This window comes from Hylobates moloch, unplaced genomic scaffold (genome assembly GCF_009828535.3).
Source record: "Hylobates moloch isolate HMO894 unplaced genomic scaffold, HMol_V3 SCAFFOLD_10, whole genome shotgun sequence".
NCBI classification, from domain to species: domain Eukaryota; kingdom Metazoa; phylum Chordata; class Mammalia; order Primates; family Hylobatidae; genus Hylobates; species Hylobates moloch.
The window spans coordinates 70,151,927-70,409,459 of NW_026652285.1; the positions used below are offsets into that span (position 1 = coordinate 70,151,927).

Genomic DNA, 257,533 nt, shown 5'->3' on the forward strand with positions numbered 1-257,533 from the left:
TGAAAAGTATGTGGTGCAGTGGATAGAGCCTGGACTGCAAACAGAAGAAAGTGGGGTATCTATTTCCATCAAGCTGCTATTAACTCTGATTTTGCCCAGTTCAAGTAGATGTACAATACTTTGTTCTTATGCAGGGAGGCTGGGGAGAATCCTGTCAGGCAGAGCTTAAACAACTTCTCCATCCAACCAAGGCAGATTGTCCTTCCTAGAAAATCATGCACCTACACTGACCTATCAAAAACTCCCTTAGCACACCCACTACCAAATATGGCACCCAAATGAATTTAGTCATCTCTCAGAAGAAATGAATCAAGTGAACCTTCACTAATCCAGTCAATTTAATTTCCCCTTAATGGGAATTAAATTAAGAACTCAATAATGCATGATGACATTTCTGCTTTCTAGTCTTATATAGAAATTATTCCTCTAGCTTTAAATCATGGTTATCTCTGATAGAGGAAATGAACAATTGATCAAGTAATAGGAGTGCCATGTTATAGAAAGTGAAGGAGTAGAAAAACTAGAGTGAGAAGTAGGTGATAGAATAAGTAAATAATGAGCTTGGGACTCTTTGATAAGCCAGACAGGAATGCTGGGCTGGGCAGGAGAGCTATTTGTTTTGGAAATTACTTAGATGATCATTTCAGGAGTTACATGAACCTGGGACACAGTAAACACTAAATTTCACAGAATGTCCTGCCTGGAAGAAATCTGTCATTTCATTTAGCCAAACTTCCCAAGAGATGCCTGAAAGCCTTCTACAGACTCAATTTGCTGGAAAATGTTTCTGATTTTAAGCATTCTATTAACACAAAACCCCAGCAAAGATTTTAAAAATAACTCCCATGTGTTACAGTTCTGATTATTACTTCATAGCCCTAAGAACGGGACTTCACTTTTATGATCCTTTGCTTACAATGTATGTGACCTTGGGCAAGTCATTTCACCTCTCTGGACATTAGTTTTCTTATGTATAAATAACAACTCCAGCCCCGCCTTGCCTGCCTGCCACTCAGGGTAAATAATGGGCTACAGAAGATAATATTCAACCTGAGCAACATCATGAGATCCTGTCTCTACAAAAAAAAAAAAGGAAAAAAAAAAAAAGCCAGGGCTGGTGGTGCCTGCCTCTAGTCTCAGCTACTCAGGAGGGTGAGGTGGGAGGATCCCTTGAGCCTGGGAGGTTGAGGCTGCAGTGAGCCGTGATCACACCATTGCACTCCAGCCTGGATGACGAAGTGAGACCCTGTCTCAAAAAAGAAAAAAGATAATATTAGTGGAGTCTCTTGGTAACCATTAAGGTGTGGTGGACATTTTAAAATACTGTATAAGGCCGGGTGTGGTGGCACATGCCTGTAATCTCAGCACTTTGGGAGGCTGAGGTGGGTGGATCACTTGAGCTCAGGAGTTCAAGACCAGCCTGGGCAACATGGCAAAACTCCATCTCTCCAAAAAAAAAAAACAAATACAAAAATAAGCCGAGCATGGTAGCACGTGCCTGTGATACCAGCTACTCAGGAGGCTGAGGCGGGAGGATCGCTTGAGCCCTGGAGGCGGACGTTGCAGTAGCGGAGATCATGCCACTGCACTCCAGTTAGGAAGACGGAAGTGAAACCCTGTCTCAAAAAATAAATAAATAAATAAAATTAAAATTAAGGCCGGGCACGGTGGCTCACGCCTGTAATCCCAGCACTTTGGGAGGCCAAGGCGGGCGGATCACGAGGTCAGGAGAGCGAGACCATCCTGGGTAACACGGTGAAACCCTGTCTCTACTAAAAATACAAAAAATTAGCCGAGCGCAGTGGTGGACGCCTGTAGTCCCAGCTATGTGGGAGGCTGAGGCAGGAGAATAGCGTGAACCCAGGAGACGGAGCTTGCAGTGAGCCGAGATAGCGCCACCGCAGTCCGGGCTGGGCGAAAGAGCGAGACTCCGTCTCAAAACAAAACAAAACAAAACAAAATTAAATACTATATAAAAGTGTTGCTCTTAGCTCCTACATTCCATAACCAGGGACATCCCATGTGCTATGTAAGAGTAGCAATGGTTCATGCCTTTGTTTTTTTTGAGACAGGGTCTCATTCTATTGCCCAGGCCGGAGCAGTGACGATCATAGCTCATTATAGCCCCAAACTCCTGGGCTCAAGTGATCCTCCCACCTCAGCCTCCAGAGTAGCTGGGACTATAGGCATGCACCACCATGCCCAGCTAATGTTTTTATTTTTTTGTAGAGACGGGGTCTCATGATGTTGCCCAGGCTGGTCTCAAACTCCTGGGCTCAAGTGATCCTCTCACCTCGGCCTCCCAAAGTGCTGGGATTATAGGCATGAGCCACTATGCCCGGCCTCATGTCTCTCCATTCTACTAAGAGGTTCCTCCCCTTTGCCAATAATTCTTCCCCAGAGTTAGCCACAGATGGGTCACTATAAGAGCATTCTTCAAGGGGTCCTGTGTTTTTTCACGAAAAACAAGGAATGGGCTTGTGCGGCCACACCGTCTGCTGGGGTAACAGCCAGCAGACAGTGAGGCTTTCAGCAGGAACAGCTGCAGGCCTCTTGCTTTTCCCCACATCTTCAACTACCGAGGCCACTTGCTCGCTAGGCCTGCATTGGCATGGGTGAGCCCTAAGGAGCATGGCAACAGGCAGCCACACAGAGGATTCTCATAGCTTTCGTTCTCAGGCACAGGAGAACCTCATAAAGGCACACTTGTTGTTTATATTAGTAGGCATTTAGTAAGTGTTTATTATGACTCAGGTCCTGTGCTAGCCACTGGGGATACAAGCTGAGTCAGACGTGCTGCCTGCCCCTGAGACCTCACAGTTTAGTGGGAGAAACAGATTCATGAGTGTTATACACAGGCTGTGTTATGATCAGAGCCTGCACTGTCTGGGCATAGCTGATGGGTCACTAAAATCTGTCTGAGGACTCAGGCTCAGAGGAGGCATCTCAGAAGAGATGAGATTTAAACTGGACTTTAACGGGCATTTCAGACAGAGGGAGCTGCAAGTACAAAGGCACAGAGATGTGAAAGGGTATCTTGGCTCTGGGCACGGTAACAGTAAGGTTGGAATGTCTGTTACACATCAGGGAGTGGAAGAACTGAAACAGGAGAGGTAGCTGGAGTCCAGGGGGCCTGGCCTTTATATGTCATGGGAGCCATGGAAGGGTTTTAGGGAGAAGAATGTGATGGGCAAGTAAGACTCTTAGAGCTATGGCAGTATGAGGGCTGGGTGAGAAGAGGTGAGAAATGAACTGGGATATTGAAGTGAGGGACAGATTCTAGAGAGATTTAGAAGGTAGAATTGATTGATCTTATTAGAAATTCTAAGAGCTTCTGGGACAGGAAATTAAAAGAGAAAGAAGGCAGACTGAAAACTTAGTGAAGGCCCATGGGTAAGATGACAAGATATCTTGCATCAAGCAAATCAGACCTTGATTTCACCTTCAGGACAGCCTGGCCAAGATGGCCTATGTAATGTTTGTGGACAATAGATTAAAAGCTTTTTGTTACAGTTTTACAATTTTTTTTACAGCTACAGAGTTGGATTCAGCAGATCTGGCTGGCTAGGCCAGTGTGCCCTTCCTCCTCCCCTCCTGCCTCTGCCTCATGTCTTAGCCTCAAAACAAATTACTTTGTCAAGTAGCCTTCCCAAGACAGATGAAGGTTAAGAATTAAGAAACAGCTGTGCTGACATCTCTGTATTAAGTCCTGTCTACATCCATGCATTACCACTAAGAACTGTATCAGTCAGAATGCCCTGCTGCCTATAGCATACAATTACACACCAAGCATAGGGACAGATTCCCAGAAGAATTGGTATTTGAGCTGGGTCTTGAAGGAAAGCAAAGGAAAAATAAGCACACTAAAATAGTATCCTCCCTGGTGTAGCCCTTTTCTAGAAGTACACCTAGAATGCAACAGAATGTTCTGCAGTGATAGAAATTGTCTTCTGTATTATCCCATATGGGATAATAGTCACACATGACTATTAAAGCACTTGAAATGTGGCTAATGCAACTAAGGGACTGAATTTTTAAATTTTTAAATTTTTTTAAATTTTTATTTTGCTTTAATTTAAATGTAAATAGCCATATTGCAGCTAGTGGCTACCATATTGGACAGCATAGCTCTGGAGTCCACTTAGCACCTCTAGATTCTGTTTCACGTGGTCCTTCCTTGCTTCATTCCCCTTGGGAGCTTTGCCTGTCCCTGTTCCCTTCTGCCTAGTCCCTCCAGTTTGACATGCTCATTGGCTACCTTCCAGCTTCCAACACCAGCTCTGTTTCCTGGGTTTTTTTTATTTTTTATTTTTATTTCTTGAGACAGTGTCTCGCTCTGTCACCCAGAGTGACAGAGGAGCCTCGGGAGGCTGGAGTCCCATGGAGCAATCTCAGCTCACTGCAGCCTCTGCCTCCCAGGTTAAAGTGATTCTCCTGTGTCAGCCTCCCGAGTAGCTGGGACCACAGGCATGCACCACCATGCCTGGCTAATTTTTGTATTTTTAATGGAGACAGGGTTTCACCATGTTGGCCAGGCTGGTGTCAAACTCCTGACCTCAAGTGATCTGCCCACCTTGGCCTCCCAAAGTGCGGGATTACAGGCGTGAGCCACCACGCCCAGCCTGTTTCCTGGTTATTGATCTCCTCTCTGTCATCATGGCAGAACCCTGAACTATCTTCCACGTGACTCAGCCTTGCTACCTCCCAACCTTTGCTGGTGTGTGGGCCTATATAATGTAGCCTCACCGGATCCTGTTCTTACACTTTTGGTCCTTCATTAGGCCTTATTCACTCCTCCCTTCTTTTCCTGGCTACTTAAACCAGCCAGTTAGTAACCTGGAATATTCTTTGATGTTTTCCCTCCCTGTCAACTTGAGTTAGAGAATGGAACAGTTGGGATGGTGGTGTGTATGTACTGGGGCAGTGTGTGTGTGTGTGTGTGTGTGTGTGTGTGTGTGTATGTGTGTGTGTGTGTAACTGGTTGCATAAATACTTTGATAGGAGGTCTCTGGTAGTAGGTGAAGGGCTCCATCTCCTGAGATCTTTGCTGTCTGGCATTTTTAACTTTGATTCATATAAAAATACCCATATTAATAGATTGATTACATTTGTGGGTAGAAATGATGGATTCAGAATCCAAGAAACAAAAAATTTCTTGACGAGCCAAAACACTAGGCCAGATTTAACATGATTATATGTAACAATTACCAATTTCCGATCCTGTATTTGGGTCTAAATGGCTAACTGTCAAGGTAGCATATATGGTTTAGAAGACTTGGTGGCTTTAGCTGATTATGAATCAGTGGTGGTTAATAAGATAACTCTTAAAAAGAACCAATAGAATAGCATCCAAGAAGAGTGATAGGCCTACTCACTTTCCCACTGATTAGACCACACTTGGATCATTGTTTCAGGTTCTGAGCACCTCTCTTTAAAACAAAAACAAAAACAAAACCCAAGAGTTAAAAAAAAAATCACCTCAAACAACTAAGGGGACTGACCACGATGGTGAAGGGACTGGTGACCTGCCATACAAGGACCTGGGACAAGTGAGCTTTAGGAAAGCAGACCATGGGGATGGTCACTGTCTTCAGTCTCCGAAGGGCAGTTACAGAGCACTCCAGAGGGCAGGGCAAAAGTAAATGAATGAAAATTTGAGCAGATTTCAGCTCAGTTTCAGGAAAATGTTTCCAATTGTCAGAACTGTGACTTCTGGTGGTCCAACCTGCTGAGGCAGAGTTTAGTGGAGATCCTGGAGTAATGATGTCAAACATGCCCCTAAGCCAGTCTGCTCAAATATTGATTGTCTCCCCAGTGATGGATAACTAATTCAAAGTGTGTAGGCCCTGTACTTGCTGACCCCGTTTAGCTTACAGGTTCTATATTAAGTGTCAGACTCTTCTCATTCTAGCTCAGCATTCCAATTAAATAACCTTGGCTCCTTGCATGTGGGAAACAGGTTTCAAGCACAGAACCCCTAGCACTAAGCAGAATGGCAACATAATTTTAGCTCCTGAGCAAAACGTGTCTCACAATAGCGTCAGTACAGTGTGCACATTAACATTTGAATATGCTGTATAATAAGCGTGCTAATTACTCTGAGAAGAATACTTAAAGAATAAAATAAGCTGTGATCATTAGAGGAGAAAGGGGTTAGCAATTTATGGCTTGGGCTGCTTCTTGATATTCAAAAGTACATGATGGCTCTCATCTCAGGTAAAAGGGAATTATTGAAACCATAAAAATGTAATGATCGTGGCAGGTAGTGATCAGCATTTTATAGGAAATGTTTGTGGCAGAGTCTTTTTTAAAAAACACTTTCAGATTTACTACTAATAAAATGTGTCCCCATTTGGTTGTTTGGTTCCTTTGAGCAGTTTGAAATGTGAAGCCATTGTTGTAGTGTTAATCTCAGCTTTGTAGAAATAACTGATGGAGTCTTCACCCAGATGAGCAGCTGAGATGGGGAGCCCTCAGGCTGGACACAGGGGCCTGATAATCAACTTGCCCGAACAGAAACTGGAAAGGGGAGCTGGAACCACACATCTTGATGGCCTAGACCAGCGGTTTTCAGTCTGGTCTGCACATCTCTTGGGGATCCTAATACTCTTTCAGCAGGTTCATTAGGTCAAAATTATTTTCATAATAATATTAAGATGTTGTGTGACTTGTTCACAGTGTTGAAAAACTACATATTATATAATTACATTTATATGAAATGTCTACAAAAATTAGCCAGGCATGGTGGCACATGCCTGTGGTCCCAGCTACTTGGGAGGTTGAGGTGGGAGGATCACTTGAGCCCAGAAGGCAGAGGTTGCAGTGAGCAACCTCTGCCCTCCACTGCACTCAAGCCTGGGTGACAGAGCCAGATCCTATCCCAAAAGAAAAGAAAAGTCCATTATAGGTAATAGAGATAGAAAGCAGATAGTAGCTGCCAGGCACTGGGGGAGGCCAGAATGGGGAGTGACGGCTTAATGGGTACAGGGTTTCCTTTTGTGATGAAAATGTTCTGGAACTAGGTAGCAGTGGCATTTGTATGACACTGTGAATGTACTAAATGCTGTTGAATTATATACTTTAAAATGCTGACTGTTACATGAATTTTACCACGCACACACACACAAAATATAAAGGTTGCATATTGTAGTGCATGGGAGATTCTTCCCATCCAGAACAGCAGCTTCTTGAGGGTCTTCTAATCTTGGAAGTTCTCTTTGTTATGTGCTGTTTGAAACCAGCACATGGAAGTTCTCTTCACCACAATTCTTTCAGTAGCTACAATTCTTAAAGTAATGAAACATTTTCCCTAGTCCCCCAACACGCTAGGTATTTTAAATCTACTTCTTTTAACCCTGTCTCTGCTAGTTTCTGTGTCTGAAATATCTTTTCTGTCAACCTGGAAAGCTACTACTACCTGGCCTTTGAAACCCATCTAAAATGACACTGCCTCTGCAAAATCTTCCTGGGCCACCAACGCACCCCAAGAATTGGTTCCTTCTGCCTCTCTGGATTTCTACAGTACTTTGGTTCTATTCCTTTTAACATAGTCCTGATACAAGGCCTTATCACATTGAATCACGGTTAGAACATATCACTTTTTGTTAATGTCTGTCTCCCCAAAGGTGACTTGTAAGAGCAGTATTTTCTTATCCCTAAAGCACAGTGCACGCACATAGACAAACACACGCATACTCCAAATGTGCTAATTAAGAACTATATGTTAGGTACTTTTTTAGAGGCCTTAGAGACATTAACTCACTTAATCCATATAACCTTATATACATTTTATTGATGATTCAACTCAGGAAACAAAAACTTTCAGGTTGTAAAGTGATGTTAAAACAGCAAATCCATGTGATAGCAAAACCAAACTTGGCACATGGTTGCTGCACATGGTTGCTGCCTGTTTTCTCTAACAATAGAAAAAAAAATGGCTAATAATATTAAGTAAATGAAAGAGACTTTATGACTTAAGTGACATTTAGGAAGATGTTTCCATACTTTTCAGACTTCATAGTGTTAGAGCTGAGAGGGACCTTGGGGATCTCCTGGTGCAAGTTAAAGGTAAGGCAGGGAAAATAGGGCTTGCCTGTACCAGAATAATCCTGTAGAAGAAACAGGAACCTAAAGCTTAAGAGGAGAGATCGGGAGGAGGAAAAGAAGCCAAGAGAGAGAAGGTGTTCATCAAGGAAAGAAAGGATAGTTAAGACAATTATTCAGCTAGCACCTTAGAAACCCTGCCCAGAAGAGGGCCAGGCGTGGTGGCTCACACCTGTAATCCCAACACTTTGGGAGGCAGAGGTGGGCGGATCATGAAGTCAGGAGATCGAGACCATCCTGGCTAACACGGTGAAACCTCATCTCTACTAAAAATACAAAAAATTAGGTGGAGCTTGCAGTGAGCCAAGATCACGCCACTGCACTCCAGCCTGGGTGACAGAGCAAGACTCCATCTCAAAAAAAAAACACACACATTCGTTTGTTGATTTTGTTTTTGTTTTTTTTTAACCCATCCTTGCTCAAAGAAATAAAATACCTTCATTTGTAAGTAACTAAAACACAACCAACAGACTGACCTAACAACAAAAGTTCACACTAAAAGCCCAGGGTAATTCAGGCTCCAGGCTTGGTTTGATTTAGCAGATCACCAATGTCATTAAAGCTGACTTTGATGTGAGATGGCTGCCAACAATTCCCAGAGCTACATAAGTCCTTGTCCATATCCAGATAGACAAAGGTCATTTCTACAAGCCTCTCTCTCAGGAGCCCCTAGAGAACCTCTGTTAATCTAAACTGAGTCATATGCCTACAGTGGCTATGTGGGGCCTTGCCCAGTGCCCCTCTTCCCTGCAGATACACCCATCCTTCAGCTGCAGGGGATATTCCTGCTCTCAGCCTCAGGAAACCATTTCATGTTCTCCTAGGGTACAGCCTGAGGCCAGTGATAGGCTGATGTGGGAATACACTTCAACTTAGGACAACTCTGAAGGGCTAGCCCAGCTCCTGGGCTCCCAGTGGGACCAGAGAAAGCCTTCATTGTAACTACCCAGCAACTATTTTGCTGGTCAGCTTCTCTCTACACCCAACCCTGTCTTCTTTACTTACTCACAGTTGTATGTCCTGAGAACACTTTTCAATAAACCATCTGCATGCCATGCACAGTAGTGCATGCCTATACTAGGTACAGATGCAATTCTGTACCAGCTACTCAGGAGGCTGAGGCAGAAGGATTGCTTGAGCCCAAGCATTCAAGTCCAGCCTGGGCAACACAGCAAGACCCTGTTTCAATATTTAAAAAAAAGAAATAAGAAAAAATAAAAATGAAAAAAATGCTTCTGCATGCAACTTTCCATCTTAAATTCTGTTTCTGGAGAACTCAATCTAAGACAGTGCTCACTTCTGAATCAATAAGTGTGACAAGATGTGGGACTATGCTGATAAATTAGGATTAATTGCATGCCCTATCCTAGAATTGGAATCAACCTCTGTTGCTTAGAAATTAGCATTATAGTCTAGCATGTCAGAGCTGGAAGAGTTTCAAAGATCATGCAGTCCTTCTCCTTTAGCTAATAGAAGACACAGAGAGGAGATGGAACCCACCTAAGTTACACAGTTAAACCAGGACCCGGACCCAGATGTCTTTATTCCAGAGCAGAGTTCTTTCCACTGTAACCCATTTCCCATTTTTGGTCATTAAGCAGAAATGGCAATCCATCTATCTCAAAGTGACAGGACTGCCTGTCTAATGGACCTCAACATTCTCACAAATAGGTGGTAGACGATCTCTGCACCCCATTCCTTTTCAGCAGCCTAGAATGCTTAATTTATAGACATATTTTTATTTTATTCCATTCAGGATTTAAAAATATTTTTGAAAGAGTAATGTGTTCATATGGTTCAAAAAATATTTTTAAGTATAAAAAGGTATGCACTAAAAAGTTTCACTCCTACTGCTTCCTCATCCCGCCTACTCCCCTCCCACAGGTAATTTCTCTTATTCAGTTTTTTATGAACCATAACAAGAACTTTGAAATCAATTGTTCTGATTACCAAAACAGTCTGGAGGAGTGGCGATACTGCAATGTAGAGAGCCTCAGTGAATGAAAGAATGAAATATTGACCAAGTCCAAATTCAGTGTTCTTTCCATAATATCACCATGCTTTTAAAAAGACCTGAGGTGTGTGGTGAGAGCTTAGATACCAGAAGTAGGATGAAAGGTATAAGTTAGCCTGGAAGACAGGCTGAGCTATTGAACCAGGGCCCTTTAAATTCCCTGACTGGACAGAGCCTGCAGAGGGGCTGATTGGCCCAAGCTGTGAAGAGAAGAGGAACTCAACAGGCAGGTGTCTGCATTGAAATAGGACTTGATTCATCCTGCATCCTCACATAATACACCTAGTTTGTCACAAAGCCTTGTCAAGTCTTCTTGTGAAATATTTACCCTATCTGTCCCTCACTTTCTCTTCTCACAACAAAAAAACATACTCCAGACTTCAGTCAACTCACACATGTGTTATTGACACAGGCTTTTTTTTTTTTGAGAGGGAATCCCACTCTGTCGCCCAGGCTGGAGTGAAGTGGCACGATCTTGGCTCACTGCAACATCCACCTCCGAGGTTCAAGCAACTCTCCTGCCTCAGCCTCCTGAGTAGCTGGGATTACAGGCATGTGCCACCACGGCCAGCTAATTTTTGTATTTTTAATAGAGATGACAGGGTTTCACCATGTTGGCCAGACTGGTCTCAAACTCCTGACCTCAAGTGATCTGCCCGCCTCAGCCTCCCAAAATGCTGGGATTACAGGTGTGAGCCACTGTGCCCGGCCGCCACAGGCTTTTAATTGGTCTCCTGCTACAGAAATAGCTTTAACCTAAATAAGCATGTATTGCATCCAGTTTCCATTTATAGCTTATGTGTAAATTATGCTGGTCCTTTAAAAAGCCTAGTTCTTTCAACTTCCAACTCCATATAGTGGCAACAACTCCATTAGCGTGTTAGTTAAAAGGGTCAAAGAAGACTTGCTCCAGCTCAGAAACAAGGCTGATCACCAGAAAGATGAGACTTGCCCAGCAAATGAATAAACAAATTGTTTATCCATTGTTAATCAATTGTTTATCCATTATTTTTCCACTGTTGCCGGGCGCAGTGGCTCATGCCTGTAATCCCAGCACTTTTGGAGGCCAAGGTGGATGGATGACCTGAGGTCAGGAGTTTGAGGCCAGCCTGGCCAACATAGCGAAACCCTGTCTCTACTAAAAATACAAAAAAATTAGCCGAGTGTGGTGGCACACGCCTGTAATCCCAGCTACTCGGGAGGCTGAGGCAGGAGGATTACTTGAACCCAGGAGACAGAGGTTGCAGTGAGCCGAGATCGCACCTTCTGCACTCCAGCCTGGGCGACAAGAGCAAAACTCAGTGTCAAAAAAACAAAAACAAACGAAAAAATTGTGGTATATTCGAACACTGAAATACTAATCAGTAAAAAGAAGGCCAGGCACAGTGGCTCACCCCTGTAATCCTAGTGCTTTAGGACTGAAGTGGAAGGATCACTTGAGGCCAGTAGTTTGAGACCAACCTGGACAACATGGTGGGACTCTGTCACTACAAAAAATAAAAGAGAAAGAAAGAAGAAATGAGCTACTGATGCACCCAACAACCCAGATAAATCTCAAAACATCATGTTGAGTAAAAGAAGTCAGATATAAGAGAATACATGCAGTATGATTCCATTCATATGAAGTTCAAGAACAGGTAAAATAATGTATGGGAGCCAGATGCAGTGGTTCACGCCTGTAATCCCAGCACTTTTGGAGGCCGAGATGGGAGGATCACCTGAGATTAGGAGTTAGAGAGCAGCCTGGCCAATATGGTGAAACCCTGTTTCTACTAAAAATACAAAAAAGCCGGGCATGGCGGCAGGCGTCTGTAATCCCAGCTACTTCGGAGGCTGAGGCAGGAGAATTGCCTGAACCCAGGAGGCGGAGGCTGCAGTGAGCCCAGATGGCACCACTGCACTCCAGCCTGGTGATAGAGCAAGACTCTGTGTCAAACAATCATCATCATCATCTATAGGGATATAATTTAGAATAAGGGTTGTCTCTGATAGGCATTGGAAGGAACACGGGGATGCGATAGCAGTACTTTCTATCTTGACTGAGGGACTGGTTATACAGGTGTATACTTTTGTCAAAACTCATCAACTATATGCTTGAGATCTGTGTATTTCACTGTAACTATTCCCCAATGAGGCGGGAGAGAGAAAGAGAGTCCAGGCACAGTAGCTCACGCCTCTAATCCCAACACTTTTGGTGGCTGAGGCAGGAGGGTTGATTGAGCCCAGAAGTTCAAGACCAGCCTGGGCAACATAGGGAGACCCCCATCTCTACAAAATAATAATAATAATAATAATAATAATAATAATAATAATAATAATAATAAAATTGGCCAGGCGTGGTGGGATGCACCTGTAGTCCCAGCTACTTGGGAGGCTGAGGTGGGAGGATTGCTTGAGCCCAGGAGTTTGAGGTTGCAGTGATCACGCCACTTTACTCCAGGCTGGACGACAGAGCGAGACCTTGTCTCAGAAAAAAAATTTTTAAAGCCCAGATGTTAGTAAAAAAACAGAGGCTTCCTAGTAGTCTCCTACTTTTTCTCAATTCCTTACTGAAAAACACCTGAAGAAAACGGAAAATTAGGAATCCCCAACACCATAAAAAGTCTGAAAGAAATCTGATGCCAGAGCCTTGGCAGCATTTCTGTTTTCTGTTCTTCTAATGTGCATGTTGCAACTGTATTAAGAAAAACTGACCCAATTTAGAGCACACATTATACTCACCTGAATTTTATGAGTGGATGCCTGAGAAAAGGAAAGAATGCCCTTGGCTGCTCCCACACCATCTGTCCTCTGCCCCTCTGGGACATTAGCCTGATGGGAACAGATCGCTGAGGAGGCAGACCACCTTTTCCCAGCACCTACACCCAAGGTCAGGACCCTCCTCTGCCAGCTTGCTTGCTTTTTCAACTTAAATCTTATTTGTTTCAGAGTAATACATGGGCAGGGTTTTAAACATCAAATAGAACTACTCCAAAGTCTGGAGGTGCGGTGGCTCACACTTGTAATCCTAGCACTTTGGGAGGCCGAGGTGGGTGGATCACTTGAGGTCAGGAGTTCAAGACCAGCCTTGCTAACATGGTGAAACCCTGCCTCTACTAAAAATATAAAAATCAGCCAGGCATGGTGGCGCGTGCCTGTAATCCCAGCTACTGGGGAGGCTGAGGTGGGAGGATTGCTTGAGCCCAGGAGGCGGAGGTTGCAGTGAGCTGAGATTGTGCCACTGCACTCCAGCCTGGGTGACAGAGCGAGACTCCATCTCAAAACAAACGAACAACAACAACAACAACAGCAACAAAACAAAGTCTGTTACCAAAAACGGCAGGCCCCTGCCTTAGCCCTTCCCACCTCACTTGTCATTCTCCACAGACAGTGCTCCAGAGACTGTTCTTTTAGCGGTTGCTTCTGTTGTTTACCTCGTTTTATATAAATACTATGACTATATTATTCTTTTTTAAAATTTTTGACATTAACTATTGACTTCCTATTATGAAAAATAAGACTTTATCTCTCTTCATCCTTACTCTCACACACTTTCGATCCCCCCTCCTTTCAGTAATGGTTACTTATGTTAATGTGACTCTGTATGTAGTGTTTACGGGTGATTTTAAGACCTACATATAACATACTATAATTACATTTTTTGTACAACTTTTAACTTTTCCTGGCGTTAAGAATAACCTCTTTTTGTCTTCCTTTGGCTTAATTTGCTACATCCATCAGAGCTGTAAAACTCCTCTCTCTTCTCAGTGTGGTTATGCAGGTGGTATCCTTGATTGTTATTTCCTGACATCCCCCCACCACCCCACCCCCGGCCACCCCAAGAACCTTCTGTCCTCTGGTTCCCGCCTACACAGGATTGCCCTCCGGGCCAGCTGTACAACTAACATTATGGGAGTGTATTCTTCAGGAGCTTCCTGAAAAGTCAGGGTGCATGGAGGGTCAATATTCTGACACTCTGAATGTATGAAAATGTCTTTATTCTATGCTTACTCTTGAATGATAATTTGGCTGCGGAAGTTCTAAGATGATAACTTTCTTCACAATTTTGAAGAAAATGTCAGTTGCTCCACTGTCTTCTTGTTTCCAGTGTTCTATTGAGAAGGCTCATGCCATTTTGAATTCTAGTCCTTAGGTTATGAATTTTTTTCCCCTCTTAGGACACTTTTAGGATTTCTAGTTTTCTTCAACTTCATTATGATATGCCTTGGTGGGCCATTTCGATCTGGAATCCCAGAGGAATTGCGTTGTATTATTGTTTGATAATTTCATTATTTACAGCTATCGGTACTAAAAATACTGACATTTGGGGGTTCCTCAAGGAACCTGCTTCCTGATCACCCTAGGGGAGTGCCTACTAGTCTTTAAGATCTACCAGGGGACACAGAGTTCCCACAGAAGCACTTTTTAGTGCCTCTCTCATAAATATAAATGGATATTTAAGGATGATCATATACTCAGGAAAGACTCTACAATGAAAGCCAGAACTCTGTGTTACTAAAAAGAAACCTGGAGGCCGGGCGCAGTGGCTCACTCCTGTAATCCCAGCACTTTGGGAGGCTGAGGCAGGTGGATCATCTGAGGTCAATTTCGAGTTTGAGACCAGCCTGGCCAACATGGTGAAACCCTGTCTATACTAAAAATACAAAAAAATTAGCCGAGCGTGGTGGCAGGTGCCTAAAATCCCAGCTACTTGGGGGGCTGAAGCAGGAGAATTGCTTGAACCTGTGAGGCGGAGGTTGCAGTGAGCCGAGACGGTACCACTGCACTCCAGCCTGGGTGACAAGAGCAAAAATTCTGTCCCAAAAATAAACAAATAAATAGAAACCTGGAGAAAATGGAGACAATTCAGAGATAAGAATAAAACTTAAGGGGCCAAGCTTGGTGGCTCCTGCCTCTAACACCAGAGCTTTGGGAGGCTGAGGTGGGAGGATCACTTGAGGCCAGGATTTAGAGACCAGCCTGGGAGAAACCAGCCTGGGCAACATAGTGAGACTCTGTCTCTACAAAAAAATTAAAAATAAAAAAATTAGCCAGGTGTGGTGGCTACTCGGGAGGCTGAAGCACAAGGATCGCTTGAGCCTTGAAGTTTGAGGCTGCAGTTAGGTATGATCATGCCACTGCACTGTAGTCTGGGTCAAAGCAAGACTGTGTCCCTCAAAAAATGAATAAAACTTAAATATATATATTTAATGTACATATGTTAGATATAAATATATGTCCATAAATATATTTATGTATACATATATTTATGTATATATGTTTACATACATAAATACATGTGTATGTATTTAAAGATGTTAAAGTATGTTCACCTGAGCTCCATATGCTTGAAAGAAAAAAAAGATGTTAAAATATGTTACATTAATGGAATAAAAACAGCATGTTATGAAAAACGAACATTAAAAATAAAGAGCCCTTGGAAATTAAAAATATGACAACTAAAAAAAAAGCCAAATGTGGTTATCTTATTTTTTCTTAAACCAGTCACTTTCCCCCAGAAAAGACTCTTCCAGTCTCCTGCCTCTGGAGATTAGCCATTAGCATTCTGGAGCCAGCTGGGAAAAGGGGAGTTGGAGGAGTAGCTCACCATTTAGGATGTAGACTTCCAGTTCATCCCCTCCATTCTGTCTTTTCCGTCTTTCTTGAACTCTGATTAGTCAGATGTTGGACCTCCTGGACCGATTCTCTACTTTTATATGTATTTTTCCTTCAGTATATTTCTTTATATTTTTATGCTATTTTCAGGACAAATTTCCTCAATTCTATCCTTAAATCCTTTTAGTGATTTGGGAGGGTATGAAGATAAGCATATCAATTTACCATGACTAACTAGAAATCCTTCTGATACCATTCTACGTCCTGGCCGATAATATGTTCTTTTTTTTTTTCTTTTTTTTTTTATTATACTTTAGGGTTTTAGGTTACATGTGCACAATGTGCAGGTTTGTTACATATGTATCCATGTGCCATGTTGATTTCCTGCACCCATTAACTCGTCATTTAGCATTAGGTGTATCTCCTAATGCTGTCCCTCCCACCTCCCCCCACCCCACAACAGTCCCCGGAGTGTGATGTTCCCCTTCCTGTGTCCATGAGTTCTCATTGTTCAATTCCCACCTATGAGTGAGAACATGCGGTGTTTGGTTTTTTGTCCTTGCGATAGTTTACTGAGAATGATGTTTTCCAGTTTCATCCATGTCCCTACAAAGGATACGAACTCATCATTTTTTATGGCTGCATAGTATTCCATGGTGTATATGTGCCACATTTTCTTAATCCAGTCTATCGTTGTTGGACATTTGGGTTGGTTCCAACTCTTTGCTATTGTGAATAGTGCTGCAATAAACATACGTGTGCATGTGTCTTTATAGCAGCATGATTTATAGTCCTTTGGGTATATACCCAGTAATGGGATGGCTGGGTCAAATGGTATTTCTAGTTCGAGATCCCTGAGGAATCGCCACACTGACTTCCACAATGGTTGAACTAGTTTACAGTCCCACCAACAGTGTAAAAGTGTTCCTATTTCTCCACATCCTCTCCAGCACCTATTGTTTCCTGATTTTTTAATGATGGCCATTCTAACTGGTGTGAGATGGTATCTCACTGTGGTTTTGATTTGCATTTCTCTGATGGCCAGTGATGATGAGCATTTCTTCATGTGTTTTTTGGCTGCATAAATGTCTTCTTTTGAGAAGTGTCTGTTCATGTCCTCTGCCCACTTTTTGATGGGGTTGTTTGTTTTTTTCTTGTAAATTTGTTTGAGTTCATTGTAGATTCTGGATATTAGCCCTTTGTCAGATGAGTAGGTTGCAAAAATTTTCTCCCATTCTGTAGGTTGCCTGTTCACTCTGATGATAGTTTCTTTTGCTGTGCAGAAGCTCTTTAGTTTAATGAGATCCCATTTGTCGATTTTTGCTTTTGTTGCCATTGCTTTTGGTGTTTTAGACATGAAGTCCTTGCCCACGCCTATGTCCTGAATGGTATTGCCTAGGTTTTCTTGTAGGATTTTAATGGTTTTAGGTCTAACATATAAGTCTTTAATCCATCTTGAATTAATTTTTGTATAAGGTGTAAGGAAGGGATCCAGTTTCAGCTTTCTACATATGGCTAGCCAGTTTTCCCAGCACCATTTATTAAATAGGGAATCCTTTCCCCATTTCTTGTTTTTGTCAGGTTTGTCAAAGATCAGATAGTTGTAGCTATGCGGCGTCATTTCTGAGGGCTCTGTTCTGTTCCATTGATCTATGTCTCTGTTGTGGTACCAGTACCATGCTGTTTTGGTTACTGTAGCCTTGTAGTATAGTTTAAAGTCAGGTAGCGTGATGCCTCCAGCTTTGTTCTTTTGGCTTAGGATTGACTTGGCGATGCGGGCTCTTTCTTGGTTCCATATGAACTTTAGAGTAGTTTTTTCCAATTCTGTGAAGAAAGTCATTGGTAGCTTGATGGGGATGGCATTGAATCTATAAATGACCTTGGGCAGTATGGCCATTTTCACGATATTGATTCTTCCAACCCATGAGCATGGAATGTTCTTCCATTTGTTTGTATCCTCTTTTATTTCATTGAGCAGTGGTTTGTAGTTCTCCTTGAAGAGGTCCTTCACATCCCTTGTAAGTTGGATTCCTAGGTATTTTATTCTCTTTGAAGCAATTGTGAATGGGAGTTCACTCATGATTTGGCTCTCTGTTTGTCTGTGATTGGTGTACAAGAATGCTTGTGATTTTTGTACATTAATTTTGTATCCTGAGACTTTGCTGAAGTTGCTAATCAGCTTAAGGAGATTTTGGGCTGAGACGATGGGGTTTTCTAGATATACAATCATGTCATCTGCAAACAGGGACAATTTGACTTCCTCTTTTCCTAGTTGAATACCCTTTATTTCCTTCTCCTGCCTGATTGCTCTAGCCAGAACTTCCAGCACTATGTTGAATAGGAGCGGTGAGAGAGGGCATCCCTGTCTTGTGTCAGTTTTCAGAGGGAATGCTTCCAGTTTTTGCCCATTCAGTATGATATTGGCTGTGGGTTTGTCATAGATAGCTCTTATTATCTTGAGATACGTCCCATCAATACCTAATTTATTGAGAGTTTTTAGCATGAAGGGTTGTTGAATTTTGTCAAAGGCCTTTTCTGCATCTATTGAGATAATCATGTGGTTTTTGTCTTTGGTTCTGTTTATATGCTGGATTACATTTATTGATTTGCATATGTTGAACCAGCCTTGCATCCCAGGGATGAAGCCCACTTGATCATGGTGGATAAGCTTTTTGATGTGCTGCTGGATTGATAATATGTTCTTTTGCAGAAAGAGAGATAAGAAATGGGCCTGGGGAATCCATAGCCATCTGGGCCTGGTGTCTCTGAGCCCAACACCTCTATTAGCCTGTTTCTCCAGAAAGTAAACTTCTGCTCTTCTGCCATTTGTCCACTGGCTTAGCATTTTTTAAACTCTCCCAGAGGTACTGGTAAGGTCACAGACAGAAAAATAAAGGAACAGAGAAGGAGGTTCAGAAATAGACTTACAGCTGGGTGTGGTGGCTCACGCCTGTAATCCCAGCACTTTGGGAGGCTGAGGCGGGTGGATCACCTGAGGTCAGGAGTTCAAGACCAGCCTAGCCAACATGGTGAAACCCCATCTCTACAAAAAACACAAAAAAATTAGCCAGGCATGATGATGGGTGCCTGTAATCCCAGCTACTCGGGAGGCTAAGGCAGGAGAATCACTTGAACCTCAGAGGCAGAGGTTGCAGTGAGCTGAGATCCCACCATTACACTCCAGCCTGGACGACAGAGTGAGACTCCTGTCTCAAAAAAAAAAAAAAAAGTCCAAGTAGATGAAATATTTCACATAAAAAATGAAACCAGAAGTACCAGAAGAAAATATAGGTGAATACTGATATAATCTTGGAGTGAGGAAGGTCTTTCTAATCGTGACATAAAAGCATTAACCATAAAGATTGGTTTGATCCTAAATAAAAATTTAAAATTTTTCTTCATCTCTCCTGTATGTGTGTGGTGTATGTATGTGTGTGTGTGTGTGTGTGTGTGTTTACACCTATACATGGAGATATATCTCTATCCTATAAACAACATTTTAAAAGCACACACCAAAAATTGGGAAAAATAGTTTGGATATGTATATGTTAGACTAAGGGCTAACATTCTTAATATATAAGAGCACTTGTTAATAAATAATTTTAAAACACCAATAAGACACAAACATGCAACTTACAAAGAAGTACAAATGGTTTAAAAATATCTGAAAAAGTATTTAGCTTTATTTGTTATATAAAGAAGTACAAATTGAAATAACCAAATGGGATATTTTCAACTTAACTAATTGACAAAGTTTATCAGTTTTACTGGGATACAGTGATATGAAGTTCATCCTTCTAAAGTATACAATTCAGTGAGTTTTAGTATATTCACACAGTTGTGCAACCATCACCACTACCAAATTCCAGAGCATTTATTTCCCTTCCCCCAAAAAGAAGTCCCATACTCATTAGCAGTCACTCTCCATAACTTCCAGTCCTTGGCAACCACTAATCTGTCTCTGTGGGTTTGCCCTTTTTTTCTTGAGAGGGAGTCTCACTCCAGCGCCCAGGCTGGAGTGCAGTGGCGCGATCTCAGCTCACTGCAACTTCCACCTTCCTGGTTCAAGCAATTCCCATGCCTCAGCCTCCCGAGTAGCTGGGATTACAGGTGCATGCCACCACGTCCAGCTACTTTTTTTGAAAATATTTTTAGTAAGAGACGGGGTTTCACCATGTTAACCAGACTGGTTTCGAACTCCTGACCTCAGGCAATCCACCCACCTCGGCCTCCCAAAGTGCTGGGATTACAGGCATGAGCCACCATGCCCAGCCAGGTTTGCCTATTTTGGACATTTCATCTAGGTGGAATCATACACTATGTGGCCTTTTATGTCTGGTTCGTTTCGGTTAGCATATTTTCAAAGTTCATCAATGTTGTCGCATATATCAGCATTTAATTCCTTTTTATGGCCAAATAGTATTCCATTGTATGGATATATTTGTTTCCCATTTGCTGCTATAACAAATTACCACAAATTTTTTTTTTTTTTTGAGACAGAGTCTTGCTCTGTCGCCCAGGCTGGAGTGCAGTGGCGTGATCTCGGCTCACTGCAAGCTCTGCCTCCCAGTTTCATGCCATTCTCCTGCCTCAGCCTCTCTGGAGTAGCTGGGACTACAGGCGCACGCCACCACGCCCGGCTAATTTTTTGTATTTTTAGTAGAGACAGGGTTTCACCGTGGTCTCGATCTCCTGACCTCGTGCTCCACCCGCCTCAGCCTCCCAAAGTGCTGGGATTACAAGCGTGAGCCACCGCGCCTGGCCACAGATTACCACAAATTTAGTAGCTTAAAACAACACAAATTTATTACCTTACAGTTCTGTAGGTTAGGAACCTGAAGCAGGTATTATTGGGCTAAAACCAAGGTGTCGTCAGAGCTGTGTTCCTTTTTGGAGGCTCCAAGGGAGATTCTTTTTCCTTCCCTTTTCCACTTCGTAGATGCCATCCACATTCCTGGGTTTATGGCTCCCTTCTCCACCTTCAAGGCCAGCATTCAAGTCCTCACACCGCATCACTATGGCCTCCTTTTTTATAGTCAAAATTTCCTTTTTTCTTCTTTCATCTTCTTCTTCAACTTTTAAGCACCTTGTGATTACACTGGCCTATGTGGATAATCCAGGATAATCTCCCCATCTCAAGATCCTTAATCACATCTGCAAAGTCCCTTGGGGGCCATGATTTTGCCTACCACACAGATACACCATATTTTGTTTATGCATTCACTAGTTGATGGATTTGGGTTATTTCTACTTTGGAGATATTATGAATAATGCTGCTATGACTACTCCTTTACAAGTTTTTGTGTAGATTTATGTTTTCAATTCTTTTTGATATTTGCCTAGGAGTAGAATTGCTGGGTCATATGGTAGCAATATGTTTAACTTTTTTTAGTGTACAATTCAGTGGTTTTTAGTATACTTACAAAGTTGAACAACCTAACCATCACCACAATCTAATTCTGGAATGTTTTCATCACTCCAGAAAGAAACCCCAGACCCGTTAGCAGTCACTCTGCATCATCCCTTCCCCCAAACCTCTGGTAACCACAAATCTGCTTTGTCTCTGTCTACCTATTCTGGACATGTTACATAAACAGAACCACACAGTATGTGGCCTTTATGTCTGGCTTCTTTCATTTAGCATAATGTTATTAAGGTTTACCCATGTTCATTCCTTTTCATGGCCAAATAATATTCTATTGTATGGATAACCACATTTTGTTTATTCATTTATCGCTAATGGATATTTGGGTCGTTTCCATTTTATGCCTATTAAGACTAATGCTGCAATAAACATTCATGTGCAAATTTTGTGTGGACATACATTTTCATTTTCTTGGGTATATACCTAGGAGTGAAATTGCTGGCTCATATGTAATTGCATGTTTAACTTTTTCTTTTTCTATGAACCTAACATTGTAAACAAAACAATTTCAAAATTGTTTTCCAGAGAGGTTGTTGGCCAGGCGCGGTGGCTCACGCCTGTAATCCCAGCACTTTGGGAGGCTAAGCCGGGTGGATCACCTGAGGACAGGAGTTTGAGACCAGCCTGGCCAACAGGGTGAAACCCCCTCTACAAAAATACAAAAAAAAAAAAAAAATAGCCACGCATGACGGCGGGCGCCTGTAATCCCAGCTACTTGGGAGGCTGAGGCAGGAGAATCACTTGAACCTGGGAGGCGGTGGTTGCAGTGAGCCAAGATCTAAAGAGGTTGCACCATTTTACATTCTCACCAGCAATGCACAAGGGTGTGAAGTTGTATGTCATTGTGGTTTTTATATTTCCCTAATGATGATGCTGAGCATTTTTTCATATGCTTATTGGCCATGTGTATATCTTCTTCGGAGAACTGTATATTCAAATCCTTTGCCCATTGTTTTTTGAGACGGAGTCTCCCTCTGTTGCCCAGGTTGGAGTGCAGTGGCACAATCTCGGCTCACTGCAACCTCCGACTCCGGGTTCAAGCGATTTTCCCACCTCAGCTTCACAGGGCCGCGCCACCACACCCATCTAATTTTTGTATTTTTAGTAGAGACAGGGTTTCACCATGTTGGCCAGGCTGGTCTTGAACTCCTGACCTCAACTGATCTGCCTGCCTCGGCCTCCCAAAGTGCTGGGATTACAGGCATGAGTCACCGTGCCCAGCCTGCAATAGTTCTTTATACATCTGAAGACAAGTGTCTTATAAGATATATGATTTGCAATATTTTCTCCCATCCCATGCATTGTCTTTTCAGTTTCCTGATGGAGTCATTTGAAACACAAAATTTTAAATTTTGATGAAGTCCAATTAATCTATTTTTCTTTTTGGTGTCCTATCTAAAAAAACTTTGCCTAATCCAAGGTCATCCTACTTTTTCTTCTGAGTCTTATAGTTTTAGTTCTTATATCTAGGTGTATGATCCATTTTGAATTAATATTTTTTTTTTTTTTGAGACAGAGTCTTGCTCTGTCGCCCAGGCTGGAGTGCAGTGGTGCGATCTCGGCTCACTGCAAGCTCCACCTCTCAGGTTCACGCCATTCTCCTGCCTCAGCCTCCCGAGTAGCTGAGACTACAGGCGCCCATCACCACACCCGGCTAATTGTTTGTATTTTTAGTAGAGACGGGGTTTCACCGTGTTCGCCAGGATGGTCTCGATCTCCTGACCTCGTGCTCCGCCAGCCTCAGCCTCCCAAAGTGCTGGGATTACAGGCGTGAGCCACTGCGCCTGGCCTTGAATTAATTTTTGTAAACGATGTCCAACTTCATTCTCTTGCTTGTGGACAGCCAATTGTCCCACATCATTTGTTGAAAATACTATTCGTTCCCTCATTGAACTGTCTTGGCACCCTTGTTGAAAACTAATTGACAACATTTTTTCAAAGATAATACCTAGTTTAGGCAAGAGTGAAGGGAAGTCTTGTGCACTGCTAATGGGAGTATAAAGTAGCAGCCTTTGAAGGGCAATTTGGCTATGTATATACCAGTTTGAAACATGTACACTCTGATTCAGGAACTGCACTTCCAGGAATTTATTCCAAGGAGCTAAATATATTCAACGATGTTATGTATAATAGTAAACAACTGGAAGTAATCTAAATGCCTATCAGTAGGAGACCAGGTGAGTAAATTATTCTCCAATCCGTACAATAAAATATGATGCAGCCTTTAAAAATGAAGTAGATCCAACTTACTGACTTTGAGCAATCTCTGTGACCCATTGCTTAGTGAAAATGAAAAACATAAAGTATCATTTATAGAATTCCATTTATATAAAATTATATATTATATATATGCATCTTCATTCATAGAGTAATAGCTTGGAAAATATTCACAAAAATGTTAACAGTAGTCCCTCTAAGTAATGGGATTTTGGCTGGCTTTTATTTTCTTATTTATACTTTTTTGCATTGCATGAATTTGCTACATGAATGTATATTATCTTTATGCCCAGAAAAACAAATTTTCATTTTTGTAGAAGAATATCTTCAAGGAATATGTATTGTAGAAGGTTATTCAATGACATGGAAATACGTCTACATTGTTAACTAAAAAGCAGGTTATACTATCCCACTTTTGAAAAATATTTTTAACTGTAATATTTCCTAGGTATTATACTTTTTTCACTTCTATATGTGAAATATCCCTTAAAATTGACATGAATATTTGATGTCGTGGGTTTCCCCTCCCTCCCTCCTGAAAAGCTCTTACTAATGACATGATGTTTCTCACTATCTAAGACTTGAGAAAATGCCATATGTGTGTAGAGAAAAGACTGGAGGAATAGACAACAAAACATGAACAGTGCTTGGCCCTTTAAAAAAGCCTTGGATGGAAATTCTTATTTTCTTCTTTGTAAGTATAGTTTCCAAGTTTTCTATAGTAAATGCATAAATAAACATAAAAAGAAGCCAGGGGCCTAGATGCCCTTATTTTCAAGGATAAGGATATTTGGTACTTGCAGCCTTTATCAAAATAAGAGACTAGCAAATTTGGGACCACACAAGCCACCTCAGTAGTGCCAGGGTCTAGAGTGAAAGACGACTAAAGCACAGGCCCACGGTGGGGTGCCTGGTTGGACAGGAGCAGGTAAGGCAAGCTGGGGAACAGATGGCAGAGTTCAGTCAGCAGGGGCTGGACTCTTGGATCAGTCTCAGTTCCATGTGGACAAGGAAATCCCTGTGAGGTATGAGAGGGTCCAGATGGCAGGGATGCTGGCTAATTATGGAGAAGGGCACTTCGATATTTTCCAGTGTAGCTCAGAAGCATGTTCCAAGTTCCTCAAGAGAGACCAAGGACTGTGTGAAGCAGAAAATGAGCCTGACTATTTGAGATTTAAAAACATATTTCCCCCTCAGCCAAAGGGGTAGCATATGCAGCAGAGATGGAAACGGCAGAATGTTCCCAGCCTTGGAAGAGGCCAGCAGGCTCTGGGATGCTGCTTGGGTAAGGAAGGGACTCAGGCTTGCAGTGACTGCAGCTGGGGCGCAGAGAAAAGTGACAGGCACTCAGCTTCTCTAATGTAATTATTTCCAACCCTCAATAGTTCTGAGATGAGCAGCCTGAGGCCCAGAGAGGCTATATTTTTGCCCTAAAGCACACAGCCAGTAAGTGGCGGAGTGGGATTCTCGTTTCACTGAAGTCCTTCTCCTAAAAGGGAAAACCACTGAAGAAAGTTATATTAATACAGATTTATCATAATGATAGGTGGAAAAAGCAAGTTTATAAAAAAAAATCTTCAATCTGATCCCAACACTTAAAAACAGTATGTATAGTATAGAAAAAAATTGCAAGGATATACAACTTAATGGTGGTTATATCTCAATGGCAGGAACTTTTAAATTTATTTTCTATTTTTTAATTTTCTCTGCACAATGAGCAAGTAAACCTTTTCAAAACAGGAAAAAAATGTTTTTTTTTTTTTCAGAAGCAGTTGTGAGGACTAGTCGATCAAAGTAATGAGAATAAATTACAGTGAGCCCTTAATGACAGAGAAATCTAGCTTCTTAGTAGTTATGTGAATTTCAGCAAACCTACTTGGCTTTGCTGAGTCTGTTTCCTAAACACTAAAAAAGGTGGATTATCGTCCTGTCCCGGGGAGCTGTTGCTAGGATTAACTGAGAAGCAGGGTACACAAAAGTCCCATGCACAGCACTTGGCATAAGGATGGTGCTTAACAAATATTGGACCTGACTCTTGTAGTCATAGCTCTTCCTTGCTGCACCAGGAAGGCCTAGCACCTCTAGCTGGTTCAGATAGCAGAAAGGAACCTGGGCAGGGGCCCATTACTGGGCCTAGAACTTCCTGTACACCTGACACATTCCCCTCCTCTGTTTTTATCATGTGGAGACTAAGAGGATCTCCTCCCTTAACCCATTTTCACCTATTTGCCTCTCCCTCTCCCCTTGTCTCAATAACCTCAGCTGCCTAGATGGTATTTTTTAGTACATGTGACATTATTTTCAACATAACATACATTTGCAAAGCATCTGCTATGTTCTAAAGATGGACCCAAGGTCCTCCTCTCCATTCCTATCATCCAGAAATAGTTGTCTGAGTTCTAATTGAGAAGTTAGATCCTTCAGTAACTACCATTTGTTGCCGAACTGCGATAATAGAGGTACACACACTAAGTTGTGGAAAGTCCGGGGTGGGGAAGAGATATGTTCTTACCAGTGTATGCACATGTGTATGGAAGAGGACGGGAAGAATGGAAGTATTTAAAGAGTAACCATTCCCTCACCTTATATTATGTATCAGCTTCATATACTGTCGTTACTAAAATGTGCCCATTCTGTTAAGCTGGGTTCAGAGCTAGTTAAATCAATGACCTAGTAGGGCTGTTTCCTCTCATCTTCAGATTTATTAAAGTCTGTCCACAGCCACAAAGTTTGTGGGGAAGGCTCAAGTCATCTGATGACATGACAAGTAACATGCTGTTGCTGAGGCAGGGGGGTGGGGCACAGGTCCAAGGAGTTACAAACTGGCTCAGAGTGTTCTGCTCAGACATTTTAGAGCTTTTTGGAATACACAGCCATTCTGATTAACAGGCAGTTTTAAGGCTCAAGGGGTGCCAAAACCTGGCATTATTTGATATTTTTATTACTTATTGGTCAAACGTTAACATCAATGGAAGTAAAAAGAAATTCATTCTTAGTTTGGTCTAACAAACTGTTTTTACATTTCCTTATTCCCTTTCAGCCCTTGTTGAAATTCATAAATCCATGGACATGATAATACTTGCAGATTAGATACAATTGAATATTCTACATCTTTCTCACACACAGATGCATACAGAGAATGATGTTAAGTGCAGCAATATTCAAAACCCAGGCGCTGTGACAACAGCCCCTTCATGCCTGTAGACTGACAGTCCCGTAGAAGATGTTGGCAGGGCAATGAGACACACCCTGCTCTGCCTGTGTTATTTATGTCTCTGGCAGTGAAGCCCCTGACAAAGAAGCATGTCACTGGAACACATGCTCTTTGTTCACAGAGGTGCGTGCCAGCACCGGCTGCGTAAGAACGGACAGTGCGGTGTCTGTAGTCTGTCCTCCTTTGGCTCTTTTGCCTTCTATTTGCAGCACATTGTTGCTGTGTTTATTATTTTGTAGCTTAATACTATAAAACACACATCTATCCTGTGAGCTATGTACCCTAGGGAAAGAGTCCTTCATACCCTCCAGTTGGCCATAAAGAGAGGACAGAGTCTCAAGATTTGTCCTGATGCTAAGGATTAATACCATCTCCTCCGGGAGCCATCAGACTACCACTCTCTAGCACAGAGCTACCACGTTTAAGACTCCTTCAGCACCATCCCCCCTTTCCTGCAAGAGGACACTTGCATGCTGTTTGGTATGAAAAGCCCTCTGCGACTGTTCCCAACCTACAGCACCAAAGTAGCCCCCACCATGCTATGACTCCACTCTAGCCAGACTGATGATGTAGCAGAAGACGGTGGGCTGTGGAGTCAGACCTATCTGGGTCTAAATCCTAGCTCTGCTTCTTGCTGGACGTGCAGCTTAAGATTCCTGAGCTCCTCATCTGTAAATTGATTAAATTATCACCTACTTCAGAAAGTTGTCTGAGAATTAGAGTAATAATATCAAGCCCCTTAAAGCAGATCCTCAATAATCGCTTGTTGGCTCATGAAACCGAGTGTGTGTGTGTGTGTGTGTGTGTGTGTGTGTAAAAGCCCTCATTGCATAGCCCTGTGGTTCTCATAACCTTAGTTACAGACCTTTTGTAACCTCCTGAGAACATCTGTCTCCATTTTCCCTTGTCATAAAGACGTCTGCTGAGGCTACAAAAGGAGTCAGGGAACTACATACTAGAAAGTTTTTCTTTTCCCATATTCCTTCTAAAACTTTCATCTTCGAATGTTAACTCACTCATTTTAAAAGCTGATATATAATTGGCTTACAACTAAGTTTGGGTTGTTTGCCACTAAAACTTAGGTAAAATAGGAAAGGGGGCACTTTCTTAACTTCCATAAAACTTTATGTTAATGCATAGAATTTCAAGTTTTTCTTTAACAAATTGTTCTTAGTTTTTGGTGCTTCTTGTCAGTACTATCTTCTTAGATTGTATTTGACACATTATGTATTTACTTATTTTACGCTGAATATAACGTCATTCCCCGGTGTTCTGTAAAGCACAACACTCATCCTGATCTGGTGCTCTAACCCCTGGGACCCTTTGAGCCAAACCATGACAAAGGCTGCCTGCCAGGTTTCAGCGAAACTTAGACCACCAAGAATTTACACACCTCACAGGGGTGCCCTAAGGAATAAATGAGATTAAAAAAAAAAAAAAAAAAGTCTGCAGGGAAACCCTGAGGCCCTATTAGAAATGCTAATCGTTTCCTTCTCCAGCTCCTATTAAAATGTTAGAAAACCGAGGGAGACTCTCCTGAACAGGGTGGGGATGCTCGGCTGCTCTGTGGCTTAGCAAGCGACCCCAGCTGCCCTGCCAGGGCCGGCCGGCCGCGATTCCGTCCCGACGGCGGGGGGGAATCCTCGGCAGCACTAAGGACGCCACTCTGCCAAAGGAGGCAGCGGGGGTCGGCCTGTTGGCCCCAGACTGTGTGGCAGGCAAAAGTTGAACGTCAAAGCCTCTCTGTCCCCGGCTTCTTCACATCTCGCGCCTCCGCGGGCGTCGGGCCGCCCCCGTGAGCCTCCCCGGATGGACTGGGCTTTAGGGACCCCCGAAGCCGGACTGCAAAGCTTCCCACCAGCCCTCCCCGCGAACCTCCCAGCCCGGGCTGCAAGCCCAGCTCCGGGCGCGACGAGGTGGGGTCGGGAGCGGGGGGTGAAAGAGTCTCAGCGCGGCGGGGGTCGGAGGGCGGGGAAGCCCCCCCCCCCGAGAAAGGTCTTACATCAGCCGCCCCACGTGCAATCGGAGAGGGAGGAAGTCGCTCCTCTATTCGGGCTGCGCCTTTCCCCAGCCTCCGCCTTTCCCCAGCCTCCGCCCCGCCCGCCGCGCGTCTCCCCGCCCCGTCCTTGGTGCAGCCGCGGCTGCCGAGCCGAGCAGCGCCGCGCGGGGCCGAGTGGAGCCGAGCAGCTGCCGCGCCGCGTCGCCGGTTTAAGCGCAGTGCAGGCCGCGGCCGGGGGCGGCGGTAGTGAGCCCAGCGCTGCGCTCCAGGCCCCTTTTCCCTCCATGGTTTCTCTCCGCTCCCGTGAGTAACTTGGCTCCGGGGGCTCCGCTCGCCTGCCCGCACGCCGCCCGCCACCCAGGACCGCGCCGCCGGCCTCTGCCGCGAGCAAACCCTTCCGACGGCCCTCGCTGCGCAGGCCGGGAGGCCTCTCCCCCCTCCGCCCCCGCCGCGGAAAGTTAAGTTTGAAGAGGGGGGAAGAGGGGAACATGGACATGAAGAGGAGGATCCACCTGGAGCTGAGGAACCGGACCCCGGCAGCTGTAAGCAGAGCCCCCTCGGGGCACCCTCTCCCCCGATGACTTGCATGTAATGGTGGCCACCTGCGGGGCCCGGGCTGAGGGTTCGCCGGCCCCGGCGTGGGGAAGAGCGCAGCTCGTGGGCTCGGACGGGGAAGGCGGGCGGGCGCGGAGGGGGGAGCGAGCGCACGAGGATTAACTCTTTGCCGCCCGCGGGCCCCTGGGGCGGCCGGGGGAAGGCAGCGGTGTGGGGGAAAGCAAACTTTGAGCGCTTCGCCCGCCGGGGTCTTTCCCCTGAGGGAGCGCGTGTGCAAGTGGCCGGCGGCGAGGGAGGGAGGCGGGGGTTGTGTAACGCTGGGAGCCATGTTTGCAGCCTCCCGGGATGCGCGGCCGGGCGGAGGCCGGGCCTGCCGAGGAGCTGCGCGGCCATCCCTGCCTGGGCCACGCCGGGCTCCGCGCGCCCCGGGCCGGCCGGGGAAGGGGCGCGGGTGGGGCGGGACGGGGGCTTCTGTGGCCGGAGCTCGCAGTGGGCACCGGCCCGGCCGAGGGCAGCGGCCGTGGGGCGAGGAGGGGGCTTTTTTTCTTTGAAGGGAGCGAGAAGCCCCCTCAGGGGCCTGGGGGCCTGGGCGGGCGCGGCCTGGCGCGCGGAGCGGGGGAGGGGCGGGCCAGGGCGGCGGAGGTGGCGCAACCGCCGCCCCTCCCGAGGCCAAGTTTGAAAAAAGGACGCGGTTCCCGCCATTTTTCAAGCCTAAAAATAAAACTTTCTCCCCCGTTCCGTCGCTCCCTCTTCGTCCTCGGCCTTGCCCACTCCGGTCTCCCAGGGGCAGCCTGGGTCGACCAGGGCCAACCGTTGTGGCGACCGCTTCGCCCTTCCCCCTGCGCCGCGGCGGCGGAGCCCGGGGCCCCTGCCCTTGCCCCGGGAGGCTGGCCCCTCCGTGTGGGCGGGCGGCGGCTCCTCACACCAGCCGGAGCGCGCCACAGGCCGCCGCAGCGCCATGTTGGCGGGTGCCCGTCTCCCTCCGCCTGGTGAGCCGGCCCACGAGCTTGGCCTTGCCCGCAGCCCGCCCTCGGTGCTGGCTGTTGGCCGCCTGTTCCCGCGCCGAGCCCTCGATCTGTTTCCCCCCGCCCCGCCGGGGCTTGGCTCGCACTGGCGGGAGCCGCGCGCCGTGGCCGCCGCCGCCGCCGCCTCATCCCGTCGCGGGCGCGCTGCCGACCCCCTCCCCCTTCTTAAAAGGGCAACGGCAGGCGGCCGCCCCCGCCCCGCGCCGGGCGCGCGGGGTTTCGGGCGGGCCTCAGCTCGGCGCGCGGGATTTTGGGCGGGCCTCGGCTCGGCTCTTGGGCCGGGCGGCCTCTGGCCTCCCACGTGCTTGAGAGCGGCCTGGTGTGGTCGGCTGCGCGCCTTGCGGGCTGCAGGGGCCTGAGGGCGGTCCTCTTGCGGCGCGGCTGCGTGGGCGTGGGTCCGACCTGTGGGAATTGCCCCATTCATCTCCCGGGTTTAGCGCGGCTGCCCGCCGTCGCGAGCCCCCACGCCGCGGACCAGCGCGGGGCCAGTTAGCGCCACGGCCGGTGCCCCAGCGGGCCAGTGGCTTTCCCGCCGAGGGCAGCCGCGCGGGGCTTCCCGACCCGCTCTGGGCTAAGCGAGCGACCAGGTTTCGTGCCCTCAGGTGGCTGTGGTTAACAAGTGGCGAACTTGTGGGAATTCGTCGACCAGGGTTTACCTGGTGTGCTGGACGTTTTAAATCCTTGCTCTCTAGTCTTTGAGGTCACTAACGCGGGATGGGCCGGGCTCCACCGCAGGGCGCTGTCCCTCCCGGAGGGCCCGCGAGGGAGGGCCGCTCCGGGGGTTCCGAGATGGAGGGTCGCGGGCGTACGTTCTTCCGACCATCCGTCAGACATTTTGTGCCCGCCACGTGCTAGCCTATCTCCTGGGTTCCCAGCTCGCGCCACAGAACTCGAGAGGCTTTCTTGCCTTGAGAAGGTGTTTATTCCAGACTTTTCCATTGCGGCGTAATTGCAAATCCGTAGAATATGGAGTAGCTAAAATTAGCCAAAGTGCCCACAAGAGAAGTACACACGTGGGTCTTCAGAAATGCGTTAAAATCTAGAATTTGAATTCTTTAGGATATGCTCGAACTAAGGGTCTTTTAAAATTCTCGAGAGTTGGCCTGCTGTTGCCCTTAGGTGATGTTTTCATATATGAAGTAATATTGCTTTAAAAACACATGTATATCTACAGGTGTTCATTTTTCTTTTTTTCTTTTCTTTTTTGAGACTGAGTCTCTCTCTTGCTCAGGCTGGAGTGCAATGGCGCTATCTCGGCTCACCTCAGCCTCCGCTTCCCGGGTTCAAGCGATTCTCCTGCCTCAACCCCCAGCGTAGCTGGGATTAGAGGCATGCGCCACCATGCTCGGCTAATTTTGTATTTTTAGTAGAGACGGGGTTTCTCCCTGTTGTTCAGGCTGGTCTTCAACTCCTGACCTCAGGTGATCCACCCGCCTCGGCCTCCCAAAGTGCTGAGATTACAGGCGTGAGCCATCGCGCCCGGCCGCGAGTTCATTTTTCAAGTAATCAGCTTAACCTTCTTGCCAGTCAGGCCAGAGCCATTTAATTCAGTTAAATTAAAACATTTTCTCTGTAATACCATCCACATTTCAAGTGCTCAAACGTGACAAGTGGCTCGTGGGTGCTGCGTTGGGCAGCACTGGCCTGCAGAATCCACTGGTTTATTAAGTAAACATTTGAAGCCTGAGAAACCATTGAGGTGGTGTGGTGCTTTTTGCACTTGGGAGAGTTTATGAGACCTTGAGAGAGTGTTGCGGGAGCCAGCTGAGATTGTGGGGGTAGAGTAGAGGAAGGTTCCCTTAGGGAGATTGAGACCAGTGGGAGTTAGGTACCCAGTTGGGCGAATAAAACTTTGACCTAAAACTGAAGGATTTTTCAGGAAAAAATGCTGTAGATTTTGAAGGAAATTCTAAAAGAGAGTTTGAAGTGTTTTCGCACAGAGGCGTCATCCTTGAGGCAAATGAAATATTTGGAGATCACTCCCTTAAAATCATATTCAGCTAGTCACATGATATACCTTATGTGTGATGTGCTGGAACATGCCATAAACACCACAGAAATTGATGGCATTGTCAGCTGTTACACAGTAGGCTTGGCCTCTGGGATCCTGCAGACTTGTCATGTGGGGTAACATGAAGAATCGTTTCCCCTGTTGAAGGTATACTATTGTAGTATGAACAGGATGCCCTGAGATACAGCAGTGTCCCATGGTTGACCTTAATGATTTTAAAGTCAAGTGAGATTTAAGGGTGTTTGAAGAGGGCGAATAGGGGTTTAATTGTAAATGTGTTCTTACGTTTAAGACCAGATGGGCTTTTATTGTGTATATGACTTTTTTTTTTTATTACTGGGGTTTGAAGAAGACCCTAGTAACACTTCTGTTCAGTTGGGCTCTTGTGTGTTCTGACCAAGGAAGACAAGAAGGTGAACACAAAAGTGTTACTAGGGTCTTCTTCAGTTCACCTGTTACTGTATCCCTATTCCTTATAAACACAAGTATGCCCATTTCCCTAAGGGATGGGGGCGAGGGATTGTAAAGAAATACGGGATTTTATTTATTTTTTTCTAAGTCCAAAACAGCTCTTATGGCAGGGTGTATTCTCATAGTGGAACAAAGTGGCCTAAGTTGGCATTTTAAAGTAATCTTCATGAAGAATGGTGGTTACCATTTAAAAACATTTTATAGACAAGGATAGGAGATAGTTTGTATGACAAGGAAATATTTTATATAAAATATTGGCAGTTCACTGAGAGTAAATTGAACAGTGCTAGAATACACCATATATACACCATGGAAATTGGAGGTCTTGTCAGTAAGATGAGAAGACACTGACATGCAGTAGCTAGATATAAACCACATTTAGTTGTATTCCAAAATTGGAAAAGAATACCTGTTCTTTATGTGAGATTCTTATCCTTCCAGTAAACTGAACATGTCGCTCTGTTAGAAGCACTTCATTAACCATGCATTTGGGGACAGTCAGCCTTCCTATCAGCTCTGAGTTTTTCATTCAAAGTTAGAAAGCCAAGCAGTTCCTTACTGTGGCTTGCAGTCTATGCCCCTGCGAGATGCTGGTGTGCTACATGCTGGACTGTGACATTTCATATACCAAAATAAAAGCAGTCTTTACATAGTCCCAATTTACTGAGAAAAAATGTAGATTGTCTTTAACTTCCATCTTTTTTTGATCTGCACCCCCCTCCCCAGCTTTTGACCTCTTTTGTTGTGTCTACTGTGATGTAATTTTGAGCTCAATTGGATATTCTAATTGGTTGCGTAGCAACTAATTGGGGGTTTTTTCCTTGTATAAGTAATGCATCTTCGTTTAAGAAAATTAGATAGGCCAAAAAAATTGTAGGTATAGGTAAGCAAAAAGAAGATAGACATCATACATGCCTAACCTACCATCTAGACACTTTAGTGTATAGTCTACCAGAATGTTTAAATTTTTTCTAAACTTGGTTCATGCAAATAATCCAAATGCTAGCTAGCTTGTTGCTTTTTTTTTTTTAGAAAAAAATACAGTCAACATCTTTGTGTGTGTCCTTATTTTATAGACTCATTATTAATGTCTGCATAGATCATAATTTAAACATCCCTCTCAGGTTGTTCACAGGGATTTTGGCTGTTTTAAATACTGCTGAAATGAGCATCTTATAATGTGATTTTTTTTTCCCCTCTGCCAAATTGCTTTTCAGAGTGGTTCCCATCTTTAAATACCCACCAGTAGGATATTGGTGTTTCCTTCCTTAATGCTAACAGTCGTGCTACCTAAACACATTGGAGAACCACTAATATAGATCCGTTCTAGGCCGGGCACAGTGGCTCATGCCTATAATCCTAGCAGTTTGGGAGGCGGAGGAGGGTGGGTCACTTGAGGTCAGGGATTCAAGACCAGACTGGGCAACATGGCGAAACTCCATCTCTACTAAAAATACAAAAATTAGCCAGGTGTGGTGGCAGGCACCTATCATCCCAGTTACTCTGGAGGCTGAGGCAGGAGAATTGCTTGAACCCCGGGGGCAGAGGTTGCAGTGAGCCAAGATAACACCACTTCACTCCAGCATAGGCAAAAGAGTGAGACTCCATCTCAAAAATAAAAATAAAATAATAAAAAGTTCTATTAATTTAGAAACATTATTTTAAAATAATGGGTAGAAGATTTGAATACTGGTTAACTCAGAAGGATGGAAATTGCAAGGATGGCAGGAATTACTTTCTATATTTTGGGATTATTTCACTTACCATAATAACCAGTATTGTTCTAATTAAAAGAATTGACAACTCAGAAAGATCTTTAATTCCTCCATACCCTTTCCTCCCTTTATGGCAGAGACAGCTGGTATAATTGGAGAGCATCGCCCCACCAGTTAGGTAAAGTTGTTCTTTTTTCATAGTAGCTAGGGGAGTGGCAAATGAGCAAATTGAAGAGAATGAAAGGAAAAAAAATGTTTCCATCTCCTGTGGCCCCCAGCTCCAGTCCCCAGGGATATTCCCATGACCTAGACTCATCATAAAGAAGGACCTCATAGGCATTTTGCCATTTAGAACTTAAAATGTGTTTTGTTTTTCATAGAGATAGTGTTATAGGTCATTGTTATATCCTCCAATCAGATCTGAAAAGGTATTTGGCTGCAATATAGTTCAAATTTTTCAATGAAAAAGTAGTAGGAAACTACTGTTTGCTGGTAACTGTAGAAAGCAAATATGAGTTAAGTAGGAGGTAATATGGATTTTTCATTTTTAAATGTTTACCTTAAATTTGTGTTTGAGAAAAGGCAGGTTTAATTGGAGCATGAGGGAAGAAGAGGAGTGAATTTGGCCCCAAAAGTTAAACTGTCCATCTTCAAGCAGGCGGCCAGTTAACTCTTGGATCAAATAGATCCCTAAGATTTAAGCACAGATGAACAAGTGCCTGCCTAACCTTTCTTCATTAGATAGCAGCTCTGGGAGGATTTGAGATATAAGAAGAAACTAGGGCCTTTTCTCCTTTGGTTAGGATCTCTGGTTCATTCTGAATCTAGATTGGGAAGCTGTGGGATCATCTTGACCCCACCTCCACTCACTGTCTCAACCACACTCTTCCAAAACTGTTATCTCCTTTGCAAGGCAGTCTAGATCTCTATACCCAGGAAGGAATGAAAAGAGATGAGGCTTAGTTACCTCTGTGGAGATCCACTGAGAACCCCAGAGTTGATATAAAGATTGTTTTAAACTGAAGAGATTTGAGATTCAACAGATGCAGAGAGAAGCCTACTTGGAGTTTATCTGGCTAAAAGCAAATACATGTCACAAACGAGGGCTGACATAAATTCTCCTTTTGGAGTGAGTCTGTTCCCAGGAGAGAGGCCAAGAGTAAACTTCTGGTGGGGGTTGGGGGGGGGTAGTCATTTCGCCCTAAGAAAACAAAGACCACTCATACCTATGTAGACAGACATTGTAAACTTGATCTCTCCTTTGTTCTGAAAATACCATTTGTGTTCCCTAAAGAAATCTGTTCTTCCCAAAAGGTTTTTCTCCTCCTATCCTTTCCTCTTCTACATTAGGTATATAAGCCCTAAATTCTAAGTACTCAGTTATCACTGAGTGTGAGTGCACCTGTGTATGTGTGTTGCACATGTAAATACACTTTTTCTGCACCTCAAATGCCACTTTTCTGCCATTGAAACAATATCCAAGCTCAGAATACCTTTCATTAAGGTCTTGTTGAGAACTTTCAACAACCTTGAAGTTGGCTGATGGAACATTTAGACCTGCTATCCTTGGGTACAGCCCTAAGTGGGGCCCTCCAGTGGTCTCTGCTTTATGCAGTAATTCCCATTCTCCTCTGTGCTTATTCCCCAGTGACTCATCTTCTTAATATGCTTCTGGCCTTCTGTTCTTGGGGTAGCATGTTTCTTTACATTCTCAGCCTTCCTGGAAAAGTCAAGGAACTTGCCTTTTCTGCCTAGCCCAACAACTCTCTGCCCTATTTATCCCAGTATATCCTATTGCCTCTTACTGGTAGAGGCAGTTAAAGGTCTCAGGTATTCATTTCCTGAACTTCTCACTCTCACTTAACAAACTCACTTACATCTGTGTCCATCCTAGCCATCTCTCTTGAAGGAGCTGTCCCTCCAACAAGAGTAGAATGATACCTCATTTTTAATATGCACTTTTACTACTTACAGTTGAACCTTTTTTTTTTTTTTTTTTTTTTAGATGGAGTCTCGTGCTGTTGCCCAGGCTGGAGTGCAGTGGCGCAATCTTGGCTCACTGCAACCCTCGGCCTCCCGGGTTCAAGCATTCTCCTGCCTCATCCTCCCGAGTAGCTGGGACTACAGGTGCACACCACCATGCTCGGCACATTTTTTTGTATTTTTAGTAGAGATTGGGTTTTGCCAGGTTGGCCAGGCTGGTCTCAAACTCCTGACCTCAGGTGATCTGCCCGCGTCGGCCTCCCAAAGTGTTGGGATTATAGGCGTGAGCCACTGTGCCCAGCCAAACTTTTTTTTTTTTTTAACTGGGTGTCTGTCGCCCAAGCTGGAGCATAGTGGCATGATAATGGCTCACTGCAACCTGGACCTCCTGGGCTCAAGTGATCCTCCTGCATCAGCCTCTCAAGTAGCTGGGACCACAGACATGCACCACCATGCCCAGCTAATTATTTATTTTTTTGTAGAGACAGGGTCTCCCTATGTTGCCCAGGTGACTCTTGGACTCCTGGGCTCAGGTAGTCCTCCCACTTTTGCCTCCCAAAGTACTGGGATTGTAGGCATTAGCCACTGCACCTGGCCTTGAACAGTTTTTTTAGTGTTGGCTATTTGTGTCTTTTAGAGCTTGTCTGTCCTTTGTTAGTGTTTCTGCTGGGGTATTTATTTTTTCCTCACTTAGGGTAAAAACAGTAGAAGATATCCTCAAGAACAAGATAAATGCAAATAGCCAGAATTTGCATAATCGAGAGGTTACAAAAAGTAACAGTCAAATAAATCAGAAAATAATATTGCAGCAGTTAAGATGAACTACTCATTTAAAAGAGAAGTTGACGTTTTAAATAAAGAACTCTTAACTAATAACACACTCAGATGTTTGTATTCTTTCACTTAGCAATGGATTCTGAAAACACAGTCCTAAATACAGAAGACATTTTAGGTAAAGATATGGCATTATTTATAGTAGGGAAAATTGAGCACAGATGTTCAATAGGGAGGATTGTAAAGTGATTTATAATATATCCACACACTGTAATTTCTTAAAAAATACTCTGTGATCAGAAAGTTGGTCCCCTTTATGTCCGAGTTTTCATCTTAGTCCCCCACAATTGTGACACAAACCTCTGTACAATATTGCTGACAAACCTGTGACCGTTTTTTTCCTCATTCAGCAGTTACGTAGGCTCTTACACAGTGATATCGTGGTAACCGGAATATACATGATCCTGTCATCATGAAGCTTAGTCTAGCAGTGACTTTTTTTTTCTTTTTCTTTTTGTGATGGAGTCTCCTTTGTCACTGAGGCTGGGGTGCAGTGGCACAATCTCAGCTCACTGCAACTTCTGCCTCCCAGGTTCAAGCAATTCTCCTGCCTCAGCCTCCCAAGTTGCTGGGACTACAGGCACACGCCACCGTGCCCGGCTTATATTTGTATTTTTAGTAGAGATGGGGTTTCACTATGTTGACCAGGCTGGTCTTGAACTCCTGACCTTAGGTGATCCGCCCGCCTTGACCTCCCAGGAGTGTTGCGATTACAGGCATGAGCCACCACGCCCAGCCAGCAAAAACATTTTTTAACCTGCATTTGAGTTGTGGTACTTTTTGATGACGCCTTGCAGTGGTTCAAGTGGAATTTTGCAAGTTGAAAGAAATGTCCTTAAGAGATGATTTCACTCTGTGAGCTGAGAGGCAATATGGCTAACTCTAATTCTTCTTCACTTCACTTTTGGCATATTAGTGTATTTTGTATAACATTTTTGGATTATTTTGGATGGAATTATAGAAAATCTCTCAAGCTAAATGGGAACATTTTAATTGTATTGCAGTATACTGTTTACATGGGTGGGTGATGACAGTTGACCTTTTTAAAATTGTAATGGTTCGTTGGTTTTATGTTTAGTTTCTTTTTAATACAGAATAAATACATGGTTGTAAAAAACTTAGTACAGATATAAGTAAAGTAAACAGCAAAGGTCACTGACATTTCCCATTCCCTTTACCCAGAGGTTACTTTCTGGGCATTTATAATGTTCCAAGCCCTAGTCTCTACAACTTCATGAGGTAGGTACTATTAGCTCCACTTTATGGGAAACTGAGGCATAGAGAAGTTAAGTGACTCGCACAAGGTCGCACAAGTTCTGAGTGGCAGAGGTGAACCAGGATTCAACCCCAGGCATATGTCTCCAGAGCCCAGCTTTTGTCAGAGTTGACCTATTAAGTTTTCAGTTGTGCTCATTTCTTATCAGAAAAGGGAAGAATAGCAGAGATATCTAAAGAAAAGTGGAAGGAAGGAAGAACTAAGTGGATGTAAAGAGTAAAAAGGATGCCTGGCTTCTGACGAGGAAGTAGATAGGGTAGTGAGAAGTGGTTAGGCACTTACTATGTTGTGGGTATTGCTGACTTGAAATCTGTTTCCTTCTCTGTAAATGGGGGAAGGAGGGTGGTGGTAAAAAGAATAAATGATTAAGTATAATTGATAGCAATTACTAGAGTAGCATCATTGGATTTTGTATGAGAGGATGAGGACACTGGTAATAGCTCCTATTCTCTTTTCAGACTGTCAGCATCTCCCTACCATATACATGCTTGATTGATGCTATTAAATGTGGTAGGTTCACTAAAAGAATGCCTTTGTTGGTGCAGTTAAAACAGTAATTTGCATCACTGTGAGTAGATCAAAGTGAGCTAAAAAGTTGCAAGTTTCAGGATGATCAGAGATCAAGAATGGCAATATGGATTATTGTGGTGGATCTGCATGTAGACTATTAAGTAATCAGTATTCAAAAGTTCAAATCATCAGATGTGATACTGTCTTTGAGATGGAGTCTCACTCTGTTGCCCAGGCTGGAGTGCATTGGCGAAATCTCGGCTAACTGCCACCTCCGCCTCCCAGGTTCAAGCGATTCTCCATCCTTAGCCTCCCGAGTAGCTGGGATTATAGGCACTCGCCATCATGCCTGGCTAATTTTTGCATTTTTGTAGAGAGGGGGTTTCACCTTGTTGGCCAGACTGATCTTGAACCCCAGACCTCAGGTGATCTGCCCACCTCGGCCTCCCAAAGTGCTGGGATTACAGGCGTCAGCCACTGTGCCCGGCCAGATGTGATACTCTTGGATGGACTTAAGTTCTGAAAAAGAGACTGTGTAGCCTGAAAATGCAATTTAATTTATTATCTAGCAGTTCTCTCCTAGAAACCTCTTTCTCAAGTGCAACCCAGATTGATCTTTGTTTTGAATTAAGGACTCTTGCATCCTGATTTTTTTCCCAGTGTCAAGATAATCTTGGCAAAGATTAGTAAAACCAGAGTTGGAAAGTGTGTTGGTGCAGAAACCTCTAGCCAGAATCTCTTAGTGGTCTTGATGGGAAACATAAAGCTTTCCTCTTCTCCAGTGGTCATCTTCTGGGCCTTAAGATAGACCCAGCCTAAAGAATGTCTTCATTCTGCATTTGCATTTAGATAAAAGCTGCCCTTTGGGGAACAGGCTGGAGAAAAGAAATAAGGGGAATACACTTACTTCACTTATATCTTAAGAAGTATAGTTTCTGGAAAAACAAAGAGTGTAAGTGTTTATACCCATGGAGTAATATTCCATCTTTGAACCTGTCAGTATATTGTTACTGAAGGCTTAATCAGTTTTTATCTTTTTATAACTATGATCTAGGTCTAAGTAAGAGGCTGCCTGTATATTTGGGTGTTTTTGCAGGATATTTATGGTAGAAGTTTCTGCATTGTTGTTTGTTTTCAATGTGTTTTTGAGAGCTTATCCTTTTTTCTTTGTCATCCACAGGTTCGAGAACTTGTCTTGGACAATTGCAAATCAAATGATGGAAAAATTGAGGGCTTAACAGCTGAATTTGTGAACTTAGAGTTCCTCAGTTTAATAAATGTAGGCTTGATCTCAGTTTCAAATCTCCCCAAGCTGCCTAAATTGAAAAAGGTAAGTGCTTTTTCTTTAACAGTAAAAGAGAACGATCCTGGGAAGGGAAAATGTATGATTTTACCTGTAAGGAAGCACTTAGTGTAGCAGAAAGCACGTGGCCTTTGGAACTGGGCAGATATGGGACTGAATTCTAGCCCTAGCATTTCCTTGATGGGTGAACTTCTGCAGGTTACTTAATCTCTCTAAGGCCCAATTTCCTCACCTGTAAACTGGTGGTATTACTTGACCTTGAAGAATTGCTGTGAAGTTTGGAAATAATGCATGTTGGGTGCTCAATAAGTAGTAGTTAGGAAGAATAATTACTGTGTTTTGTGAGTAATTTATTTGTTAATTGTTATAAAACCAATTCTCTATCCTTTCGGAAAAAAGGACCAAATGCTACGTAAAAATGTTTTCTCTTGTCATTGCACATTTAACTGTCACAGAGTCCCAGAACGTCAGAACTGGAAGCAACTTTGCTCCTCTAACCCAACCCCTTATTTTATAGGCACAGCAGTCGTCCCAGAAAAGTGTAGTAATTTGCCTAAAGCCACCCACAGAAGTGGTTAGTGTTAGAGCCAAAACTAGAACCCGTATCTCCTAACCCCATACATACCCTTTCCATTATATAGGAAAAGATATGTGGTTATATAAGTCTTGCAGAATTTTCTGCCATTTCAATATTCACTTTACTAGGAAAGTTAAGTTGTTCCTTTATTTAAACTAAGGCACATGTAGAAGGAAACATAATCAAACTTGGGCAAAGGTAGGTTGTTCCTAGAGCTTGCTTGAGTTCTGAGTGGGACAGTTAGTTTTTTGGTATTGGGGTTTGTTTGTGGTTTTGCAGGGGGTGGAGTGGGTTAAGTATAATACATGAGGCCAGTCATGGTGACTCACATCTGTAATCCCAACACTTTGGGAGGCCAAGGTGGGAGGATCATGTGAGGTCAGGGGTTTGAGACCAGCCTGGCCAACATGGCAAAACCCCGTCTCTACTAAAAATACAAAAAAATCAGCTGGGCACGGTGGCATGCGCCTGTAGTCCCAGCTACTCCGGAGGCTGAGGCACAAGAATTGCTTGAACCCAGGTGGCAGCCGAGGTTGCAATGAGCCAAAATCACGCCGCTGCATTCCAGCCTGGGCGACAGAGCAAGACTCTGTCTCAATTTAAAAAAAAGATGTATAATACATGAATTAAAAAGTGGAAGTATTTTTTGTTTTGCTTTCTTTATTTGCCTTGTTTAGGTAATATTAATAAATGCTCAAGCAGTCTTCATGAGTTTCAGGTGACCGTTTCTGATGAGAAAGAAATTTCTCCTTCTAAGTATACACTAGAGGTTCAAGTATAATCCTTTTATATTTGCATGGGTTATCAGTAACATTGGAAGCTCTGATTAGCCCAGTTAAACATAGTATAGCTTTTTAGCATCTATTTACATAAACTTGATGCTAGCAGATCCTTAGTGTGTGTTTTGTGTTGTTTTCCTAGCATTCTGATTTATTTTCCTGAATTACTATTGGTCTCTGTACTCTCAGACTTATTCAGAAATTCAGCCTATCAGTGACCGTTTTTATAGGGGCTTTAATAAACCTTTCAGAATTCTGAATAGAGCTTGCTTGAGTTCTGAGAAGGACAGGGTTTTTGTTTTTGTTGGTTTTGGGTGGGGGGGGGGCGTTAAGTACATGAATTAAAAACTTAACATTTAAACATTAATCACTTCCCTTATAGGGCTGATGAGAGGTAATCATACTTAAAAGCAGGTTGAGTGTACTCATGATCGATAAGAACTTTATTTTCTTTCTATTCCAGAACACAAACTGGTTTTGTTTTGTTTTGTTTTTGAGGTGGATTTTAACTCTTGTTGCCCAGATTGGAGTGCAGTAGCGCCATCTCGGCTCACTGCAACCTCTGCCTCCCAGATTCAAGCGATTCTCCTGCCTCAGCCTCCTGAGTAGCTGGGATTACAGATGCGCGCCACCACGCCTGGCTACTTTTTGTATTTTTTTTTTTTGTAGAGATGGAGGTTTCACCATATTGGTCAGGCTGGTTTCGAACTCCTGACCTCAGGTGATCAGCCCACCTCGGCCTCTCAAAGTGCTGGGATTACAGGTGTGAGCCACTGTGCCCAGCCCACAAATTGTTTTTAACAAGAAATAAGTACTGAAAAAAAATCGATGTGTACATGTCACAAATTTTCTAAATTTACGCATCTATTTCATTTCAAAATAAATATGCTAATAAATGTTTTGGTAGACTGCCTTGTTTTGGTAGATTGCCTTGTTATTCCTACTGCCTAAGATACACATGTTGAAAGGATGTGGATGTTACATGTGTATGTGATATTCTAATCACAGGGTCTAAAACATGGGTCAGGAAAAGTGATCTCTGTTTTTATTTTGATTTGCTAAAATCACCAATAAAGCTGACACTTGACTCTATTGATTATGGGCTTATGTTTTTAAACCTAGACCATGACTATTTCACTGAAATATCCCATTGAAAGGAAAAAAATGTTTTGAAATGTTACATTTTCCTCTTCTGAAATATTTAATAACACCTTAAGCAGCTGACCTGTTTTTTAACTCCGTTTTTCAGCAAATATTTATATTTTTAAAAGTTACTCCACTCTGCATCATATAGTACATTTCATTGCATGGCAAAAACTTCATTACATGAAGCTTTCATGCTATTCTAGGTATGTAGCATAATAAGGAGGACATGGATATTTATGAAGCCAGCCTGCCTGGCTTCAAATCATAGGCCCACTACGGTAACAGCTGGATGATCTTGGGCAAGTTTATTTTCCTCATCTGTAAACAGGAGTGGTAATTCTGCCTACCCCATAGAGTTCTTGTGAGATCAGATGAGTTAAGGTATTTCTAGTGCTTTGAGCAGTGCCTGGCATTTAAATACTATGTAAGGGTTAAAGTTACTATTGTTGTTGGCACTTTAAAATAGAGAATTAGAACCAGCTGTGTAGCCGAGTTTTCTTGTCTGCAAAAGGAAGAGCTTGAATTAGATGTTCTTCACAATGCTTTCCAGGCTCCAATTCCTTCTACTGTAAGATTCTAATATTCCTTGGTGAAGGCTCATTCCCTCATTGGCACATTACTTGCCTGTGCTACTTGACCTGCAGCTTAGAAATTAGAGTAGGTTCTAATAAAGGCTGGTGCCAGGTTTATGCAAGATGTGGCCTCCAGGGAGCTGGTTTCATAAACCTGAGGCTGTTGACCCACTCCCTTTCCTGAGGTTATGAAGCTTCTTTATGGGCTTACTTGTAGGGCCCATCCCTCTCTTGTAGCTTTCAGAGCAACATTCCCTGGTGGCTTCCAGGTGTAGAACTCTACAGTGTATGTCAGTATTGTCCAGAAATTGGGTTTCAAGTGGGCATTGCAAGCTTTGAAGGCACACAAAATAAGCTGCTCAGAATGCACAGACTATTAAACCATTTACCCTTTCTGGCAGGTATAGGGTATTATAACTTGTCAAAGGATTCTAATTGGTTTTGACCCACTTTTTAAGTTAGAAAATTTATTCGCTGATGTTAGAGACCAGTTTTGAGTAAGCTGTTATTAGCAGCTGATTAGGAAAACATAATACTTCTGACCTTACCTTCTCTTGTTAATTATTTGGATTTAAACAAAATGAACATGCATGCCCTAATAGAAATAGGGATCATTTGATCTCGACAAATATTTGAGAACTGTATTTGTTACTTATAATACCTTAAATGATTTCTGTTTCTCTGTGTGTGTTTGTGTTTGTGCTGTGTCCATTTTCTCTTGCAGCTTGAACTCAGTGAAAATAGAATCTTTGGAGGTCTGGACATGTTAGCTGAAAAACTTCCAAATCTCACACATCTAAACTTAAGTGGAAATAAACTGAAAGATATCAGCACCTTGGAACCTTTGGTAAGTAACCGAGAATTTGGAAACTGGGACTTACTGGTCATTTTCATTTTCATATTTCTTTATAGTGGGGGAAATTACTGGCAGTAATAATTGGTTGAGAAAGTGGTGGCTTTTTACTTTTTATGTAAGTCCCAATTTTAAAGATCAGGGCCTAATTAGATGTATTTCTGTGGCTTTGCTCTCTCCCTGCCTGATATTTTGGTGGCATCCTTCAGAAGAGAATTTTTGGGGGTATTTTGTTTTGGATCCACTTTTGAAATTCGTGTATTCACTATATAGCCTTAAACTTGTTCTTTACAATTTTTTTTTCAGACTGGCCAAGCCATTATGCACTTTTACACTTTAACAGAAAGGGCTATTTATGTTGCGTGGCATACCTGAGTTGTAGATGGAACAATCAAAGACAGCTCCATTTTAAGCTTTATGTCGTCTAATTCATGATCTTGTGTTCTAGCTGGATTACTGTTGCCTAGAGTTTTGCATGGAAACCCCAAGATCCTCCTCAGTCTTATATATTGGGATAAGATATGAAAAGCTAAGTTTCAGTGCCATTTGGGTTGTAGACTTGCTGTGTGACCTTGGGCAAACTGCTTCTTCTCTCTGGGCCTCAGTTTCCTCATTTATAGCAGGGAGGATAATAATCCCTGCCTTACTTACCTCACTTAGGAGTTCTGAGAATAAGATAATGTACTTACTTTGCTTTGTAAGTTAATGTACTTACTTTGCTTTCTCAGTTTGTGTGGAAGTTGTAGTGGCCAGAAAAGGGCTTCCAGAGGCAAGACTGGAGGCAGGGGGCTTAATGCAGTTTGTAGGGCAGCCCCACAGGCTGTGCTATTTGGAAGAGGGTTATTTAGCATATAGGAGGTGTCTTTGAGAATCCAGAACAGACACTAGAGGGTAAGACATTTCTTCTCTGTTGTCTCTATTCTGATGTCAGAGTATATTAAAATAAGTGGATTTCACATCACTTGTATAGAATGCTCTGTTGATATTTCAGGGGAAGACAGAGTTAAATTGTAGCTTCTTTTAATGAGGACTTCCTGTCAAGAGTTAAAAGATCTTTCCCTTCCTAAACAATTATTGAGAATGCTCCAATACAGATTTAATTACCTTTTACTGAATCTCTTTATGTGTGTGTAATATATGTATTCTTTTAGAGAGGTCTCACTATGTTAGGCCAGGCTGGTCTTGAACTCCTGCCCTCAAGTGATCCTTCCATCTCGACCTCCCAAAGTGCTTGGAACTACAGGCCTGAGCCACCATGTCCGGCTGAGTCTCTTTATTTTTACATTTCATTAAGTTGTCCATATTTAAGAGCTTATATTTCTCATAAATGTAATGCCTCACCAGTGCTCCATGCATTTTGCCCTTTTTCCTATTACAGGTATACCTAGATACTCAGGCTCTTACTAATTTTATTCGTTTCCGTCAAACCAACCCCCATTTCCAGTATTTAAGCCGACATTTACTGACTTTTGCTGCATCCAAGGACATGAACATTTGCCCATTGTATCCTTATATAACCCAGAGAAGAGAGAATGACTGTCCTCTTTTTAGAGATGAGGAAGCTGAGTTTAGAGAATGTAGATAATTGCTCGGGACAAATGGCAGAGTGGGGATTCAAATCTAAGTCTAGGCTGGGCACGGTGGTTCACGCCTGTAATCCCAGCACTTTGGGAGGCCGAGGCGGGCAGATCACTTGAGGTCAGGAGTTTGAGACCAGCCTAGCCAACGTGGTAAAACCCCATCTCTACTAAAAATACAAAAAATTACCCAGGCGTGGTGGCAGGCGCCTGTAATTCCAGCTACTTGGGAGGCTGAGGCAGGAGAATCACTTGAACCCAGGAGGCAAAAGTTGCAGTGAGCTGAGATAATGCCTCTGCACTCCAGCCTGGGCGACAGAACGAGACTCCATCTCAAAAAAAAAAAAAAAATTCGAAGTCTGCTGTGTTTTCCATAGCCCTTGGGACCTCTTCTTCTCTTTCCACCTGTAAATTTATTTCATGCCCAAATTTCCTTAAGCTGGAAATTCCAACAGGAGCACCAAATTTTAACTGCTGATGCTTTCCCGTTCAGATGGGCTACACTAAGCCTTTGTTTATTGGTTAGTGACAGACATACTAATCCTAGGTTGTGAGCATAAGAAACCCTTCTCGCCCCCCAGCCCCCCCTTTTTTTTCTGGTTTAATTTTTTTTTCTTTTTTTTAGACGGAGTCTCGCTCTGTCGCCCAGGCTGGAGTGTAGTGGAGCCATCTCGGCTCAATGCAAGCACCGCCTCCTGGGTTCACGCCATTTTCCTGCCTCAGCCTCCCAAGTAGCTGGGACTACAGGCGCCCGCCACCACGCCTGGCTAATTTTTTTGTATTTTTAGTAGAGACGGGGTTTCACCGTGTTTGCCAGGATGGTCTCGATCTCCTGAGCTCGTGATCCGCCTGCCTCAGCCTCTCAAAGTGCTGGGATTACAGGCGTGAGCCACCGTGCCCGGGCTTCTCGTTTAATTTTTAAAGAACAAAGTAGCAGGCAGTACCTTTTCACTGTTGGCTAGTTGATGACTGGTCATTACCTAATTCTTGTGGCAGCCTGAATCCTCTGATTATCAGAAGTGTTTTTCAGTGTTGTAGCACACAGCAATGGAGCAGAAGCAAACACTGTGTGGGAGTTGTTTGCTTGAGTTTTTTCCCGATCTGGTCAGTAATGTATGAGAGGACCCTCTGGTGGCTGTGAAAGTCTCAGTCCCCCAGGATAGTGAAGGATGAAAAGTAATCTTCGTTGTGTTCACCATTTTTAGAGGATCTGCTATACCCATACACTTACTGGGTGCTTTATGCATGTTTTATTAGTAATTGTCAAAAAAAAAACTTCGATACAAAGTCGATAGAAAAAGCATGGCCCTTGTTTTATATTGAGGAAGCTAAGGCTTGGGTGAGGCTGAATCCCTTGTCCAGAGTCACACACCCTGTGGCAGAGCCACAGGGCTACACACCAGAGCTATTTCGAAAAGCCTGGGGTCCCACCATTCTGCTATACTTGGCACTCAGATTCCTGGCGGTGCTAGGTTGGTCTCCTGAAGTTCTAACTTGGAATTAAGTAAATCTGTAGGAGAAGGTGAAGGGGGGAAGAGTTGGGTCCATTTTGACTTCTGGCAGTATTCTTCAGTGGGGAAAAACACCATCCTCATCCTCATTAACCACATACATTTTGAACACCGTCTACTTTGAGCCCAGTTCTTACAGTCAATGCAATGATTGTGAATGCCTCTGCTTGCTACAGGGACATTAATCGAGAGACAAAGAAGGCATCAATTCAAACTTCCTTGGACACCTTTTTTAAGAGACCTGGGCCATCCAAACCATCCCCCAAAGCCCTTCTAAATTCTAAGAAGGCAAGCAAAATTATTGTTAATAAAATGTTTAATGTTTATTATGGCTAGCCTATTAGCTTACATCAAATTTCTGGTATGGTAGAGTTGTAATTTTTTAATCAATATTTACACATTACATTGGGATCTTGAATAATCTGTGTGTAGTGTATTTTGTGCCTATTGGGCCTTAAAGCACAATTTTACTACTTTCAGCAGTTCCAGAGTACTACAGTTATTTGAGATTTTTGTTGTTTTCTTGCTTTCATTTCATTTTTCAACCTACTGATTTGCATGTCCAAATTGTTTGAGAAGGGGTGCTTTGCCAGGAAGTAGCCAAAAATCTCACATAATTGTAGTTTCAGAAACAGGAGAGCCTTGGAGGCCCTGTATACTGGAAGAGTCAATGAAACTAGATAGAGAAAGGGCTTTTGGTATTAAAAAGCATTAGATAAATATCAGAGGCTGTATGTGTTTTTGTGCACCTATTTCTTGGAAATAATTCTGAAATATAAATGGCTCATTCCTTTAAGTGGAGAATTTTTAGAGTGAACCTTTTTGGAAAAGCTGCCTAAAGCTGACTCTAGCTGGCATCGAGTCAGCCTTTGTGAAGAGAAAGCCAGTATGCTAGCTAGCCGTCTGGGGTGGCATTGCAGCATTTTTTTCCTCTTTGGCAAGAAGTCATACCTGGGCTTCTGGAAGTCAGGGCCTGACTAGAAGGGAACCTAATCTGAAAATTACTGATACAAAAGCAGCTCTGTGACCAGAAGGGCTGGGGACAGCTTTCTTAAGACGTCAAGGAACTGACTATATAAGCACATTGTTTGATTCACAGACTCTTGGATCATTGTACAGTTTGTGTTTTGAGGGGTACAATGTTTTCCTGTTGCTGTAACCCTGCTGTGTGTTCCCTGCATGAATAAAACAAGTGTGGGAGCCCCTTTCTTGATCAAGAAGATGAAGTTTCTTCATGTGCAGGGGTCAGTAGCCCTTTTCTCTAAGGGCCAAATAGGTTCATTTGGCTTTGTAGCCTGTTTATATAGTCTCTGTCACAACTAGTCTGCTTGGCCATTTTAGCACATAAGGAGCCATACATAAATAAATGAGTGTGACTGTGTTCCAGTAGAGCTTATTTTACAAAAACAAGTGGTGGGCTGGAATTGGCCACTGGACCACCGGTTCCCAACCCCTGCTCTAGAGCCTTGAGGCAGATTTTCACATCATTTTATATCTCCTCAGAACTACATAGATACCTTGAGTTCTGAAAATAAGGTTTTGTTTTGTCTGCATTTCTTCTCAGGTCCTTGTGAGTGTTGTAACAGCTTTCCTAATAAAGCAGCAAAACCTGTTAAGCCTCAACATTTATTTTTTTAGAAATTATTTCATGTGGAGATCCTCTTAATGTTTGTTTGGGTGTTTTTAGTACTATTTTCTTAGAGAATACCAAAGTTTTGCTCTTGATTCAGGACCATTAAAGGTTGTGTTTATGAAGCTATGCAGATATATGTAGTTACTGCCCCTATTCTGAAAGGCACCAGGCTATGTGCTACTTCACATTGGATTTGCCTTTCATAGGCTGCTCCCTCTTCTATCTACAAGGGTCTGCTGTCACTTCCTTTTGCTGTCTCCTGACTTGCCTATAGTGTAGTACCTCTGCCCTCTCAATCTCTTAATTTACCCTTAATCAAAACTTAATAGACCTGGGATTGAAGTACTAGTACACTTATATAATAACAAATGAAGATCTGAGTAAATACATAGACATTTTCCAGTGCACTTTGACTACTCAGAAAACTTGACTTGGGCCAACTTTTTATAGCTTAACTGTTTTTAGATAGATGAAACTGATGGTTCCAAAGAAATGAGGTATTGCAACAAAATTTCAAGGTATGGTAAATAAAATCAGAAGAACTTACATCGTAAAAGTCTGGTAACATGTCAGTCTTTTCCCCAAATACTAAAAAAGAAGAGTGCAGTGTTTCTCCGTATTTCTGAAGTTTCAACTCTGCGCCCCTCTGCTTTTTCCCCAGCCTATATTGACTCCTGTCTTCCCTGAAAGTAGCTGCATTGCCACACTTTATATTTTATTATATTTCATCCTCTAGTGTTTCATGTCTATGCCCTATGTAAAATTGTAAGCACCCTGAGATTGTGTTATAAATCTCTGAATTTTTCCCTATACTGCCAGCCTAGAACATTAAAGACTGCTTGATACCCAGGAAGTTTTTAATGGCCATTTGATTACTCAAATGTTAACATTTGTTTCAGCTAAATTTATTAAACTGTTTGATTGTCTCATACTGTGAAAATATCTGGATTTAATAAAAATTATTTTCAATTTATATTTCTTTAGACTACTACGCTGCCAGAAAAACACATAGTTCTCTGGAAGAGTAGATAAAGGAAGAGAGGGACTAAAGTCTAGTAACCTAATATAAAGGTTGCAAAAGACTTGATATATTTTTCTATATATGAGGCTGAGTGGGTAGCAGAAATTGAATATAGAGCCTAGAATTTTACCTCTTCAAGAGATGGGTTTGTTATTTATATTCCTTTGGTTTAGGAGTTGTGGTTTTTGATCCTTTTCTTCAGAAAAAGTTAGAATGTCTGAAAAGCCTGGACCTCTTTAACTGTGAGGTTACCAACCTGAATGACTACCGAGAGAGTGTCTTCAAGCTCCTGCCCCAGCTTACCTACTTGGATGGCTATGACCGAGAGGACCAGGAAGCACCTGACTCAGATGCCGAGGTGGATGGTGTGGATGAAGAGGAGGAGGACGAAGGTGAGTAGGCTCAGCATCCAGTGAACCTGATGTCTGCCTTTCAGAGCCTCTGATAAAAACTATTGGATGTTGGCCGGGTCCAGTGGCACACACCTGTAATCCCAGCACTTTAGGTGGCCGAGGCGGGGGGCATTGCTTGAGCCCAAGAGTTTGAGACTAGCCTAGGCAACATGGCAATATCTTGTTTCTACAGAAAATAGAAAAAAAAAAAATAAGCCAGGTGTGGTGGTGCACACCTGGAGTCTTAGCTACTCAGAAGACTGGAGGCCGAGGTGGGAGGATCACTTGAACCTAGGAGTTTGAGGCTACAGTGAGCCATGATTGTTCCCCACTGCACTCCATCTCAGAAGACAGAGAGGGTGTCTCAAAAAAAAAAAAAAGCTACTAGATGTTCTTACTATTGAGGAAAATAGTGTGTGTGTGCGTGTGCGCACGTGTGTGTGTATTTTTTTAATGTAGGCATTCCATTAAATTTATAGCTAAGGCCTATTTCATAAGCCCGTGGCCTCAAGGGATCCTCCCACCTCAGCCTGCCCAAGTGGTGGGATTGTAGGGATGAGACACTGAACCTGGCCCAGGAAGCATTTCCTGAAGTCTACAAGCTAGGTTAGGATGCTGTGCGTGTTAAACTGTAAACCCCTTACTCTTACAGGCTTGCCACTCTGCTGTTCTTAAGTCTTCCTACTTCAGGGGTCTTCAACCCACAGGCCACAGACTGGTACCGCTCCGTGACCTGTTAGAAACGAGGCCGCATGAGCGGTGAGGAAGCCTCATCTGTATTACAGCCACTCCCCATTGCCCACATTACTGCCTGGGCTCCACCTCCTGTCAGATCAATGGTGGTATTAAATTCTCATAGGAGCGAGAATCCTATTGTGAACTGCACATGTGAGGGGTCTAGGTTTCGTGCTCCTTAGGAGAATCTAATGTCTGATGATCCAAGGTGGAGCTGAGGTGGTAATGCTAGCGCTGGGGAGTGGCTGCAAATACAGATTAACATTAGCAAAGAGGTTTGACTTTACAGAGATCATAATAAATCAATTGCTTGCAGACTCATCAAACCCTATCTGTGAGTGGCAAGTGACAAGCTGCATCTGGTGGCAGGCTTTATAGTGGCAAGTGAGTTGGTGTACTTCAGTTGTACAGCTGTATCTGGTGACAGGCTTTAAGTCAGCATCTGATGCTTTTTTTAGTCAGTATGTGGCCTGCCCATTTTTTTATTTACCACTTCCATCCACACCTCTTTCCCGCACTGCGTATTTGTCTCAGTCACAGTTTTGGTAGGCCCACAAGCTAACTCTATCCAACCATGAGTAAAAAACGTCGCTGGAAAGCTTTGAAAAGTGGGAAAGATCCAATAATGAGACAGCAGAAGACAAGACTGCCAATGAAAAGAAAGCTTCATTGAAAAGAAAATACAAAGAGTGCTACTTAAATTACAGGTTCATTCCAACAGATGATTCACATTCTCCAAGCCCACTTTGTATAATATGTGGCAACCAGCTATCCTACAAAGCCATGAAACCCTCGAAACCGCTTCACTGGCTGGGCACAGTGGCTCATGCCTGTAATCCCAGCACTTACGGAGGCTGAAGTGGATCACCTGAGGTCAGGAGTTCAAGACCAGCCTGGCCAACATGGGGAAACCCCGGCTCTGCAAAAATACAAAAATTAACCAGGCATGGTGGTGCACACCTTTAGTCCCAGCATCTCGGGAGGCTGAGGCATAAGAATTGCTTGAACCTGGGAGGCGGAGGTTGCAGTGAGCCAAGATTGCGCTGCTGCACTTTAGCCTGGGCGATAGAGCAAGACTCCATCTCAAAAAAAAAAAAAAAAAAAAAAAAACCGCTTCACCACTTGGAGGCCAAGCACCCTGCATTTAAAAGACAAGCCTTTGGAGTTTTTCAAAAGAAATAAACATGAACATGAAAAACAGAGGCAATTATTGAAAGCTCCCACTTCATCAAATGTGACTGCATTGAGAACATCTCATTCTTAGTGGCTAACTGCGTTGCTAAAGCTAAGAAGCCCTTAACTAACTGCATTGCTAAAGTAAGAAGCCCTTTACTATTGAAGAGTTGATCCTGCCTGCTGCTAAGGACATTTGTCATGAACTTTTAGGAGAGGCTGCAGTTAAGCTGCAGTTCAAAAGGTGGCACATGTTCCTCTTTCAGCTAGCACCGTAACTAGATGAATTGATGAAATAGCAGAGGATATTGAGGCACAGTTGTTAGAGAGGATTGATGAGTCACCGTGGTACACAATGCAGGTTGACGAGTCTGCCGATGTTGACAACATGGCAACAATGCTTGTTTTTGTGCAATATATTTTCAGGAGGATGTGCATGAGACTATGTTATGTGTACTTCGTTGCCAACCAGCACCACAGCTGCAGAACTATTCAAGTCTTTTGAACGATTACATATCAGGAAAACTGAATTGGTCATTTTGTGTCGTATATGCACAGATGGAGCGGATGCCATGGCTGGACGGCTTTCTGGTTTCACTACTTGAGTCAGAGAGGTCGCTTCTGGATGTGAGTCTATGCACTGTGTCATCCATAGAGAAATGCTGGCTAGCTGACAAATGTCACCTGAACTTAATGTTTTGCAGGATATGATTAAAATTAACCACATTAAAGTACATGCCCTTAACCCATGTCTGTTCACGCAGTTCTGTGAGATGGATGCAGAGAACACTACTCTTACATAGAGAAGCGAGATGGCGTTCTAAAGGTGGATCACTGGCCAGAGTTTTTGAGTTACAAGGCCTGCTCCAGAGATTTCTCTTAAGAATAACAGTCACCACTAGCAGAACATTTTAGTAACACAGAATGAGTGGTAAAACTTTTCTTTTTTTTTAAGTTCAGGGGTACATGTGCAGGTTTGTCACATAGATAAACGTGTGCTATCCCATCACGTAAGTATTAAGCCAACTGTCCATTAGCTAGTTTTCATGATGCTCTCCCTCCCCAGCCTCCACAGGCCCCAGTGTGTGTTGTTCCCCTCCATGTGTCCGTGTATACTCATCATTCAGCCTCCACTTACAAGTGAGAACATAACGATATTTAGTTTTCTGTTCTGAGCATTGGGATTTTTGACATGTTTCAAACAGTAGCAGTGATTTTGAAAGAGAGTGAGCCAGGGCCTTCTTTCTCGCAGCTGGTGCATGATGACCTGTCAGCTCTCAAAAGAGTTTGAGCATTACTTCCCAACCACAAAAGACCCCCGAACTGGGAAGGAATGGATCCACCACCCATTTATGAATAAGCCAGGTCAATCGACTTTGTTCATGCTTGAAGAGGATCAACTGGTTGAGATGACAAATGGCAGTGGCCTTAAAAGTATGGTTTAAGACAACTTCAAAATCTCCATATATTCTGGATTAAAGTCGAGGTGGAATATCCCGAGATTGCCAAAAAAGCACTGAAAAACCTGCTTCCATTTCCGATATCCTATCTTTGTGAAGCAAAGTTTTCTGCAGTGACAGCAACCAGAACAAAATTATGGAGTATACTGGACATAAGCAGCACACTTCGAGTGTCACTGTCTCTCATTGCCCCCAGATGGGACTGTCTAGTTGCAGGGAAAACAAGCTCAGGGTTCCCATTGATTCCACATTATGATGAGTTGTATAATTATATCATTATATATTACAATGTAATAATAGAAATAAAGTGCAGAATAAACATAATGAGTTTGAATCATCCTGAAACCATCCCCCCACCCCCCAGGCTGTGGAAACATTGTCTTCCACAAAACTGGTCCCTGGTGCCAAAAAGGTTGAGGACCACCGTCCTACTACACTACAGTCATCATTTTGGGTAGATACTTATCTCCTGATTCATAGGGCCTGACACTGAGTAGGTTTGCCAGCTATAAATAAAATAGCTTTCCCTTCCATTGACCTATGACCAGAGTTTTAAAAGGTAATGATTTCGAATAACTATATGTTAGATTCCGTTTTTCATTCATAAGGGAAATAATCTCTGATCATAACATAGAATTAAAAGATGATTTTCAGTAGTTTTGGCATTTGACCCAGGATTTATACATAGTTTACAGATTTACAGATTTTAAGAAATAACTAATACCTTCTACCCAAGATATTCCTCCTGATTAGTTTGTGTTTTCTTTGCATGCTGAGTTTGTTTACTCTCAGTCGCTCTTAGAATAAAACGCTTCTCACGTACAGGTGGCTTAGAGCAGCAGTCTCCAACCTTTTTGGCACTGGGGACTGGTTTCATGGAAGACAGTTTTTCCACAGATGCGGGGAAGGGGTTGGGGGCGGCAGCTGAATGGTTTTGAGATGAAACTGTTCCACCTTAGATCAGGCATTAGATTCTCATAAGGAGTGCACAGTCTAGATCCCTCACATGCGCAGTTCACAATAGAATTTGCACTCCTATGAGAATCTAACAGGTGATGTGACAGGAGGTGGAGCTCAGGTGGTAATGGTCACTGGCCTGCTCTTCACCTCCTGCTGTTTGGCCCAGGCCACGGACCAGTACCAGTCCTGGGAGTTGGGAACCCCTGGCTTAGAGGAAGCAGAATGATTAGTTTTCACATCAGTCAGCATGAATACCTCTTTTCTTTAAAAATTAGCATATATGACAGAAATTATCAAGAAAATAGAGCAGGAAAAGCATCAAGGAGTTTGGGTGCAGTTAATGGTATGATACTCTGGAACATTTTTACAGTTTTATTTTGAAGCATATTGAGACAGGCAAAAATTAATGAGTTATAAGGTGGTAAAATGGACAGAGAATAGGACATCTCACCTATTTCCAAATGTTATGTCCCTTTGTCCCTTCTACAGTTTTTCCATTTTTCCTAAAAACCATTTGTGCTTGTTGTCTATTTAAGTTCACCTCAAACAGGAAGAACAGCCACATGTGCAAGAGCCGGTAAAGGATGTTCCTTGGAAGGTGGGGGGCAGTTCCTGAGAGCAAAGATGGGTCAGCCAGCAAATACTTGAGCATTTCCTATGTGCCAGGCACTGTGGAAAATAGTGGTTTTAAAAAAAAAAACAAGGTTCCTACTCTCTTGGACCTTACAGAGAAATGATTATTATTTTTTTTAATCATAAATAGGCTAGGTATGGTGGCTCACACTTGTAATCCCAACACTTGGGGAGGGTGAGGCATGATGATTGCTGGAATCCAGGAGTTCAAGACCAGCCTGGGCAACATAGACAAACCCTCTCTATACAGAAAAAATTGTTTTAAATTAAAAATCATAAATAATAATTGCAAGTAAGCAAAGTGTGTTGTAATGGAGAAGCACCACATACTCATGGTGAGAGCCTATGACCTGGCATTGGGAGGTCTGGTGAGTAAGACTGCCTAAGGAAGTGACGTTGACTGAGACTCCAAGGTGGAGTCAGAGTTAGCCAAGCAAAGAGGATGGAAAGAGCATGCAGAGACCAGGAGGCAGGTGAGAGCATGGTGTGCTCTAGGACCCAGGAGAAGCAAGAACTGCCGGACTAGAGGTCTGAACAATCAGGTAGAGATGCAGGTGCCTCTCAGCCTCCCGTCCCCTGAGTCACAGGGTTATTATGGGTGTTTCTCAGGTTCCTGATTTGAGCAGCTGACTGTGACTCTGGTGGTATCATTACCCAAGAGAAGGTACATGATTTTTTTTTTTTAACTTTTTACTGTCAAAAATTTCAGACAGTGACAAAGGTAAAAATAATAGCAAAATGAACCCCCGTGTTCTTATCATTCAGCTTCAGCAATTATTGGTCATAGCTGACCTTACTTTATTCCTGCATACCCTTACCTTCTTCCCCACTCCATATAATTTTGAAGCAAATCTTAGGCATTGTATCATTTCATCAGCGAGAATTATAGCGTTTGTCTTATCTACCAGGACTTCTAGCTCTCTGATTTTATGGGACTCTATTGGACAAAGGGACTGAGCTGTAGCACATAGTAGAAAGAAAGTGACTGCAGTTCGTGGCCTTACAGCATTTGTTCTGTGAGCCAGCCCACAGATCCCCAACACTTTGTGCCCTGTGGAGCGTCGAGGATATTTAATGAATCCCTTTTGGACTATTTTTAGAAGGAGAAGATGAGGAAGACGAGGAGGATGAGGATGGTGAAGAAGAGGAGTTTGATGAAGAAGATGATGAAGATGAAGATGTAGAAGGGGATGAGGACGACGATGAAGTCAGTGAGGAGGTCAGTGCAGCTGTTTTCTACCCTGCTTCTTATTTGTAATTACAACAAAAGTGGGGGTTTCAAAAAGATGACAAAAGAAAAGAAAAACACCTTTTGAAGAAATTAGTATACCTGTGAATACATTTACAGTATGAATCTGGTTAATTTAGTTTTTGTCTGGCTTTAAATAACTACTAAATAGAATGCCTACTGAACTCAAACTAGTATGGTTCCTGGCTGTGCAAGGTAAGTTCTGGCCCTCTGGGGGAAGGAATGAATTGAGTATTCAGTATGGTGAGAAAACTGGACATGTTGAGAATTGATGGTATGTCTGTTCCTTCATTGAATTGTAGGGAAGTTTATGTTTGCCAAGTCTAAACTTTTTCTTGTATATTCAGTGTAATTCAGTAAATATATACCTGCTATGTTAAAGAGTTGGGAGTACAAAATGAAATGAGATTGTGGTCCTGCCCTGAAAGAGCACATAGTCTGGTTTATGGAATACCCAATAATAGAGGATCCCTGAGGAAATGAATGCTATATGAGGGCAGGAGCAAACAGTGTCTTGACTTTGACCCTCAAAGAGGTTTGGGAAACAGGCAGACAACATTAGTTGTTAACAAAACACATCCTCTTTTGTAGTATAAAAATAAGGCTTGGGGTTTGTGTGACGTCATTAGGTGTATGATTGACATTAAAGTTCTGAAAGAAGCTTTGCATATGAATGGGATATAGAAAGAAATTTTTGTCTAAACCTGTTTTGAAATTTGAGATTTTAAGATGATTTCTTGAATTATCCAAAGTTATATACTAATTAAACATCTAGCAAATGAACTGCTTGCTTCTAAAAACAATTTTTTTTAGAAAAATTATAAAGCTCATTAAGGAAAATCAGTGGGTCTTGGTACATCAAAGTAGATAAAAATAACATTACAGTTTCCTGCTTGATTGATAATGTTGCATTTATTTGTACTTCTTAGTTTGGCAGAATTTGTACTATTTGCACTTTTCAATTTGGCGGAATTAATCTAATGTTATGCTGTTTGCTATTCTTTAGGAAGAAGAATTTGGACTTGATGAAGAAGATGAAGATGAGGATGAGGATGAAGGTGGGCCTAATGCATGCATTTTGATCATTCTCAGTTAAAAATTAGAGAAAAACATCCATTATTTAGAATTTGATACCACTGAGAAGAAAATAAAATACCCTTGGCTCTGGTGGTTTACACATTCATGTTCTCGTTTCTATCGTCCCATCAGTGTGTCTGTGCTGGTGCAGGCTCCCTGCTGCTACAGCAGTTATTCCTGTCTGATGGCAAGGGTCCTGTTAGTCTTCAGTCCTCATGGGGTTTTTTTTGGGGTGGTGGTGGTGGTTTGAGACGGAGTCTTGCTCTGTCGCCCAGGCTGGAGTGCAGTGGCACAATCTCGGCTCACTGCAAGCTCCGCCTCCTGGGTTCACACCACTCTCCTGCCTCAGCCTCCAGAGTAGCTGGGACTACAGGCGCCCGCCACCATGCCCAGCTAATTGTTTGCATTTTTAGTAGAGAACAGGGTTTCACCATGTTGGCCAGGATGGTCTCTATCTCCTGACCTCATGATCCGCCTGCCTCAGCCTCCCAAAGTGCTGGGATTATAGGTGTGAGCCACCGCGCCTGGCCTATTGTTTTCTTGAGATGGAGTCTTGCTCTGTTGCCCAGTCTGGAGTTCACTGGTGCAATCTAAGCTCACTGAAGCCTCCACCTCCCAGGTTCAAGGGATTCTCTGCCTCAGCCTCCTGAGTAGCTGGGATTATAGGCATGCACCACCACACTTGGCTAATTTTTGTATTTTTAGTAGAGACGGGGTTTCGCCATGTTGGCCAGCCTGGTCTCGAATTCCTGGCTTCAAGTGATCCACCCACCTCAGCCTCCCAAATTACTCGGATTACAGGTGTGAGCCACCGTGCCTAGCCTGGTCCCCATGTTTTAAATGTGTTTTTAGGACCAGTCATTTGGTTTACTGCCAAGTGTGAGTTTCTGTGTTTGGAGTTATTTCATTTTCTAAAAAAAAAGACTTTAATAATAATTGAACCATCATTTTCAGGATATATAAATAGATGTAGCAGTTTCCCAGTTTTGTCAGTGTTAGTCCTTTCCCCACTACAACCAAGACAAGTGAAATAGCTGTTACTTATTCAATACTGTTGAAAGTATGCCAGCCTGGACAACATAGACCCTGTCTCTACAGAAAATTAAAAAGTTAGCTGGGACCGGGTGTGGTGACTCACGCCTGTTAGCTCAGCACTTTAGGAGGCCGAGGCAGGTGGATCACCTGAGGTCAGGAGTTCGAGAGCAACCTGGCCAACATGGTAAAATCCTGTCTCTACTAAAAATTTAAAAATCAGTCAGGCGTGGTGGCACACACTCAAACCCAGGAGGCAGAGATTGCAGTGAGCTGAGATCATGCCACTGCACTGCAGCCTGGACAACAGAGCAAGACTCTGCCTCAACAACAACAACAAAAATGTTAGCTGCACATGGTCGTGCACACCTGTAGTCCCAGCTACTTGGGAAGCTGAGGTGGGAGGACTGCTTAAAGTTGCAGTGAGGCTATGATAGTGCCACCGCACTCCAGCCTGAGTGACAGAGGGAGACCTTGTCTCAAATAAATAAAAGTCTCATGGTTGTGTCTCAGAGAATCAGGTGTTCACTGTGCTGTTGACTCATGTTTTCTCAGCATCCACTTTGTGTCAAGCTCTCAATTACATTTACACTAGATATTACCCTGGTTAGGACCTGGTCACTGCCTTTAAGAACCTGTATGATTGGGAGGCTGAGGTGGGCGGATCATGAGGTCAGGAGATCGAGACCATCCTGGCTAACACAGTGAAACCCCATCTCTACTAAAAATACAAAAAAATTAGCCGGGCGTGGTGGCGGGCACCTGTAGTGCCAGCTACTCGGGAGGCTGAGGCAGGAGAATGGCATGAACCCAGGAGGCGGAGCTTGCAGTGAGCCGAGATCGAGCCACCACACTTCAGCCTGGGCGACAGAGCGAGACTCTGTCTCAAAAAAAAAAAAAAAAAAAAAAAAACTGTATGAAATATGATTTAACATGTAGTTAATGTCATTAAGATAACCATGGATTTTATTAGTTGAAAAAACTGGTCTATATGTAAGTCTCTGTCTCGACTACATAATACTCTTAAGAAGTTACTTTTTAGTTAATATTAGTTTGCTACAATTTGAGTCTTAATGATGTTCCATACTAAGTGTTTTATGTGTTATTTAATTCTCAGAATAACCTTTTAAAGTCAGTATCATTGTCCCCATTTTACAGATGAAAAAGGCTTTTAAAGAGGTTAGCTTGTCCGAGGTCACTTGAAAGTAAGCATGGCTTGAAGACATGCTAGATAGCACGAGGGGTTTTGTTTTGTTTTTTTGGAGACAGTTTCGCTCTTATCACCCGGGCTGGAGTCCAGTGGCGCAATCTCAGCTCACTGCAACCTCCGCCTTCCGGATTCAAGCAATTTTCATGCCTCATCATCCGGAGTAGTTGGGATTACAGGTGCGTGCCACCATGCTTGGCTAATTTTTGTATTTTTAGTAGAGATGGAGTTTCACCATGTTGGCCAGGGTGGTCTGGAACTCCTGACCTCAGGTGATCCACCCACCTCGGCCTCCCAAAGTGCTGGGATTATAGGCATGAGCCACTGCGCCTGACCAGCTCAGGTTAATAATAAGCATTTTAATAATTGCTAGATTTGTAAAAAGAAACATTTGGAAGAAAACACCTTAAAATTGAGGAAACTGGATTAACTTTTCCTGGGTGAGTTGAGGTGCTGTTGTGCATTTTGCTTTTCTTGGTTCTGTGGTCACCACTTATACTTGCTATTAATCACCTATATTAATCTGATCAAGTTTACATTGTTTTATCTCCTGTCAAAAACTTTGTTGTTGTTGCCTCCATTGGCAATAATCCAAGCAAAATGCCTTTCCACTGTCCTAAAGTCAGTTTTTGTTACTGTACAGAGGAGGAAGAAGGCGGGAAAGGTGAAAAGAGGAAGAGAGAAACAGATGATGAAGGAGAAGATGATTAAGACCCCAGATGACCTGCAGAAACAGAACTGTTCAGTATTGGTTGGACTGCTCATGGATTTTGTAGCTGTTTAAAAAAAAAAAAAAAAAAGGTAGCTGTGATACAAACCCCAGGACACCCACCCACCCAAAGAGCCAAAGAATAGTTCCTGTGACATTCCGCCTTCCTTCCATGTAGTCCCTCTTGGTAATCTACCACCAAGCTTGTGGACTTCACCCCAACAAAATTGTAAGCGTTGTTAGGTTTTTGTGTAAGACTCTTGCTGTAGCGTGGATAGCTGTGATTGGTGAGTCAGCCGTCTATGGCTACCAGTTACACCGAGATTGTAACAGCATTTTTACTTTCTGTTCAACAAAAAAGCTTTGTAAATAAAATCTTAACATTTTGGGTCTGTTTTTTCATGCTTTTCTTTTTAATTATTATTATTATTATTTTTTTACATTAGGACATTTTATGTGACAACTGCCAAAAAAGTATTTTTAAGAATTTAAGTGAAATAAACACGTTACTCTTTGGTAAAGCCTAGTTGTATGCTTACATTTTTAAATTATACTCTCATTGTAAGCTCATGCTAAAACACCAAAGAATTGGTTTATTTGGCATTTTTATATTAGTAGTTGTTGAGGGGAATTGCAGAAGCGTGTAGGATCTTTGAGCATTTAGATCAAATCCTCATTGATAACTGGGAGTAAATGAAGCATACTTTTTAAAATAATGTTCAAAATGGAATGCTCTGGGGCCCTGAAAACCAGTAAAATGTTAGGTTCAAGTATTATGTGAATTAAGGGAAAGAAGATAGTGTAAAGCAAAAGGCCTTCACCAGAATCCCAAGAGATCTGGATTCTAGTTCTGGCTCTGCCACTGATTTTCTGTGTGACCTTGTGTTGACTCTGGGTCACCATCCAGTCTGTAAAATTGAAGGGGTGTGACCAAATGGCTTCTGAAGTCACTTGTAGCACTGATGTTCTGTGACCCTTTCTGACAGGAAGGTCTGAAGGGAAAAACGGGCTTTCCACTAGGCTGAAACATGTAGGGTTTGACTGATGGGTGAACACAGTATGGTTTGTTGTCAAGGCAGGCGTGAAAAGGGGGAATGTCATGTGAAAAGCCTCACCAAGCAGTGGGTAGACACTGCCTGAGGTCAACTCAGGTTTTCCAGAAGATGGAAATGTTCTCTATTCTTACAGATCTTAAAGGGATTTGAGAAAGGAGGATATTCTGTCTGTATTCAGTGATTAACCATTTAGCGAAAATAGATGTATGACTGCATTATCAATACAGTTTTTTATAGTGGAAGATTTAAGGATTGTTTTAGTAAATTTTAGCTTATAGCTACTGGAATGAGTGAGAGTTTTGATGCATGTAAATGTAATATGTACAATTGGAATCTAATTTGAATTTATAACAAGTCACAGTCTCTATGGAGCCCCCAAATACTGTACTTTAAAATCAAAATCTCCCATAGACTTTAAGATGGAGTTTCTTTTTTGCAAAGAAAATCCAAGAAAATTTGATTTCTGATTTTACAGGTGTTATGTCATTTTCCCCAACCATAAGGCCATTTTGGCAAACCTTCAATACATTGTAAAATGGTTTCTTCTGTAGCCTAGGTGTGTCCTTAAGGTTTTGCTTATTTGTGAAATATCAAACACAGTAACTTTGAGTGATTATTTTTCCTGTTTTGTTTTATTTTTTAGTTGTTTTTTTTTTTTTTTTTTTTTTAAGTTTACAGAACTTTCCAGTATCTTACCAAGCCTGTAGGATATGCCAGGCTTATTGGCTGGTCAAAAGGGAAGGGAATTGGGTTAAAGAGACAAGCCAGCCCTTGGTGCTCATAGTAAACTAGTCAGGAAGAAAAGACATCAACACAAGTAATATTTACTAGGACCTAGGAGCAAGAGGTTTAGGTAAGTTTTAGTGTAGCTCAGGCTAGAGAGGTGGCACCCAACCTGGAGGGAGGGAAGCTTCTTAGAAAAGAAAGTACTTCAGCTGCACATGCAAGTGTGAATAGCGTCTATAAATAGGAATAGAGAAAGAAGGGAGTATCTTGGTAAGCAGAGGTTAAAGGTAGGAAACTGCTGAGTACAGTTAGATACAAGTAGATTTGACGACACATGAATAGATGATAATACTGGACAAGTCATTTGGGCCCTTGTAGGGGGCCTTGAAGGTCAAAGCCTTTTTGTGCATTATAGTAAAATGTTGATGTCACCTATATGTGGCCAGTGAAGATGCCTTTGACATGGTCCTCAGAGAAGCAAGCTGTTTGGTGATGAGGTCACACAGCAGACTATTTTTGGAGTTGTCTCCCATCTGAAGGAGAACATTGAGAGGGTTTGCTTCCAGCTTCTGCGGTAAATTGAGTTATAAAATGTCTGAGCTGGGTGGCAGCTATGATGGGCTAGATGACTGGTCCTGACTAGCTGCTCCGAGGTTGGTGGAGGTGTGTTCTACATACACACCTACATGTGTGATACATTGGTATGCCATCTTTTTGAAGCCATTTTCTTTTTTTTTTTTGGAGATGGAGTCTTCGCTGTCACCCAGGCTGAAGTGCAGTGGCACAATATCGGCTCACTGCAACCTCTGCCTCCCAGGTTCAAGCAATTCTCCTGTCTCAGCCTCCCGAGTAGCCGCCACCACGCCTGGCTAATTTTTGTATTTTTAGTAGAGACGAGGTTTCACCATACTGGTCAGGCTGGTCTTGAACTCCTGACCTCAGGTGATCTACCCACCTCGGCCTCCCAAAGTGCTGGAATTACAGGCGTGAGCCACTGTGCCCGGCCCATGGTGCCTTGTTTTCAACCTCTGCTCTTACCTTTAGTTCACTCCTGTTTCAGGAGTCCAGCACCTGAAGAATGATAGTGGCCAGCGTGGAAATGCACAAACCACCTTGTGTAAGATACTGCACCCTACCCGCTCCTGTATCACCACCACCAGGACTCCTGCTACATACTCCAGGACAGATACAGGAGAGCTGAGTCATCCTGTTCCTGGCATTCCTATTTGGGCTACACTACCTACCCCATCGCCAGAGAAAGGTGAGACAGAAGTACAAAGTGGTTGTACACTATGCTATGACCTTCCAGTTTTCTCCAGCTCTGTTGCATTGTGCTGACATCAATTTTAATGAGCCTGATGATACCGCTGTGTTGACAGTTTGGAAAGGGTCAACAGTTTGGAAGTTACTAGTAGACTTAAGCTGCAGCCAGCCAAAGTTGCTCTGCAGGAAAACCACCAAGATTGCAGTGAGTGTGGAAGTTCTCAGAGCCAATTAGGTCAGCTTGATAATCTCTGATCAAGTGGGTATTTTATAACTTGTCCCAGGGGTGTTGGGAGGGCATATGGAGAAAATACTCTTACTCTATTGCTTTTTGTTGTTGGAGACGGTCTGACTCTGTCGCCCAAGCTGGAATACACTGGCACAATCATGGTTCACTGCATGCTCGAACTGGGCACAAACAATCCTCCCACCTCAGCTGAGTAACTGGGACTGTAGGTGCATGCCACCATGCCTGGCTAAATATTTTTGGTAGAGAGGAGGTCTCACTATGTTGCACAGGCTGGTTTCAAACCCCTGGGCTCAAGTGATCCTCCTGACTTGAACTCCCAAAGTGCTGGGATTACAGGCATGAGCCACTGCACCTGGCCAGAGTTAACTCTATTTCCGATTAAGGGGACTTGACCCTTGGCCTGGAGGGGCCTGGGGTCTCTATGTTTAAGACAGCACTCCCCAGCACCAGCCCTGGCAGAGGAAGAGTGGAGGTATGGTGAGGGAGGCCTCAAACTGAGAATCTAGAGATGTATATTCTAGCCTCAACCTGGCCACTGAATGGTATTTGCTCCCCCTCTGTCACTTCCCCTCTGTGAGCCTCCAGTTCCTCAACTGAAACTCCGAGGCCCAAGCTAAGTGAGCCTGCAGGTTGTTTCAGCTGTACAAATCTGCATGTGGTTCGCTGTGAGCCTAACCAGCAACAGGGATACTAATAGTATTTCATGCTCTTACTCCCAGTTACCCTCTCAAGGAGTAGGTAAGGGTTTGGGCTAGTAGAAAATGTCAGAGCTATGTTTAGGCTGATGGAATTGAAAAGGATAGACCAGTAGTAGCAGGGGGCCAGATAAGAGCTGTGCTGACTTCAGTGAAGGAGGTGTCTTCCAGAAATTGCCACAGGTATATACATAAGTTGGTCAGACTAGTCAGTCATCTAGTAGCGTTACAGATGCAGGTTAGTACATATATCTGCCATCGATGGCCATTTATTGAGAGGAATTTAGTCTTCAACTTCCCTGAAGAATAACCTATAATCCCCTTTTATGGATGTGGAAACTGAAGGATTTAGAGGTGAAGTGCCCTACCCAATGCCATGTAGCTAGTAATGGTGACCAGGCTGGGATCCAAACCCAGCTCTGCCCAAACCCAAAGCTGCTGTATGTCGCCATATGTCCCTCCCTAGGGCCCTTGCTCTTGGCTCAGTTCTGATGAGAAAGTCAGTGGACCTATTTCTCCCTTAGCCAAAGCAGGGAGCAAGGTAGACACTAGCTAACAAGACTCATTGTTTCCAAAGGTTCAGGACAGGGCGAGAACAGAACTAAAGTTTTCAGATTTGGAACCATAAAATGCTTAGGGACACAGGCAAACAGTGAGCACTGTAAATACTGACAACCGGCCGGGCACAGTGCCTCACGCCTGTGATCCCAGCACTTTGGGAGGCTGAGGTGGTGGATCACCTGAGATCAGGAGTTCGAGACCAGCCTGGCCAACAGGGTGAAACCCCATCTCTACTAAAAATAGAAAAAATTAGCCAGGCATGGTGGTGGGCGCCTGTAATCCCAGCTACTTGGGAGGCTGAGGCAGAAGAATCGCTTGAACCCAGGAGACAGAGGTTGCAGTGAGCCAAGATTGCATCACTGCACTCCAGCCTGGGCAGCAAGAGTTAAATTCCATCTCAAAAAAAAAATAATACAACTACAACTCTTACGATAATTTCACACCGTGGGAGGCAGCCCTGTCATATACCATCTTAGAGAACTTGCAAAAGACCCTTTGCTTCTTGGAACTCAGTTTTCTCATTTATAAATTGTGAGAGCCCTGCCCACTCTCTGAGTCGATAAGCATGACAGGGCAGGATACCCATGAGGAGTAACTTGAGGAGAGCTGGGGACAGCCTATGCCATGGGCCTCTGTCGGTGATAGACTGCACTACTGTGCATCCAGCCAGGGCCTGAGCACATGAGAAATCCCTGGAAGTGGTTCTGCATAGCTGGTGCTAGACCAGCTGCACCTGGGAGTCACAGTAGCAATGTGTGGGTCAGAAGCCAGCGTCTGCGCAGAGTGAGTGACCTGGCGCTGGGGAGTCTGACAGTGGGTGAAGGGACCTGCCAGCCCCAAGAGTGGGAATTCCCATCCAACCCTGGCTTTGTCCATTCCAGTGACTGGGTCAGGGCCCAATCTGCCCTTAGGCTCCCTTCCTGCCAGAACATGGGGCCATTGTTTCCTGCTTCTGTAGCCACCTAGTTCCCCCTACAGCTACCTGTCCAGATCCTACCTACAACCATCCTGCCAAGCTCAGTCCTGACCAGCCACTGACCTGCCTGAGCCCTGCTTCTGACAAAGGGAATGATGGCCCCTGATGTGTCCGTGGCTCACTGCAGTTTATAGGCTCTTGCACATTCATTGTCTTGTTCAAAGGAGGCAGTGTGAGAATCTGACCCCATCTTTCAGACAAGGGAACTGAGGCTCAGGGTCACTTGCAAGGTCCCAGAGTGCAGATCAAGGGTGACTTCTTTCCCTGCCTGCCTTATGCTACTCTTGGGAAAGGCTGGGGGTGAGGTAGCTAACGGGACTGCTAGGACCACTCCATTTAGGCAAAGCTTGTCTCAGTGGATGGGAATTTCTGAAACCTAGAGCTCTTCACAGTGCAGGTGTTTTCAGCAAGTGGGAGACAAAAGAAATGAGGCTGAGGAAATCCAAGTTCCCACTGACAGCTTCTCCTGGGTCTGCATTACTGACCACCTGAGAGCCCTCAGTGCCGGCCCGCCACCCCCCGCTTGTCCTCCATCACTGCTCAAGTGACCACACAGCTGGTGCTCTCAGCGGCTCCTAGCTCAGGAACTTTCTGTGACTTCCCAGGGCCTGCAGAGCACTCCTGGCATCGTTTCCCCCACTAACCTGCTCTCAATCCACCTTTCAGCCTTCTTTTCACATGGTCCCCACATGCCCTAGCTGACCATCTGCATATTGTCACACTTTGACTTTGTTCATGCTACCTCCTCTGTCTCTCCCTACCTGCACCAGAAAAATCCATCCCAGTGTTCAAGAACCAGAGCAAAGGCATTAGCCCCAGACAGCCTGGCAGGCAGGAGGCTTCCTTCCCTGGATTTCTCGTTGGATGACCTTGATGACTCGTTCTGGCCCTGGCAGTGGCTGCTCTGCTCCCTGTCCTGTCTCCCCTGCCAGATAGCACTCTGGGCCATGTGTCTGATTCCTCTTGCTGGGCCCAGTACACTGGCACACAATGAATGTTTCCTCAATCACCAAATGTATTCGTTTCCTGGGGCCACTATGACAAAGTAACACACACTGAGTGGCTTAAACAACAAATTGATTGTCTCACAGTTCTGGTGGCTACAAGTCCAAGATCTAGGTGTCAGCAGGATGGGTTCCTTCTGAGGCTGCTCCAGGCCTTTCTCCTTGGCTGGGGATGGCCCTCTTCTCCATGTGTCACCTCACATGGAGTTTTCCCTGTGTATGTGTGTGTCTATGTCCAAACTGCCCTTTTTTTTTGAGACAGAGTCGCGCTTTTGTGGCCCAGGCTGGAGTGCAATGGCGTGATTTCGGCTCACTGTAACCTCTGCCTCCTGGGTTCAAGTGATTTTCCTGTCTCAGCCTCCCGAGCAGCTGGGATTACAGGTTTGTACCACCACACCCAGCTAATTTTTGTATTTTTAGTAGAGAGGGGGTTTCACCATGTTGGCCAGGCTGGTCTCGAACTCCTGACCTCAGGTGATCCGCCTGCCTCAGCCTCCCTAAGTGCTAGGATTACAGGTGTGAGCCACTGTGCCCAGCCCCTTTTCCTTTTTCTTTTTTTTTTTTTTTTTGAGACAGGGTCTCTCTCAGTCACCCAGTCTGTAGTGCAGTGGCGTGGTCATAGCTCACTGTAGCTGCGAACTCCTGGGCTTGGGTGATCTTCCTGCTTCAGCCTCCTGAGTCACTGGGATTGCTGGCATGAGCCACTGCATCCTGCCCAACTGCCCTTTTTCTAAGGACACCAGTCGTCTGGGATTAAGGCCCACCCTAATGACCTCATCTTAACTATTTACGTCTGTAATGACCCTGTTTCTGAATACAGTCACATTCTGAGGTACTGGGGGTTAGGACTTCAACATACGGATTTTAGGGGGGCACAATTCAACCCCTAACACTAAACAAATGAGTTGTGAAAACCTGGACTGAGAATGGCAGTCAGGTGCTTCACTCCCCTCACGGTCTGGTGTTTGGACACGAGATTGATGAGATTAAAAGGAGGACTTGGGAGCTCAAGTCTGGAGAACAGAATCAAGTCCTGGTTTGCTTCCTATCTGTTTTGTGATCTGTGTAAGTCAGTTATTCCAAACTGTATTTCTCTTTCACATTATATTAATTATATTAATTCCCATCTCCCTTCCAATCTCACCAGAATTGTTTCATTTTGAGGCGCAGAGGGCTAAAATGGCAGCAGATTATACAAATCAATACAAGAGGTCTGGACTCTCAAAAATCAGAACTTACCAATCTGGAGTTAACAAAGTTGGTATCTCCAGACATTTATGGAAACTTCTAATATGCAGTGAAAGGCAGGCACTCTGGGCTGGAAGAAACCAGATCACATCTAGTCCCTTGGCTGATGCTGAAACACCTTACTTGTTGGATACCTTGGTGATGGGGACCCCACTCCTTATAAGGCAATGTATTCCATCTTTGAAAAACAGAAATTTGGCCGGGTGTGGTGGCTCATACCTGTAATCCCAGCACTATGGGAGGCTGAGGCAGGCGGATCACGAGGTCAGGAGATCGAGACCAGCCTGGCCAACATGGTGAAACCCCGTCTCTACTAAAAATACAAAAATTAGTTGGGCATGGTGGCACGCGCCTGTAATCCCAGCTACTCGGGAGGCTGAGGCAGGAGAATAGCTTGAAGCCGGGAGGCAGAGATTGCAGTGAGCCAAGATGCCGCCACTGCACTCAAGCCTGGGACAGAGCTAGACTCCGTTTCAAAAAAAAAAAACAAAAAAAAACAATTTTTTTATCTCTAAAATAGTAAGGCAGACCAGGCACAGTGGCTCACTCCTATAAATCCCAACACTTTGGGAGGCCAAGGCAGGTGGATTGCTTGAGCTCACGAGTTCAAGACCAGCCTGGGCAACATGGCATAACCCCATATCTATAAAAAACAGAAACATTGGCCAGGCACAGTGGTGTGCACCTCTAGTCCCAGCTACTCAGGAGGCTAAGGCAGGAAAATCACTTGAGCCCAGAAGGTGGAGGTTGCAGTGAGCCAAAATCACGCCATTGCACTCCAGCCTGGGTGACAGAAGTGAGACCCTGTCTCAAGAAATAATAAGAGTAAAATGGTAAGGCGGCTTTATTTTTTTTATCATGAGCCTTGTTATTAATATGATAAACAAATCCTTTTTAAAAGGCTCTTATTTATGCAATTTCCTGTAACACTTTTGGCTGTAATTTTGCCCAATGGAACTAAAGAAGAATGGATTTAATTCAGCTTCTTTCTTTTTTAAGACAGAGTCTCGCAATGTTTCCCAGGCTGGTCTCAAGTAATCTGCCCACCTTGGTTTCCTAAAGTCCTAGGATTCCAAAATGTGAGCCACCACACCCAGCCAAATTCAGCCTTTTTTTTTTTTTTTTTTTTTTTTTTTGAGACAAAATCTGGCTCTATCAATCAGTGTCTATCAGGGGTATCCTGTTGCTTGCTCCATTACATCCCTATTGATACAGCCTTAACTGCCAGCCCTGTGATGTCACCATCATACTGCCACAGCCACTGAGCTCAGTCCTCTGAAACTTCCTGTGTGCTCTGCTATGCACATGAATGAGCCTTGTCTCCCCCACCTCTCTGTCCTGGACCTGGGCTGGTGATGTTTTAGGCCCCAGTGAATTTTTTTTAGTTTGACAATGGTTGTCCCCTATCATGACTTCCCTGGAGGCCACTCAGACAATAAAGAAGGAAGCCCTATTTTAATAATGCAGGCTCCATTCCGCATGTCTATGCTTAATGTGGGGACACTTCTTCCAGGAAAGGGAGGACAGTAAGTACCCAGGGTTATGGCGGACAGCACTCCCTCCTGGTGTAAATCTAAAACTGCTCAAATCACATGGGACAGCCCAGCCATCCATGTTAGAACTGATGCCATTCGGCCGGGCGCGGTGGCTCACGCTTGTAATCCCAGCACTTTGGGAGGCTGAGCCGGGCGGATCACGAGTTTAGGAGATCGAGACCACGGTGAAACCCGTCTCTACTAAAAATACAAAAAATTAGCCGGGCGTGGTGGCGGGCGCCTGTAGTCCCAGCTACTCAGAGAGGCTGAGGCAGGAGAATGGCATGAACCCAGGAGGCGGAGCTTGCAGTGAGCCGAGATTGCGCCACTGCACTCCAGCCTGGGCGACAGAGCGAGACTCCGTCTCAAAAAAAGAAAAAAAAAGAACTGATGCCATTCTCCCTGGGGAAGAGTCATTGATTCTTCCACTCAACACATTGAGCATCTACTGTGTACACAGCTCTGTGTTAAGTACTGTTTACTTGGATCAGCAGAAGGGCTCAAATGTCAGGAGGTGATGAGTTATATTTATATATGAGAATACAAAAAGATGAACAGGCTAGAAATAGTCTCTAGTCCTACCCACACAGAACCTACAGGCTAGTGAGCAAAACACTTATGTAAATATGTAATTGCAACGCAGTGTGTAAGTTCCGTAGCATCGGGTGGTACAGGAACTGAGGAAGGGCAGGGCAGGGACAGAGCTCCCGAGGAAATGACCTGAGGAATGAGTAGGAGGGAGCCAGGCAACATGGGAAAAGAAGAGCATTCAGAGAGCAGGACCATCCTGTGCAAAGGGCCGGGGGCCAGACAGCTGAGAGAAACTCAGCATGAGAGGAATGAGAAGTGAAGAGGGAGCTCATGAGAGATGAGGCTGGGGAGGTAGGAGTAGGGCAGGCCAGAAAGAGCTCTCGGGGCCAGGCGTGGTGGCTCATGCTTGTAATCCCAGCACTTTGGGAAGCTGAGACGGGAGGATCACGAGGTCAGGAGTTCGAGACCAGCCTGGCCAATATGGTGAAACCCCATCTCTACTAAAAATACAAAAATTAGCTGGGCGTGGTGGTGGGCGGCTGTAATCCCAGCTACTTGGGAGGCTGAGGCAGGAGAATTGCTTGAAGCTGGGAGGTGGAGGTTGCAGTGAGCCGAGATTGCTCCACTGCATTCCAGCCTGGGCAACAGAGCTAGACTCTGTCTCAAAAAAAAAAAAAAAAAAAGCTCTTGGGGTCTTTGAACAACCTTAAACAAGCAAGTGGTGGGACCAAAATTTCTTTTTGAAATTGCATGTGGAGGCTGGGTGCAGTGGCTCACACCTGCAATCCCAGCACTTTGGGAGGCCGAGGCAGGCAGATCACTTGAGGTCAGGAGTTCAAGACCAGCCTGGCCAACATGGTGAAACCCTATCTCTACTAAAAATACACACACTCACACACACACAAAATAGCTAGGCATGGTGGCGGGCACCTTTAATCCCAGCTACTTGTGAGGCTGAGGCAGGAGAATCATTTGAACCCGGGAGACAGAGGTTGCAGTGAGCCAAGATCATGCCATTGCACTCCAGCCTGGGTGACAGAGGTAGACTCCATCTCAAAAAAAAAAAAAAAGGAAGGAAGGAAGGAAGGAAGGAGGGAAGGAAGGAAGGAAGAAAGAAAAAAATTGCACATGGAGCTGCGTGGAGATGGTTGGGGAAGGAGCAGGATTGGAGGCAGGAAGACCATTTAGAATAGGCAGCAATCTATTCTAGAGAGAGGAGCAGGCTGGAACAGGACAGGAGAAAGGAATGAGTCTCAGCATCTAGGCTTTGGCTGAAGTTACAGGTTTCATCCTTTTTTTTTTTTTTTTGACAGGGTCTCACCATGTCACCCAGGCTGGAGTGCAGTGGCATCCAGCTCACAAGCAGCCTTGACCTCCAGGGTTAGGTGAGTCTCCCATCTCAGCCTCCCAAGTAGCTGAGACCACAAGCATGAGCCACCATGCCCAGCTCATTTTTGTATTTTTTGTAGAGACCGGGGTCTCACTGTGTCACACAGGCTAGTCTGGAACTCCTGGGATCAAGCGAACCTCTCACCTCTGCCTCCCAAAGTATTGCGATTAAAGGCATGAGCCACCGTACCCAGACTCATCCACTTTGTTATTCAACAGATAGTGAATCCTCCTCTGTGCAAGTCCTGGAATTATGGTTTCAGGATTCACTGGCACAACAGTTGGCAACTGAAATTATGGGTATAGACAGGTCACCTAGGAAAAGTGTGTAAAATGAGAAGAAAAGAGGGCCCAGAACAGATCGCTAAGGTACGATTTGTTGTTGTTGTTGTTGTTGTTGTTGTTTGAGACAGTCTTTTTTTTTTGAGACGGAGTCTTGCTGTCGCCTAGGCTGGAGTGCAGTGGCGCAATCTCAGCTCACTGCAGGCTCTGCCCCCTGGGGTTCACGCCATTCTCTTGCCTCAGCCTCCAGAGTAGCTAGGGCTAAAGGCGCCTGCCACCTCACCTGGCTAATTTTTTGTATTTTTGGTAGAGACGGGGTTTCACCGTGTTAGCCAGGATGGTCTCGATCTCCTGACCTCGTGATCCGCCCACCTCGGCCTCCCAAAGTGCTGGGATTACAGGCGTGAGCCACCACGCCCAACTGAGACAGTCTTGCTTTGTCAGCCAGGCTGGAGTGCAGTGGCACAATCTCGGCTCACTGCAACCTCTGCCTCCCGGGTTCAAGCAATTGTCCTGCCTCTGCCTCCCGAGTAGCTGGGACTACAGGCATGTGCCACCACACCTGGTTAATTTTTGTATTTTCAGTAGAAACGGTATTTCACCATGTTGGTCAGGCTGGTCTCAAACTCCTGACCTCAGGTGATCTGCCCACTTTGGCCTCCCAAAGTGCTGCGATTACAGGTGTGAACCACTGCACCCAGCCTGTTGTTTGTTTTTTAAGAGAGGACAGAAGAAGAGGAACCAGCTGGGCAACAAGACACGATGGAGCCAGAGCAGTTGGAAGAAACCAGGAGAGTGATGTCCCTAAAGCCAGTTTTTTGTTTGTTTTTGAGATGGAGTTTTGCTTTTGTTGCCCAGGCTGGAGTGCAATGGCGCGATCTTGGCTCACTGCAACCTCCGCCTCCTGGGTTCAAGCGATTCTCCTGCCTCAGCCTCCCAAGTAGCTGGGATTATAGGCACCTGCCATCATGCCCAGCTAATTTTGTTTGTCTGTTTGTTTGTTTTTGAGACAGAGTCTCACTCTGTCATCCAGGCTGGAGTGCAGAGGTGCAATCTTGGCTCACTGTAAGCTCTGCCTCCTGGGTTCATGCCATTCTCCTGCCTCAGCCTCCCAAGTAGCTGGGACTACAGGTGCCTGCCACCAGGCCCAGCTAATTTTTGTATTTTTAGTAGACACGGGGTTTCACCGTGTTAGCCAGGATGGTCTCGATCTCCTGATCTCGTGATCTGCCCACCTCGGCCTCCCAAAGTGCTGGGATTACAGGCGTAAGCCACTGCGCCTGGCCTGTTTGTTTGTTTTTTGAGGTGGAGTTTTGCTCTTGTTGCCCAGGCTGGAGTGCAATGGTGCTATCTCAGCTCACTGCAATCTCTGCCTCCTGGGTTCAAGAGATTCTCCTGCCTCAGCCTCCTGAGTAGCAGGGATTACAGGTGCCTGCCACCATGCCTGGCTAATTTTTGTGTTTTTAGTAGAGATGGGGTTTCACAATGTTGGTCAGGCTGGTCTTGACCTCCTAACCTCAGGTGATCCACCCACTTTGGCATCCCACTGTGCTAGGATTACAGGCATGAGCCACCGCACCCAGCCTAATTTTGTATTTTGAGTACAGATGGGGTTTCACCATGTTGGCCAGGCTGATGTCCAACTCCCGACCTCAGGTGATCTACCCACCTCGGCCTCCTGAAGTGCTGGGATTACAGGCATAAGCCACTGTGCCCAGCCCTTAAAGTCAGTTCAGATGACCCTGAAGACAGGGTCCTCAGAAGCCTAGGGTGTCACATACATCCATGCTTCCAAGTCCACCAGTAAGATAAGGTCTGAGGTGCATCACTGCTAATCTGTCATAGAGCAATTCAAGGGTTTGGGTTGGGGTTGAGGCCAGACTAAGGAGAGTTGGGTAGTGGGAGGGATAAGTGGAGATAATAAGTGTCCTTCAAGAGGATTGGTTGTGAAGAGGAGAGAGAAGGTGAGAGGTGAAGAAAGGACAAGGGGTGTAAGGAGCTTCCCCAGCAAGCTGAAAGACCTGACCATGATTCAGTGCTCATGCAAAATGCCAGCTGAAAAGGGGAGGTTGAATACACAGGAAGGGAGACAGACCATTAGGCAGGTTTTCTCCAAAAGCCTCATGATGCATAACTAAGATTGGGGTTTGAGAATTGGAGGATAGATTATTTAAGTTTGATATAAAGAAAAAATAGGCCGGGAGCGGTGGCTCACGCTTGTAATCCCAGCACTTTGGGAGGCCGAGGCGGGCGGATCACGAGGTCAGGAGATCGAGACCACGGTGAAACCCTGTCTCTACTAAAAATACAAAAAAAATTAGCCGGGCGTGGTGGCGGGCGCCTGTAGTCCCAGCTACTCGGACAGGCTGAGGCAGGAGAATGGCGTGAACCCGGGAGGCGGAGCTTGCAGTGAGCCGAGATTGTGCCACTGCACTCCAGCCTGGGCGACAGAGCGAGACTCTGTCTCAAAAAAAAAAAAAAAGAAAGAAAGAAAAAATAAGGAACAAAAGAACAGAACTGTGAATCAGTGGAAAGGTCTTTGCAGACCAAGGTGGGACCATTGGTACCTGTGAATACTGCAGAAAGAGATCCTAGCTCCATATACAGGTTGGACAAAATGAGAGCTGAAGTGCCTTTCAAAGATTTAAATTCTTGATCCCATCCCACATTTTATTTTATGGCGAGGGGGTGCAAAATTTACAAATGAACTATGCATTTCTGATTGAGAATGGCTACTAAAATTCTCCTCATTATTTCATTCAAGGTCCCTAAATACCCACTGTGTTCCAAGCACTGGCTTGGGACACAGCAGATCTGAGTTCTATACACTAATCCTTTTCCACTTAATGTCAGTTGTTTAAATGGATCAGGTCAAGTGCAATAGTGCACACCTGTAATCTTAGCTACTCGAGAGGCTGAGGTGGGAGGATGGCTTGAGGCCAGGAATTGGAGGCTGCAGTGTGCTATAATCACACCTGTGAATAGCCACTGCACTCCAGCAGGCTGGGAATCCCAGCACAGTGGCAAGATCCCATCTCTAAAAATAAAAATAAAAATAAACAATTTTAAAAGGGCTGGGCACAGTGGCTCACATCTGTAATTCCACCACTTTGAGAGGCCAAGGCCAGAGGATTTTTTGAGGCCAGGAGTTTGAGAACAGCCTGGGCAACAAAGTAAGACCCCCATCTCTACAAAAAAAAAATTTAAAAATTAGCTGGGCATGGTAGCATGCACCTGTAGTCCAGTTTCTCGGGTGGCTGAGGCAGAAGGATCCCTTGAACGCAGGAGATCAAGGTTACAGTGAACTGTGATCACACCTCTGTACTCCAGCCTGGAGTACACTGGACAACAGAGTGAGACCCTGTCTTTTAAAAAAATAAAATTAAAAAATGAGATCAATTTCTGTATAAGTCATTGTTTGCACTCACCTTGTTGGTAAACTGGGAGCGGCTGCGGCTGGAGGAGAGTTGAGGCATGTTATCTCAGGATTGCTGAATGCTGCAGTTCACAGTGGAGAGGATCTCCACTTCATTCCTTCTTTACCATCTCAAGAGCACCTGAGAAAGCTGGAGGTTTGGCTGGGCACGGTGGCTCACGCCTGTAATCCCAGCATTTGGGGAGGCTGAGGCGGGCAGATCACTTGAGGCCAGGAGTTCAGGACCAGCCTGGCCAACAGGGTGAAACCCTGTCTCTACTAAAAATACAAAAATTATCTAGGCATGGTGGTGCGCACCTGTAGTCCTAGCTGTGCGGGAGGCTGACGCATGAGAATCTCTTGAACCAGGAGTTGGAGACTGCAGTGAGCCAAGATTGTGCCACTGCACTCCAGCCTGATCGACAGAGTGAGACTCCATCTCCAAACAAAAAAAAAAAGGAAAAAGAAGAAAGGTGGAGGTTTTGGGAGCATTGTCAGAGTGCAGTATTTGGTTCTAAGTCTCAGCAGGGGATGTAGAGATGGGGCAGAGACAGGTGGTTCTTCCATTCCACCCCAAACCTCACTGGACTCAGACTCTCAGGGATACACTATAACGACTGCTAACTTTGGTAGCACCTGCACCTAGTGTGGCTTCCTAATTTTTCCGTGAAGCCCAGGGAGAACACTGTAAAATGATCATATGATCTTTTATTTCTCACTTAATTCATTCTGTGTCATTCTATTGGTTTGTAAATTGTGTCAATAGATAAAAAGTTTGGACTGTGGGTGTCTGGAAATATATCCAGCCCTTCTACATTAATTCTTAAGAAAAAAACATTTTATTCCCCTTTTTAACTGTAAGATGAATTTCCCAGTAATGTAACCTTGATGCAAATAAATGCTCTAACGGTTGTGCCAAAAGTTGCAATTAATACACCCAAGGTCTTTTTCTTCTCAACCCAATTCTAAAATGAGGGTTTTCTCTAAGATGCAAATTCTAACACACACGAATAATCTTCTCATATAAGGTTGATGGTTTCTCTAATACAAAACTCCTAACAGTTTGGATATAAAGTGGCTGTACTAGGATGTATTCAATTTCATAAAGTTCTCTACAGCTTGTAGCTCCATTAGAAACAAAACTCAAAGTCTCAAAAACCCTCAGAAAACTAGGAATAGAGGGAACTTCCTGAATTTGATTAAGAACATCTACAAAACCCTGCATTTAATACTATACTTAATGGTGAAAAATGGAATGCTTTCTTTCTAAGACTGGGAACAAGGCAAGGATGTCCACTCTCATCACTCTTTTTTTTTTTGAGACGGAGTCTCGCTCTGTCACCCAGGCTGGAGTGCAGTGGCGTGATCTCGGCTCACTGCAAGCTCCGCCTGCCGGGTTCACGCCATTCTCCTGCCTCAGCCTCTCATTCTCCTGCCTCAGCCTCGCCTGTAGTCACAGGCGCCCGCCACCGCGCCCGGCTAATTTTTTATATTTTTAGTAGAGACGGGGTTTCACCATGGTCTCGATCTCCTGACCTCGTGATCTGCCCGCCTCGGCCTCCCAAAGTGCTGGGATTAGAAGCGTGAGCCACCGCGCCCGGCCCACTCTCACCACTCTTATTCAACATAGAGCTGAACATTCTAGGCAGTGTAATAGGCAAGAAAGAAAAGAAAAGAAAAGGTACACATTTCAGAAAGGCAAAAATAAAATGGTCTGTATTTGCAGATGATACAATGATGTGGTAGAAAGTCCCAAAGAATCTACACACAAACACACACACACACACACACACAAAATTCCTAGAATCTATATACTAATGAACACATGGAAACCAAAATTAAAAATAAAATACCATTTATAATCACTCAAAACATGGAATATTTGGGTGGAAATCTAACAAAACATGTATAGGATTTCTATGCTGAAAACTATAAAATGCTGATGAAGGAAATCAAAGAATATCTAAATAAATTGAGAGGTAAAACTGTGTTCATGGGTTGGAAGACTAAACATAATAAAGTTGTCAATTATTCCCATATTGGCACACTTTCTATCAAAATTCCAACAAAATATATTTCTTGCAAATATTGACAAAATTTTTCTAAAATTTATGTGGAAAGGCAAAGGAACTAGAATAGCTAGAATAATTTTAGATGGTTTATTAAAATTTAGCTAATTTTAGAGAAAAATCAGTCTACCTCATTTCAAAACCTGTTATATGGTCACAGTGTGGTTCTGGCCCAGGAATAGCACATAGATCAGTGGAACAGAACACAGAACTCAGAAACAGTTCCACACAACTATTTTTGACAGCTGATTTTTGACAAAGGTGCAAAAGCAATCAATGGAGACAAGTCTTTTCAACAAATGGTGCTGAAGCAACTGGACATCTATAGGCCCCCAAATCAACCAAACAACAAAACTTTGACATAAGTCTCATATATTGTACAAAAATTAACTTAAAATGCACCTCAGCACCAGACATGGTGGCTTATGCCTGTCATCCTAGCACTTTAGGAGGCCAAGGCAGGAGGATCACTTGAGGCCAGAAGTTTGAGACCAACATGGCAAGACCTTGTCTCTGCAAAAAATACAAAAATTTGTTGAACATTGTGGGGCACACTTGTAGTCCCAGCTACTACGGAGGTTGTGGTGGAAGGATCGCTTGAGCTTGGGTGATGGAGACTGCAGCAAGCTATGACTGCATCACTGCATTCCAGCCTGGGTGACAGAGCAAAATCCTGTCTCAAAAAAAAAAAAAAAACAAAAAACAAAACCTCAGACTAAAATGTAAACATAAGACCATAAGACTTTGTGCTCACTTTGGCAACACATAAACCAAAACTGGAATGATACAGAGTAGATTAGCATGGCCCCATGTAAGGATGATATAAAAATTTGTGAAGCATTTCATATTTTAAAAACAATTCTATAAAAATTTTAGAAAAAAAGAAGCACAGGAGAAAACATTTGGGATCTAGAGTGAGGCAAAGAGCTCTTAAACTTAGCCCCCAAAACATGATTCATAAAAGGAAACATTTATATATTGGACTTCGTCAAAATTAAAAGCTTTTGCTCTGCAAAAGACCTTGTAAAGAGGATAAAAAGACAAGCTACGGCTACAGACTGGGAGAAAATATTTGCAAACCACATACCTGACAAAAGGACTAGTAACTAGAAATATGAAGCACTCTCAAAACTCAACAGCTAATAAACAAGAATAGAATTAGAAAATGGGCAAAAGACATGAAGAGATTTCACTGAAGAGTATATACAGAAGGCAAATAAGCACAAGAAAAGATGTTCAACATTATTATTAGCCATTTGGGAAATGCAAATTAAAACCACAATGAGATATCACTGCACTCCTCTCAGAATGGAGAAAATGAAAAATAGAGACAACACCAAATGCTAGTGAGAATGCAGAGAAACTGATCAATTATATATGTCTGGTGAGAATGTAAAATCATACAGCCACTCTGGAAAACAGTTTGGCAGTTTCTTATAAAAATGAAACATGTGCCAGGAACAGTGGCTCACTCCTGTAATCCCAGCACTTTGGGAGGCTGAGGTGGGTGGATCACTTAAGGTCAGGAGTTCGAGATCAGCCTGACCAACACGGTGAAACCCATCTCTACTAAAAATACAAAAATTAGCCAGGCATGGTGGTGCATGCCTGTAATCTCAGCTACTCGGGAGGCTGAGGCAGTAGAATCGCTTGAACCCAGGAGGCAGAAGTTGTGGTGACTGAGATCGCACCACTGCATGCCAACCTAGGCAACAGAGTGAGACTCCATCTCAAAAAAATTAAAATAAAATAAAAAATAAATAAAAAGGAACACACTACCCATACACAAAACAACCAGGATGAATCTCCAGGGAATCATGCTGAGGGAAAAAAGCCAGCCCCCAAAGGTTACAGAATTGCATGGTTCTGTTTATTAAAAACCCTCTTAAAATGACACAATTATAGAAATGGAAAATATTAGTGGTTGGCAGAGGTTAGGGAGGGGGTGGGGCTGGAGGGAAGTGGGTGTGGATATACAAATCAAAATGATGGGTTTATTGGGGTGTTACGGGGTGAGTCAGAAAATCCAAGGAAGGGTCTCAAAAGAGTTGAAACTGGGCAGCTCTGGGCAACTCAGTCAGCAGAAGTTTATGGACTTGCCATTCCTCATGATTTCCGGGCTATAGAGTCATCATTAGCAGAGAGAATCGTGAGAGAAGAGAACCTGGTTGATAGAGCTTTGGAAGGATAGCCAAACATTAAGGCTGGGCATGATGTCTCACGCCTATAATCCCAGCACTTTGGGAAGCTGAGGCGGGAGGATGACTTGAGCCCAAGAGTTTGAGACTAGCCTGGGAAACATGGCGAAACCCCATCTCTACCAAAAAACATTATCTGGGCAGGGTGGCACACACCTGTGGTCCTAGCTACTCAGGAGGCTGAGGTGGGAGGATCACTGAGCCTGGGAGTTCAAGGCTGCAGGTGCCACTGCACTCCAGCTTGGGTGACAGAGTGAGACCCTGTATCAAAAAAAAAAAAAAGAAAAAATTCCACATCCTTGTTATTATTTATCTTTCCAATTTTAAACATCCTAGCAAGTGCGAAGTGGTATCTCACCGTGAGTTTGGTTTGCATTTCCTGATAGTTAACTATGTTGAGCATTTTTTCACGTGCCTATTGACCCAGAGATGATCTTCTATCACATGTCTGCATCAGGTTGGTCAGCTTCGGGGGACAGTATCACACGGCGGAGCCCAGGTTACTATGGGGCGCTCTGGTTCCTAGGGTTGTTTCAGAGATGACTGTGAGGAACCAGTGTGTTGAGAAAGGTCTCCCATGAAGATACAGTTTTTTTTTTTTTTTTGAGACAGGGTCTTGCTCTGTTGCCCAGGCTGGAGTGCAATGGCGCGATCTCAGCTCACTGCAACCTCCACCACCCAGATTCAAGCGATTCTCCTGCCTCAGCCTCCCAAGTAGCTGGGACTACAGGCACCCACCACCACACCCAGATAATTTTTGTATTTTTAGTAGAGGCGGGGTTTCACCATGTTGGCCAGGCTGATCTCGAACTCCTGACCTCAGGTGATCCTCCTGCCACTGTGCCTGGGGAGATTTTGAAGCCCTAGAATGGAGGAGATTCCCAATGACAGTGAGGGAGAAGTGTGAGAGTTGTGAAAGCTTTGGGGACCCTTTGAAGTTGAGGGTGAGATGAGAAGGTGGAGACACGTCAGACCCACTGTCCTAACTGGGTACAGGGAGGGGCAGGACCAGCCAAACTAGGGATGAGGCCAGTGACAGGGATAAACTGTCAAGATGAGGTCTGAGGGTGGGAAGGTCCCCGCAGGCTGCCGGCAGTGGAAACAGGCCTGGGGGTGGGGGATCAGGAATGAGACCCCTCCCTGGGTGTTTGGGCAGGTCTGAGCCAACAGGGCCTTACACACCTCTTCTCATGCATTCCTCACTACTGCCCTCTGGTGGTGGCTGTCTCCATTTCACAGGGGAGGACGTTGAGAAGTTCCTCTGCGTGAAAGGACAGAGCTGGGAGGTGAACCCCGGCCTGAATTATCCAAAACCCTGTGCACTTCTCAGGACATTGTAGTGTTCCAGGACCCCATAGGGACCCAGCAAGGGAAGAGATTATTATCATTTGGAAGACATTTGGGGTGGGGATCTCAGATAAAACATCAACTCATCAGAAAGACTCCTCTTGGCCACCCATCTAAAGAAGGTCCCTTTCCTCATTTCTCACGCGGCACTCAATTAGTTTCTTCACTGCCCTCATCATAATTCAAGATCATATATTTATACGTGAATATAGTTTACTTTTATTATAAACTAAAGTTTGCAGGAAAAGGACCGTGGAGGCCTCTTTTGTTCTGCATTCTATCCCCAGCACCTGCTGTGGTACCAGGCATGCAAGCAGGCACTCGAAACTGCTTTGATGGATGCAGCAGTGGGGTACACTGGAAAACAGAGGCAAGTGAGGGATGTCACAGGTCACAAGCCTCCACCAGAGACTGAAGGTGTTGACTTTCACCCCCCACACCCTCCAGAGTGTGATGGGGGGTTTGCTCTCTCAGGGACAGCATAAAAATGATGCTTATGTTACAGGGATGAGAACCAAGGTTGGGGAAGCAGAAAGTAGGTGGTGTGACCAGCGAGGGTGTGATCAGCAAGGGTGCCCGAAAATGGGACAACTGACAGCCTTGGAAGAAGCAGATTCTTTGGCCATGGGACCTGAGGCAGGCCCTCAGCAGCTGGGGTTGGGCAGCTTGGGTGGCCCCATGCTTCACTTCTTCCTCTGAGGAACTGGCCAGAAAGCTGACTTTAGCGACAACTCAGGGAACAGTCAGGTTCACCCAAGGGGCAGAATGTGGCCTGAGAACAGATGAAGTCAGTTACGCCTCAGTCATCGCTGTCATATTTTCTCTTCTGCATTTGCTCATTCAGAAAATATTTATTGGCATCTACTAGGTATTAAGAAGTCCTTGTAGGCCAGGCGTGGTGGCTCATGGCTGTAATCCGAGCACTACGGGAGGCCAAGGCGGGTGGATTACGAGGTCAGGAGTTCAAGACCAGCCTGACCAACATGGTGAAACCCCATCTCTACTAAAAATACAAAAATTAGCCGGGCGTGGTGGCACGTGCCTGTAATCCCAGCTACTCAGGAGGCTGAGGCAGGAGAATCGCTTGGACCCGGGAGGCAGAGGTTGCAGTGAGCAGAGATCGCGCCATTGCATTCCAGCCTGGGCAACAGAGTGAGACTCTGTCTCAAAAAAAAAAAAAAAGAAAAAAAGAAGTCCTTGTAATCCCAGCACTTTGGGAGGCCGAGGCAGGCAGATCACCTGAGGTCAAGATTTTGAGACCAGCCTGGCCAACATGGTGAAAACCCATCTCTACTAAAAATACAAAAATTAGCCAGGCCTGGTGGCATGTGCCTGTAATCCCAGCTACTTGGGAAGCTGAAGCAGGAGAATCGCAGGAATCTGGGAGGCAGAGGTTGCAGTGAGCCAAGATCGTGCCACTACACTCCAGCCTGGGTGACAGAGTGAGACTCCATCTGAAAAAAAAAAAAAAAAAATGCCATGCAAGGTGGCTCACACCTGTAATCCCAGCACTTTGGGAGGTTCAGACGGGTAGATCACCTGAGGTCAGGAGTTCGAAACCAGCCTAACCAACATGAAGAAACCCCGTCTCTACTGAAAATACAGTATTAGCCAGGGGGATGGGGGGCGCATGCCTGTAATCCCGGCTACTCGGGAGGCTGAGGCAGAAGAATTGCTTGAACCCGGGAGGCGGAGCTTATGGTGAGCCGAGATCGCGCCATTGCATTCCAGCCTGGGCAACAAGAGCGAAACTCGGTCTCAAAAAACAGAAGTCCTGTGCTTGGTGCTGGGGATAGAGTAGGAGAGAGTCCATGCCCTGGTCTCCTGGCCCCGTAGGACACAGTGACAATACAAGGCTCCAGGCAACCTCAGGCAGAGGCCTGATCTGACTTGTCACCTTGTCTCTCTAGGGCTTTGCCCTGGGTTCAGTGCTGGGAAGGTGCTCCAAATGGTTCCTTAACTGAAAGCACCTACACTCTAGAGGGAATGACAGACAAAACAGGCAGATGTCATAAAGGGTGAGAAGTGGGCGAAGAAGGGGCCGGGCACAGTGGCTCACACCTGTAATCCCAGCACTTTGGGAGGCTGAGGCAGGAGGATCACTTGAGGTCAGGGGTTTGAGACCAGCCTGGCCAACATGGTGAAACCCTGTCTCTACTAAAAATACAAAAATAAGCCGGGCGTGGTGGTGTGCACCTGTAATCCCAGCTACTCGGGAGGCTGAGGCAGGAGAATTGCTCAAACCCAGGAGGTGGAGGTTGCAGTGAGCTGAGATTGCGCCACTGCACTCCAGTCTGGGTGACAGAGCAAGACTCTACCTCAAAAAAAAAAAAAAGTGGGTGAAGAGGGTCTTGTGGGAGCCCAGAGATGGTTACTGGGGAGATCAGAGAAAGTTCTGAGAAGAAGCAGCTCGTGCACTGAAGGACCTGCAGACGGTAGCCAGGCAAGACTCAGTGTGGTGAGGGCGGAGGAATGGGGAGTGTGCAGGAACAGGTAACAGGCTGTGCCAAGACCTGGAGGTGACAGAACATGATCCTTTAGGGAACTCAAAATAGTTCTGTGTAGCTGGAGCACAGAGTGGCAAAAAATTAGGCAGGAGTCCTAAAGGTTGGAAGAAGTTTTCTAGGAGCCAACTTCGGAAGGAGCTTGGCACAGTTGGGGAAGCCACTGGGGCCTCAAACTCCAGAGGGTCTAATCTGGGAACTGGACCCCCCATCCTCTACCTTGACCCCATGACCTAGCACTCTGGGTACTCTAGCTTCTCCAAACTAAGTTCTTCCTTGCCCTCTCCTGTTAACAACAGGAAAGAGTCCCTCATTGGTTTAATTTGTTGTTATTACTTGTTTTTCTTTGAGATGGTATCTCATAATGTTGCCCAGGCTGGCCTCTAACTCCTGGGCTCAAGCAATCCTCATGGCCTCAGCCTCCCAAGTAGCTGGAAGGCTACAGGTACATGCCACTGCACCCGGCTCTTATTTTTATTTTTATTGTAGTGCAGTGGCATGATCTCGGCTCACTGCAACCTCCACCTCTCGAGTTCAAGCTATTCTCCTGCCTCAGCCTCCTGAGTAGCTGGGATTACAGGCGCAAGCCACCATGTCCAGCTAATGTTTTGTATTTTTAGTAGAGATGGGTTTTCACCATGTTGGTCAGGCTGGTCTCGAACTCCTAACCTCAAGTGATCTGCCCATCTCAGCCTCCCAAAGTGCTGGGACTACAGGCATGAGCTACCGAGCCCAGCCTAATTTATTTTTAAAGACCTTCCTACACGTTCTCATCCATTTGGACAGATTGAACATTGATTCATTATCCAAGCAGAAAAAGCACCAGAAACTGACTTTAAATCCAAGAATAAGAGTGGAATGAAAATTGAGTTCTTCCCTCTTTACTATAGTAAGACAAAGTACTACGTTAATTTACTGAAAATTTTTATTTAGTCACAAATAAGCCTAACTTGCTTTCGTGAGATGACTATTTTTAAATGTGATTTCTCTTTTTTTTCCCTTTAATTTTCACTTATTCACAAATTATACAAAACTGCAATAGCTTTCTTCAGTCAAAAGTGACTGAGTTACTTTAGTGCTGGATTTCATTTTCTCTGTGATCAGAGCCCGCCGCTCAGCCTCACCCCAGAATGTGAAGGCCATTTAAACTTGAGACACGGCCAGGTGCAGTGGCTCATGCCTGTAATCCCAGCACTTTGGGAGGCCGAGGTGGGCGGATCACGAGGTCAGGAATTCGAGACCAGCCTGGCCAGCATAGTGAAACCCCGCCTCTACTAAAAAATACAAAAATTGGCCAGGTGTGGTAGCAGGTGCCTGCAGTCCCAGCTACTGGGGAGGCTGAGGCAGAAGAATCGCTTGAACCCAGGAGGCAGAGGTTGCAGTGAGCCAAGGTCGTGCCACTGCACTCCAGCCTGGCGACACAAAGAGACTACGTCTAAAAAAAAAAAACCCCCAAAAAAACCTGAGACACTAAACACATGCCATCTAAGGTAGCTCACCCATATCTCATGCATGATAAGTGAACCTGCTTCAACCTCCCTCCCTCTTATTTTTACTTTTAGAGACAGACTCTCACTCTATCGCCCAGGCTGGAGTGCAGTAGCATGATCACAGCTCACTGCAGCCTCCACCTCTGGAGGCTCAAGCAATCCTCCTGCCTCAGCCTCTTGGGTAGCTGTGTAGCTGGGACTGAAACCGCCTTTGCAAAATTATGACTGGGACAGTGAAAGAGCTCTAACTTAACTGACTCCAACTTGCTTCTAACCTCCAAGCTGTCCTTGTTCATTCCTGGGCGTAGGCTGAACTAACTTTGGGAGAAAATTAGTTTATAGTTTAAACAAAGACAGTAACAGCCTTTCCAAAAGCAGACCTCCTTCTTGCCTGGGCTCTAGACTGCCTTTGTAGGACCAGTATTAGCCATAAGATTAGAAATTGTGGTTTAGGAGTCATGCAGCTGGAGGGGGACAAGATTCTGACCCTCCCTAAACTGCTCCTAAGTTCAGTGCTTGAGATATTTTGCAGACCCTGCACTTGATGGATCAGCTGGCCCTACCCAGATCAATAAACTGGCTCATCTGATCTTGCAGCCCCGACCCAGGAACTGACTCAGTGCAAGAAGAGAGCTCCGACTCCCTATGATTTCATCCCTGACCAATCAGCACTCCCGGCTCACTGGCTTCCCCCACCCAGCAAGTTATCCTTAAAATCTCTGCTCCCTGAATGCTCAGGGAGACTGATTTGACTAATAAGGAAACTCCAGCCTCCCGCGCAGCGCAGCCGGCTCTGCATGAATTACTCTCTCTATTGCACTTCCCCTGTCTTCATGAATCCACTCTGTAGGCAGCAGGTAAGGTGAACCCCTGGGTGGTTACAGGACCACAGGCATACGCCACCATGTCTGGCTAACTTTTTTAGTTTTTGTAGAGACCAGGTCCCACTATGTTGCCCAGGCTGCTCTTGAACTCCTGGGCTCAAGTTGTCCTCCTGTCTCAGCCTCGCAAAGTTCTGAGATTACAGGCATGAGCCACCGCACCCGGTGTCTCTCTCTTTCCTTTGGTTGCCTCCTATTGGTCTCCAAACACGCACTTCCTCAGAACCCCTCAACTCTTTGGATTCCTCCAGCCCAGGGTCCACTTTCCACCTGCTTTGACAACTGAGCTTTTCCAAGAAAGCTTTTTACTTTTTCACTTTTTCTATTTCTTCAACTCCCCTCTGCCACCAAATCTGCTGTCTCCAAGTGGCCCCCTGATCCCCATGGCCACTGGTGTCTTCTTGTTCCTCATTCTCCTGGACTGCTCGGGGCCTTTGATGTTGTGGGTCTCGCTTCCTCAGGACACGCACCTGCTCTGTCTCCTGCTTGTTTCTCCCAGGGCAGCTGCACCTGCTGTCTCCTCTGCACTGCTTAGCCCCCGGCACGTGCTCTCCTGTAGCAGTCGGGCCTACCCTCAGTCTTTTTCCAACTCAGAGTGGTTCCCGGATCTCTCTCCACTCGAGACCTCTGCTCTGAACTTCCACGTTGCCTTTCCTCCTGCCTGGGGGGCAGGTTCACCTGTGTATTTTCTTTTCTTTCCTTTTTTTTTTTTCTTTTTGTTTTGAGACGGAGTCTCGCTGTGTCGCCCAGGCTGGAGTGCAGTGGCACGATCTCGGCTCACTGCAACCTCTGCCTCCTGGGTTCAAGCAATTCTCTGCCTCAGCCTCCTGGGTAGCTAGGATTACAGGTGCCTGAACCACGCCCGGCTAATTTTTGTATTTTTAGTAGAGATGGGGTTTCACCATCTTGGCCAGGCTGGTCTTGAACTCCTGACCTCTTGATCCACCCGCCTCAGCCTCCCAAACTACTGGGATTACAGGCGTGAGCCACTGCACCCAGTAATTTTTTTATTTTTAGTACAGACAGGGTTTAATTATGTTGGCAAGGCTGGTCTCAAATTCCTGGCCTCAAATGATCCACCGACCTTGGTCTCCCAAAGTGCTGGGATTACAGGTGTGAGCCACTGCGCCTGGCCAGTATTCTCATCTACAGTTTTAGTATAGTATTTAGGGGAACAGTGTACTATAAGGTAAATAATGAGTTCTAGGATGAGGAATAAAATTGCCAGTATTAAAAGTAAAGATTTGAAAGCATTAGTTGGGGACTTGTAACCCACAGACAATTTAGGATTTAGTACAAATTGCAGGAAAAAAAAACTTAAGAACAACTAACAACAGGTGTACTATAGTTGTTTTTGAAGCCAATTTTTTCTCTCTCCATTCTTCATTTTTATTAAAGATTTGTATTTTTAGTAGAGATGGGGTTTCACCATGTGGGCTAGGCTGGTCTCAAACTCCTGATCTCAGGTAATCTGCCCGCCTCAGCCTCCCAAAGTGCTGGGATTACAGGCATCAGCCACCTCACCCGGCAATAAGGACATCTTTTTTGTTTTGTTTTGTTTTGAGACTGAGTTTTGCTCTTGTTGCCCAGGCTGGAGTGCAATGACACAATCTTGGCTCACTGTAACCTCCACCTCCTGGGTTCAAGTGATTCTCCTGCCTCAGCCTCTGGAGTAGCTGGGATTGCAGGCATGTGCCACCATGCCCGGCTAATTTTTTTTTTTTTGGAGATGGAGTCTTGCTCTGTTGCCCAGGCTGGAGTGCAGTGGCACCATCTCGGCTCACTGCAAGCTCTGCCTCCCAGGTTCACACCATTCTCCTGCCTCAGCCTCCCGAGTAGCTGGGACTACAGGCGTCTGCCACCACACCCAGCTAATTTTTTGTATTTTTAGTAGAGACAGGGTTTCTCCATGGTGGTCAGGCTGGTCTTGAACTCCTGACCCCAGGTGATCTGCCCGCCTCGGCCTCCTAAAGTGTTAGGATTACAGGCAAGAGCCACTGCGCCTGGCCTAAGGACATATTTTTAAAAAAAGTTTTCCTGGCCAGGCATGGTGGCTCACGCCTGTAATCCCAGCACTTTGGGAGGCTGAGGCAGCGGATCACAAGGTCAGGAGATGGAGACCATCCTGGCTAATCTGGTGAAACCCCATCTCTACTAAAAATACAAAAAATTAGCCGGGCGTGGTGGCAGGTGCCTGTAGTCCCAGCTACTCGGGAGGCTGAGGCAGGAGAATGGCATGAACCTGGGAGGCGGAGCTTGCAGTGAGCCGAGATGGCGCCACTGCACTCCAGCCCAGACAAGAGTGCCAGACTCCGTCTCAAAAAAAAAAAAAAAAAAAGTTTTCCTATAATTTTTAAATTGGAAAATTGCCTGGACACTTAATATCTATTAATAATCTTAGATCTCAAATTATATGACAAGTTTGTTTTCAAAGCATTTATTCCATTACATTTACCTGATTATTTAATAGTTTTCCTAGATTAACTGTGATATCGAATAAGCACTAAACCACTTGATCAATAAATGCAAACAAAAATGCTAACAATTCTTAAAACATTTCTAATGTTATTTTACCTATAATGTTAAAGTCAGCTTATTTATTAAAGAGCTTAGGCTGGGTGCAATGGCTCAAGCCTGTAATCCCAGCACTTTGGGAGGCCGAGGCGGGCAGATCATGAGGTCAAGAGATTGAGACCATCCTGGCCAACATGGTGAAACCCCGTCTCTATTAAAAATACAAAAATTAGCTGGGCATGGTGGTGCGTGCCTGTAGTACCAGCTACTCAGGAGGCTGAGGCAAAAGAATCACTTGAACCTGGGAGACGGAGGTTGCAGTGAGCCAAGATCGTGCCACTGCACTGTAGCCTGGAGACAGAGTGAGACTCTATCTCAAAAAAAAAAAAAAAAAAGAAGAGTTAAGTCATGCAATCTTGAAAAAGCATTTGATTAGTCTTTCTTTTTTGATAAAGTATTTGATTTAAGCACTTTTATTTTTCTTTAAGCCAGTTAATTAGAACTCATATTTTTAGTAGTGAAACATTGTGTACACAACACATAAATACATAGACGTATTAGGCATGCCGATAGCAGTACATCTTATAGACTCATAAGACCTCTTTTTTTTTTTTTTCCCTATTTAGACTTGCAAATTCTTGATAACCTGTTTCATTACTCTAGGGAATTGTCAGCTGACTAGCCCTAAATTTGCATTTTTTTTTTTTTTTTTAGATGGAATCTCACTCTGTTGCCCAGGCTGGAGTGCAATGGCGCGATACTGGCTCACTGTAACCTCCGCCTCCTGGGTTCAAGCAATTCTTCCGCCTCAGCCTCCAGAGTACCTGGGGTTACAGGCATGCGCCACCATGCCCAGCTAATTTTTGTATTTTTAGTTTTGCCATGTTGGCCAGGCTGGTCTGGAACTCCTGACCTCAGCTGATCTGCCCACTAAAGCCTTCCAAAGTGCTGGGATTACAGGCATGGGCCACCACGCCTGGCTAATTTGCATGTTAAAGCAAACAACTCTTAGGTGAAAAATCCGATAGCAAAATTTACATCTCTAAATACAGAGAGGAAAAAGTCTGGTGTGCTAGAGGGAAGTTAAAACTGATTTAATTGCCAGTTAAACATAAAATTATAGAAATCTATCATAAAGGCCTTTTAAATACACACACACAGACACACATACACACAGAGATCCTATAGCTTTTACTTCAGAACTCTAGCCATGAGATAAACACAAATTCACTGGCTTGCAAAAAAAAAAAAAAAAGTTTGGATCTAAACAGTGGTTTTTATCTCAGTAGAAAAGTAACAGCAGAGTTAAAGCAAGCAGAAAAGAAAATAGAAAGAGAACTTAGAAATTCTATGGACCTTTGGGCTCTTTTTCCTTAATGCGGTGGTCATCTTGTGCACAAAGACCATAATATTTCCATTTTACACAAATTCTAACAAGTAGAGGTGCCATAACACTAAGAGTGCCCCAAAGGGGGTTACTCTTCTTTTTTCTCCGCCGCCTTAGATTATTTGTTTTTGTTTTTGTTTTTTTCTTAAAAGGAAGAACTGAGCTATGTCCTAGGGCTTTTGTGGAGTGGGCCAAAGTGTGTGCTGCTTGGGGGCAGGACTCCATAGTGTGTCACCACTGAGGCGTTGCTGCCCTCTTAGCGTCTCAGTTTCTGACTCTGGAGGTCTAAGCCCCTCCAGGAGGGCTGAAAGTGCAGTCATCAGCTTCCATATGCCCTTCCTGGACGAGCCTTTTTAAAACTAATTTTGGTGAGGGTTCCCTGTAGGGCCGTTGCACGTCATGAGGGTCAACCCTCCAGACACTCCCACGTGGCCCCTGGTCACCCAGGGCTGCCTTTCAGCTAGGAAGGGCAAAATACCCTTTCTTTTTTTTTTGAGACGGAGTCTCACTCTGTCGCCAGGCTGGAGTGCAGTGGTGCTATCTCGGCTCACAGCAACCTCCAACTCCCTGGTTCAAGATATTCTGCTTCAGCCTCCCGAGTAGGTGGGATTACAGGCACGCACCACCATGCCCAGCTAATTTTTGTATTTTTAGTAGAGACGGGGTTTCACCATGTTGGCCAGGATGGTCTCGATCTCCTGACCTCGTGATCTGCCCTCCTCGGCTTCCCAAAGTGATGGGATTACAGGCATGAGCCACCGCTCCTGGCCGCAAAATGCTTTCTCTTGGGTGCTGAGTAAATTCAGTCTGTCATTTACCTATGAAAACAACAGTTCAGTTCCTCACCTAAATGTACACAGACAAGCCAAATTGAGATTAATTCTGGGAGAAAAAGCAATGGAGAAGACCCTTTAGAATGCACCTCCGAGCTCACTGTGGTGGCTCACACCTATGATCACAGCACTTTGGGAGGCCAAGGTGGGTGGATTGCCTGAGCTCAGGAGTTTGAGACCACCCTGGGCAACATGATGAAACCTTCTCTCTATTAAAATACAAAAAATTAGCCAGGTATGGTGGTGCATGCCTGTAGTCCCAGCTACGTGAGAGGCTGAGGCAGGAGAATTGCCTGAACCCAGAAGGAGGAGGTTGCAGTGAGCCAAGATTACACCACTGCACTCCAGCCTGGGTGACAGAGCAGACTCTGTCTCCAAAAAATAAAAATAAAAATAAAGAATGCACCTCCAAACTAGAAGTAGGATCCTTAAACAACAGCTTCCTAAGAGAGAAAAAAAACAACAGCCAAGACTACTTCCTGTAAATCGTGCTCAGCCACCCCTAACTTTGTAGCTCTTGTCCACCATTTCACATGCCAAGGTCAAATCCTCTCTCAGTACAAGGTCATCTCTGGTATCCCTTGTTAAATCAAGTTTAGCCTAAAGCTGCCTCCTTACATATTTTAAGTTCAGCCTAAAGGTTTTTCTGTACATCATGAACTATAACAAGTGGAGGTATAAACAAACCATGGCCCACACCTGTGCCAATTACTGAGTTTTTGGCCAATCAAATGTAGCCAACTGTTTGAACTGTGTTCAAATAAGACAAAGGCTGAGCTGTAACCAATCCAGTTGTTTCTGAACCTCACTTCTGTTTTCTGTACATCACTTTCCTTTTTCTGTCTGTAAACCTTCTTCCAACACATGGCTGTGCTAGAGTTTCAGAGCCTAGCCTGGCTCAAAAGGCTCCCCAGTTCATGAATTGTTCATTTCTCAATTAAACTCCTTTAAATTTAATTCAGCTGAAGTTTTGCTTTCATCAGATGGGGTCAGAAGCAGGATCTGAAGTAGAGCTTCTAATGACCCCCAGGGGTGCTGAGTGATCAAGCAAGGTACCTGCAGGACCCATTTGTGTCCATTGCTCTCTTGGAGCAGCTGGGGATCATGGTAAGTTCTTGCTCAGATTTCAGAACTCCATGGATTTGTGCTTTGAGCTCTCCGAGTTTCTTTGAGGAAATTTCTGTTCCAAACTGGGTTTGGAAATCACAACAGAAATTGACTGGGTTCAGGATTGAATTAGATCTGGTAATTAACTGGCTGGGATCCAGTTAAGGCCTCTTACATCTGACTGGGTCAGAAAGAAACTGGTAGTAAATGGTAATATTGCAGGGGGTGTAAAATTTGGATTTTGGAAATTCACAGGGATTTTTTTCAGCCCTTTGTTTCATTTTTCTTGAGTGCTTACACAGGACAAAAATCACTGGCTAAGTTAATCAAGGGAACCTGAGAGCAAACCCAATATCCTAGGTAAAAATTAGATACTTAATTTCTGAAGAACTGAGTTCCTTCTGACTTATACATGCATAAGTGTTAGGGCCCTGGAAGCAGCGAAGTCTTACAGAAATGGTGAAATCGTACTAAAGGTAACTTAAAGTGGAACATTCCAAATGAATAAAACTGCACTGAAATGCATTTGAAAATGGGGGGTCCCTAATTAGTCTCATCTAGGGATGTCTGTTGATATGCAGAAGAGTTTTTTGTTTGTTTGTTTGTTTCTGAGATGGAGTTTCACTCTTGTTGCCCAGGCTGTAGTGCAATGGCGTGATCTCGGCTCACTGCAACCTCCACCCCCCGGGTTCAAGTGATTCTCCTGCCTCAGCCTCCTGAGTAGCTGAGATTACAGGCATGCGCCACCACACTCGGCTAATTTTGTATTCTTAGTAGAGAGGGGGTTTCACCATATTGGCCAGGCTGATCTTGAACTCCTGACCTTGTGATCTACCCGCCTTGGCCTCTCAAAGTGCTGGGATTACAGGTGTGAGCCACCGTGCCCAGCTGATATGCAGAAGAGTTTAAAAAGATTTCCATATTTTTATTTAAAGACTTTACAAAAGGCAAATAAAAAGCTTAGGCAACTAATTGATTAAAAAAATTAAATCTGTCTTGTACTCTTTGCTGACAGCTATGAGTGACAGGATTAGGCACGTACAGGACCTTAGAACCTGGGGAAACTTTTCTCCCCAAAGGTGAAATTTGAGAGCTGATGGGACAGCTGGAAAAGGTCCCTTTGTGACCAAAAAGTGACCACTTGAACTTTTGATTCAGTATCACTGCAATGGGTAGGTGATATGGTTTTGTTGTGTCCCCAACTAAATCTCACCTTGAATTGTAGCTCCCATAATTCCCATGTGTTGTGGGAGGGACCTGGTGGGAGAGAATTGAATCATGGGGGTGGTTTCCCCCATACTGTTCTCATGGTAGTGAGTAAGTCTCACGAGATTTGATGGTTTTATAAGAGGAAATCCCTTTTGCTTGGTTTTCATTCTCTGGTCTGCTGCCATGTAAGACGTGCCTTTCGCCTTCCACCATAACTGTGAGGCCTCCCCCACCACGTGGAACTGTGAGACCATTAAACCTCTTTTTCTTTATAAATTACCCAGTCTTGGGTATGTCTTTATCAGCAGTGTGAAAATGGACAAATACAGTAAATTAGTACCAGTAGAGTGGAACACTGCTGTAAAGATACCCAAAAAGATATTCAAGCTCTAACAGCCTGGGACTCCTTGGGTAAAACAGGAGGGACCACAGAGCCCGTTTTGGGAAATACCTCTGTTTTTCTCATGAAACCCCAGGAATTGGGAGCAGTTAGATCCCTCTCAAAATCTAAGGCTCTGTTCTTTTCTGCATTGCATTATCTGATATTTTTGAGTTTTGGGGGTACCAGAAGTTACTTCACATTATGAGAGAAATTTAGTGTGTAATAGCTAGGTAGGAAATACAGTTTTGGGGATAGCTAATGGCAATTATGGGGGAATTCTCAGCTCTTTGCATGTTCGGATCAGAGAATTATGCTCTTGGCCACCTAGAAAGCATGGAAATGAGCTGGGCGTGGTTCCTCATACCTGTAATCCCAGCACTTTGGGGGGCCAAGGCAAGTGGATCACGAGGTCAGGAGTTTGAGACCAGCCTGGCCAATATGGTGAAACCTCATCTGTACTAGAAATACAAAAATTAGCTGGGCGTGGTGGCACGTGCCTGTAGTCCCAGCTACTCAGGAGGCTGAGGCAGAAGAATCACTTGAACCCAGAAGGTGGAGGTTGCAGTGACCTGAGATCATGCCACTGCACTCTAGCCTGGGTGACGGTGTGAGACTCCTCAAAAAAAAAAAAAAGTATGGAAATGTCACCCCCCCACCCCCTGACTGAGTGACAAGACTCCCATGGGTGATGGGCTAGTCACAGAATGGGCTGGTTAGCTTTGGATTGCTTTGCAATTAAATACATGGTAAAATCATTGCACTGTCTTGTTCATAGCGTTTCTCCTTTTGGGATCTGAGATCTGATCTAAAAATGAAACCCTTAATATTGGGGGAATCCATTTTACCTTCCAGGTGTGCCTGCTTATTAGGCCCTAGAAACTGCATGCTTTCTTCACCCTATTCAAAGGGCTCTACTCTAAAGCCAGTAATCCAATTAAGAAATGTAAAAACTGGCAAATGAAAAATCCTACAGCTACTGGATCTTCTTCCATCTGTCTGTCTGTATAGTTATATATGTGTTGTGTGTGTGATGTTTATATAAAAGAGCTCTGATTAATCGGCTTGAAGAAAAATAAGTACTTAAACATTTTGAAAGAAAAATAAAAACGAATGCCTTTTAGTTCACATGACTTTAGTAACCTTTAGGAAATAAAAACAATTTTAAAGATTATTGGTAAAATAAAGACACTTAGTCTAATTTAGGCAGGTCAGATATTAGGTTTGCTAAATGCTTTAAGGTTATAAACTGCTTCTTTGGCTTTTGAAAACTGTTCAACTTGAGTAAAGGAATAGGCTGGGCGTGGTGGCTCATGCCTATAATCTCAGCATTTTGGGAGTCCGAAGCAGGTGGGTCACAAGGTCAGGAGATCCAGACCAGTCTGGCCACATGGTGAAACCCTGTCTCTACTAAAAATACAAAAATTAGCCAGGTGTGGTGGCGGGCACCTGTGATTCCAGCTACTTGGTAGGCGAGACAGGAGAATTGCTTGAACCTGGGAGGCGGAGGTTGCAGTGAGCCGAGATCATGCCACTGCATCCCAGCCTGGGTGACAGCAAGACTCTGTCTCAGGAAAAAAAAAAAAAGAGTAAAGGAATAAAGAGTGGCTATTCTGGCCAGGAGCAGTGGCTCATGCCTGTAATCCTAGCACTTTGGGAGGCCAAGGCGGGCAGGTTACCTGAGGTCAGGAGTTTGAGACCAGCCTGACCAACATGGAGAAACCCCATCTCTAATAAAAATACAAAAATTAACCAGGCGTGGTAGCGCATGCCTGTAATCCCAGCTACTCGGGAGGCTGAGGCAGGAGAATCACTTGAACCTGCGAGGTGGAGGTTGCAGTGAGCCAAGATAGCACCACTACACTCCAGCCTGGGCAACAGAGTGAGACTCTGCCTCAAAAAAAAAAAAAAAAAAAAAGAATGAGTATTCCATATGCAGAGCACCCCCAGGGGCTGCTGGCTGTCCACTTTTATGATCATTTCCTAATTATATGCTAAAGAAGAGGTGGGTTATTCGTGAGTTTTCCAGGAAAGGGGTGGGCAATTCCTGGAACTGAGAGTTCTTCGCCCTTTTAGACCATATGGGGTAACTTTCTATGTTGCTATGACATTTATAAAGTGTCATGGCACTGATGGGAGTGTCTTTTAGCATGCTATTACATTATAATTAGTGTATAATGAACAGTGAGGACAACCAGAGGTCACTCTCATTGCCATCTTGGTTTTGGTGGGTTTTTGCCGACTTCTTTACCACTACTTTTTATCAGCAAGGTCTTTGTGACATGTACCCTGTGTCGACCTCCTGTCTCTTCCTGTAACTAGGAATGCTTTAACCTCATGGGAATGCAGCTCAGAAGGTTTCAGCCTTATTTTATCTAGCCCCCATTCAAGATGGAGTCACTGTGGTTCAAATGCCTCTGCCATGGTGATAAAAGAAAAACTTCAGCTGAATTAAATTTAAAGATGTTTAATTGAGCAAGAGCAAGTCACGAATTGGGCAGCCTTTTGAGCCAGGGTAGGCGTAGAGACTCCAGTGCGGCTTTGTGGTGGAAGAAGATTTATGGACAGGAAAAGGAAAGTGAAGTACAGAAAACACAAATGAGGTTTAGAAGCAACTGGATTGCTTACATCTCAGCGTTTGCCTTATTTTAACACAGTTGGAACAATTGGCTACATTTGATTGGCCAAAACTCAGTGATTGGCACAGGTATGGCCTACAGTCTGTTTACATCTCCACTTGTTATAGTTCATGATGTACAGAAAACCTGTAGGCTGAACTTAAAATATATAAGGAGGCAGCTTTAGGCTAAACTTGATGTAACAATTCCCCCCTTTTGGTCATTTTCTCACTTTTGAGAGATCGACCAAAACTTTAGTCATTGATGTCACTATCCCAGCATAAATATACTTATTTGGTCTTGAAACCCACTGGGAAACAGTAAACAGTGAGTTTTGCAAGGTGGGAACAAGGACTGAGTAGAGGGTACCTCCTTATGCTGGAACATCCTGTTTACAGAAGAAAAACAAAACCTGGTTTGTTCTAGGACCTATGTGTTCCTTAAAGTCTTAATATCACTATGTCACATTTAGCACGAGTGACTCCATTTTGGTTTGGTTTGGGGCCTAGTGCTCATTCCAAAACAATGGCCTCCCCTAATTTTGTTTTTAAAAATTCTCCCTTTTTGGTCACATTCTCCCTTAGGTGAGAGTTCTTGCTTAGGTGAGATTGTGACCAAAACTTAAGGCCTTAACGCCACTCTCAGTTACCATAATTTTGGGTTTCTGGTCTCAGCGTGTCATTCATAGGTTATAGTGTCCTCATGGTTGCACATTTCTTTTTTTGAAACAGAGTCTCTGTCACCCAGGCTGGAGTGCAGTGGTGTGATCTTGGCTCACTGCAACCTCCACCTCCTGGGTTTAAGCAATTCTCGTGCCTCAGCCTCCTGAGTAGCTGGGTTTACAGGCAGGCACCGCCACATCCAGCTACTTTTTGTATTTTTTAGTAGAGACAGAGTTTCACCATGTTGGCCAGGCCAATCTCGAACTCCTGGACTCAAGTGATCCACCTGCCTTGGCCTCCCAAAGTGCTGGGATTATAGGAGTGAGCCACCACACCCGGCATGGTTGCACATTTCTTTCAGCTCTTGTCATTCCAACTGAAGAGAGACCATTTGACATTCTAAAGATGGCTGTGTGCAAACACTTAAAGCCTTTGAGAGAATACAGCACACCAGGGAGACTACTATTATGACTATTGCGAGGATAACACCAAGTGTTTGGAGTATTCTCCTTATCCAGGGTCCCCATAAACCAAACCACCTGAAATTAAATAGATCAAAGAATGAGCTAGATGAAGAGTCTACTCGCTTAACTAAGCAGTCTTTCTGCTAATCCCCTACAACTGAATCTCTATAATGCCCGATGTGATGTATTTATCCATAGGCCACAAGTGCCAGCAGCTGCACAGATACTTCTGTGCCAGTAATCTAGAGCAATTCCATTATTTAGCATAACGTTCATAAGATAAAGTCTGTTGTGGAACCACAGACTTTACAGTAGAACCTGCTATAGAACCTATCATGGGGGATACATTTCTAATCATTGCCCCTTTTACTCCAAACCATAGAAAAAGGACTTAACAAATGATGCCCTTCTAGAGGAGTGAAGGCCTCCTGGCAATCATTTCTTTAACGCATGATGTGGGTTAAGAGGAGTGAGCCAATGTTCTAACAAGCAGCCACAGCTAGAAGGCAAAAACAGATCCCCAAAATTAAGGGTCCCATTTTTATACTGGATCCTGGATCCCCAAAAAGAAGGGAAATGCTACCGGAGAAGATAGTGCAATGCTTCTACTGTGGATTTCATTGCAAGGCAACCTGAAGCCAATCAGCTCATTTTGTAATCAGCCCATCCCCTATGGGAGTCTCATATTTAGCAGGGGTGAGGGGTGGGGAGGAGATGTTTCCATGCCTCTAGGTGGTCAAGAGCATGCTTCTTTGATCCAAGCGTGCAAACAGCCAAGTATCCCTCCTAACTGCCATTAGCCATCCCTTAAAATATATTTCCTACCTGGTTATTACACACCAAGGCTAAAAGCTCTCTCACTAATGCAAAGTAATTTTGGACAACCCGCCCCCAAAGTCAAAAGTGTCAGGTAATGTAATGTAAAACAGAACAGAGCCTTAGATTTGGAGAGGACTCTATCCTCCTTCAATTCCTGGGGTTACATGAGGGAAACAGAGGTTTTTCCTAGAATGGGGTCTGTGACACCTCCTCTGTTTTTCCCCAGGAGTCCCAGGCTGTTAGTAATTATCAGGTTCTCTCATGCAGACATCAAGAATGGCAAGAAGACAAAATGGAGAGAAACAATTCAGTTGACTGAGAAGAAAAAAAAAAAAAACTTTAATTTTCCTTCGGAAAAATAAGATCCAAGAAGAGAAAAGAAAACAAACATAAAGGCTTTTTAAATATATGTACAGTTTGCATATCCACTTTTTATTAAGCTGATTTTAACCATATAGCTCTTTTTTCTAAAAAAAAACTATTAAATTTTTGTTTGTTTGAGACAAAGTTTTGCTCTTGTCACCCAGGCTGGAGTGCAATGGCATGATCTCGGCTTACTACAACCTCCACCTCCTGGGTTCAAGTGATTCTCCTGCCTCAGCTTCCCAAGTAGCTGGGATTACAGGCATGTGCCACCACGCCTGCCTAATTTTATATTTTATTAGAGATGGGGTTTCTCCATGTTGATCAGGCTGGTCTCAAACTCCCGACCTCAGGTGATCCACTCGCCTTGGCCTCCCAATGTGCTAGGATTACAGGCGTGAGCCACCGTGCTCAGCCGAAATTCTTTTATTACCAGACTGTAGCCAGGACAGCCAATATTTCTGGCTTTTGAATTCTACCACAGGTAACCTCTCATGTGAAATTAATACATTTTAACTAAGGTCATAACTTAACCATGGATGCATAAAGTGTCTTAAAGAGATGGTAAGCAGTTTTTGTTTTATAATAATTAGAGTCTCCCCAAAGGTAGTTCAGCAAAAGTAAAAATAAAGACAGGAAACCAGAATCGGTCCATGGGGAAAAAGAATCAATAAATGGCAAAAAGTTACACAAATAACAAACCAGAAAGGGCTTACTCCCTAAGCCCCCTAAGCCAAGAATTGAACCTGGGCCACCCCTGTCAACTGCCAAAGCCTTAGTACTGAGCTACCGCATTAAGCGCTTTCTATTGCTCTTCCCAGAAGGAAGATTTTGAGCTTGGAAAGGCTTTTAACTGCTCAAGATAATTTTTAGGGCTAACTATGAAATGAACCCCAAAATTCCTGTCCTCTGGATGGCAGAATCCAAGATAAAGTATCCTCACATGGTCACAAGGTTAAGTTCAAGGACATAAAACAACATGAGAGAGAAACTTCATCTGGTATTGGTTTCAGGGACTCACAGAAAAGTTTGTAAGTGACCAGCCTGCTGAACTGGCTTTGGACAGTTGGCTTATATGGCTCCTAAGTCCACATTCTATCCTGTGATGCCCCCTCCATTATAGAACAACACAGAAAAACAAATTTATAGCACTAAGTACACCACATTTTCTATAGCCTAAAACTAGTCTCATAAGTCTTTTTTTCTATTAATCAGACCTTTGTAGAGGAGACAGTGATGTTTAACATATACACACACACATACAGACACAGAGGCCAGAAACTTGGCTAGTAAGTTGTTACCCTTTTTGCCGGCATACCAGGTTTCCAGGATCCCTTTCTCTGCAGCTTCCAGAAGAATGGAGCGGCCTTTGATAACTCTGCTCACTATGCTATAGCTGAGTGCCAAGCCCACTACAAAATAAATAAATAAATAAATAAATAAATATCATCCTTTTCTGTTTTATGGAACCATAGGCAAAGCTTCTCAACTTTGTAAGATGCTGCCCGATGGGCTGCATGGAGAACCGAATTAACATTTTCCATCTCAGCTGAAGCAAAATACACATAACAAAACAGATAGTAGCCACCTCATTGGGCACCCAGTATCAACCTAGCAAGGCTCAAACTGTCTCCCTTTGGTCCCTATCATCTTTGATCCATTCAAGGTGGGGAGGGATGGCATCAATGAGTAGTCTCTGGGCAAGACGAAGAGCAGACAGTTACCCCTTAACAGGCCTGTTAAGCTTTTTTTTCAGAGCTCACTGAATGTGACCATACTTACAGAGGGTTCTCTGAGTTAGGCCTGCTGGACTTGCATCAGAAATTCCTTCAGAGATCCCCTCCACATATACAAACACACACACAAAGACAAGATGGACAGAAGGCCTTCCAAACCAAGATCCCTAACCAAGAATTCCACGAGTATTCCTTCCAAACTATTCTCCTATTCTCCATCTGAGAAATCTCCCCGAAATCTCACTGATTGAGGAGAAGTCTCCAGAACCAAGACTCTTCCTACTAATTAGGGAGAGTAAACCGAGACCCCTGAAGAAGCTGAACCAATTGGGAGAAGGAAAGAGGTGTTGGCAGCACCTAGAATACTCACCAAATCAGACACCCCATAATGGGGCTACAGCTGCAGACAATCCATGATGGGGCCACAAACAGACACTGTGATAAGGTTACAGTTACAGGCACCCCATGGTGGAGCTACAGACGGACACCTCGCCATGGAGCTCTAGTTATGGGACATCTTCCCAGGACAATTTTTCTATTGCAAAGTGTACTCCATACATATTGGGCTAGTAGCGCACTGCTGATAGAGATGATGCCAGAGTCAGCCCCCTGTCCAAAACTAGGTGGCCGCTTGGGCTGGCCTCTGGATCCATCGCCAGAGGGGGTCTACAGAACGGGGGCAGGTAGCACAAGGGCAATCCTGAATAAGCCCCCAAATTTTTAACTGCTCAACTGGTTCACCATGCCCACTACCTACACAGAGCTGATTTATCAAAATAGGGGAATTGCAATAGAGTAATTCATGCAGAGCCAGCCGTGCAGGCTGGCTGAATTTTATTATTAAATCAATTTCCCCTAGCATTCAGAGATCAGAGGTTTTTGGGGTTCTTGTTTGTTTTTGAAATGGAGTTTCGCTCTTGTTGCCCAGGCTGGAGTGCAGTGGCACAATCTCAGCTCACTGCAACCTCTGCCTCCCAGGTTTAAGCAATTCTCCTACCTCAGCCTCCCAAGTAGTTGGGATTACAGGCATGCACCACCATACCTGGCTAATTTTGTATTTTTAGTAGAGACAGGGTTTCACCACGTTGGCCAGGCTGGTCTCGAACTCCTGACCTTAGGTGATCCACCCGCCTCAGCCTCCCAAAGTGCTAGGATTACAGGTGTGAGCCACTATGCCCCACCTTGGAGATCAGAGTTTTTAAGGATAATTTGGTGGGTTAAGAGAGGCCAGTATGTCGGGAGTGCTGATTGGTTGTGTTGGAGATAAAATCATAGAAAGTCAAAGCTGTCTTCTTGTGCCAAGTCAGTTCCTGGGTGGGGGCCACAAGATCAGATGAACCAGTTTATCAATCTGGTGGTGCCAGCTGATCCATCAAGTGCAAGGTCTGCAAAATATCTCAAGCACTGATCCTAGGTTTTACAATAGTGATGTTATCCCCAGGAGCAATTTGAGGAGGGTCAGAATCTTGTAGCCTCCATGTGCATGACTCCTACGTGTCTAATCTTGTGGCTAATTTGTTAGTCCTACAAAGGCAGTCTAGTTCCCAGGCAAGAAGGAAGTTTATTTTGGGAAATAACTGTTATCTTCTTTTATTTTTTTAATTAATTAATTAATTTTTGAGACAGAGTTGCAGTGTTACCAGGCTGGAGTGCAGTGGTGTGATCTGGGCTCACTGCAACCTCCACCTCCTGGATTCAAGCGATTCTCCTGCCTCAGCTTCTCGAGTAGCTGGGATTACAGGCACGCACCACCACGCCCGGCTAATTTTTTTGTATTTTTAGTAGAGACGGGGTTTCTCCATATTGGTCAGGCTGGTCTCAAACTCCCGACCTCAGGTGATCTGCCTGCCTTGGCCTCCCACAATGCTGGGATTACAGGCGTGAGCCACCGCGCCCGGCCAGGTGATTGTATTTTAAGAGCCCGGGGCTGGGAGGCCCGGGTCCTAGTCCCAACTCTGCTCTGGCTTTCTGGATGGCTTTGGACAAGCCAGTGCAACTTCTCGAACCTGTTGCCTCTCATATAATAGGAACCTCCGCCACTTCTTGAAAACTTACTACAAGCCAAGTATTGTGATCAGGGGTTTCTATACCTCATCTCACAGTTCTCTTTTATTTTTTTACTTCGGAGAGAAAGAAAAAGAACGCTCAGGAAGACTGAGTAACATATATGAGCAAGAGCTGGTAAGTGGCATAGGCTGGACTCGATCCAGCTCTGTGATTCTAACCCTAGCAACCCTGTTTTTTCCATTACACCATAGGGCGCGCTCTCCCCATGCTCCTGAGAGCTGGACATAGACTATGCCCTGCGCAGGCAGCCGTCCGCCTCCTGCAGGGAATGCTTGCTCCTGGGTGCACGCACCGATACCGCGATGGTCCGAGACCGCGCTGTGGGGCAGCGAGCCTCAAGCCTCGCACAGGAGAAGGGCGCGGAGCTTCCTCGACCCGCCCCACCGCCCTTCCCGGGGGAGGTCCCGCCCCCCACCCCGATTGGCTGTCGGGAGCGAGGCGGGGCCTAGGGGATTGGCTGCGCGGCGGCCGCGGGCTGACGTGGCGGGGCCGGCGTGTGGGTCTTGCAGAGCTGCTCACAGAACAGAGTAGAGGCGGCGGCGGCTTCCCGACCCAGACTGGCAGTGAGGCGCCGGACCCCGAGCCGCTGCAATGCCGCTGGAGCTGGAGCTGTGTCCCGGGCGGTGGGTAGGCGGGCAACACCCGTGCTTCATCATTGCCGAGATCGGCCAGAACCACCAGGGCGACCTGGACGTGGCCAAGCGCATGATCCGCATGGCCAAGGTGAGGCGGGAGCTCCCGGGACCCGGGATTCGGGCGCCGGGCGGGGCGGGGCGGGGCGGGGCCGCGGGGAGCCAGGGCCACGCGGCCTCCGCAGCTCGGTACCCTGGTCCGGCCCCCTCCCGCCCGCCAGTTCCGTTTTCGGAATCCTTCGGATCCCTCTTCCTCACCCCGTCTGCCACCCTCCTGACCTTTCTGCATTACAGCAGCTGCCTCCTAACCCGACCTCTTTCCTTCCCGTTCTGGTGCCAGAATAATCTTTCTAAAAGTCAGACTTGATCAGACCATCCCCCTGCCTGGCACCTTCTGTGGCTCCCTCCTGCCCGCGGGTAGAGTCGAAACCCTTTAACATAGCCTTCAAGATTTTAATGACTGGGCCCCTTCCAGCCCGTCATAATTCTCTGACATTCTTCAGCGGCACAGAGTTACTTTCAGGAATGACAGTTCCTGGAAGTTGCTGTGGTCTCTCTCACCCGCCATTCCCTGTATTTGAAATATGAAGTGGTTAAAAGCCCGGCCTTTGAGTTCAAATCTCACTTCCACCACTACTAGCTGTGTGAACGTGGGCTGCTTACTTAGCCTCGGTGAACCCGTTTCCCCATTTGAAAACGGGGCTTGATAATAACAGTTCTTTCCACATGGAGTTGTTATGGGGATCAAATGAGATTCTCAGATGGAGCTCTGAGCCCAGCACTTGGCACATAGGAGTCGGTAAATGCGTGCTCCGTCTTCTGTTGGGACTGCCATATTCTTCATTACGACCCCAGCCTCCAGCGTAAGGCCTGGCCTGCACTATGATTCTTTGGTTTAGAGATAGCTCACCCCATCTTTCCTTTCCCTTCATCAATGCTGCTCAGCTGATTTTGTATCATTTGTGATCGGTTTTTTAAATGTTTATTTATTTATTTATTTGTCTATCTTAGAGACAGGGTCTTGCTCTGTCACCCAGGCTGGAGGTTTTCTCTTACTGTTTTTTTTTTTTTGGTTTTTTTTTTTTGAGACAGGGTCTCTCTGTATCACCCAGGCTGGAGTGCAGTGACATGATCCTGGCTCACTGCAACCTCTGCCTCCCAGGCTTAAGTGATTGATTCTCCCACCTCAGCCTCCCGAGTAGCTGGGACCCACAGGCGTGAACCACCATGCTGGCCTATTTTCTTGTAGAGATGGGGTTTGGCCATGTTACCCAGGCTGGTCTCAAACTCCTGAGCTCAAGGGATCTGCCCACCTTGGCCTCTGAAAGTGCTGGGATTACAGGTGTGAGCCACCACCCTCAGCCCTTACTGTTCCTTCGGGACTGATTTTATGGAAACCTAACCACTGAATCATAAAAATACTTTACAAAAGTAACATTGCTAACATTTTTTGAGTGCTTACTCTACCAGATACTAAGCTAAATGCTGTATATGCACATCTCATTTAATTTTTACAACAACCCAATGCCATGATGCTGCCGATTTCATTTTAAAGGCTAAGAGAAAATAAGTGACTTAGGCAAGGTCACATAGCTAGTATAATAAATACAGTAAGGGGTTTTTTCAGTTTTTGCTCCTAAGCCACAGGACTCCAGCCTTTCTTCTGCAACATTGTTTTCTAGAGGGAAATTCCCATTCTTAATTTGAAGGAGCAGCCTGTTTTTCCTCTTAGAATGCTGAAGTTGTAAAAATATCTAGAGATATTGAAGCCACAGAAACAAAGCTGTACTGACCAGGTGCAGTGGCTGATTCCTGTAATCTCATCACTTTGGGAGGCTGAGGAAGGCAGATTGCTTGAGCTCAGGAATTCGAGTCCAGCCTGGGCCACATAGCGAGACCCTGTCTCTAATTCCATTGAGCTGGAATCTAGGTGGCTGCAGCCTTTAGGAAAGGGATCTGGCCAGCTCTGCTAGAGACACTGTGCAACTTTAGTCAGGTCAGTCTGAGCCTTGGGATCTTCATCTACACAATGAGAGCTCTGTTGCCCAAGGTCACTTTCAGTTCTAATGTTCTTTGAACTTTCCAGCATCAAGTCCTGACCCTACCATCTTATGATCTGTCCAAGAGCAGGAGTAGTGATCTCAGCACTGACGTTTCTGGACCCAAGAATTTTTTTTTTTTTTTAAGACGGAGTCTCACTCTGTCGCCCAGGCTGGAGTGCAGTGGCGTGATCTCGGCTTACTGCCCGCTCCGCCTCCTGGGTTCACACCATTCTCCTGTCTCAGCCTCCCGAGTAGCTGGGACCACAGGTGCCCGCCACCACGCCCAGCTAATTTTTTGTATTTTTTGTAGAGATGGGGTTTCACCATGTTAGCCAGGATGGTCTCGATCTCCTGACCTCGTGATCCGCCCACCTCGGCCTCCCAAAGTGCTGGGATTACAGGCGTGAGCCTCCGCGCCCGGCAGCCAAGAAGTTTTTAATAGCATGAATACCTCTGTGTCTACAGAAATGGCCGTGAGATGGGACTTTAGTGGGTTTTAATTACTCTTTTTCTTAAGTACGTTGTTTTTGTTTGAGTCAGGGTCTCACTCTGTTGCTCAGGCTGGAGTGCAGTGGCACCATCATAGCTCATTGCCACCTCAACCTCGGGATCAAGCGATCCTCCCACCTCAGCCTCCTGAATAGCTGGGACTACAGGTGTATGCCACCATGCCTGGCTAATTTTTATATTTTTTGTAGAGACAGGGTCTTACTATGTTGCCGAGGCTGGTCTTGAACTCCTGGGTTCAAGCAATCCTCCCACCTTGGCCTCTCAGAAAGTGTTTGGATTACAGGCATGGGCCACTGTGCCTGACCTCTTGAGTGTTTTTTTTTTATATATAGCTTTTATAGTCAAACAATCCAGCTTTTATATTATTTCCTCTGCTCAGTAGAAGTCATCTAGCGGCTGGGGCATTTTTCTTTTGTTTGTCTGCTTTTTAACACGTAACCTGTTCAAAGAAAATGTCATGGAGAAAAGTGCCAGTGCAAAGCAGCTAAAAGCAGAGTTGCTATTATTGAAATCAGAGAAAGAGGCACAGGGCACTGTCCCTGGATTTTCCTGTCCCTGAGAGGGCCTCATTAGGACAGTTTACACATCCTGGAGGTAGCCCAAACTGCTTTTATATTGATGGAGAAACTGAGTCCAGAGCTGGGAAGTGACTTATCTAAGAGTTAGGGTCAAAGTTAAACCAGAATTTTTCTTTACCAAATTCTGGTCCAGTGCTGATTTTCCTATTCTTTGCTCAGTTGTATAACTTAAAATCTTCCTTAAATCTTTGATCCAGTATTTTTAATATTTACAATGCAAAACAAAGGAAAAAAGTCCCATTTTTTTTTTCTTTTGGCATGCTAAGAGAAAAAAACAGGGGGAGGTCTCCCATCTCCAAACAACCTTTTCTTCCTTTCAGACTTTCTTGCCTTTTCTGTTCCTCTTCCTTGGAGGTCCTTAAGGTCTCTGTCAGTCTATGTTGTTTTTAAAGATGGTGATGTTGGCTGGGCACGGTGGCTCATGCCTGTAATCCCAGCACTTTGGGAGGCCAAGGTGGGTGGATCACCTGAGGTCAGGAGTTCAAGACCAGCCTGGCCAATGTGGCGAAACCCTGTCTCTACTAAAAATAACAAAAATTAGCCGAGTGTCGTGGTGGGCGCCTATAATCCCAGCTGCTTGGGAGGCTGAGGCAGGAGAATGGCTTGAACCCGGGAGGCATTGGTTGTAGTGAGCTGAGATCACGCCATCTGCACTTCAGCCTGGGTGAAAGAGCGAAACTCTGTCTCTAAATAAATAAATAAATAAATAAAGATGATGATGTCATAATGGTTGCTCCAGAATTCTTTCCTTTTCTACGACAGTCACTGAAAGGTGTCCTAATGTGTGTTGTAGGAGTGTGGGGCTGATTGTGCCAAGTTCCAGAAGAGTGAGCTAGAATTCAAGTTTAATCGGAAAGCCTTGGAGAGGCCATACACCTCGAAGCATTCCTGGGGGAAGACGTACGGGGAGCACAAACGACATCTGGAGTTCAGCCATGACCAGTACAGGGAACTGCAGAGGTACGCTGAGGAGGTTGGGATCTTCTTCACTGCCTCTGGCATGGATGAGGTGAGTCCTCTGCTGCTCTGTCATTTGTCACTTTAGCAGACCAAGGGTCAGCAGGCAGCCTGGTGACTTCCGGCTTAGGGCCACCTCCAGCCCTTGCTCATCCTTTCTGTTCCCAACTACCGGAGAGGCTAGCAGGCACCAAAGCCCAGTGAGAATCTGTAGGAAGGATGCTATTGTTTTAAAAACACGTTGTCTCTGGCCGGGCTTGGTGGCTTACACCTGTAATCCCGGCACTTTGGGAGACCGAAGGGGATGGATCACCTGAGGTCAGGAGTTCGAGACCAGCCTGGCCAACATGGTGAAACCCCGTCTCTACTAAAAATACAAAAATTAGCTGGGCATGGTGGTGCGTGCCTGTAATCCCAGTTACTTGGGAGGCTGAGGCAGGAGAATCACTTGAAACTGGGAGGTGGAGGTTGCAGTGAGCCGAGATCATGCCACTGTGCTCCAGCCTGGGCAACAGAGCAAGACTCCATCTCAAATTTTTAAAAAAAGGCCAAGCGCGGTGTCTCGGTGTCTCACACCTGTAATCCCAGCACTTTGGGAGGCCGAGGCGGGCAGGTCACAAGGTCAAGAGATCGAGACCATCCTGGCCAACATGGTGAAACCCTGTCTCTACTAAAATACAAAAAATAAGCTGGGCGTGGTGGCATGCGTCTGTAGTCCCAGCTACTTGGGAGGCTGAGGCAGGAGAATCGCTTGAACCTGGGAGGTGGAGGTTGCAGTAAGCCGAGATCACGCCACTGCACTCCAGCCTGGTGATAGAGCAAGACTCTGTCTCAAAAAAAAAAAAATAATAATAATAGTAATAATAATAACAAGTTGTCTCTGGAAGTAGGGGTCAGCCACACTGGAATCCCAGAGACCCTCCAAGCTGTAGGGACACCCCAGCTGGGCCAGGTTTCTCCCAGTAGAAAATGGTCTGGAAACCAGGGGTTGGGTGTGGTGACTCACACCTGTAATCCCAGAGCATTGGGAGGCTGAGCTGGAAGGATTGCTCGAGGCCAGGAGCTCAAGACCAGGGTGGGCAACATAGGGAGACCCTATCTCTACAAAAAATACAAAAATTAGCCAGGCGCGGTGGCGTACTCCTGTAGTCTGGGAGGCTGAGGATTGCTTGATCCCATGTATTTGAGACTGCAGTGAGCCATGATTGGACTCCAGCCTAGGTGATAGAGCAAGACCCTGTCTCTTAAAAAAAAAAAAAAAATAGAGCAAGGAAACCACAATTCTGGAGTCCACCCCTTGCTGACTAGCCTTGACTGACTTGAGTGGGGGGACACTGGCACTGTCCAGAAGGGAATGGCTCACAGGATGGTCACTGGTGGTTTTTGGCTTGGCCATGCCACATCCTAGAAGAGTGCAGCTGGTGCCAGGTCTCAGGTCCCATCTGCTCTGTGACCTGCCTCCTTAAAATTCCTTCATGTGTTCTTTTGAATTTAAAAAACTTTTAGTTGTAAAAATAACATTACAGAAAGTTTAGAAAACAAAAAAAGGGGAAAAAACTGACCCATAATCCCTCTATAACAGTTCTTTTTATATATTTCCTCCTGAAGTCTTTTTATATTCTTGTTGTATTGCCTGCTGGTACTATTTAGTGAACATTGAGTTCTGTGCCTGCTTGTTTTAGTTAACATTATAGCACAAACTTTTACCCCACCTTATGTTTAAAGATTTTAATAGCAACGTAATACTTCTTTTGGCGCATGTCTGTACTGTACCTAACCATTCCTCTACTTTTGGACACGGAAGTTATTTCATTTTTTTTTTTTTTTTTTGAGACAGAGTCTCAAAAAAACTGGAGGAAGAGTATATAGGATTTCTCTGTGTCCTTTCTTACAGCTGCACGTGAATCTACCATTATCTCAAAATTCAAAGTTTAAAATTAAAAAAAAGAAAAGATTCCTCAATTTTATTTTATTTTATTTATTTTATTTTATTTTTTGAGATGGAGTCTCACTCTGTCACCCAGGCTGGAGTGCAGTGGCGTGATCTCGACTCGCTGCAACCTCTGCCTCCCAGGTTGAAGCAATTCTCCTGTCTCAGTCTCCTGAGTATGCGTGCACCACCAGGCCTGGCTGATTTTTTTTGTATTTTTAGGGAGACAGGGTTTCACCATGTTAGCCAGGCTGATCTCAGACTCCTGACCTCAGGCAATCCACCCACCCCAGCCTCCCAAAGGTGTGGGATTACAGGTGTGAGCCACCATGCCCAGCCCAGTGTTATTTTTTGTTGTTGTTTGCTTGTTTTGAGACACGGTCTCACTGTCTCCCAGGCTGGAGTGGAGTGGCGTGATCTCAGCTGACTGCAACCTCTGCCTCCCAGGTTCATGTGATTCTCATGGCTCAGCCTCCTGAGTAGCTAGGATTACAGGCACCTGCCACCAGGCCCAGCTAAATTTTGTATTTTTAATAGAGATGGGGGTTTCACCATGTTGGCCAGGCTAGTCTCAAACTTTTGATCTCAGGTTATCCACCCGCCTCAGCCTCCCAAAGTGCTGCGATTACAGGTGTGAGCCACCATGCCTGGCGTAGTTTTTTTTGTTTTTTTGAGATGGGATCCTGTTCTGTCACCCATGCTGGAGTGCAACGATGCAGTCATAGCTTACTGCAGTCTCAAACTCCTGTCCTCAAGTGATCCTCCTGTCTCAGCCTGCTGAGTAGCTGGGACTACAGGCATGTGCCACCACGCTTGGCAAATTTAAAAAAAAATTTGTAGAGACGGGGTCTCACTGTGTTGCCCAGATTGATCTCGAGCTCCTGGCCTCAAGTGATCCTGCCATCTAGGCCTCCCAAAGTGCTGGGATTACAGGTTTGAGCCACTGCACCCAGCCAGTTTTTTTTTGTGCTAATAAGTAGTGCTGAGATAGACATCTTTTCTCTGTTTGGGGTTGTTTCCTTAAGATGACTTCTTAGAAACAGATTTTTGGGTAAAACCTTAGAACATTTTTATGGGTCTTGAAACACTTTTTCTTTTGGTCAACCAGGTTATCTGAAGCAGACTTCTGATTCTGTGCCACTTTTCCAGTTCTAAAACGTGTGTCGATTGAGTTGAAAGAAGCACACATGCAGCTCAGGCCAGGGGTAATGGGTGGTTTAAAAAAGAAGGAAGGTGGAAAACCTAGGCCTCTGGAGAACTTGGCAGTTTCAGGCTTCACTTCTGTAGACCAAATTCATTCCTTAATTCACAGCATTCGTACGCATGACATTCTTTAAATGCAGTTGTGCACTTAACAATCCTAATTCTCTATTTTTTTTTTTAAGACGGAGTCTGGGTCTGTTGCTCAAGCTGGAGTGCAATAGCACGATCTTGGCTCACTGCAACCTCCACCTCCTGAGTTCAAGTGATTCTCCTGCCTCAGCCTCCTGAGTAGCTGGGATTACAGGCGCCTGCCACCACACCCGGCTAGTTTTTGTATATTTTTAGTAGAGATGGGGTTTCACCATGTTGGCCAGGCTGGTCTTGAACTCCTGACCTTCAGTGATCCGCCTGCCTCGGCCTCCCAAAGTTCTGGGATTACAGGCGTAAGCCACTGCACCCGCCCTAATTCCCTACTTTTGAAGTACACATTATAGTTTATGAAGCATCTTCACATACAGTAATATGTTTTATCCCTACAGTGCCCCATTTTACAGATGAAGAAATGGAGGACCAGAGGAGCCAGAAGTTTGTTCGGTATCACACAGTTAGGAAATGGGTCTTAAAGGTAGCAGATCTGATGCCTAGAGCAGTATGCTTTCCACAGTCCCTCAGCTGCTGCTGCCTGGCTGGCAGCCCAGGCTTCGCAGAGCATAGACTCCCACTGTGAATGCCTGAAAGCTCAGCAGAGTCTCTGCATGCACCACGCTTGGTACCAGTTCAAGACTGAAGTTGGCTGGAGAGTCTCTGGGCCCAAGAGCTGCCTTGGGAGTGGGGACAGATTTTTTTTTTTAAACCTACATAAAAAGGTTGCTTAGATATATTGCTGATCTTCAGTTAATTACTGCCCTGCAACCTGGGGCAGGGGCCTTACTCTGCATCCAGTTTCAAATCTGAGAGCTGGGTTTGCTCAAATTCAGTTTGAACTGGTGACATAGCAGTCTCCATTCAGAAAGGAATAGGTCTTGTAAGTATCAACCACAGAACCAAAGGGACATTATTGTGTTAATCCTTCTGGGCGTACTCACAGCCCAGGAGAGTTTCTGAGATTGTTATGTGGTGTCCTCTAAATAAATAGGATTGTTTTTCAACAGATGAATTACAATGTTTAGCTTCTGGTGAAATAATATTATTCTTTTAAAGTGTTAGTCACTCCTGGTGCTTTTTTTTTTTTTTTTTTTTTTTTGAAACGGAGTTTCGTTATTGTTGCCCAGGCTGGAGTACAATGGTGTGATCCCGGCTCACTGCAACTTCCGCCTCCTGGGTTCAAGCAATTCTCCTGCCTCAGCCTCCCGAGTAGCTGGGATTGCAGGCATGCACCACACTGCCCAGCTAATTTTTGTATTTTTAGTAGAGCCAAGGTTTCACCATGTTGACCAGGCTGATCTTGAACTCCTGACCTCAAGTGATCCACTTGCCTCGGCCTCCCAAAGTGCTGGGATTATAGGTGTGAGCCACTGCGTCCAGCCTCAAATTTCTGTCTCTATAAATTTGCCTATTCTGGATATTGCATATAAATAGAATCATACAATATGTGGTCCTTCGAGCCTGACTTCTTTCATATAACATTGTGTTTTCATTTATGTTGTAGCATATATCAGTACTTCGTTTCTTTTTTTGGCTAACTCATAATTCAATTTTATGGCTATACCACATTTTATTTACCCATTTGTCAGTTGGTGGACATTTGGGTTGTTTCTACTCTTTGGCTATTATCAATAATGCTGCCATGAGCTTTTATGTACAGGTTTTATATGGACATGTTTTCATTTCTCTTCGGTATTATATATATGAGTGGAATTGCTGGGTCACCTGGTAACTCTATGTTTAACTTTTTTGAGGAACTGCCAGACTGTTTGCCAAAGTGGCTGCACCATTCCCACCAGCAGGGTTTGATGGTGCCAGTTGCTTCACATCCTCATCATTTGTTATTACCTCCTTATTCTAGCCATCCTAGTGGATGTGACATGGTATCTCACTGTGGTTGTGATTTGCATTTCTCTGATGCATCTTTTCATGTGCCTGTTGGTCATCTGCATATCTTCTTTGGAAGAATGTCTATTCAGATCCTTTGTCAGTTTTAAAAATTGCATTATTTTTCTTTATATATTCTTTTGAAATTTAATGAATTATTTTTTCATGTATAGCCTTCCAATGAATTGTCTTTATATATTTTAAGTACAAGTCCTTTAGCAGATAAATGATTGTAAAAAACTTTCCTAGTCTTTGGGTTGTCTTTTTCACTTTCTTTTTTTTTTTTTTTTTTTTTTTGAGATAGGGTCTTGCTCTGTCACCCAGGCTGGAGTGCAGAGTGGTGCAATATTGGCTCACTGCAACCCTGGCCTCCTGAGCTCAAGCAATCCTCCCACTTCAGCCTCCTAAGTAGCTAGGACTATAGGCTTGCGCCACCAGACTCAGCTAATTTTTGTATTTTTTGTAGAGACAAGGTCTCACTATGTAGCCCAGGCTGGTCTCAAACTCCTGAGCTCAAGCGAACAGCCCACCTTGGCCTCCCAAAGTGCTGGGATTACATGCACGAGCCACCATGCCTCGCCCTTTTTCACCTTCTTGATAGTGTCCTCTGAATTACAAACATCTTTAATTTTGATGATGTCCAAATTATCTTTTTTTCTTCTGTGTTTGTCTATTTATATGTTTAAAAATTTCTCATTTATTTTTATTTTTGAGACAGGGTTACACTCTGTCACCCAGACTGGAGTGCAGTGGTGTAATCTCAGCTCACTATAACCTCCAACTCCTGGGTTCAAGCAATTCTCATGCCTCAGCCTCCTAAGTAGCTGGGATTACAGGTGCACACCACCATGCCCAGCTAATTTTTTTTTTTTTTGTATCTCTTGGTAGAGAGGGAGTTTCACCTTGTTGGCCAGGCTGGTCTCGAACTCCTGACCTCAAGTGATCTGCCTTCCTCGGCCTCCCAAATGCTAGGATTACAGGTGTCAGCCACCTCACCCAGCCATTTTTAGCTTTTTTTTTTCTTTATTTCTCAGTTTTAAACCACAATGTGATATCACTGCACAGCTGTCAGTATCGTTAAAGTAAAAAGTGGTTGGCTGGATGCAGTGGCTCACTCCTGAAATCCCAGTACTTTGGGAAGCTGAGGTAGGAGGATCGCTTGAGGCCAGGAGTTCAAGACCAGCCTGGGCAACAATAGCAAGACCCCATCTATTTAAAAAAAAAAAAAAAAAAAAAGCCAGGCATTGTGGTGTGTGCCTGTAGCCTCAGCTGCTTGGGAGGCTGAGGCAGGAAGGCAGGAGGCTTCCTTGAACCCAGGAGCTTGAGGCTGTGGTAAGCCATGATTGCACCAGTGAACTCCAGACTCCAGCCTTGGCAAAAGAGTGAGGTCCTGTCTCTAAAACAAAGAAAAAAAAGTGGTAACACCACATGGTGTCAAGGATACAAAGAAAATAGGTCATTCATATATTGCTGGTGGGAATGTAGAATGATCCAATCACTCTAGAAAACAGTATGGCAGTTTTATTCCTTCTTTTTTTAACAGCTTTATTGGGACATAATTCATATACTGTACAATTCAACCACTTAACGTGGACTGGGTGTTTCTTATAAAGCTAGATAATGTGTTTATCATATGACCCACCAGTTGTCATTTGGTAATTTATCCCCAAAGAAATGAAAACTTAACATTCATACAAAAACCTGTATGTGAGTGTCATTACAACTTTTATTCTTAGTAGCTCAAAACTAGAACAAGCAAAATGTTCTTTAGTGGGTGAATGGTGAAACAAACTGTAGTACATGCGTACCGTAGAGTACTACTTAGCAATCAAAAGGAATGAACTATTTTTTCTTTTTTTTTTTTTGAGATGGAGTCTCACTCTGTCGCCCAGGCTGGAGTGCAGTGGTGCGATCTCGGCTCACTGCAACCTCCGCTGCCCGGGTTCAAGCGATTCTCCTTCCTCAGCCTCCTGAGTAGCAGGGATTACAGGCACATGCCACGGTGCCCGGCTAATTTTTGTATTTTTTGCAGAGATGGGGTTTCACCATCTTGGCCAGGCTGGTCTCAAACTCCTGACCTTGTGATCCACCCACATCGGCCTCCCAAAGTGCTGGGATTACAGGCGTGAGCCACCGCGCCCAGCCAGGAATGAACTATTGATGCGTGCAGCAGCCTGGATGCATCTCAAGGAAATGATGCTGAGTGAGAAAGCAGCATACGCAGAAGGGTACATACTGTACGATTCTGCTTCCATGACATTCTGGAAATAACAGAATTATGAGAATGGAGAACAGATGAGTAGTTGCCAAACGTTAGTAAGGGGAAGGGGACGTGGTTATTAAGGGGTGACATGAAGGATCCTTGTAGCAGTGGCATCATGGTACCTTCTGTATGGTGACCGTGGAAGTGGTCACATGAATCTGTGCATGGGGTAAAATTGCATAGAATTAAATATAGGCACACAAAAATGAATACATGTAGAAATGGTGAAATCTGCGTAAGATTGGTTGACTTTGTCAACGTCATTCACCCAGTTGTGATATTGTACTACAGTTTTACAAGACATTACCATTGGGGGAAACTGGGGGAAGAGTATATAGTATCTCTCTGTGTTCTTTCTTACAGTTGCACGTGAATCTACCATTATCTCAAAATTCGAAGTTTAAAATTAAGAAAAGATTCCTTTTTTATTTTATATTTTATTTTTTGAGACGGAGTCTCGCTGTCAGCCAGGCTGGAGTGCAGTGGCACGATTGTGGCTCACTGTAACCATCGCCTCCCAGGTTCAAGCAATTATCCTGCTTCAGCCTCCCAAGTAGCTGGGACTACAGGTGTGTGCCACCATGCCCAGCTAATTTTTGTATTTTTAGTAGAGACGGGGTTTCACCATGTTGACCAGGCTGGTCTTGAACTCCTGACCCCAGGTGATCTGCCTGCCTTAGCCTCCCAAAGTGCTGGGATTGCAGGTGTAAGCCACCGTGCCCGGCTTTCATTTTAAATTTTTGTTTTATTTATTTATTTCACTCTGTTGGCCAGGCCGGAGCGCAATGGTGTGATCTTGGCTCACTGCAACTTCTGCCTCCTGGGTTCAAGAGATTCCTGTGCCTCAGCCTCCTGAGTAGCTGGGATTATAGGTACCCGCCATCACACCCAACTAATTTTTGTATTTTTAGTAGGGATGGGGTTTTACCATTTGGCCAGGCTGGTCTCAAACTCCTGACCTCAGGTGATCCGCCCACCTTGTCCTCCCAAAGTGCTGGGATTACAGGCATGAGCCATCGCGCCTGGCCACAATTTTAATTTTTAATTCAGCAAATACGAGTAAGTAAACTCACATCAAAAAAAAATAAAAAAGATCTGTAGACTCTTTAGTAATTTTTTTTTTTTTTTTTTTTGAGACAGGGTCTCGCTCTGTTTCCCAGGCTGGAGAGTAGTGGCACAATCATAGCTCATAGCTCACCACAGCCTTGACTGTCCAGGCTCAAGCGATCCTCCCACCTCAGCCTCCTTAGTAGCTAGGACTACAGGTCCATGCCACCACGACCAGCTAATTTCTAAATTTTTTTGTAGAGATGGGGTCTCCCTGTGTTGCCCAGGCTGGTCTTAAACTCTGGGCCTCAAACAGTCTCCCACCTCGGCCTCCCAAAGTGCTAGGATTACAGGTGTGAGCCACTGCACTTGGCCTCCTCAGTAATTTTTAAGAATTTGAAGATGAAAACACTTGGGACCCCATGCTGAATGCTGTATACACATACCCCAGCTGTGTGGTGTGTACCCTGGCTATATGATGGCACGGCTATATGGTACACACCTCAGCTGTGTGGTACATACCCCTGACTGTATGATGCACACCCCAGCTCTGTGGTACACACCCTGCTGTGTGGCCCATACCCGGGCTATATGGCCCAGTGGCCAAGTGAATGGACTCTAGGGTCAGATTTTAAGTTTGAATATGGCTCTGCCTGTCATTTCTGGTATATCCATGTGGAGGTTATTTAACCTTTTTGTGCCTGTTTTCTTCAGTTGTGAAGCAGGCTTCCTAGCAGAACCCATTTGGGAGGGAAAGTGAAGATTAAATGTGATTGTTAATATAAAGCATAGTACACAATCAGTATTCAGTGAATGTTAGTTACAATTAAGGAAAGCAACCTGGGCTAAGGGCTGGGACATCTGGGTACTTGTCCTGACTTTGCCCTTAACTCTCAGTGTGACCTTGGTGAGCTCCTTCCCTGCCTGGGCCACCATTTCCTTTTCTGTGTGTGACCAAGCTACCATCCAGTGGTTCTCTCTATTCTGATGTCCTGAGTCAGTGCAGAAACAGGGAAGATGTCATCAAGGTGACTTGCACCTGGAATGGGGACTTTTCTGTTTTCATCCACATTTCCTGGAAATGCAAGCTCCTGGAGCTCCTGGATCCCACCTAGGAGAAAGGTGCCTCCTTGCCCCTGTGAGGCTGCCGAAGCAGAGTCACTTCTTTAGGCCGTGCCCTGCAGGTGGCATTGGTTGAGAACCCGGAGCGGTTGGGTGATAGGGAGGAGTCTGGTGTTTGTAGCGGGGCTTCCCTCTCTTGGTTTTCCTTCCCTCTGCTCCCCAGGCAGCCCATTTGCTTGGTGTCTGGGATGTTTTAGAGCCAGGCTCTCTGAGCTCAGCTCCTGGTGCTCACGCACTGTGTGGCTTGGGCTCCTCATGTAACCTTGGAGCCGCAGTGGCCCCTGTCTGTAAAAACAGGATTGTTAAGATGCCCCTGGGGCTATCTGGAGGATTCAGGGAGCTAAGCCCGTGGGGTGCCAGCACAGGGCCAGGTCTGCACTCACCCAGCGATGGCTGTTCTGTTACTCAGAACCTTTTGGAGTTTTTCTGCTTCAGCCTATTTGGGCAGGTAGGTTCCTCTGGACGAGGAATGCCATTTGTCACCAGCTAGTCCCCTGCCTGACCTAGGGCACAGGCAGTGAGGGAAACTGCATTTTTTTTTTTTTTGAGACGGAGTCTCGCTGTGTCGCCCAAGCTGGAGTGCAGTTGCGCAATCTCTGCTCACTGCAACCTCCACCTCCCGGGTTCAAGCAGTTCTCCGCCTCAACATCCCGAGTAGCTGGGACTACAGGTGCCCGCCACCATGCCCAGCTAATTTTTGTATTTTTAGTAGAGACGGAGTTTCACCATGTTGGCCAGGGTGTCTTGAACTCCTGACCTCATGATCCACCCACCTCGGCCTCCCAAAGTGCTGGGATTATAGGTGGGAGCCACCGTGCCCCTGCAGGAAAGTGCATTCTTTAAGAGCCTTTACAAGAGTTAATTTACCTTGCCATCTGTCAAACTGTTGGAGGTAGATTGGTTCCTTGTTCTGTATTTACCCAGCAAGTGGCTCCCAGTGTTTACCTACCCTAACTTCCTTATAGAAACAGGCATTTATTGAGTGCGTATTTTCTCCACACTGTATGCTGTTCTAGGGCATTCTCTGTGTACTGAGGAAAGGTTAAGGTGTGGCAGAATTTTATTAAGGCCAAGAAAACTGTCAGGGCTTCTGGTTGAAAGTTGCACCAAGGGTGTGGAACTCAGGTGAAACAGCAGAATGTCTTTAGTCTAAAAGGAAAGTTCTATTGAGAAGGCAAATGGAAGCCATGACCAAAGAGGTGACTCCTGAGGGACATGCTCCCCTCACACACAGTGGCCATCCCAGCAAAGCTGCCCTTCCTTCCAGCACCTGCCTCTGTCCTAGGCACGGTGCCCTCTGACAGGCCACTGCCCTGAGGCCGGCCCAGCCTATTTGTGGCTACACCCTTCCCCTGATTCCCTGTTCTCCCCAGCTCATCACCATGGGCTTTTTTTTTTTTTTTTTTTTTTTAGACAGAGTCTTGCTCTGTCACCCAGGCTGGAGTGCAATGGCATGATCTTGGCTCACTGCAACCTCCACCTCCCAGGTTCAAGTAATTGTCCTGCCTTAGCCTCCTGAGTAGCTGGGATTACAGACACACACCACCACGCCGGGCTAATTTTTGTATTTTTAGCAGAGACGGGGGCCAGGCTGGTGTCGAACTTCTGACCTCATGATCTGCCCGCCACGGCCTCCCAAAGTGCTGGGATTACAGGCGTGAGCCACTGCGCCTGGCCTTTTTTTTTTTTTTTTTAAATCCTGCACGATCTAAAAACTGAGGAGAGAGGAAGGGACTTTAGAAAAATCTCAGCTCCACTCCTCTCTTTCTTTACCCCTGACTCAGATCAGCGTTCCCAGAGTGTCCCACAGGACACAGTACAGAAAGGGGGTTCTGTGGGCATGTGTTGTCCACCCTCATTCATTAATTGATTTAGAATCAATAAAGGGTTTTTTGGTTTATTTTTTGTCACCCAGGCTGGAGTGCAGTGACACGACCTCAGTTCAGTGCAGCCTCGAACTCCTGGGTTCAAGCAATCCTCCCATTCAGCCTCCTGAGTAGCTGGGACTGCAGGCACACATCACACACCCGGCTAATTTTTATATGTTTTGTAGAAACGGGATTTCGCCATGTTGCCTAGGCTGGTGTCAAACTCCTGGGCTAAAATGATCCTCCTGCCTTGGCCTCCCAAAGTGCTGGGATTACAGGCATAAGCTACCATGCCTGGCCGGAATTAATAAAGTTCTGAGTCGAGTTAAGTGTGGGAAACACTGGGTTTGGAACTCAGCTAAGTTGATTTACTGGGACCCTCTAAGAAGGCATTAAGGCAGGGTAGTGTTTCTCCCAAACGAGGCTATCCATGGGACCCATTTCTGCATGTTGAACTCAGCTGGGAGCCTGAGGAGAGTTGTACATGCCTGAGCTCTCTTCAGACTCCCACAGACTGTGCTACGGGGCAGGAGGGAGAGAAGAGTGCTGAGGCTGCCGGGCTGCATGGAACCCCAGATACAGAGGGAACCCGAGAGCAGGGTGGGCAGGCTAGAGGAAGTCAAGGAGTCCCTGAAGAGAAAGGGGTCACCAGTTGCTGACCCAGCCTGTAGTAGCCCCTCGGCACAGCGATACTGTCTTAGGGCTGAAAGTTAGGATCTTCCAGATTACTCAGATTCCCTTTGCCCGATGGCTCTGAGTGGCAGTTTTCTAAATAGCCACTGGGTGGCGCTGGCTCCCCAGGAGGCCGCAAAATGAGGCGCCCCTTCCGGAATTGGCCTTTTTCCTTACTTGAAAATTATAGAATTCCACGCAGATTTTACAGCCTCTGTAGGTAAGCTTTCGCAAAGTGTTTTTCTGCACTTGTCCCCCCTCCTTGCCCCTGATCGCTCTGCCCCTCTCTTGGGGGGGTTCCTGCATCTGTTTATGCCCTAGAGGGCCACACCACACTCCCACAAGATGAACATTATACAAAAGAAAACTCAGTGGAAGGTTCCTTCTTAAACAGAAAGCACTCTCTTCATCTGCCAAATGAAGTGAGAAGGGTAGGAAAATTAGATTTTATTCAAAAAAAATATTTAAAACTGATGTTTTTTCAGTTCTGTCTTAGGGCTAGTTAGCAGTGTTATGAGACACAAACAAGAAAGAGTGAGGTAGAAAGGTATGGAAGGTACTGGGCATGGCGGCTGAAGCTTGTAACCCCAGCGCTGTGGGAGGCCAGGGTGGGACAACTGCTTGAGGTCAGGAGTTTGAGAACAGCCCGGGCAACATAGCAAGACCCCATCTCTACAGCAAATTAAAAAAAAAAAAAATTAGCCACATGTGGTGGCATGTGCCTGTGGTCCCAGCTACTTGGGAAACTGAGGCAGGAGGATTGCTTGACCCCGGGAGTTTGAGACCAGTTTGGGCAACATAGCAAGACCCCGTCTCTACCAGAAAAGAAAAAGATGGAAGGGGAAAAGAGAAGAGTTAAAAATTAAGCAGAGAGGAAGAGCAGTAAGAATGGTGAAGGAAGGAAGGAAAGGGAGGGAAGGAGGGAGGAAGGAAAGGGAGGAAGGAAAGGGAGGGAGGGGGGAAGGAAAGGGAGGTAGGTTGGTTGGTCGGTTGGTCCGTCCTAGACCAATCAGAGTTTGCATTTCATTTTAGCAACATCCCTGGGAGAGGGAAAGATTTGTGCCCATGTGATCAAGTGTGAGAAACTCACTAAGCCCTAACTTATTTCTGAGTCACCATTCAGAGACATTGATTTTTTCGACTTTTGATTTCCAACTTCAATTCAAAACAAAAGGACTCAAGAAAACTTCTGAAGGTGATGTGTATGTTTATTACTCTTGTGGTGATGGTAGCAGTAGTGTATACTTAAGTCCCAACTCACCAAATTACATTATATGCAGTTTTTAGTATATCAATTACACCTTACTGAAGCTGGAAGGAAATGATAATAAAAAATTTTTGAGTTCTTATAATTTGACAACAAACTGAGATTTTACTCTTACAACTTGTGATCCACTGATTCCTTCAGCAAGCATTTGCTGACATTTACCAATTTCCTGAGTCTTGTTGATGAATACTAGAGAAGGATGTTGAAGAGCACTAAACAGGTAACCTCAAGCAGTGACGTTATATCTGAAAAAAGTGACTGAGGTTCACTTTTCTGTAGGCAGCGTGCTTTGAGGCCTGAAAGGGCTCGGGTTGAATGGGCCCTGCCAGCCATGGATCCTTGTGTAGAGGCTGGGCAAAAAAATGCTCCATTTTCCCCCTTTCGCCAAGGATTGAAATAGCCCCTTTTCCTGCTCATTTGGCCGAGTAGAAGGGAAAGCCTTTGAGGCTATTCATGTTTTCACTGTCTGGTTTTCTGGGTCAGGATTAGGTCATGACTGTTTCATGTTTGTTCATTTGGCCTTGGGCCCCTGGGGCAGGTAGGGTCTGGCCAGGGGAAAGATTCTTTTCCAGATTCTTTTTTTTTTTTTTTTTTTTTTTTTTGAGATGGAGTCTTGCTCTGTGGCCCAGGCTGGAGTGCAGTGGCACGATCTCAGCTCACTGCAACCTCTGCCTCCCAGGTTCAAGCGATTCTCCTGCCTCAGCCTCCGGAGTAGCTGGGATCACAGGTGCCCGCCACCACATCCGGCTAATTTTTGTATTTTTAGTAGAGACGGGGCTTCACCATGTTGGTCAGGCTAGTCTCAAACTCCTGACCTCAGGTGATCCACCCGCCTCGGCCTCCCAAAGTGCAGGCGCGAGCCACTGCGCCCAGCCCTTTTCCAGATTCTTGTAGCCAGCAAAGACCAGCACCAAACATTTGTTGGGCTAATGGATGGGTGGATGCAAATGAATGTTTGCATTTGAATGAAATGACTGAGAACAAATCTTTGCCTGCTTTCAAGTTGTTGAGCGTCCCTCTACTGCATAAGAGGAGGGGTTTTTCTATTTGTATGTTATTCCTCGCCTGTCATGACAACAGTGTTTTTGAACAATGGTGAAAAGGAGCTCCCTCTTTGATTTTTGTAGATGGCAGTTGAATTCCTGCATGAACTGAATGTTCCATTTTTCAAAGTTGGATCTGGAGACACTAATAATTTTCCTTATCTGGAAAAGACAGCCAAAAAAGGTAAGTGTCTAATTTTTGACTTAAAATCTAAGAGAGTCCAAACCTTCATATTTTTACTCCCCTCATGGTGGCCCACTTTCAGGCAGATTTCATGAAGACAAATTTTAGCCTCTTTTCATTTTTTTTTTTTTTTTGAGACGGAGTCTCGCACTGTCACCCAGGCTGGAGTGCAGTGGCGCGATCTCGGCTCACTGCAAGCTCCGCCTCCCGGGTTCACGCCATTCTCCTGCCTCAGCCTCTCCGAGTAGCTGGGACTACAGGCGCCCGCCACCACGCCCGGCTAATTTTTTGTATTTTTAGTAGAGATGGGGTTTCACCGTGTTAGCCAGGATGGTCTCGATCTCCTGACCTCGTGATCCGCCCGCCTCGGCCTCCCAAAGTGCTGGGATTACAGGCTTGAGCCACCGCGCCCGGCCTTCCATTTTTTTAAATAGAGTCAGGGTCTCCCTGTGTTGGCCAGGTTGGTCTTGAACTCCTGGCCTGAAGCAATCCTCCCATCTCGACCTCCCAAAGTGCTAGGATTACAGGCATGAGCCACTGTGCCCTGCCAGAAGCCTCTTTTCAATCAGCCTGTACTTCCATTTTTTTGTAAGCTAAGCTGAAAGAAAATGAATTAAGGATATGACAGTTTTTATAAGACATTTAGAAATTCTTTTTAAGAATTTTTTTAGAGACAAGTTCTGTCTATGTTGCCCAGGTTGGTCTTGAACTCCTGGATTCAAGTGATCCTCCTACTTCGGCCTCCCAAAGTGTTGAGATTACAGGTGTGAGCCACTGCACCTGTCCTAGAAAAAATTTTAACTAAAATTTATAAGAAATTAAGGATATGACAGTATATATAAAACCTAGCTGGGTATGGTGGTGCATACCTGTAGCCCCAGCTACTCAGGAGGCCGAGGTAGGAGGATTGCTTGAGTTTGAGACTGCAGTGGACCATGATCGTGTAAAGTGGTTTTACAACATGAACAATTTCATTTGATCCTCATAACACCCCTAGGACTGAAACAGGTCATGATTATGATGCTTGATACTTATTTCACAGGGGAGGCCTCTGAGACTCAGAGACGGACAGTACTCTGCCCAGGCACAGCTAGAAGTGGCAGCTCCGCACCTCACATTCACTCACACTCTTGAATCAGCACTCATTCTACTGTACTGCCATGGTATACAACCTATTAATCAGATGAGATACTCATTTTCCTCTTGGCAGTGTGAAATTCCTCTGCCTCTTTAATTCAGTTCCTTTTGCTCAAGAACACTGTCGGGGGGCAGAGAGGAGCCCACCTTTCCTGTGGCCGAGGGCAGGAACCCAACAAGCTCCTCTCTGTTCCCCCACAGGGGGCTGGCACAGTATTTTAAGAGATGTCTGTGGAGTTTTAGTTGAATGATGAGACCAGCAGTTGGGATGTGTTGGGGAGAGTCAGAACCTCTAAAAAGAAAGTGCTGATGGTGTTGGTGCTGGATTACTCAGGTCGCCCAATGGTGATCTCCAGCGGGATGCAGTCGATGGACACCATGAAGCAAGTCTATCAGATCGTGAAGCCCCTCAACCTCAACTTCTGCTTCTTGCAGTGTACCAGTGCGTACCCGCTCCAGCCTGAGGACGTCAACCTGCGGGTCATCTTGGTGAGCAGGAGGGAGGGGGTTCCCTTCTTGGGCCATTTACTATGGGGAAGATGTAGTCTTTTAATAACCAAAATTCTAACAAACCATGGCATACTTTATAATTTGAACATCCTTTGACAGTCTTGCTGTTACCAAATCAAATTCGAGCTAAGCAGTTGAGAAAGCACACATTCTAAAGAGGGTGACTGTAAATGAAATTTTCTTGGCCAGGCGCGGTGGGTCATGCCTGTAATCCCAGCACTTTGGGAAGTCGAGGTGGGCAGATCACCTGAGGTCAGGAGTTCGAGACTAGCCTGGCCAACATGGTGAAACCCTTTCTTAGTAAAAATATAAAAATTAGCCAGGCATGGTGGCACGTGCGTGTGGTCCCAGCTACTCAGGAGGCTGAGGCAGGAGAATCACTTGAATTCAGGAGGCAGAGATTGCAGTGAGCCGAGATTGCACTACTGCACTCCAGCCTGGGTGACAGAGTGAGACTCTCAGGGGAAAAAAAAAAAAAAATCTGTCAGCAGACATTTGGGATGATTTTACCTTTTGGCTATTGTGAGTGATGCTGCTATGAACACTAGTGTACAGATAAATATTCATCTTTTTCATACTGAGTTATAGGAGGCCTTCTTGAAACTTCTGGTTTTTTCTGCTTTGTTATTTGCTGGCTCTCTTATTTTCTAATGCTGAGCATCCCTGAGGCTCAAACTAGTTATAGTGACAGTCTTGAGGGAAATTACTCTCTCCCAGGATTTTGCCTACTCAGTCATTTCACAGATGGTGAAGTCCAGTCCCAAGTCGGGAAGCCTGAGATCCCACAGCAGCTTGGTGGCAAAGCTGGAACTAGAACCTGGGCATGTCCCCCTAGGCCTTTGTCTCTTACTGTCTCACGCCATCTCTCTCAGTTCCTCCTGTAGCACTGGAAATTTAACTTCATTCGAAAATATGTATGTAATTATCATTAAAACTATTATAGTAACATTAATGGAATTCTATCTATCCACACATACTTAGAATCCTGATATTGCAGTTGTTTTCCTTTTATATTTTCCTTTCAGTATAGTATTTGATTCTGTTTTTCCCACAATATAAGCTTTCTTATGTGTTGTTATACAGCCATTAACTTTCAAAAAGTTAGCCTTTTTGAAAACTGACATTGCTCTCTTTTTACCTAAACTTTCTGTCCCTCCCAATCCTGTTTTTGCTTTGCTTATAGATTATCTAAATCATATTATTTTTAAAACTTAAAAATGATTTCTGTGAAATATGTAATGTCGAAAGTAAACATCCCCTGCACTCCCATCCCACAGAGATTCCGATAATTAACAGTTTAGTAGACGTGACCCCAGCTATTTTCCTTTTCAGTGTATCTCCGTCCCCACTCAAGGTGCTGTCATGTCCTCTCTCTTGATACTACACATTGCAGGAGTTATTCTGCCAGCCTATCCCATCTTGGGCCTGCACATAGTACAGCGGTTTGAATTTTCAAACTTCTAGCAATCCGCACTCCATCACACACCCTTAAGCCTGGTTTTCAAGGCCTTTGCCACCTAACCCTCCTAATCTTTTGTTAAACCCCACCTGAGGCCAGACACCGTGGCTCACACCAGTAGTCCCAGCACTTTGGGAGGCTGAGGCTGGTGGACTGCTTGAGGCCAGGAGTTTGAGACCAGCCTGGCCAACGTGGCGAAACCCCGTCTCTACTGAAAATACAAAAACTAGCTGGGCGTGGTGGGCACCTGTAGTCCCAGCTGCTCAGGAGGCTGAGGCAGGAGAATCGCTTGAACCCAGGAGGCAGAGGTTGCAGTGAGCTGAGATCACGCCACTGCACTCCAGCCTTAGCGAAACAGCAAGACCCTGTTTCAAAAAGAAATAATAACGGTAAAATAATAATACACCCTACCTGAGTCTTTCTACTGTACTCAGCTTTCTGGTCACCCTCATCAACAAGACGCACCCATCTTAGAGTGTCTTTTGTTGCATTCAGTGAATTACAGATAATGGATTAATTATTTATCATTTCCACCAAAGGATTGTTTTGAGATTGGGCTGTGTATATTATTGATGATGATATTTGTGCATACAGCACACTTGCTTTCAGCAGCTCAGGCTAATTAAATGTGACAGATGGTTTTTGACATTCATTTATAGTTGTTACTCTTGGTGTATTGTGCAATGTGAAACATTCTTAAAATGCATTCTTTAGAATAACAGTAACCATTTTTAGAGCATTTACAATGTGCTGAGTGCTTCTCATGCATTTACAGCAACACTCAGCAGGTATTATTATCATCCCTAGGAAAGAGAGGCTCAGAGAGCCTCAGTATCTTGTCCCTGGCTGCACAGCTAGAGAGTGGCTAAACCGGGGCTCAACCAGATATGCTTGACCTGGAGAATATGCATAAAGCAGCATATTTAACGTTATTTTTCTTTTTCCATTTTAAAGGAATATCAGAAGCTCTTTCCTGACATTCCCATAGGGTATTCTGGGCATGAAACAGGCATAGCGATATCTGTGGCCGCAGTGGCTCTGGGGGCCAAGGTGTTGGAACGTCACATAACTTTGGACAAGACCTGGAAGGGGAGTGACCATTCGGCCTCACTGGAGCCTGGAGAACTGGCCGAGCTGGTGCGGTCAGTGCGTCTTGTGGAGCGTGCCCTGGGCTCCCCAACCAAGCAGCTGCTGCCCTGTGAGATGGCCTGCAATGAGAAGGTGCGTCCTGCTGGACTCCACTCAGCTCTGCTGCCATGTGTGGAAACAGGATGGGCTGGCCCGAGAGGGATGGTCAGGACCAGCCCTCCCTGAGCCAGGCTGATGAAATGATGAAGGAATGTGCTCCCACCCCTGTCAGCTTCTTCAGGCTTCTCTTCTGTAATGCATGTCACTCTGGCCTGTAGCAGCAGCAGGAGAAACATGTTATCTAAAGGGAACTTTAGCAGTTTCTGTGGCCACCTAGGGTCACATCAGTCTTCCACTAATTCTCTGAAGCCCATGGCCCCAGTACTCCTAGACTCCAGAATATGTAACAGGAGTGAGGCCCTGGAATAAGTCAAGTCTGGTCTCCCTTGGAGCAGCTAAGCCCTGAGAAACATTTAGGCAAGGTGTTCCCTGAGGTACGTCTTCTGAGCTTGTGGCATTTCCTAAGCCAGGGTGGCACTGGTGGGAAGGGCAGTGAGTCGTTGCAGAGGTGGGTGGGTGATGATGCAGCTATTCCTTGTGCAACTGACCTTCAGACAAAGGAACTGGTGGGCCTAGAAGCACTGCCTGGCATGCTGACTATCAGGGTTTCCTGGAAGCCGTGGCCTGGACCTTCTTGCCTTCTGAGTCATGGAGCCAGGCAGGCATTCTGGGGCTGCCAGGCACACACACACACCTAACCTGCAGGCTGTCGGGGTCAAGGCAAAGACCAAACACCAGGCATGCCTGGGACTGTTGTCATCTTTTATTCTAGTGGGGCCTACCTGCTTCCCCAAATCAAAGATGCATCTATACCAGGAAATTAAAATAAAGTAAAAAGAAATAGTTTCTTTATAGAGGAAACAGGAGAGAATTAGACCAGAAACCAGAGTAAGATTTATAACAGCTGAGCACTTAATGTGGCTCTCTGAGCAGACAGTAAAACATAACAGGATGCATGATTATCACTTGACAGACATTTTTTCCTGGCACCACATTCCAAGCAGAATTGATTCCTTGCACTCTTACGTGGAGGATATAGAGTAATAAAACACGTAATTTATTTGAAAGCATTTATGGAGAAGACAAACACTGGTCATGAGCTTCAGGTACCCTTCATTCCCTCATCTGCCTGTCCTATCTGCCCCTTCTTCGGGGGCTCCTTTTCTTGCCATCTGCATAACAGCCACATTCACCATCTTATGAGTCTTTCATATTTCTATTTTACCAAACAAAGTGGCGGTAAGGTGTGTACCCTGGAGAGTGGTGCGTCAGGAGTTAAGAATCTCATCCCTGTGTTTCATCTTGGCTGTCTGCAACCCTGGCCAAGTCACCCACCCTGTATGGACCTCGGTTTCCCCATGTTTACAATGAGATACTGAGTTGGATGGTGACCAAAGAAATCAGAGTTTGCATGTATTGAGAACATTCTATGTTCCAGGTACATTCTGTAATATCACCAATCCTTACAGTCATCTGACAGGATAGTTTCCATTTGACAGAGAAACTAAAATATGGCCTATACCCCACAGACTGGGATTTGAACCTGGCTCCGCCTACATAGCCTGAGCCCTTTCCTTTGTACTTTATTGTAAAGGCCCCTCCTCTGAGTCTCTGAATTCAATCTATACTGGTTGAATTCCTGCCATGTATGAGATATTCTGAGCAGCGTAGGGGGCAACAGAGTGCCTGCTCCCAAGGTACTGCCTGGGGAAGACTGATCGGGGACCTGGAGTGTAAAGTAGTGTGCACTAGTTACTTCTGTGAAGCTGGCACTGAATGTTCATTTTGTCCACAGCTGGGCAAGTCTGTGGTGGCCAAAGTGAAAATTCCGGAAGGCACCATTCTAACAATGGACATGCTCACCGTGAAGGTGGGTGAGCCCAAAGGCTATCCTCCTGAAGACATCTTTAATCTGGTGGGCAAGAAGGTCCTGGTCACTGTTGAAGAGGATGACACCATCATGGAAGAATTGGTAGATAATCATGGAAAAAAAATCAAGTCTTAAAAATAAAGTGCCATTCTCTGAATTCTCAGTTCCCTTGCTGGTGCTGTCGGGTGTGTTTGAGTGAGGTGGGGGCAGGAATGGTGGTCTCCAGGGACCTGGCCGTCATCCACCTCCACCTGCTCCTTAGCAGATGTTTCTGGGCTAGGCCCTGTGTCAGCCCACTGGAGACAGAAAAAGATCCAGTGATGCAGTCTCTGCTTCAAGTTGGCCAGCTTAGTGCACTGGCCAACAGTGCATTATAAACAGAGCACCAGAAGAAGGGGTGGTTCCAAACCAAGTCCATATCCTCCAGTTGCTGGGTAGCTGCAGAGAGGGGTGAGAGCTGGCTGCACAGGTCCTTTCCTTTAAGCCTTCATTTTCACTTCCTTACAGCCCTTTACTTCTCCATTGTCTTTATCCCTTTCCTGCCCTTGGCCTCTATGTTTAGTTGGCATTGTATAGCAGTCACTCCACATCAGAGAAAGGATTGGTCAAAGGATCTTGTAGGCAGAAAATGCTGAAAGCACTCCTCTCAGAGCAAAGAGAGGGAAATGGCATGTGTTCCTTCTCTGAACAAATATTGAGGGCCATCTTTGTGCCAGGCACTGCTTTAGGCACAGAGGATATGGCCATGAACAGCCCCAATCCCTTCCTCAGGGAACTTCCATTCAGATGGGGCAAGATGCATAAAAATCCATAGCACAGTGATTCAGTCACACAATATGTTAGAAGGTGGTATGTGAGCCAGGCATGCTGGTGTGAGCCTGTAGTCCCAACTACTTAGGAGGCTGAGGCGGGAGGATTGCTTGAGACCAGGAGTTCAAGCTATAATACTATCTTGGATGGGAACAGGTGGGAGTCAGGGTTTGTCTACACATAAGTGAGAACTTTAATGAGTTATCTTCAGAAGCAGTGAATGCCCCATCCCTGCAGATAGTTAATCAGGGAGCAGCTGACTACTACCAGAAGGCTGCGTAAGGAATAGGATATGAGTAAAGGCCCTTCCAGGTCTGGGTGCTAGGGACTTGAAACAACATGAACTCCCAGTGAAGACCATGGTTAAAAGGGACATTATTCACATTTTATTAAACCAAATATTAGAAAATTGCTGTCATTTAAAAATATCTTATCTGCAAGCAATTTGCCATATCAATAAAGAAATGTCTACAGATTCAAGTATGAAGGAGAATAAGGTAAGTGATCAGTAACCCTTACAGACATGGAAACCAAGGAAGCCTCATTCCTGTGCTGAGAATATTCTAGTAGCTCCTGCTGCTGCCACGTGGCAGCTGGGAATACCAGTAGTCTCAGCACTCGGTCAGTACCATGCAAGCTCCCTTGGGAATGCTGATAAATCCTGGCATGATACAGCACTATATATGTGTTTGTTTTTGTTTTTTTGAGACAGAGTCTTGCTCTGTCCCCCAGGATGGAGTGCAGTGGTGTGATCTTGGCTCACTGCAATCTCCGCCTCCTGGTTCAAGCAATTCTCGCCTCAGCCTCCTGAGTAGCTAGGATTACAGGCACGCACCAGCACGCCCGGCTAATTTTTGTATAGGACTATAGTTTTAAGGCAAGTTTATAACCTTTGGCTCATTTGAGCCTCACAGCACTGGTAGTTAGTGCTATTATCCCCATTTTATAGATGGCACTGAGAAGTAAAAAGTGACTAGCCCTGGTCACACAACTGATTATGGACTGAAACTGCCGCTTTCTGGCTATCACGGGCCTAGACACAGCTAGTTCGTGACTTTTATAGTCTAGCTCTGTCTCTGCTACATGAATCCCAAACTTTTGAATCAAGTTTCCCTCTGGGCCATAAGGCCTCATCTCAGACCCCAAGGAAGGCAGTCCAAAGGTAGACTCAAGTCTCGCAGAGTAACCAGGCACTAGGAAAGCATCATAGGCAGTAGCTCCACGAGAGGGGCCAGAGCTCCAGGCACTGGCCAGAGACCAGCTGCATTCACCCTGAGCAGTAGGGCCTGGTGGCCATGAGCACAGACCTGGAACTCACAGCCTGGGCCCAGACTCCAGCTCCACCACTAGCTGTGCGACCTTGGGCAAGTGAGTCTGGGTCTCCATTTTGCCATGTGTAGAATTGGGATAACTTTCTACCCCCTAGGGGTGATGAAAGGATCAGATGAGTTTAGTCATAAAGCATTAAAACAGTGCATTATAAACTAGTAAGAGCTGTTATTACTTGGCCTCTGCAGCTGTGGGTCTGGGAAGAGGTCTTGGTCATCAGGGATGGACAAAATGTTGGGGTCAAGTGTATTCATCTTCCCTCTGTCAGGAATGCCCTCTGTCTGTCACAATTCAGTTTGGGCCATTCCTAGTAGAATTAATTTCCCCTTTTTCTCACGATCCTGCAGCATAGTGCTTTAAAACTCTGTCCAGCCAGAGTTTTAAAGTCTTTGGTTAGAAGTTAAGGCGTTTGCAAGGTTCTGTCTGCCTGGTATTCTGCTACATTGTCTCATGTCAAAAGTGCCATTTTTAACTCAAAAACTATTGAAAATTGTCAGTTTTATATGATTCAAACTAATGCACTGAAAGTCTGTTTAAACCACGAGGATTCGGCGACCTTGGCCTCCCACCAAGCACCTATGAAGATGCTTTAACAGAATATAACTTCAAAACCGTCTAGGGAATTGACAAAACAGGACGCAGACCTTCAGAATGGAGACACAGGCCCTGGGAAGAGGCCTCCCCCTCCCTGCTAGAGGAGCTGGCCTCCCTGTGAGGGCCTACTGTTCTCTACTTCTGTCACTTCATTCCAGACAGCTGGGCACTCTGGGTTTCCTTGGCAACATCTGGATCTAAGGGTGCTCTTCCCCTTTTTGTCCTAAGACAGTTGGGAAACACCACCCCCTTTGGTTGCTTAGCAACTGTCACCTGCTGATTCCTTCCCAACATCCCCTGAGAAATGAGTAAGCAGGTTGAAAGCTGGGCCTAAGGGCTGGGCCAGGGGACAGGTCAGATGCTTGTCTGGGGGCGGGTGGATGGGGCACACGTCTGGCCCCCCTATATCACCGCGGGGTAACTTTACACAGCTCTTTCTTTCAGGACCTCAGACTCCCCAGATGAGATCTGGCTGGGTGACCTGTGAGGCCCGCCCAGTTCAGCTCTTCTGTGACTCAGTGATAGGCACCTGCTGGTTATTAATTCACTGCTTGGGAGGGAAGGGGCTTTCTGAACTTTTCAGGGTGGAGAGAGTATAGGACAAAGCTGCCCTTCCAAAGCCTCCAATTTAGTTGGAAAGACAGGTCCCAGATTTGTGGCTCTTATAGTGAGATTCCTGTTCCTTGGTTAGACTTCTTGGTGCAGGTAAGCCTGGGGAAGACTGAGACAGGTGAAAAGACTTTTCTGCATGAATGTGCTGGCAGCAGAGAGGTGTGGAGGTGGAACTATGCGACACATTTCTGACTGGAGAGTCTCTAAAAAGAGTGGTAGGAGCTAGGTGAGGATAAGTAATTTTGGGCATAGTAGACAAGCCTTGAATGCTAAGGTGAGGCGCTTGTATTTTTTTTGTTATTTCATGGAAACTCCTGGAAGCCTTTTCATAGCTGAGGTTAAGTGAAGTTTTAGAAAGATCACTCTAGTTTTAGGGTGGAAGATGAGGACTGGGAAAGGGTTCAGACCAGGAACTGCTAAGACGCTCTTGCAGCTTCTGGAGGGAGCTGTGATGTGGACAAGCTGAAATCGGTGGGGAGGAAGCGGTAGATTCACGGAACCTCAAGACACTCGAGAGTCCGGGCTGGATAACTCTCATTCATTCACAAACGTTTACTGTGTGCTTACTATGTGTCAGGTTCCTGTGCTGTACGAGGGAGAAGGTTCCCAGGCTGCGGATTACGATGTATTCAGGATGCTGAGGGCTTACCTGTGGGGGTACCACTTTGAAGGAACTGGATTAAAGTAGTGTAAATGATGGTGGGGTGGGGGTGCGGAGGTCTGATGAGAGGGCAGCAGCAGACTTGTTTAGGGCCTGTTTGAAACTAGCCTAGGAGAAGAAACCTTCAAAGCACGGTAGGCGTGATTGGTCGGGGAAAGCTGGGGCAGGGAGAGGGCCCTAAGAAGCAGGCAGTAAGGGGACCGGCCACGCTGATCTAGGTAGATTAGGCGAGACTGGGCAGCTGCGGCCTACCTGGAGGCTGTCACGCCGATCCTGGCCCCTAGGGCAGCCGGGGGATGCTGATGGCCCCCTCCCAGAGCCGCAGGGCCGGGTACAGCGGCTCCTGGAAGGTGGAGCGGAAGGTATGCAGGTGGCTCATGCCGCCCGTCACGTCGTAGAAGGCGAGGACGCCGGCCTCGTAGTCCAGGAAGACGCCGAGCCGGTCGAGGTCGTCGCGGGGCCGCAGGCGGCTGCGCTGGCCGTCATGGAAGGCCCAGTACTCGAGGTCGTAGCGCTTGAGGCACCAGGACTGGCGGTTGCAGCCCAGGCGGGCGGCGGCCGAGGCCCCGCGGCGCCGAAGGGAGGCGTAGGCCGCGCCCACCCACCAGCCGGCGCCCGCCTCCTGCACGTCAACCTCCCAGTAGTGGCGGCCGGCGGCGAAGCAGTCGCGAGCCAGCACTTGCCAGAGCGCGTCGAACCGCAGCGCGGGCACGGGCCCCAGGCTGCCCAGCAGGCCGCAGCGCACCGTCAGGCGGTCGGCGGACAGGCGCAGGCGCGCGTGCATCGTGTCAGGATCCAGCGTGGGCGTGCGCGCGTCTGCAGGGGGCGAGACAAGGGACGCAACTGGTGGGCGGGGCCAGCGCGGCGCCCCGCCCCCGGGAACCCACCAACGCACGTGCAAAGCACAAAATGCGAAGCGCTGAAATGGCCCAAGGAGGGAGTGAGAGACCCCTTTAAACCGCGACTGCCCCTGGGGCGGGGGCTTGGGGAAAGGGGAAGCAGAGATCACTCTGCTGCACATCCCTTATACTGTCTGTATTTTGTGCCGTGAAATTTGTTGCCAATTAATACAAATTTAATTAAAAATAATCCTATCACTGTTTTTTTTGTTTTTGAGACGGAGTCTCGCTCTTTCACCCAGGCTGGAGTGCAGTGGCGCGATCTCGGCTCATTGCAGGCTCCGCCCCCCGGGGTTCACGCCATTCTCCTGCCTCAGCCTCCCTTGTAGGTGGGACTACAGGCGCCTGCCACCTCGCCCGGCTAATTTTTTGTATTTTTAGTAGAGACGGGGTTTCACCGTGTTAGCCAGGATGGTCTCGATCTCCTGACCTCGTGATCCACCCGCCTCGGCCTCCCAAAGTGCTGGGATTACAGGCGTGAGCCACCGCGCCCGGCCTAATCCTATCACTGTTAACATTAGGGTGTGTGTACTTCCTATCTTTCCCCTCCCCTTGCTGCTTTGTAGCTTTTCTTTTTTCTTTTTTTGAAATGGAGTCTCGCTCTGTTGCCCAGGCTGGAGTGCAGTGGCGCGATCTCGGCTCACTGTAAGCTCCGCCTCCCAGGTTCAGGCCATTCTCCTGCCCCAGTCTCCCGAGTAGCTGGGACTACAGGCGCCCATCATCACGCCTGGCTAATTTTTATAGCTTTTCTTAATATTGGTGTCACATCATACATGACGTTAGGTAATCTGCTTTTTAAAATTGATTGATCTACTTGTGAGGCATTTTGACACATCAAATAATATCCTTTCACAAGAGCATTTTAGTGGAGATTCTAAAATTTTGATGTTTGGACACATAACTTAGTCCTCTGTTTAAAAAGCTTTTGAAACCACTAATACAATTACATTTTTACGTATCTGATTGCTTCTGTAGAATATACTCCTAAAACAGGAATTGCTGGGTCAATGGGTATGATTGTTTTTAAGGCCTTTGATACATATTGCAAAACTATCCTCCCCAAAGTTTGTAGTGATTTAAACTCCCATTAACATTTCTCTTTGCATTACACAATGTATGTACACATGAAGTTTTTATTTTTTTTAAGTCTGGATCACAGGGTATGTGGATGTTCAGCTTTCATAAACAAGGCCAAACAGTTTTCCATGGACATTTGGATTGTTTCGGTGTTGTCTATTGTGACTAATGTTGCTATAACTGTAAACGTGTAACAGAGACTGAGTTTTCTAAGAAAAAGGGAATGAGTTATTTTTAAGATTTTCCCCCTTTTTCTCCTGTCTCCCACTTCCTACTTAGCTCTTTATTTTTATTTTTTTAAGACGGAGTTTCACTCTTGTTGCCCAGGCTGGAGTGCAGTGGTGCGATCTCGGCTCACTGCAACCTCGGCCTCCCAGGTTCAAGCGATTCTCCTACCTAAGGCTCCCTAGTAGCTAGGATTACAGGCACCTGCCACTATGCCTAGCTAATTTTTGTATTTTTAGTAGAGACAGGGTTTCATCATGTTGGCCAGGCTGGTCTTGATTTCCTGACCTCCGGTGATCCGCCTGCCTCAGCCTCCCAAAGTGCTGGGATTACAGGTGTGAGCCACTGTGCCCTGCCTCTACTTAGCTCTTTAGAAATGTAATTATAACCATTACCTTCCCTTCACCAGAGACTCCCTACAGGGCAAACTTATCTACCTACTTAGAGGGTCCAGAACCAGAACTTTCTCCCACCAGGAGATTGCCTTAAGAGACAACAGTCAATTTACAACATAAAGTATGCCTGCAACAGAACCTTTCCACCTGGACAGCATCTCAAGACAACGGCCACATTACAACCTAGTTCTGCCCTCAATGGCACCAGCTCAACCACCTGGTAGAAAAGGCATCAAAATGAGTCACATAGACCCCCATCTGTTTGCTCCTCCCCTGGATGCCATTCATACAAAGACCCCATTTAAAAGCCTTTGCTTTCTGCCTCAAAAGCGAGGCGGTACCGTTAAGGACAGGAGGAGCCTGTACCTCTTCCCCTAAGCTAAGCTTTGGAATAAAACCACTTTCTTTATACCAGACCTCGCTCTTGTTAATTGAACTCTGCAAAGTGTTGAGCAACTGAACCTGTGTTTCGGTCACATAACATTCTTGTGCAGGTCTTTTGATTCACATATGTATGCATTTCTGTTGGATATATATCTAAGGTGGGGAGAAAATGCTGCTCATTATAACCACTTCTATTCAACAATGTTCTAAATGTAGTAGACAGTAACTCAAGGCACGAAAAAGAAGTGAAAGCCAAGAATAAAGACTGGGGAAATGAAAGATTATTATTCATAGGTGACATGCTTATTTACACAAAAACCCAAATAATCTGTAGATAGCTTAGAGGTACTAAGTGAATTTATAACTGCCACTCAGTATGTCAATATACAAAAATGGATAAATCTCATAATGAGTGAAAGAAGCAAAACACAGAAGGGTATAGTCTGAATGACCTAGTGAAAGTTCAAAAACAGGTAAAACTAACCTATAGTCCTAGAAGTCTGGAGAGTGGATCCCCTTTGGGGACAGTAAAGAAGAAGGCACATGAGGAAGACTTCTGGGGAGTGGAAATTTCCATTTCTTGATCTGAAGGTGGTTACAAAATATGTTTCCTTTTTAAAAAATCATTGAGCTGATTGAGCTGCACATTTTTGATTTGTGCACTTTTTTTTTTTAAGACGGAGTCTTGCTCTGTTGCCAGGCTGGAGTGCAGTAGTGCGACCTTGGCTCACTGCAACCTCCGGCTGCCGGGTTCAAGCGATTCTCCTGCCTCAGTCTCCTAAGCAGCTAGGACTACCAGTGCATGCCACCATGCCCAGCTAATTTTTGTATTTTTAGGAGAGATGGGGTTTCACCATGTTGGCCAGGATGGTCTTGATCTCTTGACCTCAAGATCCACCCGCCTCGGCCTCCCAAAGTGCTGGGATTACAGGTGTGAGCCACCGCACCCGGCGATTTGTGTACTTTTCTTTACGCATGTTATATTTCAACTAAAGTTTACCTTAAAAATTCATGTCCAGTGTAAAAAGAAAATAAAATTTCAGGACTTTCCTAATTTATTATGCCAAGGGGAAAAGTTAAGCCCTGGAAACTAAGTCACATAATGTGGCTGTTTTTCTTCTCTGGTGCGTGACCATTACTTTCTGACTTTTGTGTTGAGATGTTATACATTAACCAGACTCCCTATTCTTCATTCAAACCTACACTAAATGACGTTGGTGATAGAGACCCTTTTGATTGTTACCTGTTTTCAATTGGATGTTAACCCCTTAGGGTGTAATCAATAGTAGCCAATCAAATCTTAAATCAGTATGTTATTTATTTATTTATTTATTTTTGAGACGGAGTCTCACTGTCACCCATGCTGGAGTGCAGTGGTGTGATCTCAGCTCACTGCAACTTCCGCCTCCAGATTCAAGCGATTCTCCTGCCTCAGCCTCCTGAGTAGGTGGGATTATAGGCGCCTGCCACCACACCCAGCTAATTTTTGTATTTTTAGTAGAGACAGGGTTTCACCATGTTGTGCAGGCTGGTCTCGAACTGCTGACGTTAAGTGATCCACCTGCCTTGGGCTCCCAAAGTGCTGGGATTACAGGTGTGAGCCACCGTGCCCAGCCTTTAAATCAGTATGTTAGCCTTTGTATGGAAAATGTAAATCTATTCAGTGCCTCTGTTTTGATATTCACTGTCCGCCTCCCAACACCAGGAGAACTGATCACCATTCTTTGGTTTCCCTCTGTCTCCTGATGGTTACTTTGCACTTGAATAAACTCTGCTAACTGGATACTGAGCCTTCTTTAGATTGAGTCTTCTTTAGGTTGATACCCAGTAATTCCACTTTGAGAAATTACTCCTAAAAAATAATCTGAAAATGAGGTATGGTGTGTTCATTCTCATTCATTAATTCAATTCAACAAATGTGTATGAGAATGGACATTTATTACAGCATTGTTTTAGAAATGAAAATGTAACATCCAACATTATGAGATTGGCTAAATATGACACATCCATTCAATGCAATGCCATGCAACCTCTAAAAATAATGATAAAAATAAAAAATTAGCTGGGCATGGTGGCACACACTGATAGTCCCAGCTATGAGGGAGGCTGAAGTGGGAAAATAATTTGAGCCCAAGAGGCCGAGGCTGCGGTGAGCCATGACTGCACCACTGCACTCCAGAGCAAGACTGACACACACACACACACACACACACACACACACACACACACACACACACAGAGTGATATTAGCTGGGCACAGTGGCTCACTGTATAAATCCCAAATATAGGCCGGGCGCGGTGGCTCACGCTTGTAATCCCAGCACTTTGGGAGGCCGAGGCGGGCGGATCACGAGGTCAGGAGATCGAGACCAAGGTGAAACCCGTCTCTACTAAAAATACAAAAAACTTAGCCGGGCGTGGTGGCGGGTGCCTGTAGTCCCAGCTACTCGGAGAGGCTCAGGCAGGAGAATTGCTTGAACCCGGGAGGCGGAGCTTGCAGTGAGCCGAGATTGCGCCACTGCGCTCCAGCCTGGGCCACAGAGCGAGACTCTGTCTCAAAAAAAATAAAAAATAAAAAATAAAAAATAAAAAATAAATAAATAAATAAATCCCAAATATATATATGTTCATAATATATCAGTAAATGAAAACAGATGACAAAACAGTATGTATAGTATGACACCACATTTGTAAAATAAAAAGATATATTAAATATATCATTATATGCATATTAGATGTGCTAAAAAAGCTAAAAGGACAAATAATAGCAGTTATTCACAGAAGAGGGATTATGAGTAACTTTTTTCTTTTGTTTTCTAATTTTTTACAATGAACATGTATTGTTTTACTTGCCTTTATTTTTTTATTTTTATTTTTATTTTTTTTTGAGACGGAGTCTCGCTCTTTCACTCAGGCTAGAATGCAGTGGCGCGATCTCGGCTCACTGCAGGCTCCGCCCCCCAGGGTTCACGCCATTCTCTTGCCTCAGCCTCCCACGTAGCTGGGACTACAGGCACCCGCCACCTCGCCCGGCTAACTTTTTTTGTATTTTTAGTAGAGACAAGGCTTCACCGTGTTAGCCAGGATGGTCTCGATCTCCTGACCTCGTGATCCGCCCGCCTCGGCCTCCCAAAGTGCTGGGATTACAGGTGTGAGCCACCGCGCCCGGCCACTTGCCTTTAATAATAAACATTTTTGAACAAACAAATTCTTAAAATAAATAAATAAATTCTAATGAGAAAAAAAGAGGGACCTCCATTTCCGTGATCCTCCTCCACCCAACATCCCACCATCTCCACTGTCTCCACCCTATCCCCACTCCCGGGGGTCTTACATTTCAGGAATAGCGATCGCTCTGGTGAGGGGCTGGTTTTCAACAAGGTACCTGGCTTGGTGCTGGAAGGATCCGAGAGCTGGCAGTTCATGCCTGTAAGGAATTGTTGAGAAATGAGCGCCTGGAGCTCACGCAAGCAGACAAATAAGACATGCTAAAAATACCACACAACTGGAGATTCGCATAATCTTGCCCAAGAGCCAGGCAGATTTAAGGGATTTATGTAAATTTACAGGGACAGGAAAACCCCAGGATGACGAGGCTGGTGTGGGAGAGTCCTAAATAGGAGGAGAAGCTGAGGCGCAAACAACTACTGGATCTAACACTCAAGGATGGGCGGCGACTCAGGGAAGATGTGCAGATTCCAGGGTAAAGATGGAAAACAAGAAAGTAGAGCTGAGTCCTCAGGAAGGCCTGAGTGCTCAGAAAGAAAGAAGGAGGGGAGGCTACCCCAACAAGCGGGCACAGCAGGGGCACCCGGGGCCCTTAGCACTTGCTGTGCCTTCTGCCTGGACAGCCCCCCCACACCCTTCCCCCCTTGCCCAGGTTGCCTCCTTCCCAGCTGTTGGGGCTGCAGCTCACTCAGCACCTCCCCAGAAATGCCTTCTGCCCCCATCACTCCCAGCACTCATCACAGGGGCCTGTAGAGATCTGTGGGAAGCCCACCTGCAGGCTGTTTAAATCAAGTTTTGCCTAAAGCTCCTCCTTACGTCTTTTAAGTTCGGCCTAAATATTTTTCTGTACATCGTGAACAATAACAAGTCGAGGTGTAAACAGACCGTAGCCTGCACTTGTGCCAATCACCAAGTTTTGGCCAATCAGATGTAGCCAACTGTTCGAACTGTGTTCAAATTAAGCGAACGCCGAGCTGTAACCAATCCAGCTGCTTCTGTACCTCACTTCTGTTTTCTGTACGTCGCTTTCCTTTTTCTGTCCCTAAATCTTCCACCATGTGGCTGTGCTGGAGTCTCTGAGCGCACTGTGACTCAGAAGGCTGCCGGATTCATGAATCGTTCATTGCTCATTTAAACTCCTTTAAATTTAATTTGGCTGAAGTTGTTCTTTCATCAAGGCAAAAGCCTCTCCCCTCTCTCCAGAACTCTAGAATCATAGGTCCTACTGCTGAGGCGATACCACCACGTGGGAAGTCCAACTTCTCAAATCTAACAGGTTCACTTCAAAAATAACAGGCCGAACTTAAAAGATGTAAGGAGGAGCTTTAGGCAAAACTTGATTTAAACAGCCTGCAGGTGGGCTTCCCACAGATCTCTACAGGCCCCTGTGATGAGTGATGGGGGCAGAAGGCACTTCTGGGGAGGTGCTGAGTGAGCTCCAGTCCTAAATGCTCTTTCTCATTTCAGAAAATGACAGTTTCCTTCTGCGAGTTGCCCACGTCAAAATCCTTGGATTCTGATCTCTTTCCTCTCTCCCCTGTGACCCTATGTCCACTCCTGTTGTCCCCATTGCTGCTCCTTTGATATGGCCAGCTCACTCCCATTGCGCATCAGGACCTCCACCCTTGCTTTTCCCTCTGTCTAGAATACCTCCCCCAGATATAACAGCAGCAGCAATCATAATCACCAAGACATACATGGTGCTTATTATGCCTGAGCGCTATATGTGTAAGAGCTCATTTAATCCTCACAGCAGCCCAGGAGAGGCGACTGCATTATGGTCTCCACTTTACAGATGCAGAAACAGAGGCATGGAAAAGGGAGGAGCCGTGTCTAAGATGGCAGGGTTCAGCAGGGTTCCAAGTTGTAGACCTCGGATAGGAACCCAGGAGGCCTAGCTCCAGAGGCCATGCCTATGACCACTGTGCTTTCTGGCCCTTCAGACCCACAGAACCTGCAGAACGAAAGCTTCCTTTGGGCCACCTTGAGTGTCCCCTTCTCAGAGGCCTTCCCAACTGCTTATATAAAACAGCTCCTTCTCCTTGTCACTTTCCTGTCTTCCATCCTGTGCTGGTTTATTATTATTATTATTATTATTTTTGAGACAGAATCTTGCTCTGTTACCCAGGTTGAAGCACAGTGGCATGATCTCAACTCACTGCAACCTCCGCCTCCCGGGTTCAAGCAATTCTCCGGCCTCAGCTTCCCGAGTAGCTGGGATTACAGGTGCATGCCACCATGCCTGGCTAATTTTTGTATTTGTAGTAGAGATGGGGTTTCACCATGTTGGCCAGGCTGGTCTCGAACTCCTGACCTCATCATCCACCCACCTTGGCCTCTCAAAGTGCTGGGATTACAGGCGTGAGCCACCACGCCCGGCCTTTATTATTCTTTATAGCAGTTCCTGTCACCTGACATATTTGTGTACTGTCTGTCTTCCCCTACGAAGACTGTGAGCACCAAAAGAGGAGAGGGAGCTTTGTTTTGTGCCCTGCTATGCTTGGCACATAAAAGGGGCTTGGTAAACGTTCTGAATGAATCATGATAGCAGAGGTGAATGAATGAATGAACGCATAAATGAATCAAAGAACAGATATTTTTGAGTACATGTTTTGTGCCAGGCCCTGGGGGGACCTCAGAGTTGGACCTAAAGCTGGTTCCTGCCCTTCACGTGCTTACAAGGGGCAAGGAGGGGGTCCATGTATCCACTTCATGAGCACCCTCTAGCAGGACATGGGCAGGCCCTGGAGCGGGAAGGGAGGGGGAGATGACCAAAAGAGAGAGTGAGTCAGTGCTGGGCTGGCAGGAAAGGGCTTCCCAGGTGGGTGCAGCTATGCCAGTCTGCCTCGAAGGGGTGCCAGGCTTGGCCCCAGCCAGAGGAAGAGGAGGAGGAAGAGTTGGTCATTCCAGCTGGGAGCTCAGAGCAAGGCTGAGATGTGGCAGGCTCCCAGGAGCAATCTGAGGGGCAGAAGCAGGGCAGTGTGACTGGAGAAGGGCAGGTCTCAGTCTCAGGAAGGGTTGGAGGTGAAGTGGTGAGGGTGGGTTGGGCACCAGGCCCAGGTGCCCCTGACCGCCCAGCCAAGGGCCTCAGTGTGGGAGAGACAGGATGTAGGGAGATGATCTTTGCATTCGCCTCTGGGCTAAAGGGCACTAGGGGAGTTAAGGACACACAGTTGGTCACTCGGTGACTTACTTTCCTTAAGGCGAATGTCCAATGGCGTCTGTAATGTACTCTGCACGGCTTCCACGAGGCCCTTAAAGAAGCTCTTGACGGGCTCAAAGGAGAGGGGCATGGGATGGCACAGCTCCCCGAGGCTCATCTGCCGCTGCATCTCCTGCTCGGTGGCCGTGTATGCCTGTGTGGGCACACGGGGGTGAGGGTGGCTCTGGGAGATGCAGGCAGCATCCCAGCCTCCTGTGTTGCACCCAGGAACAAACCCACACCAGCATGCCCAGGCTCCACCTTGGCCTGGCACCTGTGGTCAGCCCAGGCCATGCCCGCAGGAGCAGAGCCCTGGAGAGACCATACAGCATCCACCCGCAGGTGGGAGCCATGTGGAGGTGCGGTTTTTCAGTGCTGGCACTGGGGATTCCTCCCTCTCCATCCCTCCTCCTTTCCTTCCTTCCTTCCTTCCGTGTTCATTGAGCCTACTCTGTGCCAGCTATGCATGCAGAAGGTGGGGTCAGGCTGACACGGGGCCCTTCCCAGAGAGGATTCAGCCTCACATACACTGCGCCACAGGTCTGCCTCAGGTACAAAAAGGGTGAGGTCAGTCTCCCTGGGGAAAGAGCCCCTGGAGCTTATTCAAAGGTGGAGCAGGAAACCATGTTCTAAGAAGGACACCAAAGGCCAGCAAGGTTCAGCTGCAGTGCTGACTGAGGGGATGTGGCCACCTCAGGGGACATGTGTCCTGTTCTGCGCCTGGGCAGCCCCTCTTCAATACCTTCCTGTGGTATGTGGCTTCACTAAGGAGAAGCTAGAAAACTTCTAGGTGTGACCAGACGCCTCCAAGCCAAAGCATGGATTTGGAAATGAGGGTGAAGGTAGTGATGGTGGCATGTGGTGCTCAAGGACAGCAGTGGTGGGGGCTCTGGTCAGTGGTGTGAATGGTGATGTCTTGCCCAGCAGAGGTGCCGTGGGGCCTATACTGGCACCAACCCCTGCTGGAGTCTGGACTTCATTCCTGCTGTTCATCTTCCATCCCGACTCTCTGGCCCTCCTGGAGATCCTGTGAGCTATCTCATACTCTTCCATAAACTCCTTTCTTGCTTAAAACAGTTCCAGTGGATTCTCATGTTTGCAGGTAAGAACCATGGCTGCATTTTCTGAAGCACTGTCCTGGCCAGGAGTTGGAAGGAAGCTGACTGCCTCAGGTGATCAGGCTTGGCTGGCAGTGGCAGTGCTGCCCACCGGAGAAGGGGTGGACAGATGGGGGCCTCAGGAGGGAGGGAGGGTGGCCTAGCACTTGGCTGTTGGGCAGCGGCAGGTCCCACCTGGCAGCATGCTGTACATTGGGAGGGGGCTGTGAGATGGCCTGCAAGCCCCATTCAGCCTAGGAGGCCAGGAGTCTGAGTCCAACCTCATTTTGGTGGGGAACCAGGCCTAAGGTCACACCCAGAGTGCTGGAATGGAGCTGGCCAGGGGAGACCGAGCACTAGCAGGAAGTCCAGGGTGGGCAGGGAGCAGCTCCAGGGAGGTGAGAGGGGGCTCAGAGGGCAGATGAGTAGGGTAGGTTGAGGGGTCGATAGAGGACACATGGCACCACCTGGTAACCCCAAACTCCAGCAGCTAGCACCAGACCTGACACACAGGTTCTCAAAACATATGTATAATGGAATAAATCAATGCATGAAACCGAGCACAGCCACTTTTTGCCTTTGCAGACTCAGAGAACAGAAATCCCAGCCCTTCATCTCTCAGGCCAGAAACCCAGGCATCATCTGGGGATTCCTCCTACTCATTCTCCAATTCCAATCTCCATTCCTGTGGCATCTCTTGACCTGCCTGTTTCTCCCCATCCCCACCGCCCCTGTCTTGGTCCAGGCCACCATCATCTCTCTCCTGGACATTGTGGCCTCCTCCCAAGTTCCCTTCCAGCCTCCCATCCTGGCCTCCTCAGTCCATCTTCCACTGTATCTCTGAAGTGACTTTTTTAAAGCACTAATCTGACCATGTGAATGCTTTCATCCCTCAGTTCAAAACACTCCCCTGGGCTGGGCGCAGTGGCTCACGCCTCCCAACACTTTGGGAGGCCAAGTGGGCAGATCACTTGAGGTCAAGAGTTTGAGACCAGCCTGGCCAACATGATGAAACCCTGTCTCTACTAAAAATACAAAAATTAGCTGGGCATGGTGGCACGTGCCTGTAGTCCCAGCTCTTCAAGGGGCTGAGGCAGGAGAATCCCTTGAACCTGGGAGGCAAAGGTTGCAGTAAGCTGAGATTGAGCCACTGCATTCTAGCCTGGGCAATAGAGTGAGACCCTGTCTCGAAAACAAACAAACAAACAAACATTCCTGTCTCCTATCTCATTACAGGACAAAGTCTGAACTCCATGGCACATAAGGCCTTCATGAACTAACTATGGCCTGTGGATCCAGCTGTCTCTCAATCCCCCCACCCTTATACCTTCACCCCTCCTCAAGTCAGGCTGCACCCCAACTGGTTCCCTAGCCTGCCAAACTCTCACATGTACACAGTTCCTGTCTGTCCTCTCTGCGTCCTCTCTATATACAGTGTGCTCCTACTCATTGTCCAGCACCCAGCCCTACCATCACCTCTTCCTAGAAGTCTTCCCAGACTGCATCCTTCTCCCAGCCAGAGAGTGTCAGACATTTCTTGGACATAATTTCGCTAGCTTCATATTTACAAAATTGTTTAAGCTGTATTGTAAATAACTGTTTCTGAGTAAGTCTCCCCACCCAACTGTGAGCTCCTAATGTCCAGCAAGTGGCCTGGCTCAGTACGTATTGAGGAATAAATGAATGAACACATAGAAGGTGGGAATGGTGAATGATTAAAATCATTAGCTTTGGCCCAAGAGAATTTGAAAAAAAAAAGATGACAAAGCCCTGAAACCGTTTTCTGATGTGAGACTAGCATGCTTCTCCATGGAAGGATTCCTTTGTATTCCATAGCCCTAAAAATGACCATGATTTAAAAAGAGACAATTAAATGTAACACTTTGTGCATCTTGCCCCTCTTAAAGCACAATACCCATTATGCCTAGGAAAACACCTCATCCAGAATTTGGCTCAAACAGCTGATAATGAGACGCAGGCTGAACCGACTGAGGCCACATAAAGACACAAGAGTGGAAATCCCCAGCTGGGGACTGGCTGGGCTGGTTGTGTGTTGACTGGCTTATTTGTCTGTCTTATTTTCCAGCCAGAGCCCATACTAATCTGTGGTTAGGGTTGGTGCCACTTTTAGTTGTACCCTGCCTTGTCCCACAGCCTTTAAAGTGTCTTGTGAAGGTCCTCTAATAAGGCAAGATTTTTCTTTATAGCGAGAAAAATGAAGCAAAGAAAAAATCAGACACAAAGTGTTTGCCATGAAACCTTAGTCTGGTTAGTCAAAGCAGATTTGGCTCTGAACTTCCCAAGGCAAAGAAGGAAACAGGAGGAGCTCTATTAGTGGAAAAGCAATTCTAGTGCAGAAGTGACTGCACAGGGATATTGACACCAGACAAGAGTTTCTTCCACGGTTCCCTAAAGACAGGAACACCATCGGCCGGGCACAGTGGCTCACGCCTGTAATCCCAGCACTTTGCGGGGGCCAAGGCGGGCAGATCATGAGGTCAGGAGATTGAGACCATCCTGGCTAACATGGTGAAACCCCGTCTCTACTAAAAAATACAAAAAATTAGCCGGGCGTGGTGGGGGGGCGCCTGTAGTCCCAGCTACTCGGGAGGCTGAGGCAGGAGAATGGCATGAACCCGGGAGGCGGAGCTTGCAGTGAGCCGAGATCACGCCACGCCACCGCACTCCAGCCTGGGTGACAGAGCAAGGCTCCATCTCAAAAAAAAAAAAATAGACAGGAACACCATCCTCAACAACATGCTTTCCCTAAATGTAGCAATGAGTATCCCGGGGGCTAGTTCCTTTTTTTTTGAGACAGAGTCTCACTCTGTCACCCGGCCTGGAGTGCAGCGGCACGATCTCGGCTCACTGCAACCTTTGCCTCCCCGATTCAAGTGATTCTCCTGCCTCAGCCTCACAGGTGCATGCCATCACGCCTGGCTGATATTTGTATTTTTAGTAGAGAGGTGGTTTTGCCATGTTGGTCAGGCTGGTCTCAAACTTCCAGCCTCAAGTGATCTGCCACAGGGGCTATTTCTTAGACTCTTCCTCAACAAAGCCCAGTGGCCCAGGAGTACCATTGAGCCAACTGTGACTCAGCCTTTGAAATGTGCTCAGTAGCTGCAAGGACACCTGCCTTTTCAGGAGGGATGTCTCAATTTAAGACTATAAAGGCAGGCCGGTTGCGGTGGCTCACGCCTGTAATCCCAGCATTTTGGGAGGCTGAGGCGGGTGGATCACCTGAGGTCAGGAGTTCAAGACCAGCCTGACCAATGTGGAGAAACCCTGTCTCTACTAAAAATACAAAATTAGCCAGGCATGGTGGCACATGCCTGTAATCCCAGCTACTCAGGAGGCTGAGCCAGGAGAATTGCTTGAACCCAGGAGGCGGAGGTTGTGGTGAGCTGAGATCGCGCCACTGCACTCTGGCCTGGGCAACAAGAGAGAAACTCCATCTCAAAAAAAAAAGACTATACAGGCAGAGGGCCAGGCAAGGTCCCTTGTGGGTTTAGAGTCAGACAGACCTAGACAGACAGCCAGACCTGATACCAGCTCTGCCACCTACCAGCTGTGTGAGATCAGGTGAGTCACTTCACTGAGCCTCAATTTCTTGTTTATAAAATGGGGTGAGCCCACTTTGCAGAGTTCTAGTGAATATTAGTGCTAAGCTACACCGTGCTCAGAACACAGGAGCCTTTGAAATTGGTGGCCGTTAATATTATTTAATTAGCCCAAGATGTGTTTTATCTTCCTAACAATGTATATTCTCTTGACCACTTGTGTGGGGTCAAGACAGTCTACATGGTGACAAGACAATAGTCCGTGTACTTGCTTAGTGTGTCAATACTGTGCTCAATGCCACAATACTTGAGATGAAGTGTGGGTGGCAGGTGGCAGCTGTAAGAGCAGTGACCCCAGCATTACCTGAAGCCTCTGGACAGGATCGGGCTCCTGGCCGATACTCCAGACCCTGCTGGAGAGATCGTTCATGACGTCAAGTTGCTCTCTGCAAGAGTCAGCTTGTTCCCTGTACACCTGGAGGGTAAGCTGCGTGTTTTTATCAATGAATTTCTTGGCCAGCGCTTCCTCTTCATCAAGTAGTAATCTGAGTTCAGTGAATTTCCCCTTCAGCCAGGTTTTACTTGACTCTGCATTAGCCTAAAAACAGAAAAACCAGTTGCAGATGACATGTCTGCCAACCAGGAAATCCAGAATAATCAACACGAAAAAAATTATAACGTCTGAAATGTGAGTTCAGTAAAGTGGCCAGTCAGACACAAGATCAACTTATAAAAACCAAAGCTTTCCTAAGCACCAGCCATTACCAATCGTAAAATGCACGGAGAAACAAAGATCCTTTCGAAAACGGGAGAAAAAATAGCAAAATATGTGGAAATGAACCTAATACAAAACCATATTCGTGACTGGAAGGGTTGATTACTATAAAGTCACTATTTATCTCTAAATTAGTCTATAAATTTGATGAAATTCTAATCAAAATCTTAACATGCTGATTAAAAATTATTAAATCATTAGGAGAGAGAATAAGCATAAGAAAAACCAAAATTGCTTTAAAAAAATCAATAAAGAGAAACCTGATAAGAGGTTATCTGCCTTATCTGCCTTATCTGATAACAAAACAATAAATCTACAGGATCTAAAACCATGTGGCTCAAGCATAGATAAGAGGTCAAAAGTACAAAATAAAGAGTTTTTAAAAGAACTCAAATTATATATAGAAATGTATGTATGTGTATGTGTGGTGTAACAGTGGCATTTTAGAATAAATTTTTGTATTTTTTGTACTAAAAATAAAAATAATTAAAATAATATGAGATTCTCCACAATAAAAGGTTAAGGAAAACAAGAGAAGGTCCAGTTAAACTAAAACACTGTACATAAAGTCCAACGAATAAATCAATTAGATTAAATACAAAACAATTTTTATTTATTTATTTATTTTTATTTTTTGAGAAGGAGTTTCACTCTTGTCCAGGCTGAGTGCAGTGGTACGATCTTGGCTCACTGCAACCTCTGCCTCCCAGGTTCAAGCAATTCTCCTGCCTCAGCCTCCTGAGTAGCTGGGATTACAAGCACGCACCACCACACATAGGTAATTTTGTATTTTTAGTAGAGACGGAGTTTCACCATGTTGGTCAGGCTGGTCTTGAACTTCTGACCTCAGGTGATCCACCTGCCTCAGCCTCCCAAAGTGCTGGGATTACAGGCATGAGCCACCATGTCCAGCCCAGAAAATAGTTTTTGATCATTAGATTGGAAGACTTTTAAGAGATTGAAATACAGTCTGTAAGGGTATGTGAAGTAGGGCATTTATATAAACTGTGAGTGGTAGGGTCTATTGGTACTTCGCTTTTAGAGGACAATACGACAATAGCTATCAACTTTTTTTTTTTTTTGAGACGAAGTTTTGCTCTTGTCGCCTAAGCTGGAGTGCAATGGCAAGATCTCGGCTCACTGCAACCTCCACTTCCCGGGTACAAGCGATTCTCCTGCCTCAGCCGTGTAGCTGGGACTGCAGGTGGCCATCACCATGCCCGGCTAATTTTTGTATTTTTAGCAGAGACAGGGAGTTGGTGTTGGCCAGGCTGGGTCTTGAACTCCTGACCTCAGGTGATCTGCCTGCCTCGGTCCCCCAAAGTGCTGGAATTACAGGCATGAGCCACTGCGCCTGGCCTCAAAGTTTTAAAAACATTTATTCTTTCATGCAGCAATTCGTCTTACTTTACTTATATCCTAGAAAATGCTTTCACATGTGCATGAAGATTTGTGTACCAAGATTCTCAGTATATAGCTTCTACACACAGAAAATAGAATTAGGCGGGTGTGGCGGTAGGTGTCTGTAATCCCAGCTACTTGGGAGAATGAGGCTTGAGAATCACTTGAGCCCGGGAGGTGGAGGCTGCAGTGAGCTGAGATCAGGCCACTGCACTCCAGCCTGGGCGACAATGCAAGACTCTGACTCAAAAAAAAAAAAAGAAAGAAAAAAACATTGAAAAATGGGCGTCACTAGCAGAAACAGAAACAACAGTAGTGGGGAGCGAATGTTCTGAGAAATAGGGTCAACCACAAACAGCTCACTAGCACTCAAGCATCCTGTTACAAACACTCAGCTCACAGCCCACCTGCACCCAGGCATCCTGTCTGCAAGCATTCAGCTCAAGCGGCACAACCTTAGAAAACTCCGCCTCCAGCTCCTGCCTCTTTGCAGACAGTCTTCTTTCTGCTGTCTCACCCGTTGCTCCCTTTCAATGTAGCTCCCCATTTTCTCTAAATAAATCTGCCTTTCTAAACTCAATACTGTTTTGGTAAATTATTTTATCCCCCTGTGCACCAGCCTCAGACAGTTGTTAACCGTGACATATTTGGCACAATTTTCAATATGGGACATGTATATAGGTTCATTATATAAATTGTGCTACATTCTTACAATGAAATAATTTATAGCGATTACAAAGAATGCAGTATGCTGATGCATGCTACAACATGGATGAACCTTGAAGACATCATCCTCAGTGAATTAAGCCAGACACAAAAGGACAAATGATTTATCATTCCATTTATGTGAAATAGCTAGACCAGGCAAATTCATAGAGACAGAAAGTAGAGTCAATGTTACCAAGGGGTGGGAGAGGAGAAATGGGGAGTAATTGCTTGATGATTTCAGAGTTTGTGTTTGGGATAATGGAAAAGTTTTGGAAGTAGACACAGGTGATGGCTGTACAACATTGTGAATAGAATTCATACCACTGAATTGAATACTTTAAAATGGTTAAAATGGCAAATTTTATGTTATGTATATTTTATCACCATAAAAAAACAAAGAAGAAAATATAACAACAAAAACAATGCAGTAAGCCCGGTGCGGTGGCTCAGGCCTGTAATCCCAGCACTTTGGGAGGCTGAGGCGGGCAGATCACGAGGTCAGGAGTTCAAGACCAGCCTGGCCAAGATGGTGAAACCCTGTCTCTACTAAAAGTACAAAAAAATTAGCCAGGCGTGTGGCTGGCGCCTGTAAACCCAGCTACTCAGGAGGCTGGGGCAAAGAATTACTTGAACCCAGGAGGCAGAGGTTGCAGTGAGCCGAGATCATGCCATTGCACTCCAGCCTGGGCAACAGAGCGAGACTCCGTCTCCAAAAACAAACAACAACAACAAAAAACAATGCAGTAGACCTATATGTCCTGACAGGGAAAGTTCTCCAAAAAAAAAAAAAAAACAGGTGAAAAAGAACAAGCTGCAGAATAATACAAGCAAGATGATCCAAATTTATGTAAAACATAATAAAACAAAACCTGTATATGGATGTATGTATAAATCTATATATTTGCAAATGCAATTAAAATGTTTGTTAGTAGTGGTCATATTTGGCAAGAGGCACGGGATTGGGCGTACGGGAAAAGAGAGGCTCTCACTTTGTACTTTATATAGTTCCATACTATACCATTGTTTAAATTTTCAAAAATGACCATTTGTTCATGTATTATTGATACAATTAAAAAAACACTAAAGCTGGGCGCGGTGGCTCACGCCTGTAATCCCAGCACTTTGAGAGGCCAAGGGGGTTAGATCACGAGGTCAGGAGATGGAGACCATCCTGGCCAACATGGTGAAACCCTGTCTCTACGAAAGATACGAAAAATTAGCCAGGTGTGGTGGTGGGCACCTGTAGTCCCAGCTACTCGGGAGGCTAAGGCAGGAGAATCACTTGAACCTGGGAGGCAGAGGTTGCAGTGAGTCGAGATTGCGCCACTGCACTCCAGCCTGGTGACAGAGCGAGACTCTGTCTCAAAAAAAAAAAAAAAAATTAAACATAGGCCAGCTCCCTTCCTCAGCCCAAAAGTCTGCACAGTCCACATAGCAGAATGACCCCAGCACCCAGCCAGTCACAAGGGGTGGGCAGGCTCCCATGATACCATGTTCTCAGGGGGACAGCATGTGGTTTGGCAGCAAAGAGGAGATGAGTTCTCTAAATCTGTGTTTCCTATCCAATGCTCCAGGCAGTGGATAGGTTCAGAGGCTAGCTCATACCACAGGCCTATGGATTACACTGGCTTTAAGCTAGCCTGGGAATTAGTCCACATTTATATGGTTGCAATGGGTCAATGAGCCTGGACACAAATATATATTTACTGAATGACCAAATGAAGAAAATAAAATTATTTCAAACTCTTGATTTATGAACACATGTTGAAGCAACGTAAGTACACAAAGGACCTTTGCAGAGAAACCGAAAGAGCAAATATCTCCTCTCAACCAAGTTATGCTCCAAGCAGTTTTTTTGGATCCACTTTGTAAAGTAGAAAATACAAAAGAAGCTTCATGACACTATACCTTGTTCTAATGCTCAGCACAGTGGTAACCAGTATGGAAAACAGCCACCAGAAAACCTGTATAAGCAGATGAGGCTGATTATGCAATATGGTCAGAAAAGGGTAGACAGAGAGAGGGAAGGGGAGAGAGAGAGAGAGAAAGAGAGCGAGAGAATATCCTGGTCATGAAACAAGGAAGTATGCCATCTGGTTTGGGTCCCATTTGTTCAAAGTGAAACTGGATCCCAGCTGAACTGGGCTGGACTTTGAAGAGAGCTGGTGGCTGGGTGAGGGCCTAACAGAGTCTAGCTGAGCAGGGTCTAAGGACTGTGGAAGAGAAAGAAGCTGACCAGCCATGAAGCACCGGTCAGGGAAGGCTGGGGGATTTTGCATATAGATTGTGGGCTGCTATGTGAATCCACCTCTGGGTCCTGTGGAGAGTGAGGAGATGAAAGGAGGGTGCTGTTTTGCTGAAAACTCAATATGACTTCCAACAACCCTCCTATGGACGCCTCTCATGGGGTGCACCACCAGGGAAAGGAGGCTCGCTGTCCAACCTTGCCCAGACCACGTTAGCATGGGGACTCTTTAGACTCTGCTACGGTGGCAATGGCAGGCAGGAAGAGGCAGGGAGTGGCCATGCCCAGCAGGGGCAATGGACACCAGTGGCATTGTCAGCAGCATGACCTGGCAGGGTCCCCATCTTTTCGTTCCCAGTCTGGCAAAGGCTGGTTCATGTCCCCCCATTGGTGCCTTGATCCCAAGCCATGGCTCAGTCCCTACATCTCCTGTGGGTCACAGAGAAAGGCACGGAGCCAGCAACCGAGGCTCTTTATTTCACCCGCAGGTGTTCTGGGTCTAGTGCCAGGCTGGGCCCTTGTGTCTCAGGTCCATTTCCTGCCCATCCCCGGCTCTGCTCTGTAGGACAGAGGGGCTGAATCCTGCAGACTGCATTTTCAGGATCACTTGACGTCAGGAGTTCGAGACCAGCCTGGCCAACATAGTGAAACCCCATCCCTACTAAAAATACAAAAATTAGCCAGGCGTGGTAGTGGGCACCTGCAGTCCCAGCAATTTGGGAGGCTGAGGCAGGATAATCGCTTGAACTCGGGAGGTGGAGGTTGCAGTGAGCTAAGATAATGCCACTGTGCTCTAGCCTTGGCGACAGATCGAGACTCCGTCTCAAAAAACAAACAAACAAACAAACAAATAAAACAAACAAAGGAAATTCACTGATGCCAAAACCAAAGAGGAAACACAGTGTGAGTGACCTGGCAGGAGCTGAAGCTAAGTGACCTGGAAGGAGTGGAGCCAAAGGTACATGCATGCAGATGAAAGCCACACCACAATGGGGACTGGCCATCTAGGGGGAGCACAGGGTACCTGGCCACATTCCAGCTGAGAGTGGAAAGGAGTGACCTGCATCAAGTCAGATCCACAAAGAGCTGCTCCATCCATCAACTAGCACCAGAAAAGCTCCACCCACTGGCCCAGGGAAAAGAAAAGGAATCTAGTCATCCATCCAGGGTTATAGGTGGAAAGAAAATCACCAGCAAAACAAATAAAACAACAGTTTTGCATTAAGTAGGGTTGGGGCCAAATTCATGGGAACTCAAAACTGAAAAATAATATGAAAATGAGTCTGGAGCTACTGAAACTCATAGCATCTCCTGAAGATGCTCATGTCACAGTGCTCTGAAAGGGCACACTCACAATCCATGGTGTATTGGACATCTATGGTAAATACCTACTGGAGACAAGATGATAATACACGTGACAAACCACACAAGAAAATGAACCACCATGCCTCACCTCCAGATTGGGGATATATTAGAATTGTATGTACAATATGACTCAAGCTACATGAAAAGCATATGCACATACAAGAAAAAAAAATCTCAAAATTTGAATAATGGTTGGCCTGAAGTGGCAGGATGCAGGATTATGGATGAATTTTTAAAAATCTGTTTCTCGATCAGGAATTGAAATATAAATGTTCACAGAGGCCAGGTTGTCAACACTGAAGGAAGTGGGCAGGGTGGAGCTGGGAGATCCCATGCCATGGGAGTAGCCATTGCTCAGCTCCATCTGCCCTCACATGAGAGTGCAGGCATAGGGTGGCAATATCTTTCTAATTTCCTAAATATAAATTTTTATACAAATATTTCTCAGGTTTAAAATGCTGACTATTAATTCCATTTTTCTTATTACCTTATGAAGGCCACTTAGGTATAAGTCTAACAAAACATACAGAATTTGTATGCTGAAAATTACAAAATGCTGATGAAAGAAAACAGAGATCTAAATGAATGGAAAGATATACCATGTTCATGGATTGGAAGTAAACATAGTAAAAATGTCAATTCTCCCCAAATTGATAAACAGGTTTAACACAATTCCTATCAAAATCCCAACAAACTCTTTTTCTTTTCTTTTCTTTTCTTTTTTTTTTTGAGACACAGTCTCACTCTGTCACCCAGGCTGGAGTGTAGTGGCATGGTCATTGCTCACCGCAACTTCAACCTTCTGGGCTCAAGTGATCCTCCCACCTCAGCCTCCTGAGTAGCTGGGACTACAGGCATATGCCACCATACCTGGATGATTTTTTAGTTTTTTGTAGAGATGGTAAACAAGCACATGAATAGATACTCAACATCACTAGCTACTGGGGGAATGCAAATTAAAACCATGAGAAGGTATCACTACACACAGGTTATGCAAGTTAAGATAAAAACTTGTGACAATACCAAATGTTGTCAAAGATGCAGAAAAACACTCTCTCATGCATTGCTGGTGGGAATGTAAAGTGGCACAACCACTCTGGAAAAGCATTTGGCAGTTTCTTAAAAAACAAAGCAGGCAAGTGCCATATGACCCAGCAATAGCATTCCTGGGCATCTAACACAGAGAAATGAAAACTTATGTCCAAACAGAAACCTGGACACAACTGTTCCAAGAAACTTTATTTGTAATAGCCCTAGACTGTACCAAACAGCCTATAATAGGTAAATGGTTAAAAAAAAACCTCTATGGTACATCCATACTACCGGATTAGTGGAATATTACTACTCAGCAATACATGGGAATGAACTAGTGGTTATCACAACAACTTGGGTGGATCCCAAGGACATTCTGCTGAGTGAAAAATACCTCAAAAGGTCATTTTCCATTTTTATGACATTTTCAAATGCCACAATTATCAAACAAATTAATAATTGCCAGGGGTTAGGGATTGGTGGGGGGGAGACAGTGGGTAGGAAGGTGACCATAAAGGTGTAGAAGAAGGTAGATTTTTTTTTTCTTTTTTTGTTTGAGATGGAGTCTCGCTCTGTCATCCAGGCTGGAGTACAGAGGCATGATCTTGGCTCACTGCAACCTCCACCTCCTGGGTTCAAGCGATCCTCCCACCTCAGCCTTCCGAGTAGCTTGGATTATAGGCGCCACCATTCTGGCTTTTTGTGTGTGTGTTTTTTTTAGTAGAGATGGGGTTTCAACATGATGGCCAGGCTGGTCTCGAACTCCTGACCTCAAATGATCTGCCTGCCTCAGCCTACCAAAGTGCTGGGATTACAGGCATGAGCCAGCTCACTTGGCCTAGAAGAAGGTAGAACTTGGCAGTGATGGAATAGCCTGCATTTTGATTGCAGCGGTGGTTATGCAAATCTATACATGTGATAAGCTGACATAAAACTATACACACAAACCATTCTTTTTTTTTTTTTTTTTGGATAGTGTGCTATAGTTATGTAACAAGTAACCCTTGGGGCAAACTAGGTCAAGGTACACAAAACTCTACTATTTTTGCAACGTCCTCTAAATCTATAAAAAGTTAAAAAGTTAGTTGGGGAAAGGGTCAAGAGAAAGAGAACCATGCCTTAGATTAAGCTGAAACCTACCCCAGGCCATCCCTCAGGCCAAGCTTATCCAACCTGCAGCCCGTGGGCCACGTGTGGCCCAGCACAGCTTTGAACATGGCACAACACAAATTTGTAAACTTTCTTAAAACATCATGAGTTTTTTGGGGATTTTTTTTCTTTTTTTAGCTCATCGGCTATTGTTAGTGTTAGTGTATTTTACGTGTGGCCCAAGACAATTCTTCCAGTGTGGCACGGGGAAGCCTAGACCCTCCACATGGGTCCTAATTCTTGGGGGCCCTCAAACCATATCTGCTCAGGCATTTGCAGACAGGGAGCCTGATCTTCAGGCCTCCCCACAGCCCTTCCAACATGACAGCTCTCACTTTCTAAATCCTTTGGTACTGTTTATCTCCTAGCCCAGAGTTCTGCTCGTGAAGCATGAGAGACACTATTAAGCTGGGGCCACAGGTGTGAACTATAAATGTCCTCAGGGTACTGGCAAACTGTCATGAAGACACCTGACAGAGAATGGACTTTAGGTAAATGTGGGAGCCAATTCTGTGGCCTGGCCTGGTCACAGGAGAAACTGGGTGCCAGCTTCTCCCATGGTCAGAGCCATTCATCCTCTTGGGTGAATCAGTCAGGGGTTCCTTTTTTTTTTTTTTTTTTTTGATAGGGTTTTGCTCTGTTGCCCAGGCTGGAGCACAGTGACGTGATCCTAGGTCACTGCAGCCTCAAGCTTCAGGGCTCAAGCGATCTTCCCACCTCAGCCTCTCAAACAGCTGGGACTGCAGGCGTGCACCACCATACCTGGCTATTTTATTTTATTTATTTTTAGCAGAGATGGGGGGGGGTCTCACTATCTTGCCTAGGCTGGTCTCGAACTCCTGGGCTCAAGTGATCCTCCAGCCTTGGCCTCCCAAAGTGCAGAGCAGGGGTTCTTCTAGCTGTCAGTGGGGCAGGCCCCAGGAGGGCCTCCCACACCAGCCCTCACTGCGAGGAGGGAGCAACAGAGGATGAAAGGGGGAGGGAGCAACAGAGGATGCAAGGGGAAGTGACCAGCCCCTGAGGCCCTAAAAACACAACAACTTTGTCAGGTCAAAATGGTTACTTAGAATAATGTCAGCCTCAAGTTCCCATTCAAAATCCACAGAGAATCCATTCAAATATCATTATGAAAGGAGAGTGAAGAAAGTACCTATTTGTGGAACAGATCTGTACCCTACTTGCTTTCTTTCAGCAAGGCAGTGGAATTAAAGAGATATCTGCATATTCCTTAAGCTGTGTTTTGCTTTGTTTAAGGCAATTTGGGATAATGGGCTAGTTCCTCCAATAGAGTGGCAGATGACACTAAGGAACCAGAGATTTGACACAAAGCAAAGGAAACCGGAGCTCAGGGCCCCTCACTTGCAGGGCCCCTTCATGGTCTTGCACCTAATTCTGTCTGTAATTTTGTATTCTTTTTCTTTTTTTTTCCTTTTGAGACAGAGTGTCACTCTGCCACCCAGGCTGGAGTGCAGTGGTGCGATCTGGCTCGCTGCAAGCTCCGCCTCCCGGGTTCACGCCATTCTCATGCCTCAGCCTCCCGAGTAGCTGGGACTACAGGCGCCCGCCACCACACCCAGCTAATTTTTTGTATTTTTAGTAGAGACGGAGTTTCACCGTGTTAGCCGGGATGGTCTCAATCTCCTGACCTCATGATCCGCCCCCCTCGGCCTCCCAAAGTGCTGGGATTACAGGCGTGAGCCATAGCGCCCAGCCCAATTTTGTGTTCTTTTTCTAAAGAACCCTGAATTATAGAAGCTCCAGGCCCCACCAAACCTGATCTGCCCCTTCACAGTTGATTTTTACTTTTCACTGGCTCCGTATTGGGGGTCCCTTGTGTCTGGGGGGAAATGTGGGCCTTTCCATCGGAATGAGGAAGAAATGTCCACTCGCCTTGAGCTTCTCAGTGGCATCTTCTATCTGGGTTATGTTGTCAGTGTGCTGCTGCTTCTTGATTGCCAGATGCTTTAAACATTCTTGGCTGAGTTTCTGTATAGGAAGGAGTTAGGAAAAAAGTCATAATACTGTCACTTTCCAAATAACAGGCCCCCCGCAGGGGTCACTTCCTTTTACCCTTGTATTCTTTTTCCAGTGGAGGCATCTGAAGGTGAGGTGACTTGCCCAAAGTCATGTGGCAAGTTGATGGATGAGCTGGGACTAGGACCTCTCTGATCCTCGGAGGTCCACATCAGGTATGCCTCAAATCTTGATTTGCACTCCCTCCTCACACTTTACTTATCTAGGACAAGTCTTGCTTGTGACTTGCTTTTCCAGCCTTTCAAGTAGGACTTTAAGGCAAACAGCTTGGGGTCTGGGAAAGAGCATCTACTTATTGAGTATTAACTGAGCACCTATTATGTGCTGGGCCTTGTTCCAGGTGCTGTCCTCATGAAACATACATTCCAGGGAGTCTGTGACCCTCTGGCCCTGGACTGTGTGAGAGGTCAGTGGGGTTCATGCTTCCTGCTCTTCCCACCTTCCATATCTTTGCTTTTTGAAATTGCTGTTTTCCCCAAGTCTGCTCTGCACTCCCCTTCCCCAAGAGTGTGATCTCATCTCCATCTTAGCCTTTCTTACAGCTGGCCTTACACTCAGCTGCTGGGCCCAGATCTGGCTGCCCCATTGACTGGGAGCTTCTTGAGGGCAGGCTCGCTTCATTCCCACTCCCCACAGGGACCAGGGGGTGACCCAGAAGTGTTTGCTGAATTGAACAGAATTATCAGGGGCTGGTCAGGCATGGTGGCTCATGTCTGTAATGCCAACACTTTGGGAGGCGGAGGTAGGAGGATCACTTGAGCCCAAGGAGTTCGAGACCAGTCTGGGCAACATGATGAGACTCTGCTTCTACCGCAAATAAAATAAAATAAAATAAAATTAGCTGGGCGTGGTGGCATGCACCTGTAGTCCTAGCTACTTGGGAGGCTGAGGTCAGGGGTGGGTCACCTGAGCCCAGGAGGTTGCAGTGAGCCATAATCATGCCGCTACAGCACTGCACTCCAGCCTGGGCAACAGAGTGGGACACTGTCTCCAAAAAAAAAAAGAATTATCAGGAGCTGCCAGCTTCTCCCCCAACCAGCCAGGGAACTCTTCCAGGTCAGGGAAGAATCTGATCTATTCCTTGACTCATGGCCCAAAATATATGCTGAATAGATGTTTGGTGAATGATGGATGGATGAATGAATAATGGGTGAATGGATAGGAAAGTGGGTATGTGGATGCAAAATGAGTATTCATAGTGTCAACCTTACATAATGAGATTCAAGAGCTGAGCATAGTGGCTTGCACCTGTAATCCCAGCTACTCAGGAGGCTGAGGTGGGAGAATCACTTAAGGCCAGGAGTTTGAGACCAGCCTGGGCAACATAGCAAGACCCCATCTCTACCAAAAAACAACAAACAAAACAAAACAAAACAAAAAACCTGGCTGGGCATGGTGGAGAATGCCTGAAGTTCCAGCTGCTTGGGAGGATGACATTCACAGGCTATAGAAATGATTAGCAAAGAAATAAATTGATGGTGGCTAGCTTTGTTTAATGAACTATTCAGGCAAAATTGTTAAGAATGAAAAAATTAAATAAATGTAAATGGGATAAAAGTTTATAAATGAACATTTCATAGTGTTAAAAATTGTTTTCAGGCCGGGTGCGGTGGCTCACGCCTGTAATCCCAGCACTTTGGGAGGCTGAGGCGGGCGGATCACGAGGTCAGGAGATCGAGACCATCCTGGCTAACACGGTGAAACCCCGTCTCTACTAAAAATACAAAAAATTAGCCGGGCGAGGTGGCAGGTGCCTGTAGTCCCAGCTACAAGGGAGGCTGAGGCAGGAGAATGGCGTGAACCCCGGGGGGCGGAGCCTGCAGTGAGCCGAGATCGCACCACTGCACTCCAGCCTGGGTGAAAGAGCGAGACTCCGTCTCAAAAAAAAAAAAAAAAAAAAATTGTTTTCAGGCTGGGCACGGTGGCTAACGCCTGTAATCCCAGCACTTTGGGAGGCCGAGGCAGGCAGATCACCTGAGGTCGGGGGTTCGAGACCAGCCTGACCAACATGGAGAAACTCCGTCTCTACTACAAATACAAAATTAGCCAGGCATGGTGGCGCATGCCTGTAATCCCAGCTACTCGGGAGGCTGAGGCAGGAGAATCACTTGAACCCGGGAGGCGGAGGTTGTAGTGAGCCAAGATCGCACCATTGCACTCCAACCAGGGCAACAAGAGTGAAACTCCGTCTCAAAAATAAACAAACAAACAAACAAACGAAAATTGTTTTCAGTAACTTAATATCATGTTATGTTAAATGAAGTAATAGGTCATCATAAAATGTCTGAATCATTTATATGGTATAGAAAAGCTAAATATATTTCGATCTGTTAACAAAAAAAAATGGAGGAGCCATCTTTCTAGAAATTATGAAATTATTTTCATCTACAAATGCTGGCAGCAAACAGCTAAAAATTACTTACTTCCTAGGTTTTTCACTGGAAATCTGGGTTACTAAGAGTGAAAATTGTAGTTAATATATGTGATTAAAACTACTTGATATAAACAATTCTATTTACAGAGTGTATAAAGAAAGTCAGATGTGTTTTTGGTAAATAAAGACTGTTGAAAGACAGTAATTTTTCTTTTGCATGAGAAAGAACTTTGTGTAGTCAAAATGATAATGGGAAAAGGGAAGTAAATTTTTGTCCTAAGGTAGAATGCCAAAATAAAAAGGAAGTATAGGACAAAACTGAAGATTTAAGCAAAGTCTAGAAGGTCTGTGGAAGATTAATGTCACAAAAGACATTTTGTATGTGATCAAATTGGTTAAAATGAGAAGGAAATGGCCGGGTGTGGTGGCTCATGCCTGTAATCCCAGAACTTTGGGAGGCTGAGGCAGGCAGATCACGAAGTCAGGAGTTTGAGACCAGCCTGACCAACACAGAGAAACCCCGTCTCTACTAAAAATACAAAAATTAGCCAGGTGTGGTGGCACACGCCTGTAATCACAGCTACTCAGGAGGCTGAGGCAGGAGAATTGCTTGTACCTGGGAGGCGAAGGTTGCAGTGAGACAGTTCATGCCACTGCACTCCAGCCTGGGCAACAAGAGCAAAACTCCATTTCAAAAAAAAAAGAAGGAAATTTTTTATCAGTTTTTCTAAAACTTAAGTATTAATATCAAAAGCACACTCATGTAAGGCCAGAGTCTGGGCTCTTGTGTTGGAACAACCGGGTTTTATCAGAGCATTGATCTGCTCTTTAATAGAAAATAATGAGAGATTATCGAAGGTTTATGGAAATCTTATCTTGTGTAGTCAAAGATGACTGAGATTGGATGATTGATAATATACTAACACATAAGTAATTTTTTTCTTTTTTTGAGACAGGGTCTCACTTTGTCACCCAAGATGAAGTTCAGTGGTGCAATCTTGGCTCACTGCAGCCTTGACCTCCCAGGCTCAAGCAATCCTCCTGCCTCAGCCCCCCAAGTAGCTGGGACTATAGGCACACACCACCACATGCAGCTAATTTTTGTATCTTTTGTAGAGACAGGATTTCACCATGTTGCTCAGGCTGGTTTTGAACTCCTGAGCTCAAGTGATCTGCCTGCCTTGGCCTCCCAAAGCGCTAGGATTACAGGTATGAGTCACTGTGCCTGGCCTAAAAATAAAACTTGTTTTTCTCCTTTGAATAAAAATGTAATGTATTAATAAGAGATGGTAAAAGATGTATTTACTTTTGCATAAATGGCAAAGAAAAGGTAACCAGGGAGAGTTTGTCCTATGCTGTCTTTATTAGGTCTCTTGATTGAGAACTGAATCTCCTCTATCAGAGTGGTTTTTGCTTTTTGAAATCTTTGAATTATCATTTTGGCTAAATTAATTACCATTATTTTGTAGTGACCTGTGATTCTATTTTGATCATGTGTTTTAAACCTTTCTTATTTTTATGTCAAGTGTTTTAAACCTTTAATATTTGAGATACTTCTCAAAATTAAATTTCAAATTCAAAAATTAAGTCTTTTTGACCCAAGCTAACTTGAGCAAAACCAGGACCCCTGGAAGTCCAAAAGAGACACATTAGGCTTATTTGGGATGTCAAAGTCATATGGGAAATATTGTCAAATAAGAAATGATGTTTAACTTTCTTTGAGTTATGTTTATAAAAGTGTATTATTAATGTGTTCCAAAATTGTATGACATTCCTAAAAGTCTGATATGTCTTGGTATATGTTATCAGTATATCATTATCATAATTATTATGATAAACTGTTGTATGCCATACAAATAACCAAATAGCCTGGTCAATTTCATCTTTGACCGTGTCTATTCTAAGCCTTTTATCATCCACAGACAATTTTTTTTTTTTTTTTTTTTGAGACAGAGTCTCATTCTGTCGCCCAGGCTGGAGTGCAGCAGCGTGATCTCGGCTCACTGCAAGCTCCACCTCCCAGGTTCAGGCCATTCTTCTTCCTCAGCCTCCCAAGTAGCTGGGACTACAGGTGCCCGCCACCGTGCCCGGCTAATTTTTTTTGTATTTCTAGTAGAGACAGGGTTTCACTGTGGTCTCGATCTCCTGACCTCGTGATCCGCCTGCTTAAGCCTCCCAAAGTGCTGGGATTACTGACGTGAGCCACCGCGCCCGGCCGACAACTTTTATTTTACTTTGATTCTTTTAAAAAAAAGTCGTTTATAATCAGCTACAAAATTTGCTTCTTCTTTAAAGAAATTTTTGGATAAAACCCTGACAAGTACTCTTGAATACAGGTTTCTGGTAACTTCAGATATCATACCATTGGATTAAGAGCTTCCAGAACTCTAATAAAAACCTGAGGCATTCATGCAGACTGCTAACCCAACATCAAGCAAAGCAAGAATTATTTACATGGGACTAAACTGATAGAGGATAAAAGTGATTTTTATGATTTTAAAAATTTGAAACATTGCTGATTCTTTTTATATTGTTTTTCAGTCAAGAAAATTTTTTCTTTTGTCACAGCAACTGGATAAAGTATACTTTTGTGAGCAAAATTGAAACATTTGTCTTTCTCTCTACCTGATTTCTCCAAAGTTTGCAAACTATTTGTATTTATTTTATTTTTTATTTTCATTTTTAAAATTAATTAATTTTTTTTTTTTTAGACAGAGTCTTGCTCTGTCACCCAGGCTGGAGTGCAGTGGCACGATCTCGGCTCACTGCAACCTCCGCCTCCCAGGTTCAAGCAATTCTCCTGCCTCAGCCTCCCAAGTAGCTGGGACTACAGGTACATACCACCACGCTTGGCTAATTTTTCTTTTTTTCTTTTTGAGGCGGAGTCTTGCTCTGTTGCCCAGGCTGGAGTGCAGTGGAGCAATCTTGGCTCACTGCAACCTCTGCCTCCTGGGGTTCAAGCAATTCTCCTGCCTCAGCCTCCCGAGTAGCTGGGATTACAGGTGCCCACCACCATGCCCAGCTAATTTTTGTATTCTTAGTAGAGATAGGTTTCACTATGTTGGTCATACTGGTCTCGAACTCCTGACCTCGTGATCCACCCACTTTGGCTTCCCAAAGTGCTGGGGTTACAGGCATGAGCCACTGTGCCCAGCATAATTTTTATATTTTTAGTAAAGACAGGGTTTCCCCATGTTGGCCAGGCTGATCTCCAACTCCTGACCTCAACTGATCCGCCCACCACAGCCTCCCAAAGTGCTGGGATTACAGGCATGAGCCACCACACCTGGCTATTTGTGAGTATTCTTATTTTATGACAACACAGTTATTTGCATAAGTTCAATAAGAATATGTTTTCTTTCGTAACAGACCACATTGGAGACACTGGTAATTTTACCAAGGCTTTGACTGAAATGATATATCTTCATATATGACCAGACTGCTTTCAGGAACTGAAATCAAGTTTACAGAGCCCATAAAAAGACCCTTAGGGGCCAGGCTTGGTGGCTCAGGCTTGTAATCCCAGCACTTTGGGAGGCTGAGGTAGGTGGATCACTTGAGTCCAGGAGTTTGAAACCAGCCTGGGCAACATAGTGAGACCCCGCCTCTATTAAAAATGTTAACAAGAATAAAATAAAATACAATAAAAGGGGGCCCAGCACTTTGGGACACTGAGGTGGGCAGTTCACTTGAGGTCGGGGTGTTCAAGACCACCCTGGCCAACATGGTGAAGCCACATCTCTACCAACAAATACAAAAATTAGCCAGGAGTGGTGGTGCACACCTGTAGTTCCAGCTACTCAGGAAGCTGGAGTGGGAGAATCACTTGAACCTGGGAGGCGAAGGCTGCAATGAGCCAAAATTGCACTACTGCACTCCAGCCTGGGCAAGAGTGAGACCCTGTCAAAAAAAAAAAAAAAAAAAAAAGACCCTTGGAAAGACTGGACTGGCTTGGTCCTTGTCTACACAGTTCCCTTACAAGGTTCCCAACCTTGTGGTAAGTAAAGAATGTCACTTTCTGACAGGTCTAGGAACCTCAATATATTTTGGGACCTTGAGAGGAGAAGAATTCACCCAATGTGTATGGGTGTCACAGGCATAGTCTGATGGTGAATCCTTGGTTTGGCTTTTTAGCTGTGAGGCTTTTAAAAGTCAAGTCCAGGCCAGGCGTGGTGGCTCACACCTGTAATCCCAGCACTTTGGGAGGCTGAGGCAAGAGGATCACTTGAGCCCAGGAATTCTAGACCAGCCTGGACAACATGGTGAAACCCCGTCTCTACAAAAAAAATACAAAAAAAAAAAAAATTAGCCAGGTATGGTGGTGCATGCCTATAGTCCCGGTTACTTGGGAGGCTGAGGTAGGAGGATCGCTTCAGCCTGGGAGATGGAGGTTGCAGTGAGCCAAGATCATGCCATTGCACTCTAGTCTGGGTGACAGAGTGAGACCCTGTGTCTCAAAAAAAAAAAAAAAAGTCGAATCCAAAATTCCTTATGAAAGTCCCAATAATGCAAATTATCAGGCCAAGTATAATACTAAAACTTACTTTGCAAGTAAATTTGTCCTATCAAGACTCATTTTTGGTAAAAACAGGGAACTAGAGAGAGAAAAATTATGTTTAGGAAGAAAATCTTAGCACACCTGTTATGCACACCTGTTATTCCTGTTATTAGATTCCAGCCCTGGCCATTGTTTTTGAGTTTTTATTTTCCTACAATTTGGACTAAATCCTGAATTATTTCCTGGCTACAACAAGGAATGTTGTAGAAAAAGTTTTAGAAGCCAATTCCTGGCTTTTAAAGAAGGCTTGGGATTTTCTTCATGATGTTTTTAGTTGACTCCCCAGTGGAATAGGTTTGGTGTTGTTCTGCCGTAGAGATTCTCTTTTTCATTTATTTATTTATTTATTTATTTAAGACAGAGTCTCACTCTGTCATCCAGGCTGGAGTGCAGTGGTGTGATCTTGACTCATTGCAACCTCCATCTCCTGGGTTCAAGTGATTCTCATGCCTCAGCCTCCCGAGTAGCTGGGATTACAGATGTGTACCACCACACCTGGCTGATTTTCATATTTTTTAGTAGAGACGAGGTTTTACCATGTTGGCCAGGCTGGTCTCGAACTCCTGGCCTCATGTGATCCTCCTGCCTCAGCCTCCCAAAGTGCTGGGATTACAGGCATGAGCCACTGTGCCCGACTGCTTATGTCATGCTTACGTTTACCAAGAATGTAAATTCTTGGTAAACAATTTAGGAACTGTTTCTTCTTTTTTCCTTAAAAACTTATATGTAACTGCTGCTCATCAGAGTGGATAGTCACAGAAATTTGAATCTATGGTCCCAGTTGGCCATCCTCAAGCTTTAGGCTTGGATAAACTCTGTACTTAATCATATTTTGTGAATCTTATTACTTTAAGTTGACAGTAGGTAGCGGGTAGGGGGATGGACAAATGGATGGGTGAGGTTCTTGAGCCAGATCTGTGGAAAGCAGCCTTGTTAATTCTGAATAACAGTTTTTCAAGGAGCCATTATTATAATTACATCCATTTCATATGTTAAAAAAAGGAAGGGTCTGATGGCAGGGACAGGTCTGGAGCCCACGACTCCACCGGATTGTCCCCCATGATCCCCTTTTCACCTTTGAGTTCAAGGTTGTCACAATGTGGTGGTCTGGAGTCATGCAGTACCGGAGAAAAGCTCACGATGGGGCTGAGTTCATTACAGAAGACTTCTTGGAGACAAGTGGTAGGATCAACATCTGTCAGACAGGAGGGCCTACCTCACCCAGGCTTCATGAAACCCAGAGAGAGAGAAGGATTTGAGAGGAGCTGCAGAACAAGTCAGCTGGGAAGCTGGAGCAGGACCCCAGAGCCCCTGGGCACTGTTAGGATTATGCATAGGTGAGGGTTCCATGGTGACAAATGGCCCTGCTGGGGGCATCTGGCTAATGGAGTCCTGGGTTCAAGGCCTGCCCCTGCCTCCAGAGCCTTCCTCTTGTGGCCTGTAAAATGGCTGTAATAATAATGGCTCACCCGGGGATGCCATGAGCAGGAATGGGAGTGTCTGTGTGGCCGGGGAGGGGAGAGGAGGTAGGTAGTGACAGCTGAGGCTGCTCCCAGGGCAGTCGGGCCGTCTTCAGCTCAAGGTTCACAGGCCCTTTCTGTGGACTGCAGACTGAGTAAACCTGAGATGTCTGTGTGACTTTCTGAGCTACACAGGGCTGTTTATTAAGAGGGAGAGTTTGTACCTCTGTTAACTAAAAGGCAGACTGTCTTCCAGCCCAATGGATCGGCCATGGTGGACACGGTCAAGGACATCTGGGTAACAGCCTGGGCTCCCAACCTCTCACTCCTAAACCCACCTTTTCTGAACCTCAACTGATGGCTTTGGCTCGCCTTTGCCCTTCCTTGGGTCTCAGACTCCCGCTCTGAACTTTCGATCGACCGCTTAGACGCCCTCTGGGGCACCTTTGGTTTCCAGGTTGTAACCCGCCAACGGCCCCCTCCTCGGCCGTTATGCCTGGGCTGGCTCCCCCAACTGCCGCGCGGCGAACCCCGTCGCCATCGTCCCTACCTGCACGTGCACCGCTGCGTCCAGCGCCAGGCCCACCGGGTGGCCGCGGTGAGCGCCCAGCACCGGGCAAAGCGCGCACACGCAGCGGCGGCAGCGGCTACAGAAGAGCTCAGCCACGCGGTCGCCATGCTCCGGGCAGCGCCAGCCGCCTCCCTCGACAAGCTCCGACTCCCCAGGGGTCCGGCTCCTGGCCGCCGCGCCCGCCATTCATCTCCGCCACCTCCCGCTCCCCGGGGCACGGGGCGGGGCCCCCGAGGGAAAACGAAACCTAGGCCGTGGGCGGGGCGGCTCCAGGCCGGCCGGCCGGCCGCTAGGTGGGTGACAGCCCTCGGGAGCAGCGTCGGGCCTCGGAGCATCCTCTGACCAGCAGGGTGCTCCCTCTGCCCGCCCAGGCCGGCAGGTGGACCCAGCAGAAATAGGAGGCTCCTAATGAGCCAGCTGGGAGAGGGTGGGCTTCCTGCTTAATGACGCTGGTCCAGTAACGCCCAGAAAACTGCAGCCCTAATGATGGGACCAAAGTTGGCTGTGACTTTCGGTGGTGCTCCTCTCACTTTACCTTGTTCCTCTCTTGCTCTTTTCCCGGGGAAGATAACCATTCCCACAACTGTAAGATACTTCGTCAACCTCAAATAAGGACACAGAGATTCTCCAATTGAGTTTATCTCTGACTGAGCAGAAGGATTGCAATTCGGGAATAAATGTGCCATGGCACCCAAGGGGTGGGGTCGCGGAGTACTCAGGGAGGCAAAGGAAAGCAGAGGCTTTTAAAGGCAAAACGAGAAAGATTGCATAACTTTTGGTGTTGTTTGTTTTCTTTTTTTTTTGGAGACGGAGTCTCGCTCTGTAGCCCAGGCTGCAGTGCAGTGGCGTGATCTTTGCTCACTGCAAGCTCCGCCTCCTGGGTTCACGCCACACTCCTGCCTCAGCCTCCTGAGTAGCTGGAACTACAGGCGCCCGCCACCACGCCCGGCTAATTTTTTGTATTTTTAGTAGAAAAGGGGTTTCACCGTGTTAGCCAGGATGGTCTCGATCTTCTGACCTCGTGATCTGCCCTCCTCGGCCTCCCAAAGTGCTGGGATTACAGGCGTGATTCAGCGTGCCCGGCCAGATCGTTTTAAAATAATAATACTTGGTTACAAGAATTAATACAGGTGGCTTCAGTCCAAAAGTTGAACAGGCAGTTGCTGGGCAGATGTCCACATATCATGGCTTTTGTGCAAGGTTGTGGTTCTTTGTGCAAGGTTGCAGTTTGGTGGAATCTCTTGCAATAATAGTTCCTGTTACCAGCCAAATCGTCGATGAGGGCCCCCCACTTCATGGTCTCCCAGCACCATTTAGTTTGTTTGAGACAGGATCTGGCTCTGTTGCCCAGGCTGGAATGCAATAGTGCGATCATAGCTCACTGTAGCCTCTAACTCTTGGGCTCAAGTGATCTTCCCACCTCATTCTCTGGAGTAGCTGGGACTACAGGAGCACCATTTAGTTTGGTTTGGACATAAGTGACTCTTTTGGTACTGACAACTTTCACACACACACTGCCACCCCAAATTCCAATTGCCCCCCAGGCTCAAGTCTCGACTCCCACTTATAAAGCCCTTAGCTCTTTCTTAAGATCCTTGGTCCCCGCCCTGCCTATGCTCCACACTGTGCTTTTTCAAGACTGGGGGACGTGCACTTTACCCTGCTTGGAACATTCTTCTTCCCAAATGCCCTTTGCCCTGAGTATTCCAACTTATCCTGCAGGTTTCTACCTTACTATCTTTTCCTCCAGGAAGCCTTCCCTGCTTCTCCTTCCAGAACAGCCTACGCTTTCCCTATCCTGGCCCTCCCCATTCCCCCAGCCACGACTGAAAACTGGAGAGGGCAAAGACTGTCTGTTCTGCCTGTTTTCCAGCTTGGTGTCTGACTCCAACAGTAGATAGTTAATTGGTATTTGTGGAACGAATCAAGAAAAGGAAAGCTCCTTGTAGTAAAGTGGCCAGATGTTTATTATTTTGTTACATTATTTCCATTGCACATTCCACATCTATTTATTTTCACTTTTATTTATTATTATTATTTTTCACAAAGGTACAAGGAATTTCAGAAACAACATTAAAACAATCATTCAAACTGTTTCAGGCACGGTTTCAATTAAAAGCATAGATTTGATTTCTGACTTCCTGTTTCCCTCTATGATACAATCTCAAGTTTTGTTCCAGGAAGCACAATTATTGTAGCGTTAAGGTGGATACCCGCCAAAGCTCATCTCCTAGTGCTGTCCTCATTCTCAGAAAGTTCCTGAGTTAACAGAAAGGGGACGCCCAGGGTATGGAATAAGGAGATGAGGGCATGCTTTGCCAACTGGCTGGGACCTGAATGTGCTAGGCAAGTTCCACTACATCAGCTCAAGAACATAAACAAAAACGTAATTTAAAAAACAGATGGTTTAAAAAAATATCTGATAAAAATTACCTATCCCTCTCCCTTGCTGTGAAATAATTTAAATAATTTATTCTAGATGTAAAAATAATAATAAAAAAAAGTTTGTCCAAAGACACCTGTGTCCTGTTTGTAAGTGTGCAGTCTGGGTCCCTTGGGGTGGAGGGGGCTGGCCAAGGAATGGCGCTGTGCAGAGGCATACCGGGAAGCTCTCTGGATGCGACTCCACCTCTACCGCTTGGCAGTCAGTGACCTTGGCATGATGTTTCTTCATTTCTCTGAGGCTAGGTCTTTGATTCTGAACATGGGGACTGTAATGCCTGCCTGACCTGTGTTAGAATAGCATGTGTCACTGAGTGGAGGTGGGAGGAGTTTGTAAACTGTGAAGTGCTAGCCACACAGGTGGGAAAGGTAAGCCTATCCTGTAGAGCTCTCCTGCCCTGACAATGCCTGGGATTTGGCCTTCTGTTCTGGAGCACACTAAGGCAATCTTGGCTAGTGCATCATACGGGAGTGAGCCCCAGTGACTGAGTAAATGGAGAATAAGACAAGGAACATGAGCATCTGGCCTGTGCAGACAGACAAGCAGAATAAACCACAGCTGGGGAAGGGGCAAACAGGGGCACTGAACCCCCATTGTGCTGCAGCTGCGGTTCCCAGAGATGTTGAGGGAGGGCTTGGGACAACACTTCTGGACTTTTAAGGAGCCACCAGCCAGGACTTAAGAGATCTGGGTTGAGTCCCAGCTCCTGTCTGGAGCTTGCTGTCCTCTTCATCTTTATTGCAAATAGGTACACATGCAGTCTTCCATCCTCACTGTACTGCAGATCACCTGTGGAGCTTATATGAACATACAGGCCCTACTCTGGAGATTCAGCTTCAGTTGGTCTGGAATGTGGCCTGGGCATCTGTATTTCCTGCACGCTCGCAAAGGGATTCTAATGTACACAGCTTGGGTTGAAACCTACCAGGCTAGGTGGCCTCCTGCAGTCTCCACCTCAGCTCCAGAATCGAATCGCCCTGTGCAATGATCATCTGCCCCTCCTTGGTAAGGAGGGACCAATTTCACTTCTAATCATTCCCAGTCTCTTGATGGACTATTGTATTGACCATTGAACTTTAGAGTAGGGCTCGGAACACAGATTCACTAAGGAGGGACAAAGAAAAGCTTTCAGGCTAGAAGGGAACTTTGGGACCATCTGGTCCTACTTCTTTACCTCATATAGTCATTTCAGAAGACCTCCTGGTTAGGTGGTCAGAGGCTCTGCTGGCATGTCTCCAGTTATGGGGGCCCCCTATCTCCTGGGGGACTCTTCTGTTAACTAGGGCTGAAATCTGCCCACGTCATCCTGCAGGAGGCGGGCTGTGTACCTGAGGGCCTTGGTGGTGGCAGTCAGCAGTCATGGGCACAGCTCTGAAGTGTGCGTCCCTCCATAAGGGACAGCATCTACCCACATCAGTCTGATTCTGGTTGGAAAGGTTGGGTTTTGACCTCCTGCTTGTGTTGTAGAATTGGGTTGAATGCACCTGGCCCCTTGCCAGTGTCTGTTAGTTTCTGCAGCAAACCCAGATCACCCCACAGGTAGTTTTCCCTTAGGTGAAGGTTTCAGGTGGCAGATCCTGCAGAGAGCAGCTTGTTCCAGGGTACCCCTTGTTCAGATGAAGAAACTGAGACCAGAGAGGGCAGGACTTGCAAGAGGTCACTGAGTAAGCTGGGGCACAGCTGAGGCCAAAAGCAACACATTTCTACTCCAGGGCTGAGAACTGCATCAGACCCAAAACAGCAAAAAGACAGACCCAGAAAAAAAGCAGGATCTCAGCCCAGCCCTGCCATGAAACAAATATCACTTGCCTCTCTCTAGGCCTTAGTTTCCCCACCTGTAAAACGAGGAACTTGGGTGAAATCACTAGTTTTCAAATGTCTAAAAAAATTTTGTTTACTAGCAGAATTGTTTTTCATAGTAGCCCAACATATAAAATAGAAGGGAGCTATCTGATTGGAACACAGTGTGGGGAAGGGAGACACAGCCTTCTTGCTTAGTCTTCCCCTATTCTCTCTCTTTTGAGCAGTCTCGTCTGTCCCAGGTGCAGTCTCCAATCTCAATCATGAACTCCAGTTCAAGCAATTTCCTCTTTTCAGTCGGAGTGAAGTGGCGTGATCTTGGTTCACTGCAACCTCCGCCTCCCAGGCTCAAGTGATTCTCCTGCCTCAGCCTCCCAAGTAGCTGAGATTACAGGCACGCACCACCACGCCTGGTTAATTTTTGTATTTTTAGTAGAGACGGGGTTTCACCATGTTGGCCAGGCTGGTCTTGAACTCCTGACCTCAGAAGATCCACCCAGCTCGGCCTCCCAAAGTGCTGGGATTATAGGCGTGAGCTACCACGCCCGGCCGGATTTTTGTATTTTTAGTAGAGACGGGGTTTCACCATGTTGGCCAGGCTGGTTTCTTTCTTTCTTTCTTTTTTTTGAGACGGACTTTTGCTCTTATTGCCCAGGCTAGATAGAGTGCAGTGGCACAATCTCGGCTCACCACAACCCCTGCCTTCCAGTTTCAAGCAATTCTCCTGCCTCAGCCTCCCAAGTCACTGGAATTACAGGCACCTGCCACCACGCCCGGCTAATTTTTTTTGTATTTTTAGTGTAGACGGGGTTTCACCATGTTGATCAGGCTGGTCTCGAACTGCTGACGTCGTGATCCACCCGCCTCGGCCTCCCAATGTGCTGGAATTACAGGCGTGAGCCACCGCGGCTGACGAGGCTGGTTTCAAACTCCTGACCTCAAGCAATCCGCCCACCTCGGCCTCCCAAAGTGCTGGGATTACAGGCATGAGCCACTGCGTCTGGCCCAGTCTTCCCCTATTCTCTGGACCACAGTTTGAAAATCACAGACAGGTCAACCTAGGTCCTTCCAGCCCTAGTTTACTACTGTGTTCTTTCCTCTTGAGAAGTTACAGCTCATCACGGGCCCTTAATAACAGAATTCAACAGAAGGCATCATCTGAAAACAAAGTCAATTCAGAAACTGTTGCTGCAAGAAGGCAAATAGAAAAACGGCACCATGTCCCACTGGAATCTCTTTCAGCAATGGAGAGTTTTGTTTTCTGGTAAAAAATATAGAAATAGTGGTTGTTCTTGGGGGGACTTGTGGTTTGGTTCTAAACCTCCCCACAGAGCCGAGTGGTGTCCCTGAGGGTGAGGAGGGCAGAGGTCTCTGCTCAGAGCTGCTCTGAGCCCATCCGCAAGTTTTTGATCTCCAGTTCCAACTGTTTGGCCTGGACCTCTCGCTGGGTCAACAGCTCCCGGAGCCTTCGGATCTCCTCCTGTTGCCGGTAGAACATCTGCAGCAACTGGGGAAGGAAGATGGGAAGGCAGGATCACCAGGGTGTCAGGACACCAGCTGAAAGCTAAACCACTATCCCTCTTTGACTCAGAAAGGTGGAGGCGGTCACATTAACATGGCTGAGGCCTGATGGGGCTGTCACTGTATAGATCTTTTACAAACACCTTGTTTACTTCACCCAACAAATGAAATTCAAGAATACTGGAATATTTCAGATGTATTTTGCCTCCATAGATCCTCCATGAAATAGAGGAAAGGATGCCTGGTTCTGAAGTCTGGGGATTGGTGTTTTCGCCACCACTGAACTGTGTGACCTTGGGCAAGTTACTTACCCACTCTGAGCTTCCATTCCTGCCTCTGGGAAATGGGGTCAGAAAACTGCCCTCTGTTCAGAATGGGTGTTAGATATTGAGTGATGCCCTAAGGGCCTCGTTATCTTACTGGAACGTTGTGACACCCCTATAAGGGTGGCAGTGCTAGTGTCCCCACTGTACCACTGCGGAAATGGAAGCTTAGAGACATTTCAGTCTCTGGGTCTGAGACCCTAAATTAGTACTCAGCAGAGCCAGGATCAGAATTCATCTGTGAGATGCCAGCGACTGTGTTCTTAGCCACTACAGACTGACTTCCAGGGCTGTTGAGAGAATTGAATCACATGCTGTATCAAAGTGCCTACCCCAGCATCTGCCACACAGTAGGCACTAAACAAATGTGGACTTTGAAAGCACAGAAAGTCCTATAATGTCAGAACTAGAAAGATTTTGATACCCACCAGGTCAAACCCTCTTCATTTTACAGATGGTTTCTCACCATCTTTTTTTTTTTTTTTTGAGATGGAGTCTCACTCTGTTGCCCAGGCTGGAGTGCAGTGGTGTGATCCTGGCTCACTGCAGCCTCTGCCTCCTGGGTTCAAGCAATTCTCCTGCCTCAGCCTCCAGAGTAGCTGGGACTACAGGCACATGCCCCCATACCCAGCTAATTTTTGTATTTTTAGTAGAGACAGGGTTTCGCCATGTTGGCCAGGCTGGTCTCAAACTTCTGGCCTCAAGGGATCTACCCGCCTCGGCCTACTAAAGTGCTGGGATTACAGGTGTGAGCCACTGCACCTGGTCCCCACCATCTTTTTTTTTTTTTTTTTTTTTTTTAAGATGGAGTCTTGCTCTGTTCCCCAGGCTGGAGTGCAGTGGTGTGATCTTGGCTCACTGCAACCTCCACCTCCCGGTTTCAAGCCATTCTCCTGCCTCAACCTCTTAAGTAGCTGGGACTACAGGTGCACGCCACCACACCCAGCTAATTTTTGTATTTTTAGTAGAGATGGGGTTTCACTATGTTGGCCAGGCTGGTCTTGAACTCCTGACCTCGTGATCTGCCCGCCTTGGCCTCCCAAAGTGCTGGGATTACGGTGTAAGCCACTGTGCCCGGCCTCCCACCATCTTTATGTATGCCCATCATTTTCGCATAAGATGGAGGTCACTGCCTGTTTGTTGAATGAATTAACAAAATGAGTCAAGCGACTAGGCCAGACCACACAGCTGGTTATTCTTCTCATGCCTCATTTTCTCCCTTCTTCTCAGCCTGGATCTGTCCCCCTCCATCCCAGCTGCCCCATGTGAAAGGCCCATCCCGTCCTCCTTCACACCTCGTTCTCTGTCTTTGGTGGGGGGCATTCGAAAACGTCAAAGCCATTTGTCAGCCAGGATTTCTTCTCCTCCAGCCTGTGTTCTGCTGCCCACCTTGGCGTCTTCTCCTCCAACAGGGAGGAAGACCTCCAGCCATCTTCTGCAGCCAGCTTTTCTGTCTGGTTCAATAGCCGGGGTGAGGCTAGGGCCATGGAATTGAAGACAGGTCTCTCTGCAGGCAGTGGGTGGGGTCTCAGCAGCTCAGAGCCAGGCCTAAGGGACACCAGGATTGGGTCTGGAAGGGAAGCAGAGCTGTGTGAGGACTGGGTGCCCATGGGCAGATGGGCATATGGGGCACCAATGACACAGGCAGGCATGCAGAGACACTCAGAGCCATGCAGACCCATGCAACATGTGTGGGAAATACAGCTACCTGTGGACAGGCCCAAACCCACAGAGCAGGGCTAACAGATACAAATACCCACGTGTGCCACCCTCAAAGTGAAGCTTGGTTTGTAGGAACAGCACGGTGCGTGCACTGAAGCAGCCCCCAAACACTTCAAGCTCACGTGAGACCTTGCCCTTGCTTTGTAAGGACAGTCCCACCCACACTGCACCCCACCGTCTACCAAATTCATTAGTTCTCTCACCACCTCCAACAAGCAGGGGAGGCTGGCATCACGGCTACAGATGAGGAAACTGAGGCCCAGGGAGCAAAACCTACTTAAGGTTATCCAAAACTAGGACTTGGCACTGGTCCGCTGCCCCCCAAGGCAGAGGCTCTTCCAGTACACCAGGAGGCCCGCTCAGCCACTCGGGTGGGGGTGAAGGAAGTTTGCTGGGGTGGAAGGGAGAGGGAGCAGCTGGGGTGGCTGCTTCTGCTGGGCTGGCCCTCGTGTTGGCAGGAGCGGGAGAGTGGCTCAGGACAGGCAGAATGGGCAGAGGGACCTGGGTGGGGGTTGCTGCCTGGAGGGCTTCTTGGGTCAAGAAGAATTGCAAAAGGCCGGGCCCAGTGGCTTGAGCCTGTAATCCCAGCACTTCGGGAGGCCGAGGCAGGTGGATCACTTGAGGTCAAGAGTTTGAGACCAGCCTGGCCAACATGGCAAAACCCCCATCTCTACTAAAAATACAAAAAATTAGCTGGGCATGGTGGCACGTGCCTGTAGTCCCAGCTACTCAGGAGGCTGAGGAATGAGAATCACTTGAACCCGGGGGTGGGGTGGAGGTTGCAGTGAGTTGAGATTTTACCACTGCATTCCAGCCTGGGCAACAAAGAGAGACTCTGTCTCAAAAAAAAAAAAAAAAAATTGCAGAGGTAGGGGTGGGGAACAGGGACAGGGAGTCTGGCTGAGGTGGTCCAGGCACCCCGCATAGCCCCAGAGTGTAAAGAAGCTTTCCATGAGGCAAAGTCCCTTGAGTTGGAGTTTCCTGAGCTCTTGGGTCAAGCCCCCTGACTTTCCAGACCTGTATGTGACCATGCTACCCACTGGGGACTGAAGGTCAAGGGCATGGCTTCTGAAGTTATGAGAGAAGAAAAATCCAGGACCAACTCTTCTCAATTGCTTGGGGCCACTGGGCACGCCACGTTCCTGCCACATTTGCCTGGGCCTCTTCTCTGCCTTCCTCACCTCGATTCATCCCGCTGAGCCACTCCTGGGCCGTCAGGGAGGGCTGGGCCCCTGCTGTTGGAGGGTATATGTCCTCTTGGTAGGATTCTGACTGCAGGAGAAATCCAGACAGTGAGGAGAGTGGTAGTGTAGGCTGCTCAGATGGGAAGGGCCCTTAGAGCTGGGAGTCCAGGCTCTCCCCAACCCCTGCTGAATTGAGGAAACTGAGGCCCAGAGAACAAAGGGACTTGCCCGAGGTCATGCAGCAGCTCAAGAATAGAGGTGGACCGAGACCCAGGACTCCTGACGCCCACTGATGTCACACTGGCTGTGAGAAAGGCCGCTCTGTGGCTGCCCCATGAACGTGGGCTCCAGGCTCTGGTGCCCGACAGCCCTGGGTCTGTCTTCTCCAGGACAGGTTCCCCACCTCCCTCCCACGCGGTCCCCACTGCCCTTACTCGCCGGGGCACAATCATGGAGATGGGCTCGATGAGGCTTTTGGTTGTGATCAGCTTGTAGAAGCGGAAGATCTCGCAGGAGGATACGTCGAGTCCTCTCTTTGGCATAACACCTGCAGGCAGACAGGGAGGGCCAAGAGGTTCTGGCTAGGCTGGGGCCACAGTGTGAGGGCCAAAGCAAGGCTGCACACCTGGACCTGAACAGAGGCCAGTCTCCTCCCAGAAAACAGCTCAAGGACAAATACCTACACTGGGCTGGGCCCTATGTTGGGAAATGGAGTTGAATTAATCAGACTCTTCACCTTCAAAGATTTAAATTATTTTAGCTAAACTTTTTTTTCTTTTTGAGACAAGGTCTCACTCTGTTGCCCAGGCTGGAGTACAGTGGCACAATCATAGCTCACCACAGTCTCACACTCCTGGGTTCAAGTGATCCTCCTGCCTTAGCCTCCCAAGTAGCTGGGACCACAGGTATGCACCTCAATTTTTTTATTTATTTGTAGAGACAGGAGTCTCACTTTGTTGCCCAGGCTAGGCTCGAATTCCTAGGCTCAAGTGATCCTCCAGCCTTGGCCTCCCAAAGTGCTGGATTAGCTGAACTTTTATAGGCAGTTTGCTCTGCTTAAGGTTCCCCATCTCCATCCCCACAGCTCCTGTGACCCAAATGATCTTAATCAAACTACTCCAGATTCCTTTTGAGTAGGGTTAGCACAGTGCATCTTTCTCCAGTCCTTTACTTTTAATCTAGCCATGTCTTTATGTTTAAAGTGGGTTTCTTGTAGATTACAGAAATATAGCTGTGTTTTTAATCCTCAGACACACTTAGAAAGGAACTGAGGACTGCTTCCTAGAGGCTCTTTTAGGTCAGCCCTTTCCATCTCTGCTCTTGTGGTAACTGCTTAACCTTGACCTAGAACATATCCCTCTCTCCCCTGCTGGGTTCTGCTTCCTCTTTCAGTTCCTCCAATGTTGCCTCCTCTGAGAAGCCTTCCCTGACTTCCTCCTTTGTGCTGTTGCACACGTCAAGTACAGCCCCCACCAAGTCAGAGTGTTGCTATGCTGTCTCTCCTCCCATCTGACTTACCCCTGTCTCCCCAGACCTCTCACTGAAGCCCTGACCCTGATTCTCCCACCTCGGCCTCCCGAAGTGCTGGGATTACAGGCGTGAACTTCAGTGTCCCTCACTCACCGATCCCCTTCTGTGGGTTATAGGAGCGGTACTCAGTCAGGTAGCTCAGGTGAGGCTTGTCGGCACTCACCTCGTAGTAGCGGATGTTGCCATCTCCCTGAGGAGGAGGAGGAGGAGGAAGTGGAGGGTGAGATTCAGAGCTGGAGCCGATCAGCTCATCAGCAACCCAGCCATGCAGCAAAAACCTGGCTTTTTTTGATGATCGGCAAACCCATCTCACTCAAGGGAACACCAGGAAACTGGGGGCCCTGTCACAAAGGCAGGAGGGTGATGAGGGGATCTTCATTTTATTTTATATTTTATCTTATTTTTTTGAGACAGGGTCTCACTTTATTGCCAAGGCTGGAGAGCAGTAGTGCAATCACAGCTCATTGCAACTTCCTGGGCTCAAGCCATCTTCCCGCCTCAGCCTCCCAAGTAGATGGGACCACAGGTGTGTGCCACCACACTTGGCTAATTTTTTATTTTTTCATTTTCGTAGACATGGGGTCTCACTATGCTGCCCAGGCTGGCCTTGAACTCCTGGGCTCAAGTGATTCTTCCACCTTGGCCTACCAAAGTGCTGGAATTATAGGCATGAGCCACTGCGCTGGGCCTGGGCCCTTATTTTAATATTCAATCCTCCCCCACCATGACCCATAGCCCACCCTTGTTCCTCTAAGACAGAAGCTCTGGGAAGACAAGTCCAAATCCCGCTCCTATCTGAGAGCAGTAGCAAAAGTCAGAACTGGGGTGACCTCAGAGGTCATCCAGAAGGTCTTACCATGGGGGACATTTCTGGTTGTCATAATGACTTGGATGGAGGGGGAGAGATGCTGTTCTTGGCACTGGTGGGCAGGGGCCAGGGCTGCCAGATATGGGATAGTCCTACCCAGTGGAGACCTGTTCTGCCCCCAGTTCAGCAGGTGCCCCTGCTGAGAAACACCAATGGTCCCCCCATATCTGGGCCTGGAGTTGGGAAGAGACAAGGTCAAGGTGTCCAGCCAGAGCCCTGGCTCCAGGTGTTCCTAGGGAGCCAGGAGGGTGGGAGGGGTTCCTTCTCACAGGGGAAAAGTGGCCAGCAAGGCCTGCCCGTCCCTGCCCTGTGCTCCCAACGGCCCCAGGTTGCTGTCTGCCCCTGTCTCAGGGGTCCAGGTGGTCACCTCCCTCCCATGCCAAGCCGACCTTCCCCACCACGTAGAGCATGCTGGTGTCTGCGTCATAGAAGGGAAACAGCACGCCCGAGGAGCCGTCCAGGTCCTCCTCCATCAGAGGCACAGAGAGGTTATCCTGCAGGGGAAGGGAAGGCAGGGAAGGCCTGGGTCACTCCTAGGGGCCCTCAGTGGTGCTCCCGGAGATAAGAATTCCTGCCATGGTGCTCTGGGTGACAGTGTGTGTGTCAGAGAAACAGTGTGATTTTCTTCTATGTGTGGGCTGGGGGAAGATGTCCCTGGTTCTTGGGTTCCAATGTGTGGGCTACTCTCTAGTGGAGATGACATCTTAAAGGCATAAAACGCTGCCGCCACCTATTTTGTCAGCTTTCTGCCCTTAACAAATCACTTTTTTTTTTTTTTTTTTGAGACAAGGTCTAACTGTCCACCAGGCTGGAGTGTAGTGGTGCGATCATAGCTCACTGCAGACTCAAACTCTTGGGCTCAAGCAATCCTCTCGCCTCAGTCTCCCAAGTAGCTGGGATTATAGACATGCACCACTGTACCCAGCTGATTTTTTGCAGAGTTGGGAGCCTTGCTGTGTAGCTCAGGCTGGTCTCGAATTCATGGCCTCAAGCGATCCTCCCGCCATGGCCTTCCGAAGTGCTGGGATTACACACATGTACCACCATGCCTGGCCATAACAAATCACTTTTGACACACCCGATCTCATTCCAATCTTCCCCTACCTGTTTTTTAAAATTTATTTTAATAGATGAAGAAGGAGGCTCAGAGAGAAAGTGTGGTTTGTCCAGTCTTTGAAACTCTGTCAAATGCTCCCTCAAAACACTACTGCCAGCTTGGCCCTCACCCTATCCAGCTCCACCCTCAGCTGTCCCGATGAAAGCTCCTTCTCCCCATACCCGTTAGTACCTCATTTGCTCCAGGTGCACCCTCTGCCCAGATGGCCCTCTCCTTCTCCCTTCCTCCTAGGCCTGGTCCCAGACTCAGCTACCTCCCCTCCTCTAGCCAACGGCCTCCCCTGGGTCCTGATCCATCTCCCTCCTTGGGTGGCAAGATACACAGGGTCTGGGCTTGCCCGGGGCCGTCGGCATCTCCCTGCTATTCATCCCCGGATCCCCAGCACCTGGCAGTCTACGCTAAATGTGTGAGTCACAAATGGGTGTCTGAATGAATGCATGCAGTAATGAATGACACTGGCTCTCAGCTGAGTGGTGATGGTGAGCGGTGGGGTGCAGCCCTCACCTGGTCCCACAGGGCCACCTGCCGGTTGTTCCATCGGGATGTGCCCGTGGACATCAGCTTCTTCAGGTTCCCCAGAAACAGCACCTTGCTGGCCCGGTGCCCTTTGTAGCTGGCCTCCTGGAGGGACATGTGCAGTCGGTATTGGAGAGACGCTGGAGGATCAGGGGGCAGCTGGGGTTTCTGGCCTCCCTGCTTTGCTTATGCCGCCACTCCACCTGGGAGGCTTCCCTTTCTCACCCCAGCTTTGCCTGGAGATTCTTCCCAGGGGCACCACCTGGATCCCTCTCATCCACATGGAGTCTTTCCCCACTATCTTTGTTAAGAGTTATTTTTCTGAGCAGGAACAGAAGCAAACTTCTGCCCAGCTCCCTGTTCTTGCTGAAAGAGTATCGGGCATCCCTACAGGGGCAGGCACTGTCACCTGGCCTGTCTTATCTAATCCTCGGAGAAGAAGGACTAACAGCCCATTGTTGCAAATGAGAAAACAGAGGCTCAGAGCAGGAAGTGCTTGCCCAAGGCTGCACAGTGGCTAAACAGTGGTATCGTCAGCTCTCCTGATCCCCTGGCCAGAGCTGAGGCACGCCAACAAGCTTTGGAGTCAGACCAGGTTCAGATCCCAGCTCTCCATGGGGGTGAGTCATTTCATCTCTTATGGGCCTCAGTTTTCTCATCTGCAAAATGGAAAGGACATATCCCACCTTCCAGCAATCCCGAGAGGACAGACGGGGACGCTGCCTGTGAAGGCGCGGCCCAGACGCTGACAGCATCACTGTCCTGTTCTCTGAAGTCTCTCCCTATCCCCACTCTGCCCCTTGCTCCTCTGAGCCTGAGCCAGCCCCTGGCCCAGCACTGACCTGGAGGACAGTCCCTGCTCGGGGGTCAATAACCCGAATCTTTCGGTCTTTGCAGGTGGTGGCCAGCAGGCTGCCATTGGTGTTGAAGGACATGGAGAGGATCACATCTTGGTGACAGCTAATCGTACTCATGGGGCTTGTGATGAGAGACTCCTTTGTATCCAGGTTCCAGATCATCACCTGCATGGCAGAGAGCCAGCTCTGAGCACAGGGGCCACCCCGCCCCTGGGCCCCATAGTCACATGCTGGCCAGGATGCAGTGAAACACAGTATCCCCGGAAGTGTGGCGCAGCTGGCAGCCTGGCCAAGAAGCCTCGGTGGGAGGATGATGTGCAGGCTGAAGCTGCTTGTGGCAGGAGGGGGAATCCCAGGGCCAGGCTGTTTAGTGGTGAAAGGAAAACGCCACCTGCCTCTGAGCAACAAAACATCCATGCTGGGAGGACCCCAGGGAACCAGCTAATCCAGGCGGTTTCAGTTATTAGCAGCAGTTTGCACCTCCCACAGATCAACAGGGCTGTATGTTTAGCTGCACAGGCTGTGCATGCAGAGCTCCAGGGCAATCCATTCCTATAGACTAGGATGTGACTAGTGCCCCCTGAAGTTGGGTATAGAACAACCAGCACAAACACACGCAGCAGCTCTGCAGACACCCCATACAAACAGATGAGAAAGCGCTGCGGATCGGAAGAGTGAGGGCCCAGGTCCCCTCAGTGCTCCCCACAACCATTTTAGTTATTTATTTTTGAGACAGGATTGCCCAGGCTGCAGTACAGTGGCATGATCATGGCTCACTGTAGCATCAACCTCCTGGGCTCAAGTGATCCTCCCACCTCAGCCTCCTGAGTAGCTGGGACTACTTGACACATGCTACCACACCTGGCTAATTTTTTCTTTTTTTTGTAGAGACAGGGTCTCACTGTGTTGGCTGGTCTCAAATCCTTGGGCTCAAGTGATCCTCCCACCTCAGCCTCTCAAACTGTTGGGATTACAGGTGTGAGCCACCATGTCGGCCCCCACCTCCCTTTTATCCATCACAGAGGGTCCCGAGGTGTCTCTGTAAACCCCTATAGTGTCAAAAGGAAAGAAATGAAAGGCCATAGCTATGGTGCCACCAATTCCATTTGTGTACAGATTGGGAAACTGAGGCCTAGAGAAGTCAAGGCACTTTCCCAGGCTATAGTGCAGGTCAGAGACTGAGTCGGAATAGAATTGAGGTCTCCTGTACTGTGGGTCCCAATCTACAGGGCCTACCGCCTGCATGCTTGGTTGTCAGTGGAGCAGGGTGGGGGGAACGATTTCCTGGGCAGTGCCATCCCATCCTCTCTGGGCAGGCTGTAATGAGTTGAACAGGATCCCCCCAAAACTCATGTCCACCTGGAACCTCAGAATGTGACCTTATTTGGAAATGGGGTCTTCGCTGCTGAAATTAGTTAAGATGAGATCATAATGGAGGTGGGCCCTAAATTCAATGATAGTTGCTCTCCTCTTCCTATAAGGAAGACAGGTACACAGACAGAAGGCCGTGTGAAGACAGAAACAGCCTGGAGTGACGCAGCTATAGCCAAGGATGCCTGGAGCCACCAGAAGCTGGGAGAGGCATGGAAGGATTCTTCCCTAGGGCATCTGGAGGGAGCTAGCTCTACCAACACCTTGATTTTCAATTTCTGGTCTCCAGAATTGTGACAGAATACATTTCCGTTGTATTCCAGTTTGTGGGAACTTGTTGGGGCTGCCCCAGATAAAGAATACCCAGACTCACCTTGTAGTCATAGCCAGCACTGAAGAGGATGTTGGCGGCCGTGGGGTGCCACTCCACCAGGCCCACTCTGCGCGCGTGGCCCACGAGTTCCTTCCTGCAGGCCGTGAGGTTCCTGGTCAGCAGCTGCTTGGGGATGCTCCAGATCTTAATCTGGCAGGGGAGACATGGCCCAAGGCAGCATTAGCCAGGGCACCTTGGCACCGTCACCAGCCTAAGCCACAGATCTGGCAGTGACCAGCGGAAGGACCAAGAGAGCTCTCTCCATAGCCACCTCCCACTCAGTGGCTATGGGCACTGAGGGGCAGTGGAGGCGCAGCTGAGGGTCCTCAGACGGACAGCGGCTTCCCCAAGCTCCTCCAGCCCAGGCAGGGGCCAGCGCTGAGCAGGGATGAGTCTAGGCCTCCAAATCTGCCCTTGAGAGATCTTTGTCATCCTGCTGGCCTGAGGTGGTAGGCAGGTGGCTGGGTTTCAGGCCTGTCTCCTAAGCTAGGATATCCCCCAAAGTACAGTGTTCTACAACCTTCTTGTCCCAAAGGCCCAGGGTAGAGCCTCAAATGCCAGGATGAAGGGTTTAGGCTGCATCATCAGGGCACTAGGGAGCCGGCGAGGTCTCTGCAGCAGGGCAGGGACAAACTTCTTGCTTTGGAGGTGCACCCTGGATGGCCTGCAAGAGGAAACTCTGAAGGTCAGGAGGCTGGGCTGGATGGGGTCATAGGCCTGTATTTCATGGTGAGGGCCTGAGAAGAGGTGCTGGGACTTCCTTCCAGAGTAGTGTTGTCTGAAGATGGAGGGGGCTGCCATGGTAGAGAGTAAGCTCCCTGTCACGGAGGTATACAAATGGAGTACAAGGTGAGCCTGGGATGCTGCTGACTTGATCTTCCTTATTGGTCCTGCAAGGTTCTCTGGCCCCTAGTTGATTGTATGCACTGTTTCCCTTAGAGGTATACAGGTTTTTCGGGTAGACGACTTTGCTTTCAATTCAGCAAATATTTATTTCCTGGTCACCTTGGATTTAAAACCAGGAAGCCAACCCCAAGAGAGTAGTGACAGGCTCCAGATACTTCGGTCTGATGAGGGCTCTCACTGCATAGAACCCCAGGAGGAAGACACACTCTGAACAGGTGTGTTTGGAAGATGCAGGTACCACCCGCAACACTGAAGCAGAGAAGACTCCCCACTGCTAGAGGAGCAACCGTGCCCTCCAGGCCCTGAAGGCAGGGAGGAACGGGAATGAATTCACTCCATAAATTCACTGTGGGCATAGCTTCGGGGAGATAAGCCCCTTCCTTCTTCAGTCTCCCAACAGTCATGTCCTGCCCTGGGGCATCGGGGAAGGGGCAGTGGCAGGCAATGAGGCTAGCAAGAGATTTAATAAAGATCTTGACGGGAGCCTTCAAAGCAGTCCTAAAAAGGCAGGTATTACAAAAGTGGGGACAGTTTCAGATATTTGATATCCTGCCAGAGGCCCTATACTCCCTGGAGACAGGGCCAATTCTCACAGGACCTGACTGTTCCTTTGGTGAAATCACCTAGGCAAACACTGTCCTTTACATTCCTCAGCATCTGCTATATGGAAACTGACACAAATCCTCTTTGAATTTTCTGCCTTCCTTTCCAGATGAACTGGTCTGCTTCTTTTGATTTAACTGTAGGTTTTGCAATACATTCTATTGCCCATTTTGCCTTGGCTGCCAGGTAGCTCTTAGCTAAACTAGGAGCTTAGCTGCTGCAACCCTCCTTAGCCGTCATTTCTAGTATTTCCTCACTTTCCCCATCTGTGGCTGCTTCTCTTTAAAGATGTGTCACAGCACATTGGAAAGAGAATGGGCTGTGGAATCAGACAGGCCTCAGTCTGAAGTCTGGCTCTGCCTCCCACAGGCTGTGTAACATTAGGCAAATTGCTGTACCTCTCTGATCCTCAGCTTCTCCATCAGAAAAATATCCTACCTTGTGGGGTTGCTGGGGAGACTGTGAAATGTAAGTGTGATGACAGTTAGGAATACAGTGGGCTTACAATAAATGGTGACAATAACTTTTATCTTTATTTGAATCATCTGCTCATACCTGTGTTTTTTAATTTTTTAGTAGAGACAGGGTCTCACTATGTTGCCTAGGTTGGTCTCCAACTCCTGGCCTCAAGTGATTCTCCCACCTCAGCCTCCCAAAGTGCTGGGATTACAGGTGTGAGCCACTGAACCTGGCATATCTGTGGCTCTTGTCTTAAGCCATATCCACCATATTTTAGAAGTGGGTACAAAATGAATTATAAATAAGTAACACTGAACATTGTTGGGGCAGGGATGATAACCCTGGTACAGAACACAGGCTCAAAAAAGTGGGTGAGACTGAAGCTGCTGGAATGGTTTTAGTGTCCACATTCATCCAAGGCCCTCACAGCCTTTTATAGCTCGCTTCCTCACTGTGGGATTAAGTGGAACATCTTTTCGGATCACCATAAAAATGCCCCTCATAGCCTTTTGTAGCCCCCCAAAGGATGGGATTTCCCATCGGAATATACACTTTCACTGGGCTTTATTAGCTGGGTGGAACTACTATGCCCATTTTATAGGCGGGGAACTAACGCCCATAGGGAGGAGGGGTGGTGCCACTAGTCCTATAGCACCAAGAATGTCTCCTCCTCTACCTAACTTAACACCTCCCCACACAGTGACCTCACCTCCGCGATGGAGTCAGGGGCACCAGAGCCAAGAACAGGTACCGTTCCACCCCAACCACCCCAATCCCACTCTTCAGGAAGGGGAAGCCCCTCAGGGGCTGACACTCACTGTGGCATCTTCAGAACAGGAGGCGATCTCAAAATCATCAAAAGGGTTCCACTTGACATCCAAAACGTTGCCTCTGTGCCCACAGACCTTTGGGTAGCGGGGGTCCAACTTCCCTGTCTGCAAGACAGTGCCCAGGAGGGTTAGGGAGGAGGTGGATTCCACATTAGCGTCTGGACAGTCGCGTAGTCAGTCAGCAACCAGTCAACAGGAAAACATATAAGGGACAGAGCTGGGTGTGAATCTAGGCCTTACTTCTTTTTCCCTGTGTGATCCTGGGGGAGTTACTTCACTTCTCTGAGCTCTGGTGTCCTCCTCAGTAAAAGGGAGCAATCACAGGTATTTCACAGGTTGGTGTGAGGATCATGGGAGAGGCGGTATGGCACAGTGCCTAGCACATGGCAGATGTTCAATAAAAGGGCATTTCCCCTCACGCACTGCTGGCAGGCATGTAAAATGGTGCAGCTCTTTTGGAAAATAGTCTGGCAGTTCCTCAAAAGGTTAAACGGTTCCCACATGACCCAGCAATTCCACTCCTAGGTCTATCCCCACGGAGAATGAAAAGATAAGTCTACAAGAAACTGGTTCACCCAATCCCAGCACTTTGGGAGGCCAAGGTGAGCGGATCACCTGAGGTCAGGAGTTCGAGACCAGCCTGACCAACATGGTGAAACTCTGTCTCCACTAAAAATACAAAAATTAGCCAGGTGTGGTAGCGTGCACCTGTAATCCCAGCTACTCGGGAGGCTGAGGTAGAAGAATCACTTGAATCTGGGAGGCGGAGGTTGCAGTGAGCTGTGATTGCACCATTGCACTCCAGCCTGGGTGACAAGAGTGAAACTATGTCTCAAAAAAAAAAAAGAAAAGAAACTGGTTCACCAATGTTCACAACAATATTCTTCATAATATCAAAAAGTGGAAACAACCCAAACGCCCATCAAGTGAAGAACGGACATACAAAATGCAGTATGTTCATGCATCGGAATACTACTGTCCCCAAAAAGAGGAATGAAGTACTGGTCCCTGCTACAGCATGGATGAACCTCGAAAACATTAGAAGAGGCCAAGCACAAAAGGCCACACATTGTGTGATTCCACTTAGATGATATTCCAGATGTGATTTCATTGCTTGAGCACATTAACGCATCCCCCTGGTACCTGGTATCTGGAACCCTAAGTAATGCATATGAAAAATGCAGAACGATACATTCATGGAGACAGAAGGCAGATTCTGGTTGCCTCAGGCTTGGGAGAAGGGGCAATAGGGGGTGACTGCTAATGGGTGAGGGGTGTCTTTTTGGAGTGATAAAATGATTTTGAAATTAGGTAGTGGTGACAGTTTATTCACAGTATATTCACAACCTTGCGAATATACTAAGATCCACTGAACTATACACCTTAAAATGGTGAATTTTCCAACATGGCAATATGACAAAACCCCCTCTCTACAAAAAATAAAAAATTAGGCCTGGCGTGGTGGCTCACGGCTGTAATCCCAGCACTTTGGGAGGCCAAGATGGGTGGATCACCTGATGTCAGGAGTTTGAGACCAGCCTGGTCAATATGGTGAAACCCCATCTCTACTAAAAATACAAAATTAGCTGGGCGTAGTGGCACATCCTGTAATCCAAGCTACTTGGGAGGCTGAGGCAGGAGAATCACTTGAACCTGAGAGTGAGCTCAGGCTGCGGTGAGCTGAGATCGTGCCACTGCATTCCAGCCTGGGCAATAGAGTGAGACTACGTCTCAAAAATAAATAAATAAATAAACAAATAAAAAATAAATAAATAAATAAATAGCCAGGCATGGTGTCGCACACCTGTAGTCCCAGCTACTTGGGAGGCTGAGGCGGGAGGATTGCTTGAGCCTGGGAGGTCGAGGCTGCAGTGAGCTATGATTGTGCCACTGCACTCCAGCCTGGGCAACAGAATGGGACCCTGTCTCAAACAAAAAACAGAACACCGTGAATTTTCTGGTATGTGAATTCTATCTCAATTACATAGAAAGGGCATTTCCCTCGTTTTCCCCTTTCCTAATGAGAATTTCTGTATAGGTGCTGGGAGGGACATACAGGTCCCCCAGTCCATGCCACGCAGCCCTGAAGCTATTTCCAACTCCACCAACAGACTTGGATTTCTTGGGGTCATAGAGAAACCACACCAGTTCAGTCACAGAACCTTGGATTGGCAGTGACCAATCTGCTCATTTTGCACATCACATTGCATGGCCCTGGCAGAACAGGGACCAGGACCCAGGCCCTCGGCCTCCCACATCCACCACCTAGTCCCAGGTTCTTAAGCCACCCACCAGAATGCTCCCCCAGCCATTTTTATATCTAAGTGAAAGAGACAGCTGAGAAGAAAACTGGCCAACACCCATCCATCCCACAAATATTCCCAAGGTGCCCAGGGCACAGGTACTGTTGGAGGGGCTGATTGCAAGGTGAACACTCAACATAGTCCTTGACTTTGCAGAATCAATAGTCTTGGGATTTTTTCTAGAGGGACTTTCAAGAACAGGGTGGACTCAGGGAACACCCAACCTTCTCTTCTTCCATCACCTCCCCATCTGTGTAGAGACCACTGTACTTTTTTTTTTTTTTAAGAGACAGGGTCTCACTCTGTTGCCCAGGCTGGAGTGCAGTGGTGCAATCATGATTCACTGTAGCCTCGAACTCGGGGTAAGACAATCTTCCCACCTCACCCTCCCAGGTTCCAAGCTAGAACTACAGGCATGTGCCACCAAGCTCAGCTAATTTTTAAAATTATTTGTAGAGATGGGGTCTTGCTATGTTGCCCAGGCTGGTCTCGAACTCCTGGGCTCAAACAATCTTCCCACCTTGCCCTCCTAAGGTGAGGGATTACAGGCATGGGCCACCATGCCTGGCCTATGCATGCATTTTAGTAGCTCTGCAAACAGAGGAGGTGGTCCTGTGCCTCCCTCTGGAAATACTCTGGCTAATCCAGCTCTCTCCCCTCAGGAAAAAGTGATCAGACACCTCCCCCTAGACTGGATCCCCTACTGGAGGGGACAACGCTCTAAAGGACATTATTTAACAAATCTGAACAAGAACGGAAGATTAAAGTATTATCACAACATTAAACTTATAGAAGTTGATAATGTACTGCAGTAATGTAAGAGAATATTTGTATTTTTAGGAAACAGTATTTAGGGATGAAGGGCTAAGATGGATGTAACTTACTCTCAAACAGTTCTGAAAACAAAAAATTATACACACACCTACACATTCAGAGGCAGAAAGAGAACCAAAAAAAAGGAAAGAATGTGGACTTGTGTCCTTTGTTAGTGATGTGCATGGAGGTAGGTGAAAGTTTTCTTTCTTTCAAGTGGTCTCTGCCTCTTCCACAGCAGGACAGGGGAGAGAGGTGCATGCTTCCCGCCCTGTCCTGGCGGGTCTTAGAAGGACACTGCACCCACAGGCCCTGGCCCAGGTCTCCATGGGACCAACGCTTAAGCAACTGACCTTTTTTTTTTGACATGGAGTCTGGTCTTGTTGCTCAGGCTGGGGTGCAGTGGTGCGATCTCGGCTCACTGCAACCTCCACCTCCCAGGTTCAAGTAATTCTCCCTGCCTCAGCCTCCCGAGTAGCTGGGATTACAGGTGCGTGCCACCACACCCAGCTAATTTTTGTATTTTTTAGTAGAGACAGGGTTTCGCCATGTTGGCCAGGCTGGTCTTGAACTCCCGACCTCAGGTGATCTGCCCACCTTGGCCTCCCAAAGTGCTGGGATTATAGGCTTGAGCCACTGTGCCCAGCTCCCAATGACCTCTTGCTTAGCCTCCAGGACATCCTGTACACTGTCCTCAAGGTGAGTTTTCGAAAATTAAAACCCGAGCATGTTGTGTACCTGCTCACATTTTGCAAGCCCCTTTTTCCTCATCTGTAAAATGTGAATGAATAATCATTTCTTCCTTGCAGGATTGTTGAGAGTTAAATGAGATACTATGCAGGAAGAGCCCAACAGTCAGGTGTTACTGTAAGTGCTCAGTAACAGAAGCTATTATTATATGTATATGTATGTATATTTGTATGTCAAAACTGAGAAAAAAACCTAACATGAATGAGCCAAAATGTTAATCATGGTTATATCTAGATGGTGGAATAAATGGCTGGCTTTAATATCTTTGTCTTATTTTTTAGCTATGTAAGTTTTGCAATTGAAAAAGGTGTTTAAAACCCGGGCGGGGTGGCTCACGCTTGTAATCCCAGCACTTTGGGAGGCCGAGGCGGGCGCATCACGAGGTCAGGAGATCGAGACCACGGTGAAACCCCGTCTCTACTAAAAATACAAAAAAAAAAAAAAATTAGCCGGGCGTGGTGGCGGGCGCCTGTAGTCCCAGCTACTCGGAGAGGCTGAGGCAGGAGAATGGTGTGAACCCGGGAGGCGGAGCTTGCAGTGAGCCGAGATCGCGCCACTGCACTCCAGCCTGGGCGACAGAGCGAGACTCCGTCTCAAAAAAAAAAAAAAAAAGAAAAAGGTGTTTAAAAACAAAAGTACAGATTTTCTGAAAAAATGGGTCCATCCAGGATTAGCCAAAAACTTCTGTTATAAAACTGTAGCTCTTGAAGGGCTCTAGAGACCAGGAATGGAGCCGACAGCTGCACTGTCTTATCCTGCACCTGCGGCAGGCATCGCGAATGGATCCCAGCACCCTCTCTCGGACCTCAGACTTGGGGAAACCCAGCTTGGAGTAGGGACTTGCCCAGGGTCACTGCAAAGGTGAGGGGAAGAGCTGGGCTTGAGCCCAGGCCTCTGGTCCCCCAAGTGTGAGCCTGGTGCTGTACTTCCTGTGCTCTGAGGGAGCACCAGTCCTCTGTGAGTCCGTGCCCTGGCCTCCTTCCTGCACACAGCCTTTCCTTTCTCTTGGATCATTTCCTGGGTCGAAGGCCATGAGCAGTACTGTGTCTTTGGCTGTGGGGCACTGATTGCTCTCAGGGCCTTTATCTCTAGACTCTGGCCCAGGGCCATGCCCCAATTTCTGCAGTGCAGTTTCTCAAGAAAAGTCAGAAGAGCCGATAGTCAGGCTGCCCTCGGGCTGACGGGAGGCAAAGTGCCCAGGGGCCCCATTCAGACACACACCTCCCGCCTCCCACAGACTCAGGGAAGGCGCCTTAGGGTTGGGCGTGGCTCAGAGGGCCTAGCCCTAGACAGCTTCTCTTCCTTCTCAGCCTTCTCTTCCTTCTCAGCTGATGAGGGAAGGCCGCCCGCTCACACCCCAGCCCACCCCACCCCTCCCCTTCGCCCCACCTCCCCTGCCCTGCCCTGGGCTGGTAGATTGCTCTGCTTCTAAAAGGGTTTTACGCTGAGGACCACAGGCAGGAGCAGACATTAGCCAGCCTGGTGGGCTATTGACTGAGCTGCTAAAAGCCTGTCAGGGACATTTATCATCAGGAGGCCATTTCCACCTTCTGCCCATTAGGCCAGCACTCAGCCAGAAACAGGTTTCTGATGGATGGGGTGTACAAGCTCTAAATCAGGGGAGACACACCTGCTCCCCTCGCAGACCCCACAGAACCCTGGCTTGGGCTGCTCTGCCTGGAGAGGCACCACCTCCAAGTCTCCAAGGGGCTGCCCTGGGGCAGAGGGGGAAGACAGGACAGAAGGACCCAGGAGGAGTCAGGCGGGTGGGGGACCAGATTGGGGACGCTCTAGGGCTGACCTCCATTGCCAGAAAGGGAGAGGTTGTGAGGCCACTGTCACGACCCTCAGCACTCAAAGGAGCAGCTGTTCCTACAATAGCATCATAGTCACGACCTCAAATGAGCATCCCAACAGCTCAGGGTGGAGACTGGGAGGCAGGGGTGGTGGGACGGGCAGAGGGAGGACACACAGCGGAGCAGAGGTGAAGCGGACAGGCAGACTCTGGCTTCCAGGGGTGGAATCCCCGCCACATCCCTTACCACGGTGCAACCTTGGGCAAGTGACCTCAGTTCTCTATGCCTCAGTTTCCTTGTCTACGAAATGATAACGGTAGTAGCACCTCATTCACAGTAAAACACTGAAGACAGCGCCCGGTACTTGCTAAGTGCTCAGTACGTTAGCCAGGAGAAGCTCATCACAGCTCATCACCATTACCCAGTTTCATTGTTGCTCGGTATGTTTCAGGGGCCAGGGGATATACTCAATGGGCGGGGTACAAACTGTTCTGCAGGGGGACTCCCATCCTTTCCTACATAGCAGTGGCTCCAGGCATGCCCTCCATGAATGAATTAGTGGCTTGATTGTTTTCCTACTGGTGAACGCAGGCAGCTGGATCAGACATGTCCCCATGTCTATAAGAAATAGGTTTTTAAATGCTTTTTGGCTGGGCACAGTGGCTCATGTCTGTAATTCCAGCACTTTGGGAGTCCAAGGCAGATTACCTGAGGCCAGGAGTTCAAGAGCAGCCTGGGCAACAGGCCCCATCTCTACAAAAATTACAAAAATTAGTCCGGTGTAGGGATGCACACCTGTGGTCCCAGCTACTGGGGAGGCTGAGGCAGGAGTATCACTTGAGCCTGAGAGGTCCAGCCTACAGTGAGCCATGATCGTGCCACTGCACTCCAGCCTGGGCAACAGAGTAAGATCCTGTCTTGAAGAAAAAAAAAAAGCTTTTCTTTAGAAACCATAAACTAGGGAGTCATATATGTGCCAGGCCCAGTGCCAGCTGCGCTGCTCATAATATTTGATTTACCTCCCAACCACTCCAGGACGTAGTACAGGAATTCCCCATTTACAAGTGCAGAGGCTGGGGCTCAGAGAGGTTGACAATCATGTACTAAGGACAGCAGAGCCAGGACTGGGAATGTTTCCTCTTACGGCCTGGTCTGCTCTTGCTGTCCTCACACCATGGTTATCATCATCATTATACAGGCCTTTCACTGAGGACCTACTATGTGCCAGACTGCATGCAGCATGCAGGTGATGGCAGAGATGCGGTACTCACAATCCTGGGCTATAGAAGCCACTTGCCTTATGGAGGAGGCAGGATGGAATATACTTTGGGCTCAGAGGAGAGGCACACAAGAGACCTGGGGGATGAACCAGAGAAGGCTCCCTGGAGGAGGACGACTTTAAATTGGGCCTTAAAGAGAGGGAGACTTTGACCAGGCCAGGTGGAGGGGAGGAATCTCAAGTCAGAAAGGCAGGGCCACAGGTAGGTTTTAAGTGGCAGGAGGCTGAAGCAGCCAGCGGGGACAGTAGGCTGGAGTACAGGGCAAGAGAGGAGACTGAGCAAGAGGGGTGAGGCTGAGGGCATGGAGTCTACTCACCCTGCCCAGGGTGCAGGGCTGGACCCAACAGAGAGATGGACAAATGGATAGGTGAACCATGTCCTGACTGGAGAGGGTGAGATGTGGGACCGGGGACCGCCCGGAGGAGGCTGGGATTGAGCAGAGGGAGAGAAGAGAGGAGCATTTCTTGACCCTAGGAATGGCAGCACTTCTAAAATGCACAGCACATTCCCATGATTTAGGGCAGAGCATCCTTCATCACCCCTCTCCTTATGAGCACCCAGATGAGCCTGTGGAGGGTTTACTGTAGAATAAATAGTAAACAGGGAGCTCACTTCCTCCCGAGTTAGTTCATCCTACTTTCACATCTTGTGAATTCGGAGGAAATGTTTCCTACTTCGAGCCCAGTGTGGCCTCCAGGTGGCCCCTGCTTCCCCTCACTTCCCACTTCTGGTCCTGGCGTTGTCCTTTGGGGACCTACAGACACATCTGGGCCCTCTGTCGCAGGCCACCTCCTTGGATATTTGAAGACAGAGGACCCATTCCTTGAGTATGTTCTTATCCATGCTGAACAAACCCCTAGAACTGGAAGAGACTTCCAAAACGCCAGACTAGCCCATACCCTGCCTTTCTAGAAGGGGAATTTGTGTGGCGAGAACAGATATGTGCTATGGAAGGCTCTGAGGTTCCAAACAGTTGGCTAGGACAGAGCACAGAGGGCTTTGATGAGAGGTAGAACCTTATCTGCAGGCAGCAGGGAGTCCTGGGAGGCATCTGAGCAGCGGAGTGATGTGGACACACATCGGCTCGAGAAGGGTCAGGTTGGCCTTTGTTTTTTGTTTGTTTGTTTTTTGAGACAGAGTCTTGCTCTGTCACCCAGGCTGGAGTGCAATGGTGTGATCTTGGTTTACTGCAACCTCTGTCTCCCAGGTTCAAATGATTCTCCTGCCTCAGTCTCCCAAGTAGCTGGGACTACAAGCAAGTGCCACCATGCCCAGCTGATTTTTTATTTTTGGTAGAGACAGGGTTTCGCTATGTTGGCCAGGTTAGTCTTGAATGTCTGACCTCAAGTGATCTCCTGCCTTGGCCTCCCAAAGTGCCAGGATTACAGGTGTGAGCCAACCATGCTGGCTAAGGCTGGCCTTTAAGAGCATGGCAGTGAAGTGCCCCTCTCCACTCTCCCAGGGACCTGAAGGCCACGGTGTCCATTAGGCCCTCAGGCCCACGTCCCTTCTGGCGTGTCTACTCCCAGCAGGGTTCCAGGGCTGACCCCCCGGGGCTCTGCCTGCCCTTGCTTTCATTCCTCCCCACCCGCCACACCTCACAGCAAAGTCCACCTTCTTCACCCCCTCCCTGGAGTGACTCTGTGGCAGGCTGGGCCCCAGGCTTGGGAGCACAGTCCTGGCCTCTCCCCAGCCTTCCCTTGCTGCCTTTGTTCCCTGAGTACAGTCCCTGGTTGCCAAGGCTGCAGGTTGTGAAACTCACCTCCAGCCTCCCTCTAACCTGCTCACCCTGGGTCACAACAGGCAAGAGGGAGGGACTCTGCCTGGAGTGTCACTCCCTTTGGGACATCTGAAACTGCCTGGGGCAGCCCAGCCCCTCTGAGAAGGACTTCGTGGACGCTGTGGCAAGGCCAGACATCTCCCAATCTCAATGCAATTTATGTACTTAATTAAATCATTAGCTACCTTGTCCCTTCCTTGTTCTCACATCACTCACCTACTGATACCTCTCCGTGCCTGGCACAGAATGTAGTCCTGGTAACGAGTAGGAGCTGATGCAAATCAGCACCAAACCTCAGGAGCCGCGTGTCGGTGAAGTGAGAGCAAGGTCCCGAGGCCACACCCAGGTCTGGGCTCCCATTCGGGTCCTGGACACACCGCACAGGGTCCTCTGGGAAGTCATCTTCCCGAGCCTCAGCGACCTCATCTGTGCAATGGGGCAAGATCCCCTATAAATGGGGCTAATGTTCATAAGGCATCAGCATAATCACTCCAACCCTGGTTACAACATAATAAAGAGCCTCTAAGGCCTGTTGCAGGTAAGTGCTATGGAATGGTACCCGCACAGTAGTAATGGATGTGGTTACTTAATAAGAAACATATTGGCCAGGTGTGGTGGCTCATGCCTGTTATCTCAGCAGTTTGGGAGGCTGAGGCAGGAGGATCCCTTGAGCCCAAGAGTTTGAGACCAGCCTGGGCAACATAGTGAGACCCCATCTCTACTTACAGTAAGAAAAGAATTAAAAAGAAACATGAATCAAATGCAAGATGTGGACCCCATCTGGACTTTGAGGCAAACAAACCACAAGCAAAGTGGCATGTATGAGGCAACCAGGGACCATTAACATGAATTAGGAATCAGGTGAAACAAGAGTTATTATTAATGTGATCCTGGCATTATGGTTATGTCAGAAAATGTCCCTGGTTTTAGAATTGCATAATGACATGTGGTTGGGGGGGCGGCGGGGGGCAAAGGTTGAAATGACAGAATGTCTAGGATTTGCTTTAAAATACTTCAGGGAAAAGGGATGAGTGAAGCAAGAGGGAAAACTTGATAATTCTAGAATCTGGGCTGAGGAAAGTTCATCATATTATTTCTATCTACTTTTGTGCTTGGGATTTTTCCATAATTATGAACATAAGCTAGATTAGAGCCTTGCTATTGAAAATGCAATTGGCAAACAAGTAGATCAGTATCACCTGGGAGGAGGGAAGTCAGATTTTGCAAGTAAAATACAGGACGCCCAGTAAAATTCAAATTGCAGATAAACAACTAATATTTTAGCATAAGGAGGTCCCATGCAATATTTTACTTACAGTAAAAATGTGTAAAAACAAATTGACAGTTTCTTATAAGGCTAAACATGCCACTACCTTATGACTCAGCAACTGCACTCCTGGCCCTTTATGCCAGAGAAATGGGGACTTACCTATATTCACCCAAAAATATGTACACAAATGTTTGTAACAGCTTAATTTGTAATAGCCCCAAACTCGAAACAACCCACTGGCTTTCAGTGAGTGAATGGTTATATAAACTGTAGTGCATCCATACCATAGAATACTATTCAGCAGTAAGAAAGGACACAGGGGCAGGAGTGGTGGCTCACGCCTGTAATCCTGGCACTTTGGGAGGCCGAGGCAAGAGGATCACTTGAGCTCAGGAGTTTGAGACCAGCCTGGGCAACATCATGAGACCTCGCCTCTACTAAAAAAAAAAAAAAAAAAGAGGCCAGGCAAGGTGGTTCATGCGTGTAATCCCAGCTCTTTGGGAGGCTGAGGCAGGCAGATTAACTGAGGTCAGGAGTTTGAGACCAGCCTGGCCAACACAGCAAAACCCCATCTCTACTAAAAATATAAAAATTAGCCAGGTGTGGCGGCGTGTGCCTGTAGTCCCAGTTACTTGGGAGGCTGAGGCAGGAGAATTGCTTGAACCCAGGAGGCAGAGGTTTCAGTGAGCCGATATCATGCCATTGCACTCCAGCCTGGGCGACAGAGCAAGACTCCGTCTCAAAATAAATAAAATAAATAAATAAATAAATAAAAATTTAAAAAAGGAAGAAGGAACACACAATTGGTGCCAGGTGCAGTGGCTCATACCTGTAATTCCAGAAGTTTGGGGGGTTGGGGTGGGTGGATCACTTAAGCCCAGGGGTTCAAGACCAACCTGGGCAACATAGCAAAACCTCACCTCTACATAAAAAATATATAAAAATTAGCTGGGTGTGATGGCATGCACCTGTAGTCCAGCTATTCAGGAGGCTGACGTAAGAGGATTGCTTGAGCCCAGGAAGTAGAGGCTTCAGGGCTGCAGTGAGATATGATCATGCCACTGCATTCCAGCCTGGGTGAAAGAGCTTGTCTCAAAAAAAAAAAAAAAAACCACACACACACACGCACACACAAAACACACAAAAAATGATCAATACTCAATATAAGCAACAACCCAACTGAATTGCGAGAGAATTACACTGAGTGAAAAAAGCCACGCTGAAAAGGTTACATATTATATGATTCCATTTATGTAACATTCCTAAAACGGGAAAAGTATAGAAATGGAGAGCAGGTTAATTGTCATCTGGGGTTAAGGAGGGCATGGGGGTGGAGGGAACAGATCTTTGTGATGATGGAATGTTCTGTATCTTGACTGTAGTGATGCCAGTATCACAACAGTATGCTGTACTGTGTACTGTAGTCTTATAAGATGTTACCACTGGAAGAAACAGGGTAAAAGATACACAGAATTGCACTGTACCATTTCTTATAACTGCTTGTGAATCTACTATGATGTCAAAATAAAAATTTTAATTAAAAAGAAAAAAGCAAAAATAACGATTTGTTGTTTATCTGAAAGTCAAATTAAACTGGGCATCCTGTATTTTATTGGGCATCTCTGGGAGCTTGTTGGAGATGCAGATTCCCTGGCCCCACTTCAGACCCACTACATCAGAATCTGTGTTGTAACACTAAAGTGTGAGAAGCTCTGATTAGTGGCTCCTGGATGTGTTAGTCCATTTTGCATTGCTATATAGGATTATGTGAGGCTGGGTATTTATAAAGAAAAGAGGTTTGTTTGGCTCACAGTTCTGCAGGCGGCAAAAGAAGCCTGGCACCAGCATCTGCTTCTGGTAAGGACTGCAGGGAGCTTCCAATCATGCCGACAGTGAAGGGGGGGATCAGGTGTGCTGCAGGCCGCGGGGAGGTGTCCCAGACTCTTTTCAACAATCAGATCTCAGGTGAACTCATTATCACAGGGAGGGTATCAAGCCATTCATGAGCTGCCCCCATGACCCAAACACCTCCCATCAGGCCCCACCTCCAACACTGGGGATCACATTTCCACATGAAAATTGGAGGGGACAAACATCCAAACTGTATCACAGCTCCTGTTGGGTCTGGATTCCTAGGAGTCTGTGATGATAGTGATTAACACGTATGTTTGAGCTATTTACGATATTTCAAAAAGCCCAAAGAGAATCACACATTTTACCTAGGATCAGGTTGTGCAGGACAAGTGAGTTGCTTTTCTTCTTTTTTCTTTTTTCTTTTTTTTTTTTTTTTGAGACAGAGTCTCGCACTGTTGCCTGGGCTGGATGGAGTGCAGTGGCGTGATCTTGACTCATTGCAACCTCCACCTCCTGGGTTCAAGCAATTCTCCTGCCTCAGCCTCCTGAATAGTTGGGATTACAGGTGGCTGCCACCACGCCCAACTAATTTTTTGTATTTTTAGTAGAGACAGGGTTTCACCATGTTGGCCAGGCTTGTCTCAAACTCCTGACCTCGTGATCTGCCTGCCTCGGCCTCCCAAAGTGCTGAGATTGCAGGCGTGAGCCACAGTGCCCGGCTGACAAGTGAGTTTCAACCCTCCAGTGGCTTCCCACTGGACTCAGGATAGAGCCCAGACTCCTGCCTGGGCTTACGACGCCTTCGCAATCCAGGCCCTACTCCCCAATCTGACCTCACCTCCTCCCACCACTCTGTGGTCACAGCACATGTGTCCATGTGCTGACAATGCAGACACACCAAACCCATTCCCACTCAGGGCCTTTGCATGTTCTATTTGTTCTGCCAGCATACTCTCCCTCTAGAGCCTCAAGTGGCTCTCGGCTCAAAGGTCACCTTCCCAGGAATGCCTTCCCAGACCATCCTGCCTAAACTAGGTCCCCTCTCCCAACCCACGTCACACTCTATCACATCACACCAATTTATTTTCTTTATATTAGTTGTTAGTACCCATTTACACTGAGCAGTTCATGCAAGTTAGAAACAGTGACAGTTCTGAGAGTTTGAGTAATAAAAGGAAAACCAACTAATTATTGAATTAATTAAGAATGCAGTTTGTTTGGTGGACATAATCTTTTACAAGCATGCAAAGCTTGGAAGAAGCAAGTAGCAAAATGGGCCATCTATAGGGGTCCTTCCCATTTTGACCTTTTTATGTCTTTCTACAAATTCCATTTTGCACTTGTCCTTCCCTAGCTTGAAACATTCTCTCTCTCTTCAGGATACAGGCCACATGCCTCACCCCAGCATTCAAGGCTCTGCTCAGCTGGCCCCAGTCCACTTCTTTAGGGTACTCCCCTTCTCCTTCACACATTATTTGTTCTGGCCAGAGAGCTGCTCTCTGCATTGCTTCCTGAACATTCTATATACAGTCGCACTTCCATGCCTTTGCTTGTCCCCTTCCCTTTGCCATTTATGTCCTCCCTATTTATTTGGATGAAGAACCATGAGATAATTTGTGGAGTCAATGAAAATTTATGAGCAACAATTATGCACCCAACTACATTAGGAGGTACTAGCGGAAAAGCACAAATGACTTTAATTCAAAGTAGTCAGGGCATGGTTCTAAGGAAAAAATAGGCTTGGAATATGTCCGAAAAAAAAGAGAATGCTGTGGGAATTTGAGGGAGGAAGTAAAAGTGTCTATCCATGAACATAGTAAATATTTCCATTTATTGAGGTCATCTTTATTAGTCTTTTAACAATGTTCTATCATTTTCCTTCTAAGTGTTGCTTGTTTATTCCTAGGTATCCAGTCTTCTTTTATTCTATTGCAAATGTTTAATTATATCATCTAAATATTCCCAATATGTACACATGCAATTCATTTTTGTGTTCTGATTCTTGTGTCCACTACCTTCTAAATACTCTTACTTTTCTAATAATTTGACTACATGTTCTTTTGGGTTCTATGTAGACAATTATATATGTAAATAATAGCAGTTTTATTTCTTCCTTTTCCATCCTAATACTTTCAACTTTTCTTTTGCTATTTTTCTTTTTTTGAGATGGAATTTGCTCTGTTGCCCAGGCTGGAGTGCAATGGCGCGATCTCGGCTCACTGCAACATCCGCCTCCTGGGTTCAAGCAATTCTCCTGCCTCTGGGATTACAGGCATGCACCACCATGCCTGGCTAATTTTTTTATTTTTAGTAGAGACGGGGTTTCACCATGTTGGCCAGGCTGGTCTCAAACTCCTGACTCAGATGATCCACCCGCCTCGGCCTCCCAAAGTGCTGAGATTACAGGCATGAGCCACCGCACCCAGCCTCTTTTGCTGTTTTTCTCTTGTCTTTTCTTTAAGGGAAATTTTTATTGCTCAATGTTTAGTAGTTAGAGGACTATTTAGGCTTTCTGTTTCTACTTGAATCCGTATTGACAAGTTACATTTTTCTAGTCTTACTGCGCAGGCCATGACCTTTTATCTTATTCCTGATTTTATTTTATTTTGTTTATTTATTTTGAGACAGGGTGTTGCTTTGTCACCTAGGCTGGAGTGCGGTGGCACGTTCATGGCTCATGGCAGCCTCGAACTCCTGGGCTCAAGGCAGCCTCCTGCCTCAGCCTTCTGAATAGCTGGGACTACAGGCATGCTCCACTACTCCTGGTTAATTTTTGCATTTTTTGTAGAGATGGGGTTTCGCTATGTTGCTGGTCTTGAACTCCTGGGTTCAAGAGATCCACCCATCTTGGCCTCTCAAAGTGCTGGGCCCATAGGTGTGAGCCACCCTGCCTGGCCTGTAGATGCTTCTAACATTTTCCCTTTATGAATGATATTTGCACTATTTAACAAATAAGTCAAGTTAATAGCATGAATAATGTGACAAACTGACATCATGTGTCCCATGATGTAATGACCGAAAAATGATATACCACCTCATGCAATATTCTTGCGAAAAATACATAAATGATTCTAATCATGAGGAAACAATTTGGTAAGTCCAAATTTAGAAACATTCTACTGAACAACTGACCTTTACTCCTGAAAAATGTTAATATCATGAAATAAGGAAGACTAAGAGATGACAACTAATGCATGGTCCTGAATTGGATTCTAGATCAGAAAAAAAAAGCTATTATAAAGGTCATTATTGGGACAATTGATGTAATTTGAATTCGGGTTGTATATTATAATTAGCATTGTATCAATGTTAAATTTCCAGGATGTGGTTATATAAGAGAATATTCTTGTTCTTAGAAGATACAGACCGAAGTACAGTATTTGGGGGTAAAGGGTCATCTCTATAACTTCTTCTCTTTTTTTGTTTTTTTGAGACAGAGTTTACCTCTGTCACCCAGGCTGGAGGGCAGTGGCGCAATCTCGGCTCACTGCAACCTCTGCCTCTTGGGTTCAAGCGATTCTCCCGCTCAGACTACTGAGTAGTTGGGATTACAGGCACCCGCTACCACACCTGGCTAATTTTTTGTATTTTTGGTAGAGACAGGGTTTCGCCATGTTGGCAAGGCTGATGTCGAACTCTTGACTTCAAGTGATCTGCCCGTCTGGGCCTGCCAAAGTGCTGGGATTACAGGCGTGAGCCAGCACATCCGGCTGATAACTTTTTTTTTTTTTTTTTAAGAGATGGGGTCTTACTCTGTCACTCAGGCTGGAGTGCAGTGGTGCTTTCATAGCTACTGCAACCTCAAATTCCTGGGCTCAAGCAATTCCCCTGCTTCAGCCTCTCGTGTAGCTGGGACTACAGGTGTATACCACTGTGCCCAGCTAACTAAAAAGCAATTTTTTAAGAGATGGGGTCTTGCTATACTGCCCAGGCTGTATGTCTGTAACTTCTCTGTTTCCAAACACACACACACACACACACACACACACACACACACCAAGAGGCAAAATGTTAAAACCGGTAAATCAGGTGAAGGTTAATCAGGAATTAGTTCAATTTTATTTGCAAATCTTCTGTAGGCTTGAAATTGCTTCAAGATAAAAAGGTTTTAAAATGCTGTTTGCTATAGGTCAGTGAAATTCTCTCTTATCCTTCATTTGCTAATTTTCTTTTTTGTTGCTGCTGAGTTTTTCTCATGGCTGGGTATTGGGCTTTATCAAACATTTTTCTCCATCTATGGACATGATCGTATGGTTTTTCCTCTTTCACTTGCTAATATGATGATTTACCTTTATAGATTTACTAATATTAAATCACCTTTAGTTTCTGGAATAAATCCAACTTGGTCAGAATGTATCTTTTGTTATTTACTGTAATTTGCTAGTAACTTGGCATCCATCTTCATGAGTGAGATTGATCAATATTTTTTTCTTTCTTATTCTGTCCTCCTTGTCTAGTTTTGGTATCAAGGTTGCAGTGGCCTCACAGAATGAGGAAAGAAGTTGTTCATCTTTTTCATTCGTGGAAATGTTTGTAAAAGATTAGAATCTGTTCCTTGAAAGTTTTGTAGGATTTGCCTGTAAAACCATCTAGGCCTGGAGTCTTTCTTATGTGTTTGTGTGTGTGTGTGTATATATATATTATATATATTATAGATAAGATCTTATATATAATATATATAATATATAAGATCTTATCTATAATATATAATATATAAGATCTTATATATATCTTACATATAATATATATTCGACATATATATTACATAATATATAAATATATATAATATAAAATATTTATATATTTGACATATATATTACATAATATATATGTAAAATACAAGAAATATGCAAAAAGTGTAAAGAATGAAAATTATCAGCTTAACAAATTACTGGAAAATAAATTACCTGTAATTGCTACCCTCCCAGGCCAAGACATGAACCATTACTAGCACATAGGAGGTCTCCCATGAGATGCTTTACAGTCGTAACCCTCTCCATCCCCCAGGGGTAACTGCTATTCTGTTTTTCATGGTAGTCTCTTCTTTGTTTTTCTTTAAAATTTTACTATGTAATTATGCAACTGTTAAAGTATGGTTTAGTGTAGGCTGTTTTTAATTTAAGGTTAATTAAATGATATAGTTTAAAATTCGTTTGGCTTATTTCACTCAACTTTATCTTTCTGACTCAACCATGTTGTTGTATATAACTACACTTTATTCCTTTTCATGGTTTTGTATATTCAGTAGTATGGATATGCCATAATTTATTTATGAAATTCTTGGACATACAGGTTTTCCCAGTTTTGCAATAATACGAACAATGCTACTATGCACATTCTCATGCTTCTGTTCTGGCGCACAGAGCACCAGTGGTGAACACTGTGCAGTATAAACCTATGGGTGGTATTTCTGGGTCATAGGTATATGCATTTTTTTCTTCTTTCCAAAACAGGTGTGCCAGTTGACACTCCCATCAGAAGCATCTGATAGTTTACACAACTTTGTATACTTGCTGTCATTTACTAGTGTTAGACATTTTTGACAATCTGATGTGTAGCGGTATTGCACTGGTTTACTAATGAGGTTCAGTAGTTTTTCAAATGCTTATTAGCCATTTGTATTTTCTTTGCTATGAAGTGCTGGTTCAGTGTTTTGTGGATTTTTCGGTACATTTTATACATTCAAGAAACGAGTCTTTTGTCATGTTTATTATATCCTTTTCCACTCTGTAGCTTGCCTTTCCTTTTGCTATTTTCTTTAAGGGAAATTTTTATTGCTCAATTTTTTTTTTTTTTGAGATGGAGTCTGGCTCTGTCACCCAGGCTAGAGTGCAGTGGCGTGATCTCAGCTCACTGCAACCTCTGCCTCTTGTGTTCAAGCGATTCTCCTGCCTCAGCCTCCCGAGTAGCTGGGATTACAGGTGCCCACCACTGTGCCTGGCTAATTTTTGTACTTTTAGTAGAGACGGGGTTTCACCATGTTGGTTAGGCTGGTCTCGAACTCCTGACCTCATGATCTGCCCACCTCAGCCTCCCAATGTGCTGGGATTAAAGGCATGAGCCACCACACCTGGCCTACTGTTCAATTTTTAAAGTACTTAAAAGACTATTCCTTTAAAGGAGTATTCAGGCTTTCTATTTCTACATGAATCAGTATTGACAAGTTATATTTTTTAAGGAGTTTGTCCATATTGTTAATGTTCTCAAATTTATTGGCATACAGTTGCTTGTATTAGTTCTTATTAGATTTCAAAGCTCTGCTGTGATATTGCTCTTCTCATTCCTGATGCTTTTTGTACCCTTTCTCTTTTATTGTTGGCCAGTCTCTGCAGGAGCTTGTCTATCACCCTTTTCTAAAAACAAACTTTTGGCCCTTTTATCTTCTCTAATGTATCTTTATATTCTCTTTCATTGATTTTTGCTTTTTATTATCTCCTTCCTCAAATTTTCTTTGGGTTTATTCTGCTGCTCTTTGTTTGAAATTTTTTTTTTTTTTTTTTGAGACAGGGTCTCACTCTGTTGCCCAGGCTGGAGTACAGTGTTGAAAGCATGGCTCACAACTTCCCTGGGCTCAGGTGATCTGACCTCAGCCTCCTGAGTAGCTAGGACCACAGGCAAATGCCCTCATGCCCAGCTAATTTTTGCATTTTTTGTACAGATGGGGTTTCACCGTGTGGCCCAGGCTGGTCTCAAACTCTTGGGCTCAAGTAATCCTCTGGCCTTGGCCTTCCAAAGTGCTGGGATTACAGGTGTGAGCCACTGTACCCGGCTCCAACTTCTTAGATGGAATGTTTAGTCATTAATTTTTAGGCTTCCTTCTTTTCTAATGTAAGCATTAGTGCTATAGATTTCCCTTGAAGCCCCACTTTCCCTACATCTCGTAAGTTTTGTGATATATTTTATTTTATCAGTTCCAAGGATTTTTTAATTTCCATTTTGATTTTGTTTATGGCCTATAAATTATTTAAAAATATGTTTTTAAGTTTCCAAATGAATGGGAATTTAAGATTCATCTTTTGTTATTGATTTCTAACTCAATTGCATTGTGTTCAGGAAACCTGGTCTATGAGATTCTAATCTGTATGATCTTTTAACTTCTGAAGTCCTCTGGGGGTCTAAGTCTGCTATTTGTTGTTTCAACTGTCTCTCACTCATGGTGGTGTACATGCTTTGTGATCTTTGTGAATTCATATTTCTCCATGTTTAATCTGTGGGGATCCTGTCCACATTGTGGATGCTTTCCTCTGGAGAGGCTTCATGTCGGTTTCTGCTGTGAGCCAGTGGCACTACTAACCTGGGATCCCTCTAGCCCCTTCAGGTGTTCTGCCTTAAGGTAGAGACTCAGGGTTGGCATGCTGAATGGACCTGCTATTAGGTTGATCTATGTGAAACTGTTGCTTTTTTGGGGTCAAAACCAGTTGAATATCCACAATTTTATATGGTCCAACCTATACTAGCAACATTTGGTCTCAGGACAAGCCTGTTCTTCCTGCTTGCTTACTGTTTGCCTCTCCTAGCTAGTTTTGACTCAATGTTTGTTTCCCTTTTTTTGGTGGGGAAGGTGGCTTTGGAGACTTTCCCAATTTCCTGTAATCCCAGTAAAGCATTAAAAAATTATATTTTATTCAGGAGGAAATTAATTGGCAGAATTATTTTGAAGAGAAGAGGAGAGATGCTAGGAGTAGCTAGGCCAACTGCTAGAGGCTAAAATTCAGGACAGGTGTATTTTTCCCAGTGAGGAAACCAAGGCTCAAAGAGATGAAATGACTTACTCAAGGTCACACAGCTAGCAATGGGCAGGGCTAGGACTTTCTAGAAACCCAGGCTCTTTCCACTTTCCCTCTGTCCTGCCCTGCCTCCAGAGAGCTGTTGGGGCCTGGGGGTGTCCTTACCTGGTACAGGGGGATGACGAGGAAGGCCCCTCCACCAGCACACTCAGTCACAACTGCAATGAAGTGGGGGTTCACGGCACAGAAGTGGTTGTCCTGAACGCTGCGGGTGATGGGCACGGAGTCGTAGCAGTTCTCCTTGCTGGCTGGTTTGCCAAAGACATGACGGAACTTGGAGCTCCGGTACTGGGGGTGCCATGACATCTGCAGGAGACAAATGGGACAAAGGGTATGAGACTCACTGCCCTGATCATGGGACACATGGAGCTCTCATCTTAAGAGTACATAAGAGGGTATGAGCAGGACAGTGGTCAGTTCAACGTGGACAGTGACGCACTGTGAAGGGCGACCAAGTGAAAAGTCTCTAATTACAGTTATTTCTATAGACTTGGTGAGATAAGATGGGATGATGCATAGCTATCACTGACCTTCTTGCTGATGTGTTAAGGCTTTCAATCCCTTTGAGTGTGAATATAAAAATGCAGAAGAACCATAGAGAGAATCCACCACATTGACCCCCAGGTGCCGTCTCAGCAGACAGCCCAGCACCCTCAGCCCAACTAAGTAGGTACCAATGTACTCTCTGGAGCCAGCCCGCCTGGGTTTCAATCCCAGCTCTGTCTCTTATCAGCTGGATGGCAAGTGACTTAACCTCTGGAGTCTCAGTTTCTCCATATGTAAAATGAGGTAACAAAAGTATCTGTCTCAGCTAGGCATGGCAGCTGATGCCTGTAATCCCAGCATTTTGGGAGGCCAAGGCAGGAGGATTGTTTGAGCCCAGGAGTTCAAAACTAGCCTGGGCAACACAGCAAGACCCTGTCTCTAAAAAAAATAAAAGAGAGATTGAAAAAAGTATCTGTCTCATAGCCTTGTCATAAGGATTAAGTTAGATGATGTATTTAGACCCCTTGGTGCATGGCAGATACTTGATCAACAGTGGCAATCACGGCCACTAGTATCATCTGGGCATCTTCAGCTTGCTTTGCTCCTCGTCCAGCCTTATATTTGTTCACTCAATATTTACTGAGCATCGCTGTGTGTCTAGGCCCCGTGCCAGGTACCAGGGAGTTTGGAAACAACAGGCCTGAGCCCAGCCTTTACAGGAGTGAAGAGTCCTCTGGGTGAGGCTACGAGAGAGTCTGGGCCACCAGGACCCACTGTACTATGGGTAATAACAGAGATTCGCACATGACAGTCAGGGAGAGCTTCTCAGAGGAAGTGACAACTAAGCAGTGACTTGGAGGATGAGTAGGAGTTGGTCATGTAGGCAGGATGAGGGAGAGCTGGGGGAGGGTGTCAGGCAGATAGAACAGTTTGGGGGAACCACATGTGGTTTAGTAAGATTATCAAAGATAAATTAAAAAGAAGAAAACACACACACGTACACACACACGCACACACACACACACACACACACACACACACACCCCATGTATATTGAGTAATGTGAATGAAGAGAATACAAGCCAGAGGGGTGAGGAGAGCCAGATCACGAGTGGCCTGTGAGAGGGTCTAGGCCTCTTTCATGGCCAAACCTATACCCATAATACCAGGGGGCCTCCTCTTGGCCAGAGCGACCCTTCTGAATACCAAGCCCTCACCACCCCACCCCCACCTCGTATCACCCTTTATTTATTATTATTTTTGAGGAAGGACCTTGCTCTGTCACCCAGGCTGGAGTGCAGTGGTGTGATCATAGCTTGCTGCAGCCTCAAACTCCTGACCTCAAGGATCCTCCTGCCTCAGCCTCTCAAGTAGCTAGGACTACAGGTACATGCCACCATACCTGGCTAATTAAAAAAATTTTTTTCCTTGCCATGTTGTCCAGGCTGGTCTCAACCTCCTGATCTCAAACAATTCTCCTGTAGCTGCCTCTCAAAGGTTGGGATTAAAGGCGTGAGCCACTGCCCCTGGCCTCACATCACCCTCTGATGCTGCCCATTCATTGATGCCCTACAGGATCAAGGCCAAATCCTTTGGCTTAGCATTCAAGGCCTCTGGCTGGGTCTCATTCCATATTCCAAGATTCGTTTCTTCTAGCTCATTTAAACGGCACCTTCCAGCTTCCCCAGCACCTGCTCTTGCATCTCCAGCCCTCTGGCTCTTCACCCTTCCCTCTCCTGCTGCTTGGCTTGCCATTCCCATGCCCCCATCTCCCATTCCCATCTCCACAAATCCAAATCCGCCCCTTCCCTAGCTCCCAAGCCACTTCCTCCAGAGAGTCCTCCTTGATATCCCAAGTAGCAGAGATCTCGCTCTCCTCTGTTCCCTGACAGCCACCTCTCCCCTTGCCTTTAGCCCTTGACACTGTCTACCCCGATTTGGGGTTCAGGGTCAGTTCTCATTTTCTCTGTTGGCTTGGAGCTTCCTCGGAGAAGGCTCTGCTCCAGGAGTGTCCAGCACAGTGTCTATCCCCCTTGGGCCCCCACCTTCCCCGCTTGTGGGAAGGCAGGTTTGGCTGGGCCTATACTGGTCAAGAGAAAGAAGATGCTCACCCAGCCCACACGGCTGACCCATGAGGCTCTTCTCTGTGCTCAGTTCCTCAGAACGAGATTACACTGTGTGACCTCAGGCAAGTCACAGCGATCAGGGCCTGACCCCTGAGGCAAGTCCTTTAGACAGCACCAGGTACCACGTCAACCTTCCTGACCCCTGAGGCAAGCCCTTTAGAAGCACCAGGTAGCATGTCAATCTTGCAGGGGCTTGTATATCCCGTAAAGCTCAGAAATTCCAACTCTCCTTTCAGGAGCTTTGCCCTAAACCCTGGCTGCATTTGCCAGAGCTACAGGAAGCTGCACAGAATGTAGGGATGGACTGACTAATTAATGCCCATGTGATTCCAGAAAGGATTTAAGAAGACTCACAGAAATAGAACACAAGGTAGAAGGAAATGAAAAAGCTACAAGAGAAAAAATAGGGACACAAGGAAAATGCAGGTAAAAAGAGATCACCCGAAATGCAGGAGGAGTTAAGCTAGGTGTGCTGCCAGGTCCACCACACAGAGGAGGTAGACCTCAGATTTGGGTCTGAGCTTCCTAGTGGCCAATTCAACAAGGAAAACAGAATCAGAAAGGGATTTATTTGGTGTCTATAAGATAAAAGCCACAAGTTGCTAAGGAGCAGCACATCTTTTCTCTATAGTGAGTTTTGAGAGAAATGGGTACTGGGGGTCCCCTTGGAAAGGAACAACAAGGACAAATGACCTCCCTAGGGTCTTGGCAACTTGGTGGCAGCAGAGGAGCCACCTTGGGCCTGGGCTGGGGGTGGGAAAACGAGGAGCAAATCAGCAGGCTCCACTCCAGGCCCCCCACCCCTGCCTCACCTTGACCAATTGCTGTGGGTGGCGGGAGTACACCTGTCTGTGGCAGCTGGTGATGCTCACCAGACGTCCCATTGCTCCCCTCATGTCCAGGCCCCTTGCAGTCAGGAAGCCATAGCACACATCACTGCCTCCTATGACCCATTAGCCAGTGGATCATGGGAGGCAGTGATGTGTGTCACTTCCAGGCCAAAGCACATGAGACCTGCCTGTGACCCTCTAGGACTCTCATCCTTGGCCGAAGGGATGAGAAGCGTGCATGTTTCAGGTGGTGCATCTATAAGGTAGTTGGTCCCTCAGGAACCATGTTTAGCAGAGCACTTTCTTCTACTGACATACAGTGCAACAGAGAAATACACTTGTAGAGTGAACCATGAGATAAGGGGTTATTTGTCATGGAGGACAGAGACCCATCCTGACTCATATAGCCTATGCAAGTCCAGCCCATGGAGATGGCAAGTGGCTGCCTGTGCTTGGTGTGGCCACAGAGGAGGCAGGACCCGGATCATCTCAGGTACCCGGACTCTGAGGGCAGTGGGGAGCTACTGGAGAAATTAAAGCAGGGGAGAGGCTGGGCATGGTGGCTCACACCTGTAATCCCAGCACTTTGGGAGGCCGAGGCAGGTGGATCACTTGAGGTCAGGAATTCAAGACCAGCCTGGCCAACATGGCGAAACCCCATCTCTACTGAAAATACAAAAATTAGTCGGGTGTGATGGCACGTGCCTGTAGTCCCAGCCACTCTGGAGGCTGAGGCAGGAGAATCACTTGAACCTGGGAGGCGGAGGTTGCAGTGAGCCAAGATTGCACCACTGCACTCCATCCTAGGGAACAGAGTGATACTCTGCCTCAAAAATAATTAATAATAATTCTAATAAATAAAGCAGGGGAGATAGAGGACCAGATTTAATTTTCAGATTTTCCTCTGATTACTGAGCAGAGGAAAGGTTAGAGCAGGTAAGAGGCAATGGTCACCTGGGCTGAAGTAGGGTAGTGAAGTGGGCGGGATGGTGGGGAGAGGATGTTACTGAAATACCAAGGAGGTGAGATCAACCAAACGTGGTGCCTGAGTGCATGTGGCGGGCCTGGGGTAGTCACTGATATCGACATGACCTTACATTAACAACAGCCCTGGCCCCTTCCAGATCCTCTGAGCTGTCTCCCTCCACAGCCTGTCTGTGCACCTGTAGGGGGTACCTGGGGTCTGGCTCAACTCCTGAGAGCCACTCCCCATCCAGGAGGAGTGAGGAGGCCGTGAGAGGCCTGGGCAACATCTCCCCTGGAGCTCACAGTCACCTCTGTGGCAATAAGAAGTCATGGTTTTTGAGTGCTTACAAGCTGCCAGGCGCCATTCCAAATGCTTTCCATGCATGAATAGAGCAAGTGGGTGCTACCTTGCTCCCCGGTTCAGATGTAGGTGTTGAGGCCAATAACCAGGTCACACAGCTAGTGAACAGCAGGCCTGGGGGCTGCGCTCAGCTGTCTCAAGCCTGCAGCTTTTGAGCCTGCAGCTCCAGGTCCTCACAGACAACACCCATGATGACGATAGCTCTTTCAGACCCATCACAGCCCTGGATCTCACCACTGTCCCTAAGAGGAACTGTCATGATCATGATCACTCCCACTTTACAGAGAAGGAAAATGAGGCCTAGGAAGCTAGCTAGACCCCTCTGGAAAGGCTCCCCACTTCCCCACGGATGAAGCCAGCTGACAGCAAAGGAGCGTGAACATCAGTGCCCTTCTGTCCGCCCCCCAATCCTCTCCCCACCCTGACTCATTTGCACTGCTAAGATTCTTCCAGACCTGCTGTCACGAACGGAAATTACACAAGTAGGGGGTGGGGAAGCCGCTAGCAAGGCCAGCTACCTCTCCCTTTGTGTGTGGTAATGGAAGTGTATGTGTATATGCATGGGTGAAGCTTGTGCACGCGTGCTGGCCTGTGTGCGTACTGTGTGTGCACAAGAACCGTATTCATCAGGAAGTTCATGAGTGCCTGTGTCGTCTTGTGGGTGTGCATGCACGTGTGCATCCATTTGGATGTTTAACTGAGGCTGTGTATACACACGTGCATGAGCGCATGCATGTATCAGTGCATGCATGACTTTAATGACTCAGCAATTCAGAGAACAGGAGTTTCATTTTCCCTACAAGCAGGCACTTGCCCACAAGTGAGTACTGTAGCGGGCCCTTCGCCCACAGGCTGGGCCAGAACAGCCGATTCGAGCCAGGTCTATCCCAGGCCACTCGTCTTATCCTGCCCCATTCCATCTGGGTGGGCCCACATCAAAGCCACAGCAGGCCTTCTCAGGTGTGGCACTCTGGGACAGCCTGCTGGGGCACAAGGCGGGAGGCGGCATCCATTCTGCTGCTGCGATCCCATGCAGGCTTGGTGGGCCTGGTGCCATGGGATTAGGCTCCGGGGCCTGTGAATTCCCCACTCCCAAAAAGGATTTAGTCATCTCTGGGTTTTGCATCGCACTGAGTTATTTCTTTTTTTTTTCTTTGAGAGGGAGTCTCGCTCTGTTGCCTAGGCTGGAGTGTGCAGTGGTGCTATCTTGGCTCACTGCAACCTCTGCCTCCTGGGTTCAAGCAATTCTCCTGCCTCAGCCTCCAGAGTAGCTGGGATTACAGGCGCATGCCACTGTGCCCCACTAATGTTTGTATTTTTAGTAGAGACAGGGTTTTGCCAAGTTGCCCAGGCTGGTCACAAACTCCTGACCTCAGGTGATCCGCCTACCTTGGCCTCCCAAAGTGCTGAGATTACAGGCGTGAGCCATTGTGCCCGGTCTTGAGTTTATTTCTTAACACCTGACAGTGGCTCACAACTCTCCTGCAAGGTAGGTGGGGATTATTTTCCCCATTTGATGATGGGAAAACTGGGGTGCAAGGGAAGTGACTAGACTGAAGTCATGTTATGATGAGCAGTGCAGGTGGGAAGTAGTCCGAGACTAGTTGAGAGACCCTTCTTCCTGCTATGCAATGTGCTCCTCTCTTGACATACATGTGGTGTGTGTGTGTGTGTGTGTGTGAGAGAGAGAGAGAGAGAGGGAGACAGAGAGAAAGAGACAGAGAGAGTTTCCTGCCTGTTCCAAAGGCCCCTCTTCCTTGCCCAGCCCTAAACTCATTGCAGGACAAGGGTTAGCTGCAGGGTGGCTGAAACTGAACCCAAACTGGGTGTGGTGCAAACCATTATAATAGATTATTCATTAATTGTACTGTTTGTGGCTTTAAGGAAAGAATGAAATGACTTGATCTGGTCTTTGAATAGGATGGGTAGGCATTGCTGGCTACCAGTGCCCCTTTGTAAATTTGTGGTTTCACATATAATATTTGAAGTTTCATCTTTTCTCTCTCTTAAAATTTGACTTGTGGGCACAGTGAGCTGCCACCTGTAAGTGCCTGGTGAAAGGGTCTGAACCATCACACTTATGCCATAGACACAGTTAGGGAAGATTAGAACCACAAGTTACCAGTTGTTTCAAAAACTGAAAAGAGGTTACTGCTAATCAGGATAAAGAACGCTCTATGTGAAGGTGCCCTACAAAGGCTGAGAATTCACACAATATACATCTCATTATGGGTGGGTCCCTCACCTGTATTCCAGTCCCTGACCCACTATTATCCATCACAGTTTATCTTGATCCTGGCCTTGGCCCTAAACTTGCCGGGAAAGCTCTTTTCTGTCATCCAGAATCCTTATGGGGTCTCTGATCCACCCATTGCGGGTGGGATATCTGGCTCTGAAGTCAAAGCCCATGGAGGGTAAGGCTACCCTGCTGCCAACCTAGGCCTCTGGGTAACCATTTCCCACAGCACCTTCCTTTCTCACCAGGCAGGAAGAAAAAAATACAAGGCTCAGCTACTTCTCCTCTGTAAGGGTTTTATTCACAACTGGCCTCTGTGAATCTGAGGCCAGGCCCTGGTTTAAACCACCACCTTTTGGCACGAGGTATCTTAACTTTTGCCTTGCACTGGCTAGCAACAAGGTCTGAAGTGATACAGTGGGATCCAGGGTGCTAGGACCTAAGAGTCTCACCCCACAGGGTAATTTTTCCTCCCTCCTTCAAAGCAAAAAAGGTCCTTGCCGCTCTCCACAGAAGTAGGGCAACTAACTGTCTTGGTTTGCCTCAGATTGTGGAGGGGTTCCAGGGAGGCAGGACTTATAGTGCTAAACTGGGGGAAGTCTTACTTAGGCAAACAGGGATAAGTTGGTCACTCTCCCACCACTACCACCACCATCAAGGTGTATGTCTAAAAATTCTTTTTTTTTTCGAGACAGGGCCTCACTTTGCTGCCCAGGCTGGAGTGCAGAGGCGTGATCAGAGCTCTCTGCAGCCTCAACCTCCTGGGCTTGCGCAATCCTCTGGCTTCAACCTCCTGAATAGCTAAGAACAAGCATGTACCACCATGCTTGGCTAATTTTTTTGTAAAGACAGGGTTTTGCTCTGTTGCCAGGCTGGTCTTGAACAGCTGGCCTCAGGCGATCCCCACACCTCAGCCTCTCAAAGTGCTGGGATTACAGGCATGAGCCACTGTGCCTGGCTTACACGTAACAATTCTATTGTAAATCCCTGGTAGCCCTGACTTTGTCAAGTTGCCTGCAAGAGAGGAGGCTCTAGAATCCATTTCTTAAAGAGCCCAACATACCAAACCAGAGAATAGAAATTTCAAAGCAGAATAATCCAGGAAGCTTTATAAAGAGAGGTGAAGAGGATTTCATTCAATCTCCAATCTTCATCCACTATTGACTCGGTGCTTATTCTGCGCCAAGCCGTGTCAGGAGCAGGGCTCGGAGGGGTCAGAGATGAATAATTCAGTCACTGCTCTCCACATGTTCATACTTCTCAGAGAAATGACCAAGAGCAGAAAGAGATGAGATGGTGTGACCTTGAGGGACTGCTAACATGCAGGGCAGTGGCTTGCAACTTTGCACATTAGAATCACTTAGAGTACTGGGTGGGGTACCCAGATGCCAGCACTGCTTAAGCTTCCCTTGTGACTCCAGTACATGTTAGGAGCAAGGATAACAGAAACACATAATAGATGTGATGCAGTAGTTCTCAAAGTGTAGTCCCCCATTAACCATATCACTAGGGAACTTTTTAACTGCAAATTCTCAAGCCTTCTTCCCCAGACCTACTGAATCAGGCATTCTGGGGGCGGGGCTCACCACTCTGCTTTAACCTGCCCCTCAGGTTCAAGTTTGAGACTCAGTGGTGTAATGGATGGGTTGGCAACACCTGAACCCACTGCCCAATCTTAGCATCACTAAAAGAGATAACTAGACATTATGTGCTGCTAATATGAAGCAACAGGAAACACTGCTTATAAAGTGGCCTTGCCAAAAAATGAAACCCAACGTTGACCGAGTCTTTGTATGTAACTGTGCACACAGAGTATGGAGAAACATGTTAACAGCCACACGGATGCAATCAGGAAAAAAACAGGACATCCTACATGCTAAGTTTTCTGGTTTCTAACATTAACTCAAAATGCAACAAAGACCTAAACAGAAGAGCTAAAACTATAAAAAACCTTAGAAGAAAACGAAGGGCAAAATCTTCACAACATTGGGCTTGGCAATGATTCCTTGGTTATGACACCAGGAACAGGCAACAAAAGAAAAAAAAAAAAGACAAATTGTATTCATGGAAATTAAAAACTTGTGTGTATTTAAGGATACTAGCAACAGTGAAAAGGCAACATATGGAATGAGAGAAAATATTTGCAAATCCATCTGATAAGGTGTTAATGTTGAGAATATATAAAGAACTCCAACAACTCAACAACAAGCAAGCAAACAATCTGATTTGAAACAATCTGATTTAGTGCACTGTTGGTAGGAATGTAAAATGGTTCAGTTGCTATGAAAAATAGTAAGGCAGTTCATCAAAAATTTAAAAATAGAACAATCATATGATTCAGCAACTCCACTTCTGGAATATACACCCTTAAAGAAATGAAAGCAGGGTCTAGAAGATATATTTGCACACTCATGTTCATAGCAGCATTATTCACAATAGCTTAAATGTGGAATCAACCCAAGTGTCCGTTCACAGATGAACGGATCAGTAAAATGCGGGATATTCAAACCATGGAATAACATTCAACCTTCAAAAGGAAGAAAATTCTACTTTGGGAGGATGAGGTGGGTCGCTTGGGTTCAGGAGTTCAAGACCAGCCTGGGTGACACAGCAAGACCTCATCTCTACTAGAAATAAAAAAAAAATTAGCTGGGCATGGTGGCACACACCTGTAGTCCCAGCTACTCTCGGAAGGCCGAGGTAGGAGGATCACTTGAGCTCAGGAGTTAGAGGCTGCAGTAAGCTATGATTATACCACTGAACTCCAGTCTGGGTGATAGAGCAAGATCCTGTCTCAAAAAAAAAAAAAAAAAAAAGAAAGAAAAAAGAAAAGAAAAAGGAAGAAAATCCTGAGACATGCTATAACATGGATGAACTTTGAGGGCATTATGCTAAGTGAAATAAGCCAGTTACAAAAAGACAGCGCGTGATTCCACTTATATGAGTTACTTAGAGTAGGCAAAATCACAGGGACAGAAAGTAGAATGGTGGCTGCCAGGGGCTGAGGGTAGGGAAGAATGAAAAGTTATTGTTTAATGGATATAGAGTTTCAGTTTTGCAAGATAAAAAGAGTTCTAGAGATGGATGGTGGTGATGGCTGCACAGCAGTATGAGTGTACATAATACCACTGAACTGTACACTTAAGAATGATTTAGATGGCAAATACTATGTTATGTGTATTTTAGTACAATGCAATATACATATATTTTTTAAAAGATCTGGTTTCTTTAAGATGACAAGGTAAAAGGGACAAGGGTCATTACAGTTCAGAAGAGACTTAAGAGATCAGAGGCATAGCAAGAAGTACAATGTGTGGATCCTGTGTGGATCCAGATTCACACAAACCAACTGCAAAGAGGCATCAGCAAGAAATCAGGGAAAGCTGAGTGGGCACCTGACAGTATTAAAGAATTGTTGTCATTAGGTGTGGTAATAATACTGTGCTTATATTAGATAAGAGTCTTTATCTTTTAGAGACATATGCCTAATATTCACAGATGAAAGATATAACATCTGGAATTTATCTTAAAATAACTTGGAGTTGTTGGACAGAGGAGGAGGGAATGAGTGAGTAGAGATGAAACAGGCTGCTGATGGCTACTGAAAGTGGGTGAGGGTACAAGAGGATTCATTTGAATCTTCCCTTTAATTTTGTATGTGTCTTTAAATTTCCATTGAAAAAGATTTAAGCAAGAAAGAAGCAGGAGAGCACAGAGGTGGCCCAGGCCCCGGAGCTTGACTGTCAGGGGTCTAATCTTGGCTCTAAACGGCCCTGTCCAACACAGAACCTCTAGTCCCACAAGGCTTCTAAATTAAAGTTAAAATTAAATAAAGTGTAAAATCCAGCTCCTTAGTCACACTAGCAACATTTCAAGAGCTCAAAAGCCACATGTGCTTCATAATCACAGATGAAACCATATAAGCAACACCCAGTGAACAGTGTAATTAAAGAACACACCCGGGCCGGGCACGGTGGCTCAAGCCTATAATCCTAGCACTTTGGGAGGCCGAGGTGGGCGGATCACGAGGTCAGGAGTTCGAGACCATCCTGGCCAACATAGTGAAACCCTGTCTCTACTAAAAATACAAAAAAATTAGCAGGGCGTGGTGGCAGGCGCCTGTAGTCCCAGCTACTCGGGAGGCTGAGGCAGGAGAATGGCGTGAACCCGGGAGGCGGAGCTTGCAGTGAGCCGAGATGGTGCCACTGCACTCCAGCCTGGGGGACAGAGCCAGACTCTGTCTCAAAAAAAAAAAAAAAAAAAAAGAGAACACACCCATCTCTGAACAAAGTTCTGATGGACAGCACCGCCCTATCATTTCCTATCTGCCACTCTGGGCAAGTTACTTAATGTGTCTATTTCCTCACCAGGAAAATCAGGCACTACAAATACACATAATAGCTAACACCTATATTGCTGACTAGGTGTTAAGTATGTTCCACATACTAACTCAACCCTCATGCAAGTACTGTCATAGCCCCATTTTTAAGATAAGGAAACAGGGCACAAAGAGGTTGTATAACTTGCCTAAGTTCACATAGCTAGTTAGTGGCTGGGCTGGAATCTGAAGCCAGGCTGTTCAGTCACAGGTCCACACTCTCTCTCAGGGGTTCCTGGACACTTACATAAGGTGATACACACAGCATGCAGAGTGATGCTTGGTGCATACTTAGCATTCAAAAGACGTTGGCTAGTAAGATTGTTGTGGTCCCAATGTGTACAGGACACTGAGATGTGATTTAACACACAACAGGTACACGCAGGGAGCCCAGCATTTTGGGTATCTAAGTAAAAATCCCAAACCAGAAAGCATAAAGCAGGCTGCCAGGGGCCAAGTGGCTCGTGAGAGTTCCAACCCCTGGTGCAAACCATGATGATGGGGGAATAGACACACACACGCAGAAGGCTAGCTGACAATCCTACTGATCAAATAGAATCCAAGAGAGTGCATTTGTGCATCTCTCCGGGCTGGGCTCTCCTGGGTGGAGGCCAGAAGGCCTCACCCTGCCCTAGTGCTGAGGGGCCTGGGACGCGGTGGAGGGGTTGGGGAAGAAGCCCTTTGCTTTTTCTCCATCAGCACAGCCCAGGCAGGGAAGCAGGAGCGCAGCCATCCGCGAACCCTCCTTTGGGGCTTGACCATCACCAGTGAGGCAGAAGCAGTCTGCAGCTGGCAAATGCAAATCCCGTCCTCAGGTCTCCGCCTTCCCCGCCCCCGTGCCGCCCATCCTTCTGGTCCAGCACAGATGCATCTCTGCAGGCCCACAGGAAGTACAGATTGAGTCAGAGAGCAAACCAAGACAAGGCCTCTTTCTTCCTGATGAGATTAGGCCTGAGGGAGTGCCTCCTCCCCACATCTGACACTGCCCAGAGCCACCGTCCCTGGGTGGGCCACCTCCTCCTGCCCTGCCTCCTCCCCAGCCCTGCCCCCACGGCCCCCACCTGCTCTCTACCCCTCTCCCAGGCCATGCCAAGGCCTGAGCAGCCTTCTCTCTTGGGGACTCGGGCCTCGCATATTCCACCCCCAACTCTGGCCCTGCACTTTCCCTTAAAACGCACCCTGAGTCCCCTCTGTCTTCAGGATAAAGTCCTCTGCTGGACTTGGGTTTTGAGGTCCCTACATTCCCCCTGAGTCTTTGACCTCCTTCTCATCTCCACAGACCTGTTCTCTGAGACAAACTGGTCTGTCTGCTCTCCCCTCAAAGCATCATGGTTTTCAAAAGAGAAGGGGAGAAGCAAAGAGAAAATAAAGAAGCATCATTTTCCCAGATAATCCGTCTTTGCTCATGCCCCTTCCCTCTGCCTAGAACTAAGCCAGCTCAGGTAAGTCGCTGGGTGGCTCTTAGCAGGGCTCTTAGAATGCCCCTTCCTGTCACCCCACCTTCCTGGCCCAGCTCCAACAGAACCACCTCCAGGGAGCCTCCCCAGCTCTCAGACTGAGCAGTCTCTCCATCCCATGCAGTCCCATCCTGACATTTGGGGAGGTAGCCAAAGGCAGGGAAAAAGAAGGCACCAAGTTCAAGCCCTGGACCCCTATTTGTCTCTGTGCCATAGCATTAGAGTATCCTTATATTTTTCTCATAGAAGCTAGAAGATTAAATGAGATAATGTATGTAAAAGACCTTGCATGTGTCTGCACAAAGTAGGAGCTCAGCTCATGGAAGTGCCCCTCCTCTCCTCCTTTCCTGCCCACCGTGTTTTTTCCTTCTCTTCCTTCCTCCCCCACCAACACACCCATAGGACTGTCAACCCTAGATGGTTCTCCTCTTCTGCTGTGCCCACCTACAGCCCTGTGGGTACCCAGGGGGAGGCCAACCTGACTCCTGGCTTGAGCTTTCACTCACACCAGCAGCTTCTTTTGAACCCCTCCTTGGGGCGCTAGGAGCCAAGGGGCTGGGCCCATCACTGTCATAGCAGGTGTGCTGGTCAGGCTGGAGAATCCTAATTCTTTTATTGTTGTTGTTGTTTTTTTGAAACGGAGTCTCGCTCTGTCGCCCAGGCTGGAGTGCAATGGCGTGATCTTGGCTCACTGCAACCTCTGCCTCTGGGGTTCAAGTGATTCTCCTGCCTCAGCCTCCCGAGTAGCTGGCATTACAGGTGTGCACCACCACACCTGGCTGATTTTTGTATTTTTAGTAGAGCAAAGGGGCTTCACCATGTTGGCCAAGCTGATCTGGAACTCCTGACCTCAGGTATCCGCCCACCGTGGCCTCCCAAAGTGCTCAGATTACAGGCGTGAGCCACCGAGCCTGGCCGAGAATCCTAATTCTGACACCAATTCGCTCCATGACCTTGGGCAAATCTCGTCCCCTCTCCCGCTTTCTGTGTTTCTATCCATATAATAGTAATAGCCCTGCCCTGCCCACTTGTTAGGACGGTCTGTGGAGGGTGCTGCAGCCCGCACACGCCAGACACACACAGGACCACAAGGGCGACAGAGCTGTCCAGCCGTCAGCTGTCCTGAGAAGGCCTTGTCCTGCCTGGACCTTCTGGAGACAGAGCAGAGCTTCCTTCTGTTTAATCCCCCAAATCAAGCCCTGACCAAAACTCCACACAGGTTTATTGCCCCACAATCTCCTTATCTGGGAGTTTCGAGCGACAAGGGTCACTGGGGATTTTTCAAGACACCTCCAGGAGGGTGAAAATCTGGCAGCTCCACTTCCTGCTCACTATCCACTTTCTGGCACAGAGCTTTTGGACCTGTCTTTGGACGGAGAGGGACACTGAGGCTCAGAGAGGAAGCGCGCCTTGCTTAGGGTCCCACAGTCAGCCCGAGGCAGGGCTAAAGCTCTGTAACTCTGGTCCTGGGGTGGGCATCCAACTAGGGGTCCTGCATTCTGTTCTCAGCATGGACCCACAAATCAGGCCTCACTCTGCCTGCCTCAGGGACCTGGGGCCAGTCAGTTCAGCGGACATCATCAGTGCCCACTCTGAGCCTGATGCCATGCTGGGCACTGTAGGGGAGATGCATGGGCAGACCCAGACAGCGTCACTTATGGGGGAGCTCAGAGGATGGGGGAGGCCCCCACGTAACCAGCAAGCTCAATTCACGGTCACCAGGGCTAAAGCCAGCGCTGCAAGTTGCAGCAGGGAGATGGAAATCTGGGGAGTCAGGGAGGATACGACTGAGCTGAGCCTTCAAGGCCAAGTAGAGCAAGCCCAGCAGAGGAGAGAAGGGGAGGCACGGGGTGGAAGGCGCTGTGCTAGGTCATGCCTGGCTGTGGTGTGCGGAGATGGAGCCAGGAGCTTGCAGCGCGGGGGTGGGGAGGCTGGGTCTGAGCAACTGCAGGCCAGCAATGGGGCTGCCGCCGGGAGAGGTGCTGGGGGCACAGTGCTGAGGAGGTGGCACCTGAGACAGCGGAGAGGCATCAAAGTTTGTAACTGGGGGTGTGACATGGTCAGAGCTGAAGTAGACTTAACCCCTGCAATTAGGAAGTTAGGACATTGAGCCTGGGAAACGATTTTTTTTCTCAACTTTGGGCTGGTATCTAAGGAAGAAATAAGTGGGTTTCATTTCATGTCCAGCTCCAGTGGGCTAGAGGGGTTGTGGAACACCATGAGGAGGAGGGGGAGAATTCTGAGGCCTTCCGTGCTTGGATTCAAGAGGAAAAGGATGTGACTGCCCTGGAACAAGAGTCCCCAGATACGACTGAGGGCCTGCCTGCTCCTGCAGATGCTGGAAGACCCACACCCCACTTCTGAGCTTGGCCCCACATCCCACTTCTGAGCTCGGCCCCCCCACCCCACTTCCAAGCTCAGCCCCACGCCCCACTTCCAAGCTCGACCCCACAGCCCACTTCCGAGCTCAGCCCCATGCCCCACGTCCGAGCTCAGTCCCACACCCCACTTCTGAGCTCGACCCCACGCCCCACTTCCAAGCTCAGCCCCACACCCCACTTCTGAGCTCGACCCCATGCCCCACTTCCAAGCTCTGCCCCACAGCGGGAAGTGGATGGGAAGTTCTTTTCCGCTACTCTCTCACCTGCTTGTTAACATGGAGATAAATGCCTCTGCTCACCCTTAATCAGTTCCCCAAGCAGAGTCTGCAACAGCTGGCAGGAGAGGATGGCGAGGTACCTCCTCTCTGCCTCCAGCCTCCAGGAGCTCCACCTAAATTGTTTGTTCAGGCTGGGCCTGCAGGCCAGGAAGGCAGGAGGCCAGCCTGATTGCCCGTCGCAAATTTCAAGTGCCAGCAGCCTGGGTTTATGAAGATGAAAAGAGTGCAGCAAAGATGTCAGTGCCCCTGTGGGAAAGGCACTTCTGCCCGCAAGACTGGCTGGAGGACAGGTGACAGCAACGCATTTACATGTGTTTGCCTGCTGTGTCACAGCAGAGCATCTGAGGGTGCTCAGAGTCACCTGGAGGGCTAGAAAAAAACAAACCCAGGTGGTGGCTCACGCTTGTAACCCAGCACTTTAGGAGGCCGAGGTGGGAGGATCGCTTAGGGCCAGGAGTTCCAGACTAGCCTGGGCAACACAGTGATTCTGTCTCTACAAAAAACAAACAAACAAACCCCGATTATTGCGCCCCATCCTAGAGTTTCTGATTCGGCAGCGTGGGTGAGAGCTGAGAGTCTGCACTTCCACCAAGTTCCCAGTGACTACGAAGCCGCTGGCCCAGGGGCCACTCTTTGAGAATCGCTGCTCTACAGCCCAGCTCTATGATTCACAACTATCGCTCAGTTTACCCCTCACAACCACCTGGGGGTGCGGAGGATTATCTCTACTTCGTGAGTGTGGCCGGGGCACTCTGCAGAGCAGCGGCGTCAGTTTTCTGAGGTTACGCGATTAAAAAGCAGCAGGACATTCTGTCCAAACTCCAAGGGCTCCATGAGCACTCAACCACCCCCCAACTCGGCGGCCACTGTGGCTCTGCTCCTTGGCTTGCTTTCTTAAGTCTTGTTCTCAATATATAAATTGCATGCTCTAAGGCCAGCACTCCAGAACCGGGCGTCCCAGTCCTCCTCATCCTCCTTCTCATGATGCTCCACAGCTGGAACAAAATCCACCTATTGCGTCTGCTGTCCCGTAACAGCTTTGCAGCCCAGTACACATGCTTAAGATACGGGCTTCAGAGTCAGAGAAACCTGGATCCAAATCCAGACTCACTTCCCTTCTCTAAGTCTCGGTACCACATCGCCAGGTTGCTGTGAGATGAACAAGGAGCTTAAGAGCATGTAGCCCTTGGTCCAGGTGTGGTGGCTCACACCTGTAATCCCAGCGCTTTGGGAGGCTGAGGCGGGCAGATCACCTGAGATCGGGAGTTCGGGACTAGCCTGACCAACATGGAGAAACCCCGTCTTTACTAAAAATACAAAATTAGCCGGGCGTGGTGGTGCATGCCTGTAATCCCAGCTACTCGGGAGGCTGAGGCAGGAGAATCGCTTGAACCTGGGAGGTGGAGGTTGCGGTGAGCCGAGATTTCGCCATTGCACTCCAGCCTGGGCAACGAGAGCGAAACTCTGTTCCCCCTCCCACCCCCGCACTGTCCCCCAAAAATACACAAAGAGCGTGTAGCCCTGGCCCATGGTAAAGTTCTCAATAAATGGCAGCAATCAGTGGGCCAAGGTAAGCATTTGAGTAGCTTTCCTAAACCTCTCTGTGCCTCAGTTTCCTAAGCTGTAAGCTGGGGTCCATGATAGCACCTACCTTATAAAGGAGATGTTCATTCATATAAAATGCCTCACAGCAGTGCTTGGCAAGGGCCCAGCCAGGTGTTAGTCTCCTACATGTATGTTCCTGTTTTGTCAAATATATTTCAGCCTGAACATACGCTCTTCATTGACACATGTAAACAAAAACATTAAAGAATAGAGTAGGCTACTGTGAAATCAAAATGTAAAAATCTTGGCAGTGATGGTGATATGGTTTGGCTCTGTGTCCCCACCCAAATCTCATCTTGAATTGTAATCCCCACGTGTGGAGGGAGGGGCCTGGTGAGAGGTGATTGGATCATGGGGGCGGTTTCCCCAGGCTGTCCTGGTATTACTAAGGGAGTTCTCATGAGATCTGATGGTTGAAAAGTGGCAGTTTCCCCTGCGAGTTATCTCTCTCCTGCAGCCCTCTGAAGAAGGTGCCAGCTTCCCCTTCACCTTCCGTCATGATTGTAAGTTTCCTGAGGCTCCCCAGCCATGTGGAACTGTGAGTCAATTAAACCTCTTTCCTTTATAAATTATCCAGTCTCAGGTATGTTATTATAGCAGTGTGAGAGTGGACTAATACAGATGGCTGCACAATGGGAATGTACGTCATGCCATGGAATTGTATACTTAAAAATGGTAAACTTTGCTATGTATATATCACCATCATTAAAAAAAAAAATAAAGAAAAGAGAAATAACAGCACCTAGGTATCAGCCCACAGCTTTCCTGAACTCCCTGGCAGCTACATCTCTGCTTCCATGTTGATTTCCACAGAGCTCCTACTTCTTTTAGCCCTTCCCGACCCTTGACCTTAGAGTTGGTCCCTGATGTGACTTCCAAAGCAGGGGGTGGGGTGAGGGATGGCCCTCCCTGTCTGCTTCCCCTTTCACTCCTGGCTATTCAGGGCCATCTCTGCCAGGGCCCCAGCAGAGGGGCTGGGTAGGGTGGGGAGGCCTTGCTATTTCCCCAGACACCGGGAGCCTCCCTGCTTCAGGACATGCCTGGACGATATTTCCCCAGGCCCCCGGCAGAGTCGTGGCTCTTCCCACCAACCTCCCTCCTCCTGGTGAAGGAAGGGCCCCTTGAAGGACCAGGGACCCCCTAATTAGCACCAACTCCCACTGGGCTTCAGCAGGGAGCCCTGCTCTGTGCCGGCAGGGCACATAGATATTCCAAGGCCAGTGACCCGGCTCCAGTAGGCTCTGCCCTCTTTTGCTGTGTGATGTTGTGAAAGCCCCTCTCTGGGCTCCAGTGTCTCAACCCATTAAATGGGCGTGGGTATCCCTGCCTGTCACCCTCTGGAGGCTGTAGGGAGGCTCTGAGGGAGAATGGATGCAGAGGGGCTGGTTTATTTATTACACGACACAATCGCATCGAGAGGCAGCAGCACAGTGGCTACTGACATGGTCGGGAACCCGCCTGCCAGGCTCAGACATCAGCCCTGCCACACATCAGCTGGGAGACATTGGGCCGGTTACCTACCTCTCTTGGCCTTGGGTTTTCTCATCCGTAAAATGGGGATGATAACAATAAATGCGTTAATATCTGTCAAGCTCTTAGAACCCAGCCTGGCACATGGTAAACTCAAAGTAAGTATTTGTTAAATAACTAAACTCAAAATAAGTAAATAAGGTAAATAATGGTAACCTATATTGAGTACTCACTGTGAGCCAGGCACTGTCCTAAGCTATTGACCTGTATTCATGGATTGAAATGAACATTTAATAAAAATGAATATGGGCTTTGAACAGGGCTTACAGATTAAACTAGAAGCACAAAGTGTTCATGGTCCTTTATTTTTCCCGAAAGCTGCAATATCTAAAGATCTAAACATTCAGGGGAGGGGTGAGGGGTGTCACCTGTGCTGGGAGGCACCAAAACCCTCTGAACCGAATGAAAGTAGAGAAAGCCTTGTGCCCCTTATCAACCCATGAGTGTTGATTTAGAATCTAAAGCTCTAATTCTTCAATTTTTAGCCAGACCCACTAACTCTCTCCCAAACGATATTACATCTAGGGGCAAGCACCAAATACAATACCCCAGAATTCTGCCCTTCTTTCCCCAGCACCCCACGTGAAGAGTCTGATGGTTTTGGCTTGTACCAGTCTAGTGATGGGGAGCTCACCCCTGCTGGGGGAAGATGTGCTCAACCAGTGGACTTCCTCGCATCTACTGAACAGAAATCTACAATTTTCCCCACTGCCCTATCTGTTCCTGGAGCCCCGCCAGCCACATCCATTGCTTCTGCCCCATGACAACCTTCCAGAGATTGAAGACCTTTTAACTCAGGTCCCTGGGATGGCTCCACTGGGGGGTGGGGAGTTTCTTGTGTGACTCGGTTTCCCATGTCCTCCCCATTTTGGTTGCCCATATGCTCCAAGCTGTCCCCATCTTCCGGGTTATACTCGAACTCTGCAGATGGGGGCTGAGAACTCCTCAGTAGAGCAGGTCCCCAAAAGGATCCCAGATGTCACATCTTGGAACAACAGCACTAGCCAGACCCCAAGAGCTCATGGGGTACAGCAAGAGGAAATGGAGTCAGCATGCCAAAGGCCACCCACACAGGGCAGAACCAGGAACAAGATCCAGGTCTCCAGCCTCCCAGTCCAAAAGAGTGTGCTAAAACACAGAACAGAGTCCTGTCCTCCTGTACCTGGATACGGTACCAAACATTTTTGTTCCTTATCTGTGTTGCTCTAAGTAATAGTGGAGACTCGTTTGTGGAGGGACAAATTCCAAAGATGATTAGGAAAGAAAGGCCTTATAATTGTGAGCTCAGGGGTCATTTGCCTTATGTAGGCTCTCCTGGACTCACACCTTTGAAAGGTGAACTGTGCTTCTCCAGAGAGTGCTTTAGGCTGGGAATGATGGCAGACCTTAGGTCTTTTCTGCTAGAAAGGCCGGCAGAGCATCAGCAGCCCCCACGATGCGAGGGGAAAACTGGAGCATATTCACTCCACCCACATTTTCCAAGTCCCCAGCGGGAGATAGCCCCTGTGTTGGGCTCTGTGGACGGAGGTATTCCCATGGGGTCTCTCCCCTGGGAATGAGTAGAAAAATACAGAAATCCTACTCTACTGGAGCAACGCTTGATCACAAACGTGGTGGCGTGTTAGAGGTGGCAGGAGCAAGGAAGAGACCAGGAGGTTAGAGCAGTGGGCTCCAAACTTTTTTTTTTTTTTTTTTTTTTTTTTAGATGGAGTCTGGCTCTGTCACCCAGGCTGGAGTGCAGTGGCACAAACTCGGCTCACTGCAACCTCTGTGTCCCAGATTCAAGCGATTCTCCTGCTTCGATCTCCAGAGAAACTGGGATTACAGGCATGTGCCACCACACCCGGCAAATTTTTTTGTATTTTTAATAGTGATGGGGTTTCACCATGTTGGCCTGGCTGGTCTCGAACTCCTGACCTCAGGTGATCTCCAAACTTTTTTGATCATTCACTCCTTCCACAAGAAAAAAAAAAAAAAAACTGAGCTCATACCTCATTATCTTATATTATATACAAATAATCATCATCAAACCTCGCAAGACAAAACATATACACAGAGTTAGATTCATCACTAACCAGAGTGACTGTAAATATCTATTTCAAAGTGTCCCCTAACATAAACAAACAAACAAACTTGAGCTGACAAACTTGTCAGACTTATTAGCTTGTCACTGTTTTTGTCCTGGGTCTTGTGGTTGATGAAGTGACTGCACTGGGAACCCCAGTGTTAATTCTCTCACTTTTTTTCTTTTGTAAATTTATTTTTATTAAAAACATTTTTTTTAGAGACAGAGTCTCGCTCTGTCGCCTAGGCTGGAGTGCAGTGGTGCCATCATAGCTCACTGTAGCCTCCAACTCCTGGACTCAAGCAATCCTCCTGCCTCAGCCTCCTGAGTAGCTGGGACCACAGGCATGAGCCACCATGCCCAGCTAATTATTAAACTTTTTCTTGAGATGGGGGTTTGCTATGTTGCCCAGGCTTGTATCAAGCTCCTAGCCTCAAGTGATTCTCTCGCCTTGGTCTCCCAAAGTACTGGGATTACAGGCCGGCACTCAACCTCTTCCATTTCCTTGTCTTCATGTACTAGCATTATTAGCATAGTAAGTAAGCACTGCTAACAAGTCACAATTTTTCAGTGGGAATCTTTAAAAACCACGTGTCCATTTCGTAAGGGCTAGTTAGCTTAAAGTGGTGACTATAATTTGTAAATCCAATCTGGATTAATTAGTCTGGATTAACCTGGATTAATAAACCAGGTTAATTAATTGGGATAACTTGCCAAAAACAGACCAAAGAGTAAGGGAGTCCTCATTACCCTTTCTCAGAGTGTTTCCCCTTCTCTCTGGAGACCCCTGGACCACATGAGACAGGAGACTCCTGGACCACATGAGGCTGCCTGACACTCCAGCTGGCAAGAGTGTCTCCACCTGGCAAATGTGAGTAAAGCTGAATTCTTTGTTTTATTTGTTTAGATATTTTTTCCTGCACTCCAATGTGCATCTTGCATGGATCACTTTGGAGGCAATTGGGATAGAAGATGAAGAGAGTCAGAGATAATTTTTAAGCTCAAAGGATGGCAGAAATGATCTAGTCTACCCTTTACTTTGCAGGTGAGGAAACAAGAACCTGAGAAGGGATGTGACTTGTCCAAGGTCACCTGGCTGGTCAGTGGCAGATCCCGGAGAGAATGCAAATCTCTAGGCCTTGATGCTACAAATGGCTGCTAAAAGTGGCTACAGTCTAGCTCTTTACTGGTCCTTTTACTTTACTGTGCCTCTCGGTCGGCTTCACTCTGAAGCCTCAGTTTCCTCATCTGTAAAATGGAACCAATCAAACCAGCTCTCGGGCTGCTGTTTGAGTGCCCGTAAAGTCTTGCTGACATCTGTGGGCTGGGAAGAAACCCTTCCCTAGGCTCTGGAAGGTCCTACTTGAGTGGCTGAGATCTGGGACTGCTACAGCGTGAGGATTCTGCCTCTGCCTACCAGCCACAGCAGTGACCCTGCAGGACGCGGAGCCCCTGCTGCCCAGCATTGTGCTGGCCTGGGCCTGGCGTGTTGGTGGGCAGCTGTGGACATGGGTCCTGGGTCTTATGAAGCAATGACCTGCAATCCTGCTCCTATCTCTCATCCTCCCCATTTTCCAGGTCCTTCCTGCCTCCTCCAGGCTGTCCTCATCTCAGATCCCACCTCTCTAAAGCTGAGACCCCACTTGGGCTACTGGTAGATGGCAGCATCCTCTATTCCAAAACCTTCAATAGCTTCTCAGCTGGGGATTCAAAGCCAAGGTGTGGCTCAGGAGTATATCAAGAAGGGATGTGAGGCAAGTGGGGAAGGGGAAGTGGCAGGGACGAGGGCAGGAGGGAGATAAGCAGTCGGCCAGGTGCAGACACTCAGGAGGTGCATTTTCAACAGAGAATTTAAAAATAGGCCAGGCGCAGTGGCTCTTGCCTGTAATCCCAGCACTTTGGGAGGTCGAGGCGGGTGGATCACAACATCAGAAGTTTGAGACCAGCCTGATCAACATGGTGAAACCCCGTCTCTACTAAAAATACAAAAATTAGCCAGGTGGCGGGCACCTGTGATCCCAGCTACTCAAGAGGCTGAGGCAGGAGAACTGCTTGAACCCGAGAGACGGAGGTTGCAGCGAGCCGAGATTACACCACTGCACTCCAGCCTGGGTGACAGAGTGAGACTCCATCTCAAACAAAACAAAACAGAACAAAACAAAACAAACAAACAAACAAAATGCCTCAAACTCTGACATTTTACGATCATAATGTGCCTGCAATTCTAAACAATGTCAGTGCGTCAGTGCTAAAACACTCCTCCCTGACAGGGCAGGCTGCACCTACCTTCCTGCCCTTGGCGTCTGGCAAATACCTTACACTCTGCCTCTTATACTGAGCCAAACCAGACCCTACATTCATCGCATCCCACATAGGCCTAGTAAGTTTTCCCCTCTCCAGTCCTTGGGTTACATCATTTCCTTTGCCAGTAATGCCCTATCCACCACTCTGTATGACCAGCTGCTATAAGGCTCAGCTTAGAGAAATGCTCCCTTTTCCAGGAAGTCTTCCTGCAAGCATTCCCATCCATCCCCTCGCAGGCCATGGCTCCCCTCACATCATGTTTTCATCTCCAAAGGAAAACTCAAGAAAGGAACCCACAACACAGAAAACCATACAAGGAGAGTCACTTCTGAGCTGTGTGATCTCAGACAAGTCCCGTGGCCTCTCTGAGCCTCAGTTTCACCTCCTTAAAAGAACCATCTCATCTCCAAATACCCTCCTTTCCTTGACCTGCACCATCCCTTCTTTTGACGGCACAGTGAACTCTGTCATTAGGTGAAAATACTCCACCTGCTTCCAAAGTCACTAATTCAAGCACCCCTCCTGACCGCACCCTCCCTACCTCCAGCCTCCTGTCACCTGCCAGATGTGACCAGCCCTTTGCCAGTGTCCCCAGTGATGGATCAGTAAAAACAGGTTCAGGCTCGAGCAGAGGGCCCTGGAAGCCACAACCAGAGACCCCTCTCCAGGATGACACAATGCATCAAGGAATGCCCCGACTCCGCCACCACGCTCGGCAACAGCTTTGCTGAAAGGCCAGCTCCAGGGATGGTGTGGGGGCCATGTGATTCCCATGGGTACGTTGTGGAAGCCCATTTCTTGTCCCCAGTAACCTGGGACATCAGCTCACTCTTATCAACACCCTAAAATCCCTCACCCCACTGACATTTTTTCATATCATCTGGCAAACCCCAGCACTGGGTGAACCAGGATATCTAAGCTCAGCTGGGAGGAAAACAGTGGACAATAACCAGCCCTGGGCAGGAGGCCCCAGTGGGTTGAAGGTTGCTCCCATGTCGCTTATGTCCTCCAGCACGACTCCCTCTGCAAGTCAGGCCATGAGAAGGGCACTGCCGGAAAAGCCAGAACCCACGGGCACCCACATGGCCTCCTTCTTCTTGTACCCAATGCCAATCCATCACTAATCCTAGCCTCCTGTCCCACCTTCAAATCACCTCTCTCTCGTTTTTGTTTTTTTTTTTTAGAGATGACATCTCACTATGTTGCCCAGGCTGGTCTGGAACTCCTGGCTTCAAGCAATCCTTATGCCTTGGTCTCCCAAAGTGCTAGGATTATAGGCGTGAGCCACGGTGCCTGGCTCCAAACATCTGTTAAACTTGGTCATTTAGTCTCAGCCACCAACCATCTTGCCCTTGATCTTTCCGAAATATGTAAATGTGAGCAGACCCCTTGGCAGCCATTGTTCTACTTCCCCAGCCTCACCTTGCCCAGGGATCTGAGCTGCACACATCACAGTGCTTTCAGTTCCTCAAAGTCCTGTTTCCTCCAGCTGGAGGGCTTTCGCAGGGCTGTTTTGCCTGTGCAGCGTGCCTCCCTCCCCACCCTCGCCTGGTCACCCCCTACTCATCTTTCAGATCTCAGCTCAACGTCCTTTCCTTAGAATATCCCATCCATCCCCTCGCAGGCCATGACTCCCCTCACATCATGTTTTCATCTCCAAAGGAAAACTCAAGAAAGGAACCCACAACACAGAAAACCATACAAGGAGAGTCACTTCTGAGCTGTGTGATCTCAGACAAGTCCTATGGCCTCTCTGAGCCTCAGTTTCACCTCCTTAAAAGAGCCATCTCATCTTCAAATACCTTCCTTTCCTTGACTGGCACCACCTGTGCCCTGGACTGCAGCCTTCTGCAGTGACCCTGGACTCAGCACATTCTCTACTCTGTACGCCCTTCACTCCTCTCTCCTCCTCCAGGTTCTGTGGGACTCTACGATTACTGTCCATCTCCCGTTTGGTCTGTGAGCCCTCAAAGGCGGGCCTGTGTCTGTTTTGCTGTGCTTGGTATCTCTAATGCTTTACATACACAAAGTAATCAATCGTGAACAAAGGTCCTAGTCAAAAAATTGAAAGATAACTTTTTAGGGAACGAATGAATGGGTCAGTCTGGGTGAGGCTTCAGGATTATCTGTGTGGGGCAGATATCTCTACAGCCTTTCTCCAGGGTAGGCCACACAGGCCGAGCCACTCCTGCAATGGTTTCAACAAGGATGAGGCTAGTGACCCTGCCAGCAAGCTCTCAAAGCTCCTTCCTGTTCATTATCTCCCCAGCCCTCCTCCACACTCCCCACCCCCATTACTCAGAATACCAGGCTTTTAATGACCAGGCCACTGGAGCATTTCTGAGCTGGCAGTGTGGAGATTCTGTTCTTCCCAAGGGCCAGGACTCAGGAGCCTTTTCTTTGTGGGGTTGGATGAGGAAAAAGAAGTGGAATCTAATTAGACCAGGTTCAAAGCCCAGCTTTGCCTCTTGCTGGCTGTGTGGCCTTGCAAATTTACTCAACCTCTCTGGGCTCCTGCCTCCTCATCTGTAAAAAGAGGATAAGACTATCTAGCTACAATGCGATGGTGAAGATTCCATGAGTGAATGCACACTAAGAGTCCAACTGGGGGCCAGCCACATGTCACATGATTCCAAGACAGTTTTTTACATTTTAACATCTCTGAAACTGGGATGCAACTTATAATCATAGTTTCTGTTGCTTTTTCTTCCTTTTTTTTTTTTTTTGAGACGGGAGTCTCGCTCTGTCGCCCAGGCTGGAGTGCAGTGGCGCGATCTCGGTTCACTGCAAGCTCCGCCTCCAGGGTTCACACCATTCTCCTGCCTCAGCCTCCCGAGTAGCTGGGACTACAGGTGCCCGCCACTATGCCCGGCTAATTTTTTTGTATTTTTAGTAGAGACGGGATTTCACCGTGTTAGCCAGGATGGTCTCGATCTCCTGACCTCGTGATCTGCCCATCTCGGCCTCTCAAAGTGCTGGGATTACAGGTGTGAGCCACTGCACCCGGCTGCTTTTTCTTTCTTAATGGATTCTAAAATAAGGGTACATCTCACAACAGATAAGCCTGGCCTTGAATGAAATACCGCAGTAGCTTAGATTCTTTACTTCCCTTGCAAAGAGGCTGAAACGCCTGTGAGATGGGACCAAAGACCAAGAACGCAAATCGTTAAGGGACAAGGGTCTATTGAGGCCTAGCATTCACCCTGGATCTCCAAAGCTTCACAGAATTTGAAGGCTCAGGCCCTTCCCTGGCCTGGCACCCCTCTGGATCTGTCTCAGCTGTCCTAGTCTTGCTCAGAAAGTGGCCCAAACTTCAGCAGGACCCTCACCTCTGCCTCTGACCCTCTGTTGCTACTGATGTGGTAGGTTCCACAGTTGGACAGTTTGGTCACAATGCTACTGTGCTTGCAGCCACCCAAAACCCCAAGTCTTTGTCCCAAGAAAAGAGTCCTAGTCCCCACCTTCAGAAACCCCCACAGACATCTCCTCCAGTGTGACTCCATCAAGCCATCCCTGGACTCTGCTCCCAACTGTTCCGAACGCCAGCACTGGGGATGTCACCCAGGCCTCACCAAAGTCCTTATGCTGTGAGTGCTGCCTTCATCCCTGCAGCCTGGTGATGTCAGACTGGCCTGATTATTTTATTATCTAAATAGCATTATAACTTATATTGCATACATAGTTGGCCCTCTGTATCTGTGGGTCCTGCATCTGTAGATTCAACCAACCTTAGATGGAAAATATTCGAAAAAATTAAACAAAAATAACAATACAACAATTAAAAAATACAAATTTAAAAATACAGTATAACGGGCCAGGCACGGTGGCTTACACCTGTAATCTCAGTACTTTGGGAGGCTGAGGAGGGCAGATTACTTGAGATCAAGAGTTCGAGACCAGCCTGGCCAACATAGCGAAACCCATCTCTACTAAAAATGTAAAAAATTAGCTGGGCATGGTGGTGCATGCCTGTGATCCCAGCTGCTTGGGAGGCTGAGGCACAAGAATCGCTTGAACCCGGGAGGCAGAGTTTGCAGTGAGCCGAGATTGTGCCACTACACTCCAGCCTGGGTGACAGAGCAAGACTCTGTCTTAAAAATATGCATATACAATATAACAACTAGTTACATAGCATTTACACTGTGCTAGGCATTGTAAGTGATCTATAGATGACTTAAAGTATACAGGAGGGTGTGTGTAGGTTACATGCAAATACTATACCATTTTATATCAGAGATTTGAATATCCACAGATTTTGATATCCTTAGGTGTCCTGGAAGCCGAATATTTAGGAATGATTGTACACATATCACCAAAATCTTTACAGAAATAAATTATCTATCATGTATAAAATTATTTTATTTTTTTAATAGAGGCAATGTCTTACTTTGTTGCCCAGGCTGGTCTCAAACTCCTGGCTTCCCAAAGTGCTAGGATTACCGGGAGGAGCCACCATGCCCAGCCAAAACATTTTAAATGTAGAAAAGACCAAAGAAAACAAAATTCTACCACTTAGTGATAATTAGCTTGATGTCTGTCTGTCTGAATATTTTGCTATGTCTGCATGCCGGGGAAAAGATTCTTTTCTCATATTCAAACCCAAACAGGCTCATTCCACACATACTACTCTTTCTCTTATCGTGACATGGTGGCCTTCTCTCTAAACAGACTGGTTTCTTCATGGCGGCTCCACAGTGCTCCCGTCCTCTATCCCTATCCCTGGCAGGTCCCAGGCCTCTACAGGGATGTAGTGCTTTGGGTCTGAGGTTGTTCCTCCTCATCCTCAGAGTGGGGCTGTGATCTGTGATGGGGCCATGGCTGCCTTCAGGGACCCTACCAAACAAAGCCGCACCCAGGCACAGAAATACTCCAGAGCTCTTAAATCAAGGGGTGTGTGGTTAATGGCGGCTGTCTGTCTCTGTCCGATTTGATTGTAGCCCTTTCAAAACTAACTGAAAGTTCTCCCAGCCCCAGATGCTGGCCTGGTATTTCCCTAACCCCTAGGGGCTCCAGAAATCACAATAAAAAATGAATAGGTAGGTGCCTGGCATTTTGTAGGTCATAAAGTGCCTCCTTACTTTTATCCAATTTAGAGCCTTACAAGCCTATAAATTAGGCAGAACAGGTATTTAATTATACTTAGGTTTTAGGTACATGTCACAATGTCTTTGTTACATATGTATCCATGTCCATGTTGATTCTGACCCTTTATGCTACATTGTTCAATTCCCACCTATGAGTGAGAACATGCGGTGTTTGGTTTTTTGTCCTTGCGATAGTTTACTGAGAATGATGTTTTCCAGTTTCATCCATGTCCCTACAAAGGACACGAACTCATCATTTTTTATGGCTGCATAGTATTCCATGGTGTATATGTGCCACATTTTCTTAATCCAGTCTATTGTTGTTGGACATTTGGGTTGGTTCCAAGTCTTTGCTATTGTGAATAGTGCCGCAATAAACATACGTGTGCATGTGTCTTTATAGCAGCATGATTTATACTCCTTTGGGTATATACCCAGTAATGGGATGGCTGGGTCAAATGGTATTTTTAGTTCTAGATCCCTGAGGAATCGCCACACTGACTTCCACAATGGTTGAACTAGTTTACAGTCCCACCAACAGTGTAAAAGTGTTCCTATTTCTCCACATCCTCTCCAGCACCTGTTGTTTCCTGATTTTTTAATGATGGCCATTCTAACTGGTGTGAGATGGTATCTCACTGTGGTTTTGATTTGCATTTCTCTGATGGCCAGTGATGATGAGCATTTCTTCATGTGTTTTCTGGCTGCACAAATGTCTTCTTTTGAGAAGTGTCTGTTCATGTCCTTTGCCCACTTTTTGATGGGGTTGTTTGTTTTTTTCTTGTAAATTTGTTTGAGTTCATTGTAGATTCTGGATATTAGCCCTTTGTCAGATGAGTAGGTTGCAAAAATTTTCTCCCATTCTGTAGGTTGCCTAGAACAGGTATTTATTATCCCCATTTTATAAATGAAGAAACTGACGCTTGGAGAGGTGGACTGACTGACCCAGTATCTTCCCTTATTTTTCTACCCTTCATAGTCTGGCTGTCTCCAAATCCCACTAACAACCCAGCTCAGGCATCAGCTCCTCTAGGGAGCCTTCCCTGACCCCCAACTTCCACCCCAGGCTGGGTTAGGTGCCCTCCTGGAGGCCCCACAGCTCCTGGCCTTCCCTATGATAACTGTAGTGCCCCTGCCAGGCGATGAGCCCTTGGGGCTGTGATGGGTCTAGCTTGTCTACATTCACACTCCCCGAGCATTAGAAAAACATCAATAGATGGTTGCTGGGGTGAAGATCATTACAATGACTAAGGCAGGAATTATTCTCCCCCTTTTACAGATGAGGACACTGAGTCATAAAGAAGACTTGCCTAAGGAGCATATCAGTAGCGGGGTCAGCTCTCCTTCTTTAGAGGTCTGGGTTCTTTTGCTCCACTGCATCCCTTGTTGTCTGCAATCTTAGACTCCAAACCATTGCTGGAGGCTTGTTTCTGATTTCTCAGGCAGGTCTACCTGGTCAGCCAGGTGTGAAAGGGAGGTTGGCAGGACAGGGCTCTGACTGCAGCGGGCTCAATTCCCCAGCCTGGGCCAACACCCTGGTGCAGGCTTAGGAACAGCCACAGGAGTTGCCCAGTTATTGAGCACTCCATGGACCACGCCCTGTGCAAGAACTTCCTTGCACTTCTTACTTCATCCTGTGGCTGGGGCCATTATGATGCCATTTTGCAGGTGGGCCAGGAAAGACACTGGCCCAAGGCCACTCAGTGTCTGAGATGGGGCTAGAAGCCAGGGCTGCATCCCTGGCAGCAGGCAGCCCCAGGAGTTTGCTGGCACCAGAGCCAGAAATAAATGCACAGTCAGAGTACAGGAGACAACTCTCAGGGGACCTGCAGTGTGGGCAAAGCCCCAAACTCACCTCCCACCCAGGGCTGGCTGGAGGGACAAGACTCTTGGGCCGAGGGAACACATGCCTGCCCCTGCACTGCCTGTGGGCAGGGTCATGCCATTTGCCAGGACCCTACAAACTCCAGGCTCAAGGCCAGGCTAGAAGCAGCTGTCATATCAACCCTGCACAAATGCTCAGCTCCCGATTTCTTATTTGAATGAGACTTCACATATCTGCTCCTGACTGGCTGACAGATGCTGAGCAAGGCCCCATCTCTTGTTGGGCCTTACTTTACCTATCTGTGAAATGATGCCAGGAGTGAGGTGGCTGGTGGGGGGAGGGGCTAGGTTTGGGGGATGGTATCTTAATGGAACCCACCAACTCTGACATTCCAGGGATGGACTACAGGCAGCAGGGGAAGGTGATTAAGCCCTGGACACTGGAGGCAGATGACATAGATTGAATGTATGATCCTGGGCTAGCTACCCAACTTCCCTGGGGCTCAGTGTTCTCATCTATAAAATGGGAATGATAGTAGAAAAAAGACTGAAAGTAAATGTTCATATTGATTATGTGGGATGAGAAGAGGAGAAGATATGGGTAATTTATTTTGTCTGTCTTCCTGCCTTTTTCTAAAATTCTCCATTATCAAATGTTTATAATTTTAAAAATGTATTTTCTTTGTAAATTAACTTTATGAGATGTCATTTACATACAATATATCCATTTTAAAATGGGAGAAATAATATGTAACAGTATCTACCCTATAGGTTGTTATGGGGATTGGGTTAATGTATATAAACTATTAGATGGTGGTAAGAAGTGCTAATAAGTGTTTGTTAAATAAATAAGCCCAGGGCCAGCCTGACTTCCTCCTCATCCTCCTCTTGCTCACCTGGCCTGGACCCCGACCTCTCCCCTAGCACCGAGTTCACTGCCCAGGTCCCACCACAGCACTCCAGGCCTGGACTATTTCTGCAGCCATCTCTCTGCACCTGTCTTCGTCCACTGCTGCTGCTACAACAAAATACCATAAATTGGGTGCTTTGGCCAGGTGTGGTGGCTCACACCTGTAATCCCAGCACTTTGGGAGGCCGAGGGGGGCAGATCACGAGGTCAGGAGATTGAGACCATCCTGGCTAACACTGTGAAACCCCGTCTCTACTAAAAACACAAAAACAAAATTAGCCAGGCGTGGTTGTGGGCACCTGTAGTCCCAGCTACTGGGGAGGCTGAGGCGGGAGAATGGCATGAACCTGGGAGGTGGAGCTTGCAGTGAGCTGAGATCATGCCCCTGCACTCCAGCCTGGGCGACAGAGTGAGACGCCGTCTCAAAAAAAAAAAAAAAAAATTAGCCAGGCATGATGGCGGATACCTGTAATCCCACCTACTCAGGAGGCTGAGACGGGAGAATCGCTTGAACCCGGGAGACAGTGGTTGCAGTGAGCCGAGATCGCACCACTGCACTCCAGCCTAGGCGGCTGGGCGAGACTCCATCTCAAAAAAAAAAAAAAAATGTGGGTGCTTTATCAACAACAGAAATGTATTTCTCACAGTTCTGGAGGATGGAAGTCCAAGACTGAGACAGCAGATTTGGAGTCCGGTGAGGGCCCACTTCCAGGGTCATAGAACAGCGCCTTCTTACTGTGTCCTCATGTGGTGGAGGAGGTGAGGGTCTCTCTGGGGCCTGTTTTATAAGAACACTAATCCCATTATAAGGGCTCTGCCTTCCTGACCTAATTCCCTCCCAAAAGCCCCACCTCCTAATACCATCACCTTATGGGGTAAGATTTCAACACATGAGCTTTGGAGGAACATAAATATTCAGACCATAGCAATCTCGCAGGAATCACACCAATATTCCAGTCTGGCCACGTTGCTACCCAATTCAAAAGCCTTCCATGGCTCCCCCTGACCCTGGCTGAAAGTCCTAGATTCTCCATGAGACACAGTTTCAATAAGCCACGTAACTTTTCTGTATCGTTGTTTTCTTAACTGGAAAAGAGGATAAAAAGAGTAGCTCCCTCATACACTCGCAGGATTCCATTGTGAGCATGGTGGGGTACATAGTCTAGCCCAGGGCCTGCCCGCTCCTCTCGTCCTCCTCTCCCGCCATCACTCTGTTCCAGCTCGCGCTTCTCTGAACATGCCAGGCATGGTCCTGCCTCAGGGCTTTTGCCCCAGCTGTTCCCTCCACCTGAATGGCTGTTTCCCCAGAAATGAGCCTGACTCACCCCTCTCCTCCTTCAAGCCTTTGCCTAAAAATCACCTTCTCAATGAGGTCCCCAGCCCACTCTAGTTAAAACTGCCCCCTCACACATCCTAACCCCTCCTATGTTCTATTTGTTCCATCTCATTGATCACTGATTTTATTTATCACCTATTCATCTATTTTATTTATTGTTTTTCATCTGTCTTTCCCCTCATCTGATTGTAAGCTCTTTGGGGGAAGATCTTTCTGGTCTATTTTGTTTAATGTCAGTGCCTTCCCCCCTTCCCCAGCACTTAGAAAATACCTAGTACAGGTCAGGTGTGGTGGCTCACATCTGTAATCCCAGCACTTTGGGAGACCGAGACGGGCGGATCACTTGAGGTCAGGGGTTCGAGTCCAGCCCGGCCAACATGGCGAAACACCGTCTCTACTGAAAATACAAAAACTAGCTGGTGTGGTGGCACGCACCTGTAATCCCAGCTACTCAGGAGGCTGAGGCATGAGAATCACTTGAACCCAGGAGGCAGAGGCGGAGGTTGCTGTAAGCCAGGATCATGCCACTGCACTTCAGCCTGGGAGACAGGGCGAGACTCTGTCTCAAAAAAAAAACAAACAAAAACAAACAAACAACAACAACAAAAACAAAACAAAACAAAAAAAAAAACTAGTACAATGTAGGTACTTAATAAATACTGGCTGAATGACTAAATGAATGAACACAAAGCACTTAGGACAGAATTAGGCAGGTGGTAAACACTCAATGAATGTTAGCTATTATTATTACTATTAGTGATTCTTCAAAGTGAGGCTCCCATGTCCCTCCTCCTTGACTTCTGCAAGCTCATAATCACACCTTCCTTGCCCCCACCACACCCTGCCGATCTCTCAATTATAGTAAGGAGCACACCACTCTTTAAATACCTGTATATCTTTTTCCATTTAGGCTGAACGAAATGAAATTGCCATTTCTTTTAAGTCAAAAAAAGTCACATACTGGCCGCTTCGTGTGGTTTAACCTAGTAAGTTTCCCATAGCAGCCTGCAGACCCCCAGGAGGCACAGTTTGCCCACAGAAGCAAAGTCACCTACTCCTGGTCCTTCAGACCAGGTGTGATTGCAAAGCACGTCCAATCTGTTCTGAAGGAGGCAAGGCACGGATTATAGACTTAAAATACAAGAAGATTCTGCTGAATTATTTTCTGGACCTCCTGAGATTTGATAGAGAAGATAAAAACACACCAAATTCTAAAACAATCCAGCTTCTGGCCATTTTGAAATAGCAAAGGTTTACGGCTGAAACCCCTCGGTGCGGAGCTAACTGCCTGCCTCTAAGGGGATTCATTTAACGAATCTCCTTCCAATCTCGGCTTTGCTACTGAGATTTGTTCACTCTAAGAGGTTGGCTGTCAGAGCTCAAACAAATTCAGCAACTGCTGAATCTACCCTCATTTCACAGATGGGGAAAGTGAGGTCCAGAAAGGGGAACGGATTGGCCCAAGGTCACACAGTAGGGTAGAGGAAGACTTCATCCTGGAATCTATGTCTGCTGACTTTAGTCTCATGGTCTTTCTTCTGGATTAAACTGTTTCTATGCTGGCCAGACTCCCTTAATGTAAACTTCAGTGCCACTATTTTTTAAGCTGTATTTGCCAAATGAAATGTTTATTAAGCCTCAGATAAAACACTGAACACTTCTTCACTAGACGGCAACTTCTTTCTTTCTTTATTTTTTTTTTTGAGATGGAGTCTTGCTCTGTCGCCCAGGCTGGAGTGCAGTGGCACAATCTCGGCTCACTGCAACCTCTGCTTCCCAGGTTCAAGTGATTCTCCTGCCTGAGCCTCTCGAGTAGCTGGGATTACAGGCATGTGCCACCACACCCGGCTAATTTTTATATTTTTAGTAGAGACAGGGTTTCATCATGTTGCCCAGGCTGGTCTCGAACTCCAGACCTCAGGTGATCCGCCCACCTTGGCCTCCTAAAGTGCTGGGATTACAGGCATGAGCCACTGCACCCGGCCAGAAGACAACTTCTTATAAATAACAGCACTACATATGTCTCTCTCTCTAGTTACTTCCTTAGGATAAAGTCCCCAGAGTAGCCGGCTAAGGGCAAAGGGCAAGTATGGTTATTTGCATGATAACAGGCTGCCAGATTGCCCTGCAAAATTAAATGCCACAGGCGAATCCCTACAGCCTTGCCAGCACAGTTTCATCCTTTTATTTTTATTTTTGCTAATTTTACAGGAATAAATACAGACTGCTTTCATTTATTATATGTTATGTGTTTTTTTGGAGAAAAAAGGGCACTCCAATCTTGGAATCAGGATCCCTGGGCTAGGTTGCTGGTTTGCTGTGTGACCTTTGCCCAGTCACATCCCCTCTGGGGACAGGGGATGCCTATCTGTAAAATGAGGGGGGTGAATGAGATGACGTCTTAAGGCTCCTTTCAGCTCAGACATTCCATAATTCCATGGTGCATTTAAAAATTATTAGCAATTAAAGTCATCGCATGACTTTTTAATAACCAGAATCTGCCATGCTCTTAAATCAGGCCAAAAAGGCTTGAATTAGGCAAGCAGGAAAACAGGACCCAGATTATACATGTGTCGAGATGACAGGAGACCCAGGTAGCACTTAAGCCTGTGCGTTGGAGCTGGGCTCATGGGCCAGCATGTATACTTTGTCTGCTTTTATGAGGGGATAATAATACTCATTTGTGGTCCAGCTATCAGTCCTGTGCAGCTCTGCCATGGCCACAGGGCAAGGTCATAGGCACTACTTCAGCCCTAGAATTCCACAGACCTCCCCCAGGTTCTGCTTGAATACCTGTGATGACAAAGAGCTCACTATCTGTCCAGGGGCCTCCTGCCCTCTTTTGGCTGTAAGAAAATCCCTGGGTGCGGGGCAGGTCATGAAGGGGACAAGAAAGACCAGGAGGCTGAGAAGTGATTCCTAGAAACAGCTCCCTCAAACAGGGCAGGCATCAGGGAGGTGGAGAGGAGGCCCCATGGGGCAGGAAAGTCCTGCAGAGGGGCTCCGGCTTTCCTCACTCCAGACCTCTCAGACGGTCCCCAGGAGGGGCAGGAAGCTGGGGAGACACATTGCAGTCCTAATGCACAGGTGGGTTCTGAACAAGCCCCAGGAAAGCGGAGGCCCCATAGCCTGCTCCGGGGCAGACACCTCGGCTCCGTCTTCTTGCCTTGGCTCCCTGGGATCTGATGGGAGAAACTGCTGGGCCTGGGCTGCTGGGTCTGGAGGTGAGCATATTTAAGGGACCTGATCACTGCCCCAGGGTGAGGGAGGAAGGGTCAGAGGTTGTTTGTGTGTCCAGAGCAGGACCAGCAGGAGAGGCAGTGACTGGGTAGCAGATTCCAGCTTGGTTTACAACTAGTGAGATCCCTATCACAAGGAGTGTGCAAGGGGGCAGCAAGACCTTCCAGAGGGGATCTTACAGAGGGGCTGGGCCAGATGCCATAGGTCTTCTTTACCTAGGGAGCCTGGGACCACAGTCCCTCAGACCTGTGCTCTGCCCCATCCCTTAATGCCACGCAGACACAGCACTTGGCCCCTTGGCACTGTCACCCCTCTGAGGTCCAGGCGTGGCCGCCAGTCAGCCCTTGTCACACCAGCTAGTGTGTGTCACACCTTATCACACACTAGCTCTGGGACACAGAGCTAGGCACCAGCACCTGACCCGGGTGGGGAAGGGGAAGGAGCTGTCCTATACCATTCTAAATCGAGGTGCCTACGTGGGGCTGGTCCAGGCAGTCGTGCCGCCAGGAGTCCAGCCACCTCCAACCTAGGGCTCCTCCAGCCCCAGACGAGTAAACCCTCTTGGCGGGCCGGCTGATGCCCCACCTGCACGCCCAGGCCGGCTTGGCGGGGACCCGGGGATGCCCCCACCCCACCGTTTCCTGTACCAGGAAGCTGAGGCCCAGCAGGTAACGCAGCCAAGAGGGGAAGGGTCCCGACAAGAGTCCCATGGAGCACCCGGGCCACAGCAGGGGCCTGTTGGGACCAGCTGGCCGCGCCCAGAGTGAGCTTCCCTCACCCCGGGCAGGAGGGGTGGGCGGTGCAGACAGTGCTCAGGCGGGCAGCGAGCCGTCAGGAGCCTAGACCTCCGGGCGGCCCCTCCCAACAACCCCGCCAGAAGGGGGCCACCAATGAGCCCGCTATCCTGACGCAGAAACTGAGGCCTGGAGAGGGGCAATGCTTTGTGCAAGGTCACGCAAAGGGGCTGAAAGCCAGGTCCCCCGCGCGCCGAGCCCCGCATCCCTCCCTCTCCGGGAGCTGCAGCCAGGGGGGCGCAGCGCGCACGTCCCGCCCGACGCCCCCATCGCGCAGACCGGGAAGGCACAGCCGGCGGCGCGGGGCCGCCCTACCTTGGTGACGGCCGCGCAGGTGGTGGTGGCGGTGGCGGCGGCGGCGTCCAGCTCCGGCTCCGCGCTCCTCGCCGCCCGCCGACTCCCCGCGCCCAGAGCCGCCGCCGCCTCCCCGCTGCAGCCCGGCGGGCGGGGCCGGAGGGCGGGGCGGGGGCCCGGCCCAAGGCCCGCCCCCTCGCCCGCCCTACGGGTCCGCCCTGGCCACCCTTTTCCGCCTCCACGACCCCGACCGCGCTCCTGGCTCCCTGGGGCGGGTCTCGGGGCGCGCACACGCCGCAGTGACTGGGGAGGGCTGCCGGCTACCAGGCGGAGGCTGGGGACAGGCAGAGCCGCCGGCCCCACGTCCCGCCGTGCCCTCGCTGCGTGGTGCGGGATGAGGAACCTGACCTCCCAGAGCCTCAGTTTCCCCCGTGGTGAAATGGAGACAGTAACCGCGTCGGCCTCTTAAGGCTGTTTGAGCCCTGGATATGACGATCCCGGCCAGGTACAGTGTGCGCGCCGAGCCCGGCCGGGGAAGCGCTCCTTTCCCCGAGCAGTTACAGCGGTTACCGAGGCTTCCCCGTCCGCAGGGAGGAGAGGAGCCGGGAGAGCCGCTGGGAGCCGAGGAGGACGCCCTTCCTTCTTTCGGGACCAGCGGGGCCGCTGCTGCCAGCCTCGCCGGCTGGGGAGCCCTGAGGACACTAGACAATGGGGAGGCCCTACCTTTGGGTACCACCCCCACCTAACACTACTGAGCCACGCACTCCTCTAAGCGCCTTCTGTGCATTACCTCCCTTCACTGTCACACAGGCCTATGAGGTTGATACCATTACTCACCTATTTAACACAAAAGAAAGCTGAAGCACAGAGAGATTAATTACCTAGGTTAAGATCACACGGCTAGTCATGCAACCCCAGGCAGTATGGCTCCCACGGCTACTAAGCTAAAAGCCACTCCACTCCACACCACGTCTCTGAAGTGCTCTTGGTTTTGTTCAGTACAGACGGGTTATCTTGAGGGCCTTGAACTGCTCCGTGGCACATAGTAAGCACTCAATATATAGTTGTGGAGTGGATAACAGTACACTGTTACTACGTTACATATCTGTATCCTTTCTTCTAAGCTTCTAATAATAGTGGCTTTATTTAGCCACTATTATTACCTCCATTTTACAGATAAGAAAACTGAGGCTTGGAGTGGCAAGGTACTTGGGGAGCTCTTGATTCTCTCCTTAGAATGTGACTCAGCTTTCCTAGTCCACTGCACCACTCCCCCGCCCAGAGCTGGACGGGCTCCCTGCCTACCACCCAAAGCCCAGTGTGCAGTATGGTCCTGAAAACCCCCACCCTACAGCTCTGATTCAGACCTTCTGGAGCTAGACTGCCCAGCAGGTAGACTGAAGGCATGCTTCCGGTGTTAGCGTGCAAGAGTTGGGTATCAAGCATATGGATGGCCAGGCGAAGTGGCTCACGCTTGTAATCCCAGCACTTTGGGAGGCCAAGGCAGGTGGATTGCTTGAGCTCAAGAGTTCAAGACCAGCCTGGCCAACATGGTGAAAATCTGAAAATTAGCCGGGCATGGTGGCATGCGCCTGTAGTTGCAGCTACTCCGGAAGCTGAGGCAGGAGAATCACTTGAACCTAGGAGGTGGAGGTGGCAGTGAACCAAGATCACACCACTGCACTCCAGCCTGGACTACACAGTGGGACTCTGTCTAAAACAAAACAAAACAAAACAAAACAACGAAACAAAAATCATGTGGATGAAATCAGAACATTGTGAGAATTCTTTATAATCATGGTTTGGTTTTTACTTGAATTACAGCTGGACGGTGGGCACCCTGATCTTTGCCAGGCTAAGGCATCTGAATATCTTTGTTGTTGTTGTTTTTGCACGGTTTTGCTCTGTCGCTCAGGCTGGAGTGCAGTGGCACAATCCTAGCTCGCTGCAGCCTCCACCACACAAGCTCAAGCAATCCTCGCACCTCAGCCTCCTGAATGGCTAGAACTACAGGTGCGTGCCACCATGCCCAGCCAATTTTTGTTGTTTTTGTTGTTGTTGTTGTTGTTGTTGTTTTTTTTTTTTTGAGACAGAGTCTTGCTCTGTCGCCCAGGCTGGAGTGCAGTGGCGCGATCTCGGCTCACTGCAAGCTCCGCCTCCCGGGTTCACGCCATTCTCCTGCCTCAGCCTCTCCAAGTAGCTGGGACTACAGGCGCCCGCCACCACGCCCGGCTAATTTTTTGTATTTTTAGTAGAGACAGGGTTTCACCGTGGTCTCGATCTCCTGACCTCGTGATCCGCCCGCCTCGGCCTCCCAAAGTGCTGGGATTACAAGCGTGAGCCACCGCGCCCGGCTACCAATTTTTATATTTTTTGTAGAGATAGGGTTTTGCCACATTGCTCAGGCTGGTCTCCAACTCCTGGGCTCAAGCAATCTGCCTGCCTTGGCCTCCCAAAGTGCTGGGATTACAGGTGCGTGCCACCACGCCTGGCCTTGAATGTCTTAATACACTTAGGGCTTGGGCCAGCATCTCTGGTGTGGCTTTCTGCCTCTGCCAATGCCACTCGCCTTGCACTCTGATGTCTCTGAGCCTTTGCTCTGTCTGCAGTTCTCTTCCCAAATCATCATCTCCCTTGTCTAAACCCACTTATCCTTCCAGGCCTAGCCTTCCTAGATGTCCTATGGATGTGCCCTCCCAGCCTTGCACCTGCATCTTCCTACCCTGTGCCACAGCGGTTGGTGGCTGGAACTGTTTGGGGAACAGCTGGTTTGACAGAGACATCTCTGGAGGCTGTGGGCATATGGACCCATAAGCCAGAGGGAGACCTCTGCAATGAACCTGGGACCCTTCCTGGGGTTGCTGTCGCTGGGGAGTGTCCTCCTCTCTTGCCCCTTCCCTCCCTCTAATCCTGGTCCAGATGCAGGATTGCACACAAGGGGAAACTGAGGCCACAGTGGGCATGACCTACCCAGGATCCCCTAGCTAGAAAACCACATAGCAGATCTGGTTCCAAAGTTGGGCCCATCTCCCAGCATCTTCTATTAGGCCTTAGTGTGGATTGGGATGGGCCAGGAAACCTCCCTCTTCCTTCCCAGTGCACCCACATGGCTGGCTTTGTTAATCTTCCATATGTGGGTAAACATCTTGTGCAGGACCAGAACATATGTGTGTGTGTGGTGGGGGTGGGGGGCAAGTTCTCCATCTATCTGCCCCACATGAAACTTTCTGTATGATATGGCCCCATGTCCATGGGGGAGGGGCTTGAGAAAGAATGAGGAGACAGCGCCTGGGGGCTGGGGGGGGTCTGTGTTTGGAGGATAGTAGCCTTGAACACGGGCAATCTCTGGAAGTGAGTGAGCACTTCTTACATTAGGGGTTGTTGGGAGGGGGGCCTTCCACCTCCTTTGACCCAGTCCCTTTATTCTTAGGGATGTTGCCCCAGGGAGATTCCCTGGGTAACTCCCTTTTCCTCTCCTATAGAGCAGGTTAGACCACAGCTTGCTGGGGGCCTAAGGCCTGGGGAAGGCATGCTTTGAGCATGAGGTCCTATCCCCTAGGGTGGGAAGGTGGGGCTGAGAGGGATCAGATCCTCCAGCCCTGGAAGGCAGCAGCCCCGGGGGAAGGGGGCGACAGCTGTGGTGCGGGCCAGGAACCTGACACCAGGAGTGGGCCCCAAACACCCTCCAGAAAGTGCAGGGAAGGGCGGGCAGGCACCCCAGGGGCAGCAGCAGGCACAGATGCTCTAGGGTGGGCCCACTGGTCCCTGCTCAGCCTCCTTGCCCTGTGGGTATCATGCTTCCTTTGTTGTCTCTGATGAAGGGGAGAAATAGTGCTACAGTCCCAGCTTGAGGCAACCATGAGGAAATTCTTCCTCTAGTTTTCCTTGGCTTAGAACTATCTTCTGAGGGTATCCCCAGGAGGCCACAGGCCAGGCATGCCCCTTCCCCAGGTCCTTGGGGAAGGTGTTCTAGGTTCCAGAGGAGGGGTAAGCCAGGGGAGTCCTCCCTGGCTTTGCATTAAGGGCTCTAGGCTTGAGCACGGCTCAACCAGTGGCTGTGTCACTTTGGATAGGTTAGCTAATGTCTCTGAGCCCTGTCTACTCATTGGTAACCTGAGCTTGGCCTGGGTGAGTTGATGCTGCAGGACAGGCAGTTCTCAATCCCAGCTCCCTGTCAGGGCCTGAGGAGGCAGTTAGCCCTGTGTCCCGTGTCCTGTGTCCCCAACGCTTCCATGTATCAGAATGCCTGGGCTCCACCACAGGCTCCAGGCATAGGACCCTAGCACCGACATTTTTTAAAAGCTACTCAGGTGATTCTTTTTTCTTTTCTTTTCTTTTCTTTTTTTTTTTTTTTGTGACAGAGTTTTGCTCTTGTTGCCCAAGCTGGAGTGCAATGGCATGACCTCGACTCAACACAACTGCCGCCTCCCAGGTTCAAGCGATTCTCCTGCCGCAGCCTCCCGAGTAGCTGGGATTACAGGTGCCCACCACCATGCCTGGCTAATTTTTTGTATGTTCAGTAGAGACAGGGTTTCACCATGTTGGCCAGGCTGGTCTCGAACTCCTGGCCTCAAGTGATCCACCCGCCTTGGCCTCCCAAAGTGCTGGGATTACAAGAGTGAGCCACGGCACCTGGCCTACTCAGGTGATTCTAAGGGGCAGCCAGGTAGGAACCAGAGGTTACATTGTGCTGGGTCAAATACAAAGTACCACCCACCTCTCTCCACAGGAGGGGAGGGAAAGAGCACAGGCACTCAGCTCTGAGCAGAGCTTCTCCTTTGCCTGGGGTTGGGGGGATGTGGGGAGATGGAGGACAGAGGAAGAGAAGCGGAGAGGAGGAAGAGAGGGAAGAAGAAAAGGGGAAGAGGGGAGAAAGGAGGAAGAAGGGAAGGAGAGGAGAATGGGGAAGGAGGAAAAGGGGGATGAGGGAGGACAGGGAGGAAGGAGGGGGAAGGAAGGAGGGAAGGGGAGGTGGGGGAGGGGGAGGGAAGGGGAGGGAAAAAGGTAGAGGTGGGCTGCCATTTACCCAGTAGCCCCTGTGTCCATTGCCTGATTCTTTTTTGATTGTTGTTGCTGAAGAGGGAATGTGGATTCCAAGGCTAAAGGCAGAGGGACCCCCTGGGCCAGAGCTCCCAGGCAGCCTTGGGGCTTTTGCAGGCCTCAGGGCCCCACAGGTGGTGTTTCCTTCATAAGAGGGCTGCTCAGGCCGGGCGCGGTGGCTCACGCTTGTAATCCCAGCACTTTGGGAAGCTGAGGCAGGCAGATCACGAGGTCAGGAGACTGAGACCATCCTGGCTAACATGGTGAAACCCCGTCTCTACTAAAAATACAAAAATCAGCTGGGCGTGGTGGCGCATGCCTGTAATCCCAGCTACTTGGGAGGCTGAGGCAGGAGAATCGCTTGAACCAGGGAGTCGGAGGTTGCAGTGAGCCGAGATTGCGCCACTGCACTCCAGCCTGGCGGCAGAGGGAGGCTCCGTCTCAAAAAAAAAAAAAAATTGGGCTGCTCGTTCCTGTCGGTGGCACTTTCCTCTGTGCCAGGCTCCAGGCTCTGTACCAGTGTACCTGCTTTAGCCCTCCTGGGAGCCCCATGGGGCTGGACCTCTCGTCATCCTGATGACCAACTTAGGGGCGCAGTATCCAGCTTGTCCAGGGTGCAGCTGGGACCCTCAGGCCACCCTCATGCCACCATCACACTTCATAAACAGTTTGGTGGTGAAAGGGCCTCAGCAGATGAAAAAAGTTTAGCAATGAGAAAGGCAGTCAAACCCCAATGCAGGGCGTTCACAGAAAAGCGAGGCCCTCAGGCCAGCCAGGAGCATACGTGGACAGGGAGGAGAGGAACCCTGAGCGTCTCCTCCCCGAGGCTGCACAGGCGGTGCAATGTAGGGAACTGGGAGCCTGGTGGGCCAACCCCTCAAATTCACACCTGTGGGTGACAGTGGGGCTAGGGACCAGCCAGGGCCACCACGGGGCCTGGCCATGGTCCCCAGTGATGGGGAAAGCTTCCTCCCCAGCCTGGATGGGAGCCTCAGATCAGAGCCAGGAGGTTCCAGGGCAGCATCCCCTAATCCTGGGTGGTTTTCCAGAGAGGAGGCTTCCGTGTGAGAAACCCCCACGCCCAGTCCTTCATACCAAAGACAGCCAACTCAAGGCTAGGCCAGCACAGACACAGGTTTTGCTGAGAAATGAGTTGCCAAAGTCACTGGTATGGCCTTGACCCCCTGCCTCAGGTGGGGACAGACTGAAGCCTCTATTTGCTGAAGAGGGACCTGGAGGAGCCTGATGCTGGGCTGGGGCCACAGTGGGTGCTGTGACGAGCCAGCCCTGGCTTGCGCTGCAGCAGTCTCCACTTGCCACCTTCTCCTATCCTCCCAACCACCCATTTTTCAGAGGAGAGGTGACCCTCCGTGCCCTAGCCTATGAAGTGGGCAGTGGGAGGTCACAAGTGGGGCACCTGACCCAGGGCTCTCTGCCCAACCCCCACACCAAGTTCCTGGTGGTGGTGCACAGGGGGTTTCCCTGGGATCCCCCCAAAATGGGCTGTGAGCAGAAAGGAGGGCACAGGGGCCGGGCTCTGGAAACAGGCTTCAGCACACGGTGAGTGTCCTGGAATGCACACCCAGGCAGCACTGAAAAGGAGCTGCTACCCAGAAAGACAAAACCCTAACATCTCAGGGAACCAGGCAGGAGCTGGCCCTGCAGACGCTCACAGAAATAGCAGCCAGAGATGCCCTAGGCTGGAAGCCTGGTGGTGGCACACCCTGGCACCGTGGGCCCATCCAGGAACAACTGGTAACTGAGAACTGTTTAAGTTCCAAAGCTTATAAATGATTTCCACCATTTACATTGTTTTATATTGATATAACCTAGAGAATGTTCCAGGTTACCCTATAGAGGCAGTGCTCTTGCTTATTTACATGCCAAAGTGCTCTGTGGAAGAGGTGACAAAAGGGTGGCATCCCTGGGTAAGTAAGTGCCTATGAAGAAGTAGCCCAATCAATGGCTTCGCAGCACACAATGTCCCAGTGGGGAAACTGAGGGCCAGAGAGGGGAAGGGACGTGTCCAGGGTCACATGGTGATGGGACACCCAGGGCTGGGCCACTGGTCCGTGCCTGACCTCCAGTGGGTCTGCCAGCCAAGGGTGAGGAAGGCTTTGGGGAGGGGAGGTGGCCAAGTCAGGCTTCCCCCTCCACCTCGTCCTCGCTGGCGCAGCCCTCGGACATGGCTCTGCGCTGGGATGCACGCCTCTCCAGGTATTCAGCCTTAAGCTGCTCCAGCTCCCGCAGCTCAGCCTCCAGCCGCTCCCGGTGGAGCATGCGCAGCTGCCGCAGCTGTTTCATGCGGAAGGGGTTCATGTCGTTGAAGGCGATGTTCATCAGCTTCCTGGGAGGAGGGCACAATCAGCCCAGAGCACGTCGCCCTACATGGCCGACGTTTACCCGGCTTTCCCAGACAGACATCCCCGCATTTCTTCTGCCCTTGTGGCTGAGCCCTGACCCCCGCCCTCAGGAGGAAACAATGAATAAGATGATTTCCACCCACAGAGATAGGTACTGAGGCAGGAGGAAGATCAGAAGAAAGACACCTAACCCAGCAGGGAAGGGCTGGTCAGGGGAGGCTTCTTGGAGGAGGTGACATGTGAGCTGAGTTTTAAAGAATGAATAAAAGGTGACCAGGCAAAGAAGACAGTGGTGGTGGAAGTGGCAAGGAAGCATTCTAAGTAGAAGAAACTGCAAGGGCAAAAGCCCGGAGGTGGGGTTGTCCTAGGAACTCGTATAATTCTGTTTTCCAGGATCACTGGCCATGGGTGTTCAGGGTAGGGGAAGGTGGGCAAAAAATGAAACTCCGTGGAGGCCTCAAATGCCATGTTAAGGGGGCAGACATATCACTCAGTCAGACTTCCCCAAAGATTTCTAAGCTATAATATGAGCATCAGCGTCACTTACCAATCTCTACTTGGCAAACATCAGCCTCCCCTCTGCTATGTGTCGTGGGGGTGCATGAGTGGTGGGAGTGGCAGGGGGTGGGGGGTCCTCACCGGCTGTTGGAGATGGTCTTGGTGAAGAAGCGCAGGTACTGGTAGATTTCCAGGCCATTCTGTAGCCTCAAGATCTCCTTCTCGTTGTACTTGAAAATGGCCAAGGCATAGCGAAACACCACCTGGGGGTAGAGTGGGGGCTCAGGTGGGGCATGGGGGGCCAGGCAGGTCATCCCCGGAGGGAAGGAACATGACAGACCCGGGCAGTATGGAAGACCCTGGACTGGCTGCAGAAGTTGAGGTCTGGAGGCACAATGTGCGGGGGAGGGCCTCCAGGGGGCTGGGGGAGACTGAATACCCCAGGAGGGTGCACAGCTTGAAATCTGGGGATTTGGACAGAGTCCTGGCTCTAGCCTGTCTTGTCCCATGACTGCGGGTGAGGCATGGCCCCTGTTGAATCTCATGGAGTTAATCTGTATCTTTACGTGGGGCTTTGGCAAGAACCAGATGAAATGACAGGCCAGACGCGGTGGCTCACGCCAGTAATCCCAGCACTTTGGAAGGCTGAGACGGGTGGATCACCTGAGGTCAGGAGTTCAAGACTAGTCTGGCCAACATGATGAAACCCCATCTCTACTAAAAATACAAAAATTAGCCAGGTTTGGTGTCGCATGCCTGTAATCCCAGCTACTTCGGAGGTTAAGGCAGGAGAACTGCTTGAACCTGGGAGGCAGAGGTTGCAGTGAGTGGAGATTGCGCCACTGCACTACAGCCTGGGCGACAGAGCAAGGCTCCATCTCAAAAAAAAAAAAGAAAGAAAGAAATGAGAAATCTGTGGGTGCTTTGTAAACTGAGGTGTAAACTAGGGCTGAGTTGGGGGACCTGCCCAAGGTCTCTGGGCAAGGTCAGTACAGAGCTAGGTCCAGACCTGAGCTCTGGTCTCTTAATCCAAGGCTTAGTCCAAACAGGAGGAAGAAAAGGAGGGCCCAGGTGACTAGGGGGCAAGGACAGCATAGGGATGTGCCTCTCTGATCATGCTCATGCCTCCTCTCCACGGAAGGGAAATCCCCCTACTTTAGGATATATCTTAAGAAGCAGAACCACTACTTCTCATACACGCAAAGCACTTTACAGTTGACAAAGCCATGCTCTCAGGAGATGTTCAACAGCCCTGACAAGTAAGCATTGTCTTCCCGTTCTCCAGGGGCAGAGTCAAGACCCAGATGGGTGAAGGGACTTGATCAGGGGCCCCCGATCATCCCCTGGCTGCACCCTACCTTCGTCCCCTCGTACAGGAAGGCATCCCAGACCCGAAGGAGGATGTTGCTAATGAGACTGTCCGCAAAGACCACGAGAAACCAGTTGAAGGTGATGAGGGAGAGATCCACGTGGTGTTGCCCCAGGTGGGCCATCAGCCTGGGCAGCTTCTCCGAGAGCAGGTCCTGGAGCACCCGCTGGTCCACCTGGAAGCCAGCAAGAGGGCCTGTCATCTGCAGCCCCAGGGTAGGGCTGCCTCCCTCCCTGCCCGGCCTTCCTACCCAGTCAGTCCACACAGAGTCCTGAAGCTGCTCTGGGCAGGTCCTTTCCTGCCCAGGAGACACCTCGGGGAGCCAGGGCCCAGTCTAGCTGGGAGTCAGGTACAGCATCATATCACTCCGCTGCTCCTAACATAGGCCAGAGTCCTCTGGACTCTGCAGTGGAGCCGTGTGGGCTGGCACATTCTCCACCCCCTCACCTATCTGAATCCCTTGAGCCAAGCAGGAGCTCAGGGGCCAGCTGATCCTCCTGGCAGTTCAGAGACACTGGTCTCATGCCCAGGGGCCTTGGCGAAATGGAAGCTTTGTCTCTAGGCTTACATCAGCTGACACCCACAGCCCCTTCTCTATATCCAATTTGTGCCTGACACCTAAGATCCTAGGCGGATGTCTGGTCCAGGGACAGGTGTGTGTGTGTGGGAAGGAATAATGTCCTGCCTCGCCGGACATCAAGGAATCTTCTCAAAGCAGGGTGCTCCTGGCGACACTGGCCAGTGACCTCTTCTTGTGACCACTGTCATGCCTCCGTCCTTGTTTCACTGGATGGGTTAACCACTCTCAGCACTGGCTCCAAGACATGGTTCTTTTGTGGTTCTCCTCCTCCCTCTGTGATGACTCCATTTTAGTTTCCCCTTGCTTTTCCTTCCTGGAACTGCTGGTTGCTCAGTCCTCTCCCCTCACTTACGTCCTCTTCCAGGCATTAGCGTCAGCTGTGGCAAACAGCCAGTAGCTCCCCTTCTCCCTCACCCAGAACCTTGGGTCATCTATGGAGGCCAAGTGTCCAGTTCAAAACCTAAGGTAACTCCCCAAGTCTAAGATGCCATTGACCTACTGAAGGATTTATGGATGAACTGATACAATGCCAGAAATTTACTTCAAGATAAAGCAGGAGGAGCGGATGGGAGTTCAGAAGAAATAACACTGGCTCCCTGGGTTGATAGCTGAAACCAGGTGATGGACACATGGAGGTTCATTATACTATTCCCTCTGTTGTTTTGAATGTGGGAAATTTTCCATAATAAAATATGAAAAAAAGGGTCATATAACACACATCAATTTCAGAGATGTTAAGATGTAAAAATTAAATATGTACATTTCCTAACTTGCCTTGCAACTAGGGCAGCCATGAAATAGTTCTGACCAGTAAACTGCAAGTAGAAATTGCTGGGTCAGGGAGCCAGCTCCTGGTGTTCACCTTCTGCTTCTCCTGGCCTAGGCCATGGCCACAGTGCTGGAGGCGATGCAGCCATTTTGTGACCAGGAGGTGATGGGTGTGAGGATGAAGGCCACATGCCAGAGATGGCAGAGCAGGGAGCTAGGAGCCTGAACCCTGCGGTACTGCCTTGTCTTTCACTATCTGAGAAAAATAATCCCCGATTGAAGCTGTTGTTAGGTTGGGCTTCTCTTCCATGCAGCCAAATGCACTCCCATAGTGCAGAGGGAGAAATGGAAGCCTGAGAGATTCCCAACTTTCCTGAGAGTCACAGGCTTCTAGGAACAGCTCTGAGGCACTGCCCTACATGGCTGCCAAGTTCCCCCCTTTCCCCACTCACCTGGGATGCCGTCAGTGTGTTGCAGTAGTAATCAGCGGGCATGATGGTCTCCACAATGGCCACCAGGCACCAGAAGGCGCTCTCCTCCTCCTCTAGGACCAGCAGAGCAATGGCCGCCAGCCTGGAGTAGTAGGGAAGGCCTGGAGTGATTACAGAAGCCGTGGTCCTGCCAGGCAGCACATGGCAGAGGTGGCTTCCTAGGTTCCAGGGGGAAAGTCCTTCCATGTGAGCATCAGTGCAATCCCACTCCCTAACCAGATTGGTGCTCCTGGCACCTGGGGTGAGACAAATGCTCTTTTGGGGAGGATGACTGGTGATTTCCAGAGCAATGGGGATCACTTCAGAGCAGGAGCTCTGGAGTCAGGCTGCTTGGGTAAATCCTGATCTTGTGGCTTCCTGGGTAGCCTTGGGCAAGTTACTGAACCCCTCTAAGCCTCAGTGTCATAATAATCACAGGACTGTTTTGAGGATGAACAGAGCTCATTCAGTGCCCTACACAGTGCCTGCCACACAGTGAGCTCTTTATAAATGTTAGCTATCCTCACCTTAGTATTCACAGGCTTTGAGACCTTGGCAAGTACGCTAACCTCTCTGGGCCTTGGTTTCATGATCTGTAAAGTGAGATTAACAATATCTATCCCCCGGGGCCATGAGGCATCTTGAGACAGACCTACTGTGCCTAGCTCACTGCCTGGCATTTAGGAGGTGCTCAATGCACATAGCTTTTTTTTCTCCTTTACTTCCCCTCCCCACCAGGTTAGCATAAGGCTCTAATGAAATCATGGGTAAGAAACAAACAAAAACCCACAGGGCTGAGCAGGGAAGTCTTCCTGGGATAAGTACTGTTTTCTCTACTTCTCCCATCTTCCCTGGCAGCTCTCATCCCGGGCCAGTCCAAGAAGGCATTTTCCAAAAATGTCTTCCAGGGACTACTGGTCTCCCAAGATGCTAGGTGAACACAAGGTTCTATATTCAAAGATATCTGGGGAATGCTGCACATTCTAGCTCCTGAGAGGCTTATGACGCACACTGTGTTAGTAAAGCCTCTGAGAAGTCCTGTGGTGACAAAACCCTGTGTGGCTGACTGTAACCCAGGGTTGCCCAGGGGGTCCACAGAGCCCCTGCTGTCCATTGCACCCATGGGGGCCTAGTAGAATGAATGGTCCTCAGAGGACCCTGGGGGGAGGTCGCTTTAGAAAGCCTCTCTCTGGTCATAACGAGCATTTAAGGAACACATTCCCTCATCCAGATATTTATGCTTCTTTGGGTTCTCTCTAGATTGGATTCATGACCTCCACCTTCTTTTGAGGCTCACAACTCTTAGAAACATGGTTGAATCTCAAAAGAAAAAAGAAATATCCCTTCTCTTTCCCCAGTAGACTGGGAAGGAATTTCTCCCAAATTTGGTTCAAATATTTGTACAAAACCTTCCTAAGTCGAAGCTGAGTGGATGAAGAGAACAGTCACAGGTCTCCTGGGATATAGGAAGCTCTGTTCTCTCAGAGCTGGTGGGGAGGGACCTCCATAGGTCACTGAGTTCAAGGATAGCAAACATGAGATACACTGGCCTCTATTCTATTCTCTTTGTCTGTGCCCAGGGCAGACATAACTAATTGATCATGGCAGCATTCCCTTTGTCTAAGCCCACGGTAGACATAAGTAATTGATCACAGTACTCTTTCCCACTGAGTCTGAAGGCTGCCTCAGAAACTCTCTCAGGACAGGGCTCCAGGCAGCTGCTTCCTACTGGTCATCTCTGGTCTAGACACACTTCTTATTGCAGTGGTGGAAAAACCAAGGCTTAGAAAGCAGAAGTTACCTGCTCAACATTACATAGTCAGTTGATGACATTATATAGCCAGTTGATGGCAGAGTGGAAATAGAACCCAGGGCTCCCAAAGTCTAGCCCAGTGCTCTCTCCACTCTACCCCACCCTGTTTCCCCTTAGCCTTAGGATGGCCTCAGTCTAGGGAGTTAGCTACCAGCATTGGTTTAGACTTCAGCACATGTTAAAAAGTCAGTTATCTGAGGCTGGTTGCTAGGGCTTACTAACTGCTCAGGGGTATGGCTGAATTCGAACCTAAGACATTTAGGGCCCAGGTAGGCTTGCAAAGAAAGGAGTGTGTTGATGGGGGAAAAACAAACCACTTTTAAAGCACTGTACTTATTTTCATAGGTTTAAAACATTTGCTCTAAATTAGCATTAGACCATCACCAAACAAGCTGGATTTGTTGCCTTAGAGGCAGGGTCTGTCAACTTGAGATATCAAACATGCAGTTCTTTTTCTTTTCTTTTCTTTTTTTGAGACAGAGATTCACTCTGTTGCCCAGGCTGGAGTGCAGTGGCATGATCATGGCTCACTGCAACCTCTGTCTCCTTATCACCTCAGCCTCCCGAGTAGCTAGAACTACAGGCATGTGCCACCACACTTGGCTAGGTTGTTAGGTTGTTTTTTGTTTTTTGGGGTTTTTTTTGGTATTTTTTGACAGGGCTTTGCCGTGTTGCCCAGGCTGTCTCAAACTCCTGGGCTCAAGGGATCCACCCACCTCGGCCTCTCAAAGTGCTGGAATTACAGGCGTGAGCCACGGCGCTGGGCCCACACATGCAGTTCTAATGGCTACCACTAGATGGCAAAGAAGACATGTGTCAGGGACCCGCAGGCTTGGGTTTAGAGCCTCCAAAAGAATACATTGCACTTGCCACATTTGAACAGGCTTTCTATTATAAGTAACGTTCTCTTTTTTTGAGATGGAGTCTTGCTCTGTCACCAGGCTGGAGCGCAGTGGTGCGATCTCGGCTCACTGCAACCTCTGCCTCCCTGGTTCAAGTGATTCTCCCGCCTCTGCCTCAGCCTCCTGAGTAGCTGGGATAACAGGCGCATGCCACCACGCCCAGCTAATTGTTGTATTTTTAGTAGACACAAGGTTTCACCATGTTGGCTAGGATGGTCTTGATCTTTTGACCTTGTGATCCGCCCGCCTCGGCCTCCGAAAGTGCTGGGATTACAGGCGTGAGCCACCGTGCCCGGCCTATTACAAGTAACTTTCTATTTTAAGCAGTAAATATTTACATGAATACCAATTATCTGCACTTGCATATCAAATTTAAGTAAAAATACTATTCAGAGAAAGATATTTTAGAAAACCCGTCTGGGGACCTTCCGCCTCTCTTGGTCTTAGTTGTCCCTTCTGCACCTCTCTGTGGCCTGTGTGCTGCCTCCTTCCACACAGGGAGAAGCTTCTCTCCTTCTATGAGGCTTATCTCAAGTAACCCTCCTGCTATAGGATTTTTCTCTGCCCCTTCAGCACAGGTTGAACTCCAAAAGCAGGTCTCGAGAAGGTTACATCTACGTAGGAGAAAGGTTTCTGGGAGGCTTCAGCACAGCCTGTGACTACTGCTATTTGGAGAGAGAGAGCAGGTTGTAGAAAGGACTGGGTTTGGGGGCTGGGGGCCGGGGGCCAGGGTGAGCAGTTGGCTAGGCCAGCATTTGTGGTGAGGCAATAGGCAGGTTCCTCAGCCTCTCAGACTCTCTCGTGTCTCATCTGGGCATGGTGGCGCCAGTGAAGGTTTTTGTGAGGATTAAATGCCATCAGGTGTTAAACACCTGGAATCCAAGAGGCCCCCATTATGTATTACTTCCTACCTGGCCTTTGTGTGAAATGCAAAAATTATTATTCATTCTGATCTCATAGCTTCCAGCTCCCTTCATAGCTATTCTTAGAAGAGGCTTTGCAGGTTTTGTTTCTTCTGGATTTTAACATGTTCAAACAAATGAGAAGTACAGGGGCTTTTGTCAGACTGTTGAATGAATGAAATTTCTACAGACCTGACCTGTGGCAGACATTTAGTGTGGCATGAAATCTGAACATATTTTCCAAGGAGGCTTTGACTGAGAGGCATTACTGTTGGAGTTTAGCTCTTAATTCCCAGGAATTGTATATATACATGCTCAATTTCACCCAATTTTAGGCTGGAAATAGAGTATGAAAAATATCTACCTTTGGGAACCACTCAAATTTGAGTAAGGACACTGAATGTTGATTCTGTGCTAAATAAATGTCACACACCACCTATTCTAAAAAAAAGCAGCATGGCTTATGTAAATTTTGCTTAGGTATATGTGTGTTTAAATTAAATTGAGTGAAAACTTGCTTTGGGAAAATATTTGCAACTATGCAGCTTCTACTGAAATAGCTGGGGCTGGAGCACGGGGATGACAGTCCCTCACAGTCTTGGAGGGGAGACAGCCCTGTGAACCAGGTGACCTCATCCCCTAACCCCAGTCCCTCCCTGCGTCCCCTACCAATTGGACCAGAAGTGGAAATTATTCCTGGCTGGGTCAATCAGATTCTTCCTTTGGGGAATTTAGAACTGGAACATGAGGGGTGGGGTGGGAAGACTCGCTGAAAGGCCCAAGACTCAGGGGCTGAGGTCTCCATTCTAACAGCTTCAATGGTCCCTAAATGTCCAATGAATAAATGGACAGAGACTGGTCTGCTGAGAGAGAAGGAAGCAGACACAGAGAATGAAGAGAGGCCAGAGGCCATGCAGCTGCAGAGGGCAGCAGAGCAGTACCTTGGTGCTATACGAGCTCAGGGGATGGCATCCCAGGACTGTGGCACAAAGGCTGCCCCCTGGGGTTGTGCAGGGCTGCGGCCCTGCTGCAGACAGCAGCTGCCTTGGCTTCCAATGACCATCTGGTCCTCAGCTCTGTTTTCTTTTCCTGGCTTCTGTGAACTCCCCTTGTAACATTTAGAAAGTCTCTTTTCCCTGGGTCTTCTGCATGGGTTTCACTGAAAGCAAATGATTCCTGATCCAGAGAGTCCTGCCATATGTGAGTGGGGCCTTACCCTGTAGATTCCAGCAGGCCAAAGTTTGAGAGGCCATGTAAGTCGTACGTCCCCAAGCACCAATCAAAGGAGAGAGCCGGGACAAGGGGCCTGGAGCTCTGAGCTCTGGCACATCTCTGTCTTGAACATGTCCTCTCACCGGCCTGTGGGTGGGGAACCTGGGCTCATGTCTCCAGGTTCTTGGGAGGCTCCAAAGAGAAACAGCAGTGCTCTAAAACAGCGATCCCCAACCTTTTTGGCACTAGGGACCGGTTTCGTGAAAGACAATTTTTCCATGGACTGGGGTGGGGGAGGGGTGGTTTTGAAACTGCTCCACCTCAGATCATCAGGCATTAGATTCTCATAAGGAACACGTAACCTAGATCCCTCACATGCAGAGTTCACAATAGGGTTCACGCTCCTGTGAAAATCTAATGCTGCCACTGATCTGACAGGAGGCAGAGCTCAGGTGGTAGTGCTGTCTCGCCCACTGCTCACCTCCTGCTGTGCGGCCCTGTTAACAGGCCACAGATGGCTGCCTGTCCACGGTCTGAGGGTTGGGGACCTGTGCTCCAAAAGGTAAAGGTCACACCTTCACTGGGCTTTGGCGGCTCACCTGTTCAGGCCCTGGCAGTAGCCGATGGTGGGGTTCTGCCAGGAGAAGGCCAGCAGCACCCGGCGGAGCTTGTCGGGGAAGCTGGAGGTGGGGCAGGTGAAGTGTTTGTTGTTGGGAAAGGTCCGGTTCAGGTCCAGCTCAATCTGGCGGGCAGCAGGGTGCTCGCGGGCCTGGCCCCGGCTCAGCAGTTCCTGGTAGCAGCCTGGAGTGTGCAGGTGCTGGACACGGAGGTGGACCAGCCACCTCCAGACACGAGGCCGGTGTTCACGGGGCACTCCTGCCCGCAGTAGCTGCTTGAGCTCAGCTGAGGGCACAAGATTGCCCAGGGCAGCCCAGCGCTCCCGCAGCGGCCGATCCACAGCCTCGAGGCCCAGCAGGTGGTGGGAGCGTACCTCCAGCGCCTGGATCTTGGCCAGCAGCTTCAGGTCTTCTACCTCATAGTCGGGCACCGTCAGGAAGCCATACTCATCATACTCACTGCCAGCAAAAGTCCATGTTAGCAACACCTTGCAGAGCCCTTCCCTAGATAAGGGGTGGTGGGGACAGGGAGGACCCCAGGCCAGGTTCCTGCCCTGCTTTCACTGAGGGTTAACCACATAGCTCTGGGCAGGTCACTTCAGTTCTCCCAACCTCAGGTTGCGAATCTGTATAATGGGTATAAGGAATCCCTGCTCTGCCTCCTAAAGACCCAGTGAGATCCTCTGTTGTAAGATGCTGGGGGCCTAGATAGTGCCTGGTACACAGTAAATGCTCAAGAGATATTTACTAATTCTATGCAAATATAAAGGACCCTCTTATTACTCCATGCAGCCTTAGGCCCAAGGAGTCCTGCACTGTGAATACAGAACCCCATTTACCACAGCCAGTAAGCGCAGGGATGGACAGGGAACAGACAGCACCAATGACAGACAGGTGGAACAGCTGGGGACCCATTCCAGACGGCCTTTGATTTATTCAATGTTGACTCACCTCCACTCTGTGCCCTGCCTGCACAATCTCATTTAATCCTAATGATCCTGCAAAGCAGGTGTGTTTGCCCAAATCTTTTCTTTTTCCTTCCTTCCTTCCTTCCTTCCTTCCTTCCTTCCTTCCTTC

The 257,533-nt window shown here is 46.9% G+C and overlaps 5 protein-coding genes and 1 non-coding gene across 14 annotated transcripts in view; 3 read left to right on the forward strand and 3 right to left on the reverse strand.

Moving 5' to 3' along the window:
• Positions 1-28,732: 28,732 nt before the first annotated feature.
• Positions 28,733-60,934, forward strand: ANP32B (acidic nuclear phosphoprotein 32 family member B). The gene is made up of 7 exons (XM_032164647.2): positions 28,733-29,109; positions 40,128-40,277; positions 44,049-44,171; positions 50,122-50,311; positions 56,373-56,491; positions 57,528-57,579; positions 60,481-60,934. The coding sequence occupies exons 1-7, from the start codon at positions 29,056-29,058 to the stop codon at positions 60,546-60,548; spliced, it is 756 nt and encodes a 251-aa protein (XP_032020538.1). The 5' UTR covers positions 28,733-29,055; the 3' UTR covers positions 60,549-60,934.
• A 17,357-nt stretch (positions 60,935-78,291) lies between these two features.
• Positions 78,292-78,397, forward strand: LOC116475976 (U6 spliceosomal RNA). The gene has a single exon (XR_004250065.1). It is a non-coding gene; the product is annotated as a U6 spliceosomal RNA (small nuclear RNA).
• Positions 78,398-102,606: 24,209 nt separating this feature from the next.
• NANS (N-acetylneuraminate synthase) lies at positions 102,607-127,793 on the forward strand. The gene is made up of 6 exons (XM_032164649.2): positions 102,607-102,846; positions 106,679-106,894; positions 121,373-121,472; positions 122,944-123,098; positions 125,533-125,799; positions 127,562-127,793. The coding sequence occupies exons 1-6, from the start codon at positions 102,715-102,717 to the stop codon at positions 127,769-127,771; spliced, it is 1,080 nt and encodes a 359-aa protein (XP_032020540.1). The 5' UTR covers positions 102,607-102,714; the 3' UTR covers positions 127,772-127,793.
• Positions 114,309-165,631, reverse strand: TRIM14 (tripartite motif containing 14). Of its 8 annotated transcripts, none has more exons than XM_058445060.1 (7): positions 165,361-165,630; positions 156,275-156,370; positions 146,074-146,307; positions 141,044-141,206; positions 137,957-138,049; positions 131,895-132,458; positions 114,309-114,427 (listed from the first exon to the last, which is right to left on the reverse strand). In XM_058445060.1, the coding sequence occupies exons 1-6, from the start codon at positions 165,565-165,567 to the stop codon at positions 131,923-131,925; spliced, it is 1,329 nt and encodes a 442-aa protein (XP_058301043.1). In that variant the 5' UTR covers positions 165,568-165,630; the 3' UTR covers positions 114,309-114,427; positions 131,895-131,922. The 8 variants fall into 8 exon arrangements, with proteins under 8 accessions (XP_058301043.1, XP_058301045.1, XP_058301044.1 ...); XM_058445062.1 differs by lacking the exon at positions 114,309-114,427 and adding an exon at positions 123,000-123,137 and having other exon boundaries at positions 165,361-165,631; XM_058445061.1 differs by lacking the exon at positions 114,309-114,427 and adding an exon at positions 126,598-127,703 and having other exon boundaries at positions 165,361-165,631.
• Positions 165,632-169,929: 4,298 nt separating this feature from the next.
• Positions 169,930-240,076, reverse strand: CORO2A (coronin 2A). The gene is made up of 12 exons (XM_032164650.2): positions 239,944-240,076; positions 203,543-203,743; positions 183,793-183,909; positions 181,007-181,156; positions 179,248-179,427; positions 178,394-178,510; positions 177,162-177,266; positions 175,998-176,094; positions 174,809-174,921; positions 174,372-174,462; positions 172,764-173,038; positions 169,930-171,131 (listed from the first exon to the last, which is right to left on the reverse strand). Exons 2-12 carry the CDS (start codon positions 203,741-203,743, stop codon positions 171,000-171,002), a joined length of 1,578 nt encoding a protein of 525 aa, XP_032020541.1. The 5' UTR covers positions 239,944-240,076; the 3' UTR covers positions 169,930-170,999.
• Positions 240,077-246,718: 6,642 nt separating this feature from the next.
• TBC1D2 (TBC1 domain family member 2) overlaps positions 246,719-257,533 on the reverse strand; it is a 56,051-nt gene continuing 45,236 nt past the window's right edge. The window contains exons 9-13 of one of the 2 annotated variants that reach the window (XM_032164651.2): positions 256,439-256,915; positions 250,993-251,113; positions 249,182-249,367; positions 247,965-248,086; positions 246,719-247,309 (exon numbers count right to left, since the gene is read on the reverse strand). In XM_032164651.2, coding sequence (XP_032020542.1) covers positions 247,102-247,309; positions 247,965-248,086; positions 249,182-249,367; positions 250,993-251,113; positions 256,439-256,915 — 1,114 coding nt within the window. In that variant the 3' untranslated portion in view covers positions 246,719-247,101. The remainder of the gene's footprint in view (positions 247,310-247,964; positions 248,087-249,181; positions 249,368-250,992; positions 251,114-256,438; positions 256,916-257,533) is intronic. The other variant, XM_032164653.2, reaches the window with a different exon arrangement.

What these genes read in the sequence shown, in the direction of transcription:
- ANP32B (XM_032164647.2), top strand. Translation starts at nt 29,056, where the DNA reads ATGGACATGAAGAGGAGGATCCACCTGGAGCTGAGGAACCGGACCCCG. An exon ending in GGAACCGGACCCCGGCAGCT is followed by an intron (nt 29,110 to 40,127) that starts GTAAGCAGAGCC and finishes TGTCATCCACAG; the next exon opens with GTTCGAGAACTTGTCTTGGA. An exon ending in AGATGAGGATGAGGATGAAG is followed by an intron (nt 57,580 to 60,480) that starts GTGGGCCTAATG and finishes GTTACTGTACAG; the next exon opens with AGGAGGAAGAAGGCGGGAAA.
- NANS (XM_032164649.2), top strand. Translation starts at nt 102,715, where the DNA reads ATGCCGCTGGAGCTGGAGCTGTGTCCCGGGCGGTGGGTAGGCGGGCAA. An exon ending in CTGCCTCTGGCATGGATGAG is followed by an intron (nt 106,895 to 121,372) that starts GTGAGTCCTCTG and finishes TGATTTTTGTAG; the next exon opens with ATGGCAGTTGAATTCCTGCA. An exon ending in AGATGGCCTGCAATGAGAAG is followed by an intron (nt 125,800 to 127,561) that starts GTGCGTCCTGCT and finishes TTTTGTCCACAG; the next exon opens with CTGGGCAAGTCTGTGGTGGC.
- TRIM14 (XM_058445060.1), bottom strand. Translation starts at nt 165,567, where the DNA reads ATGGCGGGCGCGGCGGCCAGGAGCCGGACCCCTGGGGAGTCGGAGCTT. An exon ending in ATGCCACTGAGAAGCTCAAG is followed by an intron (nt 146,308 to 156,274) that starts GCGAGTGGACAT and finishes TTCTGTTTTTAG; the next exon opens with GCTAATGCAGAGTCAAGTAA. An exon ending in GGACATTCGCCTTAAGGAAA is followed by an intron (nt 138,050 to 141,043) that starts GTAAGTCACCGA and finishes AATTCCTTACAG; the next exon opens with GCATGAACTGCCAGCTCTCG.
- CORO2A (XM_032164650.2), bottom strand. Translation starts at nt 203,743, where the DNA reads ATGTCATGGCACCCCCAGTACCGGAGCTCCAAGTTCCGTCATGTCTTT. An exon ending in TCGTCATCCCCCTGTACCAG is followed by an intron (nt 183,910 to 203,542) that starts GTAAGGACACCC and finishes ACTGTCTTGCAG; the next exon opens with ACAGGGAAGTTGGACCCCCG. An exon ending in CACCAAAGACAGAGAACGAG is followed by an intron (nt 171,132 to 172,763) that starts GTGTGAAGGAGG and finishes TTCCTTCCCCAG; the next exon opens with TTGCTGCAGATGTTCTACCG.